General features: G+C 42.0%; 2 protein-coding genes across 13 annotated transcripts; one reads left to right on the forward strand and one right to left on the reverse strand.

Moving 5' to 3' along the window:
* The first annotated feature begins 78347 nt into the window (after positions 1–78347).
* Positions 78348–133763, forward strand: PITRM1 (pitrilysin metallopeptidase 1). Of its 2 annotated transcripts, XM_058183905.1 has the most exons (27): positions 78348–78475; positions 80618–80726; positions 85879–85985; positions 87712–87863; positions 90662–90776; positions 90870–90966; positions 93230–93390; positions 94901–95027; positions 97274–97362; positions 100423–100551; positions 102451–102564; positions 104450–104546; positions 105758–105892; positions 106861–106999; positions 109113–109229; positions 110659–110791; positions 112455–112575; positions 114076–114152; positions 114594–114759; positions 116918–117018; positions 118985–119105; positions 122855–122920; positions 124445–124557; positions 128424–128549; positions 129656–129801; positions 131757–131859; positions 133521–133763. In XM_058183905.1, the coding sequence occupies exons 1-27, from the start codon at positions 78438–78440 to the stop codon at positions 133612–133614; spliced, it is 3093 nt and encodes a 1030-aa protein (XP_058039888.1). In that variant the 5' UTR covers positions 78348–78437; the 3' UTR covers positions 133615–133763. The 2 variants fall into 2 exon arrangements, with proteins under 2 accessions (XP_058039888.1, XP_058039889.1); XM_058183906.1 differs by lacking the exons at positions 124445–124557; positions 131757–131859; positions 133521–133763 and having other exon boundaries at positions 129656–129794.
* Positions 133764–137467: 3704 nt separating this feature from the next.
* On the reverse strand, positions 137468–240560 carry PFKP (phosphofructokinase, platelet). Of its 11 annotated transcripts, none has more exons than XM_058183909.1 (23): positions 240153–240560; positions 220047–220120; positions 203873–203950; positions 202392–202581; positions 188438–188603; positions 184648–184692; positions 184449–184557; positions 183091–183186; positions 180456–180548; positions 177198–177323; positions 175806–175870; positions 174688–174757; positions 172376–172522; positions 169439–169509; positions 168890–168977; positions 156475–156627; positions 154502–154666; positions 151406–151467; positions 148000–148111; positions 145214–145313; positions 142598–142603; positions 142156–142261; positions 137468–138164 (listed from the first exon to the last, which is right to left on the reverse strand). In XM_058183909.1, exons 1-23 carry the CDS (start codon positions 240232–240234, stop codon positions 138026–138028), a joined length of 2343 nt encoding a protein of 780 aa, XP_058039892.1. In that variant the 5' UTR covers positions 240235–240560; the 3' UTR covers positions 137468–138025. The 11 variants fall into 11 exon arrangements, 9 of the variants coding, with proteins under 9 accessions (XP_058039892.1, XP_058039899.1, XP_058039894.1 ...); XM_058183916.1 differs by lacking the exon at positions 142598–142603 and adding an exon at positions 167402–167554; XM_058183908.1 differs by lacking the exon at positions 156475–156627 and adding an exon at positions 167402–167554 and having other exon boundaries at positions 137471–138164; positions 240153–240554.
* Between the last annotated feature and the right edge of the window lie 47798 nt (positions 240561–288358).

Here is a 288358-nt window from a genome sequence, read left to right on the forward strand (position 1 = left end):
CTGATTCAGTTCTACAGAGGAATTATTGAGTCTGTCATTTGCACCTCTATAACTGTCTGGTTCGGTTCTGCAACCCAACAAGAAAAACACAGACTTCAGAGGATAATTAGAACTGCAGAAAAAACATTCACTACCAACCTGCCTTCCATTGAGGACCTGTATACTGCACAAATCAAGAAGAGGGCCGTGAAAATATGTACAGACTCCTCGCATCCTGGACATAAACTGTTTCAACTCCTACCCTCAAAACGACGCTATAGAGCACTGCACACCAGAATAGCTAGACACAAGAACAGTTTTTTCCCGAAGGCCATCACTCTGCTAAACAAATAATTCCATCAACACTGTCAAACTATGTACTGAATCTGCACTACTATTAATATTCTCATAGTTCCCATCACCAATCTCTTTCCATTTATGACTGTATGACTATAACTTGTTGCTGGCAATCCTTATGATTTATATTGATATATTGACAATCAATTGTGTTGTAAATGTTGTACCTTGATGAAGGTATCTTTTCTTTTATGTACACTGAGAGCATATGGACCAAGACAAATTCCTTGTGTGTCCAATCACACTTGGCCAATAAAAATTCTATTCTATTCTATCTATTCTATTCAAATGGGTGTGAAGCCTTCTGCAGGATGTTTTTCTCTTCCCTGTGCCCCTTCACTGTTGGGCACAGGCAGAGACTGCTAGGGTTGAGTGTGTTGTCTACATCTCAAGGTAAAGGTAAAGGTTCCTCTCGCACATATATGCTAGTCGTTCCCGACTCTAGGGGATGGTGCTCATCTCCGTTTCAAAGCCAAAGAGCCAGCGCTGTCCGAAGACATCTCTGTGGTCATGTGGCCGGCATGACTAAATGCCAAAGGCGCACAGAACGCTATTACCTTCCCACCAAAGATGGTCCCTATTTTTCTACTTGCCTTTTATATGTGCTTTCGAACTGCTAGGTTGGCAGAAGCTGGGACAAGTAACCGCAGCTCACCCTGTTATGCGGCATTAGGGATTCGAACACTGAACTGCCGACCTTTTGATCGACAAGCTCAGCGTCCTAGCCACTGAACCACCATGTCCCATTCTACATCTCAAACTGAACCAGAAATGCTTCCTGTAGTCTGCAGTTTTTTTTTCTGGAAATCCGTTAACACACCATTTGAAGGGTGTTCATCCCAAAATGCATAGCTAAATGTCTAAGGAGATTCTCACTCATCCAGGTCACGGTTATCCTAAAGGTGCTGCTGAATAGTGGAGGTGATGGAAGGATTAATTCAGGTTAGTTTAGAACTGATCCTTCCGTCACCCCCACCATTCTGCCAGAACTGATGAAGCTCCTTGGATGAGAAGCAAAATGTCTTCTTCCTCAGTCCAGTTAGTTGTCTCTTGAAAAAGCACTTTTGAGATATATCGCCGTTCTTATGAGTTTAGTTGTGAATTGGAAAGAACAATGTTAGTAAGAGCACTGAAAGACAAAACATCACCAGGACTTAACACTTAGTGCATAACTAACTCCTGTACCTTTCAGGAATGTTTCACAGACATTTTTTAAAAAAATAGCCTGCACAAAGAGGTTCTGGGTTTTCTTGTTCCTCCAACAGCCTGAACTTTTAATAAACAGCGAGACGAGCTGCAACAAGGAGATATTATCAAAAAAATCAAGATGATGGTGGCAACGGTGCAATAAAAACCTTCTCCCTTTATTATGTGTGGCAGATGTGCCACTAATAAAAAAAAAGGTCACATTTCTAAATTACGACTGTGGCCACTGTCTTAATATTTTTTAACCCTCCATGGACCTACCTCAAGTACGATATGGTGAATTAATCTATTTTCTGGCTTTGTATTCATATACCAAATTATACAGAACCAGTAGTTTGAGCCCACTTACAATGTGAAGCTGAAGAAGGAAAAAAGGAGCCTTAACCAAATTTAACGCTACCAAATTTAGCATGTGGTGGTTCATGAGATCTAGCCAAGTGTGTTCTGTGACTCCAGCTACAGACAAGATAGATAGATAAGCAGCAGCTCCCGGAATCCTCGACTAAGTCCTTAAGCATTTTAACAGTTCCTTTTCATTACAAATGCAGTGAAGCGGTACAGATTGTTGTAGACATCTTCTTTTAAAGCCCTCTCCGAAACAAGACAGGTCAGATCTAATGAATACAAGCAGTCAAGTCAATTCCATCCTTCCTTTTAAGTGGGATCTTGAAACAGTAAAATGGAGTTCATCATTTCACAATGCAGGCAGGACTGTATTTTAAAAACAAAACAACACTCTCCCTTTAAGCTGCAATGAGTCGATGCAGTAGTTAAGAAGTTGGATTTAGAACCAAAGAAATCCATTTTGGAAATCCACAATAGAAGATGCTGGGGTGCCTTGGTCATGCACTTTTCCTCTCTCCATGAGCCTGAAACCCTGGAGAAAAGGTAGGATAATAACGAAAGGTAGGATGTATCCAGACCTCATTCTTATTTATTTATTTATTTATTTATTTATTTTATTTTATCACATTTATATACCGCCCTATCTCCCAGGGGACTCAGGGCGGTTCACAGGCAAGTAAAAAGCACATATAAATACAGACTAAAATAACAGTTAAAAAACTTATTCTACATGGCCGAATTATTAAAAGCAATATAAATAATAAAACCCATTTAAAACCAGTATAAATTTAAAATCTAATCCAGTCCTGCGCAGATGAATAAATGTGTTTTAAGCTCACGACGGAAGGTTTGGAGGTCCGGAAGTTGACGAAGTCCTGGGGGGAGTTCGTTCCAGAGGGTGGGAGCCCCCACAGAGAAGGCCCTTCCCCTGGGTGTTGCCAGGCGGCACTGCCTAGCCGACGGCACCCTGAGAGTCCCTCTCTGTGAGCGCACGGTCGGTGAGAGGTATTCGGTAGCAGTAGGCGGTCCCGTAAGTAACCCGGCCCTATGCCATGGAGCGCTTTAAAGATGGTTACCAAAACCTTGAAGCGCACCCGGAAGGCCACAGGTAGCCAGTGCAGTCTGCGCAGGATAGGTGTCACACGGGGCTCCCTCTATCACCCGCGCAGCCGCATTCTGAACTAACTGAAGCCTCCGGATGCCCCTCAAGGGAGCCCCATGTAGAAACATTGCAGTAATCCAAGCGAGGGCGTCACGAGGGCATGAGTGACCGTGCATAAGGCATCCCGGTCTAGAAAGGGGCGCAACTGGCGCACCAGGCGAACCTGGTAGAAAGCTCTCCTGGAGACGGCCGTCAAATGATCTCCAAAAGACAGCCGTTCATCCAGGAGGACGCCCAAGTTGCGCACCCTCTCCATCGGGGCCAATGACTCGCCCCCAACAGTCAGCCGTGGACTCAGCTGACTGTACCGGGATGCCGGCATCCACAGCCACTCTGTCTTGGAGGGATTGAGCTTGAGCCTGTTTCTCCCCATCCAGACCCGTACGGCTTCCAAACACCGGGACAGCACTTCGATAGCTTCGTTGGGGTGGCCCGGTGTGGAAAAGTACAGCTGGGTGTCATCAGCGTACACCGCAAAGCGAAGGTTGGAGACCGGATGATAATTACCTAAAACAGCCGGGTCCAGGGAAGGCTTCTTGAGGAGGGGCCTCACCACCGCCTCTTTCAAGGTGGCCGGAAAGACTCCCTCCAACAAAGAAGCGCTCGTAATCGCCTGGAGCCAGCCTCGTGTCACCTCCTGAGTGGCCAGCACCAACCAGGAGGGGCACGGGTCCAGTAAACACGTGGTGGCATTCAACCTACCCAACAACCTGTCCATGTCCTCGGGAGCCACAGAGTCAAACTCATCCCAAACAATGTCACCAAGACCACCCTCAGACGTCCCACCTGAATCACCGCAATTTTGGTCCAGACCGTCCCGAAGCTGAACGATTTTATCGTATAGATAACCGTTAAACTCCTCAGCACGTCCCTGTAACGGGTCATCCCGCTCCCCCTGGTGAAGGAGGGAACGAGACACCCGAAACAGGGCGGCTGGGCGGTTATCTGCCGACGCAATGAGGGAGGAGGCGTAGCAACGCCTCGCTTCCCTCAGTGCCACTAGGTAGGTCCTATTATAGGACCTCACTAGTGTCCAATCAGCCTCTGAACGGCTAGACCTCCAGGAACTCTCTAGGCATCTTCTCCGCCGTTTCATCCCCCTCAGCTCCTCGGAGAACCAAGGAGCCAGTTGGGACCTGCGCCGGGTCAGAGGCCGCAAAGGCACGACACGGTCTAAGGCCCCCGCCGCGGCCCGTTCCCAAGCCGCGACAAGTTCCTCAGCCGTGCCGTGAGCCAGACCCTCAGGAAATGGCCCAAGCTCCGTCCGGAACCTCTCCGGGTCCATCAGGCGCCTGGGACGGAACCAACGTATTGGCTCCGTCTCCCTGCGGTGTTGAATGGCGGTCAGAAAGTCCAGGCGAAGAAGAGAGTGATCTGACCATGACAAAGGTTCAGTGACTATTTCCTTCAAGTCCAGATTCTTCAACCACTGACCAGAGATAAAAATCAAGTCCAGTGTGCCACCCCCAATGTGAGTAGGGCCATCAACTACTTGAGTCAGGTCCAAGGCCGTCATGGAAGCCGTGAACTCCCGAGCTGCTGTCGATGACGAGCCGGAAGATGGCAAGTTAAAGTCCCCCATGACTAAAAGTCTGGGGGTCTCTACTGCCACCCCAGCAAGCACCTCCAGGAGCTCGGGCAGGGCAGCTGTCACGCAGCAAGGAGCCAGGTATGCGATCAGCAAGCCCATCTGACACCTATGACCCCATCTCACAAAGAGGGATTCACACCCGGCAATCTGAGGTACAGTGGTCTCCCTCGGCTCCAGGCTCTCTCTAATCACAACCGCCACCCCCCCACCCCTACTCTGAGCCCTCGGCTGATGGAATGCACGGAAACCCGGTGGGCACATTTCAACAAGGGGCACGCCCCCTTCAGTGCCCAACCAGGTTTCCGTAACACCTATAAGATCCGCGGCGCCCCCCTGAATAAGATCGTGTATTAGGGGGGCCTTATTGACCACAGACCGTGCGTTGCATAACATAAGCCGAAGGCCCAGGCTCTGAGGGTCTTGACCATCCGGGGAACGGGACAAGTCAGAGGGATCGGGGTGCGCAATCGCCTGTAAACATCGAGCGCGCACCCCCAAAAAACGATATGATCCCCCACTTCCGCCATATCTGCCCTTCCCACTTACTGTACAAATAGGACCACCCTCACTAGAAGGAACACATTCTCCCCCCCATAACCTCCGAACCTAATAAATGACCGCCGCGAGCACATGCAGGAACTGGCTCCCCACCCGACGGGCTACCCCCAACACCCGCCCTAGCCCTCCCACCCCTTAAAAACGCCCTATCTAAAAAAAAACAAAGGCTCTTCTTGGATAAGTCTTCTACTTACTGCTCCTTCCTTACCATTCCTTTCTTTTATAAGTAAAAGTGGATTCACCAATTCTCAAACAATATAACTTTTTTTACCATATTAGGGCATTGTATTTTGGGGTTTGGGCCCCTTATTCCCCAATATGCTGGGATTTTATTACTGCAAAGAGTGTCATGAGGTCATCTAGTCTTTTCCTGCTCAACCTAAGAAGTCTAAATCCTCACCAATGGAAATGCATCCTATTGCTAAACTATAGTTTATTTAAACAGTATTGATCATCAAGATGTTCCTACTGATGCTCAACTCAAATGTACCTCTCTTGTAACATAAATCCATTAGATCCGATTTTTGTCTTCTGGATCTTTAAGAATCTTTAATTGCACAGTCTTAGCCTTCTTAGTATAGTAGCAGTCTTTTTCTTCTCCAGGCGAAACATAAAGCCTTTTTTAAAATCTTTAAGGCTTTCCTGAAAGGAGTTCTTTTTATTATAACTGGTCCTTCTTTGAGCCCCTTATCTGAACCTGTTTCACTTGTGCTGGATCAACAATTGCTGTGATCACCTAACCTACGAAGTAGATGAATAAAGTATATTATGGCTTAATACAGCAATCTAGTTCACACCAATATGCTGAGTTACAAATCCACCAGCCCCATTTTAGCCTTGTCTTGTACACCCTTTAAACTGAATAAATCTGGTGAGGTGTCTATCTGCCTATCCACCGCAGCAGTTTTGCAGTACCTTAAATAAAACTAAATTTATTATAGCCTCAGCTTTCATGAATTGTAATAAACTTCCTCAAATGCACAACGTGTTCACACTAAGTTACAATTACAATTGGAACAGAGATTGTCAACGCTAAGGTCAGAAAGAAACAAAGCATTGAAAGAACAGGCAGGTAAATTAGATTACTAAAAGCAACCATTCACAAAATAGTAATGGAATAAATAACAACACAAACATCTTGGCATGTAAAGCTAATTCTCAAATCATAGACTATTTTCCATGCAGCCTTCTCCTATCAGATAGGCAATGTAATTTATAAGTGTGTTTTAAAATGTAGTATCAGTTTATTTTAAAATATGTTATTTTCTCCAAAGGGTTATAGCATCCCCTTTATAAAAAAAAAAAGATCAAAAAAAACATTATTATTGTCTTATACCATACAACAGAGATTCTGAAGAATATGCTGACATCTAGTGGCTGTGGTGAGTATGAAGGATATAATATATCTTCCTGTGATCTTTTAATTAAGAGACACAAGAATTATATGTATTTCATGACATTACAGCCAATTTGGAAGATGCTGATGCTTGAATGAAAATTCAAACAACCCCTAGCTTTTGTAAACAGATATAGGAATATCTCACAGAAGGGAAGTTTCCTTATTTAACTAAACACAACTGGAGAAGGTCCATAGCTCAGTGATAAAGCCCATTATTGAACAAGAGAAGATTCCAGCAAGCCCATTGCAATCACCAAAAGTAGTCTTTGGACCAAGACATTGAATAGACCCACTTGGCTTTCTTCACCAGGAATTCCCTTCTAGATGCCCACTCTTGTGTACAATCTCTGCCAATGGCCGAGACCAGTGAACGCTACCATTAAAACCGACTGCTGCAAAGATTTTGTACATCTTTCCTGTCACAGTCCAATGTGACTAGATGTATCTCATTATCTGCACCACTGTCCCTTATACATATCTGTACAGAGGGGAGTGGGGGACCTTCAGCAAGTTATTGAACTTTTTTTTTTTTGATAAAGCAAAAATGTGTTCAGTAGAAGAGCATGCTTGGGGTTGAATTGTGGAGCTCTTGGTCTTCACTGAGCTTGTTTGCCTGCTTGGCTGCTTTCCTTTCCCAAACTAGCTGGCAATGATGTTGGGTAATGAAACATCCAGAAGCAAATAATCAAGTTCAGAGAGCTCAAAACAATTGCTACCAACGTACCTTCCCTTGAATATACTTGTATATTGCACGAGTCAAAAAGAGGGCCCCTCACATCCTGGACACAAACTGTTTCAACTCCTACCCTCAAAATGATGCTATAGAGCACTGCACACCAGAACAACTAGACACAAGAACAGTTTTTTCATGAACGCCATCACTCTACTAAACAAATAATTCCCTCAACACTGTCAAACTATTTACTAAATCTGCACTACTATTAATCTTCTCATCATTCCTATCACCCATTTCCTTCCACTTATGACTGTATGACTGTAACTTTGTTGCTTGTATCCTTACGATTTATATTGATATTGTTTCCTCATTGCTTATTTGTACCCTATGACTATCATTAAGTGTTGTACCTTATGATTATTGATGAAGGTATTTTTTCTTTTATGTACACTGAGAGCATATGCACCAAGACAAATTCCTTGTGTGTCCAATCACACTTGGCCAATAAAAAATTCTATTCTATTCTATTCTATTCTATTCTATTCTATTCTATTCTATTCTATTCTATTCTATTCTATTCTATTCGGACTCCACAAAGGTATTTTGTTGTTGCCCTCCTGCAATACAAATAGTTCTCAAATTCCTACCACAGTTGATCCCAGAATTTATGTTGCTAAGTGGGACATTTGTTAAGTGAGTTTTACCCCATTTTACAACCTTTCTTGCCACAGTTATTAAGTGAACCACTGCAGTTGGTTAAGTTAGTATCACGGTTTTTAAGTGGCTTCCCCATTGATTTTGCTTGTCAGAAGATTACAGTAGGCAATCATATGAGTTCAGGACACAGCAATGGTCGTAAGTATGAGCCATCTTCCAAGCATCTGAATTTTCATTGCATGATTCTAGGAATGCTGCAAAAGTCGTAAGTGGGAAAAACGGTCACTTTTTTTTCAGCGCCGTTGTAATTCCGAACGCTAAATGAACTATCGTAAGTTGAGGGCCACCTGTATGTAAAAGTAATCCTTGACTTACAGCCACAACCAAGCCCAAAATTTCTGTTGTTAAATGAGACAATGAGCGAGTTTTGCCCCATTTTACAACTTTCCTTGCCACGGCTGTTAAATGAATCACTGCAGTTGTTAAGTTAATAACAAGGTTGTTAAATGAATCTGGCTTCCTCATTGACTTCGCTTGTCAGAAGGTTGCAAAAGGGGATCATGTGATCTCCAAGGCACACTCCAAAAGTGCCATCGATATGAATCAGTTGCTAAGGGTCTGAGGATGCGCAAGCATGAAAAAAAAGTCACTTTTTCCGGTATTTTGTAACTTTGAACTAAATGGATTGCTGCTTTCCTCTCTAATCGACTGCGGAAAGTCAAAATAGGGAACTCTGCCTAATCCTGCATCAGTTAACAGTGGTGTTCCACAAGGCAGCATTTTAGGTCCCACAATTTTATTTTTTTTTGCTCTGTATCAAAATTGATTTATGTGATCAACTTAAAAGCAATTGCGTTCTTTTTGCAGACGACGTAAAATTATTCCATTCTAGAGATAATTCTGTTCTTTTGCAAAGTGATCTCGACTACTTGTCTGAATGGTCATCTATTTGGCAACTTCAAATTTGGATTAATGAATGCTCTGTCTTACATATTGGTAAACGTAATCAGAATGTCAAGTATAAGCTAGGTGGCATTGATCTAGCAGATGACCCTCACTTTGTTAAGGACCTAGGTGTACTTATCTCTGACGATTTATTCTCCAAAGCTCACTGTAACAGCGTTGCTAAAAAAGCATTAAGAGTTGTAAACTTAATTTTGCAAAGCTTTTTTTCCTGGAAACATTGTTTTGCTAATTAAAGTTTGTGGGGGGGATCTACCTGAGACTTTTCTAAATGTTATCTTGTTTCTTAGGACATTGACATTGATGGTGTTATCCATTCAACCATGTCCAATACTTCTATGGTCTCTCCACATCTTCCAATCTTGCACTATTTCTTTGACTTGTTCTATGCTCTGACTGGTGTCAACTCTAATATTTTCCAGTATCTGAATGCCCAAAAGGTGCTTTTTTCAGGAGGCAACGGGACTTTCTTGTTTTTCTTTGAAGACATTTCACTTCTCATCCAAGAAGCTTCTTCAACTCTGACTGGACGATGGGGAATGGAAGGATTTATATTCCTTATTTATTTATTTATTTAATTGGATTTTTATACTGCCCTTCTCCCGAAGGACTCAGGGCGGTTCAAAGCCAGGTAAAATAGAACAAGAATAAATACAAGACAAAAATCATATTTAAAAAACTTATTAAATTGGCCCAAATTAAAATATCATTAAAACAATAAAACCCCAATTTAAAAACTAAAATCCTACGCCAGTCCTGCGCAAATAAATAGATATGTCTTAAGCTCGCGGCGAAAGGTTCGAAGGTCAGGAAGTTGGCGGAGTCCTGGGGGAAGTTCATTCCAGAGGGTGGGAGCCCCCACAGAGAAGGCCCTTCCCCTGGGGGTCGCCAGCCGACATTGCCTGGCGGACGGCACCCTAAGGAGTCCCTCTGTGTGAGAACGCACAGGTTGGTGGGAGGCAATCGGTGGCAGTAGGCGGTCCCGTAAATAGCCCAGCCCTATGCCATGGAGCGCTTTAAAGGTAGTAACCAGCACCTTGAAGCGCACCCGAAAGACCACAGGTAGCCAGTGCAGCCTGCGCAGGAGTGGTGTCACATGGGAGCCACGAGTGGCTCCCTCTATCACCCGCGCAGCTGCATTCTGGACCAACTGAAGCCTCTGGGTGCTCTTCAAGGGGAGCCCCATGTAGAGAGCATTGCAGTAATCCAAGCAAGAGGTAACGAGAGCATGAATGACCATGCATAGGGCATCCCGGTCAAGGAAGGGGTGCAACTGGCGAATCAGGCGGACCTGATAAAAAGCTCTCCTGGAGAAGGCCGTCAGGTGATCTTCAAAAGACAGCCGCCCATCCAGGAGAACACCCAAGTTGCGCACCCTTTCCATCGAGGCCAGTGATTCGCCCCGAACAGTCAGCCGCGGCTGCAGCTGACTGTACCGGGGTGCCGGCATCCACAGCCACTCCATCTTGGAGGGATTGAGCTTGAGCCTGTTTCTCCCCATCCAGACCCATACAGCTTCCAGACACAGGGACAGTACTTCGATAGTTTTGTTGGGGTGACCTGGGGTGGAAAAGTACAGCTGCGTATCATCAGCGTACAGTTGGTATCTCACCCCAAAACCACTGATGATCTCTCCCAGTGGCTTCATATAGATGTTGAACAGGAGAGGCGAGAGAATCGACCCCTGCAGCACCCAACAAGTGAGGCGTCTCGGGGTCAATCTCTGCCCCCCTGCCAACACCGTCTGCGACCGGTCAGAGAGATAGGAGGAGAACCACCAATAAACGGTGCCTCCCACTCCTAAACTCTCCAACCAGTGCAGCAGGATACCATGGTCGATGGTATCAAAAGTCGCTGAGAGGTCTAATAGGACCAGGGCAGAGGAATAACCCCTATCCCTGGCCCTCCAGAGATTATCAACCAACGCGACCAAAGCCGTCTCCGTACTGTATCTGGGCCGAAAGCCGGACTGGAACGGGTCCAGATAGACAGCTGGTCTATCAGCTGGTCTATCAGCCTTGCAGACAGCTGGTCATTTGCATCCTTTTAGAGGGCTTGGATGAGAAGTTTATTTATTTATTTATTTATTTATTTATTTATTTTATTATTCGAATTTATATACCGCCCTATCTCCCAAAGGACTCAGGGCGGTTCACAGGCATATAAAACATCAATATACAAATTAAAATAATCCTTAAAAAACTTATTCTAACACCCAGATAATTAAAAATAGAAATATAAATATAAAATATAAATATTAAAATCAATTTAAAACCCCTCTAAATTTAAAATCTAAGCCAGTCCTGCACAGATGAATAAATGTGTCTTGAGCTCGCGACGGAAGGTTCGAAGGTCAGGAAGTTGACGGAGTCCTGGGGAGTTCGTTCCAGAGGGTGGGAGCCCCACAGGAAGGCCATTCCCTGGGCATCGCCAACGACACTGCCTAGCTGACGGCACCCTGAGGAGTCCCTCTCTGTGAGGCGCGCGGGTCGGTGAGAGGTATCTGGTGCAGTAGGCGGTCCCGTAGATAACCCGGCCCTATGCCATGGGCGCTTTAAAGGTGGTCACCAAAACCTTGAAGCGCACCGGAAGGCCACAGGTAGCCAGTGCAGTCTGCAGGATGGGTGTTATCACGGGAGCCACGAGGGCTCCCTCTATCACCAGCGCAGCCGCATTCTGGACTAACTGCAGCCTCGGATGCCCTTCAAGGAAGCCCCATGTAGAGGCGTTGCAGTAATCCAGGCGAGGCGTCACGAGCATGAGTGACCGTGCATAGGGCCTCCCGGTCCAGAAAGGCGCAACTGGCGCACCAGGCGAACCTGGTGACGCTCTCCTGGAGCGGCCGTCAAATGATCTTCTAGAGACAGCCGTTCATCCAGGAGGACGCCTAAGTTGCGCACCCTCTCCATCGGGGCCAATGACTCGCCACCGATGGTCAGCCGCGGATTTAGCTGACTGTGCGGGATGCGGCATCCACAGCCACTCTGTCTTGGAGGATTGAGCTTGAGCCTGTTTCTCCCCATCCAGACCCGTACAGCCTCAGACACCGGGACAGCACTTGATAGCTTCGTTGGGGTGGTCCGGTGTGGAAAAGTACAGCTGGGTGTCATCCGCGTACAGCTGGTACCTCACACGAACCCACTGATGATCTCACCCAGCGGCTTCATGTAGATGTTGAACAGAAGGCGAGAGGATCGATCCTGCGGCACCCACAAGTGAGGCGCCTCGGGGCCGACCTCTGCCCCTGTCAACACCGACTGCGACGGTCGGAGAGATAGGAGGAGAACCACCGATAAACGGTGCCTCCACTCCCAATCCCTCCAACCGCGCAGCAGGATACCATGGTCGATGGTATCGAAAGCCGCTGAGAGGTCTAATAGGACCAGGGCAGAGGAACAACCCCTATCCTGGCCCTCCAGAGATCATCCACCAACGCGACCAAAGCCGTCTCCGTGCTGTAACCGGGCGGAAACCGGACTGGAGCAGGTCTAGATAGACAGTTTCATCCAGGTGCAAGGAAACTGATATGCCACCATACTCTCAACAACCTTCGCCGCGGCGGGTTGGAGACTGACGATAATTACCTAAAACAGCGGGTCAGGAAGGCTTCTTGAGGAGGGCCTCACCACCGCCTCTTTCAAGGCGGCGGAAGACACCCTCCACCAAAGAAGCGCTCGTAATCGCCTGGAGCCAGCCTCGTGTCACCTCCTGCGTGGCCAGCACCAACCAGGAGGGGCACGGGTCCAATAAACACGTGGTGGCATTCAGCCTCCCCAACAACCTGTCCATGTCCTCGGGGCGACAGGGTCAAACTCATCCCATAAAATGTCACCAAGACCACCCTCAGCCGTCTCACCCGTATCACCGCAATCTTGGTCCAAACCATCCCGAAGCTGAGCGATTTTATCGTATAGATAACCGTTAAACTCCTCAGCACGTCCCTGCAGCGGGTCATCCCGCTCCCCTGGTGTAGGAGGAGGCGGGTCACCAAACAGGCGGCTGGGCGGTTATCTGCCGATGCAATGAGGAGGCGTAGCTACGCCTCGCTTCCCTCAATGCCACTAGGTAAGCCTAGTATAGGACTTCACTAGTGTCCGATCAGCTTCTGAGCAGCTAGACCTCCAGGAACTCTCTAGGCGTCTTCTCCGGCGCTTCATCCTCTCAGCTCCTCGGAGAACCAAGGGCGGTTGGGACCTGCGCGGGTCAGAGGCCGCAAAGGCACGACCGGTCTAAGGCCCCCGCCGCGGCCCGTTCCCAGGCCGCAACAAGTTCCTCAGCCGAGCCATGAGCCAGACTCTCAGGAAATGGCCCAAGCTCCGTCCGGAACCCCTCCAGGTCCATCAGGCGCCTGGGACGGAACCAACGTGTCGGCTCCGTCTCCCTGCGGTGGTGAATGGCGGTCAGAAAGTCCAGGCGAAGGAGAGAGTGATCTGACCATGACAAAGGTTCAGTGACTATTTCCTTTAAGTCCAGATCTCTCAACCACTGACCAGAGACAAAAATCAGGTCCAGAGTTCCTCCCCCAATGTGAGTAGGGCCATCAACTACTTGGGTCAGGTCCAAGGCCGTCATGGAAGCCATGAACTCCCGAGCTGCCGTCGATGACGAGCCGGACAATGGCAAGTTAAAGTCCCCCATGACTAAAAGTCTGGGGGTCTCAACTGCCACCCCGGCCAGCACCTCCAGGAGCTCGGGCAGGGCAGCTGTCACGCAGCAAGGAGCCAGGTACGTGATCAGCAAACCCATCTGGCACCTATGACCCCATCTCACAAAGAGGGATTCGCACCCGGCAATCTGAGGTACAGTGGTCTCCCTCGGCTCTAGGCTCTCTCTAATCACAACCGCCACCCCCCCACCCCTACCCTGGGCCCTCGGCTGATGGAATGCACGGAAACCCGGTGGGCACATCTCAACAAGGGGCACACCCAGAAGTGAAATGTCTTCAAAGAAAAACAAAAATGTCTGCTTGCCTCCTGAAAAAGCACATTTGGGACAGTTCTAGATGACTAAGAACCTCTACAGACTTCCAGTATCTGGACCGTTCAAAAATGGTTCACCACTTTTTTCTAAATAACTATGTAGGTAAAGGTTCCCCTCACATTTATAATGCTAGTCATTCCCGATTCTAAGGGGTGGTGCTCATCTCCATTTCAAAGCCGAAGAGCTAGCTCTGTCCGAAGACGTCTCCATAGTCATATGGCCGGCATGACTCAATGCCAAAGGCGCATGGAACACTGTTACCTTCCCACCAAAGGTGGTCCCTATTTTTCTACTTGCATTTTTTATGTGCTTTCGAACTGCTAGGTTGGCAGAAGCTGGGTCAAGTAACAGGAACTCACCCCATTATGCGGCACTAGGGATTCGAACCGGTGAACTCCCAACCTTTCGATCGACAAGCTCAGCGTCTTAGCCACTGAGCCACCGAGACTATGTGTGTATTATGTACTATGTAGATAGTAGTGCACATCTCAAACATCTTCTCTACTCTCTACAGAAGGAGTGTCAAACTTGTGTCATCATAGTGGTGTCACATGACATATCAGGACTTTTTTCCCCTTTGCTAAACCGGGTGGGTTTGGGGCCAGCACTTGACGCATCTGGCCAGCGGGCCACGAGTTTGACACCCCTGTTCTACATGGATGTATAATAACTTTCTACTCGAGTCCAGAGATCTAAGATTTCCTGCTCATCTCCCATTCAAGTACTAACTATGTCAGGCACTGCTTCCTTGTTGGGGATTAGCCAAGGGCGACCAATGACTGTCCTAGGGATCCAGTTGAAGAGAGCTGGCTGGGTACATTATAACTCTTTTTATGGGGTGTCTTTTTAAGTTTGCTCAAAGAATGTCAGGCAGAAGAATGACTACCAAAATCTCCAGCTTTTTCTTCTTCTTCTTCTTTTCTTTACAAGCCATTGACACCTTGTCTTTTCCAAAGCAATTTGGGCACCAGTCCAAGAGCAATTGCTAGTGTGGCGTCTCCACATTGTGGCTCAGAGGTTTCAAAAATGCAGTGCATTGTTCTGTACGCTGACTCTGCATGAGCGCCACTGCTTTTCATACGACAGAAGCAGCCTGTGGCAAATCATCACATCATGCCCAGCTTAATTTCATTTCATGTTTGATTACACTGGCTTTTACTAAATTGCATTTAGCAATACCTGATTTATCACGATGCATTGAGATGCAAGTTCCAGCTCCTTGCAATTTTAAGTAGCACTTACTGCTACTGGTCTTTATCTTCTTACAGATGGCAGCACTGTGTCAGATCTAAGATAACTCAGTGGATTTGACTTGATTAAGTCTGCTTTAATAAATCCTTACCAACCAACAGGCATATGCCATATTCCAGATTGGATCTTCGGCAGCCAACAATCACCAGCGTATTGAAACCACTGCAGAAAAGTTGGACTACCTCTATTACTATGCAATAGCAGTGATATGCCGGCCAGAACTTTCTTTGTTTCATGTCAGAGCTGAGTAAACCCAAAAACCAAAGAGCATTTGCTCTTGCTTAGCAACTTTTCCTTTAAATTATCAGGTCAAAATACCTATTATTTTAAAAAAAATTAAATGATCGATATACACATTTAATCAATTGTTGAGGGAAAATGTATCTAAAACTTACAGATAAATGACTTTTTTTGCTCAGCATGAGCTTATTAGCAATTGTAGATTGCTAATTGTAGATTGAAAAAGATACCATTTTCAACAACTGCTTGTAGCTTTCTTATTACAGAGATCTCTATATTTTATATAAAATCTATCGTTCTGTAGGATCTGTTGTACTCCACCTTTCTATCCAATCTTCAGAAAGCAGATAGCATCACAAAATAACATCCTTTTAAGCTCTTAATGAAAGATCAACCTATTTCCTTTTGCTATCACAGGAAGCAAATCAACAAATTCAGCTCAACTGACTATTTAACAAACTAGAACCATGTAAGGTAAAGGTAAAGGTTCCCCTTGCACATATGTGCTAGTCATTCCCGACTCTAGGGGGCGGTGCTCATCTCTGTTTCAAAGCCAAAGAGCCAGTGCTGTCCAAAGATGTCTCTGTGATCATGTGGCCAGCATGACTAAATGCCAAAGGCACTGTTACCTTCCCACCAAAGATGGTCCCTATTTTTTTACTTTTCAAACTTGCTTTCAAACTGCTAGGTTGGCAGAAGCTGGGACAAGTAACGGGAACTCATTCCATTACACGGCACTAGGGATTTGAACCGGTGAACTACTGACTTTTTAATTGACAAGCTCAGCATCTTATCCACTGAGCCACCACGTCCATGTAGCAAATTATAATAACCTATATACCTATATCTTTTTTTTAATGTGGTGTTTTTATATTCTTGTAAGGTGCCTTGAGTCGGCATGTGCAAATAGGCAGGCCAAATCAATTTTCTAAATAAATAAATAAATACCTATCACTGAATTCAAATTAAAACCACAAAAACATGGTTTAATATAGCCCACCTCCACAACAACGGATTCAGAGTCCAATTCTAACGTCTACAGTCAGCTTAGTCTCATAAAAAACTATTGGTCTCATTTACAGTAATGAAAATGCTAACTTAAATATGATTTCTGTGCAAGGTGTAAAGTTTTTCTCAATTGAATGCATCTGACATTCCAGAAGTATGCAACTTCACTATTAGCTATTCTTTCTGTTGCAGTATCTGTATACACAAGACATTGTGCTTTCCAGAGTTATTTGTTTTAAGGAACTGCTGACCCAGCAGCAAAGAAACTGCTGAATCTTGATTGATTCTCCTAGCCAGATTGTTCACTGGATGATTCTTAACAAGGAAGAAGAGGGGGTGGGGAGAAGTTCCTTGAGCAAATAGTTAGAATCACCCAAGCTTTAGTTGACTAATGTTTTGTGCTTTTGTCCTTTCCCCTGCCTTATTTTTCAACCCTTTCCTTTTTCTCATCATGATTTGTCTTCAGGGTCTTCAGCAGAAAGCAGAATCAGCTGGCTTCGGCAGAGGATGTTAGAACATGAGATGGTTCTGCTTAATGAAAGGAATCCAGAATATATCTGTTGGTCTCGTTCATTCATTCATTCATTCATTCCCAACCTTTATCATTTTTAAAAATGACTCAAGGTGGTGAACAAAACTAATACTCTTTCCTCCTATTTCCAACACCACCACAACTCTATGAGGTGGGTTAGGCTGAGGGAAAGTCACTGGTCAAAGTCACCCAGCTGGTTTATGGCAGTGGTTTATGGCAGTGGTTTATCCCACAAATCATCTAGTTTGAACCACATAGACCTTTAAAGGTGATAATATGCACCTTGAATTCTACTTGGAAGATCTTAATGCAGCTCTCCTATTTGGAGTCAGCTCTCACAATTGGTTGGCATTATGTTCTAACACAATTTGCTGCCTATTTGTAAAATGCCAGGGATTGATTTAGCCTTCTGCTATGCTGTAATTTAATTGTTATTGTAGTTGTTTTAATTGTTGTGATTGCTGCTATTTTTGCTGAATGACTGGTAACTACCCAAAGTCATTGCAATGAATTGGACAGACATATAAATGTTGTATTTATACATACATAGAAGGTGGCTAGCAGTCAGTCTGATACCAGTCATTTCAATACCAGAAAAAGAGTCAGATAGAAACCATCATGTCAACCAAATGAATTTAAGGAAAAAATGCTAACTGTTAGAATATTCTTACAACCTTATTTTGGTGATATGTATCTCACATAGCCTACTTTGATCTCCTCAACTGGCTAAATATATTCAGGTATGACAGAGGATGCTATAACGTTAAGAATGAACAAACAATAAAGCATCAATTCTTTGTCACTCCTGACATCTGGCTGTAGAAAATTGTTTTATACATATTCTTCATGTTTTTATGTGTGTTGTGGTCTGCCAGCAACCTGCAGAGCTGGCAGCAGAGTCAGATAGCGAGGAGGTTGGGGAGGAACATGGGCCAGTCCTGGAGGCTGGGAAATCTTGGATGATGGCTCTGTGTCGGAGGCAGAGAAAGGGACATCTGGGAGGTAGGTGCTACCTCTGGAGCCTCCAGAGTCAGACTTCAATGAGTCAGAGAAACAGGGCGAGCCTGTTCCCAGTGCACTCATGTGCAGAGCTGCCAGAAGGAAAGAACAGTTAAAACAAAAGGGACGACTCAGGAGTAGGGCTTGGAGATGATTGGCCCCTCCCATAAGACTTAAAAGAAGAGCAAAGACACGTGGGCCTTTGCAAGAAGCAACGTTGTTAATTCTGTGCAGTTTAAAGTCTGTTTGATTCTGGACTCCATGTGGCTTTGCCAATTAGGTCTTTGGCAGCATGTCAAGGGAGATAAAGGTCGGTAATTACTAGCCTTATCCCAACTCTTTACAAGTATTTGGGACTTATCTGTGAATGAACAGAATTCACAGCTGTTAAAATAAAACAGTTTTTTGGACTGCTCGTGTGTTTTACTGACTAGGGAGGCCTAGGTTAGAACAATGTACCTGTTACTAAACTCTGACCATAGTTAACAAAAATTGAAACTGCTGATAGAGAAGGATGTTAGAGTTGAAAAGATCTCATGACATCTTTTGATTGCATGAGACCTTATAGGATATGTGGACCTTATAATATTGGTGGGTATCGTCCTGCAAGATCCCACCAGATTTTAATATTCACTTGACAACAAGACTTCTCTCTGTATATCAGTGACTGCATCTCCAACGATCCATCTGTTAAGCTACTGAAGTTCGCAGATGACACAACAATGATTGGTCTCATTTGAGATAATGACGAATCCGCATATAGACGTGAGGTCGAACAACTAGCCTTGTGGTGCGACTGTAACACTCTGGAACTGAACACACTCAAAACCGCAGAAATGGTGGTAGACTTTAGGAGAACCCCTTCCATACTTCCACCTCTCACAATACTAGACAACACAGTATCAATAGTAGAAACCTTTAAATTTCTAGGTTCTATCATATCGCAAGATCTAAAATGGACAATTAACATCAAAAACATCAAAACATCAAAAAAAGACAACAAGGAATGTTCTTTCTGCACCAACTCAGAAAGCTCAAACTGCCCAAGGAGCTACTGATCCAGTTCTACAGAGGAATTATTGAGTCTGTCATTTGCACCTCTATAACTGTCTGGTTTGGTTCTGCAACCCAACAAGAAAGACACAGACTTCAGAGGATAATTAGAACTGCAGAAAAAAGTAATTGCTACCAACCTGCCTTCCATTGAGGATCTGTATACTGCACGAATCAAGAAGAGGGCCGTGAAAATATTTACAGATCCCTCATATCCTGGACATAAACTGTTTCAACTCCTACCATCAAAACAACGCTATAGAGCATTGCACACCAGAACAACTAGACACAAGAACAGTTTTTTCCCGAAGGCCATCACTCTGCTAAACAAATAATTCCCTCAACACTGTCAAACTATTTACTAAATCTACAGTACTATTAATCTTCTCATCATTTTCATCACCAATCTCTTTCCACTTATGACTGTATGACAGTAACTTTTTGTTGCTATCATTAAGGGTTAAATTGCAACCTATGACCATCATTTGTGTTGTAAATGTTGTACCTTGGATGAAGGTTTTTTTTTTTTTTTATGTACACAGAGAGCATATGCACCAAAACAAATTCCACTTGGCCAATAAATTCTATTCTATTCTATTCTATTCTATTCTATTCTATTCTATTCTATTCTACACTAGAATGTCGACTGGTGGCCCCCAGGGGCAGGGCCTTCTCGGTGGGAGCTCCTACGCTCTGGAACGAACTTCCCCCTGGATTACGTCAAGTGCCTGATCTTTGGACCTTTCGCCGTGAGCTGAAAACACACTTATTTATTCAAGCGGTACTGGCCTAATATTTTTTAATTTTTAACTGGGGTTTTATCATTTTAGAGTTTGAAATTTTAAATTTTAAATTCTGGCCATTTTTTCTAATTTGCTCGGTTTTAAATTGTTGTTTTAATTGTATATTTTTTATATTTTTTTACCTTTTGGCTGTACACCGCCCTGAGTCCCTCGGGAGAAGGGCGGTATAAAAATTTAATAAATAAAATAAAAATAAATAAATAAATAAATAAAATACTAGTAGTCTATTAAGACATACAGGATGATTGAGCTACAGGTAAGCCCCAGTTCTTCAGTAGGACCTGCCCATTATAAGACTATGCCGTAATCCTACAATTATGTAATTAAGTGAACATGATAGTTGTAAAGTGAACATTATAATTGTTAAGTGTACCCATTGTTTGCTTTGGTATGGTTTTGATGAAAACTGGAAACAAGTGCTGATTTTGGGTAAAAACAGTCATAAAATGTAGTCATATGGTGGGAAATCTACAAACTGACCTGCATGTGGTTATGGTGCTGAACACGTAAGACATGTGACCACAAGGAAGGGAAACAGTCAAAACTTCAGATGCAAGTCATACTATAAGTCCCCTTTTTGGGGTCACTTGTAACTTTGAACAGTAGCTAAACAATTGATTGTAAGTTGAGAACTATCTGTAGATTGCCTTTGATTCTTCGCTGGTGTGGAGTGATGTGCACAACATTACTAACTACATCCTGGTTTTCAAAAGAGTTGAATAAGGATATTGCATCTAAAAGAGAAGAACCGGTGATTAAATAAAGCTTCAGAATCATTCTTTGCCAGGAGTGGCAATGCTTTTATAACTTGCTTTAATCAGCAGGTTACATTGGACTGTTTATGAACTTTGATTAGATGTCTTCCTTGTAATTAAGGTTTCTTTTTGAATTATATTTTTTTTTTCTGGGACTGGATTTTGGTCCAAGAAATGTGCTGGGAAACAGGATATTCATAGCCTCCAAAGAATTATGACAACTCTGGAGACACTTCGGGAGTCCTGAGGTGAACTCACAGATGATGTCAAGGTTCATCCATTCTGGCAGAAGCTTATCCAGAGGAAACATTTCCTTTTTACTGACCAATCAAAAAGGAGGGAAAGACAGTTTCAAACTATAAGAATAAGAAACACACAAAGTTTCCAACATGAATCAGAATAGATTGCGCCAGCTGGATATGTTTTGTATGGAATGGGGAAATGATTTAATTCAACAGTGATAAATGCAGATACTTCATGTATCTGAAGAGGTATCACAAAGAAAGAAAATCAAAACCTGACTAACACAAAATAATATCCTTAAGATACAGGAAGCTGAATTCCAATAAAATATTAGAGAAAATTCCTATTAGTGTGTAGAATTCAGCAGCAGAACCAGTAATAAACCCTCAATTACTAATTGTATTCAAGGAGAACTTGAACAGACATTGAATATCAACACTTTCATTTGGATGCCTGAATTTTGCAAAAGATAGATTTGGTAGAGCTCATAATTTGGTACTTTGCTTTACAACTAACCATTTACTATTATATTTTTTTTTAATGAATTTAAGTAAATAGTGAGTTCTGGTGGACCTCAAGAAAAATTTCAGAAAGGACATTTATCTTTTTTAAAGTTGCCTATTTCTGTTTAGAAGCAGCACAACAATTATGGTGGAACCATCCCATGGTTCAAAGGACTTTACTTTGTTACTTGATTTTCTTACCATTGTTGGAAGAAATATCCATCTGGGTTCAGTTCCAAGTGGGGACAAAGACACTGGAAACATGGAGGCTGCTTGGAAAGATGGTTTAATGGTGGTCAGGATCACATGGCTTGAGATCCTGAACAGAAAAGGGCTGAGATCCTGTGTGCTCCCTGGCTTTATGCTTTTTCTGAGCTTTGAACTTTCTGGGGCACAGGAAGAGTATCCTGATTGGCTGTCAAGACTCCCAGGGGGTGGGAGTCTTAGCTAGCCTTGTAGGTTGTCTCTCAAGCTTGCCTGAGCCTTGCCATGTGATGAGTTTCTGTTCTATTGTGTTGCAAATGACGGTCCATTGAGGAAGGTGGGGGGATTGAGTGGCTGAAGCTTTAATGGCCCATTGACAAAGGTGGGGGGGAGTCAGGAAGCTGCTTTGTCTTTAAAACATGTTTCTCCATTTCTCATCCAGGGAAATATATTCTGCCTTTTAAATATTTCTTCCCCATTTTCATTGCTTCAACCTTTTGTTTTTGTTTTTCCCTAACAATTTAAAATTCTTGTCTCTAGAGATCAGATACATTTTAGTTACAATTACCTCAAGGGCCCACAAAGACAGACATACACACATAAAAAACAAGGAGGACAAAGAGAAGAAAACAAAACTCTGAGATTTACACACACACTGATCATTCCCGCCTTAAATCTCAGTTAAATTAGGGAAGGCACAAATCTTAACAGACAGACCACGTGGTTCCATAGAAGACAGAGAAAGAGACAAACAAGCAAACAAAACAAAAACCCAAACATTCCTATTTATATATTTTCCTTTTCTTTTAAGTACCTTTATTTAGCCAAATTTGTCTTCCTTAGCAAAGCCCATTTTTTTACACAATTTCTTCAATTTCTTTTCTCGCATGCCAGTCAACATTGGCACCTGCCTGGCGTCCCAGGCCCCAAGCATGTCTCTCAGGGGATTTCCCTCTACCCTCGAGCTTACGCTTCCCATGATCCTCGGAATGTGAGGCTCACTTTGTCATAGCCGGGTACTCCCGCAGTTTCGGAAAAAAAAGGTATCCGCGAAGGACTCCGACTCCCTTCTGTCGAAGTATGGGCCCCTTCCTTAAGGGAACTCTTATTTGAAGATCACCAATAAAAAAAAATAGTGATCCCGGAGGACCTTGCTGCCCCTACAGCAGGTACGAGCACCTCCTCTCACTCTATATGCACCACTTTAGGCTTTGCTTTCTTTTTTAGATACACCGATAGTTCCTATATATTTCTTTTTTTTCCCCCTTCACACTTCTTTTCCTTTCACTCAGCTTCCATTCCTTGAAAACACAAAGTTCCACATTTGGCTTCCCCCCCTTGCTTTCTCTAGCCTACCGGTCACGGCTCGGTGGAGCTAGCAGTAGGTAGAGGTGCGGCTAGAGGTTGCTCAAAGAGGTGGAATCAGACTGTTTCCTTAGTGGAATCCCACACACACACTTCTTCCTTCCCTAACAGAAGGTCCTGTGCTCTGGCAAAACCCCCATGCTCTCCAGACTTTTGGTCTTTCTGCGGTTAGGAAATGCACAGAGGAAGCAAGATCCAGCTGTGATTGGGAGAAGGGCTCTCTCATTCACACACATGCAGGCATACACATATTTCCCATGCTTTTCCATGCTTTAAAATTAAAATTTAGAGGTACTCACCTTCTTTCCAAGCAGTCTTTGAGCTCAACACTCAAAACCCCTTTAAAACCTAGTTCCAAATGGCCAAGGTCCAGGAAAACTTACCCACAGACTCAATGGGTCTGCTGCTAGCAAGGGAGGCTTACCTGGGCCAGGTCCATTGGTTAGGTTAGCTTGGAGTCCCATCGGTGGGTGCCAATTGTTGGAAGAAATATCCATCTGGGTTCAGTTCCAAGTGGGGACAAAGACACTGGAAACATGGAGGCTGCTTGGAAAGATGGTTTAATGGTGGTCAGGATCACATGGCTTGAGATCCTGAACAGAAAAGGGCTGAGATCCTGTGTGCTCCCTGGCTTTATGCTTTTTCTGAGCTTTGAACTTTCTGGGGCACAGGAAGAGTATTCTGATTGGCTGTCAAGACTCCCAGGGGGTGGGAGTCTTAGCTAGCCTTGTAGGTTGTCTCTCAAGCTTGCCTGAGCCTTGCCATGTGATGAGTTTCTGTTCTATTGTGTTGCAAATGACGGTCCATTGAGGAAGGTGGGGGGATTGAGTGGCTGAAGCTTTAATGGCCCATTGACAAAGGTGGGGGGGAGTCAGGAAGCTGCTTTGTCTTTAAAACATGTTTCTCCATTTCTCATCCAGGGAAATATATTCTGCCTTTTAAATATTTTCTAAAATATTTCATTCTTCTAGGAGGGGGGTGGGTACTAACTTCCTACACCATCTACTCCTCTAGTGAAGTCACTGTTCTTTCATTCTTCAACCACTTTTCAACCATTGAAAGGGGCTATAAAACTGGGCATTTCCACCTTAACAGAAGTGCCCAGTCATTCTTCCTGGTAGTTTCAGTCACTCTCTGGAGGACTTTCCCAGACATTAAAGAAATTACAGCAGTGCTTAATATTCCAGAGAAATGAGAAGAAGGTGACAGGTGTCTGAGAAGGGAAAGACAATTGAGAAGGGAAGAGACAGCAGTTGCAGTATCAGTAGCTGCAAAAGCGAAAAAATAAACATATTGATTAGAAAGACACTGCAGAATCCACAGCTCTAGTACAATGCAGTATAAGTAGAAATAATCATGATTCATCAACTAACCACCTTTTTCTTTTAGAAAACACAAATAGATCTTTGTTTTTCTCCTGCCACTTGTCATACTCTATTACAAATAACAAGGCAACAAATCTGGCTTGAAAAATGCTATAATGTGATTTTGAGTCTGAGATGCTTACAAATGATAGGACCTTCCTTCGGTCTAATCACAAGTGAGTCTGTCTCTCTCCATGTGCTGTGTAAACAACAAACTGCAGGCAAGTTATCAGAGCTGCCTATTTTAATAATGTGTTTTTGGCCATTCCCCTACCCGCGTCCCCCCAACAGATGGAAGCAAAGCTGAGAGGGGTGATGATACTCCTATAAACGCTAATCTTGGATTCAGTTACAATCTTGCAGTATGCCAAGTGTCAGAAAAATTTACTAAACCTCTCAAGATTCTTTTTTCCTGGAGTAACACACATACTTACACAGCCTAGCTTTTAAGAAAGATGTCAGATTTGTGTGGTACTTTGCTCTAATGAAATGTAATGAACTGTGTCCTTGACCAGTCATGGGGCAACATCCTAGGTATTTATTTATTTATGTAGTTTGTATAGTTGCCCATCCTATCAAGTCACTCTGGGTGATGAACATTCGTAAAATCAGTTAAAAGCAACATTTCCAGCATAATACAAAAATGTAATAGAATAGAATAGAATTTTTTATTGGCCAAATGTGATTGGACACACAAGAAATTTGTCTTGGTTCATATGCTCTCTGTCTACATAAAAGAAAAGATACCTTCATCAAGGTATAATACTTACAACACAATGATAGTCATAGGCTACAAATAAGCAGTCAGGAACAATCAATATCAACATGAATCGTAAGGATACAAGCAGCAAAGTTACAATCATACAGTCATAAGTGGAAGGAGATGGGTGATGGGAACGATGAGAAGATTAATAGTAGTGCAGATTTAGTAAATAGTTTGACGGTGTTGAGGGAATTATTTGTTTATTAGAGTGATGGTGTTCAGGAAAAAACTGTTCTTATGTCTAGTTGTTCTGGTGTGCAGTGCTCTATAGCGTCATTTTGAGGGTAGAAGTTGAAACAGTTTATGTCCAGGATGTGAGGGGTCTGTAAACACCCCGAGAAGCTCAAGAATATATAGTATATGTTAAGTTCTGGAAGTAACGAGGCTGGAGACCAGGGTAGTGACAACAGCTCTTTAATATAGGGTGAACCCAGCAACAGGCTGGGGGAAAAACCTCTCCTTTTATACAGTTCTACTGGTGGCTTCGTCCAATCAGCAACGTGCTGATTTCCCGCTCAAATATTTAAAGGTACAGACAAGAATACATAACACTCCTCCCCTCCCAGAAAACACTTTGCCTCTATTTACATTTTATTTACATGTTATTTTTCGACGTAGTCACGCAAATAACCTGGGCGTCTCCTAGTTCTTTCAGACCTGCGCGGTTCAGTTCTGGGTGGTGTTTTGAGCTGTTCGGAGGGTCTGTTTTCTTCTCCAGCTCTTTCTCTGGGCCATCGGGCCCTGGATTATTACAGATTCTTTTTCTTGGCCATCCGGCCTGGATTACTTTTAATTTTCCCTGTCGTTTCCCTCGGGAACCTGATGGCGTCGCTGGACCTCCGGGACCTCAGCTAAGTCTTGCGCCTCCCCCGGGTCATGGTCAGCTGTGGGTTCAAATAAGGAGGGGTCATAATTTGTTTCCTGTGGCTTAATTTGTTCAGTTATTCGTCTCCTTATCTGATCTATGTGACGCCTCCATACTCTGTTATCTTGTAATTCGACCAAGTACGACTTTGGGCCAGTTGTTTTTATTATTTGCCCCGCGAGCCAACTTGGGCCGTCCCCGTAGTTGCGGGCCCACACTCGGTCGCCTATGTCCAATTCCCTTGTTTTGTCTATTTCCCCCTTGTAACCCTCTGGTGTGTAATGGGGACTCAAGCGGTCAAGTGGGCACCGGAGTTTCCGTCCCATCAGTAATTCGGCTGGGCTTCTGCCGGTAGCCGTGCTTGGGGTTCTGTGCTGAACGGCCAGAAAGAAGTCTATCTTTGTTTGCCAGTCCCCTGGTTTGAGCCTGGACAATGCCTCCTTAGCGCTCCGGACGGAACGCTCTGCAAGGCCATTCGACGCAGGGTGGAAAGGCGCAGAGAGGGCATGTCGGATGCCCTCCTCTGCCAAGTATTCTTCGAACTGGGCTGCCGTGGAATTGCGGCCCATTGTCGGACACCAGAGTGTCAGGCAACCCGTGAGTTCGCGAATAGGTGGCGCAGGGCGGCGCTTACTGCCACGGCCGTAGTGGATTTCATGAGTATGATCTCTAACCATTTAGAGAATGCGTCGACAACCACTAGGAAAGTTTGGCCATGGAAAGGGCCAGCAAAATCAATGTGTATTCTTGACCAGGGCCCTTGGGGTTTTCCCATTCCTGACTGGGGCCGTTGGAGGTAGGGGTCTGGACTCTTGGCAAGCCTGGCATTTCCCTACCCTCTCAGCAATCTCTGAATCCATGAGTGGCCACCACACATAGCTTCTTGCTAGCCCTTCATTCGGACGATCCCTGGGTGGCCCTCGTGGAGGAGGTCCAGTACCTTTCCCTTAATTTATCGGGATTACCACCGATCACCCCATAACAGGCACCCCTTGAGCCGAGAGCTCATCCTTTTTAACAAACTCCTTAAACGTTCGCCCGGCGCAGCGGCCACCCTCTTGTACCCAACCGAGTACAGTCCTTAACATAATGTCGGTATGATGCCGAGCCACTTCCTTAGATGTGACTGGGCCAGAGTCAAGAGTCAATAAGCAGGATGGCGTCCCGGCGTGGGGTCTTGATGGCCCCTGGCAGTGGGCATCTGCTTAACGCGCCTGCATGCCCCACTTCTTTCCTGGTCGATGCTGCAGCTTGTACGAATAAGCGGCTAAGAAAATAGTCCATCGGGTCAAGCGTGGCGAAAGTGCCACAGGCGTTGGTGATCGCCAGCCAGTATCCCTAGTAGCGGTCTGTGGTCAGTCACGATTTCAAAATCCGCCCAAAGACATATTCGTGGAATTTTTAACCCCTGACACAATGGCTAGTGCTTCTTTATCTAATTGGCTGTAGTTCCTCTCTGGGAGGACATCGTTCTAGAGTAAAAGCTATAGGGGCTTCTGTGCCGTTTGGAAGTCTATGGCTGAGTACAGCCCCACCCCATAAGGGAGGCATCGCAAACCAGCACTAGGGGCAATGAGTTGTGATATTGGATGAGCAGGCTATCACTTGAGAGCAGGTTCTTACTGCTTCAAAAGCCCTATTTTCCGACTTTCCCCAAGACCAAACAGTATTTTTCCTAAAGCCTATGCAGCGGTTCAGCAACGGTCGCTTTGTTCTTTAAAAGACCGCGAAAATTCACTAACCCCAGGAATGCCTGCAGCTCTGCTTTGTTTTTGGGCGCTGGAGCCTTCTAATTGCCTTGACCTTGCTCTCAGTAGGGTGAATTCCTTTCTTGTCTATCCGGTAGCCCAAGAAATCGACGGATTCGACCCCTATCTGGCATTTGTTTACCTTGACTTTTAATCCGCTGTCCGGAAAATGCCCAAAACCTTTCTTAAACGCCTCCCCAATTCCTCTATGTTTTCCCTGAAATTAGGACATCATCAAGTAGGGAACTACCCTGGGAGCCCTTGCAGAAGTCGTTCCATTAGGTTTTGGAACAGCCCTGGTGCCACACTCACCCCAAATTGCAATCGGGTGCACTTGAAGGCCCCCTGTGCGTTACAATCGTTTGGGCTTCGCCAGCGGGCGTCACGGGCAGTTGTTGGTAGGCTTGGGCCAAGTCTAACTTTGCAAAGACTTGCCTCGCCCCAAAGAGTGCAGTAAGTGTTGCACCACGGAACCGGTAAGCGCTTTTCTGTAAGGCTTTGTTAAGCGCCGCCTTGTAGTCAGCGCAAATTCTAATTGACCCGTCTGGTTTTATTGGGTGACGATTACGCCTCCCACTTTGCGTGATCGACTGGCACCAAAATCCCTGATTTATGAGCTTATCTAGCTCCTTATCAATTTTGGTTTTAGGGCAAAGGACCTCCTCGCCTTAAGCCTAATGGGAGCTACCTGGGGTCTAAGTTGAAGGAAATAGGGGTCCCCTTGTACTTGCCCAGGCAGTCCTTGAAGACATCTTGAACTCGTTAAAGAGAATGTCTTTCAGGTTACAGTCACTTCTGTAGATGCCAGTCACTCCCATGCCCAGGGCACGAAACCAGTCTAGTCCCAACAGACTGGGCAGGGTCCTTCGACGATCGTGATGGGCAGGGTCTTCTTGTGTGGTCCGACTCGACTCGGACGGAGGTGGTCCTCGAACAGGGATGCGATTCCCTGGTAGTCGTGGACTCGTAGCCGTTGTGCTTGCAGGTGGCGCCGCGACTGACGGCAGTGACTTCGCCAAAGTGTCCCAGGACATGATGGTGATCGCTGATCCCGTGTCTACTTCGAGCCGGCACCGTACTCTCTATTTTTGGTTTGGTGAAGATCTTCTTCTCCACTGGTCGAGGCGCGCCTATGACCACAGTCGTTTGGTTTGAATCGCGCCTTTTTGTTTGAGCCAATCGCGGTCGCCTTGCCGATTCCGCGCTCTGATTGGCCGATTTGAATTTTCGGCGGGAAGGTTGGGCCGCTCGACAAACTTGAGCTAGGTGCCCTTTCTTCCGCACCGCCGACATGTCGCGCCCTTAAACTTGCAGCGTTGGCGCTGGTGTTGACCACCGCAGCTTCCGCATTCGTCTCGGTCCCCTTTGTCGCTTTCTCGGTTCTGCAGACCCTTCCTCATCTTCACCGCCGGATTCGGTCTGAACCTCCTCCTGGTGCACTGGGGTTTCTTCGCCGCCTTTGGTGGGACCGGCTTTGCAGTGTCTCCGCCGCTTGGGTGGACATTTCATGTGCTCTGGCTTCGTCCAGGCGTTGGCCAGCGTCAGGTTGCTCTTTGCTAGCAGCCGCCGCAAACGGATGTCTCTGACCTCGGATGAGTTGCTCGAGGAGCACCTCGTCTAGGTCGCGGTATCCGCAGTCCTTGGACGCTTTTCTTAGGGCGGCCATGTAGTCACCGATGGATTCGCCTCCATCTGCCTTCGCTCTCAATTCAAACCGCCGCACGTATTTGGACGGCGTTGCAAGTGGTTTTTAGTAAAGTCTGTAGAGTTGGCCATGACACCGATTGTAGCGGCGTTGGCTCTGCCAGGGCTTCCGCGATATCAATGACCTCCGGACCGCAGTGACTTAAGAAATAAGCCCTTTTCCGGTTATCTGGAACTCCTTGCAGTTCGTTTGCTTCTAGAAAGCTTTCGAAACGGGTCATATACGTTCCCCATTTCTCTTTAGCCGGGTCAAACGGTGCGGGCGGAGTGTAACTGGCCATCTCCGCTTTTCTGCCCTGTGTTTGCTGGGTTCGGGTCTATCGTGCTTCAGCTCAGTTCTGGTTCTCCTTAGCCTCGAAATCCCATCCTCGTCGCCAGTGTTAAGTTCTGGAAGTAACGAGGCTGGAGACCAGGGTAGTGACAACAGCTCTTTAATATAGGGTGAACCCAGCAACAGGCTGGGGGAAAAACCTCTCCTTTTATACAGTTCTACTGGTGGCTTTGTCCAATCAGCAACGTGCTGATTTCCCGCTCAAATATTTAAAGGTACAGACAAGAATACATAACAGTATAATCCATGGATGTTAGTAAAACCAGGAGAAGGAATGTTTTAGACACTCAGGGCTCCAAATATTTATTTATTTAAAACATTTATATAGCCACCCACAAGGGGTCCTTGGTGCTTTAAACAAAACACATTTCAGTTGTTCCTGTTTCCAAAGACTTCCAAAACAGAGCTGTTGGTTGTTTACCTACAGGTGCAATAAGGGCAGAAAAGTAATTAGACCACAAAGTACAGTAAGTCTTAATATAGGCTTCTACCTATGTTCAATTGGCCTCACTCTTTGGTTTCCTCCAGAGGTGTTCTATACATTCTTTTTATCCCATAACAAGATCTGTAGAACCTTACAAAGGGCCAGCAGGTTTGGAGCCATCCTAATCTCCAGAAGAAGATGGTCACTATAACTGAGAAGCTGGACTCTGCCAGCTGAAATTCCCTGGCTGATGGGACTTGGAGTATACCCATCTTTTCAGACCAGATGAGATTGGTAGAAACAACCGGAGGAAATGGTCCCTGAAAGTATACAGTACTTGGCCAAGTCCTGAAGGGCTTTAAAAGTAACAATTACAGTGGTGGGTTTCAAACATTTTTACTACTGGTTCTGTGGGTTTGGCTTGGTGGGCATGGCGTGACTTGGTGGGCGTGGCTTGGTGGGGAAGAATACTGCAAAATCCCCATTTCCTCCCGATCAGCTGGGATTTGGGAGGCATAGAATAGATGGGGGTGGAGCCAGTCAGAATTTTTACTACCGGTTCTCCGGTAGTAAATTAGTTTACTCCGGTAGTTCACTAATTTTGAACTACTCAAAATTTCCGCCACTGGTTTATTTATTTATTTATTTATTTATTTAAATTTTTATACCGCCCTTCTCCCGAAGGACTCAGGCAAAGATAAAAACAGCAAGTATACAAAGTTAAAATATCAATTTAAAATACTTATTCAATAGTGGCCGAATTAAAACCGTCAGATTAACCTAACCTAAAATACCCCATATAAAATTACAAAGGATTAAAAATTAAAAATTTAAAAAATCAGTCCAGTCCCGCTTGAATAAATAAGTGAGTTTTTAATTCCCGGCGAAAGGTCCGAAGGTCAGATATTTGGCGCAAACCGGGGGGAAGGTCGTTCCAGAGAGTAGGTGCTCCAACAGAGAAGGCCCTTCCCCTGGGGGCCGCCAGCCGGCATTGCTTGGCGGACGGCACCCTGGGGAGACCCTCTCTGTGAGAGCGTACAGGTCGATGGGAGGCATAAGGTAACTGGTCAGAACCTGATGAAACCCACCTCTGAATTAGCTCCTTGAATTACACCTAGAAGTACACTGGCAAACATTGCGGATCACATAGAAGTTGTGTAACATGTGCCAAACAACTGACACCATTTACTATCCGTGCAGCTGCATGAGCTGAAGCTTTGAAAGCTCTTCAAGGACAGTCTCATATACAGCACATTACAGGAATCTAGAAGGTTTCTTATAGTCTCCAAACTGATCCCTTAAACAAAACATGCTTTAGTTGCTTCTGCTTCAGAATACTTTTTTTTTTTTTTGCACTTTTACACAGGAAAACTATGGGCTATACCAGAATAAATAACGATTTAGAAAAATATGTGAAATTTAGCCCAAATGTGATCTGTGAATTTACACATATGTGTACACTCACACCCTACTGGAAATACTTTAGCCTTCTGTCTTTCTTCTGTTTCTTACATAAGTAGAAACCAATGAAATACAAGAGGTAAGTTACTTTGGCCCAACTGGCTCCAAGCATCCATTTTGTCTGGATTTGTACATTTGTAACTGCAAATATATAACCTCATGTATATAACCAAATATATATAACCTCATAGTTCCTTTGGTGTCTCTTTTTAAAACACTGAGACAAAGTTCCACTCAGTTGCAGGAAATGCGTGTTTGGTGAAGTGGTTTTAAGGCACCAGAGTAAAACCAGGAAAGTGTAGTTAGCCCAACTCACCTCAAAAAGTCATTGTTGTGAGGTAAATAGGAGAAGGAAGAAATATGCATGCTCATATTTTGAGTTACTTATAAAATAATAAATGCTGAGTATTATTTTTTTTAAAAAAAACACTAGGAGAAATCGTTGTACATATAATACTCGATGGGTTTGCTCAGCTATCAGCCAGTTAAACATTTTGTAGGCCTTATCTGAAAAAGACAGATGAGGTGATTTCTTTTTCAAGCTTTCTAAATAGAAGAACAAAACCTTAGCAGAGGATCTGAGCCAGAATCAGTAATCAGTCTAGACTCAATAATACAGTAGCCCATGACAACACCACTACTGGTGAGTCAAAAGCAGAGAGGCAGTAAAATGCTTGATTATAAGGGTGAATGCCTCAGAAATAGAAACATATTCAAGAGTAATTCAGTACATCTGGTTGACCTTGTAGACAGGTTGGGCTTGATGAATACCAGCTGACTAAGGGCAAGTTGCTAGGCCTGTAATCTGAAGTTTTCTGTTGATTGTTGATTGTTCATTGTTGGATATGACAACACCTATTGGTCATGCTTGCACAATTTGGCACCCTTGAACCTTGACTTTTAAGGCACACCTCCTTAGCATATTGACTCTTTGCTGTTAAGGCTCTATTTGTTGTTCTCTTGCTATCCTCTGATAGAGCCTCAATTAGGATTTGAGCTAATTTGACATCTGATTTGACATCTCTGTCTCTCAGACTACAGATAGTCTTTGACATATGATCATAGTGAATCTTGCCCATGAGGGTTGTAGGTTATTATGGTGATAAATCAGGTTGGTCACGTTAAAAAAAATGCTGCAATCATTAAGTGAACCCATTTTTTTCTTTTCTTTCCCCCCTTTTTTGTTATGGTGTGGTTGTGCCAAAACATGGAAGTCACATCAGGATTTTGGAAAAGCTGCCATAAAAATAGTAAAACATGGTCATGTGACATAAATGCAGCTGAGTTGCCAAGCTCCCAAAATTCAATCATGTGATTTTTGGAAGATGTCAACCAAGTCATAAACTCCAGATAGTTTGTAAGTTGAGAACTATCTAAGTTTTGGGCTCTGTCTTTCGCCACATGGACCAGGGCATAGTATATTGCTGATTACCAAACTGTTACTGATCTCAAGACCTGAGTGTTCAGGTTATCTATAAATTTTAGAAGGTTTTAAAGAATACTTTAAGCTTGTCCAAAGGGCAAAGGTGAAATAAATAGGCTTTGAACGGCATTTGCTCCTCAGAATACTCTGGTTTTGATCAAGGCAGGGTGACAGCTATTAAAGTTCTGAATCTACATTTGTATCTTGGACCTTGAACTGGTTGTTCCTATTGAAGCCGCTATAGGATGTCCTTGAGATTCAGAGGTATAAGTCCACAGCCAATGCATAAACATGTCAAAAGGAAGCTACATTAAACCTATTTTATTACATTGGCACTCAAAGCAGTAACTTGGGAAATGGTGCTAAGGCCAATGTAGTTTCAGGGTAGACAAATGTACATAAATATACAGCTTTCTTTTTCTTTTTCTTTTCCATGGCCATTTGCCATTGACTTCATGTCATCTTGACTCTGGCTGGCCTCCTCTTGGTGCAGTGTCTCCAAAATTGGTTGACATCATTCTTTCTAAGACAGCTTTTATTACTACTGTCTGGGCTAGATGGGGGTGAGCAGCATGGTGTAATTTCAACTTGGATATAAAATGGAAATGTGTGTGTGTGTGTGTGTGTGTGTGTGTGTGTGTAGATGTTAAAACAACAGCAAAAGGGTTATTAGCTAGAGAAGCAAGAAGAATCAAAGTTATCAGCACTACGTTGTTACTCTGAAAATACAAAGGATTTATCATTAAAGTTTGCAATAGTTGTTCATTGGAATAGATTACCACATTGGAATGTATCTCTACCTCTTCCTTTACAGTTTTTCTAAGTGGAAAGATTTTTAAATCTTGCATCATATCCCATATTGTATTTTGAACCTTCTTCCTGAACCTGTTGCACCGTTTCAACCATTGGGGTATGAACAAGTAAAAATTCAGCATGGAATGTGATAAAATCAACAAAGATACACCTGTCTGGCTTCCGCCTCCCTTCCATCATATTTCACTTTGCTTATAGTGACTCAATAACTGTAGCAAATCATTGTGGGTTATTTTAGAGTGAGTTGAATAATAATGTCACTGCAATTTTTAGGTGTTTAATTGTTTTAAATTAGTGATCCACTTTTTGAGTCCCAATCAGTGGTGGTATTCTATCTACAACTGCTGGTTCTATCCAGTTCTATCCAGTTCTATCCGGTTCTATCCAGTTCGGTGAACTGGTAGCGGTGACAGTGGGAGGCTCCGCCCACCCACCCAGACATAATCACGTACCATTTTAGATGCTCTGTACATGTGTGCAAGGTCCTGCATGCACGCGCTCACATTTGCGAACCGGTAGCAAAGGTAAATGAATACCAACCCTGGTCCCAGTGTCTCTTTGAAAGGCTGTAGAATACATTGCAATAAGAATTTGACATTCAATGTTAAAGTAAATTTCTAGAATTTATTTCTAAAATAGTTTGTGCCAACGTCATGCCCTCAAGTTGTGTTGACTGGCTACCATTATCCCTATCCTCAGCCAGTTTGTTCTGTTGGATTGGATTGGCTTGGGACAATAAACCATCACCACCCCGTCTTAAATTGTAAGCAAGAGAATGAGTAGCCTTGACACTTTGAGAAATTTCTTCCAAAAAATATACTTTATTGACGTGTATACTGTGATTAAGTAAGAATATCTAATACTTCTCAGAGTTTTGGGTTCTCCATCCTGGAGATTTTCTAGAATAGACTGGACAGCCATTTATCTCGATGATATAAGGATTCCTATGTAGGAAGTTAAAACCTAACCCTGTCCTAGAAAAATGAAATATTTTAGGAAATATTAAAAGGGCAGAATATATCCCCTAAAAGGGAGGCAGAAACTCACCCCTCCCCACCTTTGTGAATAGGCCATTAAGCCCTGGGACAGTCTATTCTACATAATAAAGATCTACCACTTTCAAGAAAAGCCATAATAGGAATTGCTCTAAGCAGCTTCATTACATCATCACCCAGTAAGATTCAACCAAGTTTGGGATAACCGACAAAGTTGTCTCACATGGCCTCATGGGAGTCTGACAACCAATCAGAATACAAGCTCAAATTCAAAGCCGAACAGAGGATATAAATCTATCTATCTCCCTCTCTCTCTCTCTCTCTCTCTCTCTCTCTTTCTCCCTCCCTCCCTCCGTCTCTCCCTCTCTCTCCTATGTGCTTTTTTTGCCCAGGGCCTTAAACCATGTGGTCCTGTCCAATGGTGAAATCCAAATATTTTTACTACCGGTTCTGTGGGCGTGGCTTGGTAGGCGTGGTGTGGCTTTGCGGGCATGGTTTGGTGAGCATGGCAGGGGAAGGATACTGCAAAATCTCCATTCCCACCCCACTCCATGGGAAGGATACAGCAAAATCCCCATTCCCTCCCCACTCTGGGGCCACCCAGAGGTGGTATTTGCCAGTTTTCCGAACTGCTCAAGATTTCCGCTCCCAGTTCTCCAGAACCTGTCAGAATCTGTTGGATTTCACCCCTGGTCCTGTCCACCATTAAAAAAACATCTGTCCAATCAGTAACCGTGTTTTCAGTGTCTTTTTCCCCACTTGGAACTGAACCCAGATGGACATTTTTTCCAATACCTGTCTTGAGCAATGGTTTAGACTAGAACAGGGGTCTCCAACCTTGGTCCTTTTAAGACTTGTGGACTTCAACTCCCAGAATTCCTCAGCCAGCTTTGCTCCCTTCCTAGCCTTATGATACTGTGAATTTACTATGGAAAGTAAAGCTTGCTATGTATGTGTATAATGGTAGAAGCCCACCAAACAATCTTAAATGATCTTTCTTGTGATATAAATCAATATTGTAATTGTCATCTGCATATTATACACAATGAATCAAGGACAGAAGTGAGGTTTTCTTCTTAGCTTGACCTCTTTCAGATCTGCTGTTATTGCAACTCACAGAATTCCTTACAAAATATACTGCAAACTTATTTTCCCAACCTACATAGAGAGTGTAATGAAGATTAACTTAATGCATAGCCAAAAATAAAATAAAAAAATAGATTTAATTCAAAGACTTCCAAGTATTCCTATAGCTGAATAAGAGGCTTGTTTACTCAGAAATAAAGGAAAAAAACATCAATTCATTGGGTTTTTTTTTCCATAGGAATATGGGCCTCCATTCCCACCCAAAGAGTACACAATAAGCCCTAACCTCAAATGTTTCTGAAATACTGAGTCAGAAGTTGGTTTCTAAGTCCTTCAAAAACACCCTGACAGCAGATGTTCTACATCTGACCTTTAAAGAACTTTTTGAACAATGGCTTCACAATGTGTTGGTAAGCTTTGTAATTAGCCCTTCATCAACCAAAGTCAGCATTTTGCCTTAAATGTACTTCTTTTGCAGCACATGTGTTGTTTTCATGTTTGTTAGTTGGATCTTTGGTGAGGCTGACCAACCCTCTCTTACCAAGGCAATAACCATGTGTTCAGAATAAACAATAACAAAGCATCCTTAGTTGTGGCTTTGATTGCTATTTGGTTGTTTCCTTCATGATGAAAACTATATTTTGGAGGATAGGAACCTTTTAGGAGATATCCTAAATACTCAAAGCTGGGGGAGGGGCGCAGGGTGAAAGCATTTTGCATTAAAACAAAGACTTAAACACATCCACAACTACAAAAAAAGAGGTGGATCATGCAGTCACAATTTTCTTTTCTTTTCTTTTTTTTTTGACCCACACATAAGCATCATGTATGCCCTTGATATAATCCCAGACCAACTTCTGTCAGTGGAGGCTTCTTGAAACTTAAAAACAGCAGTTTGCATTTACAAAATTGCTAATCTGGCAATTCTCATAAATAGTTGATGCTGTTTAAAAAGTGATCCGTCTACACCAGGGATTCCCAAATGCTTCAGTTCATTGTTCCTTCATTATTCATTTACCCCCAAACATTTATTATAGAAAAATAATAAATATTTTAACTAATAGTACTACAAGTAATTACAACAATAACTATGGATACAACTCAAAGTTGCTTTCACTGACATCTATTGTCCTGGTTAACAGTATCTCACCATTAGCCACTTCACTCATGATTAGGGACTAATTAGAGACCTGAAAAGAGAAATTGACCCCTATTGACCTGCCATCATTTATCAATCACCTATTGACCTTCAGACATCTCTTTTGACCCCCAGCAATTTACTGAACCCTTGGATACTCCTATTGAACCTGGGGAAGGAGGATGATAATGATTACTTTGGGGGATTCCAGTCTACACCAATGGAGTGGTGCCTAGAGGTGGAGCTTTCACCTCACAATCAGGAGGCTGTGAGTTCAATCCTAGGTAGAGACAGATATTTCTCTCTCTGGGCATACTGAGAATATATCTGCAGAACAGAACTCCGCATTGGCAGCACGAAAGGCATCCGGACATTAAAACACTCTGCTAGCTCCATTCAGTTGCCCAGATTTCACCCCACAAGGGATTATGGGGCTGTTAAAATGGTGGCGGTGATCCCAGTCTACACCAAAGGTGTTCACGTCAGTTGCCTTTATGAAATGATTTTACCTTCCATACTTCCACTTCTCACAATACTTGACAACACAGTATCAACAGTAGAAACCTTTAAATTTCTATGTTCTACCATATCGCAAGATCTAAAATGGACAGCTAACATCAAAAATGTCATCAAAAAAGGACAACAAAGACTGTTCTTTCTGCGCCAACTCAGTAAGCTCAAACTGCCCAAGGAGCTGCTGATACATTCTACAGAGGAATTATTGAGTCTGTCATTTGCACCTCTATAACTGTCTGGTTCAGTTCTGCAATCCAACAAGACAGACACAGACTTCAGAGGATAATTAGAACTGCAGAAAAAATAATGGCTACCAACCTGCCTTCCATTGAGGACCTGTATACTGCACGAATCAAGAAGAGGGCTGTGAAAATATTTACAGATCCCTCACATCCTGGACATAAACTGTTTCAACTCCTACCCTCAGAACGACGCTATAGAGCACTGCACACCAGAACAACTAGACACAAGAACAGTTTTTTCCCAAAGGCCATCACTCTGCTAAACAAATAATTCCCTCAACACTGTCAAACTATTTACTAAATCTGCATTACTATTAATCTTCTCATCGTTCCCATCACCCATCTCCTCCCACTTATGACTGTATGACTGTAACTTTGTTGCTGGTAATCCTTATGATTTATATTGATATTGATTGTTCCTGATTGCTTATGTGTACCCTATGATTATCATTAAGTGTTGTATCATTAAGTGTTAAATTGTACCCCATCATTTGTGTTGTAAATGTTGTACCTTGATGAAGGTATCTTTTCTTTTATGTACACTGAGAGCATATGCACCAAGACAAATTCCTTGTGTGTCCAATCACACTTGGCCAATAAAAATTCTATTCTATTCTACTGACAAAAACCATTATATCTAATGTTGCTAGCTCAATATTTTTGTTTGATTGGAAAATTGCAATAAATGGCTAATTTCTCCAAGACTAAAGGTCCTCCATGGTTCTTTAAAGCCTCTTCTAAGCACAATCAAATCAAGCTGAACATTTTGACCCCATCCAAGCTGTGATCCCAAGCTATAAAAGGTTGCTTTCCTTTATTCATGTGAATTCTCTGAATGCATTTGCAGTATAGAGATCCCAATGAAAGTTCATCATGGTTGATCAATATTTTACATGTAAGGTACCAGAGCTTTAAAAAGTTAAAACTTTCTCCTGTCCTGTCATGTCAAACTCTGGGGTGTAGTGCTCATTTCTATTTCCTAGTCAAGGGAGCCAGCGCCACGCGATGGTGCTACCACGGACATGTAGCCAGTATGGCTATATGTCAAGGTGCACAGAAAGCTGTTAGCTTCCCACTAAAGTGGTACCTATTCATCTACTTGAATTTGCATGCTTTCAAACTGCTATGTTGGCAGGAGATGAGGTGACGACAGGAACTCACATCGTCATACAGTGCCTGAGTCTTGAATTGCCAACCTTCTGGTCAACCAGGAAGGCCCAGCCCAGCATTTTAACCACTAATTCACTGTTCACAAAAAGCAAAGCAAGTTAGATCTTGATAGCTGGGGACAAAACTAGGAAAAACAGTGATGTAAGTTAGTGCCTGGAAGAATAAGCAAACCATTTCCATATTGTCACCAAAAGAAAAAGGAAAAAACTATATGGGTGTGTCCATCCAGAGCAGCAGTTCAAATTAAAGGCAGATTTTATTGTTGTTATTATAGGATGAAATGATTGTTGCTGAGTAGTACATGGAAGGAAAAGCAACATAAGACAAATGGTGAGGTGGAATATGGGCTCTTCAGTAACTAGGCTAGTAAAGGCCCACCAGGAGTTCATAGGCCCATGAAGCACACGTGATCCATTTGCAGCCTATATAAACCTTGCTACAAACCTTGCTGCCACAAAGAGGGGGTGGGTGGGTCAATCAATTCTCCAAATCACCTGAGGGCAGAACAAGAAGCAATGGATGGAAACTAATCAAGGAGAGAATCAACCTAGAACTAAGGAGAAATTTTCTGGACAATCAACCAGTGGAACATCTTGCCTCCAGAAGCTGTTAATGCTCCAACACTGGAAGTTTTTAAGAAGAGATTGGACAACCATTTGTCTGAAATGGTATAGGGTCTCCTACTTGAGCAGGGATTGGACTAGAAGACCTCCAAGATCCCTTCCAAATCTGTTTTAGAACAGAGTTGGAATGGACCTTGGAGGTCTTCTAGTCCAACCCCCTGCTCAAGCAAGAAGCCCTATACAACTTCAGACAAATGGTTATCCAATGTCTTCCAGTGTTGGACCATTTACAACTTCTGGAGGCAAGTTGTTCCACTGTGACTCTACTATTAAATCTGATAACAAGACAGGAATGTTGCAGAGATGCAATTTTCTGCTAATTTTCCAACAGAATGACAAAGAGGAGGTTGAAGAGTTTCTAAGCCTTCAAATTGTGTTCCTTTTTGTGAATGAAACCCTTCCCCAAGTCATCTGGCCCCACTCATTTGGCAAAACCCAATGCCATCTTTGTCCTGGCCAAGAGATTTTTCTTTTAAAGAAAAATATATATATATCAAATACCCCCCCCACACACACACACACACATACAGAACTGACCCCTGACTCAGAGAAGGCTGGATGTGAATGAGTTTTGACAGGCAGGTTGGATGAAATCATCTTTACCATGGTGTGGTTTCACAATCAACTGTTCATCTAACATAACATAATAACAGAGTTGGACGGGACCTTGGAGGTCTTCTAGTCCAACCCCCTGCCCAGGCAGGAAAACCTACACCATTTCAGACAAATGGCTATCCAACATTTTCTTAAAAATTTCCAGTGTTGGAGCATTCACAACTTCTGCAGGCAAGTTGTTCCACTTATTGATTGTTCTGTCAGGAAATTTCTCCTTAATTCTAAGTTGCTTCTCTCCTTGATTAGTTTCCACCCATTGCTTCTTGTTTTACCCTCAGGTGCTTTGGAGAATAGTTTGACTCCCTCTTCTTTGTGGCAACCCCTGAGATATTGGAACACTGCTATCATGTCTCCCCTAGTCCTTCTTTTTATTAAACTAGACATACCCAGTTCCTGCAACCATTCTTCATATGTTTTAGCCTCCAGTCCCCTAATCATCTTTGTTGCTCTTCTCCGCACTCTTTCTAGAGTCTCAACATCTTTTTTACATCGTGGAGACCAAAACTGAATGCAATATTCCAATTGTGGCCTTACCAAGGCATTATAAAGTGGTATTAACACTTCACATGATCTTAATTCTATCCCTCTGTTTATGCAGCCCAGAACTATGTTGGCTTTTTTGGCAGCTGCTGTACACTGCTGGCTCATATCTAAATGGTTGTCCACTAGGACTCCAAGATCTCGCTCACAGTTACTACTGTTGAGCAAGTTACCACATATACGGTACCTGTGCATTTTGTTTTTTTATTTTTGCCTAAATGTAGAACCTTACTTTTTTCACTGTTGAATTTCATTTTGTTTGTTAAACTTGGAACAGTTTCTTGAAGCCTGGCAGAAGCCTGGGGCATAACACTGGCCGCCTGGCAGCCCCAGAAGGTGTTTTTTTGTCAGTCCACGCCTTACCAAAAGTCTCCTTGCAATTCCTTAAAAGTTAGAATAGAATAGAATAGAATTTTATTGGCCAAGTGTGATTGGACACACAAGGAATTTGTCTTGGTGCATATGCTCTCAGTGTACATAAAAGAAAAGATACGTTCATCAAGGTACAACATTTACAACACAATTGATGATCAATATATCAATATAAATCATAAGGATTGCCAGCAACAAGTTATAGTCATACAGTCATAAGTGGAAAGAGATTGGTGATGGGAACTATGAAACGATTAAGAGTAGTGCAGATTCAGTAAATAGTCTGACAGTGTTGAGGGAATTATTTGTTTAGCAGAGTGATGGCCTTCGGGAAAAAACTGTTCTTGTGTCTAGTTGTTCTGGTGTGCAGTGCTCTATAGCGTCGTTTTGAGGGTAGGAGTTGAAACAGTTTATGTCCAGGATGCGAGGGATCTGCAAATATTTTCACGGCCCTCTTCTTGATTCGTGCAGTATACAGGTCCTCAATGGAAGGCAAGTTGGTAGCAATTATTTTTTCTGCAGTTCTAATTATCCTCTGAAGTCTGTGTTTTTCTTGTTGGGTTGCAGAACCGAACCAGACAGTTATAGAGGTGCAAATGACAGACTCAATAATTCATCTGTAGAACTGGATCAGCAGCTCCTTGGGCAGTTTGAGCTTACTGAGTTGGCGCAGAAAGAACATTCTTTGTTGTCCTTTTTTAATGATGTTTTTGATGTTAGCTGTCCATTTGAGATCTTGCGATATGATAGAACCCAGAAATTTGAAGGTTTCTACTGTTGATACTGTGTTGTCAAGTATTGTGAGAGGTGGAAGTATGGAAGGGTTTTTCCTAAAGTCTACCACCATTTCTACGGTTTTGAGTGTGTTCAGTTCCAGATTGTTTTGGTTGCACCACAAGGCTAGTCGTTCGACCTCACGTCTATATGCGGATTCGTCATTGTCTCGAATGAGACCAATCACTGTTGTGTCATCTGCGAACTTCAGTAGCTTAACAAATGGATCATTGGAGATGCAGTCATTGGTATACAGAGAGAAGAGAAGTGGGGAGAGCACACAGCCTTGGGGGGGGCCTGTGCTAATTGTACAGGTATTTGATGTGATCTTGCTTAGCTTCACCTGCTGCTTCCTGTTTGTTAGGAAGCTTGTGATCCACTTACAAGTCTGTTCTCCTTCAAAAGAGATTATCGTTTTCTGATTGATTCTCAAAGGGACTGTTTTATTTCTTTTGAATTTTCCTCGGAGGTGCTTATGAGCTACAGGTTTACAGGTAGTCCTCGACTTGCAACTGCAACTGGACCCGAAATTGCCACTGCTAAGTCATTATGTGAGGTTCGTCCCATTTCACAACCTCTCTTGCCACCATTTTTAGGTGAATCGCTGCAGTTGTTAATGGCACGGTCTTTGATTGAATCTGGCTTCCCCATTGATTTTGCTTGTTGGAAGGTCACAAAAAGAGGATTGCATGCCTTAGGACACAGCAACAGTCGTAAGTATGAGTCAGTTGCCAAGCATCTGACTGTTGACCACATGATCATGGGGATGCTGCAAATATCCCAGGACTCTGCAGCTGTCATAAACATATGCCAGCCACCTAAGTGCCCGAATTCCGATCTTACGATCATGGGGATACTTTGATGGTTGTAGGTGGGAAAAAAAGGTCATAAGTCACTTTTTTAAAAAGTGCTCTTGGTAACGTCAAAAGATCACTAATGACTGGTTGTAAGTCAAGGATTATCTGTATTGTGAAAAGGAGAGATCAGCCCCTATGGTGGGGAAGATGTTTTCTCTTTTGCACCTCTCCATCAGAAAAGGCCCCCTATTTCATGGGTGAAATGCTTCCATTTTGGACTGGATCACCCGATCCGGTAGCGATGGTGGCCAATGGTTCGGAGAACTGGTAGCAACAATCCCTGCCCCCACCTTCCCTCCGCATGTCCAGCTGAGCCGCACGATCATCAGAAGGTTGTTTTTACTTTAAAAAGCATTTTTTCTTTGGCTGAAAAAATGCTTTTAAAAGTAAAAAAAAAAAAAGCACCTCTGATGATCGCATGGCTCAGCTGGGATTGTCAGAACCTTTTCAAAACATTTTTTCTACAACCTCTTTGGCCAAAGAGGCTGTTAAAAAAAACCTTTTAAGGGGTTCTGGCAGGGGTGAAATCTAAAAATGTTTGCTACCTATTCTGTGGGTGTGGCTTGGTGGATGGGTGTGTCATGTGCCCACTCAGTCACAACCCCTCCCACCAAGCCACGCCCACAGAACCCAGTAGGGGAAAAAATTAATTTCTATTCTGCCTTTTCCCTTTCCCTCGCCACCTGTTTTCCCTTCACCTAGGCCCCAGAGGCGCCACCTGCCTCAACAGGGTCGGGAAATGCACCATTCCCCAACTACGGCCTTTCTCCAGAGCTGCCACCCACTCACCGTCTGCTCGCTGCCTGCTCGCCCTTTGCCTTTGGTCAGGGGCCGGGGCCCAGGGACGCCCCATTCCCTGAGGCTCTGGAGTCGCCCCCTGCTCGCTGCTTCCTCAACCGGGTCGGGGAATGCACCATTCCCCAACACCAGCCTTGTCCCGGAGCTGCTGCCTGCTCTTTCTTCGCCACGCGGCATATACTTACTTTCCTCCAGCGGCTGGCTGCCAGGAAAGGCAAACGTCCAAAAGTTACCAGAGTTGCTCTCCTTGAATATGCCGTCTTGTTCTATGTGCCGGCTGTGCAAGCGCACACCCAACCTGCCGCTAATAAATAAATGAAATAAATGGTGTGCGCTTACGCAGCCGGTGCATGGAACAAGCAGCAATGGCGGCGGCATATTCAAGGAGAAGGACTCCAGTAACTTTTGGACGCTTGCCTTTCCTGGCAGCCAGCCGCTGGAAGAAAGTAAGTATACGCTGCGTGGTAAAGGAAGCGCGGGCAGCAGCTCCGGGACAAGACTGATGTCAGGGAATGGTGCATTCCCTGACCTGGTTGAGGCAGGCGGCGAGCATGGGGTGGCTCCGGGGTCTCAGGGGAATGAGGTATCCCTGGGCCCTGACCAAAGGCGAAGGGCGAACAGGCGGCGAGTGGGCAGCAAGTGGGTAAAGGAAGAGCAGGTGGCGGCTCCAGGGAAAGGACGGAGTCGAGGAATGGTGCATTCCCTGACCCGGTTGGGACAGGTGGCGGCTCCAGGGCCTCGGGGAATGGGCCCCGGCCCTGACTGAAGGGCGAGCAGGTGGCAAGCTGCCTTCCCAGTGTTCTGGTATCCAGCTTGCAAAGGCTGGACTGTGGGCCGTGGAGTGGTTCGGGGGCATGGCCAGCCAGCGATTGCTACCGGATCAGCGAACCAGAACCAATCTCCGCTATCTACTCTCCCGATCCGGTCCGATCCAGTAGCATTTCACCCCTGGGTTCTGGTGATCAGGCAACTCAGCTGGGATCGTCATAACCCTTTCAGAGCATTTTTTCTACAAGCTCTTCGGCCAAAGAGGCTGTGAAAAAAGAGTTTTTAAAAGGCTCCTCTGGTGCTGAGTTGCCTGATTATCACAGGCTTTTAAAAGCATTTTTTTACAAACTCTTTGGACGAAGAGGTTGCAGAAAAAATGTTTTTAAAAGTAAAAAAAAAAGTTAGCCATACCCACCCAGTCACATTAAACCCCCCCCCAACAAGCCACGCCCACAGAACCAGTAGTAACAAATTTTACATTTCACCCTGCCCTACTTCCCAATGCTTTCAGATCTGAAGAAGATCCAAGGAACATCCCTGATAGTTGGGACTGAACTGAAGGGCGAGAAACAGAGGTGGTATTCAGCCAGTTGGGATTGATTCGCCCGAACCAGTAGCGGAAATCGTGGGTGGCCGTCCACCCGCCCCGGCTCTATGCTATCCTATTTAGGCATGCTTTTGAGGCTGGTACATGTGTGGAAGGCAGATACACACAAAAAACCAGGGGCAGGTGCACATGAAGCAAGTGTGTGCATGCGCGGCGAACCGCTGGTAACACAATCTAAAACCCACCACTGGTGAGAAAGCAGGAAGTTTGTAAATAATGGAAGAGAAAACTAAGACACCTTGGTTGCCTTTTGTTGTGGTGCATCAGCAGTCAAGGAGCTGGCAACGGAGTCAGACAGCGATGAGGCTGAGGTGGAGCCAGGGCCATTGGGAAGTGAAGTGCGGACACCAGAGCCTCCAGAGACTTGATAGTAGTGAGGCAGAGGAACAGGAGGAGCCTGTTCCTAATGCACGCATGAGAAGAGCTGCCAGAAGGCAAGCACAGCTCAAGCAGAGAGGACAACTCGGCAGTAGGGCCAAGAGATGATTGGCCCCTTCCATAAGGCTTATGGAAGCAGACCACCTTTGTTTCAGCTTTGCTAGTGTTTCAGCTTTGCCGGAAAACAACATTGTAGCTGCATCTTCTGCTTCGTCCTCTGCTTCGTGTACGTCTTTCTTTTTGTGGCTTCTGGACGTTTGGCAGGAAGGGCCTTTGGCAATTTGCCTAATTGGACAAAGGTTTGTGAGATAACTGAGGAATTTGTTTTGGGAGGCATTTGTTTTACTTTGAGTTGAACAACTCTGGGAATGAAGTAATTCCTAGCTGTTTGAATAAAGTTTGTTTTTCCACGGACTAAGTTTATTACACCTACTTGGTTCACAACACCTTTATATCAGTCCAAGAATATACATTCTACTTTCTATCTTGAGTAACTTCACTTAGTCTTTCAGATGTTTATGAGTGGGTGCCAAATGCTCCTACCTTAAAATTGCACACACTCATTCACTTCTCACTTACCTGTGTCCTCACCATTGTGTCAATCAAAAGGATTCAAACCCTTACAGAAAAGTTCTTAACTCAACTTGAAAGCTCAGTTGTACTGTATCCCCGCTGTCCATCAGGTGATAAATGGATGTCTATAGTGCTTATTGGAAAAGCAGCAAAGAGCTTAAAATTAGCAGTTGGACCATTAGAAGAAGTTTTCTCTCTTATCTGTCCCTCCACCACTGATCTTTCCCCCCACTGCTGTGCATATTTAAAAGAGAAAGAGCGTGCGTGGTAGTTGCCTAGCAACTGATTGATTTCTCATTGGAGGTGACTGATGATTCTTCCTGGGGTCACAAATATAAGTCCTCGGTCCTTATGGGGTGATGGACAATTTGGGAAAGCAGCCATATTAAAAACAAGAAACAAACCCAATGTGATAGGTCAGGATTCACCTATCTGTGAAGGTTTGGGGGCGTGCATGTCTGGGGACGGGGAGAGGAAGATTTTGCAATTTTGCTCTTCTGTTCCTCTGATCCAAAAGTTGTCTCCTCTTGTAATTGCACGATTTTAACCAAGAAGAGCATTGGGCGCTGTCCTAAATTTCATTGCTTTTTCACGGTTGCTGTGGGCCTATGCTCACAGCATCTCATAATGCACCATTTTTACGATTTGAAGGCAATAACATGTTGGCTTTTATAGTTGCCTCTTTTACCATAGCAGAGCTGTCCCCAGAGCAGGGGGAAATAAGGGGAGGGGGGCTGATTCATAGTGCTAAGTAACCTTGCCTCTTATAAATGACTGCCATCGTGTTCTGAAATAGCTCGAAGAGTTGTCGGCCGAAGTGGAGTGGGGGTGAGATTGGCTTTAAGGGATACTGGAGAAGGAGCAGTGGGTGGATGGGAAGAAATGGCAGGGAAACTCTTAGTTCTTCAGAGCACTGTGTATATCTGGCACTGTTGTTTCTCCAAGGGCAAAATTGCCCGTAATGGGTTCAAAAGCAATAAGAACAGTTAAAAATATAATATATATTCACGTGCTACGTTTAGGACTGGGCTGGCAATGATCCATGTTTGCATCCCACAGTCACAGGAGGCCACTGGCCGTCATTAAAAAAAAATCAATATGACGTCCCATGAAAATAAAGGGAAGGAGACCTAATTTAAATACCAAAACAATTAGGAATTAAGTAGATATAAATTGGAGAAACCCTTTGAGTTTGGGATCCTTTTGCCAGCCCCACTTTCGCTTGCAATGCTGAATTATAAAGCTTTGAGGGGTTCTAATCCAATCCCTTGTTCAAGCAGGAGACCCTATACCATTTCAGACAAATGGCTTTAAAACCTCCACAGATGGGGCACCCACACCTTCTGCAGGCAAATTGTTCCAATACTTGTCCTTCCTGCTAGGAAATTTCTCCTTCACTCCAGGTTGCTTCTCTCCTTAATTAGTTTCCATCCGTTGCTTCTTTTCCTGCCTCCAGGTGCTTTCTAGCAGTAGTGGGATTCAAATCCGGGCACTACCAGTTTGCTAATGGTAGCACGCGGATGTGCATGCATGCTTTGGGAGCATATTTGATGACGGGTGGGCAGAGCCTCCTGCTGCAGCTACTACCAGTTCGCCCGAACCAGGGTGAACCGGGAGCAACTCACCACTGCTTTCTAGAATAGGTTGACCCCCTCTTCTTTGTGGCAAACTTTCAAATATTGGAACACTGCTATTGTTCAAACCTTATCCTTTGTTTGATTTCTGTATGAAGTGAGCTTCTGTTCTAGCGCTTGCATTCATCAGGAAGAAAGTAAGACATGGCCAACCAGCAAAACGGATGAGCTGAGTGATAAAAGAAATCCATAATTACCACTTGAGGGTAAGACAGGGAACTGATGGAACTGGGGAAGAGGGAGAAGTTGGATTAATTCTGCTGACCTTCCCTTGCACGGTCATTATTCTTTAAGGAGATCAATTGGAAGGAGGTCAGGAAACCATTCTGAAGATGCCTGTTCTTTAGGACCAAGCATGGGGAAAAACTATTTTAATCAATTTTATTGCACTGCCAAGGTTTGCAAGGAAAAATGGCCATGACACAATGATATCTCTCGAAAGATGGGGCTGGAACAGTGACAAATTAAAAATAAAAATCCCAAAATGAGACATAAAATAGATAGTAGGTGATGTTCGACTTACAAACATCCAAAAAAAGTGACATATAACTGGTCCTCGCACTTATAACTGACACAACATCCCCACAATCACATGATAAAAACTTGGGTGATTGGCAACCTCTGTGTGTGTGTGTGTGTGTGTGTGAGAGAGAGAGAGAGAGAGAGAGAGAGAGAGAGAGAGAGAGTGTGTGTGTTTCTTGCCACAGTTGTTAAGTGAATCACTGTAGTTGATAAGTTAGTCACCCGGTTGTTAAGTGAATCTGGCTTCCCCATTGATTTTGCTTGTCAGGAGGTCACTAAAGGGGATCACATGACCCTGGGACACAGCAATGGTCATAAGTATGAACCAGTTGCCAAGCGTCTGAATTTTGATCACGTGACCATGGGGATGCTGCAAAGGTCATAACTGTGAAAAACAGTCATAAGTCACATTTTTCAGTGTCATAACTTTGAGTGGTCACGAAATGAACTGTTGTAAATCAAGGACTACCTGAATTTACAAGGGTTGTAACATCCCAGGATTATTTGCAATTTTCTCAACCAGCTTCCAACAAGTAAAGTCAATGGGGGGAGCTGGTTTCACTTAACAACCACATGATTCATTTAACATCCGGAGTGATTTGCTTACCAACCATGGCAAAAAAAAAAAAGATCATAAAATCAGGAACAACTCATTTAACAACTGCCTTGCTTAACAACAGAAATTCTGATTCCAGTTGCGGTTGTAAATTAAGGACTACCTGTACTTTAAGCCTATTTTACTTACAAGCCATAGAAATGGTACTGTTAGTCTTTGAAGGTTTTATATTCAGGCTAGGCACTGAAAAATGACCACATATGCTCTGTCCCAAGAATGTTCTATTCACATTTAACAGACATAATGATTTTAGCAGTATAAAGCGAAACAAAGCAAGGGTTTTCTGGAAATACTTACGTTCCAGTAAAAATTTACTCTATGTTTTCCAGTAATCAAAATTCCTAGTGAAAATCATTGGAGTCTTGGATACCAATATCTTGCTGTCCTTAAATTTCTACTTACATATTTACTGTCATCTCTGTGAGTTTGCTGCTGCCTGCTGGTGATATGACAATAGTGATCAAACCAACTTTCATACGAGCTTAGTGTGAACCTAATTTTTGTTTTTAAGCTTCCAACATATTATAATCTGGTCTTTTATTTCATGTTTAATGTGGTTTCAAAGTGATAGTTACACACTCCACAGTAGTAAACTTAAGCTTTCTTGTGCTGTACCGCATTACATTATTGTTATGGTTCACCGCACAGTCAAATGTTTAGAGTGGATTTGGCATTTTTATTCACCTATCGAATCCTTTTCAAGGACTGGGATAGGCAGATGTTGAGTTTGGATGTTGTTAAAGATGTTTTTGCAGAATTTAAGCAATTCCAAGTAAAAACTACCTTTTGCAATTGACTGGTGGTGATTTTGTCAATGCAACGGTGTTCGGTTGCATTGTTTTGGGATTAAACCCAAAGTATCTATTATTATTTCCTTTCTTTTTCTACTGTTTGTCAGGTCTTTGTACTTTATTTGTACATTGAGCCTCAGTGGTGCAGTGGTTAGAGTGCAGTACTGCAGGCTACTTCTGCTGCCTACTGGCTGCCTGCAAATCCCACCAGTCTCAAGCCTTCCATCCTTCCAAGGTCGGTAAAATGAGGACCCAGATTGTTAGGACAATATGCTGACTCTATAAACAACTTAGAGGGAGCTGTAAAGCACACTGTGTTTAAGTGCTATTGCTATTATTATTTTCTCCAGTTCTTTATCTTCTATTCTGCTGTCTCCAGGTACTGCCACATTCACTATCCAAACTTTTCTGTGGTGCTTATTGCTGATTGTTAAGTCTAGGGTATTATGTGGAAGGTGCCTGTCTGAATTCTAAAATCCCAGAACATTTCAGCTTCTTCCACTTTCTATGAATTTCTCCATTTTATGGTCCCTCTAGTTCTTGCTTGCAGCCAAATGGTATTTCTTGCAGATCTTCCAATGCACGTTGTTGCTATTTTGTCATGCCATTGTTTGTAGGCAATCTGTGCAATCTTCTTACAACAGCTCACAAGGTGGTCCACTGTTTCTTCAGCTTTTGCCATGCAGAGATGACACTGGCTGGCTGTTGCTGTCTTATCAATTCTGGCTTTGTATGCATTTGTTCTTAAGGATTGATCTTCTGCATTAGCCCCTCTGTCTCTTTCTTCAAATTTCCTGCTCTTAACCATTGCCAGGTCTTGTTATTATCTGCTTTGTCTGCTATTTATATATAAGTATATATACACACACACACATACTGTATATAATGTGTATACAGTATAATGTAGGTCTTTGGTTATTTGGGTTTTCTTTCACATAAAATTGGAAGTGTCTTGGCGATGTTTCAACGCAGTCTCATTCGTCATCTTCAGGCTTCAACTTCGTGCTTCTAGGAGCAATGTGTGAGAAACAGCTGCAATCACACATTGCTCCTAGAAGCACAAAGCTGAAGCCTGAAGATGACGAATGAGACTTTGTTGAAACATCGCCAAGACACTTCCAATTTTATGTGAAAGAAAACCCAAATAACCAAAGACCTACATACAAACACCCGCAAAAACCTCAGAAAACAAACACACACACACACACACACACACACACACACACACACTGTATATAATGGCCATGTAATTCTTTGACTTGTCGTGTTTCCTTTCTGTTCTTCATTTGATCTTTCTTGTAGGCTAGTTTGGTCTCTTCAGTACTCAGTAGGCCTTTCTGGCATACTAGCTTCAGTGCATCTTCTTCCCTTCAGATATCCTTCCAATGTCCATTTTTCTTCTTCTTCAACCATCTGGTGCCCTTGCAACATTCCAAACCTGCCTATTTTCATTTAGGTTGATTGCACAAAAGATGAGACAAAGAATTAGTCCTTTAAAAGGGGACAAAGATAATCAAATTGCTGAAATGTTTATTGGTGACCCCACCAAATTTATTGTGCCGCCAGCAGTTGATGTGCTGTTCCTTTTTATAAAAGAAAAATTCACTGGTAGCAAGAGCAACAGCATTTAAGCTTATACATTGCTCCACAGTACTTCACAGTACTCTCTAAATGGTTTACAATATCAGTATATTGCCCCCAGCAATCTGGGTTCTCCTTTTACCAACCTCAGAAAGATGGAATGAGCCTCATCAGGACTGAATTCCAGGCTGTGGACAGAGTTGGCCTGCAAAACTGCACTCTAACCACCAGGGCTCAATGGGGAAGTAGAGTATATCAACATTGCTGCAACAATAAAGGGCATAATTCATTGTCATATTGTCTTCTTAGTTAGAGCTTTTAATTCTGCTTGAGTCCAGCACGCTATTCCAGCTGTATGTCTAATGACTGGAATTGCTCATATGTTAATTGTCTTGATGGTATTTCTTTCATTGAGTTTAGACTTTAATATCTTCTTCACTCTCCTGATGTATTCACCTCAACCTTTTTCTTATTAATGTTATTTAATTCCTCTTTAGATTTTATTTAATATCCCAAACATGTCCTTTGTTAGCAATCTGAATTTAAAATCCTAGTCCCCATTTTTAAACTTGATCTTAGATATACAGTTCTTAGCTAGCTTGTCCCGTGAATAGATTCTGTGTTTCACAATGGCTTAAAACTGACTTCTACTAGAGTGGTGGTACTTATTGAAAGGCACCTATATAGTTTTTAGATGGAAGTTTCAAACTGTTGTCCGCTTTGTCATTCTATGAATTGGAATACACACCTCCAACCATATTCTAGTTTCGGAGAGGTTATATCCTAGCTTTCAAAGACTTATTTTTTCTCCTAGAGCAAGATTATTGTAATTTAAGGAAAAAGAAAGAATGTACTATAAATTATACCGCAATTATCTGAATACACATCTCTCATTTCAGAGCAATTCTTTGATCGCACCCATTTTAGAAAATGTTCTTTGAGTGTTTATGGTTAAATGCTTGCTGAAAAATATTTTAAATTGTTGATTAAAATTCTTTTAATGCAGTTTAAAAACGGTGGATTTGCTGTTCCTTGTTTTAAAAAATGCAGTTGCAAATTGAGTTTCTCAATACAGAAGAAATGGGGTTTTTTATTAAAAAAAAAACATGAACTTGATAGATCATAATAAAGTTCATCTGTTTCCAGTAATGACCAGCTAGAAGTAATAGAAATATGCAGAGGAACTATTCTTCATTTTTCTCCATTTGTCTCTTGCTATTTGGTATTTGGATGTCCCAAAAGGATTTGAAATTAAATTTTGTAAAACAAAGTGATTCAACGAAAAATGCTTCAAAGTGCTTCAGTGGAAGCAGTATGCTCCATCCCATATTTGGGTAGACCAGGTTTCCCTGATAAACACTTAATCTCCCTCCCCCCACATCCAGTACAGTTAACAAAGTAAGGAGAGCCTGTGGCCTAGAGGTTAATACATCTGCCTAATATGCAAGCAACCCAGGTTTGAATCCCAGAAGGATATGGATAGCTGATGAGACCTAAACAGCTTGAAATAGCTACACAGATACTAGTCTCCCTGTATTTCTTAGTTGGTAAATTTAAATTTAACACAAAGTGCTTCAGCTCAAGCTTCAGCTCAAGCTTAGTCAGGCCTCGTTCATGTTCTACTCCATTTCCAATAATCTCATTCATTTCAACTTTATGCCTGCTAATCATCCTCGGTTCTTCTTGAGCTGTTTTTGGGATCCACCAAGATGTTTTTTTTCTGGTAGTCGATTTAGCAGTAGCACCTCCATAGTGCTTTACAGACCTCTTTGAGTGCTTTACAGAATCAGATATTGTCCCCCAACAGCCTGGGTCCTCATTTTACTGACCTCGGAAGGATGGAAGGCTGAGTCAACCTTGAGACGGTCAGGATCAAACTCCTGGCTGTGGGCAGTTAGCTTGCAATTCTTCATTCTAATCACTGTACCACCAGGGCTTCTCCTAAAGGTGGAGATTTAGCAAAACCTCCAAAAGGTTGTGCAGATTATGTTTCCTCTCAAATCTTTTAGGACCACTTTTTTTATGCATGGATGATGCTGTTTTGGTTATAGAACCAATGAAGGTTCCCCCGCTCGTGCATGCTAGTCATTCCTGACTCTAGGGCACGGTGCTCATCTCCGTTTCAAAGCTGAAGAGCCAGCTCTGTCCAAAGACGTCTCCGTGGTCATGTTGCCGGCATGACTAAATGCTAAAGGTGCACGGAGCACTGTTACCTTCCCACCAAAGGTTGTCCCTATTTTTTCTACTTGCATTTTTTAGGTGCTTTTGAACTACTAGGTTGGCAGAAGCTGGGACAAGTAATGGGAGCTCACCCCGTTATGCGGCAGCAGTAGGGATTTGAACCGCTGAACTGCCGACCGTCTGATCGACAAGCTCAGTGTCTTAGCCACTGAGCCACTGCTTCCCCTATAGAACCAATGGTACCCATGCCCAAAGCCTGAGAATTATGAGAATGATAGTATTTCAACATAAAATAGCTTTAATTCAATGTCATGTCAACTACAATTGATGATGATTTGCCCAGTATGGTCAAAAGATAGTTCTGCACAAACAACATTTTTCAAGTTGAGAATTCTAATAGATTAATCTTTATAATCTATAACAACTATCAACTTATCAACTATGATAAGCTGGTTAAAGTGTTGGACTAGAACTGGGGAGAGCCAGCTTGTGATCTATCCTGAGTAATAGAAATTCACTAAACAATTTGGGGTTCTCTTTTAGCCCAATCTGCTTCACAGGGTTGCTGTTGCAGAGAAAAATGGGGGGAGAAAACATGTACAGGTAGTCCTCGACCTACAACTAGTCATTTAGTGACCATTCGAAGTCCGAAGGGACTTCCACAGGACTACTTATGACTCGGATTTGAGGCAGGGGTGAAATCCAGCAGGTTCTGATAGGTTCTGGAGAACCGGTAGTGGAAATTTTGGGCAGTTTGGAGAATTGGCAAATATCACCTCTGGCTGGCCCCAGAGTGGGGTGGGATTGGAGATTTTAATAATAATATAATAATAACAGAGTTGGAAGGGACCTTGGAGGCCTTCTAATCCAACCCCCTGCCCAGGCAGGAAACCCTACACCATTTCAGACAGATGGCTATCCAACATTTTCTTAAAAATTTCCAGTGTTGGAGCATTCACAACTTCTGGAGGCAAGTTGTTCCACTTATTAATTGTTCTAACTGTCAGGAAATTTCTCCTTAGTTCTAAGTTGTTTCTCTCCCTAATTAGTTTCCACCCATTACTTCTTTTTCTACCCTCAGGTGCTTTGGAGAATAGTTTGACTCCCTCTTCTTTGTGGCAACCCCTGAGATATTGGAACACTGCTATCATGTCTCCCCTAGTCCTTCTTTTTGTTAAACTAGACATACCCAGTTCCTGCAACCGTTCTTCATATGTTTTAGTCTCTAGTCCCCTAATCATCTTTGTTGCTCTTCTCTGCACTCTTTCTAGAGTCTCAACATCTTTTTTACATCGTGGCGACCAAAACTGGATGCAATATTCCAAGCGTGGCCTTACCAAATATTATAAAGTGGTATTAACACTTCACATGATCTTGATTCTATCCCTCTGTTTATGCAGCCCAGAACTGTGTTGGCTTTTTTAGCAGCTGCTGCACACTGCCGGCTCATATTTACATGGTTGTCCACTAGGACTCCAAGATCCCTCACAGTTATTACTATTGAGCAAGGTACCACATATACGGTACCTGTGCATTTTGTTTTTCTTGCACTTTGCAGTACCCTTCCCCTGGCACACCCACCAAGCCACACCACGCCCACCAAGCCATGGCCAAAGAACCGGTACTAAAAAAAAATTGGATTACACACTGATTTAAAGGTTACAATAGCTGCCCCTTCCCCATGGTCATGTGACTGCGATTTACATTTTTTGCCAACAATGGATTCACTTAGCTACTGTGGTATTCATTAATGACCACTACATTTGCTTAGCAACATGGTGCTTGCTTTATGACAGTGGCATTTGCTTAATGACTGTCGCAACAAATGTAAAATTAGGCGCAGCTGCATGATTAAAAACAGGGATGATTATGTCTGCAGTTCCAGGCTCAATTATAATCATCCAGAGAAGACTATGCACCTATATGTGGTTTTGATCCCCTGAAGAAAAGTTGAAATATGTGTCTAAGAAATAAATAAAGATTTCCAAGACTGTCCCAAAAGCGCTTTTTCAGGAGCCAGCTGGACTTTTTTGGTGTTTTTCTTTTCTTTGAAGATATTTCCCTTCTCATCCAAGAGGCTTCTTCAGTTCTGACAGGATAGTGGAGAATTGAAGGATTTATATTCCTCGCAGACAGCTGGTCATTTGCATCCTTTTAGAGCAGTGGTTCTCAACCTTTATAGTGCTGCGACCCCTTTAATACAATTCGCCACGATGTGGCGACCCCAACCGTAAAATTATTTTCGTTTTGAATTTATCACGCCTGAAGCCGTATTGGCTAGAGAGCTGAACTGCTTGCGATTGCCTTGAGGACGGAGGCATTAAAGCGGAGACTCCTCCCCTATTAAGTTTATCGCACCTGAAGCCAGATTAGGCTCGCGATTGGGAGTGATTGCAGCTGGCTTGAGAGGGAGACATCAGAGCAAAGATTTCTCTCTTTTTAATTCAGCACGCATGAAGCCGAATTCGGCTAGCGATTTGAAGAGCCTGCAGCTGGCTTGTGGAGTCAACCATTGGAGCGCAATTCTTCGACTCACAGGTATACTTCCCATATTTCCGATGGCCTTAGGCGACCCCTGGCAAATCGTCATTCAACCCCCAACGGGGTCCCGACCCACCGGTTGAGAACCGCTGTTTTAAGAGGGTCATTTCAGAAGCACTTGGAGGTTTATCTGTGTCCTCAGAGTCACCTGAATAGTGCTTCTGGTTCCTTTAGTCTGCAATTTTCTGGAAGCTTTTTGCAGACTACAGGGACCATTAGCATTACTCAGATGACCCTGAGGACATCCAAGTGCTTCAACAACCTTCTAAAAGGATGCAAATGACCAGCTGTCTGCAAGGAATATAAATCCTTCAATTCCCCACCATCCAGTCAAAGCTGAAGAAGCTTCTTGGATGAGAAGCAAAAAGTCTTCAAAGAAAACAAACAAACAAACAAACAAGAAAGTCCAGTTACATCCAGGTTCTGGATTTTCAGAACTGGGTTTCAGCAGGTTCTGACCAGTTCTGGAGAAATTTTGAGTAGTTTGGAGAACTGGTAAATACCACCTCTGACTGGCCCTGCCCCCATCTATTCTCTGTTTCCCGAGTCCCAGCTGATCGGGAGGAAATGAGGAGTGGGGACTATCTACAGTTTTGGAGGGCAAGAATTAGTGGCTTTCTTTTTGACTTTGCTGATAGAGATCAAGGCAGGGGACTGAAAACGAAGTCTTTAGTGGAATGGTTCAAGAAGTTAGACTTATTCACTCACAAAAGGAAGAAAATGGACAATTATAGTCTACAAATATCTAAAAGACTGTCTAGGGAGATTCTCAATCATCCAGGTTATGGTTATCCCAAAGATGCTTTTTCAAGAAGCAACTGGACTTTCTGGTTTTCCTTTGAAGACATTTTGCTTCTCATCCAAGAAGCTTCTTCTTCAGCTGAAGCCCAACAATATCTAAATGACTGTTATGTTCAAGAAGAGAAGTCTCTGATCTCGGTTGAAACCTAGAAAACAAAATTTAAGAGCACCTGGTTGAAATTAAGCAACAACAACAAACTCTCCAATTTCTGCCTGTCTGCTAAATGGGATTTCCTGGCAGAAGAGCTGTTAAGGAAAGGAACAATTTGCTCAGAATAGAGGAAACACTTTCTTGTTTCAATTTTTCAGTAGGAGTTGGATGTACGGGGGATTGGTGCCTGAGCAGGGGCCTTTCCTTCTCCTCCATTCTTTGGAGCTATGAAAACAAATGTCAGTGAGCATAAACAAGACTCGATCAGGGGTTTGATTCATCATTAGGCAGCTTCAGATGTCTCTTGCCAACTGTGTTCAAGAACCTTGTGATTGCATGGATTGTTGGCTCCTTCAAAAGTGAATAGTGAATGCCTGTCCCTTTGCAAGAAGCCAAGAGAGAAAGTTGGCCATGTGCATGGCCCCGAAGAGGTTAGTAATAATTAACCTTCTTTCATTCATGCAAAGCTGTATCAAGTGAGGCTAATGGCCTGGACACAATACTGCACAGTGTGTAAGAAGTCTCCAATCTCACATTTGCACTTTACTTTGAAGTATTGCCTCCCCTCCCCCCCCCGCTAGTCTGTTTTGCTGCTCTCTACTGCCACCTAGTGTAGTTCTATCATCTGAACAGGCTTCAAGTGTTTAGCTAAATTTCCCTTTCCCGGATTTCTGTTAAAAAAGAGGGTACCTAGAGGAAATATACATGAGAAGGAATTAAATTTGTCCAAGAGCCTTCATAAATAATCTTCTGGTTAGGATTTTTCTTTTTTTAAGACCATCAACTAACTATGATTGTTGTAATAGTGTTTGTAGTCCTTGATTTATAACTGCATTTGGGACCTGTTACCGAGCAAGGCAGCTAAGTGAATCACAGCCAATTTTATAATCTTTTTGCCATGGTTTTTAAGCAAATCACTACAGTTGTCAAGCTATTAAGTAAATCAGCTTCCGGCATTGGCTTTGCTTGTTGGAAACCAGCTAGTTGCATGTAGCAATCACATGATCCCTGAATACTGCAACTGTCATAAATAAATGCTGGTTGCTAAATCCCCAAAGGGACGTGGTGGCTCAGGGGCTAGGATGGTGAGCTTGTCAATCGAAAGGTCGGCAGCTCAGCGGTTCGAATCCCTAGTGCCGCCGTGTAACGGGGTGAGCTCCTGTTACTTGTCCCAGCTTCTGCCAACCTAGCAGTTTCGAAAGCACATAAAAATGCAAGTAGAAAAAATAGGGACCACCTTTGGTGGGAAGGTAACAGTGTTCCGTGCGCCTTTGGCGTTGAGGCATGCCAGCCACATGACCACGGAGACGTCTTCGGACAGCACTGGCTCTTTGGCTTTGAAACGGAGATGAGCACCGCCCCCTAGAGTCGGCAACGACTAGCAAGTATGTGCGAGGGGAACCTTTACCTTTACCTTTACCTAAATGCCCAAATGATCACATGACTATGGGGGTGCTGCAATGGTCATAAATGTGAGGACCAGTTGTAAGGTTTTTTTTTTCCAGTGCCATAGCTTGAAACAATCACTAAACAAATGGGCGTAAGTTAAGGACTGCCTTGGTTGGTTAAGTTCCCCTAATTCCTAGTAAGCATGCCAATCCTTGATAAAGAGTATGGAAACTGAAGTCTAACATCTCTGAAGAAGGTTGAAGATTTGATAGAGGGATCAAAGAAGCCATCTATATTAAAACTGAACAACCCACTCTCAACAGACGAGGAGGGAATTCGGCACCACCACAACCATACTCCTTTCAGCAGTCCCAGGAAGGTTCCATACTCGTATACCAAGTTCGCCCGGTAGAGGAAATTGTGGGTGGTTTTTATTTGTAGGACTGTGAAAGTAGCTCGGCATTCAATTTTGGCTGAAGTTTAAAAGTAGAAAAATGTGTAGGCTGTCATTATGAGGACTAAATAACTATGGAGGGCTTTTCTCTTTCGGTAGCAACTTTTTAGATAGAAAATATTATTTTGTCACCAATTAACTTGTTTCTGACTGTCTTGTCACTTAATAGATATAATTTTCCCTGGATGTCTGGTATTAACTTCTTCTCTGAGTATTTCTAAGATCATAGTATGTCATCAGTGATAGTATCTACTTACCTTGACTTTTGTCAACCTCTTTTTCAGTTGCTTCAATTTTTCCAAATATCAAGGTCTTCTCCAATGACTTTTGCTTCAAAACATTTAAGTGTTGATTTCATTATTAGCGTCTCGAGGGGAACAATCTGATTTTACTTTATCCACCATGCAACTATTTGTTCTTTTTCCTATCCAACATACTATCCAAACTTTTCCTCAGCAACATGATGGTTTAGCTTTCACAACTTTTTTTTTTTTTTTTGGCAGCTGGGAAAACTGTGATCTTGAGAACATGTTTGCTGTTGTTGTAGCGGCTATGCTGTGTCTGACTCTTCACGATCCCATGGACCATAGCATGCCAGGCCCTCCTGTCCTCCATTGTCTCCCAGAGTTTGCCAAAATTCATGCTCATTTTGTCAATAATACTACCTAACCATCTCTGCCAACATGTTCTTCCTTTGCCTTCAACCTTTCCCAATATTTGGATGTTTTCTAATGAGTCTTCTTGTCTCATTTGGCATCCAAAGGATTTGAGCTTCAGTGTCAATATCAATCGTTTAAGACTGACCAATTTGCAAAAATAAGAAGGAAGGAATGAAGGAACAAGGAGTGGCAGAAAGGGAGGAAAAAAAATACAAAGTCAAAAGTTTATTTAGGGATTAGTGGAGAAAAGACAAAAATGGGGGAAGGGAAAAAAAGGAGAATAGACGAAAATACAAGAATTTTAAGAGGAAGGAGAAAAAGACAAGAGGGGAAAAAACGAAAATACTTAAGCAATGAGTGTGGATTTTAATATGAAAAAAGTTAATTGAAGGTTATGATAGATCTTTAGTTACAATGATATTGAAAAAAGTATCTTGTAAAAAATTTTAAATTAAATTTTTGCTTGTTTTCTTCTCCCTTTTCTTTTCTCTGGATGATGCAAAATAATTTACAAATTGTTATTGTAGATACAAAGACATGATTTATGATGATGTTTAACTGGAAGATGTAACAGAACATATACCAAGGGGAAATAAAAGGGTTTGATATAAATGGGAATAGAGAAAAGAGGGGGAAAGAAGTACAATTAGAGATAAAGATTAAAGATGGGGGCGAAAGGCAATTAGATTTCTAAGAAGATTCTAAATAAGGAAAGGGAAAATCAGAGAAAATATATTGATGAAATGGAAGGAGGGTTGGAAAATAACAAATTTGATTTGACATGTACCTGGCAGATATTTTGTTCAGCAAAGATGTTTTTTGTGTTGTCTGTGTCTAAAAAATAAAAAGATTGACCAATTTCATCTCCTTGAAGTTCAAGGGACTCTCAAGAATCTTTTCCAACATCACAACTCAAAAGCATCAATTCTTCAGCACTCAAACTCCCTTATGGCCCATCTCTCACAGCCATACATTACTACTGGGAAAACCAAAGCTTTGACTATATGAACTTTTGCTGGCAAGGTGATATCTTTGCTTTTTAATATGCTGACCTTGCCTGCACAAGGTCACAAAACATGATCCCGAGACTCTGGAACGCTGCAGCTATCAGAAATATAAGATAATTGTCAAGCGTCTGAATTTTGATCAAGTGACCAGGGGAATGCTGAAATGGTTGTAAGTATGACAACCAGTCTTAAGTTCCTTTTTTTTTTTTTTGTAGCATTGTAACTTCAAACAGTCACTAAACAAATTGTAGTAAGTTGAGGACTACCTGTATACGTTTTCTAAATGAAGGAAGGAAGGAACACTTGGCTCATTTGTCTGAAATGCAAATGAAAGGCCATTTGTCTGAAATGGTGTAGGGTTTCCTGCCTCTGCAGGGGGTTGGACTAGAAGACCTCCAAGGTCCCTTCCAACTCTGTTATTATGTTATGTATGTTATGTTATTTACATTCCCAACAGAGTCAACCAGTGGCAAGTCAGAATGATTCCAATAAATAACCATCAAAAACTGTGTAAATATTAAACAATATAGAGTAACCACTTTTTAAAACTACATAAAGACAATGGAGTATAGCATTACAGCACCGAATAATAAGTAAAAAACAACCCACAAGACATAACATCAATACAAAATCCGATAGCTAATCAAGAAGTGATCCAACCTAGAACTGAGCAGAAATTTCCTGGCAGGGAGAACAATTAATCAGGAAAAAAAACTGGGCTGGCCTCCAGAAGCCGTCGGTGCTCCAACAACTGGAGGTTTTAAGAAAAGTTTGGACAATTACTTGGGTCTCCTGTTCAAGCAAGAGGTTGGATTAGAAGACCTCCAAGGTCCCTTCCAACTCTGTTATTCTGTATTCTGTAAATGAGGATTTTTTTTATATTCTCTGAAACTTGTGTTTCAGTTTTTGGATCAGCCAAGAAAGAGTAAAACAAACATTTCTTCAGCTCCCCAAAGTTGGGTTGTCTGTCTTATCTCAAAGGTCCTGCTTTCCAAACTCTTTAAAAACAAACAAACAAGCAAACAAGGCAGTAAGGAAAATATCTAAGAAATTCTGGCAATCAATAGGCTATGCTGGCAGAATTCAGTGTAACTAAAGAAAAGCTTAGGAAAATCCCATCTAACTAACATGATTTCTGGAGTTAGTCTTTTTTTGCTCAAACAAGATTAACTGGGTTTATAATGTCATGATGTTTTGCCTTCCGGGATTTAAGAGGGTGGAATTTTTGGGAGGGCAGTTCTTCTGAGAAACTGAACACTTTGGCTTGCTATCTAGATATATTTGCCACTAATCAAAATAGTTTCCTAATTCTCATAGTATTTGCTAACTGTTCAGAAGGGGATTACCCTACAAATTCTCTTTTTGAAGTAAAGGCACTTTGAATGGATGGGATTGTTGAAAGAAATGTCCATCTGGGTTCAGTTCCAAGTGGGGAAAAAGACACTGGAAACATGGAGGCTGCTTGGAAAGATGGTTTAATGGTGGACAGGTTCACATGGTTTGAGTTCCTGAACAGAAAAGGGACGAGATACTGAGCGTGCCTTGGTTTTATGCTTTCTCTGAGCTTTGAACTTCCTGGGGCACAGGAAGAGTATCCTGATTGGTTGTCAGACCCCCAGGGGGTAGGGGTGGGGTCTTAGCTAACCTTGCTGGCTGATGTAATCTTCCCAGGTGCCATGTGGGTGAGTTTCTGTTGCTAGATGGGTCCTATTGTGTTGCAGATGATGGCCCATTGACAAAGGTGGGGGGGAGGCAGGAAGCTGCAGGGAACTGCTTTTTCCTTAAAATATGTTTCTCCATTTCTCATCCAGGAAAATATAATATTCTGTCCTTTTTAATATTTTCTAAAATATTTCATTCTTCTAGGAGAGGGGTGGGTGCTAATTTCCTACAGGATTTAGTCCCCCAGAAAATATTTGAAAAGATCAGACAGGTCACCATATATAAAGAAATGATTCTGACCAGTCAACCCCTGCAATCACTTATCTATAAAAATGGGGTGTCTCTCTATGTATACACCTATGCATCAGCGGTGGGTTTCACATTTTGTTACCACTAGTTTGCCCTGCACACGCACCTTCCACACATGCGCCTGGCCTCAAAAATGTGCCTAAATAGGATGGTATAGCACCGGGCGGGTAGACAGGCCCACCTGTGATCTCTGCTACCAGTTCGCCTGAACCGGTACAAACCGGCTGAATATCACCCCTGGTATGTATGTATGTATGTATGTATGTATGTATGTATGTATGTATGCATGCATGCATGCATGCATGCATGTATACACATTAATAAGGGCCTCTAGAGAAAACTCAATTTCCTAGAAAGTCACAGGCAATATGGTGGTTTGCAGACATAAATAAATCGCAGTATTTGAATACAGATAATTAACTTCACAATCAATATAAAAGCTACAAGTGGCGCAAAAAGCCATGGAAAGAAACAACACAAGACAAGATAGAAAGGCTTATACATGGATTAGAGAACAAACAAAAATATATGATATCATCAAGAGAGGAAAAGAATTGCAATGGAAATGGGCTGGTCACAGAGCAAACAGAACTGATGGAAGGTGGACCAAGCAGTGATAGAATGGATCCCGCTTGATAAAAAGCACCTACGAAAGAGACCTAAAACAACAAAGATCGATAACATTAGCAAGTATTGAGGGCCGAATTGGCAAAAGAAAGCTCAGGACCATATTGGAAACATGTGGAAGAGGCCTTCATGCTGCAGTAGATAGACAATGGCTAGTATGATAATGATGATTTGAATACAGATAATCCTTGACTTATGACCAGTTGCTTAGAGATGGTTCAATATTACAACTGACCCAATGGTGGGTTTCTACTGGCTCGCCCTGGTTCAGGTGAGCCAGTAGTGGTGGTGGCGGGAGGCTCCACCCACCTGTCTGGATGTCATTAAGGATGCTCTGCACATACACAGAAGGTTCTGCGCATGTGCAGAAGTGCTGCACATGAGCAAAGTGAGCACATGTTCGTGTGCTCCCGGTTCCAAACCATTAGCGAAGGTAAGTGGAACCCACTGCAGAAAAAACAATTGCTACCAACCTGCCTTCCACTGAGGAGCTGTATACTGCATGAGTCAAAAAGAGGGCTGTGAAAAAATTTCATACCCTTCACATCCTGGACATAAACTGTTTCAACTCCTACCCTCAAAACGACGCTATATAGCACTGCACACCAGAACAACTAGACACAAGAACAGTTTTTTCCCAAATGCCATCACTCTGCTAAACAAATAATTCCCTATACACTGTCAAACTATTTACTAAATCTGCATTACTATTAATCTTCTCATCGTTCCCATCACCCATCTCCTTCCACTTATGACTGTATGACTAACTTTGTTGCTTGTATCCTTATGATTTATATTGATATTGTTTCCTGATTGCTTATTTGTACTCTATGACTATCATTGTGTTATACCTTAGAATTGCTGATGAACATATCTTTTCTTTTATGTACATTGAGAGCATATGCACCAAGACAAATTCCTTGTGTGTCCAATCACACTTGGCGAATAAATTCTATTCTATTCTATCTCTATTCTACTGAACTGACCTCAGAAAAGGTACATATGACCAGTTTCGAAGTTCCAGTGGCCACCCCCCCCCCCAATCATATGACCATATTTCAAGCTCAGCAACAGGAGTCCATTTATAGCTTTATGTAATGTCTTGTGGTCACATTACTATGATTTACTTCTGACAAGCAAGGTCAATGGTGGGAGCCAGATTTTCTTAAGGATCACTTGATTCACTTAACAGATAGAATTGTATTTGCACAAAACTGAAAAATGAAGAGATTCTGATTGACGAAAATGTGATTAGGAAAATATTAGAATGTGCAGAAATGAATAGATCAACACTTGCAATTAAAGAGAAGGAACAAACTGTCTATTATATGACATGGGAATTATTTTATCGATGGTTAGAGAATAAAAATGGAAGTTAGAAACAAAAGGAGATTAGTGAAATGTATAAAATGTGTTAAGATAGAGATGTAAACAATATGATGATTGCTATTATTATGACTATTAGTATTATTAAATTTAATATTATTATTACATTCTTATCAGAAGATATGTAACGAGGGAAAAATGAACTTATTTATTATGCTTAATATTCCTGCTGTCAGATCAGAGAATTATCAATGTAATGAATACTGTTGTAAAGTTTGATGGTTATTGCAGAGATATTTGTACCCAGATGACACACTGTTGAATGGAAAATGGAATGTTTATATTAAAAAAATTAAAAACGAAAACAGCTGAACTGATTTGCTTAAGAACTGTGGAAAAAGGGTTGTGTTGTGATTCACTTAGCAACCAATTGCATAGCAACAGAAATTTTGGTGCAAATTGTGACTGGAAATTGAAGATTACCTTTATGAGTTTGAGGCAATATAACATTCTCCCCCCATTCTCCCTCCCTCTAACTAGATTTGTTCCATTCTTTCTAATATTCTAGGTATCCTTCAAGACATGGTGATGTCACCAGGCCTGGATGCTTCATCTCAACATCTTAAGATGGCTCCACTATTTATTCGCTCTTTCTATGCGTGGTTTGTATACTGTATTTCTTAATATATTTTAATTTTTAGTAATGATAACTTTGCCTTTTTATGTTTGTATTTATATAATTGCTTTTATTTTATATTTGTATACTGCCCTGAATCTGTTTTTGTAAAATGGGTAGCTATATAAATTTGATAAATAATTTTCCTGATAAAAGAAAGTTCTGCATATAAGAAGAGAAGAGAAGAGAAGAGAAGAGAAGAGAAGAAAGCCTGTAGCATTTCAGACAACTAGTTGTTCAATCTCTTCTTTAAAATTCCAGTGTTGGACTTCCGGCTTGGCTCTGCTTCGTTGAAAAAGCAGTCTTGTTTAGACTGCTAACCTCGTAGTCTGTAGAGCTGTCAGGACATTGTAAATCACGTCGGACAGCTTGTAAAATCTCTTTCCTCGGGCAAAGAGGGAGAGATGAGCATTCAGGCTGAAGTTGAGACACCCAAAAAAGCCACAGGCTTGAGGGGAGAGCTCCTTCCATAGCCTGAAAAGCTCCGGACTGGGGGGAGGGCTGCCTTGGCAGGAAAAAAACGTCGTGTCCAGTCTCCACGGCACAAATTGATTTATGATGGATTGTAATGTGGACGGAGCAGAAACTGGAGTTCTAGCATTTGTTTGTAAGAAGACTGCAAGCCCCTGAGGATATATTTGTTGCGAAGATAGGAGAGAAGAAAGCAAATGGCATTTTGTGGAATGTGTGTACTGGAAACGAAAGTTAAAGAAATGCTTACTAACAGCTAGTGTGGAACTAGAAGATATATAGGAAGATACTGACTGAATGGAAGAAATGAGAATTTTATGATTTATATTTTTTCTTCTTCTTTGGGATTATAGTGATTTAGAAGAAAAGTTTTTTGAATTTTTCTTTTTTAACTCTTTTTGGTCCGTTATTAGGTTATATTTTTAAAAAATGGCTTTTAAGCAAATAGTACCAAAAGTCACTAAAAATTTTGAAATTTTTTCAGTTCAGATTAAAAAATTAAAAGAAGAAATCAAAAAGGAATTAAGAAATCCTTTATAGGAGTTTTTGGAGAGTTGCTTTTTAGAAATAGATCAAAAATTTGATGAAATAGAGAAAGAGATGTTGGATTTTAAGCAAGTGGTGGAAGAGCAGAAGAGGGAAATGAAAATGGTAAAGGATGCAATTGCGCAAATATTAAGCTCTTGTATTCAGATGGAAGATAATCTTGAAGAAATTAATAAAGCTAATTTAGAGTTGCAAAGGAAAATAGAGGAAATTCAAAAATATCAAAACAATTGGAACTTAGATAATAAGATGGAAGATATACAGGCAAAGGTAGATAGGGCAGATGAAGAAAGAGTAATATTACAATATAGATTAATGGAATATGCTATAAGGGTGAGGGGGTTGAAGCAAAGTAGAAAGAAAATTTAAAAGATTTTTACGCAAGCCTTTGCTCAGATAAAGGGTGTGGAGCCAGAAGACTTTGAGATTAATATTGAAAGAATTTATCGTGTTAATTCTTGGTGGGCAAGACAAAATAGAGTACCGAGGGATGTGGTTATTTATTTTACAACTAAAAAGATTAGGTATGAAATTTTGCAAGCCTTTTATAAAAATAAATTTCAAATATTGGGACAAGATATAAAAATGATGAAGGAAATTCCTCCTAAAATGTTAAGAAAGAGAAGAGAATTTGCTTTTTTAGTGAATGAGTTTAAGAAACATCAGATATATTTTAGATGGGAAGTTCCAGTGGGTTTGTCAATTAATTTTAGAGGTAGAAAGTATTTTCTTAATTCAATTATGAAAGCAAGACATTTTTATATTAATGTTTTAAAGAGTGGGAATCCTTTGTTGTTAGATGCTAAGTTAACTGGTTTGGAAACGATGGAAAATAGAATAGGAGATGGGAGAAATGTTTAAGATGTGAATATGATGATTATGGTTAATTTTTGGAATTGATTTGTTTAGGATATAAATTATAGGATTTTTGTTATTTGCTATTTGTATGGTATAAATCTATGGGATGATATTATTTAATTGTGAAGGATGGAAAGTAAAAGTTATGAATTTAGATAACGTTGTGGATGTAATGATTTTAACTGTTTACTGTTATATTGTATATGTAGTTTAAATGATTATTTGTTTTAATTGGAAATATTGTCTTTGAGAGATTTTATTTGAACTGATATTTGATTGATGGAGTAGTATTGGAAGATTGGACATTAAATGTTATGACAATTGAAGAAATATATAAGTGATGAGAATTTGAATTTGAGAAGTTGGATTGTAATTTAAGAAATGGACTTATGAAATTTGAAGGAATATACAAGTGGAAAAAATTTGAATTGGAGAAGATGGATTAATTTTAAAAATGGATTGTAAGAAGTAATATGTGAAGTTGGTACTGCTTCTTTTCTTTTTTCCTTTTTATTATTCTTTCCTATCTCTTTATTTTTATTGTGAGGGGATTTAAAGTTTTAAATTTTTGAAAGAGGGAAGTTATGTATATTTTGTATACTTTAGCTTGTGATTGTTGGTCATAATACCCGGTATTTTCTCTGGGAAGTCCGGGGGGGGAGGGGGGGAGGGGAGGAAGGTAGGGGGAAATGATACATGGATTGATTATTAATGTACAGTAATGTTTGAAGATATGAAATTAAAATTTAAAATGATACTGGGGCTGCCTGACTGCCATTTCAGAAAGAAAAGGAGAGAGGAGTAGAAGGAGGGAAGAAAGTAGGTAGGAAAGAGTTGAGAAGGAGGAGGGGAATAAGAAGGTTAGATAGGGTGGAAGAAGGGAGGAGTGAAGAAGGAGGAGAGGAAGTAGTAAAGTGAAGGAGATGAAGGATGTGAAAGTAGTAGAGCAGGGGTGTCCAAACTACGGCCCGCGGGCCAACTGTGGCCCGCGGGTCAGTTTTTATTGGCCTGCAGCAAATTCTGAAAGTATAATTTAATATGGCCCTTTTCGCGCTGCGAGGCTCCTCCCCATGGGCGGGGAATAATGAAGGGAGGGGGCGGAGGAGGCGGTGAGCGGGAAAGAGGCTGCTGGCCGTGCCTGACCCCAGCAGTTCTACCCTCGCCTTCCTCGGGCCGCCTGGCGAGGCTCCTCGCGCCTCCCCATGTCGGACACGCGTGGCGGCAGTGACAGCCATCGAGAAACAGGTGAGGCGGCGGCAAGCGGGAAAGTGGCTGCTGGCCGTGCCCGACCCCAGCAGTTCTATCCTCACCTTCCTCGGGCCGCCTGGTGAGGCTCCTCGCGCCTCCACCCCTTGGGCATGGAATAACGAAGGGAGGGGGCGGAGGAGGCAGCGGCAAGCAGGAAAGTGGCTGCTGGCCGTGCCCGACCCCAGCAGTTCTATCCTCGCCTTCCTCGGGCCGCCTGGTGAGGCTCCTCGCGCCTCCACCCCTTGGGCATGGAATAACGAAGGGAGGGGGCGGAGGAGGCGGCGGCAAGCGGGAAAGAGGCTGCTGGCCGTGCCCGACCCCAGCAGTTCTATCCTCGCCTTCCTCGGGCCGCCTGGTGAGGCTCCTCGCGCCTCCACCCCTTGGGCATGGAATAACGAAGGGAGGGGGCAGAGGAGGCGGCGGCAAGCGGGAAAGAGGCTGCTGGCCGTGCCCGACCCCAGCAGTTCTAGCCTCGCCTTCCTCGGGCCGCCTGGTGAGGCTCCTCGCGCCTCCACCCCTTGGGCAGGGAATAACGAAGGGAGTTTCTAGGCTTATATACTGTTTGTTGTCCAGCCGCATGCCTTTCTGAATAATTATATTTAAAAATATTACATTAAAAATCAACATAACACAAACACACACGTACACAAACATAGAGATATACATGCACATATATATAACTCACACACATATAGTATACTTAAGCCTAAACTGTGCATAGGGACTACCCAGACGGCTGAAAAAAGTGATTTCTGACAGGTTCTCACACTTTTGACTGGTCCTCACACCTACAACTATCTTTACATTTTGCACCCTATCTTGTAACCGTGGTTAAGAGAAGCAGTTGTGAAATGAGTGATATGGTTGTTAAAAATGCTGCAATGGGCATAAATGTGAGGATGGTCATAAGTGTGAGGACTGGTCAAAAATTACTTTTAGCCCTCTGAGTAGTTTCTATGCCCATAGCCACATCCACTCAGTCACATGAGCAGTTAGCTACGCCCACCAGTCACAGGACCACCAAGCCACACCCCAAAATAAGCCACGCCCAAAGAACTGGTACAAAAATTTCAGCCCCGGTGGCCCGGCCTGTGCTTATTTTTCTGTATTTGGCCCTCACTAAGTAGGCTCCTCCCATGGGCGGGAATAATGAAGGAGGCGGAGGAGGCGGTGAGCGGGAAAGAGGCTGCTGGCCGTGCCTGACCCCAGCAGTTCTACCCTCGCCTTCCTCGGGCCGCCTGGCGAGGCTCCTCGCGCCTCCCCATGTCGGACACGCGTGGCGGCAGTGACAGCCATCGAGAAACAGGTGAGGCGGCGGCAAGCGGGAAAGTGGCTGCTGGCCGTGCCCGACCCCAGCAGTTCTATCCTCACCTTCCTCGGGCCGCCTGGTGAGGCTCCTCGCGCCTCCACCCCTTGGGCATGGAATAACGAAGGGAGGGGGCGGAGGAGGCAGCGGCAAGCAGGAAAGTGGCTGCTGGCCGTGCCCGACCCCAGCAGTTCTATCCTCGCCTTCCTCGGGCCGCCTGGTGAGGCTCCTCGCGCCTCCACCCCTTGGGCATGGAATAACGAAGGGAGGGGCCGGAGGAGGCGGCGGCAAGCGGGAAAGAGGCTGCTGGCCGTGCCCGACCCCAGCAGTTCTATCCTCGCCTTCCTCGGGCCGCCTGGTGAGGCTCCTCGCGCCTCCACCCCTTGGGCATGGAATAACGAAGGGAGGGGGCAGAGGAGCCGGCGGCAAGCGGGAAAGAGGCTGCTGGCCGTGCCCGACCCCAGCAGTTCTAGCCTCGCCTTCCTCGGGCCGCCTGGTGAGGCTCCTCGCGCCTCCACCCCTTGGGCAGGGAATAACGAAGGGAGTTTCTAGGCTTATATACTGTTTGTTGTCCAGCCGCATGCCTTTCTGAATAATTATATTTAAAAATATTACATTAAAAATCAACATAACACAAACACACACGTACACAAACATAGAGATATACATGCACATATATATAACTCACACACATATAGTATACTTAAGCCTAAACTGTGCATAGGGACTACCCAGACGGCTGAAAAAAGTGATTTCTGACAGGTTCTCACACTTTTGACTGGTCCTCACACCTACAACTATCTTTACATTTTGCACCCTATCTTGTAACCGTGGTTAAGAGAAGCAGTTGTGAAATGAGTGATATGGTTGTTAAAAATGCTGCAATGGGCATAAATGTGAGGATGGTCATAAGTGTGAGGACTGGTCAAAAATTACTTTTTTTAGCCCTCTGAGTAGTTTCTATGCCCATAGCCACATCCACTCAGTCACATGAGCAGTTAGCTACGCCCACCAGTCACAGGACCACCAAGCCACACCCCAAAATAAGCCACGCCCAAAGAACTGGTACAAAAAAATTTCAGCCCCGGTGGCCCGGGCCTGTGCTTATTTTTCTGTATTTGGCCCTCACTCAAAAAACTTTGGACACCCCTGTAGTAGAGGGTAGAGAGGGAGGTTGTGAAGAAAGGAAGTGGCAATCGGGCAGGCCTGAATCAGTAATAAATAAAAATTAATGATTAATGATGGATAATAGTTTGTACATAAATATGATGTTGAAAAATGGAAATAAAAATTATTAAAAAAATTTTTTCCAGTGTTGGAGCATTCATGACTTCTGGAGGCAAGTAATATATAAACTATAAAATTGAGAAAATAATAACATCTTTATTGTGGCACTTAATGTTTTGATTTTTCTTTGTTAAAAATTGAGGTTAAAGCTGCCAATACTAATGAATGATTTTTTAAAAAAAATTATGCCTTTTAGAACAAAATAGGCAGGATAACCAATATTCCAAGAAAGCTCATTATGTATTTTCTAAAAGATAAGTATTTTAAATTTTATCATTTTCTATATAGGAAAAATACCTTTCAGTACAAATTTTTCAGATAAAATGAGCAAAACAAACTTCAGAGATATGCTTCGTTTTGAACTATTTTTTTCAAACATATTTATTTATTTATTTATTTATTTATTTATTTATTTATTTATTTATTTATTTATTTAGATTTTTATACCGCCCTTCTCCCAAAGGACTCAGGGCGGTGTACAGCCAAAAAGATAAAAACTCAATATATATACAATTAAAAACAAAAATTTCAAACACAGCATATTACAAAAGGCCGACATTCAAAATTTAAAAATTTAAAGATTTAAAAATTTAAAAACCCTAAAACGATAAACCCCAATTAAAATTTAATAAAACTATTAAGCCAGTCCCGCTTGAATAAATAAGTATGTTTTTAGCTCACGGCGAAAGGAAATAATTTTTATTAAATTATTAAATATTACAAAATACAAAATATAGAAGTAAATAGAAGAACATTAAGGAAGGAGGGGAAAGAGGAAAGGGAAGTGAGGAAGTGTAGGGAAAAGAAAAGAAAAGAAAAAAGAAAAGAAAAGAAAAAGAAACATTGACTTCTGACTCTCTCTGTTGCAGTAAAATAAAATGTCAAGTCACAACTTTTTGTTTTTCCATAATAGTATGAACAAGTAATTTCTATAAAGATCTATCAATCTAATTTGTAAAAATTACGGGACCGCCTGCTGTTACCTTATGCCTCCCACCGTCCCGTACGCTCACACAGAGAGGGTCTTCTCAGGGTGCCGTCCGCCAAACAATGTCGGCTGGTGGCCCCCAGGGGCAGGGCCTTCTCTGTTGGAGCTCCTACACTCTGGAACGAACTTCCCCCTGGCCTACGCCAAGTGCCTGATCTTCGGACCTTTCGCCGTGAGCTAAAAACATACTTATTTATTCAAGCGGGACTGGCTTAATAGTTTTATTAATTTTAATTGGGGTTTTATTGTGTTAGGGTTTTTAAATTTTTAAATTTTTAATGTCGGCCTTTTTCTAATATGCTCTGTTTTAAATTTTTTGTTTTAATTGTATATATTCTGAGTTTTTATCTTTTCGGCTGTACACCACCCTGAGTCCTTCGGGAGAAGGGCGGTATAAAAATCTAATTAATTAATAAATAAATAAAACCCAAAGTCAAAGTTACATTCTTTTCCACATCAAGCATGAAATTCAGAGGCGGTTTCCATGTGGAAACAAAAGTACTTATATTCTTTTTTTTAATCAAAGTGATCAATTTTGCCATTTTACCCAGTGGGTGGGATTCAAATAATTTAACAATCAGTTCTCTGCCCTAATGATTTCTTCCAACAACCAGTTCACCAAACTGGTCAGAAAGTTAACAACCGGTTCTCCCGAAGTGGTGCGCACTGGCTGAATCCCACCACTGATTTCACCCAACTCCGTCACCTTCTGCAACTATTATTCTTCTTTTTTTAAGTCATCATACCTCTATTCCTTTTCTTCTCCCACTGTACCTCAACCTGAATTCCTTACGATTACAAAATGCTTATTTTTTAAAAAAACCATTTTCCCTTTCACTAGCATGGTATGCTTTTAAATGCAGGAAGGCAAAAGAAGGCAGGACATACTGCTGGTGTATAAAGATAAGAAAAGAAATAAAGATATTTCCCAACACAAGTTCCTTAAAGTCATCTGTACTTAAAAGAGACCTTAAAAATGTTATTTCTACACTTCTACTAATGCCAGTATAGGCATATGTGCATAGCACAAGCGATGTGTTTGGTTCGAGGGGCTGCATTATCATCCCACAGTTTGAAACTTGTTGCTTTTAAAACTTCAGAACAAAAAATAAAAATAAGTACAGGTAGTCCTTGACTTATAAAAGTTCATTTAGTGACTGTTCAAAGTGACTTCTTAACAAACAGAAAGCTAAGTTTAGGTGAAGCTAAGCAAGATCACATCAAATACCTGTACAATTAGCACAGGGGCCCCCCAAGGCTGTGTGCTCTCCCCACTTCTCTTCTCTCTGTATACCAATGACTGCATCTCCAACGATCCATCTGTTAAGCTACTGAAGTTCGCAGATGACACAACAGTGATTGGTCTCATTCGAGACAATGATGAATCCGCATATAGACGAGAGGTTGAACGACTAGCCTTGTGGTGCGACTGAAACAATCTGGAACTGAACACACTCAAAACCGCAGAAATGGTGGTAGACTTTAGGAGAAACCCTTCCATACTTCCACCTCTCACAATACTAGACAACACAGTATCAACAGTAGAAACCTTTACATTTCTAGGTTCTATCATATCGCAAGATCTAAAATAGACAGGTAACATCAAAAACATCATCAAAAAAGGACAACAAAGAATGTTCTTTCTGCGCCAACTCAGTAAGCTCAAACTGCTTAAGGAGCTGCTGATTCAGTTCTACAGAGGAATTATTGAATCTGTCATTTGCACCTCTATAACTGTCTGGTTCAGTTCTGCAACCCAACAAGAAAGACACAGACTTCAGAGGATAATTAGAACTGCAGAAAAAATAATTGCTACCAACCTGCCTTCCATTGAGGATCTGTATACTGCACGAATCAAAAAGAGGGCCGTGAAAATATTTACAGATCCCTCACATCCTGGACATAAAGTGTTTCAACTCTTACCCTCAAAACGATGCTATAGAGCACTGCACACCACAACAACTAGACACAAGAACAGTTTTTTCCCGAAGGCCATCACTCTGCTAAACAAATAATTCCCTCAACACTGTCAAACTATTTACTGAATCTGCACTACTATTAATCTTCTCATCGTTCCCATCACCAATCTCTTTCCACTTATGACAGTATGATTGTAACTTTGTTGCTGGCAATCCTTGCAGGTTGTAGAGAGTATGGTGGCATATCAGTTTCCCTCACACCTGGAGGAAACTATCTATCTAGACCCGTTCCAGTCCGGTTTCCGGCCCGGTTACAGCACTGAGACGGCTTTGGTCGCGTTGGTGGATGATCTCTGGAGGGCCAAGGATAGGGGTTGTTCCTCTGCCCTGGTCCTATTAGACCTCTCAGCGGCTTTCGATACCATCGACCATGGTATCCTGCTGCGCCGGTTGGGGGGATTGGGAGTGGGAGGCACCGTTTATCGGTGGTTCTCCTCCTATCTCTGCGATCGGTCGCAGACGGTGTTGACAGGGGGGCAGAGGTTGGTTCCGAGGCGCCTCACTTGTGGGGTGCCACAGGGGTCGATCCTCTCGCCCCTTCTGTTCAACATCTATATGAAGCCGCTGGGTGAGATCATCAGTGGGTTCGGTGTGAGGTACCAGCTGTACGCTGATGACACCCAGCTGTACTTTTCCACACCGGGCCACCCCAATGAAGCTATCGAAGTGCTGTCCCGGTGTTTGGAGGCCGTACGGGTCTGGATGGGGAGAAACAGGCTCAAGCTCAATCCCTCCAAGACAGAGTGGCTGTGGATGCCGGCATCCCGGTACAGTCAGCTGAGTCCACGGCTGACTATTGGGGGTGAGTCACTGGCCCCGATGGAGAGGGTGTGCAACTTGGGCGTCCTCCTGGATGAACAGCTGTCTTTTGAAGATCATTTGACGGCCGTCTCCAGGAGAGCTTTTTACCAGGTTCGCCTGGTGCGCCAGTTGCGCCCCTTTCTAGACCGGGATGCCCTATGCACGGTCACTCACGCCCTCGTGACGTCTCGCCTGGATTACTGCAATGCTCTCTACATGGGGCTCCCCTTGAAGGGCATCCGGAGACTGCAGTTAGTTCAGAATGCGGCTGCGTGGGTTATAGAGGGAGCCCCTCGTGGCTCCCGTATGACACCTATCCTGCGCAGACTGCACTGGCTACCTGTGGCCTTCCGGGTGCGCTTCAAGGTTTTGGTGACCACCTTTAAAGCGCTCCATGGCATAGGGCCGGGTTACTTACGGGACCGTCTACTGCTACCGAATACCTCTCACTGGCCCGTGCGCTCTCACAGAGAGGGACTCCTCAGGGTGCCGTCAGCTAGGCAGTGTCGTCTGGTGACGCCCAGGGGAAGGGCCTTCTCTGTGGGGGCTCCCACCCTCTGGAACAAACTCCCCCCAGGACTCCGTCAACTTCCGGACCTCCGAACCTTCCGTCGCGAGCTTAAAACACACTTATTCATCTGCGCAGGACTGGACTAGTTTTTAAATTTATAGGGGTTTTAATTGGTTTTAATATTTATACTATTTTTAATAATTTGGCTTTTAGAATAAGTTTTTTAATGGTTTTCTTAATTTGTACATATATGTTTTTACTTGCCTGTGAACCGCCCTGAGTCCTTCGGGAGATAGGGCGGTATACAAATACGAATAAATAAATAAATAAATAAATAAATAAATAAATAAATAAATATTGATATACTGACCATCAATTGCGTTGTAAATGTTGTACCTTGATTAAGGTATCTTTTCTTTTGTGTACACTGAGAGCATATGCACCAAGACAAATTCCTTGTGTGTCCAATCACACTTGGCCAATAAAAAATTCTATTCTATTCTATTCTATTCTATTCTAAAAAAAAAAGTTATAATGCCACTGAAAAAGGTGACTTTTTTTCATACTTACAGCCATTGCAACATCCCTACAACCAGATCAAAATTTGGATGCTTGGGAATTGGTTCATATTTATGGCAGCTCCAGTGTCCTGGGATCACACACAGTGGTGGGTTGCCCACGGTTTGGTCCAGTTCTTGCAAACCGGTAGTAAAACCAGGGGTTGGCTCCACCCACCCACCCGGATGTCGTCACAAACGATCTACAGAAGCTCAGCGCGCACGCAAACTCGGCAAGCGCGCACACATGATCCCGTTGCGAACCAGTAGTAAAGGTAAGTAGAACCCACTCCTGATCACACAATCCCCTTTTGTGACCTTCTGACAAACCGACTCAATGGGAAAGTCAGATTCACTTAATGACCATGTTTCTTATTTAACAATTGTGGCAAGAAAGGCCGTAAAAAAAAAGATTCACTTAACAAATGTCTTGCTGAGGGGCAGAAATTTTGGGCTTGATTGTGGTCGTAATTTGAGGATTACTACTTATATTAAGATGAAAGTCCCAAAGGTGCTTTTTCAGGAAGCAACTGGACTTTCTTGTTTTTCCTTTGAAGACGTCTCGCTTCTCATCTAAGAAGCTTCTTCAGACCTGACAGGACAGTAAAGAATGAAAGGATTTATATTCCTTGCAGAGAAGCTGGTCATTTGCATCCTTTTAGAGGGTCTTTGAAGCACTTGGAGGTTTATTTATTTATTTATTTATTATTTAAATTTTTATACCGCCCTTCTCCCGAAGGACTCAGGGCGGTTCACAGCCAGATAAAAATACAATAATATTACAATTAAAATACAATTAAAAAACTTATTCAATTGGCCGAGATTAAAAATTTAGGATAAATACTAAAAACTCATTAAAAACCCATTAATTAAAAAACTAACCCAGTCCTGCGCAGATGAATAAGTGAGTTTTGAGCTCGCGACGAAAGGTTCGGAGGTCCGGAAGTTGACGGAGTCCTGGGGGGGAGTTCATTCCAGAGGGCGGGAGCCCCCACAGAGAAGGCCCTTCCCCTGGGCGTCGCCAGACGACACTGTCGCGCCGACGGCACCCTGAGGAGTCCCTCTCTGTGAGAGCGCACGGGTCGGTGAGAGGTATTCGGTAGCAGTAGGCGGTCCCGTAGATAACCCAGCCCTATGCCATGGAGCGCTTTAAAGACGTTCACCAAAACCTTGAAGCGCACCCGGAAGGCCACAGGTAGCCAGTGCAGTCTGCGCAGGATAGGTGTCAAGCGGGAGCCACGAGGGGCTCCCTCTATCACCCGCGCAGCCGCATTCTGGACTAACTGAAGCCTCCGGATGCCCCTCAAGGGGAGCCCCATGTAGAGAGCATTGCAGTAATCCAGACGAGACGTCACGAGGGCGTGAGTGACTGTGCACAAGGCATCTTGTTTATCTGTGTCTTCAGGGTGTGGGATTGACTGCGACTCTACAGACTTTTAGTTATATTTGGGATGAACACCCTTTGACTCAGGGGTGGAATCTAGCAGATTCTGGAGAACCGGTAGCAGAAATTTTGAGTAGTTTGGAAAACCGGCAAATGCCATCTCTGGCTGGCCCCAGAGTGGGGTGGGAATGGAGATTTTGCAGTATCCTTCCCCTGCCATACCCACCAAGCCATGCCCACGGAACCCGTAGTAAAAAAAAAAATCAATTTCACCAATGCCTTGAATGGTGTGGGAATAGGAATGGATTTCCAGAAGAAAAAAAAATTGCAGACTACAGAAACTAGGAGCACTGCTCAAGTGACCCTGAGAACACAGATAAATATCCAAATGCTTCAAAGACCCCCTAAAACAGCGGTCTCCAACTTGGCAACTTTACGACTTGTGGACTTCAACTTCCATGTGCTAGCTGAGGAATTATGGGAGTTGAAGTCCACAAGTCATAAAGTAGCCCAGGTTGGAGATGCAGATTACTAACTGCCTACAAGGAGTTAAAATCCTTCCATTCCCCACTATCTTAAGGGACGTGCATAAGAGCACAAACGTGCCTACCGTTCCTGTCCTATTGTTTCCTTTCATTATATCCATTTAATATAGTTATTAACATACTTATGCTCATATATATGCTTATATATTATATAGTTATTTTCATGCTTATGCTTATATATACTGTTGTGACAAATAAAAATAAATAAAATAAAAATCTTGTCAGAGTTGAAAAAGCTTCTTGGATGAGAAGCGAAATGTCTTAAAAAGGAATAGAATAGAATAGAATAGAATAGAATAGAATAGAATAGAATAGAATAGAATAGAATAGAATAGAACAGAACAGAATTTTTTATTGGCCAAGTATGATTGGATACACAAGGAGTTTGTCTTGGTGCATATGCTCTCAGTGTACATAAAAGAAAAGATACCTTCATCAAGAATTCTAAGGTACAACACTTAATGGTTGTCATAGGGTACAAGTAAGCAATCAAGAAACAAACAGTATCAATATAAACCGTAAGGATACAAGCAACAAAGTTACAGTTATGCAGTCATAAGTGGGAGGAGATGGGTGATGGGAACGATGAGAAGATTAATAGTAGTGCAGATTTAGTCAATAGTTTGACAGTATTGAGGGAATTCTTTGTTTAGCAGAGTGATGGCGTTCGGGTAGAAAGACACCCCTGAGTCAAAGGGTTCAGTTGCCTCCTGGAAAAAAAAACAAAAAAAAACACCTTTGGGACAACCATAACCTGGGATGACTGAGACTCTCTACAGACATTAAGACGAAAGCCAGTTTTAAAGAACTGCTCTTGAAAATGGAAATGTGAGCTACTCGGCAGATATCCCCCATGCGCCGTTGTCTTTTTTTGCAAAGCAAAGCTCAGGGATCTGAGCGAGCGAGCAAGCTGCAAGAATTTGCTCCCAACTCGAGCAATTAGCTCGCGGAAGCCAAAGACTAACGACACCACCGGCGCTGTTTCAAATAGCGGCGCAAAACTGGGTTTGCTCTGTGTGTTTGTGTTTGTGTGTGTGTGTTTGGGGGGGGGTTAAAGAAAGGAGGAAAGGGGCGGAGCCGCGCGAGCGCGGAACATTCCGCAGCCTCGCTGGAGTGAACTAGAAAAGGCCCGCGCATGCGTAATCCAAGCGGGTAGGTGGGTGTTCCATCCAGGTCAGGAAAGCAAGAGCAGCAACATCAGCAGAAGCGCCGCGGAAACAGCGTGGCTTTGCTTTCTGCCAGGAGGGTCGCCATGTGGGGCTTGTGGCTGGCTCGGACGGGCCTTCCCCGGTGAGGACAGGGGCAGGAGGGGCTGCTGGGGGGGAGGACGAAGTCTGGGTTTCTTCGTGGGGAATCGCTTTGCCCATGCTCAGGAGCTCTTAAGATTTCTTCCGACCCACTTGGGAATGCCTTCGGTTTGGAAACCCCGGAGCCTTCCTGGAAGGCTGGTGCTTTGGAAACCGCCGTTAGGTAGGGTGCGGGGAAGAAAAGTGGGCTCTGAGCATGTGCAAAGTGCTTTCTGTGCCGACCTGATAAACTCTGCTGTGCGCACATGCTGCTTAGTCCTGGTGGGTGTGGACGAGAGCCTCTCTCTCTCTCTCTCTCTTCTTTATTGTTCCCGTTAAGAGCTTGGATCTAAACTAAAGGGAACTTAGTTGGAGAAACAAGTTTATAGGCGCTACTTTGTATCTTTTTGCTTACATTGTTTTTAGGCCTTGAAGCATTGGCCATTCAGACGAACTGGCAGGGTGGACTAGCTGAATGGTCAAAGATTTATCCCCTCACAAGTCAAATAATAGCCGCCTCCCACCCCTCACTTATCTTTAAGAAATCTGGATCGGACTTTGGCTGCAATTTTTGTTATCTTTCCTGTTAGTTTTTTTTTTTTTTGAGGGCCTACTGGTGTCCTCTTAAAAGAATGATTGGTAACAATAAAAAGGGACATGGAAATATACAAAATTAAAAGAATGCTCTTACGGTTTACATTAAGGCAGTGTTTTCCTTCTTTTCTTTCTTGGGGACGGGTAAAATGACTTGCTTTCATTTTCTTTTGATTTGTTTTGAATTGGCTAACATGTTTACCTTGCAGTCACCCCCAGGATTATCTATTGAATTCTGGGGCCAAACAGCTTTTGAAAATACCGATCCTGCTGCGGTCCAATTCTAGCTCTGTTCTCTTCTCTTTACAAAGCATGAAACTGCCCTTATTACATCTCATACAACTTCACTCCAAAAATAGTATTTTTCAAACATGGCGACTTTAAGTCTCATAGACTTCAATTCCCAGAGTTCCCTAGCCAGGATGAGGAATTCTGGGAATTGTAATCTACATGTCTTAAAGTTGTCAGGGTTAACAGATTAACAGAGTTGGAAGGCACCTTATAGGTCATCTAGTCCAGAGGTCTCCAACCTTGGCAACTTTAAGACTTGTGGACTTCAACTCCCAGAATTCCTCAGCCAGCAAAGCAAAGCTGGCTGAAGAATTCTGGGAATTGAAGTGCACAAGTGTTAAAGTTGCCAAGGTTGGAGACCTCTGATCTAGTCCAACCCTCCCCCCTCAAGCAGGAGACCCTACACCATTTCTGACAAATGGCAGTCCAGTCTTTTCTTGAAAGTCTCAAGTGATAAAGCTCCCACAACTTCTGAAGGCAAGCTGTTCCATTGGTTGATTGCTCTCACTGTCAGAAAGTTCCTCCTCATTTCTAAGTTGAATCTCTCCGTGATCAGTTTCCATCCATTATTCCTTGTCTGGCCTTCAGGTGCTTTGGAAAAGAGCTTGACCCCTCTCCTCTCTGTGGCAGCCCCTCAAGTATTGGAACACTGCTATCGTGTCTCCCCTGGTCCTTCTTTTCACTAGACTAGCCATGCCCAGTTCATGTAATTGTTCTTCATATGTTTTAGTTTTCAGCCCCCTAATCATCCTGGTTACTCTCCTCTGCACTTTTTCTAGAGTCTCAACATCTTTTTTATAGTGTGGTGACCAAAATTGGATGCAGTACTCTAGATGTGGTCTTACTAAGGCCTTATAGAGTGGTATTAGTACCTCACTTGATTGTGATTGTACCTCTCTGTTAATGCAACTTAGGATAGCGTTGGCTTTTTTAGCTGCCGCTGCACACTGCTAGCTCATATTTAGCTGGTTATCCACTAAGACTCCAAGATCCCTCTCACACTCACTGCTATTAAGCCTAGTTTCCCCCAGTTTATATGTGTGCTTTTGGTTTTTCTTACTTAAGTGTTAGACTTGACTTTTCTTTACGTTGAATTTCATTTTGTTAGATAGGGCCCAGTGTTCAAGTCTGTCAAGATCCATCTGGATCTTGAGCCTATCTTCTAGGGTGTTAAGCTATTCCTGCCAGCTTAGTATCACCTGTAAATTTGGTGAGTTCCAAATCTCTGGTCATTCCTCTTTGTTTTTTGTTTTTTGGTTAGTTCTGGATTGTTTGGGCCAAGACTGTGGCGATGGATGAGCGGTTCTGCAAATGAAAGGGCACTGCAATTCAAAAGCGGAGATAAAATCCATGGATTCACTGTAAACCAGGTAAAAGGTTTTGTTTCCAAGTCACCTTCTTACAATTTGAATTCAAGATTCCAGCTAATTTAGGCTTTTCAGAGCTCATTTCCATAAAACCTTGCTAGCTCAGAAGTTAACACTGATTTCAGCCTTCCTGTACGTTCTCTTAATTTAGAATATACCCAGTTAGAGTTTGCTAAGGTCTGTTGGAGCCCTTGATGGGGTTTGCAGCACAAACTGTACATTGAAAAGGAGGCCTTGAACATCTCTGGGTTTGCATAATACAAAAAACAGAGGATGAATGGGGTGGGCTAGGAGCCAAGGGTCATAACTAACTGCATGAAAAATCACTGACTTGTCATACTTTTGCAGAAATACAATTTAAGAGAATTTCCATATAAACTGCCTTGAACTCGTGTGAGTCAAATCTAGGAAACTAATAAATACAGGCAGTCCTTGTTTAGCAACTGTCTACATTACAGATGTTCCCACTTATGACTCAACTCTGAGACCCATCCTCCTATTGGCAACCTTTGCAGGTCTATAAAATGACAAGATGATAGGAACAGTTGTGGTTTTTCTGAGCAACTGCTTTACCTAATGACAGAGTTGCCAGCCCCAATTGTCGCTTAATGAGGATTAACTTGTAAATGTAGAATAGTATTGTTAAAAGGAGAATATTCTTTTTTTTAATTTAATTTTTAATTTTATTGTAATTACAAGTAATGCAAACAATACAAACATAGACATACACATCTAAATACAAAAAAGAAAAAAATATAAATAATACAGTGCATCCCTCACTCTCGGAGACTATTTTCCCCCCCTTATATTTCTTCTTCTATAACAGCTAAAAAATATACAATATATTCTAAATGTGTCCTTATGCCCTCCAAAACAGCATATATTCTTGAGTAGGTTTATTTCCTCTGCCTTCCACCAACATCGATTTTATAAAATCCCCCCATATTTCATTATAATTATTTGTGTTGTTGTTTTTTGGTTTACATTTATATCCCGCCCTTCTCCGAAGACTCAGGGCGGCTTACAGTGTAAGGCAATAGTCTCATTCTATTTGTATATTTTTTTTACAAAGTCAACTTATTGCCCCCCCAACAATCTGGGTCCTCATTTTACCTACCTTATAAAGGATGGAAGGCTGAGTCAACCTTGGGCTGGGCTTGAACCTGCAGTAATTGCAGGCTACTGTGTTCTAATAACAGGTTTCTTAACAGCCTGAGTTATTCCGGCCCCCCTTTTAATCATCCCTTTTTTAAATTTAATATCCGTTGTTAATTTATTGTTTGTTAAATTTTATTATACCATTCATTTCTTTGAATATCCCAATTTCGTCCCCAGAATTTAGCCATCACTAATCTAGCTGCCATTATCAAGTTTACAGTCATTCCTTTTTTTGTTGTTGTTTCATTTATGTCCCGTTGTTCCACCAGCAACAATAATGTAATACTCGGTGATATAATTAAATTTATAATTAAATTTATGTTCAGAAGTGGTCTAATTTCTCTAAAGGGGAATATTCTTGAGAAAGCTCAGGAAAGTTCTGAAAAATGGTTTGGAGAACCACCATCCTGATGTGCCATCCTGATGAGACTCGGGGGATTTTTAATTAACTGTTTTAATCGGTTTTTTAAGGGGAGTTTTAATGGGAATTTTAAGGGGAGGGTGGGAACTGACGGGTTCGGGGTGGGGGGGGGAGGGATTTGACGGGTGGGGATGAGAACCCGTCAGGGAGTGATCCAGCCCCCGTGTCAGTTCGCGGCACTACTCCATCTGGTCTGAAGGCAGGGGGGGAGGGCGTTCTTCCAGGACTAGAGGGTGGTTCGATCTGTACGGTAAGTGGGAGAGGCAGATATGGCGGGGGGGGGCGTATCGAGAGTTGGGAGCACGTGTTCGATGTCTTAAAGCGATCACGTGCTCCGGCCCCCCTGTCCCTACCCGTTCCTCGGGCGGCCATGATCCTCAGAGCTTGGATCTTCGGCTGATGTTATGTAATGCCCGGTCCGTGGTTAATAAGGCTCCCCTGATCTGCGATCTTATTCGGGGAGTCCGCGGACCTCATGGGCATTACGGAGACCTGGTTGGGCCCAGAGGAGGGGGTTCCCCTTGTTGAGATGTGCCCTCCAGGTTTCCAAGCATTTCATCAGCCGAGGGCCCAAGGTAGGGGTGGGGGGGTGGCGGTTGTCATTAAGGAAGATCTAGAGCCGAGGGAGGCCACTGTTCCTCAGATTGCCGGCTGTGAATCCCTCTATGTGCGGCCATAGGAATCAGTTGGGCTTGTTGATCGCGTACCTGGCTCCTTGCTGCGTGACCACAGCCCTGCCTGAGCTGTTGGAGGTACTTGCCGCTGTGGCAGTTGAGACCCCCAGACTTATAGTCATGGGGGATTTCAACTTGCCATCGGCTGGCTTGTTATCGACGGCAGCTCGGGAGTTCCAGGCTTCCATGACGGCCTTGGACCTGATTCGAATAAATGATGGCCCCTCGCACATGGGGAGGCACGCTGGATCTGATTTATATCTCTGGACAGTGGTTAAATGATCTGGAATTAGATGATTTAGTAACAGAACCAATGTCATGGTCCGATCATTTTCTCCTTCGACTAGACTTCCGTACCGCCACTCACCATCGCAGGGAGACGGAACCTATACGTTGGTTCCGTCCCAGGCGCCTGATGGGCCCCGAGAGGTTCCTGGCGGAGCTTGGGCCATTCCTGAGGATCTGGCCCACGGCATGACTGAGGAACTAGTCGTGGCCTGGGAACAGGCCGCGGCTGGGGCCTTGGACCGTGTCGCGCCTTTGCGGCCTCTGACCCGGCGCAGATCTCATCCGGCCCCTTGGTTCTCCGAGGGGCTGAGGGAGATGAAACGCGGAGAAGGCGCCTAGAGAGCACCTGGAGGTCCAGTCGTTCGAGCTGATCGGACACTAGTTGGGTCCTATTCTAGGACCTACCTAGTGGCAATGAGGGAGGCGGCGCCCTCGCCTCCACCCTCATTGCGTCGGCAGATAACCGCCCGGCCGCCCTGTTTGGTGACCCGCTCCTCCTTCACCAGGAGGTGCGGGATGACCCTTTGCAGGACGAGCCGAGGAGTTTAGTGGTTATCTATCGATAAAATCGCTCAGCTCTGGGACGGTCTGGACCGAAATTGGGATGATCAAGCGAGGGAGAGGCACGTCTTGTCGAGTCTGTTTGGGATGAGTTTGACCCTGTGGCTCCGAGGGCGTGGACAGGTTGTTGGGAGGCTTCACGCCACGACATGTTTACTGGACCCGTGCCCTTCCTGGATGGTACTGGCCACTCAGGAGGTGACACGAGGCTGGCTCCAGAGGATTATCAACGCTTCTCTGTTGGAAGGGGTTTTCCCTGCCGCCTTGAAAGAGGCGGTGGTGAGACCCCTCCTCAAGAAGCCCTCCCTGGACCCAGCTATTTTGGGTAATTATCGTCCAGTCTCCAACCTTCCCTTTGTTGCGGAGGGTGTAGGGAGTGGTGGGGCGGGACGGCTACCCCAATACCTGGATGAAGATGTCTATCTAGACCCGTTCCAGTCCGGCTTCCGACCCGGATACAGCACGGAGACAGCTTTGGTCGCATTGGTGGATGATCTCTGGAGGGCCAGGGACAGGGGTTACTCCTCTGCCCTGGTCCTATTAGACCTCTCAGCGGCTTTTGATACCATCGACCATGGTATCTTGCTGCGCCGGTTGGGGGGATTGGGAGTGGGAGGCACCGTGTATCGGTGGTTCTCCTCCTATCTCTCCGACCGGCCGCAGACGGTGTTGACGGGGGCAGAGGTCGACCGCGAGGTGCCTCACTTGTGGGGTGCCGCAGGGGTCGATTCTCGCCCTGCTGTTCAACATCTACATGAAGCCGTTGGGTGAGATCATCAGTGGCTTCGGGTGAGATACCAGCAGTGCGCTGATGACACTCAGCTGTACTTTTCCACCCCGGGCCACCCCAATGAAGTTGTTGAAGTGCTGTCCCGGTGTTTGGAAGCCATACGGGTCTGGATGGGGAGAAACAGGCTCAAGCTTAATCCCTCCAAGACGGAGTGGCTGTGGATGCCAGCATCCCGATTCAGTCAGCTGCAGCCGCGGCTGACTGTTGGAGGCGAGTTACTGGCCCCAAAGGATAGGGTGCGCAACTTAGGCGTCCTCCTGGATGATCGGCTGTCGTTTGAAGATCATTTGACGGCCGTCTCCAGGAGGGCCTTCCACCAGGTTCGCCTGGTTTGGCAGTTGCGCCCCTTTCTTGATCGGGATGCCTTGTGCACAGTCACTCATGCGCTCGTTACCTCTCGCTTGGATTATTGTAATGCTCTCTACATGGGGCTCCCCTTGAAGTGCACTCGGAGGCTTCAGCTAGTCCAGAATGCAGCTGCGCGGGTGATAGAGGGAGCTACGCATAGCTCCCACGTAACACCGCTCCTGCGCAGACTGCACTGGCTACCTGTGGCCTTTCGAGTGCACTTTAAAGTGTTGGTTATGACCTTTAAAGCGCTCCATGGCTTAGGGCCTGGGTACTTACGGGACCGCCTGCTGTTACCACATGCCTCCCACCGACCCGTACGCTCTCACAGAGAGGGACTTCTCAGGGTGCCGTCCGCCAAACAATGTCGGCTGGCGGCCCCCAGGGAAAGGGCCTTCTCTGTGGGGGCTCCCATACTCTGGAACGAGCTTCCCCCGGGTTTACGCCAAATACCTGACCTTCGGACTTTCCGTCGCGAACTGAAGACACATCTTTTCATTCACGCGGGGCTGGCTTGAATTGAATTTTTTTAATTTTAAATTTTACATTTTTATTAATTAATTTTAAATGGGGTTTTTTAGTCTCGTATATTTTAACCTATCAGGCTAATTTTAAAATAAGTTTTTTAATCTGCTTTTTAAATTGTATATTGTATTATCTGTTTTATTTTTGCCTGTACACTGCCCTGAGTCCTTCGGGAGAAGGGCGGTATAAAAATCAAATAAATAATAAATAATAATACATGCAATTTGAGGTACACGGCTGGCTTGGAGCTGGTCGGGTAAACATGACTGTCCTTCTAGCTGAGCCTTCTGGGCAAAGTGGTTGAGCATGGTTTGTAAACTCAAAGCTTTGCAGAAGTGGTGGTGGCTTAATTTGTATTAATTTGTAGAAATGCGTGTATTTTTTATTCAGGTGATGGCAGTTCCTGAATTTTCCTTGACGGCTGTTAAACTCAACCATGATAAGACTGGAGCCCAGTATTTGCATGTGGCGCGAGAAGACTCCAACAATTTGTTCAGGTCAAGAATGATGAATAATGGAATTTTTTGTGGATCATCTGGTCTTCAAAGCCTTTGAAGACATGCATCATATCTGGCCTTAAAATGTCTGGTATTTTTGTTATTCACCTTTGGTTCAGAGGGATTAAGTTACAGCACCAAAGCTTTGAATTCAATGGGCCCTGAGAGTAGCTCTTGTTTTTTATTAGAAATCATGGGTTCAGACTTCCACTTAGTTGAGAAGCTGACTTTAATAATCCTGGGCACATAGCTTTTCAAGAGTGTGGATTGGGAGAGAGATGCGTGTACCTTTTTCCTTATGCCTTTGACAGCATATATAGGTAGCCCTCAATTTACGATTACAGTTGTAATTTATGCTGCTAAGGGAGAAATTTGTTAAGTGAGTTTTGCCCCATTTTGCGACTTTTCTTGCAATGTTTGTTAAAAGAATCGATGCAGTTGTTAAATCAGTGACATGGTTGTTAAGTGAATCTGGCTTGTTCAGAAGGTCGCAAAAGATGATCACATGACCGGCGGGAGACTGCAACCATCATAGATATGAATGCAGTTGTTAAGCGTCCAAATGTAAATCGTGGAGATGCTGCAATGGTCATAAGTGTGAAAAACGGTCATAAGACACTTTTTTTAGTGCCGTTGTAACTTGGATCGGTCACTAAATGAATTGCTGTAAGACGAGGATTACCTGTATTATGCTGTTTGCTTATTTATTAAATTTATCTGCTGCTCATCCCACAGACTCTGAGTGGTGTAGAACAGAGGTCCCCAACCTTTCGGACCTCAGAGACTACTAAATTCATAATATTAAATCCCGTGGACCACCAATATGATCTGCTTAATGACCGACTGGGTGGGTGTGGCCAACTTGATGTCACTTCGAGGGGTGCCTCACCGGCCTCTATTCACCCCTCCCCAGCCATTCCTCACCTGTCCACCCGCCCAGGCTCCTTAGGGCCCCAACAGGAAACAGTTATTGGAGTTAAGCAGCCACCATGAGAAAGAGTTGGCAAAACAGGTCAGTTCAAATTGGATCTGGCTGAGAAGGAGGCTCAGCAGAAGCATCTCACTGAGGACTAGGAGCATAGGCTTTCCAAGCAGAGGGAAGACCTGCAGGAGTGCAAGGCCAGGTACCTGGAGGATCAGCAGGCTGAGATGGTCAAGCCAGTTCCAGGCCATGATGCTGTCCCACTGGAACAAGGCCCTCCGGCTCTTCGCCACCAGCGGTGCGTCCCTCCAGCCTTCGCCCAAAGCCCCGTACCAGGAGGCTGAAGCAGACCCCAAGTTGGAATTTCTGCCCCCCTCTGACCTGTACAAAAAGATCCTGAAGGGGAGGACTCCCTGCAGTAACACAAGTGTTCATTGCACATATCTGGCCCAGGGTCCGTTGTTTGAGGAACCCCTGATTTAGTGTAATCTAAAAAATGCAAATAATTTTTCTGTGGACCACCAAAATTTTCTCATTGATCACCAGTAGTCCAGGGACCACCAGTTGGTGACCACTGGTGTAGAACACTATAAAAACAAGTATGAAAACAAAAACATTGAAAACATTAACATAAGTTGGGCAAAACTAGAAAATTGATACATAGGCAGGAGAAGGCATTATAAGAGTATTATACTATTGTGCTTTATTAGTGTTTTGCTTTGTTATTGTTAGCTTCCTTGAAAAACAAGATCTCTATCTGAAAAGAAAAATTAAAACACAAATGTTTTCCTGTTTGTTTTATAGTGTTCAGTTCCGGACAACTCCCATGGACAGTACAGGGGTGCCCCACATCCTTGAACATACTGTATTGTGCGGGTCCGAGAGGTATCCTGTCAGGGATCCCTTCTTTAAAATGCTGAATCGGTCACTCTCTACCTTCATGAATGCATTCACAGGTGAGGAAATGGAAACTGACAAGTGTTGTGAATTTTCTGGTGTGTATGTGGCAGCTTATTTGTACAACAAAATCTGCAATGTTGATTTGCTTTCTTTCTAAGGTGAATTCTGAGTCTTGAGTGTCAACATGATTTATCCAAACAGGGTTGCTGACACACACACACACACACACACACCCTCAAACTGGCAGAACAAAGAAAAGTCTAGCATGCTGAATAGTTAACAAACATATAGTGACAACTGGAAATATCAACATTGCGTAATGTATGGTGAGGAGAAGGAGGATAAAAAGTGCTGATTTCAAATGACAGCTTGCTAAGAACTTGCAGAATAACAGGTGCATTGGAAGAGACTTGGAGGTCTTGTAGTCCAGCTCCCAGCTTCAGCAGAAGACTCTATACCATTTCAGACAAATAGCTGTCCAATCTCTTCTTGAAAACCCACAATTTCTGGAGGCAAGCTGTTCCACTGATTAGTTGTTGTCATGTCAGGAAATTTCTCCTTAGTTCTAGGTTGCATGTCTCCTTGATTAGTTTCCACCCATTGCTTCTTGTCCTGCCTTCAGGTGCTTTGGAGAATAGCTTGAATCCCTCTTCTTTGTGGCAATCCCTCAAATATTGGAAGACTGCTATAGTGTCACCCCTGTGCTTCTTTTTATTAAACTAAAGGTAAAGGTAAAGGTAAAGGTTCCCCTCGCACATACATGCTAGTCATTGCCGACTCTAGGGGGCGGTGCTCATCTCTGTTTCAAAGCCGAAGAGCCAGCACTGTCCGAAGACGTCTCCGTGGTCATGTGGCCGGCATGACTCAACGCCAAAGGCACACGGAACGCTGTTACCTTCCCAAAACATACCCAATTTTTGACTAACAATCTTTGAGTGGGAAAAATTTTTAGGTGTTAAGTGAAGTGTTCACACTTTCTGTGCAAGTAAGTCATGCACAATTTTCTTTCTTGTAGGGTACCATTTTTCTATCATCTTTCCTGATTTTCTAATAGCATTTTATGACATGGTGAGCTGTGATCTCAGGTTTATATCCTGTAGTCCTCCAATCAATTTGATCCCCAAAGCAGTCCAAAGCAGCATGGGTACAGCTGAGGAATGCTGGAAGCTAATACTGTCCCCTTCTTGCAGTTTTAATGTCTTTTTTTTCCTTGCATTTTGTACAGGTAGTCCTCAACTTACAACCACAATTGAGCCCAAATATTTATGTTGCTAAGTGAGATATTGAGTTTTGCCCCATTTTACGACTTTCATTGGCACAGTGGTTAAGTGAATCATTGCACTTGTTAAGTTAATAACTGGGTTGTGAAGTAAACCTGGCTTCCTCATTTACTTTGCTTGTCAGAAGGTCACAAAAGGGGATCACAATGACATTGCGACTTATCATAAATATGAACCAGTTGCCAAGCATCTGATTTTGATCACATGACTGGGAATGCTGCCATGGTCGTAAGTGTGAAAAATGGTCACAAGTCACTTTTTTGTCTCTGCTGTTGTAACTTTGAATGGTCACTAAATGAACTGTTGTAAACCGAGGACTACCTGTACTTGAAGTTTTCTTAAACTTTCCATATAATTGGGTCCCTAAGAAATGACACGTGGTCAAAACATTAGAAATAACACAAATAACATTAGAATTAATGAACAGGCAGTTAGAAAAGAGCTATGGAAGACGCGGTGGCTTAGTGGGTAAGACATTGAACTTTTCAATCGAAAGGTCGGCAGTTCAACAGTTCGAATTCCTAGTGCTGCGTAATGGGGTGAGCTCTTATTACTTGTCCCAGCTTTTGCCAACTTAGCAGTTCGAAAGCATGTAAAAAATGCAAGTAGAAAAATAGGGACCACCTTTAGTGGGAAGGTAATAGCGTTCTGTGAGCCTTTGGTGTTGAGTCATGCCGGCCACATGACCACGGAGACATCTTCTGACAGCGCTGGCTCTTTGGCTTTGAAATGGGGATGAGCACCGCCCCCTAGAGTCAGGAACGACTAGCACATATGTGCGAGGGGAACCTTTACCTTATGGAAGATTATTTTTTATACATGATTACTGCTGAAAAACAATTATATGCACAAAGCTATTATTAACATCTATTTATTTCTTATAATTTTAATTGTTATATATTCGTAAATATAAATATTTTACATATTTGTAATTGTTTTTATGTTTCTATTTTTATCTTGCAAGCCACCCAGAGTCCGTTTGGGTAGTGAAATGGAGCAGCATATTAATTAATTAATTAATTAATTAAGGAAAAAATTCTGAAATACTGTTAGTGGAAGATAGGTTGGTGAAGATGATGAACTAACAGACATGGCAAAATTAACTTGTTTGATTAGAGAAAGATCAATAACTACATTTATCAGTGACTGGAAACACCAAAAAAACTGAAAATCCTTACGGGCTTTTTGCTGAAAAAAGAGAAAAATGAGCATGTGATTTATGGGTTTCAGTATTAGAAAAGTAGCTTAACGAAAGAAAGAATTATGACGTAACCGTGGAGGAAGAGAGTAAAATATAAACACATTTATAATTGCTGTCCAAAATATCAGGAGCCACTGCTTTATAATCTTTTTCTTCCTTTCTTTTTCTACTTTCCCCATTTTGTTTCTTTTCTAATATTTGTAGCATCTTTATCTGGTTAAAAATTTCTTCAATAAAAAAATAACACAATAGAGGGCTTGGTTTGAAGACGAAATGAAGATGGCAAAGCATTCATCACTGTAAATGAGTTGTAAAACTCAAGGATTTAATTTCGAACTGTTTCATTTTTAACTTTTGTCATCTTCTTTCGCAGCTAGTGATTACACACTCTATCCGTTTTCTACCCAAAATCCGAAGGACTTCCAGAATCTTCTCTCTGTCTACCTGGATGCTGTGTTTTTCCCTTCTTTGAGGCTTCTGGATTTCTGGTAAGGTTTTGTGATCCAGTTGATGGACAGAACCGTGCTGTATCATCCAGAAGAATCCTTAACTCACGTTTTATGTATTTCAAATTTCTTTAGGCAGGAAGGTTGGAGGTTGGAACACGAGAGCCCGTCAGATCCTCGGTCACAATTAACCTTCAAAGGAGTTGTCTTTAATGAAATGAAGGGAGCTTTTGTAAGCCCTATTTTATTGTTACACACTTTTGGCTTAGTTGAGAATTCCTGGGGAGCTGCTGTAAAATAGTTCTGTGTTTGAGTGGTGACAAGCTAAGTTCAGGTAGGGGTTGACAATATTTTTGAGGAATTGTTAAGAAGCTTAAAACTCACTGAGATGGTAAAGGCTGCAGGATTCAAAAGATCTTGCACTGGTTAACATTTATTTTATAAATGGCTTGGTTGGGTGAGTTGGTTTTCATCCAGCAAGGTGGTTCTTAAGACTCTCCCTTTGTTTGGGAGGTTCAGACATGGCCTGTGTTCATACTTAGTACCAAACCATGGCTTGTTTTAACTATGGTTTGTCCAACAGGTTTATACATGATATTGAGTCCAAATCAAATACAGGTAGTCCTCACCGTAATGATTTCGACTGAGCTCAAAATTTCTGTTGCTAAGTGAGAGGGTCAAGTGAATTTTGCCAGATTTTAGGACCTTTTTTGCCACAGTTGCTAAGCGAATCACTGCGGTTGTTAAATTAGCAACACGGTTGTTAAGTGAAGCTGGTTTCCCCATTGACTTCACTTATCAGATGGTGGCTAAAAAGGTAATCACATAACCCCAGGACATTGAAACCATCATAAACACCAGCCAGTTGCCAAGTGTCCAAAATTTTGGTCATGTGACCAAGGGGATGTTGCAATGCAATGGTTGCAATTGTGAAAAATGGTCATAAGCCTCTTTGTTCGGTGCCATCGTAACTTCAGAATGTCATTCCGACTTAGCACTCTGTACATATTCATCCATTAGTACTAACTGTTGAATGCGAATCAGGGTGCTGTTACTTCATCTGCAGGTCATGATTAAAATTGTGAAATTTGTGAACTCGTCTCCAATATTTCGGATGGCAAGCATAATTTACTTGACCATTCGGGGGGTAGTTGTCTTTCCTAGTTTAGCTTCTCTTACTTTCAAATAAGAAGAATCTACAGACAAATAATGCTTTGCCATATATTTATGCCACAGTTGCAATTCGTAAGCCAAATGGAAATCACAATTTCAGACTGGTGCATTCACATATAACACTAAAGCAGAAATGGGCATGGTTTTTTTAAAATTTAATATTCTTGAACTAATCTTCAGAAAACAGGTGCATTTCAAAGAATGACTTTCTGATTCTGATGTGTGTGAGAATCAAAGCTATGGTTGGCATGCCAACCCATAATTGACTTTTCAGCTGTGGTTTGACTCAGTTGAACCATTGTGTGACTTGGCCTTTACCTTTCCAACTTAAAATTCCTATATTATGTATTATGCAATACATAATAACTGTATTGCAGTGGTCTTGTTAACAAAGGCGAAGACATCAATTCTACAAATGTTACCTAACTTCTAGGTCAGAATTGGGGAAATGGTAGACTTTTCGATAACTCAGTTAGCCAGTGCTGAGGATGTAGAACAGTACAATAGAATAATGCTAGCAGTAGAATAAAATCTTGCATGATACAGGTAGTCCTTGACTTACGACCAACATTTCTGTTACTATGCAAGATAGCTGTTAAGCGAGTTTTGTCCCATTTTACAACCTTTCTTTCCACAATTGTTAAGTGAATCTTTGTAGGTGTTAAATTAGTAACACTGTTGTTAAGTGAATCTGGCTTCCCCATTGACTTTGCTTGTCAGAAGGTCATAAAAGGTGATCACGTGCAGAGGTGGAATTCAGCTGGTTTGGACCTAACCGGTAACTCCGATGATCAGCTGGCCCCACCCACCCACTTAGCCCTGCCCTATCCTGTCCTTTATTTCCTGCTTTCTAGTTCATCCCAATCGCTTGGCATAGCTGATTCCCTCCCCATTGCTGTTCTACTTACCGTTACTGACTTGGAAAGTAAGCAGCTGAGCTTCTAAATGCTCCATTATCAGCGCGAAGCACGTGCTCACCGAACTGGTGTTAAACCGGCAGCATTCCACTACTGATCACATGACCCTGGGACACTGCAACCGTCATAAATACGAGTCAGTTGCCAAGTGGCTGAATTTTGATCATGTGAACATGAACGGTGCTGCAATGATCGTAAGTATGAAAAATGTTCATGTCACTTTTTCAGTGCCATTGTAACTTCAAATGGCCACTAAATAAACTGTTGTAAGTCAAGGACTACATGTGTCTTTGCAGCCCTACAGTTAATCAGGCATCAATCCCCAGAGATGTTCGGATACTGGGTAGTGTTTGACCATAGATGATCTGTTCATTTATTCTTATTCAATAAAATATTTATTTTAAGGCAGATAATGAGAGAGTTTTCTCTCAGCACCTTCAAAACAAGATTCTTCCTGATCACACTTATGCCGTTGTGTCTGGTGGTGATCCATTGAAGATCCCTGATCTCTCCTGGGAACAACTGAAACACTTCCATGCTACTCATTATCATCCCAGCAATGCAAGGTATCAGAAGGAAAGGGGAAAGGAAGAGAAAATTGGAACATTAATAATAATTAATTGCTTGGTCATTCAGTTAATGACAGAACTCAAGATAGCAATATAGCTTTGATTTTTGTATTCTGCTATCCAAATAATAGGGACGTGGTGGCTCGGGCTAGGACATTGAGCTTGTCGATTGAAAGGTCGGCAGCTCAGCGGTTCGAATCCCTAGTGCTGCTGTGTAATGGGGTGAGCTCCCGTTACTTGTCCCAGCTTCTGCCAACCTAGCAGTTTCGAAAGCACGTAAAAATGCAAGTAGAAAAAATAGGGACCACCTTTGGTGGGAAGGTAACAGCGTTCCATGCGTCTTTGGCGTTGAGTCATGCCGGCCACATGACCACGGAGATGTCTTCAGACAGCGCTGGCTCTTCGGCTTTGAAACAGAGATGAGCACCGCCCCCTAGAGTCAGCAACAACTAGCATGTATGTGTGAGGGGAACCTTTACCTTTACCTTTTATCCAAATAATATTTTGGATATGCTGGTTTGCCCAATTGTTTTTCTCTAAATTAAACCAGGAGATCTCTTATTAATCATAGCTAAATCTCTTTGGAACCGGAAGACCAACAATCTAGCTCTAGGATATTAAGAAAAGGTGAAGATTGTTTAAAAATTCTGGCCTGGAAGTTAATAAAACTCTTTGTTTATGGAAACTGATTAATTGAGACTATTTAATTGCAAGGATGTAGATCACATGAATGGGCTATTTGAAGAAATGCCAGTACAGAGACAATAAATGGCCTCTTTAAAAATTTTTAGCAATTAATTCTGCTTTCTCCCCTGTGACAAAGGGCCACCAAAGTTGAATTGAGTCTTCTTAGGGTAGCTCAAAGTATCTTTACTTGACTTGCTTTTTCAACCTTCTAATGCTTCCATTTCTGCTTTTTATTATTTCATATTTTCTTCTTTTAACTATGTTCCAATTATGATTATGTTTATAGTCTCTTTGCAAGCTATCTAGAGCCATTAAGGGAGAGGGAAATATATGTTTATTTCTTTCCCACATGAATAAATAATGAACATGTTGATTTGTATATGCAAAGAATGTCTCATCCTGTCCCTTTTGCATGTACCTGCAGAAAAAAAGCTGCTCTTCAATAGAGGTCATAGCAGAACTGGAAATTTTTGAGCGGTGAGCAATAGCCTTCACATCCCTTCAGCAAGACCTGAAGGCCAAGGATTTCAGTAGTTCCTGTAGAGTACTGTTTTAAGATGTGCGAACTTCTAGTCCCATAATTCCTTGCCCCAGCATGCTAGCATGGGAATCTTGGGAGTAGAACTTCACACATCTTAAAGTTGCCGAAGTTAAAAACACTGCTTTAGGGCAATATTTAACGTGATAAAGTAGAATAAGCTATCAACTTGGAACACACTATCCTGTGTGATATCTGTTGTCTCCTAGGTATGTAAACGGGATTTTTTTTTAGGGTTTTCCCCCGGGCACTAATAATAAATAATTTTATCTTCCACTGTAGGTTCTTTACTTATGGGGATTTCCCATTAGAGCAGCATTTGAAACAAATCCACGAGGAAGCTCTGTGTAAATTCCAGAAAATTGAACCCAACACTGCTGTCCCACCCCAGCAAATCTGGGACAAGCCTGTGAGTTTTAATTTCTTTGTTATACTTAAATGCCCTAGGATTTCTATAGATCTGTTGCCTAGAGGAGAGTTGGCTTCATCAGTGGTAGATCCAGTCCAGATTCAAATGTCTTAAAGCAGTCATTCCATCCTTCGTGTGTAGGCAACATTCTTAAATTCCATCTCTGTATGTTCAGTTGAGAAAGACGAGATAGCAAGAGATGGGAAAGATGCTTCCTAAAACCATGAGGAGATGCTGCCAAATTGAAGTGGTTAATAGAGGAATGTGATCTCTTTATCACCTATTTGTAGACTTCAGAACTGTTAGATGTTTTAGTGGAAGGATTCCACCACCATTTTGGGAGGAGAGAAAAAGGAAAAAGATTACAATATGAACCTTGCTTTGCATATTCCAGTGAACCTCTCCACATCTACTTTGTGGTGGAGGAAAGAGTGGGCTTCTACACTTCTCTAGCTCCAGTTTTAGGAGAAACCATTGCTTCATCTTACTTGCTGGGGCCTAGCTTCTCATTCATCATAATATTCAGTGGAGAACTTTGCTGATAAAGAATTTTAGAGATTGGGTGCCATCACAGAGAACCCTCTGGGTTTGTCTATCTTAACCTACAGGAAATAATACGTTAGTTGCAGTTCAGGGATCAGAAAGACTTGACTACCTGGAATTAGAGGTTGGAAGGGGCCTAGAAGTCTTCTGTAGCAATGCAGGAATCCTTGTATCATTCTGGACAAATATCAGTCCAATCTTTTCTTGAAAACCTCCAATGATGGAGCTCCCATAATTTCACGAGCCAGGTTGTTCCATTGTTTTAATAATCTTAACAATCAAGAAATTCTTTCTTAGATCAAGTGTAGATCTCTCAGTTTCAAAGCTCCCTTATATGCTAATGTGAATAAATCTACTACTTTTTCTTCCATCATGTTTTCCCTTAGTCTTCTCTTCTTTAAGCTCCTTCAGGCACTCTTTGTAGGATTGAGCTTCCAAAGCCTTTATCCATTTTATTTTATTTTATTTTATTTTATATATTTATATATTTATTTATCAATCATATATAAGATAACAAGTAAAAGTTTAAACATAATTTGGATCCATGAAAGTGGATGGGGTCTCTGTGGCTCAGACTGCTAATGCAGTCTGTTATTAACAGCAGCTGCCTGCAATTACTGCAGGTTCTAGTCCCACCAGGCCCAAGGTTGACTCAGCTTTCCATCCTTTATAAGGTAGGTAAAATAAGGACCCAGATTGTTAGGGCAATAAGTTGACTTTGTATATAAATATACAAATAGAATGAAGACTATTGCTAACATAGTGTAAGCCGCCCTGAGTCTTCGGAGAAGGGCGGGATATAAATGCAAAAAAAAAAAAAAGAGTAAATAAAAAAGGAATATTAGGACAGGGATGGTAGGTATGTGGGTGCTCTTATGCACACCCCTTACAGACCTCCTAGGAATGAGGTGAGGTCAACAGTAGACAGTTTAAGCTTAAGGTTTTGGGGGTTTTGTCAGGTAGTGCATTCCAGGCATTGACCACTCTGTTACTGAAGTCATATTTTCTGCAATCAAGTTTGAAACGGTTTACTTTGAATTTGTATCTATTATTTGCTCGTGTATTGTTGTGGTTGAAGCTGAAGTAGTCATTGACAGGTAGGACATTGTGGTAGATAATTTTATGTACTATGCTTAGGTCAGATTGAAGTCTGCGTAGTTCTAAGTTTTCTAAGTTTTCTGCTGGACTCTTTCCAGTTCCTCAGCATTACCTAGCTCTAATGGACTAAAGCAGAGGTCTTCAAACTTGACAGCTTTAAGACTTGTGGACTATGCTGGCTGGAGAATTCTGGGAGTTGAAATCCACAAGTCTTAAAGCTGCCAAGTTTGGGGACCCCTGGACTAAAGGCTAGTACCAGACAAGATCATTCCCATACTTTGTGCCTTTTGGCCAGGAGCATACAGCTAGTCCTTGAGTTACGACCACAATGGAGCCTGCCCATTAGGTTATAAGTCATAGCAGTTATAAAACAGGTTGGCCATGATTTTACATTTTTTCAAGTGATTGTAAGCAAATGTGGGAGTCATAATTGTGAACTTCACACTTATTAAGTGTGAAGTTCACAAACAAAGATTTGTTTGTTATGGCACAGTTTCCCAGAAAACTGGAAGTAAGTGCTGGATTTTAGCAGAACGATCATAAAATACTTGGGATAAAGACAGTGTCCTGTTTGCTAGTCATTTGTTTGTTCGTTTGTTTTGCAGAGGGAACACTACGTGACATGTGCCTCAGATTCATTGGCTACTGACTCTAAGAAGCAGACAATGGTCAGCGTCAGCTACCTCCTGGCAGAGTACGTAACTGGGAATAGCAGACTTATTTATCTAAACAATCATCTTCCTCTATGCAGATGAGGATTCCATTCAGCACTTTCTGCAGTGAAAGAACTTGGAAAATAATGGTGATAGTGATTAGGGGTTAACTTCTCCTTATCCTAACTGAGCCATGGTGGTGCAGTGGTTAGAATGCAGTACTGCAGGCTACTTCCGCTGACTGCCAGCAGTTCAGCAGTTCAATCCTCACCAGCTCAAGGTTGACTCAGCCTTCCATCCTTCCGAGGTGGGTAAAATGAGGACCCAGATTGTTGGGGGCAATATGCTGACTCTGTAAACCCACTTAGAGGGGGCTGTAAAAGCACTATGAAGTGGTATATAAGTTTAAGTGCTATTGCTGTTACTATTAATTCAATCTAATGTCCTACAATTGTTCAACCATATACTTGTGCACCATCTCCTAGTCCCTTCTGCTGGGACAACCTTTTCTGCATCCTTCCTGAAGTCCGCTGAGTTTTGTATGCACCTTCCCTGACCCACACTGCGTTCTCTCACATACCCTCTCGCACTTTCCCTGACCCACAGTGTCCTTCTCACTTTGGTTGTGAAAAGCCAGTAAGAAGTTGCCTCACCTAACAACCATGGGATTTGTTTAGCAACACTGACTAGGATTGCGAGGATTGCCATCACTAAGCAGTGCAAATATGCTTAATGACCATGTCACTTAGCAATGCAAATTCCTGTTCCAGTTGCCATTGCAAGTTGACAGCAATTTGTATATGAAATTAATACAGGTGGTACTTGACTTACAACCACGACTGAGCCCAAAATTTATGTTGCTAAGCAACATATTTATTGAGTTTTGCTCCATTTTACCACCTACCTTGCCATAGTTGTTAAGTGAATCACTGCAGTTGTGAAGTTAGTAACATGGTGGTTAAGTACATCTGGCTTCTCCATTAAACTCTGCTTGCCAGAAGGTCGCAAAAATAGATCATGTGACCATGGGACACGGCAACCATCATAAATATGAGTCAGTTGCCAAGCATCTGAATTTTGATCACGTAACCATGGGGATGCTGCAGCGGTCCTAAGTGTGAACAACAGTCATAAGTCACTTTTTTCCAGTGCCCTTGTAACATCAAACGGTCACTAAATGAAGTGTTGTAAATTGAGGATTATCCGTAATGAGTCAAAAGAATGTGAAATGAGAGTAAATGCACAGAATACGTTTATTCTTTGCCAGAGTATACCAGTTATATTTAATCATAATGGAAATTGAAGGGTTACTACACTTCAAATTCACTGCCCTTACCAAAAGGCCTTTGGACCAGTGGCATCCTAATAGCCAACAGCATGCAGTTCCTACACCAGAGGGGTCTAGATATCCATAAAGAGGAGAGCTGGCTGACCCTAAAAATGTGGGACCCTAATTCTTTGTTCCTTTTATCCAATTGAGTGTTGGGATCTTCTCAGAATGAGCACATTGGATGGGCCAGTTCTGGCACCTGAAGGCCAGACAAGGAACAATGGATGGAAACTGACCGAGGAGCGATTCAACCTAGAAATAAGGAGAAATTTCCTGACAGTGAGAACAATTGACTAGTGTAGCAGCTTGCCTTCAGAAGTTGTGAGTGCTCCAACACTGGAGGCTTTCCAGAAAAGTCTGGATAGCCACTTGTCAGAAATGGTGTAGGGAAGTGGTTCTCAACCTGTGGGTCGGGACCCCTTTGGGGGTCGAATGACGATTTGCCAGGGGTCGCCTAAGTCCATCGAAAATATGGGAAGTATACTTGCGAGTCGAAGAATCGCGCTCCAATGGTTGACTCCACAAGCCAGCTGCAGCCTCTTCAAATTGCTAGCCGAATTCGGCTTCAGGCGTGATCAATTAAAAAAGAGAGAAATCTTTGCTCTGATGTCTCCCTCTCAAGCCAGCTGCAATCACTCCCAATCGCTAGCCTAATCTGGCTTCAGGCGCGATAAACTTAATAGGGGAGGAGTCTCCGCTTTAATGCCTCCGTCCTCAAGGCAATCGCAAGCAGTTGATCCCTAGCCAATACGGCTTCAGGCGCGATAAATTCAAAACAAAAATAATTTTATGGTTGGGGTTGCCACATCGTGGGGAATTGTATTAGAGGGGTCGCAGCACTATAAAGGTTGAGAACCACTGGTGTAGGATTTCTTGCTTGAGCAAGAAGTCGGTCTAGATGATCTACAAAGTCCCTTCCAACTCTGTTATTCTGTATAAGCTAGAAAAGGTCCTATAAGTACCCAGGTGCCAAGCCATGTAGGGCTTTACAGGTTAAAATCAACACCTTGAATTTGACCTTAAGTGGGTTCTGTAAAACTGTACCCTGTTTCCCCCAAAATAAGACATCCCCTGATAAGAAGCCCAATCGGGCTTTTGAGCGCATGGCAATAAGGCCAAGCACTTATTTCAGGGTTTGAAAAAATATGACTGGGTCTTATTTTTGGGAAAACATGGTAACACTATTAATCCTGCTTTCTGTCATTAACTAAGTCACTTCATTTCAAATTTTGGGAGGAACATGAAATGTCTTTGTTCTTCAGGAAGATTAGTTTGGCACTTTTCTAAAACTTTTGTAACTAGAAATGATAGTGCTGCTATCTATACAGGTAGTCTTTGATGTATGTCCACAGTAGAGACAAAAATTTGCAATGCTAAGCAAGGCACTGAGCTTTAAATGAGCTTTGCCCCATTTTATAACCTTTTTTTCTGAAGCTGTTGAGAATCACTGCAGTTAAGTGGAATACGCAGTAATTAAGCAAATCTGGCTTTCTCCACCTATTTTGCTCATTGGGAGCCACCTGGGAAGATTACAAATGGTGATCACATGACCTCAGGACAGTTCAACAGTCATAAATACATGCCAGTTGCCAAGCACTGAATTTTGATCACGTGCTTGGCAACTGGTGCTACAGTGGGCACATGTGAACCAGTCATAAGTCACTTTCTTCAATGCTGTTGCAGCTTTGAACGGTCACGAAATAAATGGTTGTAAGTTGAGAACTACCTGTATTGAATCCTACAGTGTTCATTTTTTTTCTTTTATGTTTAGTATTACAGATAATTTTGAAACCTTCACGTTGAACTTTTTGTCTTCTCTATTGGTTGGTGGCCCAAATTCTCCGTTTTATAAAGCTTTGATCGAAGCTGGTCTTGGAACAGATTTTTCACCAGATGTTGGGTAAGTATGTGGCTCTTTCTGTGTGTCTGATGTAACTGAAATTTAGTTTGATTTCTTTTTTTTTCTTCTTTTTGAATTTTTTAAATTTATTTTACACATAAAAAAAGAAAACTCATCAAATCAATTTCATTACAACGTGCTGCATGGGTGTTAGCATACCTTCCTGTGCATTCACAGAATAAACATCACTTTCATACATATATCTTATATTTATCGTTACTGACATATCTTTCCATCTAACCAATTATAAAATAAATCCCATATTTTATAGTATTGCTTATCTTCTTGTTCTCTGATTTCAAATGTTAACTTACTCATCTCTGCACATTCCATCATTTTTCTAATTATTTCATCTTGCGAAGGTAATTTCTCATTTTTCTAATTTTTAGCAAACACAATCCTAGCTGCTGTAGTAATGTTCACAATCAAATATTTTATATCCCTAATACATATCTCAGGTATAATTCCCAACAGAAAGACTTCAGGCTTAAAGTCAATATGTTTTTTGATCATTTTTTCCAACCATGTGTGTATTTTAGTCCAGTATCTTTTCATTTCGACACATGTCCACCACATGTGGTAGTATGATCCAGGTGTCTAATGACATTTTCAGTATTTTTCAGATTTGTCTTTGAACATTCTAGCAATTCTTGTCGGGGGCAAATGCCACCTGTAAAACATCTTATACAAATTCTCTTTAAATGCTGTAGACATTGTCATTTTATAATTATACATCCACAATTTCTGCCAAGCCTCTAAATCTATCTCATGGCCAAAATTCTTCCCCCAAGCAATCACTATCTCTTTTACTTGTTCTTCCTCCAATTTCACCTTTAATAAGTATCCATACAGTTTCTTAATCAAGTTGTCATCTGAACATGTTAAAATCTCATCAAAACTAGTTAAACTGTTGTAAAAGCCTTCTGTTTTAATCTCTTTATCATGTCTGGGATTGTATTTGCAAATATGAAAACCAGTTCATTATTATACCCTCTTTCTCTAGTTCTGATTTTGATTTTAACTCAATCTTTTCATTCAACAATTCATTATATCTAACAATATGTTCCTTTTTAAATGTTATTGCGTATGAGAATGCCTCAATAGATGAAACCCAAGTTGGAATTTTTAAAAAGTGACTTTCTTTAATCTTCTCCCAATTTAACAACAACGCTTCTCTGACTATATGTCTTCTAAAATATCCCTGTGTTTTAGCTTGTCCATATGGGGCGTTTAGAAAAGGGGCTACTGAAGCTTTGGAGATGTGAAATATACATGGAATTTTGTGTGGGAGTTCAATTAAATAGCAATAGACTTATATACTGCCCCATAGTGCTTTATAGTCCTCTGAGCGGTTTACAAATGTCAGCATATTGACCCCAACAATCTGGGTCCTCATTTTATCAAACTCAGAAGGATAGAATACTGAGTCAACCTTAAGCCCGTCAGGATCGAACTGCTGGCGGTGGGCAGAGTTAGCCTGCAATACCGCATTCTAACCACTGCGCCCCCACAAAATAAGAACATAGGTGAATGTAATCTTGTATATAAAATTTCTCTTAAGATTTCACACACCCACATTGAATTGGGAGCCCAAAGGAATGAGTTTACTGAAATGTGGTTTAACTTTGATTAAGTTTGTTCCCAGAAAATTAGCTCCTCTTCTTCTCAACGCATAGCTGCCGACTGATCCATATTTGTTATTTAGCCATATTTGTTGTATAAATCTCAGGAGCTTGGCTCCTACCTGACACTAAACTATACTAGAGGGTTCCCATATTTGTGCTAAACCACAGATAGGTTTATTGCAAAATGTGAAATGTGTTTTTCCTGTCAAAATCCAGCTTCCCAATGTTTAAATTTTAATAAGTGAAGATTTTTGTATTATATCTTTGTTTCTAGGATTAACTCCTCTACACGAGAAGCTTATTTCACTGTAGGCCTTCAAGGGATTTCGGAAGAAAGCATAGACACCATAAAGCAAATTATTGCTGAAACTATTGATGAAGTTATTGAGTAAGGACAAGCATTTTTTTAAAAAAATATTATACTGTTGTAAAAAAAAATAGCTACTTACTTTAAAGTTACGACAGTAGTGATGATGGTTCATAATTTCTCTGCTGGTAAAAGAAACCTCTAAATTATACTGCTTTTCCCAACTGATTTGAAATGATTTTACTATTTACAAATCTCCTTATAAAAAGGGGCAAAAAGAATATGGAAACTTTGTGTGTGCCTTTGATGTACAGTTAACACCTAAAAAAATGGACCTTGAAGGAAAGAAAAAGAATGAAAACTAAGCTGGAGAAATGCAGATCATTAGGGCTAAAATGTAATAACAGGGAGTTCTCGACTTACAACAGCAGTTGAGCCCAAAATATCTATTGCTAAGCAAGACAGTTAAGAGAATTTTGTCCCATTTTATAATCTTTTTGGCTTAATTAAGTTGGTAACATGACTTTTAATTGAATCTGGCTTCCCTGTTAACTTTGCTTGTCAGAAGGGATCCTGCAACCATCATAAATACATGCCAATGGCTAAGCGTCTGAATTTTGATCACATATCTGCAGAGATACTGCAGTGTTCATAAGTATGAAAATGGTCATAAGTCACTTTTTTCAGGGCTGTTGTAACTTCAGATGGTCACTAAATGAATGGTTTTAAGTTGCGCACCAACTGTATCCCCTTTTTTTTTTTTTTGCTGAAAGCACGAATGCAGGCTTTGGTGTGTCTGGTCTTTTAAGGTTGCTATATTTTAGCAACTGGATGGTTGGGTGGAAATAAGTAGAGAAGAACTACATCTGAGTCATCATGTAGTAAGGGAATACAAAATAATCATTACGGGGACCATGTTTCCCCAAAAATAAGACCCTGTCTTATTTTTATTTTATTTTTTGAACCCTGAAATAAGCGCTTGGCCTTACTGCCAGGTGTTCAAAAGCCCGATAGGGCTTATTATCAGGGGATGCCTTATTTGGGAGGAAACATGGTAGTTCTCACTTAACAAGCACTCAATTAGCAACTGTGTTGAACAGGGTGGATTTGATTTAAATCGCGATTTAAATCGCTAGTAAATAGGGTTTATTTAAATCCACTCAATTTAAATCATAATTTTAAAAGAGCAGCTGTCATCTCTGACCTGCTGTTGACTCACTGACAGTCCCAATATTGCACAATACACATCCTCATGCTCCATTTCATGCTGAATAAACTAAATTATTAATGAATCTTAAATAGAAAACTATCTTTAGATAGATTTTTTACTCCAAAAGCATTTTATTAAAATAAATTTAATAGAAATAAAAAAAAATTTTTTTAAAAAAATCTGATTTTTAAACTTTTTTTTATCCACTCTGGTGTTGAATGAGTGGGACTTATGACCTGTTCTTGAATGTTCTGGCCATCGCAACATCTTTGTCATTATGTGAACCCAAGTCAATGGGGAAGCCAGCAGGAGGTTTCAGGTTGAGGTCATGTGACATCTTGCTTCAGGGCTGCATGGAATTTTCTTAAAAACCTCAGCTGGAATTGTAGGAACTGCTGTCCTAAGTTGGTGTGGCCATGTGATTTTTTCTATTTATTACCACATTGCTTAATGATGGACCTGCTAGTCTCACTTAGATCCGTAAGTGAAGATTACCTGTAATTAACTCCTTTGTTTTAAAAACAAAATCAAATCCATCCCCACTTTCCACATATTTCAGTAGTAATTGAATAAGACCAGGGGTCTGCAAACTTGGCTCTTTTAAGACTTGTGGACTTAAACTCCCAGAGTTCCTCAGCCAGCTTTGCCAGACCCCTGGAATAGACTATGCCATATGAAAAAAAAATCATTCATAAACTTGAGAGTTTTGTCCTTGTGATTCTGGAACAAAATTAAATATCTTCTTTTCAACCTTAGGAATGGATTTGAGAAAGAAAGAATTGATGCTTTACTCCACAAAATTGAGATCCAGATGAAGCATCAGTCAACCCGTTTTGGACTTGTCTTGGCTTCAGTAAGTGATGCTCCTCCCATAAAACCAGCCATAACATGTACCTTTTAAACATTGTTTGTATGGGATTGTCGCCACTGCACAATTTTTAAGCATTTGCAAAAGGATTTTAGGATGCAAGTCTAGAGTGTAAATAGTAACGATGCATCACAGTAAGAGACTCAAGTTACATTGGAGCCAGGGGTGAAATGCTCCCGGTTCGGACCAGATTGCCTGATCCGGTAGCGATGGCGGCGGCTGGTTCGGAGAACCAGTAGCAAAAATCCCTGCCCCTGTCCCGCCCCAGCTAAGCTGTGCGATCATCAGAGGGGTTTTTTTTGTTTTGTTTTTTACTTTTAAAAGCATTTTTTTCTTCGGGCGAAGAGGTTGTAAAAAAATGCTTTTAAAAGGTTCTGACGATCAGGTCAGCTGGGATTGTCAGAAACCTTTAAAAGCTTTTTTTCATTTGGTGATCCCAGCTGAGTCGCCTGATCATCACCGGCTTTTATAAGCATTTTTTTTACAACTTCTTTTGCCGAAAATGCTTTTAAAATAAATGCTTTTAAGAATTTAAAAAAATACTTTTAAAAGTAAAAAAAAAAGGTTGGCCATGCCCACTCAGTCACATTACCCCACCACCACCAAGCCACGCCCACAGAACCGGTAGTAACAAATTTTACATTTCACCCCTGATTGGAGCCCATGATCTTGAAGTTCTTCTCTGTGGAATTGCAGAAATCCCACTAATAACTTAAGGCTTGAATATGAGAGAGATGCTTCTGAACAAAATGGAATGGTCCAGCCAAGAAGAAACAAAAAATAGAACATTGATTGATTCTAGCCCATAATAATTACTTCTGGAGATTATCTCTCTAAATCAAAATCGGTGAACTTTATGGACTCAAGAACTGCGCCAGTCCTTGAGACTATGTAACCCTCTGCCAGTGAAAACGGAGCTCAGGAGGACTGCCCATGGCCCTGGAAAATTCCGTTTTGGGCTGTGACGGCCTCCTGCAACCGTCTGCCAATGAAAACTGAGCTCATTTTCGCTGGCAGAGGCACCAAGGGTTGGTCCTTCGCTGTTTCCAGGGTGGCCCCATGGGCCAAATCTAAACATCCTGCATCCAACCCACAGGCCTTGAATTTAACACCCCTGCTCTAGAGGGACAGTAGTCTTAATTTTCTTCATGTGGAATATTTGCATTCTTTTTTCTAACATTCTTTTTTCCTTTAAGAATATTGCCTCCTGCTGGAACCACGAAGGAGATCCTGTTGATCTTTTGAAAATAGCAGAGAAAGTAACTCAGCTCAGGCAATGCCTTAAGGAGGACCCCCATTTCCTGCAGAGAAAAGTAAAACAATACTTCAAGGTAGGAGTCTGTTGAGCCTATGTAGGACTGGTTTTAACACTGTTTCCAAGAGTGATTAGCCAGGCAATAAAAGTAGCCCAACACAAGAAATAAGTCTTATAAGCTTTCAGCCGATACAGAATGATCTCAGTGCAATGCAAAGTGTTGGGGTATTGAATTGCATAGAGATCATTCTGTATCTTTTGAAAACTTCTTTGATTTCTTGCTAGCGTTGGGCTACCCTATGCATTAGTGATATTTGGTGCATCTTCTAGTTTTCTTCTTCAGTAGAGCTACAAAGAGAAGGTTGTAATGCTTTAGTATGGCATATGTAAGTCTTCAATTTATTAACATTTGCTTAGTGACTGTTCAAGGTCCCAGTGAATCGCCTATAAAATACTTAACAACCCTGTTTCAAAATTTTGATTCTCCCAGTGACATGACTCCATTTATGGCCTTTTGCAGAGTCCTGCAGTCACATGACCACAATTTATGACATTATTGCCAAAACCTAGAATTTGCCTGTAGTTTTCGGCAGAGATGTCTTATAGCAAATAATAGATTCACTCAACAATCATGGCATTCAGTTAACAATGATGGCTATACTTAGCAACCATGGTGATAGTTATGAAGACCACCACAAGAAACCCTTAAAATTGGATCAATCTCTTGATTACCTGCTTTACAATCAGCATGACTTACAACTTAATTATGTAGACCAGGGGTGTCAAACTGATGGCCCACGGGCCGGGTACGTCACACACAGGTCACTCCCGCCCCCGGCTCCGCATATGGGAAAAACATTGCAAAATGTCATGTGATGGCAACATGACGCGGCAAGTTGGACACCTATGATGTAGACTTTATTATGGTAGTAAGTCAAGGACTACCAGAAATTAATAAGGCAGTTGATGTCAGTTGTTGAACAGCATCAGGAGCGAAGAGAAATTGTCTTTACACTGATTAGAATTATTCTTTCTTGGCCAAAGGACAACCCACACAGATTAACATTGTCTATGAGTCCAGATGCAGCTTTTCATGACAAGCAAGCAGCAATGGAGGCAGACAAATTGAAAGAGAAGGTTGAGGCCCTTTCAGAAGAAGAGAAGAAACAAATCTATGAGAAAGGTGGGTGTCTTCTGAATCATCAGAATGCCTTGTTTATTGATTAATGTTTGTTTCGCAAGCAGGAAGTGCTCTTCAGTCTCTTTTCTAAGTCTTTTTTTTTTTAAAAAAAATCTTTACTTTTTTTCCATTCCATTGAATTCTCTGGATTCAACACTTGATCTCTTGGTCACTTCATCTAATCTCTACATGCCTGGTCAGAGCACATATTCATATTTTTCTTACTCAGGATGATCAGCTACAGAGGGGAGGAGTTGGTCTCCCAGTCTTGATCTCTTACACCCATGGCTATTCCATATACTATATTTTTCAGAGTATAAGACGCACCCTTGTTTTTGGGGAGGAAAACGGGGGGGGGGGGAAATTCTGTCTCTGCCTACCAGGTATTCGTCTGGCTAGCGTTCTTAGCCTGGTCAGCTTCAGCATATTAGTTCGCTGGTTGTGAGCGCGCGCTTGAATGGCTCTCAAACGAAGTGTTTGGAGGCTGAAAATGTGAGGCGTGAGCCTAAAAATGCAGGCCATTATCTGTGGCAATCTCTGCAGCCAGGATGAGGGTGCGCAGAGATCGAAGGGTGGGGGCCAGCGGTGGACGGGGCTACATTCGGAATATAAGATGCACCCAAATTTTCATCCTCTTTTGGGGCGGGAAAGTGCCTCTTATTCTTGGAAAAATACGGCATTTCTTTTCCCCGGTGAGCTCAGAAGATACAGAATGTTATATAATTTGGAATAAATTCTATTTATGGATAGAAACAAAAGGTAGGAATTAGAGAAAAGTGAGATAAAAAATGTTAGTACTGAAAATAAGAAGGTAAATAATTATAATATTTTAATGTAAGAAAAATCTTAGCTAAAAGTTTTTTGGTTATATCAGGGGTAATCAACCTTTTTATACCTACCACCCACTTTTGTATCTCTGTTAGTAGTAAAATTTTCTAACCGCCCACCGGTTCCACAGTAATGCACCGTGTATCGTCATCTGTGCATGCCTCTTGCGCATCGTGGATTGGCTTTTGTGGGGGGGCCCTGACTTGTCTGTTAAGCTGGGTGGTGTGGGGGGAGATGCACGAGCTATTCTGGGACGAGGCTCTTTTGTTTGCAGTCGCACTATAGCGCCATTTAGTTTCACTTACGTAACGTGAACTAAACTTACGTGCGGGTGATACAAATAGTATATTTTCAGAAATTTAAATTGTCACAGGGAAGTTTATGAAAACCTAATGAAAATGTTTTTAAATAATACTATGAATTTTTTTAAAAAAGTCAATTAAATTAAAAAAAAGGAAACTGCTTCAATATCAGACAAAACCTCTACCGCCCACCATGAAAGCTGGAACGCTCACTAGTGACCAGTAGGGACCAGGTTGACTACCACTGGGTTATATTATTACTATTGTTACTATATCATTATTATTGTTATTAGTTTGTACGTTAATGTTTAATACCACTCTTCTTTTTTGGTCTTTTTTATTTATAAATGGTATACCCTAACAATGTACTGTTTTTTCAAAAAAATAATAATAAAAAATAAAAAAGTGACAATAAAATTAAATAAACATAATTTCTCAGATTAGTTCCATGTTTGATGAATTATAGTTGTAGGGGCTTTCCCCAAACTGCATCTCCCAGAATGCATTTCCAAGAAGCTTGCTGGGAATTCTGAGATTTGCAGAATAATCCAGTAGTTATTTTGGAAAAAACTTTCTGAGCATTCCTGACCCCCCAGAACTGTAGAGTTTCTGACCAATTAGCTCTTGATTTTAAAGCAGGTTAAAAGCACCATCATGCAACATGCAAGAGGCAAAAAGTAACCCTTAAAATTGTTTTACTATTAAAAAGCCACCAAAATATTGGTGTGTCATGCTGCAGCCTATGTGTTATTTTCCCTCTCCTCTCCTTTGGGTACTGAGCTGATTCTTGAACACCCCGCAGCTATTATTTTTCGCTTTGTCTTTGAAATAATCAGTAACCTTTTTAAACACTTGAAATTGGGTCCCTAGAAGACATTATCAAGTCCTTAACTAATGCTACAAGGCTTCCTTCCTTCCTTGCGGGGGAATTTGAGTAACTTGGTTTTGTTGGAATTGGTAAATTGATGTTCCCTTTGATCTGCTAGGTTTGGAATTGCTTGAACTGCAAAGCAAATCTCAAGATACTTCCTGTCTTCCGGCTCTGAAAGTTTCAGATATTAAACCAAGGATTCCGTTTACTGAACTGGAGATGGCACATGCAGGTTAGGGGAACTGAGGCATGGAGGGTGTGGGATACAAATAAAATACCATATTTTTCGGACTATAGGACGCTCCGGATTATAAGACACACCTAGCTTTTGGGGAGGAAAACAAGGGGGGGAAAATCTGCCTGTGCTTCCCAGCAATTGGCCCCCCTTGCAGCAAACAGCAAATTAATATCCAATACAGCAAAGAGCACAATCCCCAATGCCTGGAACGGGCCGAAAATGGGGCACACGGAGGCCAAAAATGGAGTGCGTGGAGGTAGTGATAGGCAGCAGTGGTAATGGGCGGTGACGGGGGCAGTGGGCGGTGGCAATCCCCGCAGCCTGGAACAGCTGATAGGTGATATTCTGGGAGGCAGATCTAACCGCCAATCAGCTGTTCGTACTAAATTGGGCTGTCCTAAAGCTGACCAGTATTCCACAGCCATGTGATAAAATTGTGGGTGCTTGGTAACTAGCATGTAACTAGCATGTGGGTGCTTGTTAACTAGCATGGTTAAAAGAATCCCAGGATAACATGATACCATTTGTGACCACCTCAGGTTGCTCTAACAAGTCGTCAGTGGGGAAATCCAGATTTACTTATTGACTGCTTGATTGACTTAACAATTGCAGTTATTCACTTAATCTTGGCAAAAAAAAATGATTTTAAAATTGGGTGGGATTCAATTTAGCAACTGCCTTGTTCCCAGTGGTGGCTGTAACTAAGGTCTATCTGTGTGTATCATGATCATTGTTGTCATATATACAAACTAATATAGGACAGCCCTTAGACATTCTTACCAAGGTAGTCCTTGACTTAATTCAATTTGCTCAGCAACTGTTCAGATGGGGGGAAAAAAGGATGTAAAACCAATTCTTAAAATTCTGGCCAACACAAAACCTCTGCTGTCACATGATTCTGCCCCAGGTGCTTTGATGCCGGGCTAGCAGTTACAATATCCCAGGGAGCTGTGGTCATGTAACTTGCATTGGTGCTTCTCACCTGAATTCACAACTCCCAACTCACTTGCATTTATCCTGGGCCAATCCTTTCAGGCCCTCATCCCTACCTGTGTTCCTTACCTGAGACTAGCTTCTTCCCTCTTAATAATCCATATATCTTAAGAGTTACAATAGCAACTGCTGTCACTGAGGGACACAGTCACATGATTTTGCACTTTAGGTCTTCATCTTACACTTTATGCCTGTATCACTTACTGAGGGCAATCTTGGCCATCACATCCTAGGGATTACCTGTCCTGGGAGGTTCCATCGCTTTGTGCGCCTGTGGTCCTTCCCCTGTTGTTGGATGATAGATAGGAGGGACAGGGGAAAAGAGCAGATCAGTGAGTCTTGGCAAAGCAGCTTAATGTGGACTTAAGTTGAATTGTCTTAGCATTACTGAGATCACTTGGTAAAGTGGTCTTCTCTTGTTTCTCTGTAGCTGAGGATGTTCCTGTCCAGTACTGTGCTCAACCCACAAATGGCATAGTTTATTTCAGAGCCATTTCCAGCCTGAACACACTCCCGGAAGAACTTCGGCCTTACGTTCCACTTTTTTGCGGTGTCATCACCAAGTAAGAGTGGGTTATGTCTGAAGCTTTTTCAGCCTCTGTCTGGGAATTTTCCTGGTCTCCCATCCAAATCATATTCTCCACCAACTTATTTTGTGCCAGAATTGTCACGAGTGGCTTGGTTTGGGAGCTAGGTTAGATTGCCAGTTATGGCCACAACTTTGTTCAGAGGGATACTATCAAGATCATGTGACCACTTTATAAAGCATTTTTTAAAATTTGCATTTATATCCCGCCCTTCTCCGAAGACTCAGGACGGCTTACACTGTGTTAAGCAATAGTCTTCATCCATTTGTATATTATATACAAAGTCAACTTTATTGCCCCCAACAATCTGGGTCCTCATTTTACCTACCTTATAAAGGATGGAAGGCTGAGTCAACCTTGGGCCTGGTGGGACTTGAACCTGCAGTAATTGCAAGCAGCTGCTGTTAATAACAGACTGTCTTACCAGTCTGAGCCACCAGAGGCCATTTCATTGGTAAGACCACGCTGGGAATACTGCATCCAGTTTTAGTCGCCACCAAAGATGCTGAGAACCTAAAAAAAAAACCGCATAGAAGAGCAACAAAGAGGATTAGGGGGCTGGAGGCTAAAACATATGAATGATTGAGGGGAACTAGGTATTTGTAATCTAATTAAGAGAAGGACTTGGGATGATATGAAAGCAGCCTTTCAATATTTGAGGGGCTGTCACCAAGAAGAGGGGATCAATGCATTCTCCAAAGTATCTGAAGGCAGCACAAGAAGTAACAGATGGAAGCTTATCCAACCTGGAACTAAGGACAGATTTCCTGACTGAGAACAATTAACTAGTACAATAGCTTGCCTCCAGACGTTATGGGTGCTTCTTTGCTGGCGTTTTTTGAGAAGAGATTGAACAGTCATTTGTCTGGAGTAGTATAAGGGTTTCCTGCTCAAATGGGGCTGGACTAGAAGATTTCTGAGGTTCCTTTCAATGCTTTAGTACTGCCACATCTGTACCTGTGCAGTATAATTGATTTGGCTTGGTCACACTTAACATAAGGACGCCAAGTGCTCTGAGCATCATCAGTCAGAATCCAAAGATCTCTATTTAACTACAGGTTGCTTCCCTTAGCAAAAGCACAAGGCAAGGGGATGAAGAAGCAGTTGACATGCCAAGTTCCAGGAAAGACTGGATTATTCAAGGCCCAAGAACGGCTCCCTTCTTGCACTTAGAATTTGCTCCTACAAATATTAGTCTTTCCTAAACATTGGGTATAATTATAGAGTTTACCAAGATGGCGAACCTATGGCACGCATGCCACAGGTGGCACACAGTGCCCTCTCTGTGGGCACATGAGCTGTCGCCCCAGTTCAGCTCCACCGTGCATGCGCTCATGCCTTCCACTGGCCAACTGGTCACTGGGTCTCTGCCGTGCATGTGTAGGTGGGTGGGGGATGTGCAGGGGAGCATGAAGGCATGTGCAGGGGGGTGAGGCATTGTGGTGGGGTCAGGGGCTGCGCATGCATTGCATTTTGATGGTTCAGGGGTGTGTGCACATTGTGGGCACTCAGTCTGGAAAAGGTTCAACATCACAGACCTAGGATGAAAACCCAACCATCTAGTGTGAATAATTGGTTTGTAGACCCACACAATCTGTATGAGAACCCAGTTTGTTCTTCTCTCTTTATTTTTCATAAGGATGGGGTGTGGAGCACTCAACTACCGAGAACAGGCTTTGGAAATAGATCTGAAAACAGGTGGCCTTTCTGTTAGCACACATATCAATGTAGATGACTCCCATCTGGACATGTATGAACAGGTGAGTCCATTTCCAGTTAAGGTCTGTTCAGTTGCACATGGATAACCACCTATGTTTTGCTGAGACAGAATTGCCAGTTAGAAAATCTCAAGGTTAAACTCTTGCTCTAATTCAGTAAGTGGCATCCTTCTCTAACTAGCTCTTAATTCTATCACTTGCTTTTTTTTCTCTTTGTTTTCCTAATTCCTTGGCTATTTGCAATACGAGGAAAATAAGTCAGGTCTACCAGTCAGCACTGTTGTAACTGTTATTTTGCAAATAATATGGGACTAATGCATTTGGAATAGAAAGTGCAATATGCATGGACATACTATGATAAAATCAGAAAAACTGAAGGGACATCTTTAGGTTCTTCAGGCTCAGATGCTCTTCCATGCAAAAATCCAAGTTACTCTTCCATCAAAATTTAAGACGCGAAGGACAATTCACCATTTATCTGGATAATTAGTTCTATTGCCAGTTCACTCTTACAGTTGGGAAAGCAAATAATAAATGTTGTGAAATTGCTTGATGATTATAATACTGATAGAAGAAAATATTTGTAGCTCGGATAGAAATGAAGGGGTCTGGTGCTTTTCTGAGCTTGGTTGCTTTCTTGCAGATGTTTCATTACCCAGACTAGGTGCACTGATGATGTTACCTACTTTGGATAATGAAACATCTGCAAGAAAACAACACAACTCAGAGAGCATCAAGGATCCCTCATTGATTATACTTTTCTTAAAGCTGAGATGTACAAAATGAGAGAGGAGTAAGTTGCTTTGTAGTTGTAAAGAATGCAATGCACTTGTTTTCCAAAATCAAGCTCTACACTCCAAAGGCAAAATGTCAGAAGGACAGCTTAGCCCAGCATGTTCATTTTGTATTTTTTCCCCCTAAACATGGGAAATAGTAACAAGCAGGGAAACTTGGGTCAAAATTGCTTCTCTTCCTCCTTCTACAACTTCTTTTGATTTCTGATGAATCCGACATGTTTCGAAATGTGTGCGGTTCAGGGCTTTGGAAGATTGGATTACTGTTTCAGGAGAGGAAGCGATTTACACGTTAGACCAGGGGTCTCCAACCTTGGGAACTTTAAGACTTGTGGACTTCAACTCTCAGAGACCCCTGTGTTAGACAAACTGTCAGGTTCATTAAGATCTAAGCTGAATTCCTACTGAAATGATTATTAGGATTTGTGTATTGAACTAGGGAAGCCAAGGGTTGGACTTGGGTGTAAATAGACTCTTCCAGTTTTGAATGCAGAGATGTTCTAAGGTTGTGAAGTAGAATAACTTAAAATAAGTCATTAGTGGGTAGGAGATTTACATGTACAAAGGACTTTTATCATTTATGTTTGTGCTTTAGTGAGTTGGATTTCAGTTTTGGATTGTAATTTCACAACTACCATTGGCATTTTTTTTAAAAAAGTGCAAGAATCCCATGTTAATCTTTCTTAAGTAATTTCCCTGGGTATCACTTTGCTTTATTTTTTCATTTATTCCTAAAATTCTTCTTTAGGGTGTGATCTTCTCTTCATTATGCCTGGATAGAAACTTGCCTGACATGATGCATCTCTGGACTGAAATATTCAACAAGTATGGTCCATTTTATGGAACAATATTTTTATGTAACTAAAGGTGTATATTTCCTTGTTTGTGTATTTGAATTTATTATCTTCCCAGCTCTGATGGATAGTTCCAGCGGTAATACTTAAAGCATTTTAGTAAATAACTTCATATTGGTTGATACATATTAGTTGGTTGATTGAACAATGCTCCTTTTGGCTGGTGTTTAATTAAGAGGAAGAGAAGGCCAATAATTGTCTTGAGTGGAGGATTGCTGGTGCTTTGAGGTCCTTTAAAGTGAGTAAAGATGGAGTGAATGGAATTATATCTCCATTCATATGGCCGCAAGCGTAATGGCCATTAATGAGATAGTTAACAGTTAGTAAACCTTTGATGAACTTTCCCAGTTTAGTCCTGCGCCTTATTTGTAACAGAAGCTCCTTTTTTTCTTTCTCCTTTTTCTCTTTGCAGCCCTCATTTTGAAGATGAAGAGCATTTCAAAGTCTTGGTTAAAATGACGGCTCAAGAGCTATCAAATGGCATCCCTGATTCTGGACATCATTATGCCTTAATTAGAGCAAGCAGGACTCTGACCCTTGCAGGAGAATTGCAAGAGATGTTTCATGGCATGGAGCAGGTGAAATGAAAGGGAAAGGATTTGATACATCTGGCATTTAAAAAAATGGAAAGATGCCATTATTCTGTGTTGTCCAGGTCTGCCTATTAAGATTGTTCCCAGTGCCTGTTTTTTTTATTTTTTTATTTTTCATTGAACTGGAGATGCTCAAGACTGAAAGGGAGTTTTGCATATGAAATGGATTTGGTATGCACCAAGACAGATTCCTTGTGTGTCACACTTGGGCAATAAAATAAAGAATTCTATTCCATTCCATTCCATTCCATTCCATTCCATTCCATTCCATTATTCTATTCTATTCCTTTCCATTATTCTATTCTATTCTATTCCATTCCATTCCTTATTCTATTCTATTCTATTCCATTCCATTCCATTATTCCATTCCATTCCATTCCATTATTCTATTCTATTCCATTCCATTCCATTCCATTATTCTATTCTATTCTATTCTATTCCATTCCTTATTCTATTCTATTCCATTCCATTATTCTATTCTATTCTATTCTGTTCCGTTCCATTCCATTCCATTCCATTCCATTCCATTCCATTCCATTATTCTATTCTATTCTATTCTATTCCATTCCATTCCATTCCATTCCATTATTCTATTCCATTCCATTCCATTATTCTATTCCATTCCATTCTATTCCATTAATCCATTCCATTATTCTATTTTCTTCCCTTCCCTTCCATTATTCTATTCTATTCCATTCAATTATTCTATTCTATTCTATTCCATTCCATTTCATTCCATTATTCTATTCTATTCCATTCCATTCCATTCCATTCCATTATTCTATTCCATTCCATTCCATTATTCTATTCTATTCTATTCCATTTCATTCCATTATTCTATTCTATTCTATTCTATTCTATTCTATTCTATTCTATTCTATTCTATTCTATCCTGTCTTAGTCAAAGCATCATCAAAGGCTCCAAGTGTCCTCATGGAGAACCATGTGATACAGTCTCCTTTACAGTATAATTTCTCTTTCTGGTAGGGCAGGGATTCAAAATAGTGTCATCACATGTCATCCTGTGATGTATCACAACTTTTTTTACCCTTCGCTAAAATGGGTGTGGGCGTATGGACCAGCTGGTGACGCATCTGGTCCATGGGCCGCGAGTTTGACACCCCTGTAGTATGGGATGAGTTACTGATCTTTTCAGGGGAAACCCAAAGCCTCAGTTGCTAGTCAGCCCAATATAGTCATAGAATTAGTGATTAAGGCCCTCAAAGCATTTAAGTACTCATTGTAAACATGAGTTTTGTGATAATTTCCCTTGTATTAATGCAACACAGAAAGTCCTAAATCTATCATTCATTCAGTTAAAGTTACAGTGGCGCTGAAAAAAAAAAACTTGCAACTGGTTCTTAGTAATACATCCCCATAGACTCTAGTTCAGAATTCAATTACTTGGCAACCAGCGTGTGTTTATAGTAGTGGCCAAAATTATGGAAAGCTTTTGGGAAAAGTGTATTTCTGAGGTTTGATGGCTAATAGCACCACTTTTTTTTTTTTTTTGAGTTTCAGGATAATTATATTTTACTGCTGGAATGGTCTGGGAATAGCCCAGGCCCCAGTTGAAAATCTGTGGAGCCGACTAAAGAAACTTGTTAGTCAGAAGCGACCCAGCAATAAAACCCGGTTAATAGAAGCAATCATGGAATCTTGGTTTCCCATTAGAACAGCTTCAAAACTAAAAGACTTGGTTCTCTCCATGGGAAGGCATTGTAAGGCCATCATTCACGCTAAGGGTTCCCCAACTAAAGTATTAACCAGCACGGTGATAATTTTTGTATATCTTGTTTTTTCTACATGTTTCACTTTTCTTCTTTTTACTGTAACTGGTATTCTAATAGCAAATCCTTCATTAAAAAATATTGCATTACGTTTTTGATTAAATCATCTTTCCACTGATATATAATTTTATGGTACTATTAAAAAAAAAGTGGTGTTACTAGCTAGTTTTATAAAATACACTTTTCCCAAAAGGTTTTCACAATTTTGCCCACTACTATATGATCTTTGCAGCTTCCTGGGGATCATGTATATACCATTTTTATCTATCTCAGCTGGCTTCCAAAATGCAAAGTCAGTAGAGAAGCTATCTATGCTTTTGCTCTTAATACCTTTCCATCCTTTTTCTATTCAGGTGAAATTGATGAAGCGAATTGCAGAAATGATAGACATTAAGTCTGTGCTCCGAAAACTGCCACGGATCAAGAAATACCTTTTAAATAGTGACAACCTGAGGTGAGTTTGGATTCATCCTTCAAATCCTTGCAGGCACCACTGAATATGCATAACGTTAAAATTCAGCCAATCATGATTTCTAACTGAATTCTAAAAACTTCAGTTTTAAAAGAACTAAAATAAAATTCACTCTCTGGTTAGGTCAATACCACAAATTTGGAGTCATCCATCATCCTTAGAGTCCGTTCTTAGATGATAAAGACTTGGTTCCTAGCCTTACAAGTTTCAAAAACTGCTAATTGATTGTAGACCTCAATTTAATAGTTGCTTTGTGCCCAGATATTTCCATTAATGAAAATCTAATATCTAAATAACATTATGAGATGCAGTGGCGCAGTGGTTAGAGTTACAGTAACTACTGTAACTACAGTTACTTCTGCTAACTGTAGTTTGGCAGTGTAAGTCTCACTGAGCTAAAGGTTGATTCAGTCTTCCATCCTTCCAAGGTGGGTAAAATGAGGACCCAGATTGTTGGGTGCAATATGCTGACTCTGTAAATCGCTTAGAGAGGGATGTAAAACTCTGTAAAGCGGTATATAAATGCTATTGCTATGAGTTGATTAAAGCAAGGAACTTCTGAAGAAGCTTCTTGAATTGTTACGTGTAGGACTTCAGACCGAAGAGAAAATATATTCAGATTCCATTTTAAAATTATTGCCTTGAGAATGCAAATGCCAGGAATCTACATTTCTAGGCAGACCTTTCTAACTAAATTCGAACTTCATGGCTTCCAATTCTGCAGTATTTTGGGAAGTATGTTTGTTGGCTTTGAAAATGTTGGTCTGTGTATTCATTTTTTAAAGTTTGACTTCGGAACTGCCAAACAATCTGAAGATTTGCTTCTCCTTTGGAGCTTAAAGATAAGAGATGTATCCTTCACTTAATCATCCTTGTTCTCTGCTGCTTTCAAGCTGAGAAGAAAATTGGTTTCTCGTTATATTCACCAGAGGCCATGTTGTACTCGCTGTGATGTAAGGAATAGTTGAAGCTTCCTCAAGTTTTGAAACATCCATCATACTTACTAAGAATCCATAATTTAACTTGAACAAAGGTGTTTGGGAGAAGCATAGATGGCCTCTATTTTTAAAAAAAAAATTACCGTATTTTTCAGAGTATAAGACACTCTGGACTATAAGACACATCTACCTTTTTTGGTGAGGAAAACAAGAAAAAGAAATCTGCCTCTGCCTTCCAACAATTTTGTCTTGTGCAGCAAACCGCCTGCTTTACTTTCATTTTCGTTTTCAGCATAGCTTGATTAGCACAAGAAAAAAAACCCCTGCTCTCACCAATTACCTCCTTACAGCAAGCAGCAGTGGCCCATGCAAAATAGCTGAGAGTCAGGAGGCTGATCCAATGGACAGTCCACTTGTGCTAATTAGGCTGTGCTGAAGCTGAAATGGGCTGTTTCTTCCTGCTGCTTGCTGCAAGGAGGTAAATTGCTGGGAGGCAGAGGCCAGTGCTGGGTGGGCGGGGCTGCATTCAGTGTATAAGACACACGCAAATTTTCACCCCCTTTTGGTACTTTTCAAAAACAGACATTAAAATACAAACTAATATAAAGAGAAAAAATGAGGGGAATAACAGGACAAGTTAAAAAGTGGGGGGGAAATACATCAGATATAAAACAAAAATTATCTCCAACTTTTTTCAGTACAGAAATAATAGGATATGACAGTTTTAACCTTAAACAAATAATATTAAAATACCTTAAAATACTAATAATGCATTAGTATATTAGTACTAATTAATAGTAGATAATGGCATTGAATAACACTGTTATTATTAATAGATTAAATTCTAATAATATTCCAAAAGACCAATATTCATAATGCATTTCTCTTAATTTTAATCTAACACATAATAAATTGTCAGATATGAATAAAGGTTTATTTGAATATTTCTCTAATCAAATAAGATGGCTGAATTTCTTTGGGTGAAAATAATATACATTCCTCCTCCACAGATGTGCGGTGAATGCTACACCTCAGCAGATGCCAGTTGCTGCAAAAGCTGTGGAAAACTTTGTCCTGGGAATTGCCAGAAGTAAAAAGGAACGGAAGCCTGTCCGTCCCCGCATAATTGAGGTAATGGAGGAAACTAAATTAAAATAAGGGACGCAGTGGCTCAGTGGCTAGGACGTTGAGCTTGTTGATTGAAAGGTCGGCAGCTCAGCGGTTCGAATCCCTAGTGCTGCCGTGTAATGGGTGAGCTCCCATTACTTGTCCCAGCTTCTCACAATCTAGCAGTTTCGAAAGCAGGTAAAAATGCAATAGGGACCACCTTTGGTGGGAAGGTAACAACATTCTGTGTGCCTTTGGCATTGAGTCATGCCAGCCACATGACCACGGAGACATCTTCGGACAGCGCTGGCTCATCGGCTTTGAAACGGAAATGAGCACCGCCCCCTAGAGTCGGCAACGACTAGCACGTATGTGCGAGGCAAACCTTTACCTTTAAATTAAAATTAAAATATTTTTATGCAAACGTGAGATCTAAAGGGAATGGTAGTAGAAATATCAGGAATAAAGGACTATACGTATCTCTCTGGTACATTTCAGCGGTTTGCAGGAAGCCCCTCTTCATACATCTCTAGTCAAAAGTAGAGCACACCTACTTATATTGGAGGCTAGTTTTAATCCATAATTTACCCATGGAGTCTGTGGTTCTGATTAATACAGAGAATTTTAAAGCAGGTGGGAAAAACCTGCAGGTGCTTTCGTCATTGATTTTTGCGTAAAATCAATGGGAAGGAAACGCTTCTGTCAAAACTGCAACTACAGTCAAGCTCAGAGAGCACCAAGGGCCACATTTGTGGTTTTTTCCCCCCAGCAATGTTGATTGTCAGTTTTTATAATAGCTAATATACCCATATTTTTCTGTGTATAAGACCCAGTCCTCTCCCCCCTCCAAAAAAAAAACTGAATGGAAAAGTCTCTGCATTTTATACAGTGAATGTTGCCGAAGCCCCGCCAGCCCCCCACCCTTCAGCCTCTGCCTCCCAGCAATTTGCCACTTTGCAGCAAGCAGCAAACAGCCTGGTCAGCTTCAGCACAGCCTGATTTAACACGAGCAGCTGATTGGCGGTTGGATAGGCCTTCCAGAATACTGCCAATCAGCTGTTCCAGGCTGCAGGGATTGCCACTGCTCATCGCCACTGCTGCCTATCACCACCTCTGCGTGTCCCATTTTTGGTCTGTTCCAGGTGGCGGGCATTGCCGCTGCCGCTGTCAATCTCTGCTGCCTGGAATGGACTGAATATGGTACGTGGAGAAGCCGAAAATGGGGCACGCGGAGGCGGTGATGGGAAGTGGCGATCCCCACACCCTGGAACAGCTGATCGGTGGTATTCCAGGAGGCCGCTCCAACTGCCAATCAGCTGCTCGTGCTAAATCGGGCTGTGCTGAAGCTGACCAGGCTTTTTACTGTTTGCTGCAAGGAGACAAATTGCTGGGAGGCAGAGGCAGATTTTTTTTTCTTGTTTTCTTCCCCAAAAACTAGGTGCATCTTATAGTCCAGAAGGTCTTATAGTCTGAAAAATACAATAAGTTTAGCAGGAAAATTATGTAGAAGTGGTAGTTCATTAAGCATTTATCACTTTGATCGGATGCAGGTCACTGCCCCAGTTCTGTTAAGATTAAATGAAGGAAAAGATAAAAGAACATGCTTCTCATTTCCTTTCCCTACAGCAGCCTACTTCAATTTAAGACCTATGGCTTGTTGCTTAGGAGTCTAGAACAATTCACCATCGCCAACTCGCCATGACTATTTTGCCATGGCCATCTTACCATGGCCAACTCATCACAGCCACCTTGCCATGAGGTAATTCACCACAGAAAATTCCACTTAGGATAATTCAGTGTGATAAACATTATCCACCACTGGTTTTTTTGACATTATTTCCATTCACAAAAATGGAAATTATGTCAAAGAAACAGTGGCCAATAACATTTTGTTGAGTTGTTCCCCATGGAATTTTCCATGGTGAGTTGTCCTGTGTCAAGTTGATTATGGTGAGCTGTCCTGTAGTGAGTTGGCTACATTGAAATGGCCATGTCAAATTGAATATAGCGAGATGGCTATGGTGAAATCACCCCGATAAGTTGGCTGTTCCGTCCTCCCTCGCCTCCGTCCGAATGATGGCTTAATTAGCTGGCACTATCAGCTCTGGCAGCAGAATAGCCAGCGTCTGCCAAGAGCCTTCGTTATCTTCCACGACACTGGTGAGTCACCCAGAAACAAACTTCAGCTCTTAGTCAATCAGTGAATTTGCCTGTTACAAAGAGACACAGCAGCTCTCGCTGCCTTTTATATCCTGTGGGGTGTGGCTCCATGTCTCAGCACTTCCTACGCCTGCCCCACCCTTGCTTCTGTTGTTCCCTCCTCTCCTGCCTACGAAACGTAGGGTTCAACCAAGCCTGATTACTGTCAGCTGGGTCTGCAGGCGTGGGGGAAAGAGTCAGGGGACGGAGGCCTCGTTATCTCTTCCATCTGGCCTGTTTCTGGCTCCTGGAGCTAAGCCAGGGAAGCCGGTGCTCCCGAGGTAAGTCCTGACGGCCCTTCCCCCTCACTGTCCAAGTCACTTTCTGGCAGGAGGGCCGGCTCGGGGGGCGCAAACACAACATTGGCCATGGCAAATTGTACCATTCCACTGCTTGGGAATACAGATAGTCTTTGACTTATGACCACAACTGAACCCAAAATTTCTATTGCTAAGCAAGGTAGTTGTTAGATGACTTTTGCCTTATTTTTACAATCTTTTTACCACACTTGTTAAGGAATCACTGCCATTTTCATGTGGTAATTAAACAAATCTGGCTTCCCCCATTGACTTAGCTTGTCAGAAACCAATTGAGAAGAATATAAATATTGCTCATGTGACCCAGGACACTGAAACTGCTATGTCACTGCAAATACATTGCAATTGCCAAATACATGAATTTTGATCACGCGACCCTGGGGATGCTGCAAGAGTCATAAGTGTGAAAACCATAAGTCACTTTTTTTAGTGCCCATTGTAACTTTGGTCATTAAAAGTTGGGCCTCTGGTGGCTCAGCAGACTAAGTCTGTCTTATTAACACAGCTGCTTGCAATTACTGCAAGTTCAAATCCCACCAGGCCCAAGGTTGACTCAGCCTTCCATCCTTTATAAGGTAGGTAAAATGGGGACCCAGATAGTTGGGGGCAATAAAGTTGACTTTGTATATAATATATAAATGGATGAAGACTACTGCTTAACACAGTGTAAGCCGCCCTGAGTCTTCGGAGAAGGGCGGGAGCAGGACTACCTGTACAAATTTGTACCTCTCATGGATAGTCTTTATCTTTATTACTAGTTATAAAGATGTCCAGATCTTGGAAGACCAATCAAGGTTTCACCTGGTTAGTATTTGAGTTTGAGGATGCTAGGTAATCTCACAGCTGTAAGTTTGGCTGGGAAGTTAAAAAGCAAAACTAAAACCAGAACAACTATGGCAAGCCAATTCTCTACTGCTATGGAAAAGCACTTTGTGATGTATTCAGCTGGTTCAGACCGGTTTGGGAGAACCGGTAGTAGTCCACCAACTCGCCCCGGCATAATACTATTTAGCCATGTTTTTGAGTCCAGGCACATGCACATAAGACTTGCGCGCAAGCAAAGCACATGTGTGGAAGGCATGCACGGGGCAAACCAGTAGTAAGAATATGTGAAACCCACCTCTGGATGTGTTGATGTAAGGAACCAAGCTTTACTCGCTAGACAATCTGCTTTCCTATAGGTGGAAAAGTGAATCATGTAATTGCTCAGTAAGACTGCATTGTAACTACCTTTTCAACTGAATCTTGTATTTCTAGAAACCTTCAGATTCCGAAACTGCTAGCAGTGAGGCTGGTTCCCAGATCACAAGGAAACTAGTTACGGTAAGCCTGTTTTCTGTGACCTAAGTTACAATTACCAGATCTTTTCGGGGTGACAGGTAACCGGGCTTTGAAGAGAGAATATGAAGCTGGTCTTGCAACAGTATCTTGATCAGTAGTATCTAAAACCTAACATTTCTTTCATTATATTTCTATGTCAGTTTCTTATCCTGTAGCGGGCCTTCAAAGTGTTATGCATAACAGTTTAGGGGCTCACAAGTCTGATGGATGGTATATAAATTTGATAAAATGTAAAATATTTGTACATTTATATGAAACATGGATAGTCATACTTCTAATCCCGCGGGCAGGAAAAGATCAAGATATCTACCGTACTTTTCAGAGTATAAGATGCTCCAGAGAATAAGACTCACCTTAGTTTTTGGAGAGGAAAGTAAGAAAAAAAATTCTGCCTCTGCCTACCAGCATCCATCGGTATTCATCTGGCTAGCGTCCTGTCAGTGTGTGAGAGAGTTGAGGGCTGTCTGGAAACTGAAACAGTATTTGCTGTCTGAGCAACAAGGAGACAGCAAGGAACCTGGGCATGGCTTAGCTCAACTGTTCTGTACTAAAGCTGCAAGCTGTGCTGAGCTCTGAAACTGAAACTCCTCTCCTCTGCTTGTATTTTGCTTGTATTTACTACCATGTTGGAAAACCTGCTTTTGGTATTGTATATATACTTCATGTGTTATATTATATATAAAGAGAAGTTATTGAATCCTGCTGAATCAGTTATTTGTGTGTGCTTTCTGGATATGATTGTTGCTGCAGAAAACTCTGACACGTCCTTGCAGCAAATACTGAACAGCCAGGTCAGCTTCAGCACATTATTGCAGCCTGATTCAACATGAGCAGCTGATTGGCGGGTGGATTGGCCTCCCGGAATTCCCCCATCAGCTGTTCCAGGCTGCAGAAATTGCTGCAGACCAACACTGCCTCTGTGCCTGCACAGAGACCAAAAACAAAGGCGGCGATAGTCTGTAGCAATTCCCGCAGCCTGGAACAGGTCTAAAATGCAACCCGCAGAGGCCAAAAATGGCCAAAGAGTGCAGGCTGATTGATGGTCAAGCTACATTCGGTGTATAGGACGCACCCAAATTTTCACCCTCTTTTTGGGGTGGGGGAGGAATGTGTCTTATACTCTGAAAAATACAGTATTTAGAAGTCTTTGCTGTATTTTCTACCAGCATGGGCAAAAGTCAGAGCCATAAATCAATATATGTATTCAAGAACAAAGCAAGGAAAAAGCTTCTAAAATTACAGCAAATCTTAACAGTGGACAACTAATAATATTAATTAGGAACTGCTTGATAATTCTTCAGTTTTGAAGATGGAGAGACCACATGAATTTTAAAGTCCAGGTTCAAGACAGCTGCTGAAAGAAAGATGACTTTATTTTTTTTATACAACCAAAGTCTTTTGTCCCAAGGGGAGATGGGAGATTCTAGCTGAGAAGAGTCAGATTCTGGCAAGGACACCTGATCCTAATTCCTTTTCTTCTTTCTTCTTTTCCTATTTCTCTTTTAGGATCCCACTTTTCAACCCTGTCAGATGAAGACCCATTTTTTGCTTCCTTTCCCTGTAAATTATGTGGGTGCTTGTGTTCGCACTGTGCCTTTCACAGCCCCAGATTATGCAAGGTAGGCAGAGAAGTGTGCTAGCTGATCATACGTGTGCAAATTAAGTTGAAGGTGGAATGTAAAACATTACTTCTTGTGGCTCTGGTGAGAATATAAATATAGATAAAAATGATAATGCTCTCTTGATGATTTATACTGCAAAGTTGCAGGCTCTTTTGGGATGCAAAGAGTATTATTATGTAGTAGATACATGCATTGATTTAAAGCCAGTTTGTTTCCAAACTGCTTAAAGGTATAAACTGAATTCATGCAAAATAAAATTTTAGATGAGGCATCATAGAAATCCTTATGTATTGATTTCAGCATTTTGTTTCCTGGTTATCACATAGAGAGATCTGGAGGCATAATTTGTCTCTTGAGCTAAGACATAACACAGATTCCTTGACCTGAATTTAGTTTATTGGGTGAAGTCAATTTTGTTAGTAAATCATTATTTTGATTATTTACTTTTGCTTGTATGTTGCTCATTCCAAAGGGATGCAGTGGCTCAGTAGCTAAGACACTGAGCTTGTCGATCAAAAGGTTGGCAGTTCAGCGGTTCGAATCCCTAGTGCTGCGTAATGGAGTGAGCTCCCATTACTTGTCCCAGCTTCTGCCAACCTAGCAGTTCAAAAGCACATAAAAAATGCAAGTAGAAAAATAGGGACCACCTTTGGTGGGAAGGTAACAGCATTGTGTGCGCCTTTGGCTTTTAGTCATGCCGCCACATGACCACGGAGATGTCTTCGGACAGCAATGCTCTTCGGCTTTGAAACGGAGATGAGCACTGCCCCCTAGAGTCAGGAACGACTAGCACATATGTGCGAGGGGAACCTTTACCTTTACCTGCTCATTCCAAAGTAATTAGAAACATTTAACAAAGAAATACCCAAAATCGAAGGAAGGAAGGAAAGAAGGAAGGAAGGACACATTGCATGACTTCCTACTCATGATGAAACAACCAACCAGGAATAGACTGGATCTTCATGAGGAGGAATTCCAGAATATAGTGGCAGCTGAAATGTTGTCTCCCAAGGCCTTATCAGATAGCATGTTTATATAGATAGGATCAGGCGATAGTTGGCCCTGCTTGATCTCATTGGGTAGACAGCTCAATAAGGGAAAAAGTGGTATCATGGATAACCTGGTCCACTACATAATGCTCTAAAGATGGCCACCAGCATTTCAAATCACACCCAAGCAGCAACTAATGCAGTTCCCAAATTTTGGGGTCATGTGTTATAGCAGGATATACCCATCAGAGTCTGGGTCAGTGGTTTATATTTATTTTCAGTACTTAAACATGTACAGGTAGTCCTTGACTTACAACAGTTCATTTAGTGATCGTTCAAAGTTACAACAGCACTGAAAAAAGTGACTTATGACCATTTTTTACACTTAGAAATGTTGCAGCATCCCCCCCCAATCAGATTTTGGACATTTGGCAACTGACTCATATTTATGACGATTGCAGTGTCCCAGGCTCATACGATCACTTTTTCCAACCTTCTGACAAGCAAAGTCAACGGGGAAGGCACTAATTTAATTACAACCACAATCCCTTTTACCGTTGTAAAATAGGTCAGCAACTGTCTCACTTAGCAACAAAAATTTTGGGCTCAATTGTGGTTGTAATTCAAGGACTAAACATTCTTTCACTAAGGATTTAAAAAAAACCTCACCTGGTGTTTTCAGACATATTGATCCAAAATTCCTAATACCATATTTTTCGGAATATAAGATGCACTGGAGCAGGGGTCCCCAACCTTTTGGACCTCAGGGACCACCAAGTTCGTAATTTTAAATTCCGCAGACCACTAATACAAATCCAGCACGCTGCTTGCTGAAGCGCCTGGACTCCCAGTGACGGGATGGGGTCCTTCAGGCACTCTCCCTCCTCTCTCTTCCCCCGCCCCTCTCTCTCTTTCTCTCTCTCTCTCTCTTCCCCCTCTCTCTCCCCCCTCTCCCACTCTTTTCTCTCATTCTCTCTTTTTCTGTCTCTCTCCTCCTCTCTTTCTCTCTCTCTCCCACTCTCTCTCTCTCATCTGTCTTTTTCTCTCTCTCTCTCTGAATCTCTTTCATTCTGTCTCTGCCTCTCTCATTCTCTCTTATTCTCTCTGTTTCATTCTCTGTCTCTCATTCTCTCTTATTCTGATTCTCTCTGATTCTCTCTCTCTCTCTCTCTCTTTCATTCTGTCTCTTTCTCTTTCATTCTCTGTCTTGTTCTCTCTCTCTCTCTCATTCTGATTCTCTCTCTCATTCTGTCTCTCTCTCTCTCTCTCTCTCTTTGTCTCTCATGTCATGGGCCAGTCTTGGGCCCATGATAAGAGGAAGTAAAGTATTTCCTTAAAAGACCGAGGTGAGCGGAGCACCAACAAGGGCCGGAAGAAGTGTGGGAGCGAAGTACTACTTGAACTTGCACGGCATCAGCATTCCGCCTAGGTATATTTGCACCAGCCAGTGGCACAAAGCAGCCCTCATCTCCTGCCGCTTGGGATTTGGAGAGCTAAACTGCATCTAGTCCGGGGAGCAGCCGGATTTTGCTCTCCATTGCAGATGCAAGATCGCTCCCCTGCAAGTTCTTGTCTCTTGAGGAGTGCTTCCTGAAATGGCACAGGAAGCTTTGGTCAGGCTCCTCGAGAGGAGAGAGCTTGCAGGGGGGTGATCTGGCATCCACAATGGAGAGCAAAATCCGGCTGCTCCCCGGACTAGACACCGTTTACCACTCCGAGTCCCAAGTGGCAGGAGACAAGAGCTGCTTTGCACCACCCGCTGGGCAAATATGCTGAGGCAGAATATTGATGCTGCGCAAGTGCAAGTAGTGCTTCACTCCCACAGTTTCCAGCCATCACATTCGCTGTTTCGGCCCACTTGCGCCGCAGCTTCTCCACCAGGGTGCACCAGCAAAAATACAAAGATTTCTCCAAGGACCACCAAAATTTTCTCCTGGAAATTAGTCCGCAGACCACCAGTTGGTGACCACTGCACTGGAGTATAAGATGCACTTTAGTTTTTTGGAGAGAAAAATAAGAAAAAGCTGATTGGCAGGTGGATTGGTCTCCTGGAATACCCCCAATCAGCTGCTCCTAGAGGTGAATTTTAGCAACAGGTTTGTTGGTTGTGAGCTCTGTGCCTTGCTTTTTTTTCTGCGTCTGAACCTCCGTTTCAGAAAAACTTTTTTTTCTGCCTCTGAAAGCTTCTGAAACAGCTTCAGAAAAAAAGCCTCTGAAACTTCCTTTCAGAGGCTTTGTTTCTGAAACTTTGTTTCTGAGGCTTTTTTCAGCCTCTGAAACCTCCGTTTTGTTTTGTTTTTTGTTGTTTTTGTTTTTTATTTGAATTTATATCCCGCCCTTCTCCAAAGACTCAGGGCGGCTTACACAGTGTTAAGCGATAGTCTTCATCCATTTGTATATTATATACAAAGTCAACTTTTATTGCCCCCAACAATCTGGTTTGAGAGGCTGGGCGGGGCTACATTTGGAGTATAAGAGGTACCCAGATTTTCACATTCTTTTTTGGGGGGGGAAGGTGCGCCTTATACTCCGAAAAATACAGAGCTGAAAACCAGTTAGCAAGCAATTTCAGAAAGTGATCAGAAAAGTTTGAGCAAAGTAGCTTTCCCTCATCTCCCAGAGCTCTACAGCTGCTGGGGATTTGCACTTTCCTTGTGAGGAGAAACTATTTGGAATATGTGTGGTCAATCTCAAGTCCTCCACTTGTCCGGAGAGGAATTACAAAGAGCTCATCTATGCACCAGGTTTTCATTCTGCTATAGTTATTGGCTCGGCTTTTGTCTTCAGTTCCCCATTTTTCCCCCAGAAGTCAGTGGAAGCTGAACTTTTGATGAAGATTTATCTGACGTTCCCTGCTAATCTGTCTCCTTTCAGCCTTCGGCTCCTGGCCCGTTTAATGACAGCAAAATTCCTGCATACGGAAATCAGGGAGAAAGGAGGTGCTTACGGCGGTGGTGCTCATATCTCTCATAATGGGATATTCAATTTCTACTCCTATAGGTAACAACTTGAGTTGGGGGGGGGGTGGAAGTGGTCGGAATGACGTCTCGAGATGGGACAGTTGTTGATTGGAGCATGTGATTGGCAGAGGGGTCAAGGGGGTGGTGTTTTTGGAGTTTGTCTTCCTGAGGAAAAACCCGGATCTCCCAGTTTCGGATTTCCCCAGTTGTGCCAGTTTACCTATCCTAGTAAAAGAACTTTGAAAGATGCTCACTTTGGAGTTTTTACTTGAAGAGGAGGTTTTCTGGAATGCTGACACAAAGAATTTTTTTTTTAAAAAAAGGATATCCAAAAGGTGCGTTTTTTCAGGAGGCATCCAAGAAGCTTCTTCAGCTCTGACAGGATAGTTGGAAATGGAAGGATTTGTCCTCCTTGCTAAACAACAGCTGGTCATTTGCATCCTTTTAGAGGGTAGTTGAAGCACTTGGAGGATTCTCTGTGTCTTCAGGGTCACCTAAGTAGTGCAAATGATTACTGGAGTCTGCAAGTTTTTCTCTGGAAATCCATTCCTACCCCCACACCATCCATTCTCCACTATCCTGTCAGAGCTGAAGAAACTTCTTGGATGAAAAGCGAAACGTCTTCAAAGAAAAAAACAAAATCCAGGCCTCCTGAAAAAAAAAAAGCAGCTTTGGGACAACCATGACTTGGATGACAGAATTTCTACAGACTTTTTAGCAAACACAAGGATAGTTTATGGTTGCTTTCGCTTTGTAGAGGTTCCCTTTCCCATCCCACAACTCACTGTTTTCAACAGCTGAATGTAGCCTAATTTAATAGTTGTTGTCCAGATTAAACAAACCTGGAAGAAACCCTCATCTAGACATGTACAGTAAAAGCTCCCAGCATTCTGTATTAATTTGATGTACGTCTGGAATCCATAAACCAAGGGTGTGACTCCTTCCATTGGTCACACAACCACATAAATGAAGATAATGAATAATTTGGATACTGACTCTTGTTTCCCTAAGATCCATGCAGAACATGTATCTATTGTACGAGCAAGGTAGTTAAATTTATGATAATGTTTTGGGTTGATTCAACACAAGTAAAAGGGGAAGTGTTATTTGGCTACAAACTTAACTACAATGATCTTGACGTTACAGAGACCCAAATTCCATGAATACTTTGGCTGCTTTTGAAAAGGCTGCAGAATGGGCCAAGACGGGGTTGTTTACTCAGCAAGACATTGATGAAGCCAAACTTGCCGTGTTTGCATCAGTAGATTCTCCTATTGCCCCATCAGACAAAGGTAGGTAAACTTATCTTGTTGGTCTGAGCTCATGAATGCAGGTACCATATTTTTCAGAGTATAAGACGCACCGTTTTTGGGGAGGAAAATAAGAAAAAGCAGGTAGATTGGCATCCCAGAATACCCCCAATCGGCTGTTCCCATAGGTGAATTTTAGCAACAGGTTCCTCTGTGCCTCGCTTTTTTATTTTTTATTTTTGCTTTTTTTTTCTGCCTCTGAAACTTCTGAAATTCTATTTCAGAAAAAAACTTGTTTTTCTTGCCTCTGAAAGCCTCCGAAACAAGAGCTTCAGAAAAAAAGCCTATGAAGCTCTGTTTGGGGGCTTCTTTTCTGAAGCTCTGTTTAGAGGCTTTTTTTCTGAAGCTTCTTTTTTGAAGCTTAGTTTCTGATGCTCTGTTTGAGAAGCTAGGCGGGGCTACATTCAGAGTATAAGACGCACCCAGATTTTCACCCTTTTTTTGGGGGGGGGGAAGAGGATGAAATACTTCAAAAAATACGGTAGCTTCCCCTTGAAATTTAGCTGCTTAAGTTTTCGCATTGCAAGCGTCTTGATGTTGGCTCAGCCATAGTTTTCCCTACTTAGCTTCTGAAGAACTTTCATCTATGTGTAGAAAAAATAAAATGGGGATAGGAAGAATAAAGGCTGGAGCAGTGAATATTATATTTCCTTAAAGGTTGCACTGCATGGTAGAGACTAGAGAAAAACATCCATCTTTGTGGAAGTGATCTGTTAGTTCAGATCCCTGATCCATCTAGTCTAGCAGTCTCTTCTTGTGGTGGCCAAGCATTGCACAAGGAAGCCCATTAGTCTTCCAGCAGATGACATTCAGATATAGTCATGCTGGTAACAGCCTTGATTCTCATGACTTCCATGAATTAGTTCAATCCTTTTTTGAAACCAAGATGGGAGCCAGCACCACATGTGATAGTAGCAGATTTCAGAATTTCAATACATATTGTGTAAAAAAAAATCATTTTGTCCTGATTCTTCCAGGATTCAGCTTCATTAAGTAACCTCTTATGCTAGTATTTTGAGAAGGTGAAATAGCTTCTGTTTATCCAGTTTGTCTCCATCATGTATATTTTGTACAGCTTAATCATGTCCTCTTTCATATGCCACATTTTTAGGCAAAAGAGCTCCAGATTTTCAACATTTCTTCATAAGGCAGCTGGTCCAGCCCCTTCATTATCTTAATCACTCTACTCTACACCTTCTTTTCAATACAATTTACCCTACAGACACGGCCAATATATATATTATGTCCTCATCTTCATTGAACTGTTTGCCATTACAGCAAGATCGTTTATCAATCATTGTTAGCTCTGATTCCATTAGTTTGTATAAGTAATTAGGATTTTTGGCACCACATTAGGACACCGAGATGAAGTGCAGATAACTAACATAATTCTCATAAAGTTAGAATCTGGCAGATTTAGGGTTTAGCATGCTAATCTATTTATTAGGCTTCTTCCAAGCATGACAAAATGCTTTGAAACTAAAATGAGCTTCAATTAAGCAGAGATTGAGTGCAGCCATTTAAAAACCCATAGAAGCTCTAAATAACTCTAGATGGTTGATAGTAAATAAACCAAAATTCTGAAAATTGTGCTATTACTTTGCAAGTGAATTCACTTATCTCTATTATGTTTTTTGAGAAGATAAATCCATTTACTGTTTCAGTTAAGGCAAACAATTGCTCTCTGGGTTGACATATTGAGCTGTTTGTGTTTGATAGAATGCAAATGCATCAGTAATGGGAGGAATTACTTAGAACTGATTTGCATAATGTTTGGGTATGCTTATTGTCCCAGACAAATAAATTAAAGGGGAATGCATGTTAACAAATGGATCCATTTATTTTATGAACTGAGGAATTGGAGTGTACGATTACCATCTGGTGCTGTTATACTTAAAGACATATGAATTATTAGTGTTTGTGATTTCTGCTTTTAGGGATGAATAATTTCTTACATGGAATCTCTGATGAGATGAAGCAGAGGCACAGGGAGCATCTCTTTGCTGTCTCCAGGGAAAACCTAATAGATGCAGCTAACAAGTGAGTTTAAGAAGCACTGGGATTTTGAAACCCTTGCAGACGGAGTGAGGGGAATCTGAGGCATTTGCTACATGGCCCATTTAATTTGGCCTCTATTTTGGTAGGCCCATGAACATTTCTTTTCCCCCTCTGAATTTGAAAACCAATTCAGGCCCATATCAGATTTCAGACTTGGTGATTGTGTTTTGCCAAGTGTCAGGGCTGTGAGAAAATGGACTCTCCAATGACTAAACAGATTTTAAGTTTTGTTATTAGCTCAAGCAAATGGAGTTAAAAGCTTAACATAAAAAACATCCATAGCTATCAAGATGGTACCCAAATCTCCTACAAGCTGCTAGGCGCTCCTTAATAAGGATGTTGTTGTTGTTAGTTGCAAAGTCATGTCTGACCCATCATGACCCCATAGACAACATTCCTCCAGGCCTTCCTGCCCTCTACCATCCTTTAGAGTCCATTTAAGCTCAGACCTACTGCTTCAGTGACACCATCCAGCCACCTCATTCACTGCCGCCCCGTTCTTCTTTTGCCCTCAATCTTTCCCAGCATTAGGCTCTTCTCCAGTGAGTCCTTCCTTCTCATTAAGTGGCCAGAGTATTTCAGTTTCATCTTCAGGATGTAGTAATAATGTAATAAGGATAGCAAAGAATATGTGGAGATTCTCAATCATCCAAGTCATGATTATCCCAAAGGTGAGTAAACACTAATGAGAGCAATGTTTCCTCCCCTTAGCCACTTTAAGATGTGTGAACTTCAACTCCCAGAATAACCCAGTCAGCATGCCCTGCTCTCTCTGGTTGAGGGGTTCTGGGAGTTGAAGGCCGCACGTCTTAAATGGATAAGGTTGGGGAACACTGCCTTAGAAGCAGGAAAAATAGAGTTGTGTGGTAAACAACCTGATCAGTAGTGAGAAGAAATAACTGAGGTTTCAAGTTTGTTAGGATGTAGCTACGAATGATATGGCCAAGGCGTTTGTTAATTTGCTCTCTATCGCTGCATGTCAGTACATCCAAAAGAGCATTATTTAAACTTGTGAGTTTGAGCTGTCAGAATAGAATAGAATAGAATAGAATAGAATAGAATAGAATAGAATAGAATTGAATTTTTTTATTGACCAAGTGTGAATGGACACACAAGGAATTTGTCTTGGTGCATACATACAGTATACATAAAAGAAAGAAAAGAAAAGAAGATATGTTCATCAAGAATCATAAGGATAACACTTAATGATAGTCATAGGTACAAATAAGCAATCAGGAAACAATATCAATATGTAAGGATACAAGCAAGAAGGTGACAGTCATAGTCGTGAGTGGAAGGAGATGGGTGGTGGGAACGATGAGAAGATTAATAGTGCAGACGTACTAAATAGTTTGACAGTCTCGAGGGAATTATTTGTTTAGTAATAATAATCCCTTATTAAGATTAGAAATCCATTAATAATCCCATATTAAGAACTATAGATATATTTAATAAGTTTGGATAATTTATAGTTCAGAAATTCAGGAATGGCCTCCCTTTTTAGTCTTTGCCTATCAAAGGAGTGCCTCCAGATGACATGAAGATTGTTCTGTTCCATCCTGATCGGATGACACGTGACTCCCAAAGGAAGACTAGTCTTCAAGCATTCCCAGTTGAAATAACAGATGTCTTTCTGCTTTCAGATTCCTCATTGCTGGGAAGAGCACAAGAGGATTGGCTATTCTTGGACCAGAGAACCCAGAAACAGCCAAGGATCCTTCCTGGATTATACGATAAAACAGCAAGCCATAGAAGCCATCTAAAGCGAGCCATAGAAGGAAATCCAACTCATGCCATGATTATCAAAATAGATTTTGTGAAAAAGGACTTTAAAAAAAAAGTATTATTAAAGCAAAAGATGACTTGCATTGTGTCATCCCAAAAGAGCCTGATACTGCAGTGGTACTTTATTTTGAAAAAATAAGTGGATTTGAAGTCTGTCACAAGTCCACATTCTCTTGGCCACACCAATCTTTGTCTTAATTGCAGCAATTTTGCAGCAATTTTGAATGAATGATAGATAGATAGATAGATAGATAGATAGATAGATAGATAGATAGATAGATAGATAGATAGATAGAATACAAAGCTAAGGTTACCCCTATGCTCTTGTATGGAGCAGAAGTTTGGGGTCTGTATTCAAACACACTCCTAGAACAAACACAGTCCTAGAACAAACACAGTCCCAGCATTTGAAATGTATTTTGAGTATAGATCTAAGAACATCTGCTGCAGCAGTTGGAGCTGAATTGGGAATTCATACAATTCATGCACTATCCAAAATTAAGAGCATATAACTACTGGCACAAAGTCAATGAAATGCAGACTGATAGACTCCCCAAGTTATGTTTACTAGAGCAAATATAATCTCCTGGATCATCAAATTAACAAATTTTGTCAGGTGTGGCCTTTCTGCCTCTTGAGAATGATTTTAAAAAAAGAGCTGCCCAAAGAATCAATGATACAGAAACACAAAATGACAAAGCTATCCTTAGTAAGGTGGGTAACTTGAAATGGCTGAGCAAATACAAACATACTTTTCAAGTAGACAGCTGTTTGAAGTTAACAACTGCCAAAACATCTTAGGGAGATATTTACGAGATAAGCGAGATCCAAACAGCTTGACACAACGGTCAGATATGGGAGATTCCATTCTATACCCTACAATGGACGTCTGTATTTGTGGAGCAACAGAGATAGAAGACCTGGCTCACATCTTATTTGACTGTTGCCAGTACAAGAGGGTGAGAGACAAGTACCTCGGTCCATATACCAAACGAATGACCCTTTGGGATCCCCATATCAAAACAACTGACAGTTTCTGTGTGGCCAGAAACTGAAAATAATATTTAACGCAGCACAGTACTTAAACAAAATGGTTGTTCGTTGAGATCTGCATATGTGGGACTGATTGGGGTAGATTGCAGGAGTTACACTGAAATATAGTTTTTATCATATTTTATATCTTAAATTATTCTACCTTATTCCAATTTCATTTTAGACAGTGTTTTATCCAATTTCATTTTAAATTGCTTTTATCAAATTTTAGTAATTTGTTTCTGGAATTCTGCACTTTGATACGGGCCAATCAATAAAGATTGAATTGAATTGAATGAAACAAATACAAGTCAAGCCATTCTTGGCTGTGAATGACAGCTGGTCCTAATTTTAGTTGGAGCTCTCCAAAAATGCTGCAGTAGCATTCATCTATTTATAAAATTATAGAATTGTTTTCAGTCTATTTTCTTTAGATCATGGTCCATTAATAAAATATTTTCTAAAACGGTGCATAATTTATTTTAGCTTTCCTCGGCTTCCTGTTTCAATCTTGGGCAAGTCAGTGCTTCATGTTAAGGATATCCTGCCTTATTGGGACTGTTATAGAGGATTTTAAATAGCTCTGACTTTAGGAAAGAGAGGACTCAGGCATAGGGTTTTCTGTATCACAGTGAACATGATGTGATTTATTCAGCTTCAGTTTTGTGTCTTGTGTGAGCAATCGGTATGACAGGACAGATCACTGAGTGTTCAAATTGTGGCCATTCTGCTGCTCCACAACTTGAGTGTTCCATTTTCTTTCCAAACACTGCAAAAAATGACACCTGGACAGATATGAGTCACTATTCATTAAAACTTCCCTCATGCTTGGATTTCAAAGCAAGTCACTAGTAAAAGAAGTAAATTGCCAGTAGTGACAATTTTTTGTGGTAGTGCTTCTCAGCCTTGGCAGCTTTAAGGTTAATGGCCTTCCAACTCCCAGAATTCCTCAGTCAGTTTCTTCAGAATTGGCATTTGGGGAGTTGAAGTCTATGAATTTCAAGGTTGCCATGTTGAGAAATGCCAGTTTGTGGTATGTAGTATGGAAGACACCTAAGGCGTACCTCAAAACCTCCAGCAGAAAAGGACAAAGAGGATTTGGTCCATTTACAGAAATCTCTTCCAGCTCTAAAATTGGAGGCAGCAGAACTCATGAAGGGACCTTATCAATTTGGAGGAAAGGGTGATTGATGTCTAGGTTGTCCTCATTCAGTGGCCACTCAAACTTACAACAGTACTGAAAGAGCGGGTTCCAGCCATCACAATGATTTAGGAACTTGGTAATTGGGCTTGCAGCCATCATTCCATAGCACCTTCGCTGCCAGTGTATGGCCGTGTCGCTTAGCAACAAGCCTATCAGTTCCAATTAACATCACTAAGCAAGGATTATTTGTACTGCTTCCTGAAGCAATTCTGTAGCAGTGTTTCAAGCATCATCAAAACACTTTTGGAAGTCTGCAGGCCTGTAAGAAATTGTTTACTGGCAAGGTGGCTTTTAATCATTCATTTTTACTAGAGCTGCCTTAGTCTTCGGGGTGAAAATAGGTAAGTGGAAAAATAATTTGCCTTGCACATAAACACATTAATGATCTCTATGACCATATTACAAGTGATTGTGTTCTTTTTGCTGACGAGGTCAACTATTTAACACCACCAACGCAACTACCCTTCAAAAAGACCTTGACTTTGTATCTGAATGGTCTAAAACTTGGCAACTCCAAATCTCAACCAGCAAATGTTCAGTATTACATACTGGAAAAAAGAACCCAAACATTAAGTACAAGCTTGATGGACATTACCTTACAGATGACCCCCACCCTGTTAAAGACCTTGGATTTTTCCTATCCAATGATCTCACTGCAACTACATCGCAAAAAAGGCTTTAAGATTGTAAACCTAATCTTACGAAGCTTCTTCTCCAGAAATACTACACTGCTAACCAGAGCTTATAAAACATTTGCTAGACCAATTCTTGAATACAGCTCACCTGTCTGGAACCCATATCACATTTCAGACATCAATACAATTGAACGTGTCCAGAAATATTTTACAAGAGTTCTCCACTCTGAATACAACAAAATACCTTATGCCACCAGACTTGAAATCTTGAATTTAGAAAACTTAGAACTCTGCCGCCTTCGACAGGACCTGTGCTTAACTTATAGAATCATCTATTGCAAAGTCCTTCCTGTTGAAGACTACTACAGCTTCAATCATAACAATACAAGAGCTAACAATAGATTTAAACTCAATGTTAACCGTTTCAATCTTGATTGCAGAAAATATGACTTCTGTAACAGAGTTATCAATACTTGGAACACACTACCTGACTCTGTAGTCTCTTCTCAAAATCTCCAAAGCTTTAACCAAAAACTGTCTACTATTGACCTCACCCCCATTCCTAAGAGGTCTATAAGGGGTGTGCATAAGAGCACAAAATGTGCCTACCATTCCTGTCCTATTGATTCCTTTCCTTATATCCAATGAATATCGTTATTACATACTTATGCTCATTTATATGCTTATATATTATATAGTTATTTTCATGCTTATGCTTATATGTACTGTTGTGACAAAATAAATAAATAAAATAAAACTCTGTCCCAAAATGACTTTACTAAACACCTACATAAAAGCCTCCAAGCAATAATGGCTCCGAATGACCTGGACATTTTGTCCTGGGAGGAGGCAGTTCAACTTGAGAACAAGGTGGAAAGATTAGGTGCAAACTGCAGGAGAACAAAAGACACTAAACATTATGATAATGCAGTATTTATTCTGGCTGGATCACATGCTGGATCACATGCTGTTTGTCTTTCAGTATTTATTACACAAAACTATGCTTCTGAGTGTAAACACTATCTGGTAAAAGTGCAAAAGACAAACAGCATCACACTTGAGTGCATAGAACAGGTTTTGGACAGATTATTCATAAGGAGCACATTGGTAACTGGGTTTGTTTGTTTTTTATGTTAGGTTGGGCGCTGGAGTGTCCCACTCTGTAGATGAAGCCTAAAAATAACCAGGAACAGATAATATTGTGAACATTTTTGCTTCCCACGTAAAGTGCTGGTACAATAACTTACATGTTACAAAAAGAAGCTGTAACACATACTCTAAAGCACTGTTGATGCACAATGGAGACAAGAGTTCCACTTAGGGCAGGGGTCTCCAACCTTGGCAACTTTAAGCCTGGCGGACTTCAACTCCCAGAATTCCCCAGCCAGCTTTGCTTTGCTGGCTGGGGAATTCTGGGAGTTGAAGTCCGCCAGGCTTCAAGTTGCCAAAGTTGGAGTCCCCCTGATTTCAGGGAGATCCTGGTGATGAAGACTCAGGCTTCAGCTGCCTTTGGTCTCACCACATGCTCTAACTGGCCCGAATCGGAAATATCGTAGCTGGCTTTGTATTTGGCCAGGATCTTCATCAGAGGACGCATTTTGAGCCACCACTGTTCCTTAGGAATCCGGTGCCTGTGGATTAAAAGAGGAGGAAAATAGTCATTAAAAGTTTCTATCGGGACATCTATGAGCAGCTGAGGTCCCTACACAAGCTGGAACTAAGAAGTTTCATTTATTCATTTGACTTTCATGGTGGCTTTTCTTAATACAATAACCCGAATGGGCTTGAAACAAAACCAGTTAAAAATAATGAGAACAATTGTGCTATCTATTCATAGAGCAGGGCATGTGATGATGTTCAGCCGAATATTTACTAGTGAGATGGTCTCTTAAGCAGAAGGTGGTCTGCAGAGTAACAGAGCTAGAAGGGACCTTGAAAGTCTTTTAGTCCAACCCCCTGTTCAAGCAGGAGACCCTATAGCAGTGATGGCTAACCTTTTTGCCATCGCATGCCAGGAGTCGGGGTAGGGAGGGAGGGTCCCACAGGAAGTTGGCAAACGGGCCGTTTCCGGCCTCCGGGGGTATAAGGAAGGCTGTTTTCGCCCTCCCCAGGCTCCTCTGGAGGCTGGGGAATAGCAAAATACCAAGGAACACTCCCAACAAAATAAAGCTCTGAGGCTTGAGGTTCCTCAAAGTTCCAATTTATTTTGGAACACAATTTTCTTTTTGCTTCTTAACTGCCAATGGGACTCCCAGCCCACTAAAAGTTGGCGAACTTTCCGAAGCTCCTAGAAAGGGTCTGGAGCCTGGGGAGAGAGAGAAACGGGCCTTCCCTACCAACCCCGACACCCTCCAGAGACAGGAAACAGCCTGTTTCCCTACTTCCAGTGGGCCCAGAAGGCCCAAAAATCAGCTGGCCGGCGCATGCATGCATGCCGGAGCTGAGCTTGCATGCCCACCGGTATGGCTACATGTGCCACCTGTGGCATGCATGCCATAGATTCGCCATCACGGTCCTATAGTGATATAGGAGATCTCCTTATATAGGAGATCTAGTTTATACTGAAAAGAGGTTCCCAAAAGATTCAGCTGATGAAGTTTCAGATTGTTCATTGACTCCCATTTATTATATGAACATTATTTAATAAATAAAGGTAGTCCTTGGCTTAGTAATCACAATTACCAGAATTTCTATTGCTAAGCAAGGTGGTTGTTAAGTGAACCACACTCAATTTTGATGATCTGTTTTGCCATGTTACTAAGTGAATCATTGACCCTGCTTGTCGAGAGTGACCAGGGAGATCACAAATGGTGATCACATGAGCCCAGGATGTTACAACTGTGATAAATAATATCCCATTGCTGACAGCCTAAATTTTAATCACAGGACCATGGGAAGGCTATGACATTTTTTAAGTGTAAGTCACCTTTTTCCATGCTGTCGTAACTTTGAATGGTCATTAAACAAACTATAAGTTGAAGACTGTATTACTTTAACCAATAGTATTATAAATAAAAATAACATTCACCCCATGATACATCAAATATATTTATAACAGTCCACAGGTAACATTAAGAACGGCTTACTCCATCCATTCTGTGAATTACAGGTAGTTATCAACTTAAGACCACTATTGACCCCCAAATTTCTGTTACTTAATACGACATTTGTTAAGTGAGTTTTGCTTTTTTTTTATGCCACAGTTATTAAATGAATCACCACCATTGTTAAGTTAGGAACATGGTTGTTAAATGAATCTGGCTTCCCCACTGACTTTTCTTTAGAAGGTCAAAAAGGTGATCAGATAACCCTGGGACAGTGCAACCATCATAAATACATGCCAGTTAACAAAGTCCGAATTTTGATCATGTGATCACAGGCATGCTGCAACAATCATAAGTGTGAAAAATGGGCTTAAGTGACTTTTTTTCAGTGGCGTTGTAACTTTGACTAAAAGTTACAATGCCATTTAGTGACTTGGCCACCAAATGAATGGTTGTAAGTCTGTAATTTGCAGAATGGACGGAGTAAGCCCTTCTTAATGGTCTGTGTGTGAATCCAGGTCTGTCCTGCTCAAGCAAAGAGAACCCATAGCTGAACACACCATCAGACTGATCCAAACCACTGGTCATTAAGACACTGGCCAAAACCCTTTGAGAAAGCCCAAGTGAAGACTTCCCTAAGCAAGATATGCATGTAAACAAGACATGGGGCTTCAAACACACGTTCATGATCACCACCCTGACTTTGTCCTTCTGCTTCCTCAGGGATTATCATTTCAAAATCCTGTTCAACCATTTGTTAAGATAGGGCAGTGTAAAAATCACTTGTGATAAATGTGCTTTCTGGGATTGGAAATAATCTCCTTCAGTGAAGGCAACTCCATTTCTTGCATCCCAACAGCACTGTCGAGTGAGAAGTGCAGCGTCAGAGAAGCATGAATTAACAAGGATGTTGCCGTGGACAACTTGGGCTGGTAGAAAAAGCAACACACTTTGCCTACACAAAGTTCATGTTGTTGAAAAACATCCCCAAACTCAATCTAGAAGCCATTGGTGCTATGAAAAAACCAGCACAAGATAAACCTCAGCTCTTCTGCCATGGGTACTTCATCTCGAAAACTTAACTGGTTTAATAACACAAGGCACTTGCAGTGGCCTCTTAAATCAACTGAGGAATAATGCTGTTGAGTACTAGGTGGTCCTCGAATTACAACCACAATGGAGCCCAAAATTTAATGTTGCTAAGTGAAACATTTGTTAAGTGAGTATGTCCCATTTTTATGACTTTTCTTGCCGCATTTGTTAAGTGAATCACTGCAGGTATGTCTAGTTTAATGAAAAGAAGGACTAGGGGAGACATGATAGCAGTCTTCCAATATCTCAGGGGTTGCCACAAAGAAGAGGGAGTCAAACTATTCTCCAAAGCAACTGAGGGCAGGACAAGAAGCAATGGACAGAAACTAATCAAGGAGAGAACTAAGGAGAAATTTCCTGACAGTTAGAAGAATCAATAAGTGGAATGACTTGCCTGCAGAAGTTGTGAATGTTCCAACAGTGGAAATTTTTAAGAAGATGTTGAATAACCATCTGTCTGAAATGGTGTAGGGTTTCCTACCTGGGCAGGGGGTTGGACTAGAAGACTTCCAAGGTCCCTTCCAACTCTGTTATTATGAAGTGTTAAATTAGTTACATGGTTGTTAAGTGAATCTGGTTTCCTTATTGTCAGAAGGTCGCAAAAGGGAATCACATAACCCCATGATACTGCAACCGTCATAATGTGAATCAGTTGTCAAGCATCCAAATGTAAATCATGTGACCATGGGGATGCTGCAATGGATGTGTGAAAAATGGTCATAAGCCACTTTTTTTCAGTGCCATTGTAACTTCAAATGGTCATTAAGTGAATTTTGTAACTCAAGTATGACCTGTATATGCTACTTTATCGTCTTCTCCATCTCTATGATCTTGTTGTGTCTTGCCCACTCTCACCGCAGCCGGGGTCTTCTTATCTGCTTCCGAACGCTGAAGAATGTCCTAGTATGCCTCCTGGCCCCAGCCCTGGCTCCATGCCCAGACAGGCTGAAGAGGAAGAAATACCTCCAGCCCCCAGCTCTGGCTCCATGCCCAGGCAAACGGAGCAACTAGACCCCTCCCCCTCCTCCACAGCATGTGAGCCTGAGGAAGGTCTATTACCAACAGCTGCCGACTGGAGTGACCCTCGCGTCAGAAGACTTGATAGGCGGAGGCAACAGAAGGAAGGGACGGGCAGGCCTGGATAAGTGCTGAGTCATGGAGCCACACCCCATGGCCTATATAAAGGATCTGCTTTCTGGCATTCTCTGAGTCAGGCAAAGTCTAAACATATCTTGCTGAAGTCACTTTCTGGTCTCCTGCCTGCCCTGAGGACTTTGCTAGGACTTTGGCAGAGCTGCAGAGGCACGCCTGATTCGGATTTCCCTGACCCGGCCGTCAGCGGAGGAGTGGGACATGGCAGATCTTTCTTAACTGAGACCTGCAGACACATAGGACTTCAATCTTGCTAACTGGGAATTAAAGATCCTGGTGGGGGCATAAGGCCTGGGTTGGCTCTTCTACAACGATAAAAAGATCTTGGACCTACACGAAGTCAGTTTCATCCTGTAGTGTGATCACAGGCTGGAAATCCAGGTTTCTCTTACGCATTCCTAGAAGGCACACAGTTTCCGGAGTATTGGCAAACACCTTTCCTATGGAGGGGAAAAAGTAGCTTTAACCACAGGAAGTGTGACAAAATAGTACATATTAACTGCAAAAAGACTATATAGGGAAGGGAAAAGTGTTAAGAGGAGCCCTCACGGTGTGTTTAATCTGGGTTAGTTATTAAAATAGTACAAGGAGGAGAATGTAAATGGGAATTATGAAAACTTGGAAATTAGGATGAGCTAAACAAGGGGATAGGGATCATTAATAATGAATGAAAGTTCAAAATAAGTATTAAAAAACAAACAAACATAGGAACTTTTTCAGCACTAAGGTCTGCTTTTTTCAGTGCTGATAAAATTGAAAATCCATAAATACGTTACCTTCTTCTGTGTTCCATGAAGCCATTGGAAGCAGGGAGAAACAAGAAAGAATATTTGTGACTAAATAAATTTGGTTGCCTGTTATTTATAAGACATATCCCAGAACCTAAAACCTGGGCAGAAGGAGAGTCCTCAGCAAGGAGCATCTTGGTACCACAAATCTGAGGACTTTGGAAGGACAGTAATTTTCATTCCAATCTTAAAACATTGCAAAGGTTGATCCAGACTATCAGTTACAAAACCCAGGGTTGTTGAAAGCAACAGCAACCTCCAATTCACCTATATAAAAGCCTATATGGTGAGATCTATCAAAGATTGATGGAGATCAATCAAAGCCAAAGTTACAGATAACCTCCTCTTATTCCCCCCACCCCCACCAGAGGTGGGTTTCAGCAGGTTCTGACCAGTTCTGGAGAACCAGTAGCAGAAATTTTGAGTAGTTCAGAGAGCCAGTAGTAAAAATTCTGACTGGCCCCACCCCCATCTATTCTCTGCCTCCCAAGTCCCAGCTGATCAGGAGGGAATGGAGATTTTGCAGTAACCTTGCCCTGGAGTGAGGTGGGAATGGAGATTTTACAGTATCCTTCCCTGCCACGCCCATGAAGCCACACCCACAGAACCTGTAGTAAAAATTTTTGAAACCCATCACTAGCCCCCACCCCCTGCCCAGGTTTCTTGCTAGGATCGCTGACTTGGATTTCCTGAGATAATGAAAGGTTAGCTAACTGAATCCGATACCACTCAAACATAATTTAACTCATTTGAGGCTACTTTAAAGAAGCATATTTTGATGCCTTAGCCCAGTCATGGCGAACCTTTTTGGCACCGAGTGCTCAGAGTGCTGGAAACCCAAAGACCAGCTTGTCTGTTTTTTGGCTGTTTTATTCAGCTGTTTTCAGGCTGTTTTCTGGCTGTTTTCCAGCACTCTGGCATCCACAAAGATCAGCTGGCCAGTGCGCATGTACAAAAATCAGCTGGCCAGTGCGCAGTACCAAAAACTAGAAGAGCAGCTGGTGACAGCGCGCGTGCCCAAAGAGACGGCTCTGCGTGCCACCTCTGGCACGTGCCATAGATTCACCATCACGGCTTTAGCCCTTATACATGTAAGCAAGCAACTACTCTTAATGTACCCTGAAAGGTGAATTATCCCTCACAAATATTTTCAACAGTAGGGTAAAAAAAATAAACCCTTATTCTGTGCGTAAGTGAATGGGTCTGCATTCATGGGTATCTGCATAGTTAAAAAGTCTGATCCTATAGAACCTAAGTTGAATACTAAATATTAGAAATGTGAGAAATATTCTATGCACAAAATAGGTATTCTGTGGCCAAACCAGAAGTTTGGTCCATAAGTAAAATGGAATGGGGAGATTGTGTTCTATAACAATGCTGAGAGGAGGAGGTGTTGTGGTCTCTCAGCAGCCTATGGAGCTGGCAACAGAGTCAGACAGTGATGAGGCTGAGGTGAGGCCAGGGCCATCGGGATGTGAGGTGCGGACTCCAGAGCCTCCAGAGACTGATAGTAGTGAGGAAGAGGAACTGAAGGAGCCTGTTTCTAATGCACACATGAGAAGAGCTGCCAAAAGGCAAGAGCAGGTCAAGCAGAGAGGACAACTTGGGAGTAGGGCCAAGAGATGATTGGCCCCTCCCATAAGGCTTAAAACAGATCAGCACCAGCATTTCAGCTTTGCCGGAAAACAATGTTGTAGCTGCGTCTTCTGCTCTGTCTTCTGCTTCGTGTACGTCTTTCTTTTTGTGGCTTCTGGATGTTTGCCAGGAAGGGCCTTTGGCAGTTTGGCTAATTGGACTAAGGTTTGTTAGATAACTGAGGAATTGGTGTTGGGAAGCATTTGTTTTACTTTGAGTTGAACGACGCTGGGAATGAAGTAATTCCCAGCTGTTCAAATAAAGTTTGTTTTTCCATGGACTAAATTTATTACTACCTACTTGGGTCTGGGTCACAACAGCAGGGGAAGAAGAGAATGAGAAGATAGAGACAAGTGAGCCAGTGCTGGGACATCAGCAAAGGTGATTGAACAAAAGACCAAATCCAGAACAGAGTCAAGATGGGTCCACTCATAGCTCATGAAAAAAAAATATGGCAGAAAAGAAGGATGACGCACTCAACCACTCTGAATTCTTTCTGATTTTTATTTTGATCCAAAGCCAGAATAATAAAAACTACAGTGTATTTTTATTATTCTGGCTTTGGATCAAAATAAAAATCTGTAGTTTTTTTATTTTACTGAATTTTAGCCAATCTGAAAAGTTCTAACAGAACTTGTTAGAATGGGACAGTCTGCTTTGGATTTGGAATAAAATCTCTTATCTCATTTCATGGACATTCCTACTAAATATTATGACATAGAAAATAATAGAGAATATTTGTGTAGTTCAGGATTGAAATGAGGGGGCCTTTGGTTCTCTCTGAGCTTGGTTGTTTTCCTGCAGAAGTTGCCTTTATCAATGAAATGGGTGGAAAATAAATTTAATAAAAAAAATAATTTTAAAAATCCATTTAATTTCCAACCATGGTCCCCCTGCTTCCCAGGTCTAGTGGCAATTTGCAGCTGGTTCACTAAACCATGCCATGAAATACATCTAAGATTTCCTTACCTCTTCGGTAGCACTCTTTCAGTTGCTTCGAGATCCACAGCATAGCTTTTGCTGCTATTTTTGTCCCAAAGTTTCTATCAAATGGAGAAGGAGCACCACCCTGTAAAAATCAACACAATTTAACAATGAAGTTGCATTCAGATTTTTTTAGGAGGGCGGGGTGGGAAAAATGAGGAAGAGGATGTGTTTATGAGTTAGAAAAATGCACAACCCTAGAAAAAGAACCACATTCATCTAAGTCAGGGATCGGTAACCTGCGGCTCTTTGGGGCCTCTGGCGCGGCTCCCTGTCACATCAGTGCTTTGCCCCACCCCTCTTATTTCTTTTTTGGACTCCAGACTGAAGCGGCAGCAAGTGAAAGCTGCAATATGCGTAAATGTGGCGTGAAGGCAGGTACAAGGCAGCTTTGCTTCTGCATTCTCCTCCCCCCCCCCGCTCTTCCTCTTGAAACCCTCAGGCTGGCTGTGGCTGAGCTGGGAGCATGCGCAGGCATGGAGAGACCCTCTGTGAGCCGCTGCCTGCCTTGCGAGCATCTTTCCTGAGCTTTGGCGCTTGCTTGAGGAGGGTCTCCCCATGCATGCACATACTCCTGGCTCAGCCACAGCTGTCCCGAGTGTCCCGAGAGGAAGATGGGGAAGAGGGTCACCAGAGAGTGCAGGAGCGAAGCTGCCCTGTACCTGTCTTCGCGCCATATTTGCATATAAGGCAGCCTTCGCTTCCTGCGACTTCAGGCTGGAGTCTCTCCATGCGTGCGCACGCTCCCGGCTCAGCCACAGCCAGCCAGGGAGTTACGAGAGGAAGAGGGGAGGAGGAGGATGGTCACCCGAAGGGAGGTGGGAGACACACACACGCACACACACATATGCACGCACACACACACACACACATACATAGAGAAAGAGAGAGAGACACACATACAGAGTGATATACAGAGAGGAGGTGAGAGAAACATAGAGAGAAACATACAGTGTGATACATAGAGAGGGGGAGAGGGAGGGAGAGAGACATAGAGAATAGTTTCGTGGCTGGGTAGGTATGGCTAGGTGGTCATGTGACTGGGTGGAAGTGAGTGACATTGAGTTGGCCATGTCCACCCAGGTTTTGTGGCTCCCAGTGTGTTTTTTTCCTGTAGGAAAGAAGGTCCAAGTGGCTCTTTGAGTGTTTAAGATTGCCGACCCCTGATCTAAGTGTAGCTGGTAGCACCTTGTAAGTTTGAGCAGTTGCTAAACAAATGACTGTAAGTAAGGACTGTCTGTAGTTTAAAAAACTTTTTGTTTATACATAAAATGAATTAATATATGAAGGTGCTACAAGACCAGGGGTGAAATGCTATCAGTTCGCTCTGGTTTGGGTAAACCGGTAGTGATAAAAACTACCAATTCGGGTGAACCGGTAGTAAAAAAAAAAAAGGTTCGAGAGAACCGGTAGTTAGCCACTGGTTTGGTTGAACCAGCAGTTTATAAAGCTACCGGTTCCTCTGAACCAGTATTTCTGACGATCAGCTGTGCAACAGGGTTTAGCTTTGCTAGAAAGCAGGAAATCTTGCTTCCTAGCAAAGCTAAACTGCATGCCACAACTGATCCACCCCCTGCTTCTACTTACCTTCCCAAGCCTCCTTTGGTGTGTACTGTGCATGTGAGCACATGTGCAGAGCACGCATTTGGTGTGCACTGCACATGCAGCATGCATTTGGCACACAGTGTGCATGCGCGGCCAGCAAACCAGTAGCAAACCGGTTTGGATTTCACCACTGTATGAGACTCTTTCCAATTTTATACTTGCACAAGATTCGTTATCTCACATTTAGGCACAGAACAAGGCATACCCAGTGCATTCTCATTTTTCCACCAGGAGGTAATTTATTTGTATTCTTCATTCCTCATTCCGATTTGGTGCCCATCCCACAACCCCATCCATCCTGGAAACTTCAACTCCTACAATTCCCAGCAGCACTGGCTCTTGATAACTTTGGAGATCAGTAAGAAATAGCATTTAGACTTATATACCAAACTCTTCGTAGAGCTTCGCAGCCCTCTGTAAGCAGTTTACAGAGTCAGGATATTGCACCCAAACAATCTGGGTCCTCATCTTACTGATCTCGAAAGAATGGAAGGCTGAATCAACCTTGAGCCCCCCAGGATCGAACTCCAGGCTGTGGGCTGAGTTAGCCTGCAATACTGCATTCTAACCATTAGGGCCACCATGGTTTTCTCAAAGAAACAAATTTTTGGGCTCCATTAGTGTTTTAACTTTTAATTTCTTTTCCAGAGTTTATTAGCCACCATGAGTACTAGTGCTAGAGTTGAAAGGACATAATTAAATTAGTCAATCAACACATACAGTGATAATTTTCATTTCGTCTGATTTATTTTCTTAATAAATATTGGCATCTGGTCTCTTAAGAGCTACCGGTATACCTTTTGGGTTGTTTATGTCAGCTAGGACCTGAATTAGACTGCAATAAAGTCCCAGAAGCTTTGTAGAATGGCTTCTGTTCAGTGATGAAATCCTTAACACTTACTTAACAACTGCTACTCAAAAAAAGGACTGAAATTACTGGAGGATATTAAACTTCTCTAACGCTAAATTAAGCAGCAGCAACAACTAAATAACAGCCATCTATTCTGCAGACTGGAAGTGGACGCTTGCTGTTAGAGATATAGAAAGTGTAGCTGCTTTTGTGCATGGCTCCAACCTATTAGGGCCATTTGTATTGCTATTATTCGGTTAAAAGAAGCATTCCAACAACCCTCTTGTCCCGGTCTAGAGTACTTAACCATTCTCACCTGCTGCATATGACCCAGCACATTCTTTCGACAATCAAAGACCCCTTTGCCTTCTTCCGAATAGAGCTGATAAATGAAGTCAGTTGTGTAGTTCTCGCTACTATTTTCATTCCTGTGTAATCCCCAAAAAGCATGGCTTATTTATTTGACACAGTTTTTCTATACTACTGTATATCTGTACAAGTACTTTGGGATTTCTGGTTAGCTTCTGTAATGGAGGTGAGAAAGACCCCTGAGAGACAGGAAAGTCAGAAAGTGACTCAGAAAGGAACTTCCGTCAGATTGTAAAGCAGACGGTGGGAGATTTGTATTTTCAAACTTGCAAAATTCAGGTTAATGTAATGTAATAAAGCTGCCAGCCTTATTATTAAGTATAGTTAGCTCATCTGGTCTTATTGCCTGCCTCACTACCTGTGAAGGCTGACATCAATCTTGCAAGTCTGAAACAATAATTCCCCCACTCCCCATTATAGCTTGGGAAGCTTGGGAGGGTTCCCTCTGAGCCTCTTTCTCCAGCCATTATGCAGCGGAGGGATATGCCCTCTCTGATTTGAGCATACTTTAGGTAGCAATTTTCACTTCATCTCTTAAGGTCTTTCTTACATGCCATTACCATTTCCCATTCAAACAATGCCCTGATAGAGAGCTGCCTAGCTTGAAAGAGCAAAAAAAACAGAGCAAATGTCAATTTACAAGGTAATCGCTCTTCAGATAAATAATTGATTCAGGTGCATTCTTCACTCTTGCTGAGGACATTATCAACTTCTACATCTACTTTTCTTCAAGAGATAAGTTTATCTCTTTGCGTATAAGAAAACTGGCCACAAAATGAGCATGAGTCAAAGCAAAAAAAACAACCACCACCAATGTATTATCAGCATGTGACCAATCTGGGCTATTGGCAAGGGAGCATAGGGGGCAACCCTTGTGATTGAAAGAGGTCAACCTGCCCACCCCAGCATCTTGTTGTTTTTTTACACTGTACCATGCACCATTGAACAAAATCTAAAATAGTGTTTCTCCACCCTTAGCAGCCTTATGATGAGTGGTCTTCAATTCCCAAAATTCAATTTAAAGTCCACATCTTCTGGGAGTTGAAGTCCACACATCTTCAATTCTGGGAGTTGAAGTCCACACATCTTAAAGCTGAGGTTGAGAAAAACAGTTCTGAAATAAAGGTAATCAAAGAAAAAAGAGAGAGATCTCACCTCCACCTGTTATAAATGGCAGCACTTCAGCTATAGGGTTCTGATGCTAAGGAAAGGGATTTGGATTAAGAGGAAGTTTCCTGAAGTGGAATTACTTAATGATCCAGCCAGATATTGTCTCCTCTGTCAGCCAGGAACCATTGAAGCATCAGTTATGTAGACCTAGCCAATAACGCTAGATCATGAGTGTGCAACTTTTCTAGAGCGAAAGGTGGGCTTTGTTTTTGATTTATTGTGGATCAAAAATAATGGGTTGGGTCAACAGAAAAACTCAACCTGCATACAGGTAATTTTCGACTTATAACCACAATTGAACCCAAACGTTCCATTGCTAAACAAGACATTTGTTAAGGGAGCTTTGCCCAATTTTACAATTTTTCTTGCCACAATTGTTAAATGAATCATTGCAGTTGTTAAGTTAGTCACATGGCTGTTAAGTGAACCATTGACTTAGCTTGTCAAATACACGTGAGCCTGGGACACTGCAAACATCATAAACGCCAAGCATTTAAATTTTGATCATGGGGATGCTACGATGATCATAAATTTGAAAACGGTCAAAAGTCACTTTTTTCAGTGCCATTGTAACTTCAAATGGTCACTAAATGAATGGTTGTAAGTCAAGGACTACCTGCAGTTTCTGTTGTGGTCCACCAGCAGCCTGAGGAGCTGGCAGCAGAGTAGGACAGTGATGAGCTGAGGAAGCACATGGGCCTTTCCTGGAGGCTGGGGAAGGCCCGGATGAGGACTCTGCATTGGAGGCAGAGATAGGGCCAGGCCATCTGGGAGTGATATGCAGACTTCAAAGCCTCCAGAACCTGACAGTAGTGAGGCAGAGGAACAGGAGGAGCCTGTTCCTAATGCACGCCTGAGAAGAGCTGCCAGAAGGCAAGAGCAGCTAAAGCAAAGAGAATGACTCGGGATGATTGGCCCCTCCCATAAGGCTTAAAAGACCAGCAACGGCTCTTGGGCTCTTTGTCGGAAAACAACGTTGATAGATTTGCTCCCTGTCTTGCAGCATTTATTTCTCGTCGGTGTCTTCTGCTTTTGAACTTTTGCCAAGAAAAACCTTTGGCAGTTTGAGTAATTAGACCAAGGTTGGTGATAAGACTGAAGAATTGTGTTAAGAAGAATTTGTTTTGATTTAGTTTGGACAACACTGAGAATTCTCAGCTGTTCTAATAAAGTCTCTTTGTTTTTGAACTGATTGCATCTAATACTACCTACTTGGGCCTGGATCACAACAGTTTTATTGACAATTCTATTAAACTAAAATTAAATATTGTGTTTGTGCAAAAAAAAAAAAAGAATCAACCTGAAATGTTATGTTGAGTATGATTAAGTTAAACCTGTGGAACAATTTGCAATTACCGTATATACTCGAGTATAAGCCGAGTTTTTCAGCACGTTTTTTGTGCTGAAAAACGTCCTAAACTTATACCGGTCTATGACTTATACTGAGTTTTTTTTTAAGCCCTCGGCTTATACTCGAGTATATCGGCTTATACTCGAGTTTTTTTTTCTTTTTCACATTTTGCGGACGGAAGCCCTGCGGTGCAGTGAGAGGGCGGGCGGGGCCGCCAGCCTTCTCAGCTGAGGGAGGGAGGCTTTCCCCAACCGGTAGGTGCCTCATTTCCCACCCTCGGCTTATACTCGAGTCCCCAGTTTACCCCAGTTTTTGGGGTAAAATTGGGGACCTCGGCTTATACTCGGATCGGCTTATATTCGAGTATATACGGTATATTCCTTTTGAGCAGGTACTTTTTTCCTCCAAAATCTGAGGGTTCAAACAAATATGCTCGGATTGTCCTGAACAAGAACACCCTGTTAAATGGAAGCCATATAAATATTTTGAACTGAGTCAATGAACTAGATTGGATTATGAGGAGATCCATCCTTCTTATTAATTACAAAAGACAAATCTTTTTTTTTCCTTCTGTCTCCCTGAAAATTACATTCTGATAGTAATTTTTGGAAATGCTTAGCTTTAGATTTATGGATGTTCTAAAATCTCCTTTGATGCTCCCGGGCCCGACATCCTTTATTACGAAACGCCAAAGGCTAAGCCTGTCCTTTTTCATCATTTTTAGAAGAAATCTATTTCTTCATATTGGAAAAATATTTACCTCTTTTCCTTACAACATGCCAGGTACCATTTTCATTGGACCTGAAAGTTATGCCTGTGAATGTTCACTTACCTGAGTACCAAGCCTCGCTGAATGTTGGTTTTCATCTTTTGGGTCAGATGTTCCACATTGGCCTGCAAAATAAAGACCATTTTTTTCCCCTTCCAAACTGAGAAAAGCATTATATCTTTCTTTTGAACCCAAAGAAATAATAACTCATCCTGTTCACTATTTTTATCTTTAACTGTTATTAGAACACAGTAGCCTGCAATTACTGCAGGTTCAAGCCCGGCCCAAGGTTGACTCAGCCTTCCATCCTTTATAAGGTAGGTAAAAATGAGGACCCAGATTGTTGGGGGGGCAATAAGTTGACTTTGTAAAATATACAAATAGAATGAGACTATTGCCTTATACACTGTAAGCCGCCCTGAGTCTTCGGAGAAGGACGGGATATAAATGTAAAAAAAACAACAACAACAACAACTGGCTGTACATTAAATCTATTTGAAATTTTATACTTCTCCCCAAACAATGTGTAAGGAGTAAAGGAGAAACTTCAATTTTAGGTTCCTGGTTCAGCTAGAGATCTAAAGCAGGGGTCTCCAACCTTGGCCCCCTTTAAGGCTTTGCTGGCTGAGGGACTCTGGGAGTTGGTCCACAAGTCTTAAAGGGATCAAGGTTGGAGACCCCTGATCTAAAGGATGTTGGCTGTGGGTCTTCTTATGGACTTTTAAATTTGGTATACTACTTTTGAGTTCTTTTTCATTTAACAGCCATATTGTACATATTGTAAGAAATTCTAGAGGAGGAGGAGAGGATATGGTGGTAGTAGTGGTGATTACAGGGATAATCTGACTTCTGATCAATTCTGCTGCTCCATAAACTTTTACAAGGTGTAGTAAAACAACCATGATCTCCAGAAGCTCTAAGTAAACCACCACCAACATATGCCAAATACGTCAGGGAAATCCTTAGTACATGTTGTTATCATATTGCATCTTATACAAACTGCAGCTGTAGACAAGGCAGCTAAACAAACTGGCTACCATTGCCCTCCTTATCAGACACTCTTACTGGCAAGGGATTTGGGCGATCTTAAGTGTGGCACAGGTGCGTGAAAGAGAAGAACTTTGCAAATCTGAAAGTCCATTTCTCTCCTGGCCTCCTTTACTTCTCAAGAAACTAGGGACAGTCTCTTCTGAGCCTCTTGCTTCATCCAGTAACTATCCAGTTGTAGATTAAACTTTCTTTTATCTGACTGTTGTCTCAGTTGTGTCTTGACCACCCTCCCAAGGTTTTTCTCACATACTACCACCAACATTTTAAACCAGCGTTTCAACTTGAGCCTCAAAATGAACCAAGTTAAAATACTGGTGTACCCATCATCACTAGTCCCAGTGAAGTGCAGGTGGTCCTCGACCTACAACCACAACTGAGTTTCTGAGAGACAGATGTTAAGTGAATTTTGCCCCATTTTATGCCTTTTCTTAACCCAATTGTTAAGCAAATCACTATAGCTGCTAAGTTAGCGACATGGCTGTTAAATGAATCTGGCTTCCCCATTAACTTTGCTTGTCAGAAGATCACAAAAGGTGATCACATGACCCCAGGACAACGCAACCATCATAAATATGTGTCGGTTGCCAGGTGTCTGAATTTTGATCATGTGACCATGAGGATGCTGCAATGGACATAAGCATGAAAAATATTCATACCTGTTTTCCCAAAAATAAGACACTGTCTTATTTTATTTTATTTTTTGCCACCAAGTCCGATTTTCAGGGTGGGATGTCACCCACTGATTCACCTCATTTGCATGCATTGGCCCTACCCTCCTTTTTGCTGTCAGAAGCCTTCAGGAACTTCTTCTGCAGCTGGCAAGTCTTTCCTGAAGGCCTCTGCAGACAATAACAGAGCTCCGGAATGAACCTGTACTACCTGTATCACACAACCTAATTCTGGACCAATGAAAATTCATATACCATTTTAAAAGATCATCTGAACAGAGGTCTTCACAGTCATCACATAACACTTATGATACACATAATCTTTAGCACTTGATGGGTATCATACAGAGGTGTATGATACTTATCTTTTCTACTGGTTCGCATCGTGCCCACACGCACGCACATGCGCGCATGCGCAGATCACTTTTGATGATGTTCGGGTCAGTGGGCAGAGCCTCCCGCCGGTTTTAATACCGGTTCCATAGAACCAGTCCAAACCTGGGGCAACCCACCACTGGTATCATATCAACTGATGAGTTGCAGATGCAAGTCAGCTCCAATATAACCAAATAAGTACAGATCTTGCGGATTAATGTAACTATCAACATTCAAATAATAATATACTACAGGTAGTCCTCGAACTGTTTACTACAGTTCACTGAAAAAAATAACTTATGAACGTTTTCCACACTTACAATCTGTCAGCTTTGGAAGCCGTACTAGGCCGGAGGCTTCTGCGTTGCCACTTTCCCATGTGTAGGAAAATAGGCGAGGGGATTTGGTAAATGGGGCCATTAGACATAATAACATTCTTCCTGACAGTCAAGGTCAGGCTGAGCCTGCATCTGGAGAAGGAATGGCCGGAGCGATGTCTCGAGATGGGATGGTTGGCGATTGGAGCATGTGATCGGCAGAGGGGTCAAGGGGGGGGGTGTTTTTGGAGTTTGTCTTCCTGAGGAAAAACCCCAGATTTGGAGTTTCCCCAGTTGTGCCAGTTTACCTATGCTAGTGAAAGAACTTTGAAAGATGTTGGCTTCGGAGTCTTTTCTGCAAGGGGGGGGGGGGTTCTGGAACGCTGACACAATCATTGCAACATCCTCCATGGTCATGTGATCAAAATTCAGATTCTTGGCAACTGACTCATATTTATGATGGCTGCAGTGACCCAGGTTCACCAACTGCGACAAGCAAAGCCAATTGGGGAAGTCAGATTCACTTAACAACTGTGTTACTAACTTAACAGCTGCCGTGATTCGCTTAACAAATTGGCAAGAAAGGTCATAAAATGGGGCAAAATTGGCTTAACAACTGTCTCAGTTAGCAACATAAATTTTGGGCTCAACTGCGATCATAAGTCAAGGACCACCTGTGTAGAGTAGTACATGAAAATAGGACTCAGCCCACCAGTGTGGAATAAGAAGGAGATGGAGGCACTGCCTACCTGTAGCTCCCGAATGTCAAATTTTTCTTCAAAAATATAGGCAGCATCTGCACCTGCAGCCAAAGCTCCCATGTTAGCCAAGTAACCACAGTAGCCTCCCATGGTCTCAATGATGAACACGCGTCGTTTCGTCCCACTTGCCGATAGTTTGATTCGGTCACAGGTCTATTGAAGAAAGATCTGTTAGCGACTGACATAAAAGCATGCTTGCCGTCTTTGAAAGGTGTTTTGTAGTGTCATCTAGGCCACCCACAATTCCTCTTATGCACATGTTATCAAAACATAAAGAGCAGATATTTGTTTAAAAAGTGCTTAACTTTCTTTCCTGGCCTTTTACAGTCCAAGTACATTAAAAACACACACACACACACACCATAATGTTAATTGTGAATTTCTTGGCACTAAATGGCTTTTTTTTAAAAGAAAAAGAAACCAACTAAATGACCACACTTGGATTTATTTTTTCTAAGATAGCTAGACAAAAATCTTGTCCTCCAACACAGGGTGATTAATCACACTCTGTAAAACAGAAACAAACAAAGCCACTGAAATATTCAAAAGGGGATGAAACTGCAGCAATTCTGGCTCAGTTCCAACCTCCAAAAGACACCCTGAACAAACAGAAATAAAAATATGTCAGGCTTCTGGACAATGTTTAGGGAAAAATTAATAGCCTGTTGTGGGAGTCCTTGGAAATTGCTAAAGATCTAAATCTTTAGAAGTGAAGTCTGGAAGAGAATGTCTGTTCATCCTGGGAAGTTTTGGAATAAATATCCAGGGGTTAGGAAACTAAACTCTGCAAACTAAGTAGAGTTCAGCCAAGAAGGTCTAGAGCACTTTTGAATGCTGGGAGAAAAAGCTGCTCAAGGAAATCAGCCGGGCAGCCAGTTGAGCAATTGAAAGCCAGCTTAGTATCTATCATCTTAGCAGATTCAATTCAACTAGGCCTACATCGACCACATATCAAATTCATACTTATTCTTCATAACCTGAATAGCAGAGCTGGGAGGGACCGTGGGAGGATTTCTAGTCTCAAGCAGGAGATGCCATTCAAGACAAATGGTTGTCCAGTCTGTCCATTCAGAGAGACTAATATTAAATGAGGAACTGGTGGGAATTATTGCCCCTTTAGAAGCAAATAAAGCTCCAACAGATCAGGAAGGGACCTTCTGTGAACTTGCTCACGCTGGCATTTTTCATTCCAAAGACGTGTTCTTAAGCATCTGTGTGACAACGGAGAACTAAAAGGACGGGGTTCCAGCAGAATTGCACGTTGTCTGCTTCAGGTTACATGCATCTCAGACTTTCTCCAGACTTTCTCAAACTGGCCAACATTAAGATGTGTGAACTTTAATTTCCAGAATTCCCCAGCCAGCAAGTCCACACCTAATGCATCTTCTGGCAATCAAAGTCCATACATCTTAATGAGCCACAGTGGTGCAGTGATTAGAGTGCAGTACTGCAGGCTGCTTCTCCTGACTGCCAGCTGCCTGCAATTTGGCAGTTCAAATCTCACCAGGCTTAAGGTTGACTCAGTCTCCCATCCTTCCGAGGTGGGTAAAATGAAGGGCCAAATTGTTGGAGGCAATAGGCTGACTGTAAACTACTTACAGAGGGCTGTAAAGCGTTGTAAAATGGTATATAAGTGCTATTGCTATTGCTATACATGTAAGCAATAGGTGAAGTTGAAATCTGGAAGTTGAAATCTATATATTTTAAAACATCTCCTAGGATTAAAGTCCATGCATCTTAAAACTGCCAAGTTTGAGAAATATTGTTCTGAGCCCCACGCTATGTACATAGCACATCGGCAATGAATTCTGCAGGCTAATCTTTCTGGAAACGTGAACATTGGGGAATCTTGGGATCTTACCTCCATACCACGAAGCATAAAATGCTTCTGAATATATGCCCTCCATATAAGCATTCTGGCTTGCTGTCCCAGATCTGTGCCAAAATGCTTGCTCTCTTACCTCAACAATGGCATTCAAGGATGTGTCAGCACCAATACTTAAGTCACTGCCTGGGATGTTATTGCTAATAGTTGCAGGCAACATACAAATTGGGATGCAAAATTCCTCATAGCGGCTCCGGGCTTCAGCTAGCATCAAGCAGCTGTCAAAGGCCTGAAGCAGTAGGATAAGGCATGATAAGTAAGATAAAAGGTAAAGATTCATCTCACACTTATGTGCTAATTGTTCCCAACTGTAGGGGACTGATGCTCATCTCCATTTCTAAGCCAAAGAGCCAGAGCTGTCTAAAGATGTCTCTGTGGTCATGTGGCCGGCATGACTAAATGCCAAAGGCGCACAGAATGCTGTTACCTTCTCACCAAAGGTGGTCCCTATTTTTCTACTTGCATTTTTTACATGCTTTCGAACTGCTAGGTTGGCAGAAGCTGGGACAAGTAATGGGAGCTCACCCCGCTAAGGGGGACTAGAGATTCAAACTGCTGAACTTTCGATCGACAAGCTCAGCATCTTAGCCACTGAGCCACCGCATCCCTTTAGATAAGTAACAAACTATGATAAGTATATCTTATCATACTATATTATATAGTGTGCGTGTGCCTATGTATATATACATACATACATACGCACACACACACATACTATGGTACTATAGTTAAATAACATACTACGGCTAAATCTGGATAGTTATAAAGTGTTCTACTAGTGACTCCTTGTGTGTGGCAATGAAAAATTTGGCCAGCCAGTGCTGCAAATCCTTTACCACTACTGATTTAAAGAATGTGGCTGATTGACTGTTCGTTGTCCTTACAGCAACTGAAATACAGGGTTCTGGATTTGCATTGGCGCAGAAGAAGATCAAAAGCAGTTAGTAGAAAGTTGATACCAACAAGAGAGAGATTAAAGTAACAGAGGACAGAGCCCTGGTGATTAAAGTGCATTTTTGCATTCTAAACATCAGGAAGAATTGAACTGGCTTCACTAATTTATACCTTTTCTCCTAAACCAGAGGCTCCAACTTTGGCCACCTTAAGACTTGTGGACTTCAACTCCCAGAGTTCTGCTTTGCTGGCTGAGGCTTTGCTGGCTGAGGAATTCTGGGAGTTGAAGTCCACAAGTCTTAAAGTGACCCCTGTCCTAAACTGAATTAGGATTAGGCCAATAATTCAGAGAAGATGCTTGAAGTCAGGAACAGCTCAACTAGCCAATCATTCATGGTCACCACCAATATTATCCTACACCACTCATATTTATGGATGCCAAAGACAATAGAAAGAGATCCATCATTTTATTTTGAGCTTGGGAGGAAGCAGAACAATGCCAAAGATAAGCATTAATAACAGCATTCTCCTTTCACTTCTGGTTAGGCAATGAGAGGGTAGTTTCTCGCATCAAAGTCATTTCGGAAAGCAAAAGAATAGCACTATTGTGCATAATACATTTGTCACTAATACTTACCCTTTGGGTTTATGTAGAGTAGAATACATGCTGCCCATATACCCATATATGGCTTCCACTGCATTTCAACCTCAACTTTAAAGGTTAATGCAGGTTGCACATTAACGAAATTCACATTTCCACTGCAGTGGTGAAGTGAGGACCTGCTAATTTTGTGTGGCAAAGGCTTTCAGTCTTTTCTGTTAGGAAGACCTCAATCTTTCTTATTTCTGCATCACTCCTGCATGGGGCTGCAGGGAGCAACCATTTCATCCTTCCTGAATAATAGTTATAACTGAACACTAGCAACAGCTAATGCTATCTATCCATTCCAGCCATCTCCTAAGACTGTGATGGCGAACCTATGGCACGTGTGCCACAGGTGGTATACGGAGCCATATTGGTGGGTACGCGAGCTCAGCTCTGGCTAGCTGATTTTCGGGCCTTCTGGGCCCACTAGAAATTAGGAAACGTTGGAGGACGTTTCCGGCCTCCAAAGGTCTCCGAGGGGGTGGAGGCGGCCTGTTTTTCACTCTCCTCAGGCTCCTAGAAAGGTTCTGGAGCCTGGGGAGAATGAAAAACGGGCCTACCGAGTCCACTATGCTATCACATGCCAAAAATGGGGGGAGCACAAGGGCACGCGCAGGAGGGCAGGGCACATAGAATTATGGGTGTGGGCACACATGGGCATGACTCCCCCCTGCTTTTGGCACATGATGGCAAAAAGGGTTAGCCATCACTGTCCTGTCCCTTCAATTCTTACCTATTTTTTGGAGCCAGTTTGGCTGGTCTTAATGAAAGGTATTGCCAAATTAAAATGACATTTCTCAAGATTGTTTGGGTTACTGTTTTATTTCTTTCACTGCACTCAAAACCCTGAAAAAAAAAGTTTGCTGTTTTCTTGTACATTAGACACATTAGTTGATATATTTAGCTTCTTGCAGAGAGCCAGTGACTATCTCCCATTCATTCATCAGTCATGGCAGCTATAACCAAGGGCTCTCAGAGCATAGCCTTCTGGGATAGGTAGAAGGTGCATTGAATGAAAGAGCTCAGCTTTTTTTATGTTTGAAAACCATCTGCATTCAGAGAGCATAAAAAGAAAGGAGCAGCATAGCCATATTCCTGAATATATTCTTTTTCCAACAACAGGGAAGTGCTCATCATGCAGGGTTACTTATTGAAATTCAAAGAGTCTTTGTGAAAAAAAAATATTTAGTCTCCCCAGGCAAAAGAAGAAGAAAACTCACTGCAGCTCATGTTTTGTTAGGCTGGACTTCAGGAACTGCCACATTATGGACACCTGACAATATTAGCAAGGTTGATAGTTTTAAATTGCACAATATGTACATTTCTCTGCATTGATCCACATGTAGCCCTCATTTTGGTTACAACCTTTAAAGCGCTCCATGGCTTAGGGCCTGGGTACTTACGGGACCGCCTGCTGTTACCTCATGCCTCCCACCGACCCGTGCGCTCTCACAGAGAGGGACTTCTCAGGGTGCCGTCTGCCAAGCAATGTCGGCTGGCGGCCCCCAGGGGAAGATCTTTCTCTGTGGGGGCTCCCACCCTCTGGAATGAACTTCCCCCGGGTTTACGCCAAATACCTGACCTTCAGACCTTCCGCCGCGAATTGAAAACACATCTATTTATTCGCGCGGGGCTGGCCTAAATTTTATTGGTTTTAAATTTATTACTAATTTTAATGGGGTTTTTAGTTTTATATATTTTTAAAGTTTTTAGGCCACCTATATAATAAGTTTTTTAATTTGTATTTTAAATTGTATATTTTTGTATCGTTTTGTTTTATCTTGGCTGTACACCGCCCTGAGTCCTTCGGGAGAAGGGCGGTATAAAAATTGAATTAATAATAATAATAATAATAATAATAATAATAATAATAATAATAATAATAATAATTATTATTATTATTATTATTATTATTATTATTTAAAGTCCACTGGTTCAGCTACTATTTAAAATTTGGATGATGTCTATGGAGATTCTCAGTCATTCAGATCATGGTTGTCCCAAAGGTGCTTTTTTCAAGAGGCAACTGGACTCTCTGGTTTTTCTTTGAAGACGTATTGCTTCCCATCCAAGAAGCTTCTTCAGCTCTGATTGGATGGTAGGAAATGGAAGGATTTATACTCCTTGCAGACAGCTGATCACTTGTATTCCTTTAGAATTTATTCATACTTGAATTAATTGTATGATACCTTTTACAATCTAACAAGCTTCCTCCTTTTCAGTGTAAGATCAGCCACCAAAATGTCCAAATTGCCCTGCTATCTGCTGGCATGTAGAGATAGAATGACTTTCTCCATCCAAGTGTAACTGAATTGAAACTCTCAGGAGAATGACTGCTGATGAAAGCTGGTGGGAATTATGTCTATGGAGATTCTCAGGTATCCAGGTCATGGTTGTCCCAAAGTTGTTTTTTCAAGAGGCAACTAGACTTTCTGGTTTTGCTTTGAAGACATTTCGCTTCTCATCCAAGAAGCTTCTTCAGCTCTGGGTGGATGGTAGGGAATGGAAGGCTCCACTCCCATTTGTGCTACTCAGGCAGTGCATGAGGACATAGATAAACTTCCAAGTGACCTTAATGACTTTCTAGAAGACTGCAAATCAGAGGTGGGTTTCAGCAGATTCTGACCAGTTCTGGAGAACCGGTAGCAGAAATTTTGAGTAGTTCAGAGAACTGGTAGTAAAAATTCTGACTGGCCCCGCCCCCATCTATTCTCTGCCTCCTGAGTCCCAGCTAATCGGGAGGAAATGGGTATTTTGCAGTAACCTTCCCCTGGAGTGGGGTGGGAATGGAGATTTTACAGTATCCTTCCCCTGCCATGCCCATCAAGCCATGTCCACCAAGCCACACCCACAGAACCGGTAGCAAAAATGTTTAAAACCCGCCACTGCTGCAAATGACCAGCTGCCTGCAAAGACTATAAACCCTTCCATTCCCACCATCCAGCCAGAGTTGAAGAAGCTTCTTGGATGAGAAGCAAAACATATCTTCACAGGAAAACTACAAAGTCCAGCTGCCTCTTGAAAAAAGGGACAATTAGGATGGTGATGAACACGGGGGACTTATGACGGGTCCTCCCAGTTGCAGCCATCGCTGCATCCTCATGGTTCCTCATGATCATGATTTGGGCACTTGGCAAACTGGTTCACAACCATGATGTGGCAACATCCTGTGGTCACATGATCACAATTTGCAAACCTCACTGTCGATTTCAATAAGCAAAGTCAATGGGCAACTGGGACAGCTGGAACTGCCATCGTAAGTCAAGGTGGTCACATGACATCATAACTTATGACCTTATCTCTTAGCCACAGAGTCCCGGTCCAATTATCATTTTAAGCAAATTAAATAGCTCATTTCAGAAAAAAGTGAAATCTGATATAAAGAAGCATGGATGGCTGATCTTCAGAATGGAGAATTCTTAAAAGTTAATTGGACACCCCATGCCATGACACCTTTGTGCAATACGCAACTTACACACTTATTCTTGGCAGGCCTGTTCTCACATAATAAACACAAGTTCTTCTTTTAAGTAGCAGAGTTCAGAATATCCACTGTCTCTTTCTGAGTCCTCTCTTACAGTGAGTGAAACAGCCTTACAATTCCTTCAAAGGAAGGAATTTAAAATTGGGTATTTTCAGGTTGCGTTATCTCAGCTCTCTTATCTGTATCTCTTTGCTGCTGTCTAATTATCATCAATCAAGTTTTTCAGCCCATATATGGTATCACTAACATTGATGGGGTTACCTAGTTTGGGTATTGAAAGGTCTGCAAGAAAACAATCATGTGAGAGAGCATGTGTGGTAGCCTAGCACTCAATCTTCAACACATAAACACAAACACACACACACACACATGCGCAAACAGCCCTACCTCCAAGAAATAAAGAACTTGTCCTTTGCACATACTTGCAAGCTATTGGCAGGAGATTGTTAACAGGCAGTCAAAAAGGATTCTCATATATTCTCAAGATAACCAGGTGCTACTTTAGTCCACAAAAAAAAAAAAAAAAAAAAAGAATAATTGGACAATCTACTACAAATTATACAAAATACAATCCCTACAGCACAGTGCCACCATTAAACATAACTTGAAAATAAAGCAAAGGAAGGGGAGGGAGACTATATGTATACTGCTGGAATTTTATGGAAAATTATTTATATTCCCATGCATTTTCACCAATATTGGGGGGAACCAAAAAGAATATAGACTTAATCCAATTTGCTGCCTTAAATTTACAATTTACAATTTAAATTTACAAAAACAATAAAGGTGGGATAAAAATAAATGCACAGAAGCCCTACATTATCGTTTTTGATTACCAATGGGTCAGAACCCTACATATAACATTTTACAGCGATTTCCTGAAATACTATGGATTTTTCTCAATTTAGGGGGAAAAAAATAACATAATGAACACCCTTTGGAATATTCATAACATCACATAGTAACAGAGTTGGAAGGGACCTTGGAGGTCTTCTAGTCCAACCCCCTGCCCAGGCAGGAAACCCTACATCATTTCAGACAAATGGCTATCCAACATTTTCTTAAAAATTTCCAGGGTTGGAGCATTCACAACTTCTGCAGGCAAGTCGTTCCACTTATTGATTGTTCTAATTGTCAGGAAATTTCTAAATATTCTAAAATGGTTTGAATAAGAAAGCTGGGTGAGTGACTTTCATGTCAGTCATTCTCTCTCCAAACTACCTCATAGGTTTGTTGATGTGGGTGAAATAGGAAGCAGGGGTATTAGGAATATGTGCAGGGGTGGGCTTCAAAAAATTTAGCAAGGGGTTCTCTGCCTGGTGCTGGGTGGGCGTGGCCTAGTTGGCCTCCTGCACCACAGCGAGGGTGGGGTGTTTTTGCCCTCCTCGGGCTGTGGTGGAAAGCCTCGAGCCTTTGGGAGGATGAAAATGGCCTCCCCAGGCTCCGGAGGCCCTCCGGAGGCCAGAAACAGGCCCGAACTTCCAGTAGGCCCATTTTTGACCCTCCCCAAGCCTTCGTGCACACCCTGCACTTACCTGCATCCAAAACGGGCCACATGGGGACTCCTGGGAGGGGAGGAGTGGGCAAGGCCAGCCAGGAGTAGGATTTGGGGGGTTCTCCAAACTGCACAGAATATTAGCTAGAGGGTCTTCTGAACCCCTGCGAACCCCCAGCAGCCCACCCCTGCATATGTGTTGTCTTGACTTATATATATATATATAAGAGCAGAATAAAATAATGATAATATTAAACATGGAAATGCTGCAGTGGAATTCGGGGAGAAAGTCATTCCTATGCTTTTCTTATTTCTCCTCCACACCAGCTCTTCATTGTGCAGGGCTGAGATTTTTCATTACACAACATATACGAATTTACATATGACGCAAGCAAAAACATGTTTTCAAATGTGAATCCATTCCGACACCTCCACGGTTGCAAATAATAACAGAAGATCAATCGAAAGATCGCTTAGATGGACAACAAATTCAATCAAAAGCAAAACAAGCAGAGAAACAAAATCGGTATTGATGCTTCCTTAGCATTGAATGTGATTTTAATATGGAGTAATTATTTTGGTAGAAAAGAACCGAGAACGACCAACTACCAGCTACAATCCAGTCAGTAGAATTAAAGAAAAATCCACAGGTGGAATATTGATCAGTTAAGACAGACAAGAAAATTGATAAGAGAGAGAAGGACAGTACGAAGTGAAGCATGCAGGAAATATTCGTTTTTGGCTTTCATGAAAATGGCAGTGTAGATTCTTTTTTACCAGAACTGGAATCAAAGTTCCCCATAATTATTAACTATAATTAACAGGGGTAGGTAAAAAAAAAATCAAGAGGGCAGTCACAATAATATTTTAAGCCTTGCCCCTGAAAGGGGTTTGACCTTAATTGTGTGGTTGCGGCCACCTTTTTCATATTTTTGACCCATCTTACCATTTTTTATTCCTCTCCCAATAAATATACTCACAACTGATTATTTAAACAGCTGTTAGGTGTTTTGCTTCGGGCAATAAAAAATACTTCTGAATCAATTTCAACCAATACATTATATAATCTCTTTATATGCTGTTGACCTTGATCTTTTATTTGTTTTACCAGATTATCATCACTTTGCCTTATACCAATTTTCTGATCTATTTTCCATCTAGATTGCAATTGTCCATACTGGAACCATGTATAATTTCTTCCTTCATCCCTCAATTTCTCCCTAGATTTCAACTTCTGAATTGATTCAGAAATGGAGTTGGTTAAAGATTGTATGGTAAAATGGGCACAAAATTTTCAACAACCTATAATGTTAGAAACATGGGAAAAAATTTGGGTGAGGAATGTTAAATTCACGCAAGCACAAAATTTAAGAGAAAATTTTTATAAAATGTTTTATAGATGGCATTTAGATCCTAAAAAACTGTCATGTATGTATCCAAATGTGAAAGCAAAATGTTGGAGATGTGATTGTGAGGATGCTACCTATTATCATATATGGTGGACTTGCAAAAAAGTTAAAGCCTTTTGGATTAAAATATGGTGGATTATGCAGAACATTTTGAAAAAGAAGATCAAGTTTGTTCCACAGTTCTTTTTATTAGGAATAATCTCAGATTGCACTGTTATAGAGACAAAACTGATTCTGAATTTAATAACTGCTGCAAGATTATTGATTGCACAATATTGGAAGAAAGAAGACTTACCTACAATTGGAGAATGGATTAGTAAAGTATCAAATTTAGCAGAAATGGCAAAAATTTCTGCCTACTTGAAAGACTGTACACAAGAAAAATATATATTGGAATGGAGGAAGTGGATTGATTATATTCAAAATAAGTATCAGATTAAAATATCAATTAGTTTTTGAGTGAAGTTAGGAATTATTATGTATTAGTTTAAGAAAGAAGGAATTGATAGTGTGATGGTGTGAAATGGAATATGTTTTATGTTATATTTTAGATTATGTTTGTTAGTTACAATACCCTGTATTCTGTTCTGGGAAGTCTCGGGGAAGGAGGTGGGGAAGGGGAAGACTATAAATTGATTGGTTGCCATTGTACAGGAATAATGGTAGAATTAAACAAGTTGGAATGGTGTAATGTCGGGACTGCTCGGCAAACACTCCCGAAGGAAAGGGTAAGGAAAGAGGAGTAAAGAAGGAAGAAAGTAGGTAGGTAGGTGGGTAGGGAGGAAAGAAGGAAGGGAGAAGAAAGGATAGGAGGAGGAGAAGAAGGAGATAGAGGGTTAGAAAGGATGGTAGTGAGAAGTGGGAAAGAGGAGGGGAAGTAGGAAAGCGAGGAGAAGGTGGTGGGGGAAGTTTAAGAAGGATGAGAAGGGAAGAAAGGATTAAAGGGGGGAGTGGCAGTCGAGCAGCCCTGACTGAGTATAATTTGAGTATAGGACTGATTGTTGGATAAGTGATTGTATTGTACACTGGTCAAATTGTGGGAATTATTATGGAAAAATAAAAAAATTTTGCAAAAAAAAATAAAAAAAAATAAAAAATACTTCTCTGAATTCATGTTTGTCCTTGTCAGCGACAGCCTAAAAAAGCTTAAATCAAAACTGATCTTTCAAACATCATCAGATTCTTAAAAAGAAAAATTGCACATCGTGTAAAATGCACCGCCTCTAAAAGAGAGAAAAATCAACAGAATATGTGACCTGAGGCTTAAATGCCAAATGGAATTATTGTCTTCTGGAACATTTGTCTCCAAATGTCTGTGCTAAATCATGCCCAAAATATTCCCTGCAAAGAATTGCTTGGTGCGTAACAGGAGATCTCTGGCTAGGCCGAAAAACAGATGTGAACAAACCTGTCTGTTTTGATCCAGGAAGGAGAGGTCAGAGGGGAGAGAAAATACACTGGACAGCCAATTTGGTCTAATGATAAAGGCACAAAACTGGAAACTGGGAGATTGTGAGTTTTAGTTGCCCCTTAGGCAGGAAAGTTAGCTTAGTGACCTTGGATGAATCACCAGGAATCCATGAGTTCTAATTCTGCCCGACACCTAGCTAAGTTATTTTGGACCAATCACCAGGAAATGGTGAGTTCTAGTCCTGCCTTAGACATGAAAGCTGACCAGGTGATTTTGAACTAGTCACTCTCTCAACCCAACCCAACCCATCTCATAGTGTTGTTATGGTCAAAATAGGAGGAAGAAATATCAGATATGCCTGCCATCTTAAGTTGCTTATAACAATTTAGAAAGGTAGAATGCAAATAAATAAATATTAACAGCAGAGGGGAGGAAGGTGTGGCACTGGAAAACTGGGCAGGATGATGGGACATGCCTTGATGGCCAAGAGGACAAAGGGAAATGAAGATAGGATAGGCAGGACAGAAGCCTACGTCTCACTGGGAGACTTAGTGGTGGAATAGGGAGTTTCCCATTCCATGCACACCCCTGTTTATAAAGCACCACCCAATTATAAGCAATTGGTTAAAAAAAAACATAGATGAATTTCTTGTTAGATTGCAAAAAATGCTTATGGGATTGACCTGCATCAATGTTCTGCTTTACGTCTGACAAGCCTGGGGGACAAAAATGTTAAAACCATAGTTAGCAAAGCCTAGGTCTACATTATTAAAATACCCATCTGGACACATTTGCTACTCATTTAATATTTTATTAAGTTCATAGGGTTGTTTAGTATACAACAAGCTTCAAAGCTGCATTGGAAACAGAAGGAAAGCAAAACCAGATTCTTTCTATCATCATACAGTACAAACTAGAGATATTTCTACACTAAAACCATTTTACGTGGCATAGCAATCATTCACTTTTAGATACTGAACCATCACCTTCCTAGGATTTAATTGTCTTCCGGTTTTGGGAGATCTCAGCAGATAGCAGCACCTTAGCCAGTCTTTGCTCAACCCAAAAAATTATTTTAGGGTTATACTTGAGTTAATATGAATGGGAGACTACCAGGACATTTCAGAGCTAGAGCTTAGGCTTGGAACATGAAAATATTAGAAAAACAGCAAAGGAAAACCAATTCCACATTGTTGGGGGGAAAAAATACAGAAATGTTTTTGAATAACCCTGAAAAAACTATGTTTTTGTAGGTTGTCTTTTTTTTAAAGAAAAAGACAAATCTTAAAAACCTTAAAAAAAACTTATCTGTATTGATGTTATTGTTTTAATAACAGAGGTAGATTCACTGAAATCAAATATTGGATCAAACACTGGGGTGTGCATTTCTTAGGAACAAAAAAATAAAACTGTTAATTTTCACATTTTCTGAATCTGGTCAAACTGCCCATGTGTGTGTGCGTGGGCGCATAGATGTGTACATGCTTATGTATGGATGTATGGATACGTGTTGCATGTGTGTGGTTTTAAGTGTAGGTCTGGTTTATGATGCAATCTTAGTGTTCTGGTCTAAGAGAATCTACAGTGCCAGCTGCGTCGAGTAGCATGCAGGGATGGTTATGTTAGTGAACCACACAGGCAGAAGGAAGGAAGGAGAAACTTACATCAGTAATAGTGTTCAGAGCAGTATCTGCACCAATGCTGAAATCAGAACCAGGTACATTGTTGGATACGGTCGCAGGAACCATAACCATGGGAATACAGAACGCTTCATATTTCTCCCGGGCTGAAGACAGTTCCAATAGTCCCAGGTATGCCTGATGGGCACATACAGCAATTATGTAAAAATTAAAGGGAAAGAAAAACAAAACTTGAATCGAAGAAGTAGATGATGCAACACAGGTGGGGATTTGCAGCCAGTCTGGCTCTCTATGGGCGCACGCAGATGCTAGTGACAGATGGTACGGTAATGATCTCTTTCAGGGAATCAGAGGTGATTTGAAAGAGGGATCACAGCTCATGAGTATAAGTTATCCTGCCTTTTTATCTCTGGTAATCAGTTTTTTTGGCACTTTTTCAAAATTTGGTTTCACTTCAGGCAGGTGTTCCTTGTAAAAGGAAAACAGCGCTGTGCCCTGTGAGGAGGGACTCCTTTTTCAATCTCTTTCCCGTCTCTTAATATTTACCGTCCATCTGCAATAGAGTCACCATGAAGACCTCAGCAATATATAAAGAGTGCTATATGTTATAATATACAACAAAAAAGCAAACAATTTTTTAAAAAAACTTTTAGGGTAAATACTAAACAATTCTGCAAGTTCTGTTGCAGAATATACAACTTCTATTATTGCAGTAGTAGAGAAAAGTAAATCTTAATCTCTCTTATTAACTGCATTTATATACTACACATTACCGTGTTTCCCCGAAAATAAGATCCTGTGTTATATTTTTCTGAACCCTGAAATAAGTGCTTGGGCTTATTTTAGGGGAGGTCTTATTATTTTGGGGCATGTGGAACAGGACGGGGCTCCTCTTGCCATCTTACCTGATTTCCAGCTTTGTCTCCCTAACCCTAACCAGAGGAAATGGTGGGGACCGGCTGCGCATGCATTTAAATATTTTCAGGAAGGGATTATTTTAGTGCATGAACTCAAAAGCCTGATTGGGCATACTATCAGGGTATGTCTTATTTTTGGGGAAATAGGGTAATTACTTATACAGTATATTAGTTAATTTTTCTATTCAGTCATGGATTCAGTTAACCACTCAAAAGAGCATCTTAAACCCAGGGCTTCTGGAGTTATATTATTAACTTTTCAACACAGAGTGTGTACTCCTGAGCAGGCATAAAGTTTAATTGGTGGCTTAATGCTGTGAGATCAAATGGAGCAAATTTAGTTAACATAATGAAAATTATTTTTTAAACTGATGCTACAGGAATATGAAGCTGCCAATGAAACTCAAGGCCATTTCCCCACTTCTGTATCAGTGCGTCTACATCACGCTACAATATATACAATACAGTGTACTGTATTTTTCCAAAGCCAATTCAACAGTTGAATTCAGACTGCCTGAATCCATGGTATGTTTAATATAATGCCAAATTGCCAGCGAGACTTTAGGAGAGAGGGGAGGAAAACAAAATTATATACCTCAAAGCCACCAATGACAAGGAGGGCGTTGATGCTGTGGGCACGCATGTGTTCTGCAATCTTCTCCAGATACTTTCCAGGGAGTGTACTAAAATACATTTTTTTTTTAAAAAAAGAAAGACAATCAGGAATGTAGGGTATGTAGGGTAAAATTAAATATACATTTCTCATCTCACTTAATTGGGGCACAACTATACATTGCAAAGGATATAAATAGTTTTAAAATGATCCTAAAATGTTTTTATAGTTTTAACTGTGGTAATTTTTTTTAAAATTGTAAGCTATCCAGTCATTGATTGAAATAGGCAGATACAAAAGAAAGAAAGAAAGGAAGGAAGGAAGGAAGGAAGGAAGGAAGGAAGGAAGGAAGGAAGGAAGGAAGGAAGGAAGGAAGGAAGGAAGGAAGGAAGGAAACCACCACACTTCTATTTCCCTTTCATCAGCCACTGGTTAAAAATCTGTTCTGTGCAACTGTATTGTAATTTCAGGGTATGTCTACTATTGCCTTTTTAATTTCTAGATAGATAATATATAATACTGCTGAATTACCGTTTGGTGCCAAGAATGGACCCTCCTTGGCCAGTCCAACCTCCAACGTCTCCCCACCTGATTTCTTTAATCTATGAGTCAGAACCACAAAAAAAGATTTGCTGATTAAATTATGTTTATATTGCTGACATAACTGAAGATATGTTTCTCCACTGGGTGACAAAAATCCAATTTAAGCATGAAAACTATGTCACTTAAGCCAAACATATCATGAAGTGCAATGCAAATACATTGTAATGCGTTTACCATAATTTGCCTCAAATACAACTCTTATATGTTCATGGTACAACTATATATGCAATTTCCAGTATATACTAAACTCCTCTGTCCAACTATCAAATCTAAAAAAATCATTAACTCAGTGACAGCTTAAGCAAAGCATGAGAGTTGGTTGTAAAGCCGCTTAGTTTATGGGATTCTAAACTGAACAGTAGCTTTTAATTAAATTGGAGCAAGTGGAAAAGCTAAGAAGTCCAGATCAGTTGCACAAAAGCTTATATGCCTTTATTCTGAAAAGCAGAGTAAAATGGAGACAAATCAGTCTTGTGAGAGATTCTGTCACTTTTCTTGGGTGATTTTAAGAACAAATTGGTTAAGAACAAATCATATCAGCAGGAATGCTTTTCATATTAGCAGGAATGAAGTAACTAAAATCTTTTAGGTTTCCTGATCATCTATCACCATTTGTGCCCCAAAAAAGACTGGGCCAGACAGGAGCCGTGGTGGTGCATTGGTTAGAGTGCAGTATTGCAGGCTACTTCTGCTGACTGCCGGCTGCCGGCAATTTGGCAGTTCAAATCTCACCAGGCTCCAGGTTGATTCAGCCTTCCATCCTTCTGAGGTTGATAAAATGAGGACCCAAATTATTGGGGGCAATAGGCTGACTCTGTAAACTTCTTGGAGAGAACTGTAAAGCGGTATATAAATCTAAGTGCTATTGCTATTGCCATCTCAAGGACTTTGGAATTAAACCCTGCAGTTCTAGCCACAATGTGATAAAAGGATGGAGAAATGCTGTAATGAAACATCTAAACGATTATAATAGTTAACTGACTGAGTTGGCAATCAGCTTCCTTTTAAACTGAAGCTATTTTAAGTCTTTGTAAATCTGCTGGATCAGAAGTCTTAGGGCTGAATCCGCCCTATGCATTTCATGTCATAAACACCTTCTCAGTGGAAAATACTAAAACCCAATGTGACAACCCAATGTGATAAAATTGGCTTTCGTCTGAAACTACTCAGCTGGGGTTCTTATCTCCACGTAGTGCAATCACTCTTCACACGGCAGCTGAACAATATACACAATCTGACACCAAAAATTTCTCCCCAAGCATTCACGAAGCAAATGCTTTTTCAAAAGCAAGGAAAACCATAATATTAGAAAAGAATTATATAAAAGCTATTTGAAAATGAGATACATCCCTTTACATTTCATAACTTTCAACCTCATTGTTCTTAAGTTTCAGCTTTTCCAACTTGAGGTATTCCAGATATTGGACTTAAACTCCAAAATGAAACAGTTGTTGTCACAGGCATTCAGGACAAGCTATGATGATGCCATAGTGCATCGGACCTTAGTTTCCCAACCCATGTACATTAATATCTTGAACATCTGGAGTGGAAAAGGCCATAAAATATCCATCTCTAAAAAGTGTTGTTATATTCTCTTAATATAACAGTTATATCTAACGAGGAATAATGCTACCTCTCACTCTTTTGCAAAGGTCTATTAGATAATTATAATGAATACTTTAATTTCAACCATAACAATACAAGGGCCATCAATAGATTTAAACTCAATGTAATTCGCTCTAATCTTAATTGTAGGAAATATGACTTTTGCAACAGAGTAGTAAATGTCTGGAACAATCTACCTGATCCTGTTGTTAGTCTCTCTAATCCTCATACCTTTCACCATAAACTGTCTACCGTGGACCTTTCGTGTTTCTTAAGAGGTCCCTAAGGGGGAGCACATAAGCGCACCAGCGTGCCTACCGTCCCTGTCCTACTATTCCCAATTATATATAATCATTCTGTGTTTATGGCTATCTTTTTGCCAATTTATATCTTTTTCTGTGCCAAAAATTTTTCATGTGTCCATGTCTGTGTCTACTGTTACTTGTTTTCTTGTATTTGTTGACAAATAAAATAAATTAATTAATAAATATCCAGGAGTTCAATCCTGGGTGGCTCAAGATTGACTCAGCCTTCCATCCTTCTGAGGTTGGTAAAATAAGGACCCAGATTGTTGGGGGCAATAGGCTGACTCTGTAAAACCACTTAGAGAGGGCTGTAAAAGCACTGTGAAGTGGTATATAAGTCTACTGCTATAGCTATAATGGGAACTCTTAAGATTTCTATCTAAAAGGTACAGATGAAGGCTCCCTTGACTCCTCCTTATCTGATAGTGTAGATACAGCCATCCAGTTTTCTTGGCAATAACATAGAAATGCCTTTGCCACCTTTCCCAAAACATGGCTGGACCAATTCATGGAACTCATGGAGATTAGTGACTATTGGCCTTGGTGGCGATGTGATTGTCCCTAGAGATCTTCTGCTGGGAGACTAGTAGGCTCCCTTGAACAACGGGTTGGTCACTGCCAGAAGAGACCAATCGACTAGATGGGTCAGAAGGTCCAAACCAGCAAGAGGCTGCTTATATCAGGGGTCTCCAACCTTGGCAACTTTAAAGCCTGGAGGACTTCAACTCCAGAGTTGAAGTCCTCCAGGCTTAAAGTTACCAATGTTGGAGACCCCTGGCTTATATTTCTTTGAGTTTTCATCTGCCTTTTAACCCTGGGATAACCTGAGGAAGAGGATTTACCATCCAAGTTCTAATGTGGCATCTGAGCCTAGGCAAGGCTGGCCAGGTATATCTTCCTGCTGAGACTATTTCCCAACAAATTGTGACATCAGGCAAACTTAGGAAATACCGACCTGCCCTCTAGAAAAGCCTTCAAAGCCATCAGTGACAGCTAACATTTTGTGCCCTTCGGTGATCCCAAGTCTCACTGCGGAACGGACAGCAGCATTCATCCCAGCTGCTGGAGCACCCACATTCAGCACAGCGACAGTGAAATTGCTCTGGAGAAGAAGTGGCAAGGTTTTTGAAATAAAGTAGAAGTCACAAGGCACAACGGGATAACTTTAAAATTTTTAAAAATGAAGTTTTTAATGTTTGAATTCAGACATTTAAAACAATTCTGTGTGTAACCAATTAAAAAGCAATTTTAGAAAACCTGAGGGTTTTTTTTTAAAATCAGAGTTGTTATAATAATCCCGTTACCCCTACATTCATTTCTGCTTCAAGAAGGCTCTAACTACCTAAACTTTATTTTAGAAAATCAGAAAAGCAAGTAATGTTGCACAACGGATTTGAATGCCAGTGTTGATTTTAATGTAGCTAATACACACAAAAAGGAAGAAATGCATTTTCTTAAAATAAAATAAATAAATATCAAAAAGCAAGCACCACACCTGACCTCTTAAAAGTGACTGCATCCTTTCACATGCAATCACTATACTGTGCTAAAAAACAGCCGATAACTAAAATTATAAAACAGCAAATCATTAAATACTGTCTACAAACCTGTCAATTAGTCCACATCCATAAAGCTTTTTTGCCTAGCAGTAAACCATCTTTTACTATCAGCAATATATCCAATGAAAAATCCCACATTGTGCTCTGGAGATTTTTTATCCAATGTCAACTTCTCGTTATCTGCTGTAATATATTTATTCAGAAATATTGCTTTATGCACACCCCAATTCTTATTTCCATTGGAAACCCAATTCTTGCAGAATTGTCTCCTAACTATTAGCAGACAAATCTACAAAGTTCTAAACAAACTAAAGTGATCTCTAAATATATAGTTTAAAAGCCTCCAGACACAAGATTAAAAGCTTGTAAAGATACTTGCATTTTTTTAAAATGACAAGTTTTACCAACTTGTTAATGAAAACAGAACAATTTTACACCAAACTCTACCTACTAGAATTATCTTCTTACCTAGACAGTAAACAAAAATAGTATGCTGTAGCCAGATATACTTTGAACTGACTAGTATCTGATTTTAAATGGCTATTTAACAACACAACCACAAAATTAGTGGATTAATCAGGATGCTGCTTTTAATGCATATAACATTTTATTCCAGTCCAACATTGGATAATTTTAATATAAATCTTCAACATTAACTTTATTTAGAATGTTGCAGGTTTGCAGATGTGAACATTCATTTACCCTAAGGTAAAATTCATACCTCTTAAGATAGCTAACCGTGTTTCAATTAGTACCCAAAAACTGTCAAAAAGAATCCCATGATAATATTTTTAGATGCAGTCTCTTTAATTCATTTCCAAAATTGATAGCTGGTCTACAGGTTTAATTAAATTATACAGTAATTTATAAATCTACAAAATTCTACAGTTAAAATATTATTTATTTATCTAATTTCCAAAACTTAAACACTGTCTCTGTCAAAGTGTAGGTAGTGCATAATAATAACAGAAAATATTTCTGTCAGCCCTCCAAGGTAGACCAGATAAGAAGCCAACATCCTGTAAATCAGGATTATTTTTGTTGTAACAGTTATGATCATTGAACCTTGCAAATCTGAATGTATTTCCACTTCCTATCTTCTTCTTTATGGGAAACAGAGAAGAGCTTGTCTAAGACATTCTCTTAAGTTACTTTCTGGGGCTCAGGCCTCTTACCTTATCACTGAGGCTCTATTGAAACTTTTTCTTCTGTCCCCCAAAGCCTTTCCCCATGTCCTCTACCATTACAAGAATGCTTGAAATCTCATTTTACCAGATTTCAGTACAAGGAAGCAGAAAACCAAATTCCACTGTAATCAATGTCATTTGCATTATGGTATTATGCATATTATTCAGTGGTGGGCTGCAACCGGTTTAACAACCAGTTCTGTGAGTGCGCACTTTGCACGCGCATCTAACACATTTGCATGCAGCGTTCAAAATACAGCAATTAAGCAATTAATACTACCAAATTAAGTCAATTTCAGCAATACCCTAACTTTGATTCAGTGGACTTTCTTAAGTATGGGAAGGTACACTCCAACTCTGCAATTAGTCTGTCAAAACAATGTTTTGCTGGGTTTTGTTTTTTGTTTTTTTGTTTTTATTAAGCTCTTCATTTGTTTTCTTTTCTAATACAATTACAAACAATTATCAAGAACCCGAAATGAGAAATAAAAAGATGAAGGCAAGGACTTTATGAAGTGTACCTTAGGCAGTTCGTCTTCTGGTTTTTTGTTAGACAAGAGTTTGTAGGTATTCAAGTTGTTGGTAAAACTCCTATAAAAAACAATTCTCATTTTGTTATTCTTTTCAAGACATTACTGAGAAACATAGTGGCACTGTATTTTTATGACAACATATAATAATTATTTAAGTTGATATAGATCTGCTAAATAATTAAATATCTAGATAAATACATAAACTATGAACAAATAAAACAATTAGTCAGGCCAATTTTATTTTTTATAATTTTGTCATCCTTCCTCAGTTTGGTATTTTAAAAATGCATTGAGTCTCAGCTCCTTAAAATGATGTCCCTCCTTCAAAAGACAACTGTTTCTGCAGGGAATAAATGTCATCATACAATTTCCCATGTTTTTTTTAAAAAAAATATTTATATTCACACATGCAATCAATTAATAAAAAGTAAATGAAATGTCCCAAATCTTCTCATATTGCAAATGCACACATCACACTTAGCTTATCTCATTCAATATCCCAGCATTTTTAATTTTTTAAAAAAAATTATAAGAGAACTTATTTTTTTGCAATAAAAGTGGGAGGAGGGAATAGGCCTTGCAGGGAAAACTTATTATCTTGCCCATACAGATTGTTAGATTGTAAGAACAGTAATCTGCCCCTATGGCAGACAGAAAGAATTACAACCTGGCAACAGCAATTTCACACCACATGCTTTCAAAAAACAAAGCCTCTAGATATCCTTAGTACAGGTGAGATTCATGGTGCTAATCCGGAGATTCTTTAGACTCTTTTAGACATTTACCAACACATACGCATTTGGGGGGGGAGAGGGGAATCCAGGCTCATTAATACTGTATATTTATTCTTCAGGATATACTCCTTAAGGCAATTTCCATCGCTTTAACTAGCAGCAGTCAAAAGGTCATGCTGTCTCTAATATCTCCTATTTTTGGTACAATTCAAGACCTAAGATTTGGATAGAACTGAAAAATTATTTGGAAGAGAAACCATTTCTCCATGGTTACCTACAAAACAGAGGCCTTTGATATAATTAGCCATCACCGTACATTGGAAAGCAACCCAACAATTTTTGCCAGAAGATTAAAAAATAATAATGTTGCACCTTCCACGGAGTTCTACTGCATCTCGGAATCTTCTTTCATCCATAGCTTTCTGTACATCTTGAGTCTTGGGAATTAGGGAAAACAAAAATGAATCATATGTAAGGTAAGAATAACATCCCTCAAAGCAAGGTCCAAGAATAGAAAGCGAGTGGGCCATCCTGCCGTACCACAAATGCGATTAGGTAATTGAATTAATTAAAAAAAACTAATTCAAAAAAAGCTTGTTGATTAAAAGGTCGGCAGTTCAGTGGTTCAAATCTCTAGTGCTGCATAACAGGGTGAGCTCCCATTACTTGTCCCAGCTTCTGCCAACCTAGCAGTTTGAAAGCATGTAAAAAATGCAAGTAGAAAAAATAGGGACCATCTTTGGTGGAAAGCTAACAGTGTTCCCTGGGCCTTTGGTATTTAGTCATGCCGGCCACATGACCATGGAGATGTCTTTGGACAGTGCTGGCTCCTCGGCTTTGAAACAGAGATGAGCACTGCCCCCCAGACCCGGGAACGACTAGCACATATGTGCGAGGGGAACCTTAATCTTTATTTAATTGAATTTTAAATAATTTTGATGGGTTACAATGCAATTTTCTTATACATTTATCCCATCATGTAAGACTCTTATAATAATCTAAACCTATTCAAAAAGCTGTCATAAATATGAACCAGTTGCCAAGTGTCCAGAGTTTGATCATATGACTTTGGGATGATGCAACAGTTGTAAATGTGAAAAGCAGTCAGTTTATCAGTGCCATTGTACCTTTGAATGATCACTAAACAAATGGTTATACATTGAGGACTACCTGTAGTACAAGTGTTGTCTTATTATCAGCCTACATGGCCTTACACATGTAGCTGTTTATTTAACTCATTCTTTTGTGGACAAACTAGCCTTGGTTCAATTGTTGTATAAAATAGGACTGATTATTTAAAATACAAAAACAAACAAGGAAAGGCAGATTCTCTGAAATCATACATTAATATATTGCATTCTAAGGAATGCTCCTGATTCATTTAACTGTGGTGATTTTACTGTGGTGATTCTACTGTGGTGATTCATCATTCTTGGTGATTTTAGCCACTCTAAATAACCACGATGTAATACATGCTCATGATAGTGTACACATACTCTGGCCTGCCAAAACAAACAGGAAGAACAAGGTCCAAGATAAACAGAATACTATTTTATCAAAGGCCTCCAACACCTCAGTTTGCTATCAAATTCCCATCAGCAATTTGGTTCATTTACTCCAATTGTAAGACTGACTAGAGTTGATTGTCCACAGTGCTGATAAGCATTTCTCTTATGTCACTGCTAGTGCTCCAGCTGACAGCAGGCTACTGATTGCTAGATTATACTAACAAATTAATGCAGCCACTTCCTTGCGGAAACTCACCATTTGAACACACTCCATTAAAGGCAGGCGGACAGCCAGGTTCCCGGAGAGGGTCACAACACATCCAGGTGTTTCAGGTGTGGCTTCCAGAAGAGCAAGGACAGCCTCCACACCCATACGGCTGGCCTGTAAAGAAACCAAAGTTGGTTGGTTCTTTTATAGGTATTAGAACACCTGGCGGTGGATAGTTTTGAAGCATGCCAAGAGTCCCCTGTGAAACCTCTTAAAAATTATCAGTTCTAGAAAATTAAGAAGAGAGGGAGATCAATTATTATCAGCATAGAATCCAATAGGTCTTTTAAAGGCTGGGAAACCTTCAAGAGAACAAAGGATGATACCAGAGTTGACTAAGGGATTGTTTATTTACTTATGTATGTGCCTTATGTTTATTTATTATGCCTTGTGCTATCCTGGTTCACTTCCTTCCTCTGTGGCTGCTCTCAGTCAGTGTTGATAGGAGGGGAGAGATCCAGCCTTTGCCTACTGTTTTGCGGGGTTCCATAGGGCTCGGAACTCTCTCCGCTCTTGTTTAACATTTATATGAAGCCGTTGGGTGAGATCACCCATCACCATGGACTGAGGTATCACCAATATGCTGATGATATTCAGCTGTATGTCTTGGCCCGTGGTGAGTTAAGTGATACCGTGTCCTCCCTCTCATGCCGTGTTCTAGAGACTGTTAGGGGCTGGATGGGGAGGAACAGGTTGAAACTAAACCCTGGTAACACCGAGTGGCTCTGGGTTTGGGATTCGTTGGCTCAGGGAGAATTGCCACCTTTGGTCTTGGATGGGGTGGCACTACCTCAAAGAGACCCTGTGCATGATCTGGGGGTTCTCCTAGACTCACAACTCCTGCTCAAAGAGCAGGTGGCGGTTGTGGCCAGGAGAGCCTTTGTGCCACTGCAGGTTGGGTGCCAGTTACGCCCAACAATCCCTACTCACTCATGCCCTAGTCACTTCCTGTCTTGCCTATTGCAACACACTCTATATAAGGGACACAGTGGCTCTGTGGCTAAGATGCTGAGCTTGTCGATCAAAGGGTTCAACGGTTCAAATCCCGAGTGCCGTGTAATAGGGTGAGCTCCCATTACTTGTCCCAGCTTCTGCCAACCTAGCAGTTCAAAAGGGCCTCTCTTGCCTGTTGGGCCTCAACAGACTAATGCAGTCTGTTATTAACAACAGCTGCTTGCAATTACTGCAGGTTCAAGTCCCACTAGGCCCAAGGTTGACTCAGCCTTCCATCCTTTATAAGGTAGGTAAAATGAGGACCCAGATTGTTGGGGGCAATAAGTTGACTTTGTATATAATATACAAATGGATGAAGACTATTGCTTGACATAGTGTAAGCCGCCCTGAGTCTTCGGAGATGGGCGGGATATAAATGCAAATTAAAAAAAAAAGCACGTATTAAATTTTTTTTTAAAAAAAGGGACCATCTGTGGTGGGAACAGAATTCTGTGTGCCTTTAGCATTTAGTCATGTCGGCCACATGATCATGGAGATGTCTTTGGGCAGTGCTGGCTCTTTGGCTTTGAAACGGAGATGAGCACCATCCCCTAGAGTTGGGAATGACTAGCACATATCTGCGAGGGGAACCTTTACCTTTACCTATATGGGTCTGCCCCTGAAGAGCATCCGGAAGTTCCAGTTGATGCAAAATGCAACAGCCCACATGGTTTTGTGCAGACCCCGGTGTGCACATGTACCACCTTTCTTGAGGGAGATGCACTGGCTGCCAATTTGCTTTCAGGTGCAATTCAAGGTGGTGGTTGTCACCTTTAAAGCCCTTCATGGCTTGGGACCAGGTTATCTGAGGGACCGCCTCTTGCTGGTCACATCTACTTGACCCATCAGAGCGGGGAGGCAGGAAATGTTGCAGGTCCCATTCCTGAGGGAGATACACCTGGTGTGACCTAGAAGAAAGGCCTTCTCAGTGGTGGCTCCCTCTCTCTGGAACATCATTCCCCCAGAGATTAGAATGGCCCCCACTCTAATACTCTTCCAGAAGGCGCTGAAGACCTGGTTCTGCCAGTGAGCTGGGGAACCCAGAGAGGGTTGGAGCCCATTAAATGGCTTGTGTGATCTGCTGTCTCTGGGGCAGGGGGTGGGGGGTGATTTTATTATATTATTATATTATACTATATGAATTTATTTTCTTTTTATTGTTTTAAATGTGGTTTTATATTCTGTAAGCCACCTTGACTCGCCATGGGCAAATAGGCAGCAATATAAATTCAATAAATAAATAAATATGGGTCCCCATCTATATTAAATATCTCTTTTAAAGAACCTAGATGTGATCTAGGATCATATCTATCAGGGAGACAATCCCAAATCTTCTATCTATTGACCCATTTTGTAGCTCATCCAAGTTCTTGAAACTCTCAGCCTTACCAACTCTGGGGATTCACTCTGATTTCCAAGGTCATTATATGAGCCTCTACGTATGCATATTAGAATCAAATAAAGATAGAAGAGATGGTTCTAACCTAAGAAACCCCAAATAACAACCAACCCTTCTACTTTGGGTTCTGCCCCTGCCTCTCTTCCCTTGTGATTCCAAACTGACTTTTTTGTGAATGAACCACTTCTGGACCACTTTAGACTTACCATTCTCATGTAATAAATAAAAAAAAAACATGAATAGGTTTAAAAGTATAATTTGCCTAAGAGAGTTTTTAATATGACCATTTCCCTTTCTTCAGTTTAAATTGAGCACATCTAACTTCTATATGATAATTATCTAACTACAGAACTTGAAAAGACTTCTGATAGCTTCATTTCTCCAAAAGAAAACCATTTTCCCAATTTCATATATCAAAGTACGTAGAAATTAAATATTTCTTTATACTGTTTTTAGTGATGGGGTTTATTTTTTACATAATTCTAAAAAATAATGGAGATTTTGGTATTACGTTCAAAGTTAAACAAGGGAGGGGGGAGGGAAAGGAAGGAAGAAAGGAAGGAAGGAAGGAAAAAAAGAAAGAAAGAAAGAAAGATAGATAGATAGATAGATAGATAGATAGATAGATAGATAGATAGATAGATAGATAGATAAGGGAGGTAGGGAGGAAGAAAGAAATTTAACAATAGCCATTAGGTTATGACCTAAGTTCAAACATGTTTCAATTAATTCCTTCCATGGCTCAAAGAGTAGAACAAGGAAGAAAAATCAAGTAATGCCACCTCAAACTGGGTTGTGGCAGATACAGTATTCTTCTTCAGATACTCAGAAACAAATTGGTTACATTCACTCACCAAAATCCGATCAAAAGCAGAGGGTGTGCCTCCTCGTTGCACATGGCCAAGAATGGTCACCCGTGTGTCAAACCCCAACCGCTTCACCACAAGCTGCAAAAGAAGACCAAGGTGAACCCAAAGAAGAAGATGGATTAGAAGCTGTAGCAACTGTGCTGAGATTTTCCTTATATGAGCACTGAGTAGAAGATCTAATGTAAGCTTCGAAAAATGCCTTTAGCAAATTCAGTTCTAATCCATAACAAATACTTCTGCCATCAAGTTTAAATCTCTGGGACTCTTCTCAGTCTGTTAGGAAATGGCCTTGGATAGGACTAAGTGGATCTATTTGGTTGCGGCATCTGAAACCCCAATACATTCCTTTCCAAAGATTCAGCTACCCCAACTCTACCAGCATGCTGGAAAGCCTTATGCTCATGGCTGTTTACCCATGTGTGGGGATCAGGGAACTAAGAAGAACCTATGGGATGGTTGATAGGATGGTAACTGTTGTTTTTATCAGCTACCTTCAGATCAGAGTTCTCCAAAATGGTCAATGTTGATTCCCAAGGGTTGATGGGAGCATCCAAAGGATCATTGTTTTTATTCATATTCTATTAGTTAGAATAACATGTATTACATTATTTGCATATAATAAATACTTGGGAGTCAAACAATCTGAAACTTTGTGAAGGGGTCAATGAGCTGAAAAGTTTGGGGAGGTCTCTGCTCTATATGTACATTACTTGTTGCTTTTTCACTGATTTTTAAATTTTTATCATTATTTAGAATTGCTACTTGTGAAACAAGTGGTGACATAAATAATGTTGTATAAAATAAGTGGTAGTGATTGAAATTATCAAAAATAAATAAGCTGTCCAAACTAATTTATATCCTTTTATAGAAGTTCTGATTCACTGCATGGCTGTAGTCCACAAATTCAGTATAAAAGTTTGTTTTGACAAGAGTTGCTGATAGCTTTCAAGTTTCTAAAACACAGATCAATTTTGTATAATGAGCTTTTAATCAGATGTTTATTAACAAACTACAAAATAAGATACAAATTGAGAATTATATGTTTAAAGCAGAAAAAAGTTTCAAATATTTTCTAGGCAGATTTTAATGTCACTGACAAAAAAGCAAAAACAGAAGGAGTCAGCATGGAACAGCTGAAAATGAACCATGCTGCCTTTAAAATAAGAGCAAATTACACAATATTTTAATCATATCCTTTAAAGAATATCTGCATAACTAGTTGGTAAAATAAATTTCCATGAATGTCTAGTTAAGAAAGGAGAGAAAAGGCTCCTACATCAATACTTGTTAAATATATTTTGAACCAAATGTAGCATTGCACTTTAAAATGTTTAAAATGTTTTAAGTAAGGCATAGTGACTTACTTAAGACAAAGAAAAGAGGAAGGTTATAGAACTGGGTATCTAATCTGTGTAGATGGCTATCAAAGGCCATCTACACAGATTAGGCCAATTTTCTAAGAGTTGGTAATTTTACTATCTGAATAAATACACATGACTATGAATCAAGAAGCAACTTGCTAATTTGTATTTTTTATCAACACTGCAATAAAACCAAAGTTTATTCATTCATTATCCATTATCTTTCTATAATAAATTTAGAAATCTCTTCAGAATGATTGTTTCCACATCTTGATCACAATCTACTAAGATTCCCCAGTGAACAGGGGGGGAAAATTAAGGACCAAATGTCTATGGAGATTCTCAGTCATTCAGGTCATGGTTGTATCAAAGATGCTTTTCCAAGAGGCAAGCAAACTTTATTGTTTTTCTTTGAAGACATTTTGTTTCTCATCCAAGAAGCTTCTTCAGCTCTAACTGGATGGTGGGGAATGGAAGAAGTTATACTCCTTGCACACAGTTGGTCATTTGCATTTTTTTCTAGTGAGTTGTTAAGGCCACCTGGAGGTTTATCTGTGTTGTCAGGGTCACCTGAGTAGTGCAAATGGATGTGGAGCCTTCTTGGAACTATTGAAAGGACCGTGTTGTAGACAGGAGAATGATGGTGTCTTCAAAGAAAAACCAGAAAATCCAGTTGCCTCTTGAAAAAGCACCTTTGGGACAAGGACCAAATGTGTTAACCTAGGCTTCCAACAAAACGGGGACAGTTTTTAGAAAGCTGGAACTTTTTCAATTGACTATCCCATGCAAACCATGCCTGAAACTGAAATGGGATTAAGACCCTCTGAGTTAAACTCTGAGCTTCAAACATCCTCCTTTATCAATAAAACCTCTACCAAGTACTGCGTTGACCAGACAGATACATAGGAACATTTCCTGCATAGCAGCCAGAGGAGAACCTACATTAGAACTCAAACTAAAGCATCTGCAGAACCAAGCTTTATCAATATTGCCAGAACATTCTGCATAGCAGACATTTGTTGAATGTGCATTGTTTAGTGTAACACAGAAGCTAATAACATGAAAGTGAATTTTCTACAGTAAAGAGGTTTTTTTTTTGTCTATGTGTGATTTTCAAAAGCAATCTTGAATGTAACCATACTTAAGACTGCATTTCAATTACACAATACAAAAAAAAAATCCCAATATTTATAAATAAGTTAACATGAGACATCACATATATATTCAGCAGAAGTCAGGATGGACAGCTATGTACTTACATCCTTAACTTGTTCAGAAGTGATAGGCTGGTTAAAAGAATCAATTGCTCCTTCAGACACAATTATTATATTCAACCTTTTCTTTCGGGCACGGTTCTAGGATGAAAGAAATTTAAGACAGATCAGTAAGGCTACCAAAGCTGGAATAAACAGTGGAAGGCGGAATTCTAAACATAGGTAAGAAACTTTTCATCTTCTGCATGAGACACAAATATTCAGAAAATGTATATAAGACATCTAATGAAACTATGCCCTATTGTTATTCTCCCACCTCTCCCAATGTATCTACTTCAACATGGCACATTGTACATGTACTAGGTTTTTCAGTTCCAGATTTTTAAGCCAGAATGACTAGAAATAGGAACTATAGTTGTTACCGATCAGGAAGAATACTGGATTGTAGAAAGCTTATATAAGGCTCCATGCTCAGGATTATAAAAACTCAGTAGGATAAAGTGAACCAAAAGGTTTCAGACTTTTTGGTTTCAGGAAACCTTTTCAAATCAGCTGACAAATATATGAATGCTGCAGAGTATCCTGGAACATGCTGTAAGGCAAGGATGAGGAATCACTGTCCCTTTAGACCAGGGTTAGGGAATGATGGCCCTTTTATGACTTGTAGACTTCAGCTCCTAGAATTCCTGAGCCAGGCTGGTTTGAGAAATTCTCGGAGTTGATCAACAAGTCATAAAAGAGCTCTCGTTTCCCACCCCTGGTCTAGACATTGTTGAAATTCAAGGCCCATACAGATCAAGGCTGGACATTCTGGGAGCTGTAGTGAACCATGCTTCTCCAAACCCATTTGTAGTCACAATTCCTAAATGTTGTTAAGAATTCTTGTTGTCCCATGCTGAAAGTTGAGCATGAGAATTAAGGTAGACAACTCTCCTGAGATGACAAGTTAAAAGAGAACAGCCCAATGTCTTCAAGAAATAAATTCCGCCACTAAAATAAATTTTTGACATCTTATTTTGCAGGGGGTGGGGAATGTCAACAAGCCCAATAAACTATAAGTTTAGTGCCATTTCTGTGCATCTGTGCTGTTTGAGCAAACCAACTCCTGCTTTCAACCATAACTGTTTTGAAAGCCGCTGAGAGCCATTAAGGGAATGGCCACATGGATATTTTCTTAGTTAAAAATAAATTGATTGCACAATGGGGCTACCCTCACTATAGTGAGAAAAATAATCTAAGAATGCCCCAAAGGGGGAGCCTTTACAGGTGATCTTTATCATTTTGGCACAGTTGCCTTTTAGAGACTGGAAATTTGGATTGTTCTTGCTCAATTTTCACCAGGGATCTGCTGATAATCTCCCAAGGAAGCCCAAGGCATTATAAACCAAAGCTGAAAAGATTACCTCAGAAAGCCTAGCACACATGTGATCTTCCCATCCTTCTTCAGGTGGATATTCAGGGATAAATACATAGTCTGCACCACAAGCTAAAGCACTAACAAGTGCCAGATACCTAGGGCAAAGAAGGAAATTGCCAATCAGTATCTGACGTAAACACCACAAGAACATTTTACTAAAAGTGGTTTATCTTGGAGATACGTACCCGCAGTGTCTTCCCATCACTTCCAAGACGAAGGTCCTCTGATGGCTACAAAAATCACAAGATAGATCAACAACCAAAACAAACAGTAAGATACTATTCAAACGTACAAATCTTGAATTTGGCATTAAGTAGATGACTCCTATGCTTTTTTTTTTTTTTGCTTATTTATTTATTTTATTCTTGTTCCTCCTCCTTCAGATGGACTTTCCTTAATTCATGTTCTAGCTGCCAGTTAAGTATACAGATAGCCCTCGATTTACGACCAGAATTGAGCCCAAAATTTATGTTAAGTGAGATATTGGTTAAAAAGTGAGTTTTGCCCCATTTTACGATCTTTCTTACCACAGTTGTTAAGTGAATCATTATAGTTGCTAAGTGAATCTGGCTTCCCCATTGATTTTGTTTGTTAAGAGGTCACAAAAGTTGATCAGATGCCCCCGAGACATTGCAACTGTCATAAATATGAACCAGTTGCCAAGCATCTGAATTTTGATTACATGACAGTGGGGATGCTGCAATGGTCGTAAGTGTGAAGAGTGGTCATAAGTCATTTTTTTCCGTGCCAGCGTAACATTGAACAGTCACTAAATGAACTGCTGTAAGTTAAGGATTAGTTGCAAAGTAACATTTTATTAAAAAATCCCTAAGTTTTGTTTTCCTCATTTCTCTATAATTATGGAGTTTAAGAACAATATATTATTTACAAATTACCCTTTACATTTGCTACAACCCTTGTTTCTCTCGAAAATAAGACCAGGTCTTATTAATTTTTTAATTAATTCTTAATTTTTGCTCCAAAAGACTCATTAGGATTTATTTTCCGGTTAGGTCTTATTTTCAGGGAAATACGGTACTAAAATGCCTCCATCTGGCTGACAATCTTAATGTGAAGGTTCTGACAGATGCCAGATGACAGACTAGAAATGCTTTTATGAGTTGACACTTAACTGGGGCTTATATTAGAAGCATCCTGAAAAATCACACTAGGGCTTATTTTCTAGTTAGGTCTTATTTTCAGGGACACACCATACCTTTCAATTATGGATGCTCTGGGAAATAAAAGAAGATTTATGCAAATTTTCTCAAACATGTTTCTTCTTATTGGCTTACAGAATTATGCAACGGACGATGAAAGCACTAGAAAAGAAGAATCCTGGTTCTTCCTTCCCCTGCCATATGTTTGCGTGCCACTCCTATCAAAGCACCTCTCTAACGATGTGACAAATGCCAGTGAAAGTGTTGAAAGGGCTCAGCTGCTCTTGCTAGGAATTTATGCATGCCTTCTAGGGCTCATTTTCCATCCCTCTCTAGCCAGCCAAAGATTGCAAACTTCCAAAGAGCTGCTTCCAGCTCTTTGATGGCAACAGAATTTATACAAAAGCTCAAAGTTAAATGACATGCTAAGCCATGATGTAACATCATGAAGATTATATAATAAACTACAGTGTGATCCTGGCATACTGAACAAAATATTTGGGGGGGGGGGTTGAACTGCAAGTAAGGACTGGGCAGAAAAATGCTCCTGAATTTTTCTTTCTTTACTGGTTTTCATTCAGTTAGACCAGAGGTCAGCAACCACAGCTCTGGAGCTGCATGTGGCTCTTTCATCCCTCTGCTGCGTCTCCCTGTTGCCGGTCAGCTCCACAATTGATAGGGCTTTTGATTAGGACAGGTAGAGGAAAAAGGACACCTCACTAGGAGGAGACTCTATGATGGGGGAACTGGACTTCCGTTCGGCAGAGGAAAAAGGACGCCATGCTAGGAGGAGACTCTATGGTGGGGGAACCGAATTTCCAGTCGGCTCCAGAATTGAATGGGTTAGGCCCTTTGTGGCTCTTTTGAGTGTTTAAGGTTGCCGACCCCTGAGTTAGATGAAAAGGGGTATTTGCCTTTAAAATTCCTTTCGAAAAAAACAACATGGAATGTCTTTGTATTAAATTCATGATAAAATTCTCAGGGGATGTTTATGACTAATTAAATAATATGGACGATCTGAACTCTCCCTTCCACGCTTCTTCAATGCCAAGAGAAGACACCGTGGGGGAAAAAATCCTCCCATTAACCTTTTTCAAGGTATAAAAAAGTTTGGAAGGGTAATATTTACCTTGATTGGTAATTAAAAAAAAAAAAAAGTAATACCAGCTGTAGCACCTATCATGACATCAAATATGGAGTAAAGTGGCAAGTGGCATTTCTGAGAGAATAAAATCAACTATCTTAACAATAAGTTTTAAAAAAGAGTGTTTTTCTCAAGGACAAATTTCTATACAGTTAGTCCTTGACTTACAAGGACAATTGAGCCTGATTTTTTGTTACTAAGTGAGACACTTGTTAAATGAATTTTTGCCCCCATTTTATGACTTTTCTTGCCACAGTTGTTAAGTGAATCACTGCTGTTGTTAAGTTATTAAGTGAATCTGGCTTCCCCACTGATTTTGCTTGTCTTCTGTCTACCTTCTGTTGCAAAAGGTGATCACATGATCCCAGGACACTGCAACCGTCATAAATATGAGTCAGTTTCCAAGTGTCTGAATTTTGATTTTGTGACCATGGGGAATGCAACAGTCGTAAGTGTGAAAAACTGTCCTAAGTCACTTTTGCTATTGTAACTTTTTATAGTCAGTCACTAAATAAACTTTTTAAAGTCAAGGGCTACATGTATAGCATTTCCATGCAGTTATTTATGAAGCATCTGAAACAAAGGAAGAATTTTCCTATGTCAGGGAAACTTATCTTGAAATGTACTAGAAAGAAAATATATATTTTTTTACTCATTTTGGCCTCCGGCTGGGTTTTTACACTTAGTTATTTGTTGCAAAAAATTCCAGGTTAGACTAACCACAATTTGGTCTTTTGAGGTACAATAAGCCATTATTAGCTTTAAAAAGGAAATAAATGCTTCCAAAAGCGTGAAGGGGCAGGAGTGGGCAAAAGAGGATTTTTTTTGCTGTTCATATGGAGGACCTGAAGTGGATTTCAGAGTTTCTCAGAAGCTGATAAATTATTATTACAGCACCAAATATCCTATTCCAAAAAATGTTAATGTGCATTGTATCTTCCGGAAAAAACTGAAAACTGTAGAAGTTCTTCAACTATGGCAAATCTTCCTGAAGGGATCCATATCAATTGGTTTGCTAAAAAGTGAAAGAAATGGAATTTTCTAGGCAACACGAATACCTTTATTGTTCCATCTCTGGAAAAACATAAGGGGAAAAGGCCATCAGAATCTGGATTCATATATCACACTAAGCCAAACCTCAAAGCTGGGGATGTTACTTAGAACCCTGACACCAAAATTTGCTTAAGCATGGAAGTCTGTTCACACCTAATCAGATACCATGGTTTATAAACCAAAATGAATAAATTCCTACAAGTTGTTATACTAAATCAGCAAATTATCTTTTGGCTTAGTCCAATCTATGAATGTAGCTTTTATGTATAACTTCTCTGTGGCTAGGTAAGTTTTAATGGCCAAGGAAGGCAGGAAAAGCTATGGTTTCACAGTTTTCTAAAGTATGAAGCAGGAATATTATTTTTAGGAATAAATCTATCTTGACATTGTACCTAATTCCTCTTCTTGGTCATATAATATAATACAGACAATGTGGTATATAATTATTACTTCCTTATCTTGGAATTTTAGCAGAAGATTGAAATTGATGAGGTTTTGGTGCCTTTCAGTATAACTCTTAAAACTATGGATATTTAGCTTTTACTTGAATTGTACTCTAGAGCTTTTACTCTAAAGGTCATCCCAAATTTTCTGACATTTTTCCAGTGAATCAAATACCTTTGAGCAGTAGTCATGATGGCATCCACCACTTCAATGATTCTATGCAGGGCAGAATCTGTGCCAATAGTCATGTCTGTCCCACAGAAATCATTGTCAATGGACCCAACCATTCCCACAATGTTGAGGTAAGCATAGTTCTTTACAGCTTCTTCTTCAATCTCACCTGACCAAAAAGAAAAGAAAAAAAAGTAATAATATATCCAGAAGTACCCAAGAAACATCTCTTCCCTTTGAGTGTCAGAGAGATCTTTAGAATAGAATAGAATTTTTTATTGGCCAAGTGTGATTGGACACACAAGGAATTTGTCTTGGTCCATATGCTCTCAGTGTACATAAAACAAAAGATACCTTCATCAAGGTACAACATTTACAACACAAATGATGGTCAATATATCAATATAAATCGTAAGGATACCAGCAACAAAGTTACAGTCATACAGTCATAAGTGGAAAGAGATGGGTGATGGGAACGATGAGAAGATTAATAGTAGTGCAGATTTAGTAAATAGTTTGCAGTGTTGAGGGAATTATTTGTTTAGCAGAGTGATGGCCTTTGGGAAAAAACTGTTCTTGTGTCTAGTTGTTCTGGTGTGCAGTGCTCTATAGCGTCGTTTTGAGGGTAGGAGTTGAAACAGTTTATGTCCTGGATGTGAGGGATCTGTAAATATTTTCACGGCCCTCTTCTTGATTCGTGCAGTATACAGGTCCTCAATGGAAGGCAGGTTGGTAGCCATTATTTTTTCTGCAGTTCTAATTTAGGACAATCTTACAGTCTCAAGGTATACATAAATATTACTTTAGCACTGTATAATTGTATAAGGATGTAATATGGAAAGAGACAAGTTATTAGATCTTTCATTCGGAATGTAAACTATATGCTGTGTTATAGTAATTTCCTTTTGGCTGTTTTAAGAAGGATGAAAAAAAAAACAGATTAGATGCCACGAAGACTAGCCTCATTGGATACTCTCTGGAATGTCTGAGAAGCTGTGGGTTTTTTGTTCACATGGGTGTGAAAAATTTCTGGTGGCAGATTTGAATAAGGTCTCTCTCCATTCTACAACCATTGCCTATTAGGAAGGGGGGAGGGGGAGGGGGAAGGGGAAGAGGACAGAGTAGGAAACAGTAGCTCATTTGATATCATTTTTGTTTGTGAAACATGGCTGAACTCATCCCTTCCTGACTCCATTATCTCAAACAAAGAATATCAAGTCTATCGATCAGATCGTGAAAATCGAAGAGGTGGTGGAGTGGCTATCTTTTACAAAAAGTCACTGAATCTAAAAAAATATCCAAGTAGCATATAAACTTTCTCTTCCTGAAACTATTGTATGCGACCTATCCCTTGACACTACTCTTCGATTCTTACTATGCTACAGAGCCCCTGACTATGACATTACCCATGCAAATATGCTAACCTCAATGCTAAATGGGCTACCTCTTGCCCATATCCTCTCATCTTCCTGGGTGACCTAAATCTACCTCTCATTAACTGGATAACTAATGAATGTTCAACTGACCCAATCCATGCTACACTATACAACGCTGTTATAAACCTAGGTCTTGAACAACTTGTAACTAACATTACAAGACTCAACAACTGCCTTGATCTCATATTCTGCAACAATTCAAACTCAATTTACGGACTACAAATTAAAGAACCTTTTTCCAACAGTGACCATTGCATGATTGATTTTCGTCTCAATATACGTCCATACTTCAATCGTCATAACAACAGTATTCCCAACTACAACTTCAAAAAAGCCAATTACGACCTTATAAACAACGATCTTTCATTTCTGGACTGTCAAAATCTGTTTGCAACCTGCATAACCGCTGAAGACCACTATAGAGTCTTCCTACTTGAAATCAATAGAGTCATTAAACTATATGTACCACAAATGACTACCATGATCAGTAAAAACAAACTACCCATATCAATAAAAAAGCTTCAATCAAAAAAAAAATCCCTCTGGAAAAGAAACAAAAAAGGCTATGTTACAAATTTCAAAAACCGCTACAGAAATATATGCAACCAAATAAAAACTGAATGCACAAATTGCCACACCAAGCAAGAAGAGAACCTTCTGCGCACAAATTCCAATCGTGCCTTTTATAATTTTGTTAACAATAAACTTAAAGACTCAAGATCCATCCCACCACTAAAAGATTCTAACAACAAAGAATGCAATGATGAAACAGTTAAAGCAAACCTCTTCAACATTTTTTTTGGCTCAGTTTTTGTTAACTCTGATAACACATATCCGACATTCCACAAACGTACCAGCAATGATTATGATGACTTAACTCATATAGATTTCACAGAAGATAACGTTGGAAAAGCTCTTCATAACTTAAAATCATCGCTATCTATTGGACCCGATGGACTATGTGCATACTTCTTAAAAAAACTTTCCATTAATATAGCAGAACCCCTAAGTATTATTTTTGATAAAGCTTTCACGACCAGTTCCCTTCCCAAACTTTGGTCACTAGTCACAGTCATCCCTATCTTCAAAAAAGGAGACCCTAGCTTAGTCGAAAATTACAGACCGATCTCTCTTTGCTGCGTCACCTGCAAAGTCATGGAATCTATCATCAACCAATCCATTACCTCACACTTAGAAACTAACAACCTACTCTCCAATAAACAATTTGGTTTCAGGAAAAAATTATCATGTAACTTACAACTTCTCCACCGTAAAAACATATGGACTACAAATCTTGATTAAGGCAAATCAATAGATGCAATCTACATACACTTCTGCAAAGGTTTTGACTCAGTAGTACACGACAAACTTCTCCTAAAACTAATATCCTATGGCATCTCAGGACCCCTCCACAAATGGATATCTGCTTTTCTGTCTAACAGACAACAAGTGGTCAAAATTGGCAATGCTTTATCAAATCCTGTTCCTGTCAAAAGTGGCATTCCCCAAGGCAGCGTCCTTGGACCAACACTCTTTATTATATACATTAATGATCTTTGTGACCATATCTCAAGTAATTGTGTTCTCTTTGCTGACGATGTCAAACTATTTAACACCACAGACAGTAGTGTATTTCTATCATTCAAAACGACCTTGATCATCTAACCGCTAAAAATTGGCAGCTCCAAATTTCAACCAGCAAATGCTCAGTCTTACATATAGGAAAAAAGAACCCAAACACTAAGTACATACTAGATGGACATTACCTTACAGACAATCCCCATCCTGTTAAAGACCCTGGAGTTTTCATGTCAAATGATCTAAGTGCCAAAGCCCACTGCAACTACATAGCAAAAAAAGCTCTAAGAGTTGTAAACCTAATTTTGCGTAGCTTCTTTTCCAAAAGCACCACACTACTAACCAGAGCATATAAAACATTTGCTAGACCAATTCTAGAATACAGCTCACCTGTTTGGAACTCTCACCATATCTCTGACATCAATACAATTGAACGTGTCCAGAAATATTTTACAAGAAGAGTTCTCCATTCCTCTGAAAACAATAAAATACCTTATCCCACCAGACTTGAAATCCTAGGCTTAGAAAACTTGGAACTCCGTCGCCTTCGACAAGACCTAAGTTTAACTCACAGAATCATCTATTGTAATGTCCTTCTTGTTAAATACTACTTCAGCTTTAATTGCAATAATACTAGAGCAACTAATAGATTTAAACTTAATGTCAACCGCTTTTGTAATGTATCTTTAAGAGTTTGGAGGGAAAACTGAGCGGGAAAAGCACGTTGCTGATTGGACAAAGCCTCTGGCTAAACTGTATATAAAGAGAGGGTTTCCCCAGCCCGGGTCGCTGGGTTCACCATATAGTAAAGAGCTGTTGTCACTATCCTGGTCTCCTGCCTCGTTATTGCCCGAATTTAACACTGGCGACGAAGGTGGGATCTCGAGGCTAAGAGCGCCAGGAAAAAGCTGAAGTCACCAGGAAGACGCGAACCCAGCAAACAAGGGGCGGAAAGCAGCGATGTCCAGCTACACACCGCCAGCGCCATTCGACCCAGCTAAGGAAAAATGGGGGTCATACATGGCTCGTTTCGAGTGCTTCCTCGAGGCGAACGAACTTCAAGGAGTCTCAGACAACAGGAAGCGAGCGTATTTCCTGAGCCACTGCGGTCCAGAGGTTTTCGATACTGCAGAATCGTTGGCGGAGCCAACACCGGTACAATCGGTGCCGTGGCAGACCCTACAGACCGTATTGAAAGCCCATTATGCACCAACGCCGTCCAAGTATGTGCGACGGTACGAATTCAGGGAGCGTAGGCAACAAGAGGGCGAGTCCATCAGCGTATACATGGCAGCCCTGAGGAAAGCCACGAACCATTGCGAGTTCCGAGACTTGGAAGAGGCATTGCTGGAGCAACTCATTCGTGGGGTCAGGGACATCCGTTTGCGACGGCGGCTGCTGTCCAAAAGCAACAGCGCTGGCAAGCGCCTTGGCCGAAGCCAGGGCTAACGAGATGTCTACCCAAGCGGCGGAAACCCTACAAAAGCAGGTCGCACCAACGGCTGGTGCGAAATCAACCCCGGTCCACAATGAAGAGGTCCAGGCCGAGTCGGACGGTGAGGAGGAGGAAGGAGTCTTCCACACCGGGAGGCCGGAGAAAGAAGACCGGGGTGACTGTGCGAGTTGTGGAGGGCAACACCAACGACAACAATGCAAATTTAAGGATGCGACTTGTCGGCGGTGCGAAAGGAAGGGGCACATAGCACAGGCCTGTCGAGCACCCCAACCTTCCGCCAAAATTCAAACTGACCAACCAGAGCGCGGAACGGCGGGCGGCCCGTGATTGGTCAATTCAAAAAAGGCGCGAAGTTGAATCAGACTGTCGTGAGAGTGGGCCACGCAGCAACACGCCTAGAAAAAAAAATCTTTACGAAGCCAAAGATTGAGGGGGTGCCGTGCCGATTGGAGGTGGACACAGGCTCAGCGATCACGATCATGTCCTGGGACACTCTCGTGAAAGCCTTACCCGCCATCGCAAAGCGCAAGCTGAAAACACAGAAATTAAAGGTACAAGACTACCAAGGGAATCGCATCCCTGTTCGAGGGGTAACGTCCGTCCACGTCGAGTATGGACAATACAAGAAAACTCTGCCCATCACCATAGTCGATGGGACCCTGCCAAGCTTGTTGGGACTGGACTGGTTCCGAGCATTGGGCATGGGAGTGACGGGAATCTTCAGAAACGAAGTCAACCTCAAAGACACACTCATGAAGGAATTTGAGGACGTTTTCAGAGACTGCCTGGGCAAGTACACGGGGACCCCTATTTCGTTTAATTTAGACCCACAAGTTGCCCCTATTCGTCTAAAGGCTAGGAGGGTCCCGTTCGCCCTAAAGCCCAGGATTGACCGGGAACTGGACAAGCTAGTAAACCAGGGAATTCTAGTGCCAGTTGACCATGCTAAGTGGGAGACCCCTATAGTCACCCCAGTCAAACCGGACGGGTCGGTCCGGATTTGCGCTGACTATAAGGCAACGCAACAAAGCGTTGCAAAGAGTCTTACCCGTCCCTGTGGTACAGCACTTACTGCACTCAATGGGGCAAGGGCAGGTTTTGCCAAGCTAGACTTGACCCAAGCCTATCAACAGCTGCCTGTAGATAACAGCACAGCGAGCGCAGACAATTGTGACTCACAGAGGGGCTTTTAAGTGTACCCGGTTACAGTTTGGGGTTAGTGTGGCTCCAGGGTTATTTCAGAACCTAATGGAGCGGCTATTGCAGGGACTACCGGGGTGGTACCATACTTTGACGATGTACTGGTATCCGCTGAGAATCTAGAGGAATTAGGGGTAAGGCTGCGAAAAGTTTTGGGCATTTTCCGGTCTGCGGTCTCAAAGTTAAACTGAACAAATGCCAGATCGGGGTTGAATCTGTGGAATTCCTGGGCTACCGGATAGACAGGAAGGATTCACCCACTGAAAGCAAGGTACGGGCCATCAGGAAGGCCCCGGTTCCAAAGAACAAAGCGGAGTTACAGGCATTCTTAGGTCTGGTCAACTTCTCGCGGTATTCTTAAGAAATAAGGCAACAGTAGCCGAGCCGCTGCATAAATTACTAGCAAAGACGGCTGCATGGTCTTGGGGAAAGGCGGAAGCTAGGGCATTCAAGGGTAAAGAATCTCCTATCGAGTGATAGCCTCCTTATCCAATACAATGGCACGCTGCCATTAATGTTAAGCTGCGATGCATCTCCCTATGGGGTGGGGCTGTGCTCAGCCACAGGTTGCCAAATGGCACAGAAGCCCCTATTGCATATTACTCCCGAACCATGTCATCAACTGAAGGAATTATAGCCAGCTTGATAAGGAAGCCTTGGCTATAGTCTCCGAGTAAAGAAATTCCATGAATATGTATTTGGTCGTGATTTCGAAATCATCACGGACCATAGACCTTTGCTAGGCCTGTTGGCAGGCGACCGCCCAACGCCCGTGGCACTTTCGCCCAGACTGACCCGATGGACTATCTTCCTGGCAGCGTATTCTTACAAACTACTACACCGGCCAGGGAAGGAATTAGGGCATGCAGACGCCCTGAGCAGATGCCCGTTACCAGAGACTATCGAAGACCCCACTCCGGGGACACCAGTTCTGCTAATTGACTCTTTGGACTCTGGCCCAGTCACATCCAAAGAGGTGGCTCGGGCTTCGTACAAGGACATTACAATAAGGACTGTAATTGGTTGGGTACAAAGAGGTTGGCCCGCTGCGCCGGGCGAGCATTTTAAAGAGTTTGTAAAAAAATGTGGGGAACTCTCAGCTCAAGGGGGGTGCCTGCTATGGGGGGATCGAGTGGTGATCCCGGAGAAATTGAGGGAAAAGGTATTGGGGCTCCTTCATGAAGGCCACCCAGGGATCGTGAGAATGAAGGGTCTAGCGAGAAGCTATGTGTGGTGGCCCTTAATGGACACGGAAATTGCTGAAAGGGTAGGGAAATGCCAGGCCTGCCAGGAGTCCAGACCGCTACCCCCAACGGCCCCGATTCGGGAATGGGAGAGACCCCAGGGCCCTTGGTCTAGGATCCATATCGATTTTGCCGGCCCCTTCCACGGCCAAATCTTTCTGGTAGTAGTCGATGCCTACTCCAAATGGCTGGAAATCATTCTCATGAGATCCATGACAGCCGATGCCGTGACTTCAGTCCTACGGCACCTATTTGTAACCCACGGGTTGCCCGACACTTTAGTATCCGATAACGGCCCGCAATTCACGGCAACCCAGTTTGAGGGGTACTTGGCAGAGGAGGGCATCCGACATGTCCTCTCGGCGCCTTTCCACCCTGCGACGAACGGCCTTGCAGAATGTTTCGTTCGGAGCGCAAAGGAAGCATTGTCCAGAATCAGGCCAGGCGATTGGCAAACAAAAATCGATACATTTCTAGCAGTCCAACACAGAACCCCCTGTGTCACAACTGGCCGCAGCCCGGCCGAACTATTAATGGGTCGGAAGCTTAGGTGTCCACTAGACCGTTTAAACCCAAACTACACACCAGACGGTTACAAAGGGGCACACGGTAAAACAAGAGGGATGGCAGTAGGCGACTTAGTGTGGGCACACAACTACAGCGAGGGCCCGACCTGGTTAGCAGGAAAAATCCTAGAGATAACAGGACCAAAATCATATCTAGTAGAGATAGAGGACGGCCGGGTATGGAAGCGCCACATAGACCAAATAAGGAAACGCATAACCGGTAAATCAGAATCAGACGAAACAGGCCCTGACTATTCAATGTTTGAATCCACAGCTGACTCAAACCCGGGGCAAACGCGGGACTTATCTGAGTTCCAGGAGGTCCAGCGACGCCAACCGGTTCCTCCTGAAAACAGCAGGGACGACTCTGCCAATAATTCAGGGCCGGATGGCCTAGAGGAGGAGCTGAGAGGAACAAACAGTCCCTCCGGTCAGCTCGACTCACTCCCAGAAAATGAATTGCGCAGGCCCGAAAGAGTCAGGAGACGCCCAGTCTACTTGAATGATTACGTAGAAAAATAAGATGTTAATTATATGTAAATGTTGGTAAAGTGTTCTCTGGGAGGGAAGGAGTGTAATGTATCTTTAAGAGTTTGGAGGGAAAACTGAGCGGGAAAAGCACGTTGCTGATTGGACGAAGCCTCTGGCTAAACTATATATAAAGAGAGGGTTTCCCCAGCCCGGGTCGCTGGGTTTACCATATAGTAAAGAGCTGTTGTCACTATCCTGGTCTCCTGCCTCGTTATTGCCCGAATTTAACAGCTTTAATCTAGATTGCAGAAAATATGACTTCTGTAACAGAATCATCAGAGCTTGGACTACTTTACCTGACTCTGTGATCTCTTCTCATAATCCTAAAAGCTTTAACCAAAAACTTTCTACTATTGACCTCACCCCATTCCTAAGAGGACCATAGGGAGCGTGCATAAGCGCACAAACGTGCCTACCGTTCCTGTTCTATTGTTTTTCTTTTCTTCTTCCTATATATATGCTTATACCTCCTTATATTTACTCATATATGTTTTTATATATTATATAATCTTTTTGTATGATACCTATATATATTGTTGTGACAAAACAAATAAACAAATAAATAAAAAGAAAATTGGTATAAGTGGACCAATGGACTGACTTTATCAAAGATGGTCTCATATGGATTCACATCTATAAGGTTAAGTTTTTATGCTGTGGTGGTCAGTAAAAAGCCATTTCAGACTTATCAGAAAGACTCTGCACATTTTACCCTGTTATTCGTGTTTAAATGAAAGCAGTTACCAAGAATGGCCCAAATGGTGGATCTGAGCCATTTCTACATATCCACTCTCCCTTGCAACTTTAACCAAGAAATAGGAAATCATGGGAACTTCTCACTGTTCCGTTCACAAGGACCAGCAAATATTTTCTGAATGTCTGAAGGTGATAACAAGCTCTTTCAGTTCTGAATGCCAGCTTCCCCAAATAGAGCACAGCTTTCAGTGAAGAAACATATTCTTGTAGGCTGAAGACCTGAAGGAGCTTGCACAATCAGTATTGTAAGGCTGGTTCGAATTCATCTTCGCAGTCATTTTTCTTACCACAAATAGAGGGCGTTTTTCAGAACTGCCATTTTCATAACAGAGAGGCAAACAGGAAGCTTAGCGCAGAGAGAGAGAGAGAGAGAGAGAGAGAGAGAGAGAGAGAAACTTTCTGTCAACTTTCCCTTTTCACGGGGTGAAATCTTGCACATGCCTGTTTGGAACTACTGCAAAAGCTTTCGTGTGCGGGAATATCACAGTTTACAGAAAATAGGAAGTAAAAATGGGAAAAATATGAAAGTGAGAAAAGATCTCTAGCATCTGGACAATTTCATGTACCCAGTGAACAAGCTTTGAGACATTTTGCTGGCTGTGAATGTTAAGCTATGTTTGTGATGGTTCCAGCTTCAGAGTTCAGCTTCCCCATTTCTTAACATTCATCCTAAAAATAGAAGTCAGCTAAAAATAACAACAAAAGTAGCCAGTCCATGTCATCAGTATCTGAAGAGTTCTGATACTGATGAGGCCTAGCAAATCTTCTAAAGGATAAAATTGCCGGCCCTAATTCATCCTCTTGACCTATCTATATTTTTCCTCATTTCTCCTAGCAGGGTAATTATTTTCTCTCAAGAAAAGGAATCGGATCATAAAATATATGAAATGAAATGAGTCCTTTAAGCCAGCCCTAGATCAGCGAAGCAATCCAAATTAATCCGTCTTTGTGCAGCTTCAATTTGTTATTGATATAAAAGGAGGGATCTGTAACAGGAAACTTAATAGTCGTCCAGATCTGACATGGGAAAAAGAGCACACACACACACACACAAAAGGAAGTGAAGTTAGGGATAAATGAAACAGGTACACTGACTTTATTTGGCTAACAAATAAAGGGTGGAGAGCAGTGGTGAAATGTGAAATTTGTTACTACTGGTTCTGTGGATGTGGCTTGTGGGGTTAATGTGACTGGGTGAGCGTGGCCAACTTTTTTTTTTTTACTTTTAAAATCATTTTTTCTACAACCTCTTTGGCCAAAGAGGTTGTTAAAAAATGCTTTTAAAAGATTCCTCTGACGATCCCAGCTGAGTTGTCTGATTGTCAGAGGCTTTTCTTTTCTTTTAAAAGCATTTTTTTTGCCTTTAAAAGAAAAAAAAAGCCTCTGACGATCCCAGCTGAGTTGTCTGATTGTCAGAGGCTTTTTTTACTTTTAAAAGCATTTTTTCTACAACCTCTTCCACCGAAGAGGTTGTAGAAAAAATGCTCTTAAAAGCCTCTGACGATCCCAGCTGAGCCGCACAATCAGAGGCTTTTTTTTACTTTTAAAAGCATTTTTTTGGCTGAAGAAAAATGCTTTTAAAAGTAAAAAAAACCAATCTCTAATGATTGCGCGGCTCAGCTGACCATGGGGGGAGGGCAGGGATTTTTGCTACCAGCTCTCCGAACCACCCACCGCCATCGCTACCGGATGGATGGATCCGGCGATCCAGTCTAAACCGGGAGCGTTTCATCCCCTGGGCGGGGGAGATTAGTTTAGCCAAAGATTTCACAGATAAGATGTTGGGGATGAATTACACAAAATAAAGAGGTTGACACAAGTGATCAGAAAGACAAGATGAATGGAATGGAATGGAATGGAATGGAATGGAATGGAATGGAATGGAATGGAGTGGAGTGGAGTGGAGTGGAGTGGAGTGGAGTGGAATCAGAAGCCAATGACAACAGAATTCCAGAGAGAAGAAGACTGCAACAAATGAGCGAACCAGTGAAGGATAAAAGGGGTGCCTCTGTACAATGTTGGGAGTGATTAGACTTTGCAGTGGATTTAAAAAAAATATGAGTGGTTAAGGGAGAGTGAAAAGGGAGAAACATAAAAGTCAAAACTCTGTATCTATTCACCAGGGTGGTTGATGGATTGTTTATCAATGGATGAAGAAAATATTGCAGGAAGATGCATGAAAAATGTACATAAAAGAAATTTGAAATGACTGCGAAGCTCCCAAGCAGCAATATCAGAAAAGCAAATAAAAGTGACCATGTTATGAGCATTAGTACACAGTATTTTTACCAGATTGTTGGGCACTCATTTTCTTGCTTCATTTGCAAGACGTACTTCATTATCAATGAGTCTATTCATTCATAAAAGCAAACAAAAGCAAGACACCAAGACAACGCTGGCACAGTTCACTGCATATGCCTTCTGTCAGGCAATTCAGGGACAAATAGTATGGTGTTCTGACAAGCACCTATGTCTGTCATTCATACTGGAATTATGATTTATAAATGACATCAATTAATTTAATCAGCATTTAAGAGCATAGAATCCCTCTATGAGGGAGATGGGAAGTTCTAAAATATGATAGATGGATGGATGGATGGATAGATGGATGGATGGATGGATGAATGGATGGATGATATGACAGACAGACAGACAGACAGACAGAGCAACCATTAATTATTTCCAGTGCAACTGAAATGTCATGAAGGATTTCAGCACATAAATGGAGGATGAGAGGAAAAATTAATAGGAGGTGACTAGGACCAGAATGAACTCATGATGTTGCAGACAAAGGAACTATATAGAGAAGTGAGGTCAGCAAGATAGCTGAAACTCAGAACTGATAAAACTGATAAAAATACCCAAGCAGAAGGGCCGTGGTGGCTCAAGGCTGTAAGAAGCCTGTTATTAAAACCAGCTGCCTGCAATTACTGCAGGTTCAAGCCCCACCAGGTCTAAGGTTGACTCAGCCTTCCATCCTTTATAAGGTAGGTAAAATGAGGACCCAGATTGTTGGGGGGGCAATAAGTTGACTTTGTAAATATACAAATAGAATGAGACTATTGCCTTACACACTGTAAGCCGCCCTGAGTCTTCGGAGAAGGGCGGGATATAAATGTAAACAAAAAAAAAAAATCTCTGGAAATGTGGCTGTGGCCTGTAAACTAAACAACTAAAAGATCAAAAGAAAACTGATGTAATTCCCCAAGGGGAAATAAAAATTGCCAACACTAGAAGGAATGTGTAAGTGTGCAGTTACATTGGCTCTTAAAGGTGTACGTAGCAAATCTATTCCCAACAGTGTTGGGATCCTATTTGTGAATCTCCCTGAGTGGTGGTGATGATGATGATGATGATGATGATGATGATGATGATGATTTATTCGATTTTTATACCGCCCTTCTCCCGAAGGACTCAGGGCGGTGTACAGCCAAAAGTAAAAACAGACAATACAATATACAATTTAAAATGCAAATTAAAAAACTTATTTTATAATTGGCCTAAAAAACTTTAAAATATATAAAACTAAAACCCCATTAAAATTAATATTAAAAAATTTAAAATCGACGATAAAATTTAAAATCGACGATAAAATTTAAGCCAGCCCCGCGCAAATGAAAAGATATGTCTTCAGTTCGCGGCAGAAGGTCCGAAGGTCAGGTATTTGGCGTAAACCCAGGGGAAGCCCGTTCCAGAGTGTGGGAGCCCCCACAGAGAAGGACCTTCTATTTTCCAAGTATTTGGAAAAATTGATGCAATTTCTCAATCTCACATAGCTTTCATAGATACAGTTAGAACAATTAATCAGTGGAATTGCTTGTCTCCAGAAGTTGCGGGTGCTCCATCACTGGAGGCTTTTTTAAAGAAGAGATTGGATAACCATTTGTCTGAAATGGTATAGGGTCTCTAACTGAGCAGGGGAGTGTTGAACTAGAAGAAATTCAAGGTCCTTTTCAACTCTATTGTTTGTTACAATGACATCTGCAAAGCTAGTAGTTTCACCCTGTCATGCTGCTATGACTATGTATTTGTGCAATATCAAAAGGCTGTTCATTATTCATTATGTGAAGGACCATGAGAAACAACCTGGCACAGGATGATGACTCAAGAACATTCCATATGGATGCTTCCAGAGTCCAAATTTTTCATTCCCTCCGCCTTATTCATTGCTTCAGTTTTCTAGACTTAGAACATGTCTGAATTCCAAACAACTGAATTTGGGATCTTCTTCATATGAACCAGGTCTCCAATCACCAAGGAAGAAACCTTTTTAGGATATCTGAGCTTGTTCTATACTAAATAGATATTACAGCTGTCATTAGTTTAAATTGCTTTTTGTCACAACTTGGATTGAAAAGGTGGAGTTTAGGAACCACTGCTTACATTTTCACCAATTGTGGGTTTCAAAATATTTTACTACCAGTTCCATGGGCGTGGCTTGGTGGGCATGGTAGGGGAAGGACACTGTAAAATCTCCATTCCCATCCCACGCCAGGGGAAAGATCCTGTAAAATCTCCATTCCCACCCCAATCCAAGGGGAAATCCCCATTTCCCCCCAATCAGCTAGCAATTGGGAGGCAGAGAATACTTAAAATTTCCACCTAAATTTCCACTACTTAAAATTTCCACTACTGATTCTCCAGAACTGGTCAGAACCTGCTGAAACCCACCTCTGATTCTCACAATCGGACAATGTCAGCACTTTGGGAAATGAAGTAACAGTACAGAAAATACAGGTAGTCTTTGAATTGCAACCATCACAGTCATGACTCATGATGCCTATAGAGAAGTCAGTCACAGGGCCAACCTGATTTCACAATCTTTTTTGTAGTGATGGTTAAGCAATGGATGCAACAGTCGTTAAGCAGACCTATGGCTTGCTATAGATATGGGTTTGCCAAAAACCTAAAGTAAATGCCAGTTTTCAGGAAAACCACCATACAATGTGGTCAAGTGACTGCAGAACATGCAAATGGCCACAGCCCAGTTCCAAGCAACTAGTCATGTGATCAGGAGGTGGGGCATGAGGCCATCAGAACTTCAAATCCAGGTTGTAAGTACCCCCACCTCCAGGTAAATCAGTTATAATTTCAAACAGTTGCTAAGCAACTAGTTGTAAGTTGAGCAATACCTAGTTCTTGTGGCATGCAATGGTGATTCAGTGCTTTGACAGCAACCAGATAACTTACCATTTCTTGCCAACTCCTCTAACAGGCCGCTCCACTCTGCCCGAAAGAGATTAGCACCGGTTAAGCTGCCATCTCCCCCAATCACACAAAGGTTTGTGATTCCATACTTCACTAGATTGCAGGCCGCTTTCAAGCGACCTTCGCGAGTCCGAAAAGCTTTACAGCGAGCACTGCCAATAACAGTCCCCCCCTAAAAGATAGAAGGAAAAGTTCAGCTGAGAAAAACAGGTCTCATTTCAGTGGTCATAAATCATCCCTAGGCAATATTCAGGGCCCATTGGAATAGGGAAAAATATCACACGTATTTTACAAAGCTACACGAAATTCCTATTTTCAAAAATGAAAATATCTGCTGTTGTTCCACTTTCCTAACTTTGTTGGACTTACTGTTCTCTTCCTCCACACCCTCAGAATGCCCTGTAGATGTGTAAACACAGTAAGATTATAATAGGAGGCAGGAGGAGATTTGGGTGCTGGCCAAATCTTGTGAAACAGATAATCTGTGTTGTGTATGATTGCAATATTCAAATGCTTAATCACAGGTATTGTGCAGTCACCTGCCCATAGAGGCAAAATAAAAAAAAAATTGCACTGTTGGAAGGCCTGATAGATCAGGTTAGGGACAGATCATCGTGGAGAAAAAACTATCCATGTGGTCACTAACAGTCAACACCAATTTGATGGTCCATAATCAATTGAACACTATACCGGTACAAAAGAAAATTGTTGTGTAAGTTGAAAACGTTGCGGCTTTTCAAGATATTTTACTGATTCCTCAGTAGGTAGAAAAGGGCCATGGAACTGATGCTGAAGAGCAGCACCCTCAACCCAAAAGCAGTTAATAAACAACTCCCAGAATATCTCAGTTTTGTAAAAGGTCTGATAATTAGACAAATGAAAAGCAGAATGAAAATACACCAGACTTCACTTGGTGTATAGCTTCTGTTGCAAGCACACTGGAAAAATTGGAGAGCAACAGAAAACAATAATGTCGGAAAGTCTTAATGTCTATGGATCATAGTTGTTTCAAAGGTGTGTTTCCAAATGGCAATTGGACTGTTTTTTTGGAGGGGAAGGAGGGGTAGGGGTAGGAGGAGGAGCAGGAGCAGGAGAAGAGAAGAAGAGGAGGAGGAGGAGGAGGAGGAGGGAGTAGTAGTAGTAGTAATAGTAAAGGTAATAGTAAAAGGTAACGGTAAAGGTTCCACTCGCACATACGTGCTAGTCGTTGCCGACTCTAGTAGTAGTAGTAATAGTAGTAGTAGTATTTTGAAGCTTTCTGGATGAGAAGTGAAACATCTTCTCCTTCTACCTCAAGGAAAAAACAGTACAGTTGCCTTTTGAAAAACACCTTTGAATCAATAAGTCTTCTTGATCATTCAAATATGTACATTATTTGAGCTCTAGTTTCAGTCTTTTGTAGATGATTTTGTATAGTATCAGGTAAACATCTGTATTAAAATTCTCCTTAATTTGGTACCTACCACTTGGAGGATACTTGAAACACTCTCCCATGTAACTTCAACAATATTTTCACCCCCATCAACCATCCCTTGGTATCCCTGCGAGGCGAAAAAAGTAACAGTTTATATGAGAGAGAAGGAGAGAGGGAAGGAAGGAAGGAGAAAGATGGAGAGAATATATAACACATATAAGGAAACATATTTTTTCAGATTACGAAATTTTAAGTTTACACACTAGAAATACAAGCAAGTACATGAACAGGAAAATTCTCAGGGAACTGGTGAATTTCCTTTGTTGCAAATCGCTGCGATTTCAGTTTATTTGGATTAAGGTCAGATACATTTAGAGTTTTGATGCCACCTTTGACTCATCTTGAAAAACTCTAAGCAGGATCAGACTTCTACTGCACAGTTGAATTTGACACCGGAAGAAACCTCATGGCTATAGGTTAAATGTCTTGGAAAAAGGTAGACGTGATTCATTTCTGAATCATTACCAAAAAACCTACATGGACGCATCCATTGTGTGGATTAACAGGGTTAAGCCTGACATTTTTGGTTTTCCTTTTATTAAAAAAGATAACATAATCAATAGTATTAAACAGTGCAAAAGTTGATAAAATCTTCAGTGCTCCCTGTTCCTGAAACTACTAATTTAACTGTACAACTGCAACTCATTAGAAGAACTTTATTCCGTTACTAGGAGACAAAATGCCAACATTAAGACTATATCCAGGGCTTCCAGTGGTAAAGGCAGGCTGCTGCATGCTCTGTTACATAAAATATTTGAAACGTGTTGGTGTATGCGTGCGAATTTGCACTTCACCAACTTTTTAAATTAAATGCCAGCTGTCTACCAATACTGATAGAATCTCCTGTAAAACAGGAAATGTTGCAATGACTTTCCCATTTTAGCAGTATGTCTGTAACTTCTAATCAGCAGGAGTTCATCTAACTCAAGAGAGAAAGATGAAATAGAGGAAGATTAGGGTCAAGTGTAATAATGGAAGAAAAAGAATGTGGCTTTTATTATTAAACTTGCATTTGCAAACTAGACGCCCAGCGTGTATCCCTTACTTACTCTAGGTAGCCCTAGGACTGTCTAATTTCAGGGCAAGGTAGACAAATATTCTCACATTATCCATATTTATACTTTACTGTGGACAGAAGCCACATGATGAGTCCAACCTAGAACTAAGGAGAAATTTCCTGACAGCGAAAACAATTAATCAGTGGAATGGCTTGATTTCAGAAGTTGTGAGTGCTCCATCACTGGGAGCAATGGTGAAATCTGAACCAGTTTACCACCCGTTTGCTGCACGTGTGCACTAAACGCGAGGTGCGCAGGTGCAGTGCACGCCAAGAGGAGGCATGGGTTAAGTAGAACAGTGCACAGGGGGAGTGATCAGCTGTAGCCCACGATATTTCTTTTTTACTTCTAAAAGCCTTTTTTTTACAACCTGTTTGGCTGAATAGGTTGTAAAAAATGCTTTTAAAAGTAAAAAAAAAGGCTCTGATGATCATGCGGCTCAGCTGTGATTATCAGAGCCTTTTTTTTTACCTTTTAAAAGCATTTTTTAAAAGAAGAGGCAAGCAGGGGACTGGGCAATTGGGTGGGCATCAGGGATTTTTGCTACCAGTTCTCTGAACCACCTGCCGCCATTGCTACCAGATTGGCCGATCCGGTCCGAACCGAGAGCATTTCACCCCTGACTGGGAGGGTTTTAAGAAGAGAATGGACTGACATTTGTCTGAAATGGTATAGGGTCTCTCACTTGAAAAGGGTTAAACTAGAAGACTCCAAAGGTCCTTTCCAACTCTGTTACTTCTGTTCTGTTCTGTTCTGTTCTACCATCTATTCCATTCCATTCCTATCCTATCGCCATTGTACTCAAGATTTAGATGTGGAATGGGGAATCAATTGTCCTTTGCAGAAAAGCTTCCACAATACAATAACAATATGTCCAATTATGTTCCAGTATGTGCAACTACTTCTTCTTGGCAGCAAAAATAATGCATTAAAGGGCACAATATCTCTTATTCGTTTTTTGGGGGGCGGGGTTTTTTTAATAAAATAGTCCAGGTAAACCAAAATCATTAGAGCCTGTTCCTCAAGAGGCATTGGCTTTTTTGGTCTCTACCTTATATTTTGAAACGAGGGAAAGAACATTTTAACATCTGCACTTATCTGTTAGTCACAATTTCTTAATTTTCAGCTCCTTTCTCCAAAGCTATAGCATTAAAACCTCCAAGTTTGAAGCTGGGATGTTTCTAACATCCCCTGGGTGCACCCTACATAATGGAGACCTGGCACATTTAATAAAGTACAGGTTGACTTACAACCATTTCTTAAGTGACCGTTTAACGTTAAAACAACACTGAAAAAGGTGAGTTATTATTGTTTTTTCACACTTAGTGACTGCTGCAATATCTCCATGTCGTATGTTCAAAATTTTGGCGCTTGGCAACTGGCACATATTTATGACAGTTGTAGTGTCCCGGGGTCATGTGAACACCTTTTGCAACTTTCTGACAAGCAAAATCAATGGGGAAGCCAGATTCACTTAACAACTTGTGTTGCTATCTTAACCACTGCAGTGATTCACTTACCAACTGTGGCAAGAAATAAAATGGGGACAAAACTCACTTAATAACTGTTTCGCTTAGCAACATAAATTTTGGGTTTAATTGTGGTTCTAAATCGAGGATTGCTTGGTGCATATAGCTTTGTAGCATAGGATTAACTGCCTTATTGGGCTTTCTTTGCCAAATCACTTATTTGCATATCACAAAATGGCTTTTAAAAAAAATATAAATAAATTAACATTCCCTACTTTCCTTAGGGAATAGAGGCAAGGGAAACATGGGATCTATTCAGAAGAAAGACCGATAGGTTTGAACTGGATGGGGAGAAACAGACTCAGACTCAATCCATCCAAGACGGAGTGGCTGTGGATGCCGGCATCTCGGTACGGTCAGCTGCAACCGCAGCTGACTGTTGGGGGTGAGTCATTGGCCCCGACGGAAAGGGTGCGCAACTTGGGCGTTCTCCTGGATGGACGGCTGTCGTTTGAAGACCATGTGGCGGCCGTCTCCAGGAGAGCTTTTTACCAGGTTCGCCTGGTTCGCCAGTTGCGCCCCTTTCTGGACCGGGATGCCTTATGCACGGTCACTCATGCTCTCGACACTTCTCGCCTGGATTATTGCAATGCTCTCTACATGGGGCTACCCTGAGGTGCACCGGAGACTTCAGCTAGTCCAGAATGCAGCTGCGGGTGATTGAGGAGCACCACGTTGCTCCCGGGTAACACCACTCCTGCGCAGTCTGCACTGGCTACCTGTGGTCTTCGGGTGCGCTTCAAGTTCTGGTTACCACCTTTAAAGCACTCCATGGCTTAGGGCCGGGTACTTACGGGACCGCCTGCTGTTACCTTATGCCTCCCATCGACCCGTACGCTCTCACAGAGAGGGTCTTCTCAGGGTGCCGTCCACCAAGCAATGCCGGCTGGTGGCCCCCAGGGGAAGGGCCTTCTCTGTTGGAGCTCCTACTCTCTGGGACGACCTTCCCCCCGGTTTGCGCCAAATAACTGACCTTCGGACCTTTGGGAATTAAAAACTTATTTATTCATCCAAGCGGGACTGGTCTGACTTTTTAGATTTTTTAAATTTCTAAATTTTAAATTTTTAAATTTTCTGTAATTTTATATGGGGTATTTTAGGTTGGTCAATTTGACGGTTTTAATTCGGCCACTATTGAATAGGTATTTTAAATTGATTTTTAACTTTGTATACTTATTGCTTTTTATCTTGGCTGTACACCGCCCTGAGTCCTTCGGGAGAAGGGCAGTATAAAAGTTTAATTAATAAATAAATTAATTAATAAATAAATAAACTGCAACTAGACCTTTTTAAGGTTCAAGGTCAACAATCTATTAACTCATTAATCATATTTAAGTGCTGCAGCCTAAAATAACTATGGTAAATCAGCTTTGGGACATAGCTGGGAAATTGCCCTACATAATGGAGACCTGGCACATTTAATAAAGTACAGGTTGACTTACAACCATTTCTTAAGTGACCGTTTAACGTTAAAACAACACTGAAAAAGGTGAGTTATTATTGTTTTTTCACACTTAGTGACTGCTGCAATATCTCCATGTCGTATGTTCAAAATTTTGGCGCTTGGCAACTGGCACATATTTATGACAGTTGTAGTGTCCCGGGGTCATGTGAACACCTTTTGCAACTTTCTGACAAGCAAAATCAATGGGGAAGCCAGATTCACTTAACAACTTGTGTTGCTATCTTAACCACTGCAGTGATTCACTTACCAACTGTGGCAAGAAATAAAATGGGGACAAAACTCACTTAATAACTGTTTCGCTTAGCAACATAAATTTTGGGTTTAATTGTGGTTCTAAATCGAGGATTGCTTGGTGCATATAGCTTTATAGCATAGGATTAACTGCCTTATTGGGCTTTCTTTGCCAAATCACTTATTTGCATATCACAAAATGGCTTTTTAAAAAAATATAAATAAATCAACATTCCCTACTTTCCTTAGGGAATAGAGGCAAGGGAAACATGGGATCTATTCAGAAGAAAGACCGATAGGTTTGAACTGGATGGGGAGAAACAGACTCAGACTCAATCCATCCAAGACGGAGTGGCTGTGGATGCCGGCATCTCGGTACGGTCAGCTGCAACCGCAGCTGACTGTTGGGGGTGAGTCATTGGCCCCGACGGAAAGGGTGCGCAACTTGGGCGTTCTCCTGGATGGACGGCTGTCGTTTGAAGACCATGTGGCGGCCGTCTCCAGGAGAGCTTTTTACCAGGTTCGCCTGGTTCGCCAGTTGCGCCCCTTTCTGGACCGGGATGCCTTATGCACGGTCACTCATGCTCTCGACACTTCTCGCCTGGATTATTGCAATGCTCTCTACATGGGGCTACCCCTGAGGTGCACCCGGAGACTTCAGCTAGTCCAGAATGCAGCTGCGCGGGTGATTGAGGGAGCACCACGTTGCTCCCGGGTAACACCACTCCTGCGCAGTCTGCACTGGCTACCTGTGGTCTTTCGGGTGCGCTTCAAGGTTCTGGTTACCACCTTTAAAGCACTCCATGGCTTAGGGCCCGGGTACTTACGGGACCGCCTGCTGTTACCTTATGCCTCCCATCGACCCGTACGCTCTCACAGAGAGGGTCTTCTCAGGGTGCCGTCCACCAAGCAATGCCGGCTGGTGGCCCCCAGGGGAAGGGCCTTCTCTGTTGGAGCTCCTACTCTCTGGAACGACCTTCCCCCCGGTTTGCGCCAAATATCTGACCTTCGGACCTTTCGTCGGGAATTAAAAACTTATTTATTCATCCAAGCGGGACTGGTCTGACTTTTTAGATTTTTTAAATTTCTAAATTTTAAATTTTTAAATTTTCTGTAATTTTATATGGGGTATTTTAGGTTGGTCAATTTGACGGTTTTAATTCGGCCACTATTGAATAGGTATTTTAAATTGATTTTTAACTTTGTATACTTATTGCTTTTTATCTTGGCTGTACACCGCCCTGAGTCCTTCGGGAGAAGGGCAGTATAAAAGTTTAATTAATAAATAAATTAATTAATAAATAAATAAACTGCAACTAGACCTTTTTAAGGTTCAAGGTCAACAATCTATTAACTCATTAATCATATTTAAGTGCTGCAGCCTAAAATAACTATGGTAAATCAGCTTTGGGACATAGCTGGGAAATTGCCATAGAAAATTGGGTACTGAGTCACTAAGAACAGGGACGTTGTCCAGATCTGATTTAAACAAGGAATAAGTTTTCAGCCTTGCGTTTTCCTGAGATGCTTTGACCACAGAGAGCTACACCAGAGGGTTAGCTATCACTTCAAAAGCCCTCCTTTTTCTCATATGCAGCAGACATAGTATTAGAAATAGTATTCAACCAAAACAATACAAGAGAACACAATAGATAAAAACTCATGGTAAACCGATCCAAACTAGACTGCAGAAAATACAACTTAAGTAACAGAGTGGTCAATGCCTGGAATGCATTACCTGACTCTGTGGTTTCTTCCACAAATCCCCAAAACTTTAACCTTAGACTGTCTACTGTAGACCTCACTCCATTCCTAAGAGGTCTGTAAGGGGTGTGCATAAGCGCACCAGCATGCCTACCATCCCTGTCCTAATGTTTTCTTTTATTCGTATCCTTTACGTGTGTTTATAATTATGTTTACACTTGCATCTGTCATAAAAATACATGCTTGACGAAATAAATATATATATATTTTTAAAAAAAGGTCTCCCACAAGAGCAGGGAGTTGCACTAGGTGACTTCCAAGGTCCCTTCCAATACTATTACTCTTACTATTACTTCCAGAAATGTTTTTACAGCAGAAAAATACCATTTCAGCTGACTTCTAGCCATTGTTCTCCAATCTCATTGTTTCCAAATGAGCTGGGCTTCCAGGCTCCCCTGTCAAAAATCCCAGCTCTCAATTCCAGGAACTCCGGTCTCGGGCTACAAACTAGGCAAGGCTGTTAGGAGTAAAAGTCTGTTTTCTATGACACATTTCGGTATCTTAAAGCAGATTGCACTGGAATCAAAGAGTGATAACACAATCTTTTGCTGGAAGAAACGTATCCAGGCTGAGTTCTGTTTGCTGAATACCAAACTTAGCATGCCTTGCTTGCACTGACCAAGAGCAGACACAAAAGAGCTATCAGAACAGCAGTTCGGCTGACAAGGGGGCTCCATTTTCCCACAACCTCAGAGCACATATAATTGCTTGGCAAAACATGTCAAACCCTAGCAGAGGGATGAGGGTGGGGGAAGAGTGGGAGAAGCCATTAGCTGAATAAAGATGAGGGACTTGGAACTCACTCAATATACCAAACTTATAAAAGAATTCCAGCACAATTATTTCTCCTATCTGGCACAAAACAGAAGCAATGGTTAACGTCAATTAGACTGCACCGCACTGCATAGTAAACCTAAGTTGAGATTTTAGTGGACAATTTTATCAACTTCTTTCAAAGTGACATTCTCTACATGGGTTTAGACGGGTTTATCACATTGGCCATGATTCTCAGCCAACAGTGAGAATTTCACAGCACAAATAACCCCCAACTTAAAACCATTTGTTAAGTGACCATTCAGACTTACAACAACACTGAAAATAGTGACTTATGACCAGTTTTCATAGTTACGACCTTTGCAGCATCCCCACGATCATGGGATCAAAATTCAGTCACTGGGCTCATATTTATGACTGTTGCTGGGGTCATGTGATTATCTTTTGCGACAAGCGAAGTCAATGGGGAAGCCAGATTCACTTTACAACTACGTTATTAACTTAACAACTGAAGTGGTGCACCTAACAACGGTGACAAGAAAGATCATAAAATGGGCCAAAACTCACTTAACAAATCTTGAGCTCAATTCAGGGGTGATATGCTACTGGTTCGCTCTGGTTTGGGCAAACCGGTAGTGATAAAAACTACCGGTTCGGGAGAAGCGGTAGTTAAAAAAAGCTACCGGTTCCTTCGAACTTCCAACAATCAGCTGTGCAGTGGGGTTTAGCTTCACTAGAAAGCAGGAAATCCTGCTTTCTAGCAAAGCTAAATCATGCGCCACAGCTGATCCCCCCCTCACTGTTCTACTTACCTTCCCAAGCCTCCTTTTGGAACGTACTGTGCATGGGAAGGTAAGTAGAACAGCGGGGGGGGGGGGGGAATCAGCTGTGCAGCACAATTTAGCTTTGCTAGAAAGTGGGAAATCCTGCTTTCCAGCGAAGCTAAATTGTGCACCATAGCTGATCCCCCCCTACCTTCCCAAGCCTCCTTTTGGCGCGTACTGTGCATGGGAAGGTAAGTAGAACAGCAGGGGGGCGGGGGAGATCAGCTGTGCAGTGCAATTTAGCTTTGCTAGAAAACAGGAAATCCTACTTTCTAGCGAAGCTAAATCGTGCACGACAGCTGATTCCTCCCCTCGCTTCTACTTACCTTCCCAAGCTTCCTTTTGGCGCGTGCTCTGCATGCAGCACACATTTGGCATGCACTGCACGTGCACGGCCAGCGAACTGGGTAGCAAACCAGTTCAGATTTCACCACTGGCTCAATTGCAGTCATAAGTCAAAGATTACCTGTATAACATGAAATTCAGTCAGGATCAACTTTGAAATTGTGAGGTGCAGTTGTGAGTATAGACACATGCAAATCAAACAAGTTTCTGATATGTTTTGGGTCACTTTGAAGCAAAAGAATACAAAGAGTATGAAATGACTTCAATCACAGAATAACGTTTTGGACAGATAAAGTGATGGCCTCAATTTTGCTAAAACCATGACCAGCTGATTTTTCAATACAGCCAAGAGAGAAGACATTTAAACACTGTGAGGTCCTTGGTGCTCTCTAAGCATGGTGGTTTTATTATGGTTTCATTTCCTGATTAATAACCCCACTAGCATTAATGATATTACCTAGAGTTTGATAATAAAATATCTGCAAGAAAACAACCAATCTCAGAGAGTATCAAGAACCACATAGTTTTACCCTGAGCAACAAATATATTCCTCTATCAATTTAAACACTATCCACTAGTAGGCACTTTAATGAATCTCTACCTCTCTTCAATTCCATGCCATCTCAATAATGAAAACAGCAGATCTCACCCAAACTATCTACTGCTGACCAGGAAGAACTAGCTCCCTCAATTCTTAAATCAGGGCTGACAACAAATAGCCTTAGATTCATTAAGTTCTTCAACTTGAAGTAAGTGAGGAGAAAATGGAAAATAAATCAATAAAAGAGTATGTTCCCCTTAAAAACTGCTCAAGAGGTGTGAACTAAAGAAAAACTTTCAGCTCTGTCATGCTGTCCTGAAAAAATAGCCAGAGTGCTCTGGCAATAGGTCAAAGGATTGAAAAACCCAGCAAGGATTTGCAGAGCTGTTGTTAGACAAAAGAGTTACAGTATTAGGCAGGCAGGAAGGCACAGAGGACTGGATAGACAATGAATGGGCTTGGGCAGGGCCAGTGTTCATCTATTTTGATAAAAATATGATCATGGAATATTTTATTAGCTCAGGAATTTTTCAAGTAGGGTGAGAAGCACTGGTGGATTTCAAAACTATCGGTTCTGCGGGCGTGGCTTGGTGGGCATAGCTTGATGAGCAGAGCAGGGGAAGAATACTGTAAAATCCCCATTTCCTCCTGATCAGCTGGGACTCGGGAGGCAGAGAATAGATGGTGGCAGGGCCAGTCAGAAGTGGTATTTACTGGTTCTCCAAACTACTCAAAATTCTCACTACCAATTCTCCAGAACTGGTCAGAACCTGCTGAAACCCACCTCTGGTGGGAAGTGACTCTTAATTTAATTTTCAGCTGCATTGGGCACAGAAGAGATCTCTTTTAACCTGCAGAGTTTTAGGGAGAGTTCTACATACGGGCATTTAGTTCAGCCAATTATTTCCAATAATATGCCTAAAGATAACAAATGAACTGCATACAGGACACTGACATTCTACATCCTAAGGATGCATGAATCAGCCAAACTCCAACTTGATTCAAAGAAGGCAAGATTTGATTTCCCATATATTAAGATTCAATTAAAAATTCAACAGCCAACAATAAAAGGAAAGCCTCAAAAATGCTTGCAGCGCTTCATTTGGGAGCAGAATGAAGGTGTGTGGAGGGGAACACAGTAGTGAGATATGGTAGATCGTTAAGAGGACATTAATTCTGGGAAGGGTCCACTGAATATTTGCAGGCTTTTCAATGCAATGATTTTAAACATTTTTTTCCTACACATTTTTTAAGAAAGAGAGAGAGAAAGGATGAGGAAAAGACAGCATAGGAACATTCAAAATATCTTGCAAAAAATATTTTGGGAGAAGCTGTGCTCACCAATACTGGAAATGTCCAATTTCTATTTAAAAAGATAAAGATTCCCCTCACACATATATGCTAGTTGTTCTCAACTCTAGGGGGCGGTGCTCATCTCTGTTTGAAAGATGAAGAGCCAGCACTGTCTAAAGACATCTCTGTGGTCATGTGGCCAGCATGACTAAACACCAAAGGTTTTACCTTCCCACCAAAGATGATCCCTAATTTTTTACTTGCGTTTTTTAAGTGCTTTCGAACTGCAAGGTTGGCAGAAGCTGGGACAAGTAACGGGAGCTCACCCAGTTACGTGGCACTATGGATTCAAACCGCTGAACTGCCGACCTTTCGATCGACAAGCTCAGCATCTTAGCCATTTCTACTTAAGAGCTCTCAAAAATTCTTCAAGACGCAAGCTCTTATTAAAGATCAAAGGATTCACTGCCCTTCAATAGAAAGCTAATTCATTGGCAAAGTCGGGGAACGCCCAAGTGCCAAACTTCTCCATAACAATTATAATAAAGAGGTTTGAGAACTGAGTGTGGTTATCACTGTTATGCATAGAATATGTAATGATACATAGAAATATTCTGCATTATTCCCAGTAGTCTAACAGGAGGTTTACTGAGGCAAATCTACCTGCAATGAAGAAGTCCTAACATAAAGGGGAACAGAGAGTAGCTGAAAATAAAACAGAGGAATCTAATTATTATGTGAGGAGGTTAGGCACAATAGAAGGAAATGAAAGAAAGAAGTACAAAAAGCTAAAAAGCTGCAAACCACAGAGGTTACATTACAGACGAGAGAAATAGACCAAACTTTAAGAAATGATAAAAATAAAAAAGGGATTGATTGGGGAAGAGGTAAAATATCACAAAAAAGAGCAAGCCAAATCAAACAAAAGCAACAGAATAAATACAGTTCATTTCATTTTTCTTCCATCATTAAAGGTAAAGGTTTCCCTCACACATATGTGCTAGTCGTTCCCGACTCTAGGGGGCTGTGCTTCTCTCTGTTTCAAAGCTGAAGAGCCAGCACTGTCCAAAGACATCTCCGTGGTCATGTGGCTGGCATGACTCAATGCCAAAGGCCCATGGAACACTGTTACCTTCCCACCAAAGGCGGTCCCTATTTTTCTACTTGCATTTTTTCTGTGCTTTCGAACTGCTAGGTTGGCAGAAGCTGGGACAAGTAACGGGAGCTCACCCCATTACATGGCACTAGGGATTTGAACTGCTGAACTGCCAACCTTTCAATCGACAAGTTCAGCATCTTAGCCACTGAGCCATCGCATCCCTTCCATCATTAGAACCAGTAGCCTAGCAGAAGAGTTAGGCGCAAATAGTACTATAGCATTCTTCCAGGAATTTGAGAGGCAGAGTTGGCAGAGGGGATGAAATATATCAACCATTCACTCATATCAATGTGTCAGAAAATGAATCGGCCAACCCTCATTCAAGTTTTCCTTTTCCCTATCTGGAAGCAAAGTGGAAAGAAAGTTAAGATTTTGCAAAGTCAGAAGATGCCAGAAATATCTGAATCATCACTGAATCTATCCAAAGATATTCAAAGGCCCGACTGAATTGATAGAGTTGAATAGAGAATAAATTGAATAGACCTGGTTCAGGCATAGTGATTAAGGTGCTAGTTTAAAAACCAAGTGACTGGGAGCTCTAGTCCCAATTTAGGCACAAAAGCCGGTTGGATGACTTTAGGCTTGTCACTCTCTGACAGAGAGTTGTTGTTGTAGGGAAAATAGGAGGAAGGAGTATTTAACTCTATTTGGCACCTTATTTATAAAAACAATGAAGGTAAAAACCAAATAACTAAAATTAATAAATAGATGCCTCAGATAAATTGAGAGGGATTACTGAAGGAAATACCTTTGGAATCCCATTCAAGATAATATTTCTTCCAGATGCCTTGGAAAATGTTGTGGCTATCTTAAGATTCACAACAACTTTAATGTGAAATCAGCTCAACAAAATTTGTCTGGATTTTATGCCAGCCTTCCTTTCAGAGCTCATGTGTGAAATGTGGGGATGAAATCTTTGAATAAATAAATAGAGGAAATGGTTACCTATGAGCATTAGAAACTGTTCTTCCTGCTCTGTCTAAGGGTAGGTGAACAGATGGGTTTTCTTCCTCTACCTTATGATGGCTTTGGAATAAAATTGGTTGCTGCTACCAATATCTTTCATGGATTACTGCCTTGTCGTGGCGAAGGGGCTTGCGTAGCTCAATGAAGCTATGAGCTAAGCCGTGCAGGGACACCCAAGACGGACAGGTCATAGCAGAGAGTTCTGACAAAGCATAATCCACTGGAGAAGGAAATGGCAACCCACTCCAGTATCTTTGCCATGAAAACTCCATGGACAGTACAAAAAGGAAAAAAGAAATGACGCCGGAAGATGAGCCCCTCAGGTTGGAAGGTGTTCAATATGCTACTGGGGAAGAGCGGAGGGCTAGTACTAGTAGCGCCAGAAAGAATGAAGCGACTGGGCCAAAGCCAAAAGGACGCTCAGCTGTGGATGTATCTGGTGGTGAAAGGAAAGTCCAATGCTGTAAACATTTTTTCTCCATAGGAACCTGGAATGTAAGATCCATGAATCAAGGCAAGCTGGATGTGGTCAAACAAGAGATGACAAGACTGAACATCAACATCTTAGGAATCAGCGAACTAAAGTGGACAGGAATGGGTGAATTTAATTCAGATGACCATCAGGTATACTACTGTGGGCAAGAATCCCTCAGAAGAAATAGAGTGGCCTTCATAATCAATAAAAGAGTAGGAAAAGCAATACTGGGATACAATCCCCAAAATGACAGAATGATCTCAGTTCGAATCCAAGGCAAACCATTCAATATCACAGTAGTCCAGGTCTATGCCCCAACCACTGGTGCTGAAGAAGATGAAATTGACCAGTTCTATGAAGCCCTACAGCACCTGATAGAATTAACACCAAAAAATGATGTCCTTATCATCATGGGAGATTGGAATGCTAAAGTAGGAAGCCAAAAGATAACTGGAATAACAGGCAAGTTTGGCCTTGGAGTACAAAATAAAGCAGGGCACAGGCTGATAGAATTCTGTCAAGACAATAGCAAACACTCTTTTCCAACAACCTAAGAGACGACTCTACACATGGACATCACCAGATGGTCAACACAGATCTCAGATTGACTATGTGCTCTGCAGCCAAAGATGGAGAAGCTCTATACAGTCAGTAAAAACAAGACCAGGAGCTGACTGTGGCTCAGATCATGAGCTTCTTCTTGCAAAATTTAGGCTTAAATTGAAGAAAGTAGGGAAAAGCAATAGGCCACTCAGGTATGAACTAAATCATATCCCTGATGAATATACAGTAGAGGTGACAAATAGATTTAAAGAATTAGATCTGATAGACAGAGTGCCTGATGAACTATGGTTGGAGGTTCGCAACATTGTACAAGAGGTAGCAACAAAAACCATTCCAAAGAAAAATAAATGCAAGAAAGCAAAATGGCTGTCTGAGGAAGCTCTGCAAATAGCTGAGGAAAGAAGGGAAGCGAAAGGCAAGGAAGAAAGAGAAAGATACACCCAGTTGAATGCAGAATTCCAGAGAATAGCTAGAAGAGATAAGAATGCATTCTTAAATGAACAGTGCAAAGAAATAGAAGAAAACAATAGAATAGGGAGGACCAGAGATCTATTCAAGAAAATTGGAGATATGAAGGGAACATTTCATGCAAAGATGGGCATGATAAAGGACCAAAATGGCAGGGACCTAACAGAGGCAGAAGAGATTAAGAAGAGGTGGCAAAATTACACAGAAGAACTATACAAGAATGAGCTTAACATCCCTGATAACCACGATGGGGTGGTCACTAACCTTGAGCCAGACATCCTAGAATGTGAAGTCAAATGGGCCTTAGGAAATCTGAGCAACAACAAAGCTAGTGGAGGAGACAGTATTCCAGCTGAGCTATTCAAAATCTTAAAAGACGCAGTAAAAGTGCTACACCCAATTTGCCAGCAAATTTGGAAAACTCAACAATGGCCACAGGATTGGAAAAGGTCAGTTTACATTCCAATTCCAAAGAAAGGCAATGCCAAAGAATGTTCAAACTATCGCACCATTGCACTCATTTCACATGCTAGTAAGGTTATGCTTAAAATCCTACAAGCTAGGCTCCAGCAGTATGTGGATCGAGAACTACCAGAAGTACAGGCAGGATTTCGTAGAGGCAGAGGAACTAGAGATCAAATTGCCAACATACGCTGGATCATGGAGAAAGCTAGGGAGTTTCAGAAAAAATCTACTTCTTCTTCATTGACTCTGCTAAAGCCTTTGATTGTGTGGATCACAACAAATTGTGGCAAGTTCTTAAAGAGATGGGAGTACCAGACCATCTTATTTGTCTCTTGAGAAACCTGTATGCGGGTCAAGAAGCCACAGTGAGAACTGGACACGGAACCACTGATTGGTTCAAAATTGGGAAAGGAGTCCGGCAAGGCTGTATACTATCACCCTGCCTATTTAACTTATATGCAGAACACATCATGAGAAAGGCGGGGCTAGATGAATCAAAAATTGGAATTAAGATTGCCGGAAGAAATATCAACAACCTCAGATATGCAGATGATACCACTCTAATGGCAGAAAGTGAAGCGGAACTAAAGAGTCTCTTGATGCGGGTGAAGGAGGAGAGTGCAAAAGTTGGCTTGAAACTCAACATTAAGAAAACTAAAATCATGGCATCCGTCCCTTTCAATTCCTGGCAGATAGATGGTGAAGAAATGGAGGTAGTGACAGATTTTATTTTCCTGGGCTCCAAGATTACCGCAGATGGGGACTGCAGCCAAGAAATTAAAAGACACTTGCTCCTGGGGAGGAAAGCTATGGCAAATCTAGACAGCCTACTAAAAACCAGAGACATCACCCTGCCAACAAAAGTGGTATAGTCAAGGCTATGGTTTTCCCAGTTGCAATGTATCGCTGTGAAGGTTGGACCATAAGAAAGGCTGAGCGCCAAAGAATTGAGGCCTTTGAACTCTGGTGCTGGAGAAGACTCCTGAGAGTCTTGGACTGCAAGGCAAACAAACAAGTCAGTTCTAGAGGAGATCAACCCTGACTGCTCTTTAGAAGGCCAGATCCTGAAGATGAAACCGAAATACTTTGGCCACCTAATGAGAAAGGAGGACTCACTGGAGAAGAGCCTAATGCTGGGAAAGATTGAGGGCAAAAGAAGAAGACAGAGAATGAGGTGGCTGGATGGAGTCACTGAAGCAGTAGGCATGAGTTTAAATGGACTCCAGAGGATGGTAGAGGACAGGAAGGCCTGGAGGAATGTTGTCCATGGGGTCGCGATGGGTCAGACACGACTTCGCAACTAACAACAACAACCAATATCTACTTCCAGTGAAATTGTTATATGTGCCAGTGAGTTTGGGCTAAAGACACGAATACAGTCCAGAGTCATCAACAGAGCAAATGCAGTACTGTAGGCTGACTCTGTTCACTGCCAAAAGTTCAATCCTGACCGGCTCAAAGTTGACTTCCATCCTTCCGAGATTGGTAAAATGAAGGCCCAGATTGTTGGGGGAAATATGCTGGCTCTGTAAACTGCTTAGAGACTGCTGTAAAGCACTATAAACCGGTATATAAGTCTAAGGGCCATTGCTAAGGGAAACCAGTTCAGGGAATTTGACAGTGAAGTCCAGTTGAGCTGGAAATCATAAAGGATAGGCTTTAAAATAGTAAACTCTGGAAGAGGAGCAATATGATGGGAGAAGCTGTACCTAGGTTAAAAACTGGTACCTCCAGGCAGGGCTTGAAAACACTCCTACTTTAAAATTTGGAAAACTTGCTGCTTGTCAGTCTGGGTAACTTTGGGATAGAGATAATAAAGAACTGAGAAAGTAGAAAAGATTTCCGTATGCTCTTAATGTTTTGGAGGAAAGTTTATACTTTTAAAAATGTTTTTAATAATTGATAACTAATGATTTTAGATGTTTATATTTTTGTTGGTGATGTATCACCCAGAGTCACTTTGCCTGCGAGTTGGGCAGCTTTAGAAATTGGATGAACAAACAAAGAAACATCAAGTAATTAAATAAATAAATATATTGCTTTCTTTTCTTCTCTGTGCTCTATTCAATTTTCCTTTTTTTTTTTTACATTAATGTTAAACATCTGTGGGGGCTGCAGGTCAGATAGATAATAAGATTATTTCCCAGTTTATTCTCTTTTTTGCTACATTTTGAATGCTAGATTTTTCTCTCCAAGTTCTGGTAATTACCAGAGCTTCTGCAGAATAATAGTAGACACTAACCTCATAGATAAAATACACTTTCGCTTCAACATAGATCCCCATGCGCACCACTGCACGGACTGCGGCATTCATACCTGGAAGAAAAGAACATGGAAAGGCAGAGTTATCATACAGTATCACCTGGAAATGTATGTGACAGTACATTAAAACTATAACCATCCCATAATCAAACTAATTAAATAAATAAATAATATCAATATTTAATCAATTTAATTATTAATTATCAATTAAGTATTATCAACTTAAAAAGAATAAATAATTACTTAAAGGTAATAAACACGCCGCCCTTCAAAACCCATTACCAATCTAACATAAAAGTCCAGTTCAAAAGTGCCAGAAAAATTACAACATCTAAATAATTGTCAGTCCAGATAGTTCGGTAGACGAGGCTTTGGATTACCTAATTGGGAATTGGGAATTACCTAATTGGGAATTAGGTAATTGGAAATTGTATTACCAGGCAGCGGTATTAACATGGATGAAAGAATGGATTGCATTGAGACGTACAAGGCTATTGATTCTGGAGGGTCACGACTTGCAATCCGGTTGGCGTGCCTTCTTGTGGCATCGGAAAAGTAAAATACATGGTTACTTTCAAAGACATTACATACAGAATGCAGTATTGAATGGGAGAAAATCAGAGGTGAAATCCAGCAGGTTCTGACAAGTTCTGGAGAAATGGCAGTGGAAATTTTGAGCAGTTCGGAGAACCGGCAGTAGATATTTTGAGTAGTTCGGAGAACTGGCAAATACCACCTATGGTTGGCCCCAGAGTGAGGTAGGAATGGAGATTTTGCAATATCCTTCCCCCAGGAGTGGGGAGAGAATGGGGATTTTGCAGTATCCTGCCCATGGAGTGAGGTGGGAATGGACATTTTGCAGTATCCTTTCCCTGCCACTCCCACCAAGCCACACCCACAGAACCGGTAGTAAAAAAAAATGGATTTCACCACTGGAGAAAATTAGAGAAGAACATTATTCAAGGATACCGGTTTGGCTTTCAACAAGCACTGATCCCCCCAAACGTCATTTTTGCATGGGAAATATTGTTAGATATAAAGATATTTTGAATGAAAAGGGGGAACTTTAAACAAGAACTGAGTGATCAAGGGATCAACATGGCATGATATTCACAAGTGCAGATACATTCTAGATATAAGAAAGAGGCTAAATTATATGGTTTCAAATAGTCCAGTATGAGCAAATGGATATTTAAAAATCTGCTTCAAATCACTATTCACCCATCCATTTATTCACCAAAGCTATTTCTTGTCTTAGGCTTGATTTATTCAGTTGTATGTATTGCTATACAGGTAGCCCTCAACTTATTACTGTAATGGAGCTTGTTTATTATGGGCACAGAGATCATATCTCAGTTGAGACCTATACTTTATCCATTTCTATGGGAAGGTGTTCCTGGTTTTTAACGTTTTTGGGTTGAATACCGAAAAAGGTGTATACAGAAGACAACACAGTATAATCACAATTAATTAAAATTTATTACTGAAATCCCAATGTTGACTGTTTCTGAGAGATTCTTCCCAGACTACCTACCCACCCACCGTGAACTAAAGTAGAACAAGGACATTCCATGGAATCAACTCACTTTGAGGAAACTCTATGATCCTTCTCTCTCCTCATTCTCATGATGTTGCTTAGCTTAAATACCAGCAAGGGAAGGTTACATATTAGTGAGGATTAGCTATTTTGGTAAGTGTCTGGTAGGCATTGGGCACCTAGTTAAGACAAAATTAGGAAATAATTATCTAACAGTGCTTAGAGCAGGGGGTTTGTTTCCTTGCAATTTAGGGGGAACATAAATAGGAAGAGCTAGTTTATCTAAGCAGTCCCTCTTCCTAGTTAAATAAAAATTTAGGTCAATAAGAGGAAGGAAAGAATGTAGGGAATGTAAAAAGTCTCTAATGGGTGGAGAAACACTCTCAGGAAAATACAAGGACAGTAGGTGGATTTGAATCCGTTTATACATTAGGGGTTCTCAGTTGTCAAGCGTTGATCATTTGTCTTAATAGACCCCTAATCTGCTTGCAGTAAGTAAAATACAATCCTCAGCTCTATTGTGCAATTCCCTGAAAAGTTCCTGAATTTGTGACACAACAATCCACATTTAAAAAAAATGTTATGGATGTTTTCTAGTAGAAGTGAATAATTATTTTAAAAAAGAAGATACCTTTTTTAAAAAAATCATGCACTTTTTGTTCTTTAAGGTATTGTTAAGACTCGGCTGATTTAGGAGAAAACAGGTTTTTCACTGAATCTTGAAGGATTAAAAGAAATAATCAAGTGAGGGGCATTATATAAGATGCAAGATAACATTATGTGTTAATAATTCACTGGCATTAGGAATAATCAATCTGTATGTTCCCCGATAGATTGCATGAAAACTCCAACTCCATTTCAGAAGCCATGCGAGTTTTGCTCTGCTGTAATCCAGTAACAAATTGTCTATTTTCACTGGCACATTTCTTTGTCCACATTATTTTTAATTTATTTCTAAACTTTTAACTGAAGACATAATTCAAACAAAACGATGTGGAAAGTCCAGTCCCCTTGTACAGGTGCACAGCTGATCTTTGATTTACAACTGGTTATCTAGTGGCCATTCAAAATTATGTAGATACCCCAAAGTTATGTAGGACAACTAACCAGTGGAACACCTTGCCTCCAGAAATCATGAGCACTCCATTACTGGATGTTTTTAAGAAGAGTCTCTAGACCAGTGTTGGTGAACCTATGGCACGCTTGCTAGAAGCGGCACACAAAACTATCCCGTGACGAATGCGCAGCCTCGCCAACTCCTCTTTGCGTTCTTGTGCTCAAACGCATGCCAGTCAGCTGGCTGTCATGCACATGGTGCCAGCAGACCCCAGAAGAGTGGCAGTCCATTGCGCATGCGCGAGCTGGCACCCGGCCTTCCAGGTTGGCGTTGCGTGCATGCGCGATTGACCGCCATACTTCCGGGGTCACCGGCACAGTGCGCAATGGCCAGCTGTCCAGCCTGCGTTTGAGCATAGGAAAACAAAGAGAAGACAGCAAGGTTGTGCATTCGTTGGGGGACGGTTTCGCGTGCCACTTCCAGCACACAGGCTGGCATGCGAGAACGCCAAAGGTTCGCCAACACTGCTCTAGCCCAGGGATAGTCAACCTTTTTATACCTACCACACACTTTTGTATCTCTGTTAGTAGTAAAATTTTCTAACCGCCCACCGGTTCGGGGGGGGCGGGGAGATGCGCAAGCTATTCTGGGACGAGGCTCTTTTGTTTGCGGTCGCACTATAGCGCCATTTAGTTTCACTTACGTAACGTGAACTAAACTTATGCGCGGGCATTACAAATAGTATATTTTCAGAAATTTAAATTGTCACGGGAAATTTTATGAAAACCTAATGTAAATGATGCAAATGCAAATGCAAATTTTATGAAAACCTAATGCAAATGTTTTCAAATAATGCTACGAATTTTTTTTAAAAAGTCAATTAAATTAAAAAAAAAATGAAAGTGCTTCAGTATCAGACAAAACCCCTACCGCCCACCATGAAAGCTGGAACGCCCACTAGTGGGCGGTAGGGACCAGGTTGACTACCACTGTTCTAGACAGTCAATTATCTGGAATAGTATAGGTTTTCCTCCTTGAGCATGGGCCTGGACTAGAAGACCTCCAAGGTCCTTTCCGGTTCATTCATTCTATTCTATCCCAAAGTTATGTAGGTACTGATGGCTGTCCTTCAACTGTCACATGACCACAATTTATGATGTTTTGCTGAAAAGCAGCATTTACTTCCAATTTTTGCCAAAAATGCTCCACAGTGAAAAACAGATTCACTTACGGACCGCAGATTTGCTTAATGATCATGGTGATTCACTTAATGACTACTGTCAAAATGTTATAAAATTGGTCAGTCACGTGATGGTTCACTTTATAACCATCACTGCTTATGACCAAATGGGCAGACTGCATTATGAACCTAAGCAAAGGACTACCTTTATCACTGTGACATTGCTATAACTTCTGCTAATATCAGAGACTTAATTTAAAAAAAAAAAGATGCTTCTCTCAAGAAGTTTTCTCATCACTGATTTATAATTTGCATTTGATTTAAACTGCCTGAAGGATGCCACATTCATGTTCCCTGGTGCAACTGAACAGCAGATGGTTTTGAATATGCATCCTTTTTTTTTCCAGATTATAAAACCAAAATAAAGTCCTGAATTCGAAGATGGCTGTTCTTATTATCTTCCAACTAATTTCAACCTGTCCATATCAGCTGTTTGAATTATATCTCCTTTTTCAGGCAAAATTCTTTCACTACCCAGCTTATGGTTCAATGTTCACTAGGCTAAAAAAAAATAAAAAAAATCACATTATCCAAAATTGCCATTATTGATTGAAAATGACTGCAAGGAAAAACCAGAGTGGCTCCTGGAAACCCTGCATGTTATTACTCCATTAAATGCATCCAAAAATGTATTGATTAGATGTGAAGAAAACAGCTTAGCAGCTTGAATAATAGATTCCATCTATTCCATCAAAAACAGCACTAAACATCCTTGTAGATAGGATAATCTCATAAATCACTAGTGCAGGTGTTTAATTTGCAACTCCCACATGGAATTCAAACGTGTGAGCAATGTTCTTGCTCTAATACGTTTGTCCTAGGATCTGGGGGTTTTTTTTTTAAAAAAGCAATGAAGTCTGTTCCCACTCAGTGGGGGGGGGGAGAAGAAATTGCTTGTTAGGGTTATGATGTTCTTTTTTTTAGTATTCTCACTGTACTTAATGAATATCTGCTATTGTTCTAGATTTGTGGTCTTGATTGCCTGTTCTAACCATCAATTAAAATGAGCATCTATCTTTGAGGTATCTTTATTTTCATGGTATTGCTCCCTGTCTCTGACTAATTTTGTTAAAGCTGCCCATTCTGTGCACTCACCTGCCCACCCAGCAGTAGATTCAAAGGTACATTTTCAGTCGGAAGGCAACAACATTCTGTGCATGCTGGCCACATAACCACAAAAACTTAGCTGGCCTCCTCAGCTAAGAAACTGAGATTAGCACCATCTCCCAGAGCTGGACATGACTGAAAGGGACATCTTTATCTTTTGCAGGTCCAATTTTCTGAGTCATTCTGCAAGATGAATGTTCCTTGAATAACAAGGCCCTACATGCCTAGTCACCTCATTTGGATTACTGAATGCATTCTACATGGGGCCACCTTTCAAGGGCATTTGCAAGATACAACTAGTCCAGATTGCAGCAGCGTGAACAGTTCTTGAGGCTTCCAAGATGGTACATGTATCACCACTTTTATGTGAGCTCCACTGGCTACCAACCTGATTCCAGTCCAATCCAAGATGTTGGTCATCATTTTATGGCATGGACCCAGGATATGTGTGGAACTGTCTTGCCCCAATGAGATCAGCCCGCCTTACACTTTCTGTCAGAAAAGCCCTACTGCAGTCCCCATCAGCCAAGGCTGGTGGGGTCTAGAAGAAGAATATTTTCTGCCATGGCCTCCATTCTTTGGGACATCTTGCCCTGGGACATGAGATCTGTCCTCACCCTTCTGGCTTTTAAGAAGAGCCTTAAAAAAACCTGGCTAGGCCAATTGGTGTAGGGCCCTTAAGAAGATGCTGTAGACTAGAAGTGGTTGATGGCAATGACAGACATGACTGCTCCTCCGTTCTAAACTCGCCTTTTGTATTTAATGTTTTGTAATTTTTAGTTGGGTTTTTATAGTTACAATATAAAATGGATTTTATTTACAATATAGGTTTTATATTTATATTTTTATTATCTTGTAAGGCACCTAGCATTGCTCCAAATAGTGAGAGGACCAGTATATAAATTTAGGAAGGAAGGAAGGAAGGAAGGAAGGAAGGAAGGAAGGAAGGAAGGAAGGAAGGAGGGAGGGAGGGAGGGAGGGAGGGAGGGAGGGAAGGAAGGAAGGAAGGAAGGAAGGAAGGAAGGAAGGAAGGAAGGAAGGAAGGAAGGAAGGAAGGAAGGAAGGAAGGAAGGGCAAAATGGAAAGGCTTTCATGCAAGCCCTTGTCATACAGTAACTGAGACTGAATCTTTAATGCTGCTTAAATAGAGATACGTTTGAGCCCTCATTCTTCCCAGTTTAAGGAGTTTAATCACAATGTTACATATGGAGAACTACTATACCTACAGTGAGTATCTATAGTGCCTTCTGATGGACCAGAGTCCTCTGGTTTTCAACCTTGGCAACTTTAAAATGTGTGGACTCCAATTCTAAGAATTCAAGTTGCCACGGTTAAAAAAACACTGGATCAGATCAACTTACATCTATTCCTGCTCTTTTTGTCTTGTCTATTAGGAGATTCCTGAAAATCACAATTGGAGCAGAACTAATAGCCTTTGCTTATGAACTTTTCTCACCATCTTCTTGAAAAACTCAAGTAGGATCTCCACTGAAGTACTATTATCTTAAAGTCTCACCCCATCAGTCTTTGCTATCAAGCATCTGATTACACTACAGGTAGTTCTCAGCTGATGACTGCTTAGTGTCCAGTTACTACGGATCTCCCCAGAACTATTTATGACCCAGTTTCCCGATGGCCACTCCGGTGGTCACATTTTGGCCACTAAGCAACTGGCCCAAACCTCTGGCCATTTGCAGCATCCCACAGTCATGTGACCAAGATTTAAAATGTTTTTTGGCCAGCTTTTACTTCGAGTTTCCAGCAAAAAATAAAAGCCCATTAGTTATATGGATTTGCTTTACAACCATGGCATTCACATAATGACCACAGCAAAAAAAAAAAAAAAGGTAATAAAATTGGGTACAATCCAGGGGTAAAATGCTACTGGATCGGACCGGATCACGAGATCCCGTAGTGATTGTGGTCAGTAATTCGGTGATCCGGTAGCGATAGCGGAGCAAAGCTCCACCCACTCGCCCGGGTGTCATTACTTCCTGGTTTTAACCAGGAAGTAATGTGTTTTTTTACCTTCTGCACATGTGCAGGTCTGCCTGCGCATGCACGGCACATGCACTTCTGAGCCTGTAAGGAAGGTAAGTAGATTTCACCCCTGGGACAATCATATAATGACCCGCTTCACAACTGGTACAACTTACAGGAATAATTCTGGGCCCACTCAATTACAGTCAGAAATTGAGAACTACTGTCTTAGAGCTGCAGGATCATTCCTTTCAGATGATTTTAGCTATGGGGGCCCAGATGGATCCCCATTACCTCCAAGAAAGCACTACAATAGTAGAATCAGTGGTGGGATTCAGCCAGTTCACACCATTTAATAATAATAATAACAACAGAGTTGGAAGGGACCTTGGAAGCCTTCTAGTCCAACCCCCTGCCCAGGCAGGAAACCCTACCCCATCTCAGATAGATGGTTATCCAACATCTTCTTAAAAATTTCCAGTGTTGGGGCATTTACAACTTCTGCAGGCAAGTCGTTCCACTTATTAATTGTTCTAACTGTCGGGAACTTTCTCCTTAGTTCTAAGTTGCTTCTTTCCTTGATCAATTTCCACCCATTGCTCCTTGTTCTACCCTCAGGTGCTTTGGAGAATAGCTTGACCCCCTCTTCTTTGTGGCAACCCCTGAGATATTGGAACACTGCTATCATGTCTCCCCTAGTCCTTCTTTTTATTAAACTAAACATACCCAGTTCCTGCAACTGTTCTTCATATGTTTTAGCCTCCAGTCCCCTAATCATCTTTGTTGCTCTTCTCTGCACTCTTTCTAGAGTCTCGGCATCTTTTTTACATCGTGGCGACCAAAACTGAATGCAATATTCCAAGTGTGGCCTTACCAAGGCATTATAGAGTGGTATTAACACTTCACGTGATCTTGATTCTATCCCTCTGTTTATGCAGCCCAGAACTGTGTTGGCTTTTTTAGCAGTTGCTGCACACTGCTGGCTCATATCTAAATGGTTGTCCACTAGGACTCCAAGATCCCCCTCACAGTTACTATTATTGAGCATGGTACCTGTGCATTTTGGGGTATTTTTTGCCTAAATGTAGAACCTTACTTTTTTCACTGTTGAATTTCATTTTGTTAGATAGCGCCCAATGTTCAAGTCGGTCAAGATACTTCTGTAACTTGAGACTATCTTCTGGAGTGTTGGCTATTCCTGCCAGCTTGGTGTCATCTGCAAATTTGATGAGTTCCCCATCTATCCCCTCGTCCAAGTCATTGATGAAGATGTTGAAGAGTACTGGGCCTATAACAGAGCCTTGGGGTACTCCACAGCATACTTCCCTCCATGTGGATGTAGTTCCATTGAGGACTACATGTTGAGTGCAGTTGGTCAGCCAGTTACGAATCCATCTGATGGTGATGCTGTCTAACCCACATTTTTCTACTTTATCTAATAGTAGGTTATTGTCTACTTTATCAAATGCTTTACTGAAGTCCAAGTAAATTGTATCGACAGCATTCCTCTAGTCTACTAATTTTGTCACTTTGTCAAAGAATGCAATAAGATTAGTCTGGCATGATCTGTTTTTGACAAACCCATGTTGGCTTTTGGTTATTACTTTGTTTGCTTCTAGGTGTTCGGTGATTTGTTGCTTGATTATCTTTTCCAGAATCTTCCCCGGTATTGAGGTCAGGCTGATAGGTCTGTAATTTCCTAGATCTGTTTTTCCCCCTTTTTTTGAAGATGGGAACTACATCAGCTCTTTTCCAGTCCTCTGGCAGCTCCCCTGTGCTCCAGGATCTTTGAATGATATAGTTCAGTGGTTCTGAGATCTCATCTGCCAGTTCCTTCAGAACCTTAGGGTGTAATCCATCTGGTCCTGGTGATTTGAACTCATCTAGGGTAGACAGGTATTCACTTACCATTTTTTCCCTATTTTAACTTGAGTTCCTAATCTGTTTTTTGTGGTGCTGTTTTTGATAGGTTGGATTGTTTTTTTCCTTCTGTGTAAAGACAGATGCAAAATATGAGTTAAGTAGATCTGCTTTCTCCCTGTTACTTGTCACCTTCTTGCCACTTTCTCCCAGCAATGGGCCAACTGTTTCCTTGACATTTTAACATGTTGGAAGAAGCTTTTTTTTGTTATTTTTTACTTTTGTTGCAAGCCTTTGTTCATTGTGAGCCTTAGCTTTCCTCACTTCATCTTTACAGGCTCAGGCTATTTGCTAATATTCTGCCTTAGTTATTTGCCTCTTTTTCCCTTTTTATACTTGTCCTTTTTGTCTTTCAATTTGTCAGATATTGATATTTGTCAGACACTATCACTACAGGATATTTGTCAGACACCACTTTGGGAGAACCAGTTGTTAACTTTCTGAGCAGTTTGGTGAACTGGTTGTTGGACGAAATCATTAGGGCAGCGAACCAGTGGTTAAATTATTTTAATCCCACCACTGGGTAGAATCCTAAATTCATACAGTTGGAAGGAGATATTTGGCCCTTCAAGTCCAATCACAGATAGATGGCCATTTAGTTACTGGTTGAAACATCATATGAAGGACAGCCTAACATCCTGTCCTTTTACGGACAGATGCTCTTTTAGAAAGTTACGGAATATTTGTTTCCCCAACGTTCAATCTGTCTGTCACTTAGATCCATAATTCCATGTCTTTTATGCTCCCAAGAGAAACAGGAGATCCTAACCTTCTTATGTGTGATATTCTTAAAGATCGTTGAAATGGGCTATCTTGTTCTTTCCCACTTTCTCTAAACTCCTTCCAATTTCTCAGAAAAAAAAATAATGGTAGATATCTAGAACAGAGAGCAAGCCTTGAGATGGGGCCTGATTAAAACAAAAAAATGGGACAATGATTTTCTCTGATCTGCAAATTACACTGCCTAAAATTACATTTGTGTTCTTTCAAGTCATATCACTCTATTACTTTGTATGCTATCAATTACTAATTCAAGATCTTTGCTGAAAGTATCATTTCTAAACTGAATATCCCCCAGCCTCTATTTATGCATTTGATTTGTGTTCCCTAAATGAAAAAACTGCAGGTGTCTTCTAAACTTACCCCACTATTTTCCCCTATTCTAAACTTTCTTCTTCTGGGTTATTAACCAGAATTTAACACTATTAATCTCATCCAATTCAGTATCTGCAAATCATAAAGGCATTCCCCTCCACCTCTTCATCCAAATAATTATTAGTACAGTGTTCTGGTTTGTAGCATAGTCAGATAGATGTTTACCCTGGATTTGGCATTTTTATCCACCTATTATGATCTTCACAAGGACCTGGTTGATGTTGTTTGATGGTGCGAAACGTATCATGGCAGGATGTAAGCTGTTCCAAGTGAAGTTGTCTTTTGCAATTGACTAATGGTGATTTTGTCAATGCTGATGGTATTCAAGTATTATTATTTAATACTTAAATACCGATGTTCTTCAATTCTTCATTCTAGTCTGATGAGGAATGAATGACAAGTACTGTACACTGGATTTAATTCTGGAACCTGTCATGTATCCCTTTCAAGGTCAAGACAATCAGCCTAAACATAACTTAAAAACTAAACTTAACTTGCTTACTAATCTCTATGCAGGACTTTCTGTGCTGAATTCAAGATGCATGATTTCTCCAACATTATTATAGGACTATTCACACGTATACTTTTATCAATTTCCAAAGCAGGCAGGACATGAAAAAATAAATTAAAAAAATTAGTGCTAGTGCTCCCTGGTTAGCGCACTTCCAAACAGGCATTAGCTTGTCCCTCAAAGTCTCAACAGCAATTCTGGGACTTCCTCCCTTTCACTTTCGCTCTTGCCTCAAGCTGGAGAACAGAACGACAAAGGGCATATTGATGCATTACATTTGGCTTGTAACTTTTTGCTTTAATATTTATGTTAATATTAAAGCAAACCGTATTAGTTACGGGACCGCCTACTGCTACCAAACGCCTCCCACCAACCCATACGCTCACACAGAGAGGGACTTCTCAGGGTGCTGTCCGCCAAGCAATGTCGGCTGGCGGCCCCCAGGGGAAGGTCCTTCTCTGTGGGGGCTCCCACCCTCTGGAACGAACTTCCCCCTGGCTTGCGTCAACTGCCTGACCTTCGGACCTTTCACCGCGAGCTGAAGACGCATTTGTTTATTCGCGCGGGACTGGCTTAGAAATGTTAAATTTTAAAACTTTAAAGGGTTTGAATTTTAATATTTATATTCGATATAAATTTTAAGGGGTTTTTAACGATATAATGTTTTAAATTTTTGCCAAACATATAATAAGTTTTTTAATTTCTGTTTTTATCTGTAAATTGTCATTGTTTTATTGTGGCTGTGAACCGCCCTGAGTCCTTCAGGAGAAGGGCGGTATAAAAATCTAATAAATACTAATACTAAATAGTTAATAGGGTATTTGGAAAAGAAATCAGTTTTAAAGAAGCTAATGTTGCAACCAATCATAGAATCCTTAATTCTATGCCTAATATTTGGAATATAATTATCTATGAAGAACTCTAGATTATCATGCATGGGGCACAGTTTAAAAAAAAAACACAGAACCCTGTTACATGTAGGTTTAAATTTTGGATCACTGAAATAGGTTCAACTCTCCATCCAGGAGGTGTTCCATGCAAGTCCAAGTTGAACTGGTTAAAAATTAGAGGATGCCAAGGCCTTCACTGTTAGGCTAGTGAACAAACTAAGATACTCAGAAGTACCAGAAGTTTGGTTTAGAGAGAGCTCAGAAGGCAGTGTCCAGTTTTAGAAAGAAAGGCAAGAGAGTAATTTTTACCCTTCCAACTTCCCCCATGAAAATGCTTGACAAAAGGGCCCAGCCATAACCCGTGGCTTGCAAAGCGCTATAACCAAATCCATACTATGCCTGAATCAAATTATAGTAGGGGGTCAACCTTGTAGAAAACTTTGGGAAAAGTGTATTTTCTAAAACTAGCTATTAACACTACTTTTTTGGGGGGGAATAGTACCATAAAATTATATATCAATGGAAAGATTATTTAATCAAGAATGTAACGCAGTAACTTTTATGAAGGCTTTGCTATTAGAATAGCAGTTACAGTATAAAGAAGAAAAGTGAAACATGTATAAAAAACGAGATATACAAAAATTATCACCATAGAAAAAACGAGATATACAAAAATTATCACCATGTCAGTTAATACTTAGTTGGGTAACCTTTAGCATGAATTACAGCCTTACAACGTCTTCCCATGGAGTGAACCAAGTCTTTTAGTTCTACGGCTGTTATAATATGAAACCAAGATTGAAGGATTGCTTCTATTAACCGGGTTTTATCACTGTGTCGCTTCTGACTCACAAGTTTCTTTCGTTGGCTCCATAGATTTTCAATTGGGTTAAGGTCTGGGCTATTCCCAGGCCATTCCAGCAGTGGAATATGATTATCTTGAAACTCCAAAAAAAAAAAGTGGTGTTGTTAGCCATCAAACCTCAAAAATATCCAAAAGGTTTTTACAATTTTGGCCACTACTGTAATTGCATTATGGGAATCAACAAATAAAGGCGCTGCTGTTTCAGGAGATGGCAAAATGTAATGAAAGCCCAGTCACTGGATTTCTCCTTCGGGGCAAGTTCCATCTGAATGTCAGAAGACTAATTCTAGGTCGGTGTTTTTCAAACTTGGCAATTTTAAGATGCGTGGACTTTAACTGCCAGAATTCCCTAGCATGGATGCACAAATTCTACAGAAATCCAAACATCTTAAAATTGCCAAGTTTGAAAAACACGGACCTAGGTAATTTTGCAGAGATGTGGGCTGTTGAGAAGCAAGTCCAATCTTTATTGAAATGAAGGCTAGTAATAAAGGCAGCATGAATTTGTAAACCCCGACTCCAAACACTGACAGTAAGGATAAAGTCCAAGTCCTGCCTTGTTATCAAGGTTTTATATTTTTTATGAAGACCTAACAAGATATGTAAAAGGGACGTAGTGGCTCAGTGGCTAAGACGCTGAGCTTGTCGATCGAAAGGTCGGCAGTTCAGCATTTCAAATCCCGAGTGCCGCATAACGGGGTGAGCTCTTGTTACGTGTCCCAGCTTCTGCCAACTTCGCAGTTTCGAAAGCACGTAAAAAATGCAAGTAGAAAAATAGGGACCACCTTTGGTGGGAAGGTAACAGTGTTTCCGGGTGCCTTTGGCGTTGAGTCATGCCGGCCACATGACCACGGAGACGTCTTCGGACAGCACTGGCTCTTCGGCTTTGAAACAGACATGATCATCGGGAATGACTAGCACATATGTGCGAGGGGAACCTTTACCTTTTAACAAGATATGTACTCGCATGAAAGGCTCGTGTTTTCCTAAAATGTCTTAAGTCTGCTGATTACAAAGACTTGGTATTGTCCCACAATGGGCATTGATGTGTTTACTGCAGTAGTGGGTTTCAATTTCAGCCACTACCGGGTCGTGCGTGCATGACGCTTCTGTACATGCGCAGAGACATCTGGGCAGGTGGGCGGAGCCTCCTGCCACCGCCACTATGGGTTCGCCCGATCTGGGATGATCTGAGATAGATGGGCTTGTTCCTGCACTAGGCCACCCAGGATCTTCCCCATCCGAGACACCCCATGATCCACCTAACGACCTGCATATTCATTTAATGAATGCACTGGGAGGAGCAGGGATAGCTGGTGGCTACTTGAGGCAGTTATGTAACGGCTGTCCAAACTTCCAACCGTAATGGGGTGTGTTCCATTACAGTCATAACTCGAGGACTATCTGAACAACCAAAATTTTAGAGAATGATTGGTTAAGACTACAATCTATCAGAGCGCCAGCCACGCATCACAGACTAACCACGGTTGAACGGGTTTTGTTTTGGATCTCAGCGAATAAATCTGATATTGTTTGAATTATTATTTGAGCGTAGTTTTATAAGAAGTCATATCCACCCCCCAGAAAGGATTTCCTAGGTTCAAATCATTCACTTCTCTCTACTACCAGGAAAACACTGCAGCCAGTCACTCCAAGTTCTTTGAATGAGATACTTTGTATCTATTGAGAAAACTGGAGTATTACATCCCGTATCCATTTACAGAAATCCAGGCCAGCCTATTCACAAACAAAAGGCTTCCAGCCACAGCTCCCCAAGGCTGGAGTTGATGGGATTAAAAAACTACATTCCCCCACCCAAATTCTAAGGACAGGACAGGACCTTTAGGACGTAATGCGATTAACCAACCACCATTCAAATAGTAAAAGACACAAGGCTCACTACATTGCACAACCCCCTGGAGTATCACCAAACCTCAGAACCCTATAAAAAATCCATCCACTCACTCAGCCATTTTGTCGGCCACCCCAGAAAAATGCTGCTGTCACTGAAGTTTCTGGAAATCAAATAAACAGAGACCTTCTTTCCATGTAGTCAGCCTCCATTTTATTTCCAGCAATTTTCTCCCGGCTTGGAACCGGGCTGGATTTTTCTTCCCGCAGCTTGTTACATTAATACAGCAATTATGTTTCCCTAACCCAGGTTTGCATTTAAAAGCATGTGTGAACCAAATCTAAGCTTGTTGAATCCTATTCTTAAATTCAGTATGGATTATGTAAATGTGCATCCTCATGAAAGCACGCGTGCACACAAATATGTTAATCGTAGGTTGCAATGAATCCAAAAACTATTGGCTGCAGCAAAAGAAAAACTTGCATTGCATTTCACTTTAATACTTTGCTTTCTGATAAAAATTGCAATTTGTGGAACAAACAAGGGCAACTTTCTTTAGTTATAAACCATCTTGGGGCGGGGGGAGAAAGTGAAACAAAGTTGAAGCATTTTTACTCCCACTTCCAAATAGTGCAATTTGGCCAATGTCCAGAAAAGGAAATCTGGTGTTCAACAAAGCAACTTCACACAATTTCCTTTCAGCTTTTTTTGAACCTTCACTCAGACGTTTCCACACTTCAGAATCTCTTTGGGCACCACCTTGTCACTGTGACCTTTTAACTGGGATTCAAAAAGCGAGCCCTGAAGATATACATTCCTTGTGGAATATTAATAGAAAACAGTTATTATTTTCCCAGGGCTGGCTTCTGTACAGAATAATAAATCAGGATGTCTTCTCCCCATGTCTTTTACCCAGAGAAATACCTTTCAAACAGAAGCAATCTTCAAAGGAGGAGACTGTTTATCTAGACCCGTGCCAGTCCGGCTTCAGGCCTGGGTACAGCACAGAGACGGCTTTGGTCGCGTTCGTTGATGATCTCTGGAGGGCATGGGACAGAGGCTGTTCCTCTGTTCTTGTCCTGTTAGATCTGTCAACGGTGTTTGATACCATCGACCATGGTATCTTGCTGCGACAGTTGGGGGGTTTGGGGGTGGGAGGCACGTTTATGGTGGTTCTCCTCCTACCTCTCCAACCGTTCGCAGACGGTGTTGACAGGGGGGCAGAGATCGACCACTAGGCAACTCACTTGTGGGATGCCGCAGGGGTCGATTCTCTCGCCTCTCCTGTTCAACCTCTATATGAAGCCGCTGGGGGAGATCATTCGTGGTTTCGGGGTGAGTTGTCAGCTGTACGCTGACGATACTCAGCTGTACATTTCCACCCCAAACCACCCCAACGAAGCCGTCGATGTGATGACTCGGTGTCTTGAGGCCGTTCGGGTCTGGATGGGGACGAACAGACTCCGACTCAACCCATCCAAGACGGAGGGGCTGTGGATACCAGCGTCCCAACACAGTCAGCTTACCCCATTGCTGACTGTGGGGGGCGAATCATTAGCCCCCAGGGAATCGGTGCGCAATTTAGGCGTTCCCCTGGACGCACAACTGTCTTTAGAAGACCATTTGATGGCCATTGCCAGGGGAGCTTTTTATCAGGTCCGCCTGATTCGCCAATTGCGCCCTTTCCTGGATCGGGACTCGTTATGCACAGTCACTCATGCCCTCGTCACTTCCCGTCTGGATTACTGCAATGCTCTCTACATGGGGCTCCCCTTGAAGAGCACCCGGAGGCTCCAACTGGTACAGAATGCGGCCACGCGGGGGATTGAGGGAGCACCTCATAGCTCCCATGTAACACCTCTCCTGCGCAGGCTGCACTGGTTGCCGGTGGTCTTCCGGGTGCGCTTCAAGGTGTTGGGCATCACCTTTAAAGTGCTCCATGGCATGGGACCGGGATATTTACGGGACCGCCTGCTGCCGCCAGTTACCTCCCATCGTCCAGCGCGTCCAGTGTGCTCTCACAGGGAGGGCCTCCTTAGGGTGCAGTCGGCCAACCAATGTCGGCTGGCAGCCCCCAGGGGAAAAGCGTTCTCTGTGGGGGCCCCGGCCCTGTGGAACGAGTTGCCGGTGGGACTCCGTCTTCTCCCTGATCTTCGGACCTTTAGTTTAGTTTAGTTTAGTTTTATTAGATTTTTATACCGCCCTTCTCCCGAAGGACTCAGGGCGGTGTACAGCCAGGATAAAACTCAATATATATACAATTAAAACCGAAATTTAAAATAGAGTAAATTACAAAGGCCGATATTAAAATTTAAAAGATTTAAAAACCCAAAAACCATAAAAACCCAATTTAAAAATAATAAAACTATTATGCCAGTCCCGCTTGAATAAATAAATATGTTTTTAGTTCACGGCGAAAGGTCCGAAGATCAGGCACTTGGCGTAAGCCAGGGGGAAGTTCATTCCATAGCGTCGAAGCTCCAACAGAGAAGACCCTACTCCTGGGGGCCGCCAGCTGACACTGTTTGGCGGACGGCACCCTGAGAAGGCCCCCTCTGTGGGAGCGTACGGGTTGGTGGGAGGCATAAGGTAACAGCAGGCGGTCTCGTAAGTACCCGGGTCCTAAGCCATGGAGCGCTTTAAAGGTGGTAACCAAAATCTTGAAGCGCACCCGAAAGACCACAGGAAGCCAGTGCAGACTGCGCAGTAGTGATGTTACGTGGGAGCCACGAACAGCTCCCGTTACCACTCGCGCAGCCGTGTTCTGGACTAACTGCAGCCTTTAACCGCGAGCTCAAGACCTTTTTTCACCAAGCGGGGCTGGCCTGATTGATTTTAATATTGTGGGTTTTTAATGGGCTTTTAACAGGGGTTTTATCTTTTTGTAATTTTCTTATTTAACATTTTTAATCATATAGCGTTTAAATTAGATTTTTAAACTTGGTATTGTATTTTAAAAATTTTTTGGATTATTGTTGTTTTATCTGCTGTACACCGCCCTGAGTCTTCGGAGAAGGGCGGTATAAAAATGTGAAAAAAATAAATAATAAATAAATAAATAAAAGCCTTTAAAAAGGATTGAGAGCTTTTTCTTTCCCCGCCCACCAAGGGAATGAAGCAGGCTGAAGTCCAACTTTTCAGCTCTGCAAGCATAACTAATGCAAACTTTCTTTTTGCCTCTTCTCCTGACTCACGGTTGTAAGGTAAATTCATGCAGCCATTTACAAAAGGTTGTTTAGGCAAGCTGAGGGTAGTAGAAGGAAGTTGGGTTGTTTGGCTGCAGCAATGTATCGGGCTATTGGCCAAAAAAATAATAAATGTTTTCATTTTTCTCGCAGACACAGGACTGTTTTGGCATTTGCTTATTCAAGACTAAGCTAGAACTGTGCCAAGATTCATTCTCTGGCTAATTAGAGCTACTTCCTGAAGAAAATTAAAAAGCTTTACAGAGATTTTATTTGCACAATGGGAACTCATAGAGGAAGGACTAAGTCCACTATTTGCCAGTACAACCTTCTGCATCCTAAACTGTGGCTCAGAAGTTAGATCCAGTCAAACTCCTTTCTCATAGCTGCCACATCAGAATTGCAGAACTAGGTGTGGTAAACCTCATCTGCTTCTATGGTATGAATGATACCTGGGGTGCACTCTGCACTCCCTCAGAGAAATGATTTTTTTCCTGCAAGAGTAAGGACAAAGCCATCAAAGGGAGGAAAGAGCATCCGGTTTAAACACAGCCTCGAAATAAAACCCGATTCTTATCAATAATATTGACCCCTCCTCGTTTTTGCTCCAACTCCAAACCAAATCACTCAAGAAAAAAAAAATCAGAGCTTAAAAAAAATATCCCATAATCCTAAAAGCTTTATCCAAAAACTTTCTACTATTGACTTCACCCCATTCCTAAGAGGACCATAAGGGGCGTGCATAAGCGCACAAACGTGCCTACCGTTCCTGTCCTATTGTTTTTCTTTTCTTCTTTCTATATATATGCTTATACCTCCTTATATTTACCCATATATGTTTATATACTATATAATCTTTTGTATGATTCCTACATATATTGTTGTGACAAAATAAATAAAATAAAATAAATAGCGTAGGAAAGCAGACCCAGCCTGCAGCTAGAGCGTGACGTCACAGCAGCAGACTCTGCCGCCTCGTTGCCGGAGCCTATATGCCCACTAGCTCACTCCCCGCCCCCGCCCCCGCGGCAAGCAAGGACGCGCTTAGTCTTCGTACCTGGGCACTATGCCCGGGGCGGGGAACTGCTGCTCCGGAATCCTCTTGGATCCCGGCAGCGTGATCAACTCGGAGAGTGTTGCTGTTGCTACTGATGCTGTCTTCACAGATTTTTGCAGTCAGCCCCTGTAGCTTCCTGAAAGCAGCGCACACGTGCGTAAGCACCGCCCTCGATTTCCTTCCTCTTGGCGGGTTAAACCAGGAAGTGATTGGCGATCCTCCGGGCACACAATCCACAAGAGGAATGAACAACTACTGCCCCGCTTTTCCGTCCTATCAGGCTTCTTTCCATGTGCCATCATTAAAGTCGCCAAATACCAAAAGGATAAAGCGGATGTAGACGCAGCCAGTCTTTAACATAGCGTATCCAAAGGCGCGCATCTAAATAGGCTCCCTATTTACTGGCGCTAATTTCATCCGTGGGAACGCGGCATGCTAGCGTGGGGTATGAAGGATGACGCGGTGGGAATTGGCAAACTTTAAAAATTCAGGCCAGCGGAAAATAGGCAAGCACAATTCCCGGAGGAAATTGTGCTTGGCTGAACTAGACACGTGTGGGACTTCTGGGCACGGGTTTCTCCGCGATTCACTTTTGCTTCGCTGGATTATCCACCTTGATTCAACATCACGAATAGGATAGGGTGCCGAAGCCTTATAATCAGAATCGGGCAATAATTCGTATTATTTCAGGGTTGCAGGGTAAAACGTGAAGACAGCCTACCCAAACGCCCGTTAGTGGCGAAGCATCACTCCTTGAGGACGTGATCGGTCCAGTTGGTTTTATAGTACCACCCGCATCCTGAATGCCTGCGGGCGCTCATCATTCTTTTCAAAAATGGTGTCATAAAACGAAGAAAAAGGCTAAAGGCTATCAGGCCCAGTCCATTTTTTTCCCCGAGATAGGTTGCGCAGAAACCCTGCCGGTTATTTTTGCCTCCTCCCGTCACTCGCAGGACAAGGGCAAAGGGACCCTGGGAGGGGAGGAGGACCAGGATGTCACCCTTCAGGGCAAGGGCGAGGAAGCGCTCTACCGCCCAGCACGTTTGCGCCTCGAGGTTCATTTGTGCGTTGTGGCTGTCAGCTTCCCTCTGGCAAAGTTTGGCCGCCTGTTGCAAATAGCAGCCGAGAAGGAGTTGCAGCCTCACCATCCCTTACTCCGCGTGCCACGACCGCGCTGGACCTGTGCGCAGCCCCAGAAACCTTTTTTAAGATTCAGAGACCAAATCAAGGCTGGGTCAGCCGTGACTCAGTGCATCGTGTCTTTTATTTCCCCCGCTCTCATTTCTGCAGCCCCCTCTGCCGAATCCCGATGCTCCGCTCAGAAGGCAGCCCCTTTCCTCAGCCAAATGTCCGCCTGCTGCAAGGAAGATTAGCCCCTTCTCCTCTCCCACCTACCACCCCCCTCCCGCATGCCCAATTGAGGATCACAAGGACCGTGGATGCGAAGCAGATCAGAGAGAAAGCCGCATCTTCCGTGCTACCTCCAAGGAAAGCTTGCAGCCTGTACTTTGGCTGAGTCAGCTTTGAAAAAGCCCCTTCCCCAACTCCTGGTGAGCCAGAAGAGTGCTAGAATTCCCGTAGCAACCCATTCCCACCCTGTCGAAAAATCACGTCTGCCTAGCCTGCAACACCGGCATCCCCGACCGCATGGCACCCGCGATTTCCCTACCTTTTTCCCCGGAAACCCAACGCCCCCCCCCCACTAAGCCTTCCGCCTGCTTGCTCGTTACCCTGAGCATCGCCGCCGCTGGTCAGGACTCCGATGGCTTTGCCTCTGCCCGAAAGGTCCTCGAACAGCTTCTTGTGCGACATAGTTCTGCTGACTTCGAGGGTGGGAGAGGGTGCTGATTTCCGCGGAGAAGAAGGAGAAGGCGGCGGCGAGATCTCCAGCTGCGGCTGGATGGTGCCCTGGGCTGCTGGGCTGTGCGCTGTGCGGACGCTGACGGTGTGGATCTTGACTTTGCACACGATTTGGTTCTTGCCTGTATCGTGGGAGAGAGGGAAAAAATCATGCAAGCCGCCCGAGAGATGCGAGGCTGAGCTCACGTTCCCTCTGCGCAATTCTTCTGGCTGCTGCAGCGAACTCTTCCTTCTAACCGCCCGCTGACAGCGCTAAGCCGAGCCGCTTTGGCTCCGCCTTCCCTTTTGAGAAAGGGTCCGTCGGCAATTCTTACAGGCAGGCGAGGCGGCCAATAGTGAAGCGCGGCCAGGGCGAGACTAGGGGGTTGCAAGCCTTCGGTAGGTTGCGAGAGATCCTCAGGGAGGAGGGGACAAGGTTCCTGGAAGAAGGGACGCGAAGGGAAAGAGAGAGAGTAAACGAATTAAATCGGAGGAATGCCCCGCCTTGAGCTTGCCTGAGTTCTGCCACAATTGGAGTTCCGGCGTGTAGGGAATTCAGCCGGTGCGTGTGTAAAACACGGCTTCTGGATCAGCTGCTGTGGCTACTTTCGTCTATCCTGCTAAGCCACCGCAGCTGATTACATAACGACCGATTCTTGCTTTGCACGGAACACTGAGCCATCAATCTGCCTATCTGGACGTTGGTAACCACCCGTAAGACTACAACTCCCAGGGTTATTATTAGCAGCCCTTCTAGCTAGGCATTCTGGGAGTTGAAGTCCACGCATCTCGAAGGAGGAGAGGAGGGAGCGATCATAAACTAGATTCAGAGGCTATATTTTGTAGACTTGCATCGTGATATGTTTATCTTTGCAAAAATTGTTCATTGTTTGTAGTTTTATCCAGTGCACAAAATTTTTATTTTTATGGATGATAAACCACAAACCAGCTTTTACAAATCAAATGGATTCAGAACCTTCAAAAAACTAAAACAGATTACATTTCTAATCGGATTAGGTATCGTTTTTTATATTACATTCTTTCCATAACTTATTGAAAATGGAAGGTTGTTCTCTCTTGTTTGGGATCTACTGATTGTAGATCAGTGTTTTTTTTAAAAAAATAGGGACTTTAAGATAATAGCATTCTGCGAGTTGAAGTCCACACATCTTACAGTTATCACGTTTGAAAAACATGTTTTATATCCTTCATTCATAAAGAAGGATACTTAACCTAGAAATATAGATCTATGAATTCAGATGACCTACATCATTCCAATGTCTCTGATTTGCATCTAAACTTTGAAGCAAAACATGCTTCAAAAATTTAACAATTTGGGACTATCAAATCTGAGTTGCAACAACCTGGAATAACCCCTAAGTGGCAATCAAGAGTGGATGCCAACCTCATAAAAGCTTTGCTGCCATCTATTAGTTGTTTGGAAACTTGCAGCCCAATGTAGTCCAATTTAGCTATACCTAAAAATAATACATAAATGAAGTACATCAAATGTGTGGTAAATAGTAAGATTTGAGGACCTTATGTGATCCCTGACTCTATATAGAATATATAGACTCTCTATAGACACAAAGCATTCTAAGAAGTCATTTTCTTCCTGACTTCCATGAAACTATCAGTTTTGGAATAGTTTTCGATCCGTTGAATTAAACCTTATTCTTGTTATGCAATTATAAATCTTTTTTGCATATTTTTTAAATGGTTCATTTGCTTATTTGTATCCTGCCTTATTATTTTTACAAATAACCCAAGGCAACAAACATATCCAACACATCTTTCTCCTCCTCTTTTCCCTGCAACAACAACCCTGTGAGGTAGGGTGGGGCTGAGAGAGAGTGAGGTCAGCCAGCTAGCTTTCATGGCTAAAATGACTTGAACCCTAGGAAGTAATGCTTTGCTTGCCTTTAAAAGAAAGCATCCCGGCTACTACGTCTTTAGAATTACTTCACTGTACTAACTTGATTTAATTATTTTCGTCCTAATTAAATATAGCAATTACTGGCACAAAGAGATCATCTGAAAAACATTCTGAAAGCATAACAAGATAATCATCCTGTTATTTAACAGTCAGCCTGTGTTCAATGGGTACAAATGTGCAAAGAATTACATTTGCAATACGTTACTTCACTGAATTTAGGGAAGCTCAGGTAAAATTCTACCCAATCGGACCGGATTGCGCGATCTGGTAGCGATCACGGCCGGTAGCGGATTGCGCAATCCGGTAGCGATGGCAGAGGAAAGCTGTGCCCACCCATCTGGCTGTCATTACTTCCTGGTTTTAACCAGGAAGTAATGTGTTTTTTACCTTCCGCGCATGCACAAAAGGTTTTGTGCATGCGCAGAAGGTCTTCACACACATGTGACACGCGCACATGCATGAGCAAAATGAGTGTGTGCGCACAGCACGTGCATTCCCGAGCTGGTAAGGAAGGTAAGTAGATTTCACCCCAGGGCAGCTCTAACATGTTCTGTTACCTTGAACTAAGTAGTTGTGGGAATATACCACAATTAGTTTTGGCCATCACTCTGGAATTATAATCCATCACAAATAGATTCACATCGGTCATTTTTTATTTGTTTGTTTGTTTTGTATCCCACTTTATTATTTTTACAAGTAACTCAACATACCTTCTGAATGTGTTTCTCAATTTCAGTGACTTTAAAATGATTGAGGAATTTTTATTTACTATCCATTCATCTTAAGGTTGCCACTTTTAAGAAAAACTGTGGCAATTGAAAGCCAAACCAACAAACTCATAGTTTAATTATGAACAGGAATATGAGCCTGCATCTTTTTAATCCTAGTCAACATACCAAATTCAAAACTACACTGCCTTTATTACTGTTACAACATGAAAAACTTACAGTAGTCCTCTTTTAGTGACCACAATTTGGAATGGTAACTCTGTCACTAAGCCCTGTGTAACTAAGCAAAGCAGCATGTGACTCTAATGGACTTACAACATCACTTCTGCTGCAGTTGTTAAATAAGTCACCATAAGTAAATAAGGCATTATGTAATCATGATTCACAGTTTTCCTACCGCTGTGATGGCGAACCTATGGCATGCGTTCCAGAAATGGCATGCAGAACCATCTCTCCGGGCACGCCAGCCATTGCCAGTTTTTTGTCTGGGTTCCAGCATTTGCACACGTGCTGGCCAGCTGGTCTTTGCGTGTGTGGGAGCGCTGGAAACTGGAAAAGCAGCTCCTCAGCGTGCATGCATGCCCCAGGAAGCTGAGCTTCCCGTTTCCAGTGTGCGCATGCAGGCTGGCCAGCTGGTCTTTGCGGTCGCATGTGCACCAGAAACCGGAAGACCAGGTGGTTGGTGTGCATGCGTGTTCTGGAAACTGGAAGCTCAGCTGCCTGGTGCGCGCTGGCGCACCTGAGAACTGCTCTTCCAATTTCCAGCGTTCCCCTGCGCCCGCATGCTCCCATTTTGGCACTCAGTGCCAAAAAGGTTTGCCTATGCTGTCCTATCGGCTTTGCCAATGACTTTGCATGTCAGAAGCCAATTACAAAACACCCAAATTATGATCATGTTGATGCAAACATACTGTATTGACATAAATGTGAGCATAAAGTTTCCTGTCGGTGACATCATAACTTTGAATGGTAGCTAATTAAGAGTCTTTGTAAATGAGGTCTACCAGACTTTCTACATGGTATTTTTTATATATTAACATACACACAAATAGATGCACATGTACACATATGCATACACGCACACTTCGTACTTTGAATAGTTCCTGTCTAAATATTTTTCAATTTTTAAAATTACGAGTCTATCCTTTTCAGAGAGAATCCAATCCAATAGCAGTCGATTCAGGGTTAATTTCTCCTTTTCTGTTGCAGAGAAATTATCTGGAACATTTTGCCAGCCTTATCAGTTAGCAACAGAAAGGCAATTAGTAATTAACCCACCTTATAGATTATCCTCTATTAGGGGTGTGAATACTTTGCTCCTTATTGTTTGTTGCTTGCTAATGATCAGGGGTCTTTAGATTGGAAAAGTGCATAAAATCTATGCCAATTTGTGTATTGGGGGCTCTCGATTTGTGATGTAAATCTCAAAAGCATACCTCTTTATGCTGTACAGAATAAAAAGGTTGCAATTTCCCACATTGTGTGATTGTTGGCTATTTTGCACCAGAAAAAACAATTTCAGCATTTGGGTGGGCCAATTCATAATTTGGCTATCAGTGCTACTGATCTCTGAGCCATTTTAGAATTTCCATATTCTCTCCTTTCAGACTAGGTTTGACCCTCCGCAGCTTCCAAGTCTAAAGATGGTTGAGCAGGTGCTGTTGAACTGGGCTTGGGTACGTGTAAATAAAGCTGACCACAGAGACAATAAACAAACCATCAGTAATAAATCCTAGTTAATCCCAGTAGGAATGAACTACTCCTAATCATTCTGGTTTTTAAAAAGTGTCAGGTAGAAAATACTTAATCAAGGTTACTTGTGGAGGACAGATTCCAAACAGAGGGTAGTCCTTGCTTATGTGTCCTATGAGATAACTTTCTGACTTCTGTACTTGGTCATTCATTTTCTTTCTTTTATACAATATTTCTCTTTTTTTTTCTTGTGGACTTACGTTCCGCCATTTTCCTGCAGATTTTGCTGGGTTTTGGCAAAAAGTTGGGTCCTGGTTCTTTGTATTTTTGTTCTCGTCTCTTTCAAAAAGCTGGACCCTGATTTTGTCTACAACCTTGTCCTCAATCACAGTACTCTGACTTTGAACTGCTTTTTTTCTCCCCTCTTTCTCTCTCAGATCAACTGCCGTCAACTGCCATTTGGAACTGGAATTGGAATATTCTTTATTGGCTAAGTGTGATTGGACATAGATGGAATTTGTCTCTGGTGCATAAACTCTCAGTGTACATACAAACAACAAAATGATAAGTCATAGATCATAAATAATAAGATGCAATCATAAATCATAAAATACAAACTATGTCATAAATCGTAAGATACCAGCAGGAGAAGCTATTAGGAAAGATGGGAAGATGAGAAAGATAAGGAGAAGGATAATAGCAATACAGACCTACTACATGGATAGATAATTCTTTACACATAAGACAATGCTGTGGGAGTTTGGTGTTTACTAGAGTTATGGCATGTGGTGGGGGGACTATCTTTGTGTCTAAGTGTTCTGGTATGCAATACCCTATAGCAGTGTCCTGAGGGGAGAAGCTGAAACAGTTTATGTCCAGAATATTAGGGCTCTATAAATATTTTCTCAGCCCTCTTTCTGGCTCGTGCAGTATACACATCCTCAATGGAAGGCAGGCTAGTTGTACCTGCCCTGTTTTGTTGCAAACCAGACAATTATAGAGGTACAAATGGCAGACTTAATAATTCCCCTGTGTTGGGCAACCTGAGCTTTCTGAGTTGACTCAGGAAGAACATTCTTTGATGTGCCTTTTTAATGAAGGTTCTAATGTTGGGTGTCCATTTCAAGTTCTGGCAGATTGTAGAACCCAGAAACGTGAAGGTCTCCACGCTTGATAGTGTGTTGTCTAATATCATAAGAGGTGGTAGAATGGGAGACATTCTCCTAAAATCTACTATCATTTCTATAGTTTTAAGAGCGATCATCTCCAGATTGTTCTTGCTGCGCCACAGTTGTTCCACCTCCCATCTGTAGGCAAAGTCATCATCATCTGGAATGAGACTGTGATATCATCTGCAAACTTCAGTACTTTAACAGAGAGATCCTTTGAGATGCAGATATTGGTATTGTTGGAAGAAATTTCCATCTGGGTTCAGTTCCAAGTGAGAAGAAAGACGCTGCAAGCAATGGAGGCTGCTTGGAAGGATGGTTTAATGGTGAAGCAGAACCACCAAACACGTGTGATTCAGGGTAGCTGAACACATGGAAGAGAGACAGAGAGAGATTTATACCAGTGGTGAAATGTAAAATTTGTTACTACTGGTTCTATGGGTGTGGCTTGGCGGTGGTGGGGTAATGTGACTGGGTGGGCGTGGCCAACTTTTTTTTTTTTACTTTTAAAAGCATTTTTTTCTACAACATCTTCGGCTGAACGCATTTTTTTTTTGCCTTTAAAGGAATTGTCAGAGAAGCCTTTTAAAAGCATTTTTTAACAACCTCTTTGGCCAAAGAGGTTGTAGAGAAAATGGTTTTAAAGGTCTTTAACGATCCCAGCTGAGCTGCACAATTGTCAGAGGCTTTTTTTTTTTTACTTTTAAAAGCATTTTTTCTTTGGCTGAAAAAATGCTTTTAAAAGTAAAAAGAAACAACCTCTGATGATCGCACAGCTCAGCTGGGCATGGGGGGGGCAGGGATTTTTGCTACCGGTTCTCCAAACCACCTGCCGCTATTGCTATCGGATCGGGCGATCCGGTCCGAACCCGGGATCATTTCACCCCTGGTTTATACCCTCTCTTGAGTTCCGAATTGGAGCTTCCTGTTCCTGTGGCAAGAGCAGGTAGCCTATTGGCCACTGTTGGGATCATGTGCAAATCCTAGGAGTTTGCCTAAGTCTGGTGGAACTGCGGGCTGATGTAATTTTCCCAGGTGATTTCGCAATGCAGTGAGCACTGCAGTTGGATAGGTAGAGGGATAATCCTATCATATCCTGAGGGCCATGTCTTAATCCCATGACCCTGGAGTTGAAGGGGGCGGGCAGGGAGCTGCTTTGTCTTTAACATGTTTCTCTTTTTCTCATCCAGAGAAATGCCTTTCTAATATTTCCCAGAATATTTCATTCTTCTAGGAGAAGGGTGGATGCTAACTTTCTATAATATATAGAGGTGAAACAGTAATGCAGAGAGCACACAGTCTGTTGTGACCTAGGCCCAAGTAGTTATTACCAGACACAATCAGTCCTAACAACCAGACTTTAGGAGAAACCCTTCCATACTTCCACCTCTCACAATACTTGACAACACAGTATCAACAGTAGAAACCTTCAAATTTCTTGGTTCTATCATATCGCAAGATCTCAAATGGACAGCTAATATCAAAAACATCATTAAAAAAGGACAACAAAGAATGTTCTTTCTGTGCCAACTCAGTAAGCTCAAACTGCCCAAGGAGCTGCTGATCCAATTCTACAGAGGAATTATTGAGTCTGTCATTTGCACCTCTATAACTGTCTGGTTCGGTTCTGCAACCCAACAAGAAAAACACAGACTTCAGAGGATAATTAGAACTGCAGAAAAAATAATTGCTACCAACCTGCCTTCCATTGAGGACCTGTATACTGCACGAATCAAGAAGAGGGCCGTGAAAATATTTGCAGATCACTCGCATCCTGGACATAAACTGTTTCAACTCCTACCCTCAAAACGACGCTATAGAGCACTGCACACCAGAACAACTAGACACAAGAACAGTTTTTCCCCGAAGGCCATCACTCTGCTAAACAAATAATTCCATCAACACTGTCAGACTATTTATTGAATCTGCACTACTATTAATCGTTTCATAGTTCCCACCACCAATCTCTTTCCACTTATGACTGTATGACTATAACTTGTTGCTGGCAATCCTTATGATTTATATTGATATATTGACCATCAATTGTGTTGTAAACGTTGTACCTTGATGAACATATCTTTTCTTTTATGTACACTGAGAGCATATGCACCAAGACAAATTCCTTGTGTGTCCAATCACACTTGGCCAATAAAATTCTATTCTATTCTATTCTATTCTATTCTAAACAAACATATTTTATTAGAACAAAAAGTCCTTCGGCCTTATCACAAACCTTTGTCTTCTTTTGGCACCCTGCCAAAGGCTTTTCTTGGCAAGAACCCCACAAAGTTCAGTAACAGGATACAAGAAACAATTGCAGCAATGTTGCTTTCCTACAAAGAACCCAAGAGCCGTTGCTGCTCTTTTAAGCCTTATGGGAGGGGCCAGTCATCTCCTGGCCTTACTCTTGAGTTATCCTTTTTGCTTTAGCTGCTCTTGCCTTTTGGCAGCTCTTCACATGTGTGCACTAGGAACAGGCTCCTCCTGTTCCTCTGCCTCTCTGCTGTCCATTATTATTTATTTATTTATTTATTAGATTTCTAGACCGCCCTTCTCCCGAAGGATTCAGGGCGGTGTACAGCCTTAATTAAAACACATAGATACACAATACAAATCCCAAATTTAAAATACATTTAAAATGAAATATTTAACAGGCCAATTTAAACTAAAACGGTCAAAGACCGATATAAAACCCTTAGAATATAAAATTATAAATAGATTAGTACAATTAAAATTCAATTAACATTAAATTAAATATTAAATTAAAATAAATATTTAGGCTAGTCCCGCCCAATTGAATAGTAGAGTCTTCAGTTACAGAAGTCAGGAAGTTGGCGTAGCCCTGGAGGTAACTCATTCCATAGGGTCGGTGCTGCCACAGAGAAGGCTCTCCCCCTGGGGGCCACCAGCGACACTGTTTGGCTGATGGCACCCGGAGCAGGCCCACTCTGTGGGAGCACACAGGTCGTTGGGAGGCTATCGGTGGCAGAAGGCGGTCTCGTAAATAGCCCAGTCCTAAGCTATGGAGCGCTTTAAAGGTGAGCACTAGCACCTTGAATTGCACCCGGAAGGCTACCGGCAGCCAGTGCAGGCCACGCAGGATAGGTGTTATATGGGAGCAACGTGATGCTCCCACAATTACCCGCGCAGCCGCATTCTGGACTAGCTGGAGCCTCCCGGTGCTCTTCAAGGTGAGCCCCATGTAGAGTCCATCTCTAGAGTCTTCCGAGTCTGCGCATCGCTCCCAGTTGGCCCTGGCCCCATCTCTGCCTCCGACGCAGAGCCCTCATGCTGGCCCTCCCCTGGCTCCACGACTGGCTCATTGTCCTCCCCAGCCTCCTCACTGTCCAACTCCGCTGCCAGGTCCACAGGCTGCTGGCGGACCACAACACAGCCCTAGGGAGCAGTGGTGGGTTTCAAATTTTTTTACTACCGCTTCTGTGGGTATGGTTTGGTGGGCATTATATGGCTTGGTGGGTGTGGCTTGGTGGGCATGGCAGTGGAAGGATACTGTAAAATCTCCATTCTCACCCCACTCCAGGGGAAGATTACCGCAAAAATGCCCATTTCCTTCTGATCAGCTGGGAATTGGGAGGCAGAGAATAGATGGCGGCGGGGCCAATCAGCATTTTTACTACCAGTTCTCCGAACTATTCAAAACTTCCACTACCGGTTCTCCAAACCACCTGCCGCTATTGCTATCGGATCGGGCGATCCGGTCCGAACCAGGATCATTTCACCCTGGTTTATACCTCTCTTGAGTTCCGAATTGGAGCTTCCTGTTCCTGTGGCAAGAGCAGGTAGCCTATTGGCCACTGTTGGGATCATGTGCAAATCCTAGGAGTTTGCCTAAGTCTGGTGGAACTGCGGGCTGATGTAATTTCCCCAGGTGATTTCGCAATGCAGTGAGCACTGCAGTTGGATAGGTAGAGGGATAATCCTATCATATCCTGAGGGCCATGTCTTAATCCCATGACCCTGGAGTTGAAGGGGGCGGGCAGGAGCTGCTTTGTCTTTAACATGTTTCTCTTTTTCTCATCCAGAGAAATGCCTTTCTAATATTTCCCAGAATATTTCATTCTTCTAGGAGAAGGGTGGATGCTAACTTTCTATAATATATAGAGGTGAAACAGTAATGCAGAGAGCACACAGTCTGTTGTGACCTAGGCCCAAGTAGTTATTACCAGACACAATCAGTCCTAACAACCAGACTTTAGGAGAAACCCTTCCATGCTTCCACCTCTCACAATACTTGACAACACAGTATCAACAGTAGAAACCTTCAAATTTCTTGGTTCTATCATATCGCAAGATCTCAAATGGACAGCTAATATCAAAAACATCATTAAAAAAGGACAACAAAGAATATTCTTTCTGTGCCAACTCAGTAAGCTCAAACTGCCCAAGGAGCTGCTGATCCAATTCTACAGAGGAATTATTGACTCTGTCATTTGCACCTCTATAACTGTCTGGTTCGGTACTGCAACCCAACAAGAAAAACACAGACTTCAGAGGATAATTAGAACTGCAGAAAAAATAATTGCTACCAACCTGCCTTCCATTGAGGACCTGTATACTGCACGAATCAAGAAGAGGGCCGTGAAAATATTTGCAGATCACTCGCATCCTGGACATAAACTGTTTCAACTCCTACCCTCAAAACGACTCTATAGAGCACTGCACACCAGAACAACTAGACACAAGAACAGTTTTTTCCCGAAGGCCATCACTCTGCTAAACAAATAATTCCATCAACACTGTCAGACTATTTATTGAATCTGCACTACTATTAATCGTTTCATAGTTCCCACCACCAATCTCTTTCCACTTATGACTGTATGACTATAACTTGTTGCTGGCAATCCTTATGATTTATATTGATATATTGACCATCAATTGTGTTGTAGCTGGAGCCTCCCGGTGCTCTTCAAGGGGAGCCCCATGTAGAGTCCATCTCTAGAGTCTTCCGAGTCTGCGCATTGCTCCCAGTTGGCCCTGGCCCCATCTCTGCCTCCGACGCAGAGCCCTCATCCTGGCCCTCCCCTGGCTCCACGACTGGCTCATTGTCCTCCCCAACCTCCTCACTGTCCAACTCCGCTGCCAGGTCCACAGGCTGCTGGCGGACCACAACACAGCCCTAGGGAGCAGTGGTGGGTTTCAAATTTTTTTACTACCGCTTCTGTGGGTATGGTTTGGTGGGCATTATATGGCTTGGTGGGTGTGGCTTGGTGGGCATGGCAGTGGAAGGATACTGTAAAATCTCCATTCTCACCCCACTCCAGGGGAAGATTACCGCAAAAATGCCCATTTCCTTCTGATCAGCTGGGAATTGGGAGGCAGAGAATAGATGGCGGCGGGGCCAATCAGCATTTTTACTACCAGTTCTCCGAACTATTCAAAACTTCCACTACCGGTTCTCCAGAACTGATCAGAACCTGCTGAAACCCACCTCTGCTAGGGAGCTCCTGTGCTAACTAATGGGTGTTCAATGTGATTTTCCCAAGCTTCACTTGCTGCTTCCTCTCTGTTAGAAAGCTTATAATCCACCTACAAGTGTGGTCAGACACAGCTGGTTGAGTCAGTTTAGAGATAAGGATTTCTCCCTCCTTCTATATTTTGCAGGCTATTTTACTGTTTGAGGTGCTCTTTTCATATCAAAGACATGTGTCTATCTATGCTTTTCCTTCAGAACATTTTGTTGTTTCAAAAAAAAAAAATACATGTCAAAGTTATTTTTAAAGACATGTTTTTCTGATTGCCAAAGAAAGGAGTAGGTTCCTTATTTATACGAAGTTCATTTTCCCTGTTCTGATGGCTAAGCTGAGGGGAATCGCCACGTGGAGGTCATTTTCCTTTAAAATTGAGATTATTTCTGATCATTTCATATATTTGATGGATTTGTTTTCAAATAATATTAAACATTAATGATGTATCTGTTACTACTAACAGATGTACAAAAGTGGGCGGTAGGTATAAAAGGGTTGACTACCCTTGGTCTAAACATATCTAATTCTCTAAGAGGAAATGTGATGAGATGAGATGGGAAGGGAAGAAAAAGGAGAGGGGAGGGGAGAGGAGAGGAGAGGAGAGGAGAAGAAGAGAAGAGAAGAGAAGAGAAGAGAAGAGAAGAGAAGAGAAGAGAAGAGAAGAGAAGAGAAGAGAAGAGAAGAGATATACACATGCTATATCATACATAAATAGATGTCTGCAGAATACATATATACACATATAAATATTAATCACTGCCCATTTTGAATACTTAGTGGAAAGAGGAAATGAGGGTACACAAGGTTGATTCTATGTGGAACAAAACTGTGACTGAATCTAGTTGTTCTGCTTTGGATACCAAGAAATCACCTGTTCATCGTATATACAGTTTAGTCTCCAGATCGCTTATCATCTTTGTTGGTTTTCTCCACACCCTTTCTAGGGGGCTCAGTATCTTTTTGGTATCATGGTGACCAGAATTTGACATAGTTTTCCTCTCTAGCGCACTATTGCAACAATGAGATGGCGGTAATGCAACAAAGGGGTCAAAATTATGAATTCAGTCGCTACTTGGTTACAATGAGTTACAGTGCAAGAGAATCAGAAAACCACCAGTGCACTGTGTTATAGGTATCAAAATCTAATAAATGATTAACATATCTTGCTTGTATTAGAATACTATATATATATAGTTGCTCCCAGAAGCACGAAGCTGAAGCCTGAAGATGACGAATGAGACTTCGTCGAAACGTCGCCAAGACACTTCCAATTTTACACGGGAGAAAACCCGAACAACCAAAGACCTATATATATATATATAGGTCTTTGGTTGTTCGGTTTCTCCCGTAAAATTGAAGTGTCTTGCGACTCAAGTCTCATTCATCTTCAGGCTTCAGCTCGTGCTTCTGGGAGCAATGTGTGATCGCAGCTGTTTCTTCCTTTTAACTGCTAGTGGGGTTTGAACTGATTGGGTGGGAGCTTGGCTGTGCTCTGATTGGATGGGGTTTTTTCTGTGCTCTGATTGGCTGGGGGTGTGTCCTGTGTTGGTGGGGGCTTGGTTGTGCTCAGTCTGGTCTGTGCTGCAGGGGGATTTGAGCTGGTGAGCTGCATAGCTGTTGTTTGGCTTTGTGGTCGTGCTACATCTTCATAGTGGGTGTCAGTCTGCTGCATGAATGGATTGGAGGGTTTGAAATGGCTAATGTTGCAGCTGCGGTCTGGCTTCTGGTCCTTGGTCGCTTCATGATCAGTGTGGGTTTGGGTCTGCTTTCTGGGTGGATGTGCGGTGGTGACATCCTGTGTGGACCTTGTGAGTGTGGGTCTGGTGTCATTCCTCGTGTTAGGGACTCGTTTGTCAATAAGGGCGGGTTTCCAAATGGCTGGTAGGCGGGAGGTGTCATCTCGTTTGTTCATGCTGTGTGGGCGTTTTTCTATCTCAATGGCTTCTCTGATTATTCTGTTGTTAAAGTGTTCAGTTTTGGCGATAGTTCACAGACCACCCTCAAGACAGACACGCACACCAACAAACTCCGAAGACTACAAGAACGCCAGAAACAAACCCCTCCACCCTCACAGCAACACATGAAACAAACAGTGCACAACATCTCAGATAGGATCCTCACCAAAGCTGAAACCGATGTCCTTTCCAAAGGATTCAACTTTGCAGTCACTCCCAAATACATCCCCCCCGAAAACATTATATGCGGAGTTGAAACCAGCCTGACCAAAATCAACCCCCATGGCGCTAACCAAATCAGACTCGAGATCTCCAACATCCTCTGCACCAGCAAGCCACCCAAAAGCAACTTACCCAAGAGGAACAGACAGCACTACTTAACCTGAAAAAGATACCAGCATAATAATCCTACCAGCAGACAAGGGCAATGCCACGGTGGTTATGAACACATCTGACTACCAAACCAAATTAACCAACCTACTCCAAGACCCTGCATACAAGCCCCAAACACAGACCCCACCACCTACCTAGAAAACCACTAGATCCAAAATAAAAGCCTCCCCCATCAGCGAAGAAATCCAACAAAGAATCATTCCCAGAGAGAAATCATCCAGATGCCCTAAGCTCTATGGCCTCCCCAAGATACACAAAGAAGGAACCCCACTCAGACCCATAGTCAGCTCCATAGGCTCACCTCTACAAAACCTAGCCAAATTTCTCGCCAAACAACTACAGCCCTATGCAGAATCCATCACCTCACACGTAAAAAACTCATTCCAGTTCATAGAGATCATAAAGAAACAAAACTTACAGCCCAGCGACCTACTCGTGAGCTTTGATGTCATATCCCTCTTCACCCAAGTGCCAATCAAAGAAGCCTTGACAGCTATCCAAAACAAATATAACCCCCCCAAGCACATCCTAGATCTGACCAACCACTGCCTATCCAACACATACTTCATCTATAATGGACAAAATACAAACAAGTAGAAGGAGCACCCATGGGATCACCCTCTCACCTGTCATTGCCAATCTCTACATGGAACACTTTGAAACCCAAGCTCTAGAAAATCTGATCACAAACCCAAACTCTGGCTCAGATATATGACGACACCTTCATAATCTGGCCACACGGAAAGAAAAACTTGACAACTTCCTCACACACCTCAATAGCCTACACCCCAAAATACAGTTCACCATGGAAACAGAAGTTAATAACCAACTTCCTTCCTGGATGTCTTAGTCTACAGAAACCCAATGGCTCCCTAGGACACACCATCTACCAGAAGAAAACACACACAAACCGCTATCTGCACGCACTCTCACACCACCACCCAGCTCAAATTAGTCTGAGTTGCAGGGGGATTTGAGCTGGTGAGCTGCATAGCTGTTGTTTGGCTTTGTGGTCGTGCTACATCTTCATAGTGGGTGTCAGTCTGCTGCATGAATGGATTGGAGGGGTTTGAAATGGCTAATGTTGCAGCTGCGGTCTGGCTTCTGGTCCTTGGTCGTGCTTCATGATCAGTGTGGGTTTGGGTCTGCTTTCTGGGTGGATGTGCGGTGGTGACATCCTGTGTGGACCTTGTGAGTGTGGGTCTGGTGTCATTCCTCGTGTTAGGGACTCGTTTGTCAATAAGGGCGGGTTTCCAAATGGCTGGTAGGCGGGAGGTGTCATCTCGTTTGTTCATGCTGTGTGGGCGTTTTTCTATCTCAATGGCTTCTCTGATTATTCTGTTGTTAAAGTGTTCAGTTTTGGCGATAGTTCACAGACCACCCTCAAGACAGACACGCACACCAACAAACTCCGAAGACTACAAGAACGCCAGAAACAAACCCCTCCACCCTCACAGCAACACATGAAACAAACAGTGCACAACATCTCAGATAGGATCCTCACCAAAGCTGAAACCGATGTCCTTTCCAAAGGATTCAACTTTGCAGTCACTCCCAAATACATCCCCACCGAAAACATTATATGCGGAGTTGAAACCAGCCTGACCAAAATCAACCCCGATGACGCTAACAAAATCAGACTCGAGATCTCCAACATCCTCTGCACCAGCAAGCCACCCAAAAGCAACTTACCCAAAGAGGAACAGACAGCACTACTTAACCTGAAAAAAGATACCAGCATAATAATCCTACCAGCAGACAAGGGCAATGCCACGGTGGTTATGAACACATCTGACTACCAAACCAAATTAACCAACCTACTCCAAGACCCTGCATACAAGCCCCTAAACACAGACCCCACCACCTACCTAGAAAGAACCACTAGATCCAAAATAAAAGCCTCCCCCATCAGCGAAGAAATCCAACAAAGAATCATTCCCAGAGAAAAATCATCCAGATGCCCTAAGCTCTATGGCCTCCCCAAGATACACAAAGAAGGAACCCCACTCAGACCCATAGTCAGCTCCATAGGCTCACCTCTACAAAACCTAGCCAAATTTCTCGCCAAACAACTACAGCCCTATGCAGAATCCATCACCTCACACGTAAAAAACTCATTCCAGTTCATAGAGATCATAAAGAAACAAAACTTACAGCCCAGCGACTTACTCGTGAGCTTTGATGTCATATCCTCTTCACCCAAGTGCCAATCAAAGAAGCCTTGACAGCTATCCAAAACAAATATAACCCCCAAGCACATCCTAGATCTGACCAACCACTGCCTATCCAACACATACTTCATCTATAATGGACAAAATACAAACAAGTAGAAGGAGCACCCATGGGATCACCCTCTCACCTGTCATTGCCAATCTCTACATGGAACACTTTGAAACCCAAGCTCTAGAAAAATCTGATCACAACCCAAACTCTGGCTCAGATATGTAGACGACACCTTCATAATCTGGCCACACGGAAAGAAAAACTTGACAACTTCCTCACACACCTCAATAGCCTACACCCCAAAATACAGTTCACCATGGAAACAGAAGTTAATAACCAACTTCCTTCCTGGATGTCTTAGTCTACAGAAACCCAATGGCTCCCTAGGACACACCATCTACCAGAAGAAAACACACACAAACCGCTATCTGCACGCACTCACACCACCACCCAGCACAGATCAACTCCGTAGCCAAGACACTCATCTCCAGAACAAAATGCTTAGCTGATGAACAACACCTAAAACCGAACTAGACACTCTCACTAACGTACTAACATCCAATGGATTCCAAAGAAATAAGATTACCAAGCTAATCCAAAAAGAACCCCCCACTAAAATCCAAGACAGAGAACAAGAAAAAAGCACAGCCCTCCTCCCATATATAAAGGCACCACAGACAGAATCAGCAAGATCCTCCACAAACACAACATCAAGACAGCATTCTGCACAAACAGAAAATATCCACCATCCTAAGAAACCCCAAAGACAAAATTGAGTTAGAAAATCAAGGAGTATATGAAATCCCATGCACCGCCTGCCCCACCACATACATTGGACAAACCAACAGAAGAATAAGTGCACGCATTGAAGAACACAAGAACTCATTCAAAAAAGAGGAACCAACTTCTTCCCTGGTCCAACACTTTAAAGTCACAGGACATGATATTGACTTTAAAAAGACCAGAACTATCGCCAAAACTGAACACTTTAACAACAGAATAATCAGAGAAGCCATTGAGATAGAAAAACGCCCACACAGCATGAACATCCACCCAGAAAGCAGACCCAAACCCACACTGATCATGAAGCACGACCAAGGACCAGAAGCCAGACCGCAGCTGCAACATTAGCCATTTCAAACCCTCCAATCCATTCATGCAGCAGACTGACACCCACTATGAAGATGTACGACCACAAAGCCAAACAACAGCTATGCAGCTCACCAGCTCAAATCCCCTGCAGCACAGACCAGACTGAGCACAACCAAGCCCCACCAACACAGGACACCCCAGCCAATCAGAGCACAGAAAACCCCCATCCAATCAGAGCACAGCCAAGCTCCCACCCAATCAGTTCAAACCCCACTAGCAGTTAAAGGAAGAAACAGCTGCGATCACACATTGCTCCCAGAAGCTGAAGCCTGAAGATGACGAATGAGACTTTTGAACGTCGCCAAGACCCTTCCAATTTTACACGCGAGAAAACCCGAACAACCAAAGACCTATATACACACACCTGTGAAAACCTCAGAAAACATATATATATATATATTTGTTTTCTGAGGTTTTCACGGGTGTTTGTATGTAGGTCTTTGGTTATTCGAATTTTCTCCCGCGTAAAATTGAAAGCGTCTTGGCGACATTTCAATGAAGTCTCATTCGTCATCTTCAGGCTTCAGCTTCGTGCTTCTTGGAGCAATGTGTGATTGCAGCTGTTTCTTCCTTTTTAACTGCTAGTGGGGTTTGAATTGATTGGGTGGGAGCTTGGCTGTGCTCTGATTGGATGGGGGTTTTTTGTGCTCTGATTGGATGGGGGTGTGTCCTGTTTGGGTGGGGGCTTGGTTGTGCTCAGATTAGTCTGAGTTGCAGGGGGATTTGAGCTGGTGAGCTGTATTGCTGTTGTTTGGCTTCGTGTTCGTGGTCGTGCTACATCTTCATAGTGGGTGTCAGTCTGCTGCATGTATGGATTGGAGGGGTTTGAAATGGCTAATGTTGCAGCTGCGGTCTGGCTTCTGGTCCTTGGTTGTGCTTCATGATCAGTGTGGGTTTGGGTCTGCTTTCTGGGTGGATGTGCGGTGGTGACATCCTGTGTGGACCTCGTGAGTGTGAGTCTGGTGTCATTCCTCGTGTTAGGGACTCATTTGTCAATAAGGGCGGGTTTCCAAATGGCTGGTAGGCAGGAGGTATCATCTTGTTTGTTCATGCTGTGTGGCGTTTTCTGAGGTTTTATATTTGTTTATCTATATTTGTTTTCTGAGGTTTTTGTTCTGAGGAACCAAAGACCTACCTACATACATACATACATACATACATACATACATATATATATATACTGTATATGTATATTTCCAAGAAAGTAATAATGCATATTCATACTGTCAGCAGTAAAAGTGAAAAGATTAAAATACATTCATTCACCCATTGATTAAAATAACTTAAAATAAATTGGTTTCATTCTAAACATTCTTTGTTTTTTAATTTTACAATATTCTATATGGAGGGAGGCTGTGTTTATACTGATAAAAATACCTCTTGGCAGAATAATCAGTAATAAAATGTTTATGAGAAAGTTTCATATTCTCAAAACAATATGGTGTCTTGTAGATGAGGGCATTTCGATAATTTAGCTAAAGAAGTCCTTATATAAAACACATTGGGGTTGATAAACAAACTTTTTTTCCCATTGGCACTTGAATTTCTCTATCTGTCTTTATTTTTACTCGATGGGTTTCATTGCATGTCTTCTCCATACATATTTATTACCACTTACAGGTAGTCCTTGACTTACACCAGTTTGCTTAGTGACCATTCAAAGTTACAACAGTACCGAAAAAAGTGACTTATGACCTTTTCTCACACTTACGACCTTTGCAGCATTCCCATGGGCACGTGATTTACATTCAGATGCTTGACAACTGACTCACATTTATGATGGTTGCACTGACCTGGGTCATGTGATCCCCTTTTGCAACCTTCTGACAAGCAATGTCAAAGGAGAAACCAGATTCACTTAACAACCATCTTACTAATTTAACAACTGCAGTGATTCACTTAACAAATGTGGCAAAACTCACTAAACAAATTTCTCGCTACGCAACATAAATTGTGGTCATAAGTAGAGGATCCCATTTTATAAATCCCATTCTCTCCTTGGGACTTTTGGTTATCCCCAGATCTTAATTCCCAACTCTAAGTTTTAAGCAGATGATGACGATGATGATTCCTACTAGTTTTCCTTCCTTGCTCTTTTCTTTTGTTGGAAAGGAGTGGAGAATAGTTAGTGTGAATTCCTCTTGGGCAAGTATTAGACTTCTAAAAATATAGCCACAAGCTTTAAGACAGGACATGGAGCAAAGTTCCCAAAGAAGGCATAAGGTCTATTTATTTATTTTATTTCTATAACTACTCATCTCAAAAAGTTTCTCTCTATATATCTCCATATCTCAAATGGCAGTTGTTTGAATCTTCTTATCTCTTTGGACTAAGCTTCTTTCAATTTCCGTTTACTTCCATTAATAACTCTGAAGGTCTGTTGGGATGCTGTGCTTGTATTTATCAGAATACGCTCCTGTTTGGCCGAGTACAGGTAGTCCTCGAGTTATGACCACAATTCCGCCCAAGCTAAAACATATAAAGAACAGTTACAGGAACTGGGCATGGCTAGTCCAGTGAAGAGAAGGACCAGGGGAGACATGATAGCAGTCTTCTAATATTTGAGGGGCTGCCACAAAGAGGAGGGGGTCAAGCTGTTTTCCAAAGCACCTGAAGGTCAGACAAGGAATAATGGATGGAAAACTGACCAAGGAGAGATTCAACCTAGAAATAAAGAGGAATTTCTTGACAGTGAGAGCAATCAACCAATGGAACCGCTTGCCATCCGGAAGTTGTGGGAGCTTCATCACTGGAAGCTTTCAAGAAGAGATTGGACTGCCAACTGTCAAAAATGGTGTAGGATCTCTGGCTTGGGCAAGGGGTTGGACCAACAAGGTTCTTTCCAACTCTGTTAATTTGTTAATCTGTTCGCTTGTCAAAATGTTGCAAAAAAAAAAAAAAAAGGGATCACTTGATTCCGTACCCCGGCAGCGGTCATAACTATGAGCCAGTTTCCAAGCATCCATCTTTTGATCACATGACCATCAGGATGCTGCAATTCTTATAAGTGTGGAAAATGATCATAAGTCACTTTTTTTGTGTGTGATTACAACTTCAAACACTCACTAACGAATGGTTGTAAATCAAGGACTATCTGTACTGAGAAGGGGTTGTTTGAGCACAGTACAACAATTCTCTCTAGACAAGTGGAAGCAGTGGTGGGTTGCTACCGGTTCACTCCAGATCAGGCGAACCTGTGGCGGCGAGAAGCTCTGCCCCCCCCAATGCTTCTGAGCATGTGCAGAAATGTCATGCATATGCACTGAGCACCCACGAGCAAACCGGTAGCGATGGGTTTTGAAACCCGCCCCTGAGTGGAAGGTACCAGATCATCAGAGGAAAATCTCCACAAATCAGGGATCAAATACTTAAGCAATATTTTCATTTTGGAGGAGGAATGCTGCTTGGGGGAGGAGGGAGACATTTGCAGTCAAGACATGGCAGTGAGAAAATCACATTGGTTTTCATTTAGAAGCACGTCAGCCCGAGACAGTGCAAATTCGCATTTAAAATACGGGAAGGAGAAAGCTCTTTATGTAAGGCTTTCTGAGTGAGGTGTATGTTGCTATAAACACACAAAGCCATCTTGTTGGATGGGACCCAACAACCAATTTAGTATTCCTTGGGAACCTTCAAGAAGAAAAGGTTCCCAAGCATGTACTTAACTGTGTTTTGTTCTCTTTAAATTGTCCTCTGCTTTGAAAATTCTTTCTGATGCTTAAGAAAGAAAACAGAGGTTGGGTCATTTCAAAAGCGTGTATCCTGAACACTGGTGCCCTGTAACTGTTTGTTTTTATTGATCAGGGATGTGTTTGCACAAGAGTGATGTGTGCTGTACTACAATTTTCGTAATGGCACTTCAAAGCCATTATTTGATGTTAATATGGCATTGTTTTGACAGAGGGGGGTTTGAATTTAAAGGCTTCCTTCCTTCCTTCCTTCCTTCCTTCCTTCCTTCCTTCCTTCCTTCCTTCCTTCCTTCCTTCCTTCCTCCCTCCCTCCCTCCCTCCCTCCCTCTCTCCCTCCCTCTCTCTCCCTTCTTTCTCCTTCCTTCCTTCCTCCCTCCCTCTCTCCTTCTCTTCCTCCCCCTCCCTCCCCTATTTCTTCTTCCTCCCTCCTTCCTTTCTCCTCCCTCTCCTCTTTCTCCTTCCTTCCTTCCTCCCTTTCTCCCTCCCTCCCTCCCCTCTTTCTCCTTCCTTCCTTCCTTCCTTTTTTCTTTCCTTCCTCCCTCCCTCCCTTAGCTCCATAACTAGAGGAAAAAAAGGAGGAAAGTCATATCAACATTATTCATAGAATCATCTTGTTGAAGATTTCATATTTTTTTTTCCATTTAGGGGACCAAGGCAAAGACCACCCCTTCCCCAGCCTGCTCTCTCAATCTGAATGGCATCACATTGCAAATGTTGGATTTACCCCTGTGCAATTCACCCATTTAATATTTTGTTAGAATTTACTAATCTGCCATACTATAGTTATTGGAACTACAGGCATTCATTATTACTCTAGACATCTATATCACGGGTGTCAAACTCATGGCATCACATTGCAGTCACATTACGTTTCGCGACATTTTTTTCCCTTCACGGAGCTGGAATGGGTGTGGCCTGTGCATGATGTATCCACCCTATGCCAGTTTGACGCCCCTAATCTATATTCAACTCCCTTGCAGGAAGAAAATAATAAGACTAGACAGCTGGGTGATGGGAGACATGAGACCAGTTTTCACATATCCTGATTGAATTTCTGAGTTCTGTGTATTGGAGAAAGAAGACAATAAGTGGAAAAGATCTACTATTTGTCTAACGCATAGACAAATAGAAGAAGTAGCACAACAGGAAAGAAGCAGGAAATTCCACTATCGCCCAACAAAAGTGAGATGGCCCCTCACTCTCCTGGTCTTTCAAAAGAATTTAAAGATTTGCTCCTCCAGCTAGTATTGGATTTGCAAAATGACCTGCAGCCTAATATTGTTTAATGCCTTGAATCTCCTCCTCCTGTTTTTTAACTGAATCTTATCTCTGTTTTAACCTGGCTCTTTTTATTGATGTATTATATTTTTATATGGGTTTTGTTATGCTTTGGGCCATATACTGTACACTCTACAAGTGAAATGGGGGCTCGCTAAATTTGATAAATACATAAATACATTTAAAAAACCAGCCTCAATGGAAAAATAGCTTTGTTAGAACATGATTTGGGCTAAGATTTCCATTATTAATTATGTACAATATTAAAATAAATAATGTAGTCAAATATTGATCTAAATCTTGATCAATACCTGGTTGTGTTATCTGGTTTTATAGCTCAACAAATAAACCCCGAATTATGAATTTCTAACTTGGAGGTTATATTATATGAGAAGATCCAGTTCAGCTTATTTCTCTTTGTGCTCAGAAGGTTTTCACATCATTGTAGCTAATAACAGGGTATAAAAATGACAATAAACCTACAGTAAATGGAGTAGTTAAGTTATTATTGGACTCAAGCCAATAGGCTATTCTCAGCCATTGAAACCCACTGGGTGATTTTGGACAACTTATCTCTTTGTCCCCATCATACTTTATGAATTGGTTATCATGAGGAAAGAATACCAATCATGCTTTCCCAATTCTTATTTTCACCACCATCATTAATAAACAGATATTCAAGATACAACTAATGAACATTTTGAATGCTTGCATTAGCACACTGCAGTCCTAGTCTTTGAAGACCCTAAGCAAATCGTCCTGTTCCCATAATTCCCTAAATTATGGGATGTCATAGGGTTTGGGACTCTACAAGTGACTATACATCTACATTCCCAAAGGCTTTTCGGACGGTGTATAAATGAACAATCTAAGCCTGAATTCTCTCTGCTTTATTTTCTTTTCCATCACTTCCTTGTAGAATCATAAACTGGAAGGGGCCATTTAGTTCTTCATGGTGTTTGTTTCACACTGTAATTTATACACTTTAATTTCCCAGAAACAAAAAATAATGTTAGATGGCTGTAGATTTACTGTAGCTCTTTCTTTTTGGATTAACAGTGCTTGTGGCTGCCAAGGCATATTGGACAATGTATGTAGGGAAGGAAGATTATTCAATTAATGTAATGTATCATGGCTGTTTTAAAGGTAGAATTTAGATTGCTTTTGCAAATGATGATTTCCTAATGCAGACAATTTGCACACAATCGTACTAAGAGATTTTAGAAATATAGCATACTTTCGTCTTATATGACTTTTCCTCATATTTAAAGCAGATCTCATAATAATGTCTTATTTTTTTTAACCAACCAATTTATTTCAGTGGTTTTCATATCACCATTATCAACTATTTCATTTCTAAACAGAATATTTTGTTCCCATACAGTTCTACTTTTTAGAATTTCCTTTTCACAAATTCCTTCTCCTCATTATTCTGCATCATTTAAAATCAAAATAAACTGTTTTAGGACTGAAATACTGTGAATTTTTTTTAAAAAAATACAAAAATCTCTCTCAAGTTCTTCCAATCTCAGCCAAGCAGATGGGGAAAAAACCAAAGAAGAAGATGAAAAACAACAATGATGATGATGATCTTAATCCCTCTCACATCTAAAAGCTGCCTTATTTGTATGAATGCCCAACTATTCCAGCAATAAATTGTCAGGGCTCACCCTGACCATTTCATGTTATGATCATATATGAATAATACCCTATATTTGGGATTTAAATGAAGCAGAGTTCTTCACTTTGAAGTGTTCTGTTATGTTCTTTCTGCACCAACTCAGGAAGCTCAAACTACCCAAGGAGCTGCTGATCCAGTTCCACAGAGGAATTATTGAGTCTGTCATTTGCACCTCTATAACTGTCTGGTTTGGTTCTGCAACCCAACAAGAAAGAAACAGACTTCAGAGGATAATTAGAACTGCAGAAAAAACAATGGCTACCAACCTGCCTTCCATTGAGAACCTGTATACTGCACGAATCAAGAAGAGGGGTATGAAAATATTTACAGATCCCTCGCATCCTGGACATAAACTGTTTCAACTCCACCATCAAAACAACGCTATAGAGCATTGCACACCAGAACAACTAGACACAAGAACAGTTTTTTCCCGAAGGCCATCACTCTGCTAAACAAATAATTCCCTCAACACTGTCAAACTATTTACTAAATCTACACTACTATTAATCTTCTCATCATTTTCATCACCAATCTCTTTCCACTTATGACTATATGACAGTAACTTTTTGTTGCTATCATTAAGGGTTACATTGCAACCTATGACCATCATTTATGTTGTAAATGTTGTACCTTTGATGAAGGTATTTTTTTTTCTTTTATGTACACTGAGAGCATATGCGCCAAAACAAATTCCTTGTGTGTCCAATCACACATGGCCAATAAAATTCTATTCAATTCTATTCAATATCTCACTTTCAAATATGTTTGTCTCCTAGCTTGGCATCCCCCATTTCTTTTTCTGTTACAAAAAGCAGACATGCACAACACAATTCTTCCCTCCCCCCACCTCCCCAAAAAATGGAAGCAGACAATATAACAAGGTTAAAACCTTTTGATATTCTTTGCGACACATATTGAAACCTGGGTCTTTTCAAAGACTTTGGATGTCAGGAATGTTTCCAGGAAAAAGTTGTTTACCTCATCTTTTGAGTCTAGAATTGCTGGCCTGAGAGTTTTATCTCCATAACTGCTAAGGTTAAACTTTATAATGTTCTGTAAATTAAAGGGATGTTTCTAATAAGTTTTTTTTTTTAAAAAAAAACCACCTTGTTGCAAATCTTGCAGAGCATTATGGATATAAGGTAAAGGTAAAGGTTCCCCTGGAACATATATGCTAGTCGTTCCTGATTCTAGGGGGCGGTGCTCATCTCCATTTCAAAGCTGAAGAGCCAGCACTGTCTGAAGACGTCTCAGTGGTCATGTGCCGGCATGACTAAATGCCAAAGGTGCACAGAATGCTGTTACCTTCCCACCAAAGGTGGTCCCTATTTTTCTACTTGCATTTTTTATGTGCTTTCAAACTGCTAGATTGGCAGAAGGTGAGCAAGTAACAGGAGCTCACCCAGTTACATGGCACTAGGGATTTAATAATAATAACAACAACAACAGAGTGGGAAGGGACCTTGGATGTCTTCTAGTCCAACCCTCTGCCCAGGCAGGAAACCCTACACCATCTCAGGCAGATGGTTATCCAACATTTTCTTAAAAATTTCCAGTGTTGGAAGATTTACAACTTCTGCAGGCAAGTTGTTCCACTTATTAATTATTCTAACTGTCAGGAAATTTCTCCTTAGTTCTAAGTTGCTTCTTTCCTTGATTAGTTTCTACCCATTGCTTTTTGTTCTGCCCTCAGGTGCTTTGGAGAATAGTTCTTCTTTGTGGCAATCCCTGAGATATTTGAATACTGCTATCATGTCTCCCCTAATCCTTCTTTTTATTAAACTGGACATACCCAGTTCCTGCATCCGTTCTTCATATGTTTTAGCCTCCAGTCCCCTAATCATCTTTGTTGCTCTTCTCTGCACTCTTTCTAGAGTCTCAACATCTTTTTTACATCGGGGCGACCAAAACTGAATGCAGTATTCCAAATGTGGCCTTACCAAGGCATTATTTTTTATTTTTTATTTATTGTCATAAAAGCATACATAAGCATAAGCATGAAGTATCTATACAACATGTAAGTATATATATGAGTATAAGCATATAATAACTATATAAATTGTATATAATGAAAGGAAACAGTAGGACAAGAGCACATTTGTGCTCTTATGCACGCCCCTTATAAACCTCTTAGGAATGGGGTGAGGTCAATAGTAGACAGTTTTTGGTTAAAGCTTTGGGGACTTTGAGAAGAGACCACAGAGTCAGGTAGTTAAGCATTAACAACTCTGTTACTGAAGTCATATTTTCTGCAATCAAGATTGAAGCGGTTAACATTAAGTTTAAATCTATTGTTTGTTCATGTATTGTTGTGAATGAAGCTGAAGTAGTCTTCAACAGGAAGGACATTGCAATAGATGATTCTATGAGTTAAACACAGGTCATGTTAGAGGCGGCGGAGTATCTAGGTTTTCTAAACCTAGGATTTCAAGTCTGGTGGGATAAGGTATTTTGTTGTATTCAGAGGAGTGGAGAACTCTTCTTGTAAAATATTTCTGGACACAATCAATTGTATTGATGTCTGAAATGTGGTATGGGTTCCAGACAGATGAGTTGTATTCAAGAATTGGTCTAGCAAATGTTTTGTAAGCTCTGGTTAGTAGTGTAGTGTTTCTGGAGAAGAAGCTACACAAGATTAAGTTTACAACTCTTAAAGCCTTTTTTGTGATGTAGTTGCAGTGGGCTTTGGCACTTAGGACATTGGATATGAAGACTCCAAGGTCTTTGACAGGATTTGGGTCATCTGTAAGATAATGTCCGTCGAGTGTTAATAAAGTGTTAATAAAGTGTTAATAAAGTGGTATTAACACTTCACATGATCTTGAACCACTTTGAAGATTTGTTGCAAATCTTGAAGTTACATTTGAACTTTGAACTACTGAACAAGCTCAGTGTCTTAGCTACTGAGCCACCACATCCCCTATTATAGGATATAGAAAATGCATAAATAGCATACTATTTAATATATTTAGTATTTTATAAATCGTTTCTCTTTTATGAAATGCTTGACTTTTATTCAAGGTGTAGCCATTCTCAAACTAAGAGGGACCTGAGTAATCGTCACGTCTTTTGCACGGACTATTTATTATTCCCATTTAGTCCACCCTCCTTGCCAACAAGGTGGCAGCCCCAGCACACCGTGGCTGATCTTGATAAACTAAGAAGGTTTGGACTTGGTTTCCTTCTGGTCAGGAAATCACCAGAAAACATTCTTCCGGATATTCCTTCAGCACAAAGTTGAACACTTTCATATTACTGCCCCCTTCCAAAAGAGATGGATATGCCCCAATAGGTATAAGGAGTTGAGCCCAGTCTGAAGGAAACTTTTATCCCCTATCTCGTTGATTCCTTGTCATCTATCTATCTATCCATTCATTTTATTTTTTTTATTTTGTCGAGTACATATTAGATAATATATATACCGGTAAATATAAACGTGAATTGAATACATAAAATGAATACAATTAAAAGGAACATTAGGGCTGGTGTGCTTATGCCCTTATAGACCTCTTAGGAATGGGGTGAGGTCAACAGTAGACAGTCTTAGGTTAAAGTTTTCGGGGTTTTGGGACGAGACCACAGAGTTTGGTAGTGCATTCCAGGCATTAACAACTCTGTTGTCAGGCCTGGAAACCATATTGAACTTTCGGTTTCCAGACGCTGCCACATTTTTATCTTAAGGGGAGAAGGGGGGGGGGTTGAGGGGCAGGGTAACATTCTTCCGGTGGTCAAGGTCGGATGGCGTTCACGTCTGCACGAGGAGTGGCAAGAAGTTACTCGAATGAACTGGAAGGACGTGGGACCGTGTGATCATCAGAGGGGTCAGGGGGGTGGGACTACTGGGGTTTGTATAACTGGGGAAACGAATCCGGAACTTCAGTTTTGGGAATTGCACTCATCGTGTGCCAGTCTCCTCATGCTAGTAAAGGACTTTGAGAAAAGGAACGGATGCCTCCGAGTCTTTTTTTACGCAGAAGAGGTATTTCTGGAACCTTGACATTATTCCCAAAACTCACACAAACTTTCTTTTGCTAACAGTACCCTCTCCTCCTCTCAGAGGGGGCCTGTTAGAGGGGTGCTGGGCCCCAGTCTCCGCAACCTCCACTGCGGTGCAAAGACCCAGTGAAGATGGAAGAGCAACAACTTGAGAGCGTAGAAGGAGCCGCGAAGCAGGATCTTAACGACTTAATTGAAGTCACCTATTACCCATCTAACAACCGGACCCGAAGCCCCGAAAAGGAAGAGCTTGCTTGTCCGCTTGGAGCACGCCCCAGGGACTCTGATTCATGGGTAAGCTGCCAGTCCGGAGGAAACTTTTCCCCGGGACGAAGTGGAGAGCCCCCTCCCTCTTCTCAACAACAAAGAAGAATTCCACCCCCCTTTTCGCATTGGAGATAAAGTCTTTTTGTCTACTAAATATCTAAGATTAAGAATACCCAGCAGGAAATTCGGTCCAAAATTTTTGGGTCCTTTCCCCATTGTAAAAATTATTAATCCCGTTACCGTCCAACTTAAGCTCCCTCGAATATTGGGAAAAATACACCCGGTATTCCATACCAGCTTATTAAAACCTGCTAGACAGTCTGGTCTGAGACCTCAACCTGCTGCTCCCCCACCACCCTTGATAATCCAAGGTGAAACCCACTATGAAATCAACAAAATCCTTGACTCTAGACTATATAGAGGTCAGTTACAATATTTAGTCCACTGGAAGGGATATCCAATATCTGAATCTACTTGGGTCAAAAGTTGGAAAGTACATGCGGACACTTTGATTAAACATTTTCACGACACTTTCCTGACAAACCTAGGAAACCTCTTGGAGGGGAGGGGGTAGAAGGAAGTGTGACCACTGACACTCTTCTTTATCGACTTTTGTTTTCTTTCCTAGGATATAGCTTCTTTTCCAGGGGACGCTGTCAGGCCTGGAAACCATATTGAACTTTCGGTTTCCAGACGCTGCCACATTTTTATCTTAAGGGAGAAGGGGGTTGAGGGGCAGGGTAACATTCTTCCGGTGGTCAAGGTCGGATGGCGTTCACGTCTGCACGAGGAGTGGCAAGAAGTTACTCGAATGAACTGGAAGGACGTGGGACCGTGTGATCATCAGAGGGGTCAGGGGGGTGGGACTACTGGGGTTTGTATAACTGGGGAAACGAATCCGGAACTTCAGTTTTGGGAATTGCACTCATCGTGTGCCAGTCTCCTCATGCTAGTAAAGGACTTTGAGAAAAGGAACGGATGCCTCCGAGTCTTTTTTTACGCAGAAGAGGTATTTCTGGAACCTTGACATCTGTTACTAAAGTCATATTTTCTGCAATCGAGTTTGGAGCGGTTCACTTTAAGTTTGAATCTATTGTGTGCTCGTGTATTGTTGTAGTTAAAGCTGAAGTAGTCATTGACAGGTAGGACATTGTAGCATTCAACTAATCCTTTCTTTCCTGAGTCCTCATCTATTCATCTTGAGTTTTCCTCCCTCTCCACTTGTTCCTCTTTCTGGGAGGGGTGGTGGTGATGTCACATCCAACTATATTTGGAGCACTTCCAAACCTGAGATCTCATTGGTACCCTGGTTTCGTTCAATTTATCAACATATTCCACCCTAATTAGAATTATCACTCCCTTTCATTTTTATTGAAGAATTTTTCTTTGCAAAGTTAAAAGCTACAAAATAGATCAGAAAGTGAACAAAGAAAAAGAGAGAAAGAAAATACATTTGAAGTGACTTTCAATCTTCTTTGCAGCAGTTAGAAATGTAGTTTTTTTGTTTTGTTTACATTTATATCCCGCCCTTCTCCGAAGACTCAGGGCGGCTTACAGTGTATAAGGCAATAGTCTCATTCTATTTGTATATTTTTACAAAGTCAACTTATTGCCCCCCCAACAATCTGGGTCCTCATTTTACCTACCTTATAAAGGATGGAAGGCTGAGTCAACCTTGGGCCGGGCTTGAACCTGCAGTAATTGCAGGCTACTGTGTTCTAATAACAGGCTCTAACAGCCTGAGCTATTCCGGCTCAGTTAACTCTACTTCTACCCCCCAAAATTACATAATTCCCTTCTTACCATATACATCCTTTTTTTAAAAAATTTTTTTTTATTATGACACAATATGACAAACACATAACATACAACATATAAATATACCCTCTTTTTAACCAATGTTTCTTAGTGGTCTCCTTTCCGTTTTATACCTTTCCCCCCATATGTCTCCTACTGTTTTATTTTCTTCATTGTCCCTTTTTCTTTGGTTACATTGTATTTTCTAACACTAATAGCCTATACATTTTAATATTACTAATATTAATATTAGTAATATTTAATATTATTAATACTAATATTTTAAACATTTCTATATATTTTTATATACATATTTTACATTTTTAGATTCTCCCCTGTATATATTATTCTTTATTTTTAGCCTCTAGCCATTCGTACCATTTGTTCCAAATTATGTAAATTATGTAATAATCATCCTTTTTAATTAGTAAATCCAGAAATCACCATTTCATTTTATTCATTCTCAGCAAAAAGTCAATGAAGGGTTTCCAGTTCTTCATAAAAAATGATTGTTGGTCCCTCCTTAATGAAATAAGTCAATTTAGACATTTCCATAAGTTCTGCTACCTTGATGATCTATTCTTCCATTAGGTATTTCTGTGTTCTTCTGCCTTTATACTTATCCTTATTGCTGTTACCATATATAAAATCCATTTCCCATTAGTCCTAGTGAGACAAACTCCAGTTTCATAATTATCCTAGGTTAATGTTGATCCATTCTGCTTTTGGAACATTGAAAAACATCAGCCTCAATCCACTGAGGCAATACAAAGGTATGTAGCACAATGCATTGATATTTAGGGCATCTTTGGCTGGGTTTCTGAAGATCACTTTAGTCATTTCTCTGTATACTGAGCCATTAATGCCAGTTCAAATGAAGATCAGCATGACTCAGCTTGAATAGAGTCATATTGACTCCAAAGTGCTCAGAGAATAAGACAAACAAGCACAGACAGTGCTTTGCTTGTAGCTGAGCATCCTACTTGTAAACATTTTGCTGGGCGTTGGGCTTGGCACAACTGTCAAAATATATTTTTGCTTATGAAAACCTTTGGGTGATACAAATGCAATTTTGTGCTATGGTAACTGTTAGAAATTAAACTGTAGTGCAGAATAGCCTTGTGTCTCTGGTTCCTAGACACTTGGACAAGTATAAAAGTCAAAAATAGATGCCTGTCAACAAGATTTAGATGCATATTAACAGGAGTTTGATTGCATTTTAACACCTGGACTACAAACCAATGCAGCGTTGAGAGAAAGTACGCTCCCGACTATGGAAGAGCAAATATTTACATGGACATGAAGTCAGATCACTTCATGTCCTGATACACTAAAGGCAAGCACACTCTAGCTTTTAATACTAAGTCTCTTTATATTACTACTAAGTTTTATCTAACAATTGGGATTGCATCTGCCCTTTCTTGTTAGGCGTTTTTAGGGATACCAAACCAGCAAAGGTTGCTGTAGGTCACAAGTGTCAAACTCGCAGCATCATATTGCCATCATGTGATCCTTTGTGGAGCTGGGGTGGGTGTGACCTGTACGTGACGCATCCAGTCCGTGGACCACCAGTTTGACACCCCTGCAAGTGTAGATGCTTATAACCTACAACTCTATAGTTATTCCTATTAGTTCAGGACCAACAATAAGGGGATGCTGTTCTAGCTTAACAAAACTTGAAGGGCCACAGTTCTCTATTCCTAATTTAAATGGTTTGGTTGGTTGTTCTCCTAACTGTCTTTTTTAATGGAAGTAAGACTGGGAGCTCTCCCTGTTCCTAATGGTTCAATTTCCCCCCCCTCTGCTTTGGGAGCTCAGATCTAGTTTTGGGACCATTAGAAAAGAAGACCCTGATGGCTTCACTGAAGCTTGGCTTCTTACAAGCCCTTACCTTGAGAATAATGTCTTTCAACCCATCCATTTTTTAGGGACTATGGATAATTTTGAAGGGTGGTAATAATACTCATAGCAACCAAGTTGCAACCAGCAAATGACTCAATTGTTATCATCTTTACCCCAGTCTTTTCCAACTTACTGCCTCTTATTGAAATGGTCTAAAGATGGCAGAACTCCCAGGTAATCTTCCTGCTATTTGGTTGGGAAAACTAGGAATCTAAGTCAACAAGCACATCAGATTGGGTAAGACTGAGTTAAGCTTTCATAGACTGGGGAAAACTGTATTCCCACACATTGTAGATAGTCATCACATTGGAAAAGGTAACTTACTAGTAAAGCTAGCTAGGTAAACAAACCTGTGAGATGAATCTGTGGCTACTGTGACTTACTATCATCGTATGAACTGATAATCAGGGATGGCGTTTCCTGCCACTTTATGGCGGGAAATATGAAAACTAAACAATAATCCCCAACCCCTAATTAAACACAATTTAAACACATAAGTACCCAACTACATAAGATCTCTGTCTCAGGCTTCCCCCTGGTCATTTGGATACAATTTCCTAATGAAAAACCAGAGCTCCATCATTTGAGAATATCTTTTTTTACATCGTGGCGACCAAAACTGGATGCAATATTCCAAGTGTGGCCTTACCAAGGCATTATAAAGTGGCACTAACACTTCACGTGATCTTGATTCTATCCCTCTGTTTATGCAGCCCAGAACTGTGTTGGCTTTTTTAGCAGCTGCTGCACACTGCTGGCTCATATCTAAATGGTTATCCACTAGGACTCCAAGATCCCTCTCACAGGTACTACTATTGAGCAAGGTGCCACATATACGGTACCTGTGCATTTTGGTTTTTTTGCCTAAATGTAGAACCTTACTTTTTTCACTGTTGAATTTCATTTTGTTAGATAGTGCCCAATGTTCAAGCCTGTCAAGATCTTTCTGTAACTTGAGACTATCTTCTGGAGTGTTGGCTATTCCTGCCAGCTTGGTGTCATCTGCAAATTTGATGAGTTCCCCATCTATCCCTTCGTCCAAGTCATTGATGAAGATGTTGAAGAGTACTGGGCCTAAAACAGAGCCTTGGGGTACTCCATTGCATACTTCCCTCCATGTGAATATAGTTTTGTTGAGGACTACATGTTGAGTGCGGTTGGTCAGCCAGTTATGAATCCATCTGGTGGTGGTGCTGTCTAACCCACATTTTTCTACTTTATCTAGTAGTAGGTTATGGTCTACTTTATCAAATGCTTTACTGAAGTCCAAGTAAATTATATCGACAGCATTCCTCTGGTCTACTAATTTTGTCATTTTGTCAAAGAATGCGATAAGATTAGTCTGGTATGATATGCTTGACACGTTCCAGTACATCTGAGGTTCTTGTGTGATTTACAGCTTGTCTTCCGATTCCATTGCATCAAAGACAACCTGTATGTTGTACAAGAACTTCCAGTGTAGGTAGCCATCACGAATCAGTTCCTTCTGTATTTCAAAGAGCTGTTGGCTCTTTGTTGTGATAGGACATGACCAAAGCACTCCTCTCTAGGTCACCAACAGGAAGTGGCTTAGTGGGTAAGATGCTGAACTTGTCAATCGAAAGGTCGGCAGTTCAGCGGTTCGAACCCCTAGTGCCGCATAATGGGGTGAGCTCCTGTTAGTTGTCCCAGATTCTGCCAACCTAGCAGTTTGAAAACACGTAAAAAATGCAAGTAGAAAAATAGGGACCACCTTTGGTGGGAAGGTAACAGCGTTCTGTGCACCTTTGGGTTTGAGTCATGTTGGCCACATGACCACGGAGACATCTTTGGACAGCACTGGCTCTTCATCTTTGAAATGGAGATGAGCACCACCCCCTAGAGTCAGGAACGACTATCACATATGTGCGAGGGGAACCTTTACCTTTACCTTTACCTTTACCTTTATGTAGGTCACCAACTTTGACAAAGGGCTCAGATCTTCTTGGCACTCAGATGCCAAAGAACCTTGGTCCTTTAGCTGGTGGGAAAAATGAAGACAGCGTTTCTGTGACACTTGGATCACTCCCTGATGAAATAAAATATATACAATATATAAACTCTTTAAAGGACATAATGTTCTTATCTTTCTGTTTCTTTATATAAATCTCTTGAGCAGGAAGCAACTTTTCTGTTTCCAGCCAGTAAGCTTTCTTTTTCTAATCATATAATTCATGCCCCAGATAATTCATGGCAATAATTTCAACCTTGTTTCTATTGGCACAACCTTTATTCCCTTTCTCTTTTATTAAATACCATTGTTTCATTCAAGCAACGTTTTTGGATGATTTCTAATTGAGGCTTAAAATTGGTGGCTTATAGGATGGATTGAGGTTTAACTATTTCATTTCTAGATTGTTTTGTTTGTTTCTGTTTTAGAGATTTCTGTTTATTTTTTGTATAAGTTCTCTAAAGTTCTCTTTAACTTTTCTAGTTGTGTGCTTCTGATGTGGTGGGAGGATTTTGATGGCTTGAGAAAATTACTGAGCTAGTAGGCAGCGAGGCCATTGGTAACACAGATTTCAATATTGCCTTCCAGATTCTAGGAGGTCACAAGTCAGATCAAATAAGCAATTTTACTTAGTATAGCAAGAGAGATCAACTGCAAGAGGAACAATGTTCACAATTCTACTAGATGGCAATCAAGGATGTCCATTTTAAAAGACCAGATTCTTACCATATCTTTCAAGTCCTTTTATTAATTTGATAGTCTATAACAGGGGTGTCAAACTCAAGGCCCGTGGTCTGCAGGGTGCTTAGATGTGAAAACAGATCTTAGACCCTGAAAAGAGTGAAGGCCTGCAGTGCCTCTGCCAGCAAAAACAGAGCTTGGGAGGGCCTCCTGAGCTGTGTTTTCACTGGCAGAGCGCTGCAGGAGGCCATTGCAGCCAAAAACAGAGCTTGGGAGGGCTAGGTGTACACCACCCAGGCCATGCCCACTCAGCACCCCCCACCACACAAGGTCAAACGCAACCCTGATGTGGCCTTTAATGAAATGAGTTTGACACCCCTGATCTACAACTACCATAAATAATAAAGACATGTTCATATAAAATATCTCCAGAGATTTGAGATATTTTATTATGAACATTTTTTTTTTAAAAAATGCATCCATAGCAGAGTATGACATTTTTGCAACAGTAGGCATCATCTGAAAATAGGAAGTGTCTCAGGCTGAGGCCAGGAAGGTTGAAACCATCATATTCCAGACTAAAGAAACCTGTCATAACTCGAATGACCAAGATCAGCCAGTTCTCCATTAATCTGAAAGCCTAAATTTAAATGCCTGGAGAATGGGTGCATAATTTTCCCCAACTCCTTTGTACTATGATGGGCAATCAGTTGTGTTTGAGGCTTCATTCTTGTCTGTCATAAAGATTCTAATCTAACTAAATTTATCAGGGATTCTTTTGCCATTCTGGCCAGATGGCAAAGGTTAAGTGTCTGGCATTTTGTTTACTGCTAAACCTAAAAATGCAGACTGATACCTGGAATGGACCTTTAGAGGTAGTTTCAGATATGATATGACTTCTTTTTCAGGGTGTAACGGAGGGATCCAATTTAATAAAACATAGGCTAGTAAGATATATGCATGTATATATGTGCATATATATATATGCACATATATATATGCATATATATATGCATATATATATATATATATTTATATTTATATATATATATATTTATATATATATTTATATATATATATATATATATATATATATATATATATATATATATATATGTTTACTGAGGTTTTCGCGGGTGTTTGTATGTAGGTCTTTGGTTATTCGGGTTTTCTCCCGTGTAAAATTGGAAGTTTCTTGGCAACGTTTTGATGAAGTCTCATTCGTCATCTTCAGGCTTCAGCTTCGTGCTTCTGGGAGCAATGTGTCATTGCAGCTGTTTCTTCCTTTTTAACTGCTAGTGGGGGTTTGAACTGATTGGGTGGAGCTTGGCTGTGCTCTGATTGGATGGGGTTTTTTTGTGCTCTGATTGGCTGGGGGTGTGTCCTGTTTGGGTGGGGGCTTGGTTGTGCTCAGATTAGTCTGAGTTGCAGGGGGATTTGAGCTGGTGAGCTGCATTGCTGTTGTTTGGCTTCGTGTTTGTGGTCGTGCTACATCTTCATAGTGGGTGTCTGTCTGCTGCATGTATAGATTGGAGGGGTTTGAAATGGCTAATGTTGCAGCTGCGGTCTGGCTTCTGGTCCTTGGTCGTGCTTCCTGATCAGTGTGGGTTTGGGTCTGCTTTCTGGGTGGATGTGTGGTGGTGACATCCTGTGTGGACCTCGTGAGTGTGGGTCTGGTGTCATTCCTCGTGTTAAGGACTCGTTTGTCAATAAGGGCGGGTTTCCAAATGGCTGGTAGGCAGGAGGTATCATCTCGTTTGTTCATGCTGTGTGGGCGTTTTTCTATCTCGATGGCTTCTCTGATTATTCTGTTGTTAAAGTGTTCCATTTTGGCGATAGTTCTGGTCTTTTTAAAGTCAATATCGTGTCCTGTGGCTTTAAGGTGTTGGACCAGGGAAGAAGTTGGTTCCTCTTTTTTGACATACATGCAGCAGACAGACACCCACTATGAAGATGTAGCACGACCACAAACACGAAGCCAAACAACAGCAATGCAGCTCACCAGCTCAAATCCCCCTGCAACTCAGACTAATCTGAGCACAACCAAGCCCCCACCCAAACAGGACACACCCCCAGCCAATCAGAGCACAAAAAACCCCCCCATCCAATCAGAGCACTGCCAAACTCCACCCAATCAGTTCAAACCCCCACTAGCAGTTTAAAAGGAAGAAACAGCTGCAATCACACATTGCTCCCAGAAGCACGAAGCTGAAGCCTGAAGATGACGAATGAAACTTTGTCGAAACGTCGCCAAGACACTTCCAATTTTACGTGGGAGAAAACCCGAATAACTAAAGACCTACATACAAACACCCGCAAAAACCTGTTCTGTTTCCCTCCCCCCAATACTGCTTCTGCTGCGCATGCCGGTCATGCCTGCGCAGCCTTGCATCACTCCAAAACTGTTCTTGGGGCGTTGCCAAATCAGAAGAAGGCTCCAGGGAATCAGGTCTTGCCGGCCCCTCCTCCTCCCTTTGAGTGGGTGCCAGGGAGGGAAAGGGCTCAAGAGAAGCAGGGCTTGCCAGGTCTTCTCCCTCACTTTCTGAATCATCTGAGTCCAGGAGTCCGGGTCCAGGAACCTGGGTCACAACACTATCCCTCACCGCAGGGCCCTTCCCCCGGGGCTGACGATTGGGATGCAGTCGGGCTGGGTTCTGCTCATGGAAGGCCTGCACCAGGTCAGGGGCATGAACGTCGGAGGCATCTACCCAGGAGAAATCAGTCCCGTATCCCTTCCACGCGATCAAATATTGGAAACGACCCTTCAGCCAGCGGGAGTCTCGTACGCTGTGGACTTCGTATTCCTCCGACCCGTCCTCGGCGACAGTGACGGGTGCTGTTGGGCACCGAAGGGGACTCGGTGTGGCCTCAGGAACCAGAAGGGACCGGTGAAAGATGGGGTGGATCCGCATGGATCGTGGCAGGGTCAGTCGGTAGGCTACCGGGTTGATGACTGCCTCGACAGGGAACGGGCCGATGAATCGGTGGTCCAACTTCTTTACCGGGCGGTCGGACGGGAGGTGTTTGGTGGAGAGCCACACCCGGTCTCCAACTGCCAGCGGGGGCATTGCCCGTCGGGAACGGTCGGCGGATCGTTTGTAGTCCTCCTTTGCCCGATCCAGCTGCTGACGTACCAACTGTTGGACCGCATGCAATTCCGTCAGGAAGGTCTGCGTTTCGGGAACAGGAGAATCCGGTGGTGCCAGAGGGAAGAGCCGCGGATGGTACCCCACATTGGCAAAGAACGGGGTCATCTGAGTAGAGGTGTGCTGAGAGTTGTTAAAAGCAAACTCCGCCAGGGACAGGTAATCGGCCCAGTTGTCCTGTTGCTGGTTGATGAAGCAACGGAGATACTGTTCCAGGATACCGATGACCTTCTCTGTACCCCCGTCGGTCTCCGGATGGTGCGATGACGACAGACACACCTGCACCTCTAACGCAGCCATCAGGCTCTTCCAGAAGCGAGCTGTGAACTGAACTCCACGGTCCGAAACCACCCTGTCTGGTAGACCATGGAGGTGGAAGATGTGCTGCAGAAAGAGATGGGCCGTTTTTGCGGCTGTGGGCAGTCCGCGGCATGGGATGAAGTGTGCCATCTTAGTGAGCATGTCCACCACCACCAGCACCGTGGTGAACCCAGAGGATGGCGGCAGGTCCATCAGGAAGTCCATGGAGATCGCCCCCCAGGGTCTGTCGGGTGTCGGCAAGGGCTGGAGGAGCCCGGGAGGGGCCCCCGTGGCGGCCTTGGCTTGCCGGCACGGTACGCAGGATGTCACGTAGGCATGTACATCATGCCGCACTTGGGGCCACCAAAAGGTCCGTGTCACCAGGTGGAGGGTCTTGAAGAACCCAAAATGTCCTGCTGCAGGGTTGTCGTGGCACTGGGTCATGACGAGGGCTTGGAATGATCCTGTGGGCACATATAATCGCCCCCGAAACTTGAGTAAGTCCTCCTCCAAGGTCCAAGGAGACGTGGGGCCCACCTCCGCTCTCCTTTGCTGAGACCAGGCGTCCTGGCGCTGCGCCTCTCGCACCTGGGCCCGCAAGTCCACTGGCTCCTGTGCTGCGGCCAAAGCTTCTGCTGGCAGCACTGTCCGTGGAGGAAGGGGGTCTTTGGCGCAGAGGTACTCTGGCTTGCGGGACAGGGCATCCGCCCTCTGGTTGTGACCGCTGGGAATGTAGGTCACGCGGAAGTTGAACCGGGCAAAAAACCACCCCCCACCGGATCTGCCGCTGGTTCAACTTCCGAGCTGTGGTGAGGTGCTCGAGATTCCGATGGTCCGTTCGGACCTCCACCTGATGTTGGGCCCCCTCCAGATGGTGTCGCCAAGCCTCGAATGCAGCCTTGATAGCCAGCAACTCTTTTTCCCAGATGGTGTAGTTGTGCTCGGAAGGATTGAATTTCCGGGAGTAGTAAGCGCAGGGAAAAAGTGTGCCGCCATTCGTCGGAGCCTGTAGCAGCACCGCTCCCAGAGCCACATTGGACGTGTCCGTTTCCACCACAAAAGCCGGAGCGGGTCGGGATGCCTCAGGACGGGTTCCGTGATGAAGGCTTTCTTGAGGGCGGTGAATGCTTCTTGCTGCGGGGGACCCCACCGGAACGCAACCTTCTTCCTGAGGAGCTGGGTAAGTGGAGCCGTCAGTGTGGCAAAGCCCGGGATGAAGGTCCGGTAGTAGTTGGCGAAGCCCAGCAGGCGCTGAACATCCTTCACCTGACAAGGGGCTTCCCAGCTACACAAAGCTTCTACTTTGCATGGGTCCATGGCTATGCCCTCGGGCGAGATGATATGCCCGAGGAATTCTATGGAAGTCCAGAAGAAGACGCATTTCTCCAGCTTCGCATTGAGTTGTTGCTCCCGCAAGCGTTGCAGAACCAGACCGACGTGTCGAAGGTGGCTTTCCCTGGACCGGGAGTAAATCAGGATGTCATTCAGGTAGATAACCACGAACCGATCAACATGTCTCGGAACACGTCGTTCATGAAGTGCTGGAAAACGGCGGGAGCGTTGGTCAACCCAAATGGCATGACAGTGTATTCGTAGTGTCCGTATTGGTGCTGAATGCCGTCTTCCATTCGTCTCATTCTCGCATCCGCACCAGGTTGTAGGGCCCCCGGAGATCGAGCTTGGTGAAGATCGTGGCCTCCCGCAACCTCTCCAGCAGCTCCGGGATGAGCGGCAGGGGGTAGCGATTCCGCACTGTAATGGCGTTTAGCCGGCGGTAATCACAGCACAGGCGCAAGTCCCCTGTCTTCTTCTTCACGAAGAGGACCGGGGCTGAGAGAGGGGACTTTGAAGGCCGGATGAACCCTCGGGCCAGATTTTTGTCCAGGAAGTCCCTGAGGGCGGCCAACTCGGGCTCCTACATGGAATACAGGCGTCCCACAGGCAGTGGTGCGTTGGGCAGAAGGTCCACGGGGCAATCGTAGGGCCGGCGGGGGTAGTCGGTCTGCCTCCTTCTCGCTGAACACGTCGGCGAAGTCCGTCAGCTCAGGAGCCAAGGTGATGGCAGCGGTGGGGACGTTCTGGCCGGCACAGGTGTGGCGGATGTGATCGACGCACTGCAGACTCGGGAAAGATATGGTGTTCCGCGACCAGGCCACCTGAGGATCGTGGGTCCGAAGCCAGGCCAACCCAAGGACCAAGGGAAAATGAAGGTCCGCCATGACATAAAACTGGATCGCCTCCTCATGGTCCCCAATAGCCAGGCGCAAAGGCTGGGTGGCAAATTTAATGGGGCCGGACACCAGTTCTCATCCATCAATTGTCTCTACCCGCATCGGAGGGTCCACCGGAACCACGGGGACCGCAAACTGGGTCACAAAGGCCTGATCCATAAAGTTTGTTGTGGCCCCTGAGTCCACCAGCGCATGTGCCTGGAGCCCGTCCGACTGGTTCCCCAACCATATCCGTGTGTCCAGAATCAGATGCCGAGGGGGCCCAGAGTCTACTTCCGCAATGTCCAGTGGGGGCTTAGTACGTGCCCGACCTAGGGTTTCCCCGAGGTTGGACCTGCTCCGTTTCCCGATTGGTCACGCTGTGATTCGGGGACCGGCATGCGTGCCCCACTTCGCTTTCTTGGGCAAGAGGCGGCGAAGTGGCCGGGCTCCCCACAGTACAGGCACAATCCCTCTTGGCGCCTCCAGTTCCGCTCCTGGGCTGTCAGGCGAGGTCTGGCTGCTCCCAACTCCATGGGCTCTTCCGCAGCGGTTACAAAACGTGGGGCGACCCGGGGTGCTGGTGGTGCAGGAAGTGGGGGTGAAGATGTCGACGGTGGGTCCCGGGGGGTGCGACGGGACAGTCGCCGTTGCAGACGGGCATCGAGGCGGAGACAAAGGGGCACCAAGTTGTCGAGGGTCCGCGGCGCCTCCACCCGGGCCAGCTCGTCTTGCAATTCCTCTGAGAGTCCCTCCTAGAACGCGTCCACCAGCGCTGCATCATTCCAGTCAGAGTCCTGGCACAAAAGACGAAATTCGGCGATGTACTCCTGCACGGGGCGTTTCCCGTGACGGAGTTCCTTAAGGCGCCTGATTGCCGTCAGCATTCGAACGGGGTCCTCGTACATGGTGCGCAGGTGCTGCCAAAAACGCTGTTGGTCCGCCAGCAGGGGGCTGTCCTGGAGCAAGAGGGGCGTGGCCCATCGAGCACCCGAGCCGGAAAGAAGGTTAATCACGAAGGCCACCTTAGCCCGGTCGTCTGGGAAATCCTCTGGCCTCATAGCCATGTAGAGCTGGCACTGTCCCAAGAAGGTCGGGAACATCTCAGGCTGCCCAGAAAACTTATCCGGCACGGTTATAGGGCACTTGCGACGAGGAGGAGGAGTGGGAGGATGGGGCGGGGGCTGCAGGCACATTCCTGGCAGCAAGTTGGCCTGCCAAGTGAGCCACTTGCTGCTGGAGCTGTTGATTAGCCGCTTGTAGTTGCTCTAACTGCTGCTGTACCTGCTGCTGGTCCATCTTTGGTGGAAGATGTTTTAGTCAGGTCTTGGACAAAATGTTCTGTTTCCCTCCCCCCAATACTGCTTCTGCTGTGCACGCCGATCACGCCTGCGCAGCCTTGCATCACTCCAAAACTGTTCTTGGGGCATTGCCAAATCAGAAGAAGGCTCCAGGGAATCAGGTCTTGCCGGCCCCTCCTCCTCCTTTTGAGTGGGTGCCAGGGAGGGAAAGGGCTCAAGAGAAGCAGGGCTTGCCAGGTCTTCTCCCTCACTTTCTGAATCATCCGAGTCCAGGAGTCCGGGTCCAGGAACCTGGGTCACAACAAAACCTCAGAACACACACACACACACACACACACACATATGCACATAAAAATGCAAGTAGAAAAAATAGGGACCACCTTTGGTAGAAAGGTAACAGCGTTCCGTGCGCCTTTGGCGTTGAGTCATGCTGGCCACATGACCACGGAGACGTCTTCAGACAGCGCTGGCTCTTTGGCTTTGAAACGGAGATGAGCACCGCACCCTAGAGTCGGCAACGACTAGCTCGTATGTGCGAGGGGAACCTTTACCTTTACCTTTAGGCTAGTAAGAAATATAGCATAATGAGAATTTAAGCAAATGGGCACATTTTGCAATAATATATGGAGAAAAAAAAACAACAACCCAGGAAAATGTCTTCTGTCTTTTGGGAATTAAGCAATGAACAGATTGAGTAGGTAATTTGATTAGAGTTACAGTCTCTGCTACAAAAAAAAAAAAAAATAGATAACCTTGAAGCAGTAGCAGAGCTTTCTAGCCACAATGCTATTATTAAACGTAATTTATCTGTAACAAGAGCAGAAATCTGACTTGCCAAAGAAAGCCAGAAGAATCACATTTGACAAAAATAGAAGCTTCTCAGACTTAAAAAGAAAGGTCAGGAGCTAAAAGCTTGTAGGGAGACTTTTGTCTTTTCCAAAATGCAACCTGAGGAGATGTTAGCAAAAATATTAAAGCTGAACTGACAGTTTTTTCTCGAGCAAGAGGTATTTTAAAAGCATAATGTTAATTTTTAAGTAGGGAATTTCAAAAATTCATCTAGAGTAGAGCTATCATATTTGAGATGCAAAATGACCACTAGATGGCAGAAAGTTAGTTTTCAATATCTCTTTGCTGCCATCTACTGTTTATCCAAAGTTTTGGAATATAGCCTTACGAGAATGTTATTCCTCCTTCCAAAATGCCTCAAGAAACCAATACCATTATGCCAGATAAAAATAGATAAAAGTTTCTATTTTGTAAAATAGATAGTCTCTGCTATAACTTGATGAAAAAGTTCCTTTGCTTGTTTTTTGATTATATGATTTTAGGATAGAAATGGAGGCAAACAAGGTACATTATTATTATACTGGGATTAGAAGATAATAGCTGTTTTCACTTGCAACAATGGAAGTAGCTATTCCCCAGTTTTGTTCCTGAGAACCAGAGGTGAAATCCAGCAGGTTCTGACAGCCGGTAGCGGAAATTTTGAGTAGTTCGGAGAACTGGCAAATATCACCTTTGGCTGGTCCCAGAGTGGGGAAGAAATGGGGTTTTTGCAATATCCTTCCCCTGCTATGCCCACCAAGCCATGCCCATAAAGCCAAACCACACCCACCAAGCCATACCCACAGAACTGGTAATTAAAAAAAAATGAATTTCACCACTGCTGAGAACTATGTAATCACATAGCATTGGGTTACATTGCAGCATAGATATAGAATAATAGGATTGCACAGAATATTCAGGAACCAATAATGTTGGAAACATGGGAGAAAATTTGGGTTAGAAATGTTAAGTTTACACAAGCACAGAATTTAAGGGAAAATTTTTATAAGATGTTTTATAGATGGCACTTAGATCCCAAAAAATTATCATGTATGTATCCTAATATCCAAGCGAAATGTTGGAGGTGTGATTGTGATGATGCTACATATTTTCATATTTGGTGGACTTGCAAGAAAATTAAGGTCTTTTGGATAAGAATTTGGTGGATTATTCAAAATGTACTGAAGAAGAAGATAAAGTTCCTGCCACAATTTTTCCTTTTGGGAATTATAACGGATTGTACAGGGATTGAGACTAAATTGATTCTGAATTTAATAACAGCAGCAAGACTGTTGATTGGACAATATTGGAAGAAAGAAGAAATACCTACAATAGAAGAATGGATACTGAAAGTTATTAATTTGGCTGAGATGGCTAAAATCTCAGCTTTTTTAAAAGACAATACGCAGGAAAGATATTTAATTGAATGGAAAAAATGGATTGATTATCTACAAAATAGATATCAGATTAAGAAATATCAGATTGCCTTTGAATAATTAGAAAGTTATTTTATGTAATGGGGAGGGGGTCGGGAGATGAAAAGCTTTGGATGTGGTTACTTGGATTGGAAGGGAAAATTTTATTCTATGTTTGGTTTATGTATAACAATACCTTGTGATTGACCCGGGAAGCCGGGGGGGGGAGGGAGGGGGGAAGGGGGTTTTTTTGGGTGGGAGGGGGGAAAAAAGGGGGAAAAATGTTTTTGTTTTTTAAAACTCTTTCAATAAAAAAAAAAGAATAATAGGATTGCAATATATAGATGTATAATAATCGGATTGCAATATAGACATAGAATAATAGGAATGAAAGGGACTGTGGAGGTCTTCTAGTCCAACCCCCTCTCCATGGCAGGGGATCCTGTACCATTCTGTCTTTCGGCTTGATGGACACTCATAATCATAGAAAGAGTAACAGAATAACAGAACAGAATAATAGAGTTGGAAAAAACCCCAGAGATCCTCCAGTCCAACTCCCTCAATCAAGCAGGAAATCCTATGCCAATCCTCAAATATTGGAACACTGCTATCATGTCACCCCTAGTCAGTGGTGGGATTCAGCAAGTTCACACCACTTCGGGAGAATCGGTTGTTAACTTTCTGAACAGTTTGGCAAGCTGGTTGTTGGAAGAAATCATTAGGGGAGAGAACCGATTGTTAAATTACTTTAATCCCACCACTGCCCCAGTCCTTCTTTTCACTAGACTAGATATATCCAATTCCTGCAACTGTTCTTCATTTGTTTTAGCCTGTACCCCCTTATCATCTTTATTGCTCTTCTCTGCACTCTTTCATTCTTTCTTAATATTGTGGTGACCAAAACTGGATGCAATATTCCTAGTGAGGTCTTACCAAAATGTTATGAAGTGGTATTAACACTTCATGTGATCTTGATTCTCCCCCTCTATTAATGCAATTTAGGACTGCATTGGCAGCTGCAGCACACTGCTAGCTCATATTTAAGTGGTTGTCTACTAGGACTCCTTGATCCCTCTCACAGTTGCTATTATTGAGTCAAGTTCCACCCATTTTGTATTTGTGCATTTAGTTTTTTCTCGCCTAGGTTACTTTTCTCACCACTGAATTTCATTTTGTAAAATAGGACCCAGTGTTCAAGTCTATCGACAATTTTTTATATCTTGAGCCCATCTTCTAGAGTATTGGCTATTCCTGCCAGCTTGGTGTCATCTACAAATTTGATGAGTTCCCCTTCTATCTCATATTTTAAATCATTTATGAAGAGTACTGGATCTAAGAGAGAAGATTGAGGTACCCCCACTGCCTATTTCCTTCCATGTAGATGGTTCCATTAAGGACTACAGGTTCAATGTGGTTTGTCAGCCAGTTATGAATCCATGTGGTGGTGATGCAGTCTATCCCTATTGTTCTGTCTCCTTCTCCACTTCAGATCAACGAGCTGGCCTTCATCCAGTGGATTCACGGCTCTTATCAGTCCTGGCAGAGAAATCGCAGCTGCCTGCCAAAGTTCAAAAAAGTGACTCACGGAGCAAGACTCTCATCTCTTTTTGAAACGGTTCAGCTAGCTTTTTCTTTTTGTGGAGTGAGAGGAGTCCCAAAGCTCCTTATATATCCAAAGCTCCTTCCCTTTGATGACGTCACCTCTCTAACCTTCTGAAGTGCGGGTTGATCTAAGCTTGATTATTATTATTATCAGCTGGGTCTGAAGGCGTAGCCTGGGGAAGGGAGGAATCAGGGGATGATGGCCTCATTACGTCTTCTGACTGGTCTGGTTCTGGCTCCTGGAGCCGGGCCAAAGGAATCGGTGCTCCCGAGGTAAGCCTTACCGGCCCTTCCCCCTCACTCACTGAGTCACTTTTGGGCATGGGGCCAGGTTTGGGGGCTGGAGTCACAACACCTATATTTTTCTAACTTGTGTTTCTAGAATTTTCTTTCCCCCAAAAATTAGACTGTAATACCCTCCCTTCATCATAGGATCTACAATCCTGAAAATGCACAGAAAAATATTCAGAATCAGAATATATGGTAGAGATTTAATATTAGGGGGAAAGTCTGTCATCTTAGATTTCTAGCCTCCATCTCTTCCGTAGTCTGCTTCTCATTACTACAGTGAATCCACTTAGCTAATATCTGCTAGTCATAATTTGCCCAATCAAAAACAATTTGTCACATGTTTATATCGAGAGGTTCCCCCCCCATGCAATCCATTTGCTAAACATGTGATGCATTAAGCTGCTTTGATTTTATCCCAATTAATTGGATACAGTTATGAACTCAGCCAAGACTTTTCCTGCACTTTCGGATGGACGTCTGCTTCTTCTTGACTGAATTAAAATACAATTCACCATCAATATAACAAAGGCACTGTATATCAAGGCAAAGGATACTGAAGACTGACTTTGAAGACTGGATATGTGGTACCTTGCTCAATAGTAGTACCTGTGAGAGGGATCTTGGAGTCCTATTGGACAGCCATTTAGATATGAGCCAGCAGTGTACAACAGCTGCTAAAAAAGCCAATACAGTTCTGGGCTGCATAAACAGAGGGATAGAATCAAGTTCAGGTGAAGTGTTAATACCACTTTATAATGCCTTGGTAAGGCCACACTTGGACTATTGCATTCAGTTTTGGTCGCCACGATGTAAAAAAGATGTTGAGACTCTAGAAAGAGTGCAGAGAAGAGCAACAAAGATGATTAGGGGACTGGAGGCTAAAACATATGAAGAATGGTTGCAGGAACTGGGCATGTCTAGTTTAATGAAAAGAAGGACTAGGGGAGACATGATAGCAGTGTTCCAATATCTCAGGGGTTGCCACAAAGAAGAGGGAGTCAAACTATTCTTCAAAGCACCTGAGGGTAGAACAAGAAGCAATGGGTGGAAACTAATCAAGGAGAGAAGCAACTTAGAATTAAGGAGAAATTTCCTGACAGTTAGAACAATCAATCAGTGGAACAATTTACCTGCAGAAGTTGTGAATGCTACAACACTGGAAATTTATAAGAAAATGTTGGATAGCCATCTGTCTGAGATGGTGTAGGGTTTCCTGCCTCAGCAGGAGTTGGACTAGAAGACCTCCAAGGTCCCTTCCAACTCTGTTATTATATTATACTTGTTCCTATGGAAGATTTTTTTTTCAACTCATAATTTCAAAAGGAACCTTATAAGGAATAAAATCAAAGACCCTTTCTTCAAACTTTGGGGGGAAGGATGCTAATTGGCTAATTTGCCTATGTCCTTCCCCTTCCACCCTGTAGGAAAAGGACCCATTATAGCAAGAAAAAAGTAAAAGACGGGTCAAGGTTTAAATTTTCTTTTCAAACAGTGTCAAACCTGTCCTGCCTTGAGACTCTAGAACTGGGGTCGGCAACCTGAAACACTCAAAGAGCCATTTGGACTCGTTTCCCAAAGAAAAGAAAACACTGGGAGCCACAAAACCCTTCCCTTGTCTGACGATTTCTTGAGCGGCCACAAAACTAGCATCTGTAGTTGAATTAAACATTTTATTTTCTTCTGAAACTTTTCTTTTCTTGAATTTATCCATGGTTGGCCTACTGGGAGTCAAAAAGCTCAATAATTTGCATGCTAGTGGGTGGCGCACATTGTCGGTTGTGATGCATATTTTAAGTGACGGGAAGCCACAGCAGAGGGATGAAAGAGCCACATGCGGCTCCAGAACCACAAGTTGCTGACCCCTGCTCTAGAAAGAGTGCTGAGGAGAACAACAAAGATATTTAGTGGGTATACAATTTATGGTACATAAAGCATACAATGGTTAAGGGGATTAGATTTCTAGCCTAACAAAGAGAAGGATTAGGAGGAATTTTAATATTTGAGGGTTTGTCATAGAGAAAAATGGGTTGATTTATTCTTCAAAGCAGGGGTCTCCAACCTTGGTCCCTTTAAGACGCGTGGACTTCAACTCCCAGAGTTCCTCAGCCAGCTTTGCTCCAAAGCACCCGAGGGCAGGACAAGAAAGAACTGACGGAAACTTATCAAAAAGAAATCCAACCTAGAATTATGGAAAAAAATTCCAGACAGTGAGAACAATTAATCAGTGGAATCATTTACCTGCAGATGTTGTGGCTGTTCCATTACTGGAGGTTTTTAAAAAGAGGTTTTAAAAAGAGACAGCCATTTATCTGGAACGAGGGACTCTGGGAGTTGAAATCCACAAGTTTTAAAGGGACCAAGGTTGGAGACAGCTGCTATAGAGGCTCCTGTTGAGCGAGGAGGTGGACTATAAGACCTCCAAGGTCCCTTCCAACTTCGTCATTCTGCATTCTGTTATCCTTGTTATCTGTCTCACACTAGATTTTCAGTAGAAAGTACCAGGATGCTCTCCTGTGGTGAACCAAAGACATAGCTCACGAAATGGTTGCATTTATTTCCTTTCCAGGTTATTTGATTGTAGCCACATGGTGGCAGCATGAAACCTTGAGAGGATTTTTTTTTTTTTTGCAGTCTGCAATCCAGCAGATTTAAATTAATTTTTCAATCTGTGTGGTTGTTGTAGTTTCTTTCTTTCTTTCTTTCTTTCTTTCTTTCTTTCTTTCTTTCTTTCTTTCTTTCTTTCTTTCTTTCTTTCTTTCTTTCTACCAAATTGATCCAGACTCAATAAATACACAAAGCACTGGCAACTTGATTAGTTGCCTGTTTTTTGTTTTTTTCCCCAATATCTTCTATCAATGGCTAGGCAGACGTTAATTTTACATTACATTACATTACATTGCATTACAATAGAATAGAATAGAATAGAATAGAATAGAATAGAATAGAATTCTTTATTGACCACGTGTGATTGGCCACACAAGGAATTTGTCTTTGGTGTATATGCTCTCAG

Source organism: Ahaetulla prasina, chromosome 4 (genome assembly GCF_028640845.1).
Source record: "Ahaetulla prasina isolate Xishuangbanna chromosome 4, ASM2864084v1, whole genome shotgun sequence".
NCBI lineage: Eukaryota > Metazoa > Chordata > Lepidosauria > Squamata > Colubridae > Ahaetulla > Ahaetulla prasina.

What these genes read in the sequence shown, in the direction of transcription:
- PITRM1 (XM_058183905.1), top strand. Translation starts at nt 78,438, where the DNA reads ATGTGGGGCTTGTGGCTGGCTCGGACGGGCCTTCCCCG. An exon ending in TTGAGGCTTCTGGATTTCTG is followed by an intron (nt 90,777 to 90,869) that starts GTAAGGTTTTGT and finishes AAATTTCTTTAG; the next exon opens with GCAGGAAGGTTGGAGGTTGG. An exon ending in AGCAAATCTGGGACAAGCCT is followed by an intron (nt 95,028 to 97,273) that starts GTGAGTTTTAAT and finishes TTTGTTTTGCAG; the next exon opens with AGGGAACACTACGTGACATG.
- PFKP (XM_058183916.1), bottom strand. Translation starts at nt 240,234, where the DNA reads ATGTCGCACAAGAAGCTGTTCGAGGACCTTTCGGGCAGAGGCAAAGCC. An exon ending in CTGCTTTTGATCGGATTTTG is followed by an intron (nt 177,324 to 180,455) that starts GTGAGTGAATGT and finishes GTTTCTTTACAG; the next exon opens with GCCAGCCGTATGGGTGTGGA. An exon ending in TCCATTCTTGGCACCAAACG is followed by an intron (nt 168,978 to 169,438) that starts GTAATTCAGCAG and finishes AATGTATTTTAG; the next exon opens with TACACTCCCTGGAAAGTATC.